Consider the following 249,188-nt stretch of genomic DNA (forward strand, 5'->3'; position numbering starts at 1 on the left):
CCGTCTGCATCTGGAAGTCCCACAGGATCTTAGCTCGGTCATTCTCCATCACCCTTGGGGGCATCTCCCATTTTGACCTTGGGACTTCCAGGTTATACACTATGCCGGCCACTTGGTTATGGCGTTCCATGTATGCCTTGCCTGCTAGCATCTTACACCCTGCTGTTATGTGCTGGATTGTCTCTGGGGCATCTTTACACAGCCTGCACCTGGGGTCTTGCCTGGTGTGATAGACCCCAGCCTCTATGGATCTTGTACTCAGAGCTTGTTCTTGTGCTGCCATGATTAGTGCCTCTGTGCTGTCTTTCAGTCCAGCTTTGTCCAGCCACTGGTAGGATTTCTGGATATCAGCCACCTCCTCTATCTGCCGGTGGTACATACCGTGCAGGGGCCTGTCCTTCCATGATGGTTCCTCGCCTTCCTCCTCTTTCTTGGGTTTCTGCTGCCTGAGGTATTCACTGAGCACGCTGTCAGTTGGGGCCATCTTCATGATGTATTCGTGGATGTTTCTTGTCTCATCCTGGACTGTGGTGCTGACACTCACCAGTCCCCGGCCCCCTTCCTTCCGCTTAGCGTACAGCCTCAGGGTGCTGGACTTGGGGTGAAACCCACCATGCATGGTAAGGAGCTTTCTTGTCTTTATGTCAGTGGCTTCTATCTCCTCCTTTGGCCAGCCTATTACCCCAGCAGGGTACCTGATCACGGGCAGGGCGTAGGTGTTGATGGCCCGGATCTTGTTTTTACCGTTCAGCTGACTTGTCAGGACTTGCCTGACCCTCTGCAGGTACTTGGTCGTTGCAGCTTTCCTAGCGGCCTCTTCATGGTTCCCATTCGCTTGCGGGATCCCCAGGTACTTGTAGCTGTCCTCTATGTCTGCAATGTTGCCTTCTGGTAGTTCAATTCCCTCAGTTCTGACTACCTTCCCTCTCTTTGTTACCATCCGACTACACTTCTCCAGTCCGAATGGCATTCCAATGTCATTGCTGTATAGCCTGGTAGTGTGTATCAGTGAATCGATGTCTCGTTCACTCTTGGCATACAGCTTGATGTCATCCATGTACAGGAGGTGGCTGACAACCGCTCCGTCCCGTAGTCGGTATCCGTAGCCAGTCTTGTTAATGATCTTACTGAGGGGGTTCAGGCCTATGCAGAACAGCAGTGGGGACAGAGCATCTCCTTGGTAGATCCCGCACTTGATGGTGACTTGTGCTATGGGCTTGGAGTTGGCCTCTAGTGTTGTACACCACATCCCCATTGAGTTCCTTCAGGTCAGTTCCTCTTGCACTCAACGATCCTTCTCCTATCGCACTTGGGGCTATGTACCCAATCTCGGGTGGGGTTGATGATATCTCCCCCCTGACCTGGCGTCCTGACTCCTCCTTGCCGTAGCATTTATGTTGTACCTCGTCAATCTCTAGCTGTGAGAGCAGTCCCTTCTTTCGAATGTTGGAACACTGAGCTACTAGTTGTTTCGCCGTCATTGTGGATGTTGGGTATCGAAGAATCCATAGGTCCCTCATCCTATTCATGTAACCCCTTCCGCCAGGGTTACTTGCGTAGTGGCATTCCAACAACGCCCTGTTTTCGTCTCTTGCCCACCGATGCCTTCTTGTTCCAGTAGCCCACTTGTCGTCAGGGTGCCCTGGTTCCTCAACACCTGACGCGGACCTTGTTGATCCGGGCGACGTCCGAGCCGGCATGCCTTCATATTTATCTGTCTTGCTCATGTCATATATATATTAGGGGTGCAACGATACACAAAATTCACGGTTCGGTTCGGTTCGATACTTTGGTGTCATGGTTTGATATTTTTTTGATACAAAAAAATGTTCATGCTTCTTTAATTTGTCATTTATTAAAATTATAAATATATATTTTAACTCAAAAGTACAGTTTTTAAATTTAATGTTGCTGAAACAACAAAGTAATAAAAAAATAAATCTATCTGATCGAGAAATCCCTCATCGTTGGAAAAGAGAGTTTATTACAGAGAAATGGCTCTTTCCAAAATAAAAGCTATACTATACGCTTCTTCTGGGGTATATTCTCAGCAGCATATTAAACATATCAAGTCCCCATAAGGAGAATCATGTGCTAACGGCTGTCTAAATGACTCGGGTAAAGTTTGTAGCATGCGTGCTTGTTGTTTTTGTCTGCTTCCACTTGTCTTTGCACTAGGATGATGTCGGAGTAAATGTGCAGTCATATTCATTGTGTTCCCACTAGTGCTGTCAGCGTTAATCTGAAATGACGTTAACACCACAACACGGCAAATCTCCGTTAACGAGCTACCGCGGATCGATCCGTGCGTGGGGCTGGACGGAGTCAACACGTTAACGAGCAAACTGCGCTAACGCAGTAGTTCCCACCCATGTAATTGAGCATTGCGTGGCACATCCGACATACTGTTTTACTTTTGTCCATGACGCGCTTACCTTCAGGGTCATACTTCACATGAAGACCAAAATAGTTCCAAACGCCAGATCTGAATGCGGGCGGGGGAGGTTCAATTTGCCATGTTGCAATGAGCTTAGCTTCTGTCTTGCTAGCTTGTGCTGCGCTCAGTGGATCTGCGCTCGACAGTGCAGCCTAGGCGGAGTAGTCGAACGCAGATCCACTGAGCTCTCAACACAGACAGCATTGTCAGAAGAAAAGTTGATAAAATAAATTAAAAATGTTGTATTGTTCGATACACATGCATACCGAACCGAAAGCACTGTATCAAACGGTTCAATATCGATACGAGTATCGTTGCACCCCTAACATATATATATATATATATATATATATTAGGGGTGAAACGATACACAAAATTCACGGTTCGGTTCAGTTCGATACTTTGGTGTCACGGTTCGATATTTTTTCAACACAAAAAAATGTTCATGCCTTTTTAATTTGTCATTTATTAAAATTATAAATATATATTTTAACTCAAAAGTACAGTTTTTAAATTTAATGTTGCTGAAACAACAAAATAATTAAAAAAATAAATCTATCTGATCGAGAAATCACTCATCGTTGGAAAAGAGAGTTTATTACAGAGAAATGGCTCTTTCCAAAATAAAAGCTATACTATACGCTTCTTCTAGGCTATATTCTCAGCAGCATATTAAACATATCAGGCCCCCATAAGGAGAATCATGTGCTGACGGCTGTCTAAATGACACGGGTAAAGTTTGTAGCATGCGTGCTTGTTGTTTTTGTCTGCTTCCACTTGTCTTTGCACTAGGATGATGTCGGCGTAAATGTGCAGTCATATTCGTTGTGTTCCCACTAGTGCTGTCAGCGTTAATCTCGTTAACATGACATTAACGCCATAACGCGGCAAATCTCCGTTAACGAGTTACCACGGATCGCCCCGTGCGTGGGGCTGGACGGTGTCAACTTGTTAACAAGCTAACTGCGCTAACGCACTAGTTCCCACCAATTGAGCATTGCGTGGCACATCCGACATACTGTTTTACTTTTGTCCATGACGCGCTTACCATTAGTGATGGGATTTCCGGCTCTTTTTAGAGAACCGGCTCTTTCGGCTCGGCTCACTAAAAAGAGCCGGCTCTTTCGGCTCCGAACCGGCTCTTCAGGTTGTTTTGTTGCTTTAATTAATTTATTATTAACAATAATATAAAATTATGCACAAAAGGAATTACTAATGTAAAAAAAAAAGTGGTTTTATTTATATATGTTTATATATAAATATATACAGTGGCCCCTAGAGACAAAACACGTAAAAACTCCAAAAAGCACGTACAAACTCCAAAACACATTTCTAGCGTTAACTGAACTTCAAAACAGAGCTACCTAGATCACTTAAATTACACAATTGAAAGCATATGTGTATTGTTTGTGTATTTATACACAAGCACTCATATATATTCAAATAATTTAAAAAAAAATTTTCATTTACCTGTTACTATCACACACCAAATCCAGTCGTTGGTACTTGCTGGCTTGTGTAGCCTCTAGGTAACAAAAGCTCAACACTGTGCCTAGCATTCTGGAGCACTTCTGTTGTGTTTTGTACGTGTTTTGGAGTTTTTACGTGTTTTGGAGTTTGTACGTGCTGCTTTGTCTCTAGGGGCCACCGTAAATATACTTTTATTTATTCACTCCACATAAAATGTAATAAATAAATCATATAATACAAAAACCAACTAGTCACAGTTCAACTTTTAACTATTTTTAAATTTTCATCTTTTTCCTTTTAAACAAATTTAAAATGAAACAACACAAAACACTGCAAACCACAACACAATTAAATATAAATTAAAATATGAAAACAAAAAGAAGATGCACATTCTCTGTCATATGGGCCTGCATGAATAAACTTTCTGAATCTTTTATCATCTGCAACTGAAAATAGTTGTGGATGATTACTATACCTTTCTAATGTGACGTTGTTGTCCCTGGCTCTCTTTCTCTGTCTCTTCCTCCCGCTCTGTTCCTGTGCTACTGCGAGTGTAACTACCGCCCCTCCCCCCTCTGCCCAGCGCAAAGAACAAGGCTCGCGTGCGGAGTGAAGCGGAAAAAAAGTGCGAGAGAGAGGTTGAGAGAAAGAAAAAAAACCCCATTGGGAGCCGGCTCGCGTCGTTCATGTCAAAGATCCAGCTCTAAGAGCCATTTCGTTCGTGACCGACACATCACTACTTACCATCAGGGTCATGCTTCACATGAAAACCAAGATAGTTCCAAATGCCAGATCTGATTGAGGGTGGGGGAGGTTCAATTGCCATGTTGCAACGAGCTTAGCTTCTGTCTTGCTAGTTTGTGCTGCGCTCAGTGGATCTGCACTCGACAGTGCAGCCTAGGCGGAGTAGTCGAACGCAGATCCACTGAGCGCTCAACACAGACAGCATCGTCAGAAGAAAAGTTGACAAAATAAATTAAACGTTTTGTATTGTTCGATACATATGCGTACCGAACCGAAAGCACTGTATCGAATGGTTCAATATCGATACGAGTATTGTTGCACCCCTAATATATATATATATATATATATATATCGCGATATTTCGTGCAATGATACTGAATCGATATTCAAAATCAGTGTTATCGATTTTTTTTTAAATGAAAAATTACATGCATTTACTGTTTTTACTTTTGTATGTTGCAATTCAAACTCCAGCCACTGGTTTGCAGTTTTTACCGCCTTTACTTTGACGTAAAAACAAGGTCTCGCGATAACTGTAAAAGCGTCTAGTTTGCCAAAACCAACGAAGTAGAACAGTGGATGTGTGGCCAATTGTGCTAGCTAACTGATGACTGAAGAGGAGAGGATACAGCCGGCCCCCACAGCTTTCAAAGCTGATGTGTGGACTTATTTTGGATTTAGGACAAAAGAAGGCGGTAAAGACTATGACAAGAGCTATGCAGTCTGTAAAATCTGCACCGCCAGAGTCAAATATTCCGGTAACACAACAAATTTAAGAACACACGTCTAGACACCATAGCAACGTAGCATCAAATGCTAATTTTAAAACGAAACGAGGTGACCCCGCTCAACGGACAATTGAAGAAGTTAACTTTTCGAAACTACCAGCAACTTCAACTCGTGCAACAAAAATAACGCAGTCAGTACTTGTTTTTATTTGCAAAGACATGCGCCCTCTGAGTGTTGTGGAGAATAAAGGATTTCGTAATATGATTAAAACGCTGGAGCCCCGTTACACCGTTCCTTCCCGACAACACATCACGGACATCGCTCTGCCAAAGTTGTACCAAGAAGTCAAAGCGACAGTGCTGGACTCCCTCAGCTTGGCAGAGACAGTTGCCGAGCTGAAGTCCAAGCGTCGCATGCTTGGACTTTGAGAGCCACTGAATCGTACGTAACTGTTACAGCACATCACATAACGGACCAGTGGAACCTTCAGTCTCATGTACTACAAACCCGAGCCATGCATGACAGTCACACAGGTGAGCACATTGCAGCGTTACTAACTGACGCTGTGGCTGAATGGGGATTGAACACAAAGGACCTTGTTGTTGTTACCGATAATGCAGCAAACACGGCTCTCACAGCTAGACTTGCAGGCATGACGCACATACAATGTTTTGCACACAGTCTGAATCTCGCCTCACAGAAAGCACTGAAAATACAATCCGTGGTGCGACTTCTCGGGAGGATCCGACGTGTAACAGCCCTTTTCAGGCGCAGCACCACCTGTGGCGTGTCCAGCGGGGTGGCCTGGGGGGCACAGGCCACCCCCCAACCAGACTGGCCACCCCAGGTGCCACCCCGAAGCCAAAACAATAAAATCCAATGAAATATCAAATGTACGATTATGTTTTCACAGTGAAGCTCAGATATCCGAGTGTAAGTGAATGCAGCATCGGCTTCTGCGCTATGAGCATCATGTTAGCAAAGGTAGGAGAGCCAAGCACGAAAGAGGCACCGCAGAAAACAGTTTTTCGGCGAAAGATTAACAGTTTAACATAGCTGGACTGGCCATCGAGCATGGCGGAGCTTCCACAGCGGCCAGCAGGTGGATGAGGGAAGGGTAGGCAGGAGGAGGAGAGACCCGAGGCAGCCGCCAGTCCGAGTGTCAGGTGAACTGAACTTCAGGTAAGAAGTTATGACCTGCAGTCTATCTGGGTCAGATATAAACCAAGTTTAGGTGCAGTTTATTTTCGTTGTGCTGACTTTTTACAGTCAGTTACAATAACTCGTACTGCGTGCTAGCTAGCATGATGGAGTTTCTATACAGCTGGGTGGGTGCTGTGATGTTACTGATGGTGAACTTTATTTTATTCATAAGTTTAGTTAGTAGAGTTTACAACGGCTCCTTAAAATATGTAATGGTCCCTCATTCAGAGAAAATATTACGTGTTACGTATTGAGCTGAGAAGAGACGCAGTTTGTCCCGGACTTTAGCTAGAATGGAAAAAAAGACACAAAGCTGGAGTTATTCTGTCGTTAAGCTGCAGCTGCCTCTTCTCCTCTCATTCTCCCCCCTCCCTCTCCTGGTGCTACTTCAATCATTAAACTGATCAATGATCAGCTGATCGGCTTTTCTCTCTTGTTTGTTTATCGCTCACTTTGCGCCAGAAAGAGGAAACCAGCAGATGTCGCGCTAAACAACAGCAGCACGTTTAAGCTTGATCAGCTGTTGTTAGAATTTATTTAATATTAATTTCTAGTATCAGCTGATGTTTGCTGGAGCCACAGCTGTAAAAGCTGCTGGTCATGATATCGGTTTGGTTATCTGGTGAGAGGGAAACATGAAGATGAAACCAGGAGATGTCCTTACTGAATCATCAGAGCTGAACAGCTGATGGAGAAACAGGTTTATCTTTTAGGTGACATGGATGAGTTGAAGGGAAGTTATGAACTGTTTCTGAGAGACAAATAACACCAGGATCCTTTTCTACGTAGCTGACAGCTGGTAACTGTGCAGGGGCGGGTCTAGCAAAGTTATGCCAGGGGACCAGGTAGGGCATTAACAAGGAAAGGGGGGCACAAAGAAATACTTTTCTTACTTATTGTCATTTAAAATATCTCGCTTTTATTAAATAATTATCTGAATCTTGCGAACAAAGTTTTTATCTGACGTAAAATTGATAGAAATCCTACATATACCAACAAGACAGTGTACATCACTGTCACAACAGCGTTTGTTTTCATTCAAAGGCTTTATGGTTTTAATACCTGGTGGGCCGGTCTCTGGTCAAAATGCCCAATTTTTTGTCCCAGTTCAGCCCTGCAGGTTAATACTGGCAGTGTCACCATGCCAGCTGACTGTATTTCATCATCAGCCAGTGTTGTTCTTTATACATCTATTTACTTGCTTTCAGGTTTCATTCAAATGTTAGTCTTTTCATTTGTTTCCCCACTTTTTTCCTGTTTCAAAATCAAACCAGTTTGTAAGAAGATTATCTTCTTTTTTTAATAGGCAGATAAAATTTTGCATTGGCTAATTTGCCAATTGTATGTTAAAAATGTTTGTATTTTAATATTCAAAAATGTTTTTGCCCAAAACATATGTGCACTATATGTCAGTAAAAATACTATGCAAATATTGCTGCACCGTAGTGGTTAAAACCTCATTCTAATAAGAGTCAAAAGCAAATTCAGTTATTAGGTTTACAGGGTTATTGAATGATGGTTAACTGTTGGTAGAATTGTTTTTTTAACATTATCTGCCAATTACATCTGCCACCCTTCTCCAAATCTGTGCCCCTACCTGGCCCCCCCAACAAAAATTTTCTAGACACGCCACTGAGCACCACAGCCAGCAATCAGTTGAAGCAGAAACAGTCCCTCCTTCAGCTACCAGCTCACAGATTGATCACGGACATAATTACAAGATGGAACAGCTCCTATGATATGATACAACGATTTTTAGAACAGCAACCAGCCATCTGTGCAGCTCTGCTTTCTGCAGAAGTTAGGAAGAGTGAAAAAGAAATTTTCACATTAAGTGAGTCTGACATCACATGTGCAGAAGAAGTTGTCAGGGCACTCAAGCCTATGAAGGACGCCACCCTGGTGATGTCAGAGGAGAGTATGCCAACCCTGTCCATCATTGCTCCTCTTCATGCCAAGCTTGTGATGGGTGCACAAGAAAGTGTTGATGATACACCGACAGTAAGGGACATTAAGACTGCCATAGCAGAAGATCTGGGAAAGAGATATGTAAATGAGAGGGAGACACTATGGATGGCATCAACTGTTGATCCTCGGTTTAAGGACCTGCCCTTCCTGTCTGAAGCAGAGACCAGTGAGACCTATTCCAGACTGTTGGACACTGTGGTGACTGTGATAAAGAAGGAAAAAATGTAAGTAAATAAATGAATTTATTTGGAAAAATTCAACTGAAGTTATAAGCAAGTGAATAAAGTTTTTTAAAAAAAACGCATATTGATGACATTTGTCATTAAATATTAGTGAAAAACAGGGTGAATCTTGGATTTGAATTTTGACTTTCTGACATTTTTCAGCAGCAAGAGAATAAGGAGACTGACAAACAGGTGGAGGAAGAGAATGCCACAGAGGAGGCTCATCACCCACATATCAAAGACAGCTTTGACTCCATCCCTCGGCCACCCCTAAAGAGACAGAGGACCTCATGTGCATTGGTGGACTTGCTCGGAGCTACGTTTGCCTCTACTAGTGACAATACTGCACCAAAATCAGAACATGATGTTGCTGCAGCTGAGATCAAAAGGTATAGAGATGAGACCCCTTTGCCTCTCACAGGAAATCCTCTCAGTTGGTGGAAGGACTATGAACAGGAATACCCTCACCTATCCAAAGTAGCAAGGAGTTTCCTATGCATTCCTGGAACAAGTGAGACATAGTAAATGCACAGAGAAGTGTCCTGAGAGCTGACCATGTCGATCAGCTTGTATTCCTGCACAAAAATCTGGAAATTGAACAATAACCACTGAGAAAACACTAAACATGTAAAATCTCTGATATGAGAATGTTTGACATTTTGGTTGAGTCTCATAAGCACTTTTATTTAGATGAGTAAATTCCTTTTTTCAGGTTGTACAAAGTGTTCCATTGATGGACACTGCAGAGCTGTACTTTATTTTAATAGCACTTTACATTGTTTGTTAATGTTTACTTGGATGGATTCTTCAAGCAATTTCATTTTTGATTTATATTTGTTTATGTTAAGGTCACGTAAAAAGTGCTTTGTTTTGATGCTCCATAGAGCAGTTTTTGGATAAGTATTTTACAATCATAGTACTTAGAAAGACTTCAGTGTTACATGTTTACTTTTTTCATGTTAAAAAAAATACTTGATATTTCAGTAAAGTAGTTTTTGTTTGTTTATTTGACATGACTTCTAATAAGGCAGATGTTAATTTCTCCATTCATTTTGAACTTAGAGAGAGTGTTTTTGTTTCAGATGTTTCATGTCAAGCATTTAACAGTTTGGACTGTTTACTGTGGGTTTTCCTAACTAAATTCAGTCCTACTAAACACAAATATCGTCTGGCTTTTAGTATCGCAATGTATCGTATCGTCTACCCTGTATTATGATACATATTGTATCGCCAGATGCTTGCCAATACACACCCCTATGTATGTATGTATATATATATATATGTTTTTCTCCAGGACAGGCCTCGGTGTGAAAGTCTTCCTGCACTGAGGGCAGCTGTGGATTCCCTTCCTGTCCTCTTCATCCCAGAAACTTTTAATACAGTTCCTGCAGTAGCTGTGTCCACAGGCTGTAGTCACCGGATCCTTCAGTAGATCCAAACAGATGGAACAAGAGAAGGTTTCTCGGTCCAGCTGAACTCCTCTCTGTGCCATTTCTCCTCTCAGTGTCAGTGACTGTGGGAGTTTCTGTTCTGTAGAAGTGAAAGTAGTCTGAGCGCTGATCTGAACAACATGTGTTTCTGCAGGAAATGGAGCCTCTGAGATCTTACACAATACCGCATGTTGATTTCATTCATCTCGAAAACTGCAGATCTGTGTACAGAGAGGAAGTGCCTTATTTCATCAAGAATATGAAGTAGTTTTCAGGCTTTGCCACATTCTAGGAGGAGGAAATGTGCAGAAACTTTGTGTTTAACCCGTTTAATATAGCAGAGCACTTTTAAGATTCAAATTTTAAGATTTCTCTTCATGTGGGAGGTTAATCTTGAGATCTCTTTGTTTCCAAAGTTACAGCAAGTGGGTTTAGATTAACTTACAAAAAATGTCACTGACACTTTGGCAGGTTCAGTTTTTAAGAGAAAAGAGAGAAAAAAAAGGAAACATCTGACATTTGTTCACGGCTTACAACGCTAATGTTGCATTCAGGAACCACAGCATGGACAGTAGAAAAGAGTTTTAAGCTGTACATCAAAATTTCTCTGAATCAAAATGTAAACATTACAGAGTAATCAGAAGTCAGACTACATTAGTGCATTTTGTTTTTGTATTATATGACAATTCTTCTCAAAAACTGTTAACTCATAAGCTGAGTGACTGTCACGATCCTGGGTCTTTTGACCCAGCGTTTTGAGTTTTAGTTTATTTTGATGTTTATGGTTTAGGTTTAAGTTCACTGCATTTTCTAAGTTCATTTATTTATTAGTTTCCCCTTGTGTTTTCAACCCCGGTGTTAAGTCTCCCTTGTCCTTTATATTTCATGTCTGCATGTCTGTTGTTGTCAAATTCATGTTGTCATGTCTGCGTTTCATTATGTTTCCTGTTTTATTTTCAAAGAGGTCCTGTGTTCGTTGTATTTAGTTTTACACTTCCCCTGTGACTAGGGATGGGTACCGGTGTCCGGTGCCATGAAGGCACCGGTTCTGACATAAACGGTAGTAACCAGACCGAAAAGCAGCGCACATTTCGGTGCTTTTTTTTTTTTCCTGAGCCAATTCTATCCAATCATTTTACGTTTCCGAGGATAGTAGGCGGGCCCAGGTATGTACGTTCTTTTAGAGCAGAGCTACAGATTAAAAATGCCCAAGGCGAAGCGGTCAAAAGTCTGGCTGTACTTCGCAGCAAAAGATGCAAACTTAGCAGCCTGCAACAAGTGCTTTAAGGTGATACTGTGATACTGTGCAAAGGAGGTAACACCTCAAATCTGATGAAACACCTGGCGACGCATTTTTTTTAAAGCCGAGAAATGCGCCGTGTTTGATAGCTTGCTGCGAGACCTCACACCGTGCACATCTACTGCGGGTGTGGTGCCTGTTATCGGACCCGGAGTTAGCAACATCCACCAAGAACCCGAAGAGTAGAGTCCTGGCCCCTAGCCCTGTCAGCGTAGCAGAAATGATGACGGATGATGATGACAGCAGCAGCCGTTCTTCTCTGGGTGAGTAGCTTCATGTTGTTCGTGTGTAATTCACGTTGAGTAGGCTAACCACATTATTACATTAATGCATGTAAGGTGAACTAGCAAACACCATCATAGTTACATGCGGCTGTCTTCTTGTTTGATGGCAGATACTCCCTTCACCCTGGCCAAAAAGGCTAAAATGACCAAAGAAAAAGTGGAAAACAGTTAAACATGAGAGGTTTTTGGGCAAAGTTTGTGTTTTTTCCATTGTTTAAGCACTGCTTCCAGCCAAGAGTGATACCATATATGCCCTATAGCTACAGAAAAGGCTAACATTGTTATCTTTTTACAAAAAAACCAGCTGAACATGAGAGGTTTTTGGACCAATTTTGTGTTCCCCATTCTTTAAGCACCGGTTTGAGCACCGGTTTGAGCACCGTTTAAGCACCGGCACCGTTTCAAAAGTACCGGTTTGGCACCGGTATCGGATAAAACTTAAACGATACCCATCCCTACCTGTGACATTGTTATGTTCATTTGTTTCAGCTGTTCCCCCATGTATTGCCACTTCTCCTGATCACCTCATGTGTGTATTTAAGTCCTCAGTCTTCCTGTGTTCAGTGTCGTGCCTCCCTCATAGCTGTGTGTTATTCTCCCTGTCTTCCTTGAGTTCATTATTATTAGAGGTTCCCAGTTTAGTTTTGTTATTTGTTTCATCTCCACGCCTGCAATAAAGCAGTTCACGTTTGCGTTCACAGGCATGTCATGGGGTTGGGTCTGCGACCCAGAATTTTCAGTTGATTTTGTATTTTTGATTTCTTATGTTACATTGATATAATGTGAGGCTCTTGCGTTATTATTAGTTAGGGTCTAGGTCAGTTTTAGTTTAGTTAATTTTATCTTCCATGCTCCCTGGATTATGTCATGTTTCCTGTCCCCTCTGTCATGTGTTTCATGTCTGCATGTTCCATGTTGTCAAGCTTGTGTTATCACGTCTGTCTCTCCTGTCTCCTGTTTCCTGTTTCATTTTGAAAGGTCTGGTGTTTCCATGTTCAGTGTGTTTATTTTTACTTTCCCTGTAGCATCATGATCATTTGTGTCAGGTGTGTCTCCCCAGCTGTTTCCACTTCCCTCATTACCCTTCTGTGTATTCAAGTCCTGTCTTCCACTTTTCATGCCAGGGGTTCTCTTCATCAAAGAAATGAAAACGTCTACCTATTAATAGGTTAATTTATTCCTATTAACAAAATGTCATTCTCTTCCTCCTCACCTCAAGCCTCATTTCCTGAACTGATGTCAGGGCTCTAGCACATGCAAACCTCCCATCCCAACAATACCATCTGGTTATAGACTAACATTATCTTAGCTAAGGCTTGAGTGTCTCACTTTCCTTCTTATAAACAGTTTGATTACATCATCACATCAATTGAAAGTTTATTCACTAATCATCAGAGCACAATGTACGATCCTCTGTAAAGAAACAGTCACTAACACTGGCAAACAGCAACTAACTGAGGGTAACAGCAGCAGCACTTGTCACGGGGTGGAAATGGACAAGTTACTGTGGGGTTTTTTTGTGCATGTTTTGCTGTGTTTTACTTTAATATTGTACAGTGTTTTATTTTTATGAGTTTTGTTGCATGTTTTATTGTATTTATCAGTGACTTGTCCGGAAAGACTCCGCCCCTCCCTGATTATGAACCATATACACCTGCGAGGTTCCCGGAGGCCAATAAGAGGGCCTACCAGACGACAAACAGAGGCCTGAGAGAGAGAGCAGCAGCGATGGCGTCAGGCGGCGGCGCCTGCAAGCCCGCAGAGAGGCTGGGAGAGCTTGGTGTGAAGCGAGCCGAGGGCAGATATAGCGCCAGTGACGTGGGGCGAGCAATCCGACTACTGCAGCAACGGGAGGATATAGTGCCAGCAAACAGGAGGCCAGGATACATGTCTGCGGAGAATTAGAGGCGGCGAGGCGGGCCGGTACCGATTGGCGGTCACAAGGAAGCGGCGGGCAGAGTTAAGAGCTCTGCCCACCCGGGGTAAGTCTTTTGACTTGTCCCCTTAATGAATGGTACCCGCCTAAAAAAGATTAGTGACTGCCGCTGCCTTTCTGTTTAGCGCACCGGGCGGAGACGAAGCTGAGGACGCCGCCGGGTTTCTCTTCGCCACCGCTACACTGGATTTTTAATTAGTGACTTTTATACCGGGGCGGACGCCACTGGACTTTTTAACGTTGTTTTATTGATTTTTATTGTGTCGCTCCCTGGCCAGGGCTGTTTTAATTCCTTTTATATTTTTAACTGTTTAAATATAATAAATTATATAAATAAATTTGTGTGCATTCCCTTGGCTGCTCCACTGCTCTGTCCGTTTTGAGGAAGGTTTCCCTCCTTTAATAACATCTGTGCAGAAAAATCACCTTCCCTCCGTTACACGCTTACCAACAGAAAACCTTAACTTGGCTGTCATCGGTCAGACGTGACCTTTACTGACTCATCAACTCGTATCAGACTCCTTTCAGAGAGCTTTACAGCTTCTTACTGACTAAATAAAAGTGGGCAGTTCTCACACAGCATTGACAACTGAGGTAAACGGTGGCGTGACAGCCTTCCACAGATGGGGGGGGGGAACTCCAGGGCAGATCCCAATTTACTCCAAATAACAGCAGAAATACACTGGGCAGCCAATTTGGGAAACAGTCTACATCTAAATTGTTTTCAATCTCTCTTGGTTGACAAAAAATTTTTGTCATATAGCAGCCACCCTGGCTAGAATTATGCAGTTGAATTGCTGGGGTACGAACAAACATCAATTGACTGAAATCTGCAGTCTATAACCATTTTGCCAATAAACACCTCTCAATTCTTAAAAGTTAAACCTTCTGGTGACCGTAACAGGCCGTTACAGCTGGAGTGCTAGTAAGATACCAGCAGGAGAATTAAAAAATGGAAAAAGAAAATGAAAAACGTAATAAATGGATCCTGGGACCAAAGGACCGACAGCATGGTGGCCTCACAAGGGACTTGCCTGCTGGCTGGGCCTTTCTATGTGCAGTTCACACAGAACCAATAGCTTGTTTTGTCATTTTATAAAGTTCTTTTTTGCTTTTTTGAATTACATTTTGTATAGCTCAGTGTACATGTGTGTCTTAACGCATCATCTCATCATAATCAGTCAAACCTAATAAAAGTTCCCACTTGATGCCTTTAGAATGAGCATATTTATTTGTACAGTTATTGTAGCATACTTAATGAAGCCATGTAAAAATTTGCCTTCATTCCATCATGCTACCTGAAGACTGCTCCATCGTTCTGTCTCTCTTTCTGGAGCCCACAGCCAATGGCCGTGTGTTTTTGTTAAAGGTATCCAGGCCCGTCATGTTTTGCATTTGGTGTTGACCCTTCACATTTTCTTCCCTTCTTCACCGCCAAGTATTAACACAATTATGATGACCTGTTTGGACCAGGTTGACACTTTGATAACATGATGGACATTGGACATGTTGAAATCTACAAGGGGTCAAAGTTTAGCTTGCAAACTAAACCTTTGTACACATGTTAAACATGCACAGTTCTCACTCATTTAGCAGTAACAATGTTCTATGTCCTCAAATGAAACATTTGGGCAGTGCAGTTTAAAGAAAGTGTTTTGTTTAATCTAAAACATTGTAAAAATGTTGTAAATCACTCATATGGCCAACAAGACAGAAAAAGGTGTTCATAATGAGTTTTCATAAATCTTTGTTTCATTTTCTCGTGGACGTCCACCCAAGTCTCCCCCTGTTGGCCATTAAAAACAAAGCAGGTCTAAGGCATCCACTTGGTAGAACTCCAAATAACGTCCATCTTTTACATGCAGCCTGTCATTAAAATGACATTTTATTACTACAGCATGCTGAGTACATTTTCTCTCTTTTAAAATTCATTTTTCAACAGAACAATATTAACAGTTCCAACACGAGCAATGACAAAGAAAAAAAAACATAATTACACAATTGGTGACTCCCTACTTATAAGAGTAACCTTAAGTCTTTTCTTGTATTTGAATACCACAGTAAGCCATCTATTAATGTGGACTTTTTGATATAGCTATGAATTATATAAATACATATAATTACGAAACTGTATTCACAAACCACAATAAGCTGCATTTATGAAGTTCCATTTATCGAAGTCAAAATCCCCAACATGTTGTTTATTGAACCCTTTTTAAATTTAAAACTGCTTCAAAGTTGGTTAAGAGTAGATCCACAATGAACACAGCCCTTAATCTTTTCCCTCCCTGGTAATAATAAAAGGCAAAATAATCATAAAGTTAAGCAAATCTACCCCGAATTACAGATCCTGATTCGTTTTCATGGTCTATGTGATAATTTTAGACGTGGGGGCTCGAAATCACATCCTGGAGGTCAGAGAGTGAGAGATGGAAGAAACAGGAAAGTGTAAAACAGTCAGAATGACGAGCCAAAAACTTTTTTAGAAAATGAAAAAAAAATGTCTTGAACATTTTTTCTTTTCTGATGCTTTTGAGACAGATAAATTCATCTGATAAGGATATACAAAAAACAAGAGGTTGTGAGCTGCTCCTTCAGACACTTGATATTAACAGAATATCCTCCACTGTTAGAAAATATGTCTGTTTTTCTAATTACTGTTTGTCTCATTTCTAATTATTAAAAGTTAATAGGATTCATAAAGTGGGGCTGACAGGTGATCTCTGTGCAGAGAAGAATAAGCTCTCAGCAATAATGATGGAGATCAAGGAAAATTAAACTAAAACACACATTTTAATCAGCTGTCCCTCAGTGACTTCAGCCTGCTTCAGCTCAATGAACTCTGCCACAACCCTGTAGTACTCACTGCAGAACAAAGTCATTTCCACCTGTTTATTAACTTTAGAACTATGAAAGATGGTTTGCATCTGCAGGTGTGAGCATAAGAGGGCAGCTTGATCCATCACAGCAGACTGAATTCTAGTCCAATAGGAATATAATACCTATTTATTTATTGACAGCAGGATGTTTTTATGCTGTTGACATATATGATATTATTTGTTATAAATACTGAAGTGAAATGGCCCAGCTGGCCAAATAGCACTGAATAGAAAACGGGACTGTGCTTAAATGTTAAACTTCTAAAACTGTTTAGTTGAAGTTCATAATTATTCTTTAAATGTTACACTGGCAGCATGACAGTAGAGAATACTCTAACAAGCTTTGGGTTGTTACAAAATCACACCCTGGTTATAATGTAAGCAGCTCCGTTTCAGTTACCTTATAGTCAGATCCTTGAATCTGACATGTAAATACCAGCTAACTGCTGAGAAGTTATGAGCAAACCTTTAAAGGAATAGCTGGAAAATTCAAAACCAGTCAGATATAGTGCTACTGGGGAAGAAAATCTCTCTAAAATCCAATCAAAGCATTTTGACTGTAATACGACTGAACATTTCTTGTTCAGTCATCTGTAAGCACTAACGTAAGCAAAGAATCAATGTGAACAGTGAGAAATCGTATCAAAAACAAGCAAACTCTTCAAAAAAGAACTCATACACGAGAAAAACAGTTGAGAACAATGCTTAAAAGCTGTCCTAAAAACCAACTACAACACCTTTTAAAAAACTGTTTCAGATACATGCCCAGGTTTTATTTTTTAATCCTACCGTCTCCCGATTTAAGCAAAGACATGCTGAACATTTGTTGGCTCTCGTTCTGCTACATAGATTTCATTGTTTCATGCCCTTAAACTGTCCTGCCCCATGCCCCTTTTACCTTGATAAAGATTAGCAAACAAAAACCTGGATGAAATGTTTATGTACAGTACAGAATATGTGCTTAAATACAGAATGCTTTGTGTGTGTGTGTGTGTGTGTGTGTGTGTGTGTGTGTGTGTGTGTGTATAAGGGAATGGTGCCATTTTTTAAATAATTATGGTCTTAAGATCAGTGTTGGGAAGGTTACTTTTAAAATGTATTCCATTACAGAATACTGAATACATGCCCCAAAATGTATTCTGTAACGTATTCCGTTACGTTACTCAATGAGAGTAACGTATTCTGAATACTTTGGATTACTTAATATATTATCATGCTGTTTACAACTACGTGAATGTACTATTGCTGTGATTTATTACTGATACTGAAGGTCTGCGGCTCAGAACAGTAGTAAAGGGACCTCTGGCTAATACGGTGGGTTCCGTGTCGGGCTGGTAGCCGAAAACTAGCTTTACTTTGTTGTCTGGGTCAACTTTGCTTGCCAGAGACAGAGAGAGGCGTTGAAAGGCTGCTCCAACGGAACTTATTTTTTCCGGAGGAAAACACGAACACAGTGTACAGTTGAGTCTTAATAGCTTACTTACAAATGGGCTCCTCAGGCACTCTTCTTGGCTGCAGTGGTTATTATTATATTTACATGCTTCCAGCTCCCGTTTTTGCTCCGTGACAGCTCGGACTTTTCCTTTCTCTCTCTCCCTCGCTCACAGACACATAACGTGTATGGCAGTCCATTCTCCCTGCAGCACGGACTACACTGCCCATCAGGCTACATGCTTTAGGGCCATGCCTGTAGCATTCTGCCTTTTAGCTTAGCACAAGAACAACAACAAAAAAGCGCTCTCTCACCCTGTAACCATGGCAACCGTAACGCTGCCGCCTGGAACAACAGAACATAGCTGTCAAACAAACCCAAACAATCCTGACACGCGACAATATGAAACAGGAAAGTACCGCCGTGTATTCCATTTATTTCAACAAAGTAACTGTATTCTGAATACCACCTTTTTAAACGGTAACTGTAACGGAATACAGTTACTCATATTTTGTATTCTAAATACGTAACGGCGGTACATGTATTCCGTTACTCCCCAACACTGCTTAAGATATTAAAACTGTTTGTATTCTATATTACAGAATAAATCAGCATCATTCATGTAGGATGTAGGATTCTTATTTAGTCATATTTAGCTCAACGTTGTCTTGCTTTCAAATGTTTATTGAAATGTCTCTACTGTTATAATGTATTTCTTCTTTTAATAGTAGATTTTGAGTTGAGATGTAGATCTACATCTCAACTCAACATGTTGATGTTGATGTAATGATAAGGTTTACCAGCAGGGGCCACTGTATTTAAGAAAGCTCATGAATGCCTCCAGGGGGAGCACATAAAAGAAGACTGGTCTGTGATGTGGCCTAAGGATGTTAATAGCTCACAAAGCATAAGTGGATGCTGTGTTATTTTTAACAAGCGCTACGAAGACAACACATGGTACCAGGAGTAAAAGTGAAAGAGTGGAAGTAATAGCAGTTCAAAGTTCTGTTTGAGATGGAAAGTTTGAAGCCACCGGAAGGACTGAAACTGGTGGGGAATGTGGACAGCAACTGGCGGTGTTTTAAGCAGCAGTTTGAGCTGTATATGGCTGCCATGGGACTGGACTCCAAACCCGATGTCAGGAAAATTGCATTGCTGCTCACGGTAGCTGGTCCTCAAGCCATTGAAGTCTTCAACACGTTTGAGTTTGAGGAAGTTGGTGACAGGAATAAGTACGACAAAGTGGTTGAAAAGTTTGATGCACACTGTTCACCACAGAAGAACACAGGATTTGAAAGGTATGTTTTCCGATCTCGGATGCAGCAACCAGAAGAGACTTTTGATTGCTTTGTGACTGATTTGAAGCTAAAGGCACAGTCATGTGATTTTGGAGAGCTGAAAGATTCTATGGTTTGTGATCAAATTGTGTATGGGATCCATGATAAACGTACTAGGGAACGGATGCTCAGAGATTCCAAACTAACTCTGGATGATGCAGAAAGACTGAGTCATGCAAGTGAGTTAGCCCTGCAGCATGCAAGGACATTTAATGAGACAAGCGTCACTGCAGTACATGATAGTGCAAAAATAGCTGTGGTTAAAAAGAAAATGAGGAAGAATATGTCACAGTATTCAGCAAAGAGGATACAGTGTACTACTGTAAGCGATGTGGTGGCAGACATGAACCGAGACAGTGTCCAGCTTATGGCAAAAGATGTTTAAAATGCAATGGAAAAAATCATTTTGCCAAACATTGTCTGTCTAAAACCAAACCCAAATATTTAGTTGAAGAGACTGACTTAAGTGAGACTTTCTTTGTGGGCATAGTGTCACTTGGGGATGTAAAAACTGAGCATAATAAAGCAGAAGACAGTGAGAGTCGCTCAGATTATGAAGAGACGTAGATTGTTTCACTCCCAATACAAGGAACTTTGGTGGCACTAAGGATTGATACAGGTGCACAGGCAAACCTAATCAGCATGACAGAGATCAATGCTATGAAACCAAAGCCCAAAATAATAAAGAAAAGAGTACCCCTAAAAGACTACAACGGGAAGAATATTGAGAGCAGTGGTCAGTGCAGACTTAAAGTGACAATAAAACATAAAGATTATGATGTATTGTTTAATGTTGTTCCAGAAGGTCGTGAATCACTGCTGGGTGGCGTGACATCCAAAAGATTAAACCTAGTAGAAAGAGTGTATCACATCAGCTGTGCAGAAGCAGCAAGTGGACAGCGAGGCGCAGTTGACTCCATTGTACAGCATTATGAGGATGTCTTCAAAGGTTTGGGATGTCTACCATGCACTTACAGTATCCAGCTGAAAGAGGATGCAGAGCCAGTGATCCATTCACCACGTAGAGTCCCAGCTCCACTGAAGGGCCGTTTAAAGAAAGAACTGGACAGGATGTCACAGTTGCAGGTCATTACAAAAGTGGAAGAACCAACTGAGTGGGTAAACTCAATGGTGTGCGTGCATAAAAGGAATAAAAACAATGATTTGAGAATATGCATGGACCCTGGCGATTTAAATCAAGCCGTAAAGCGTGAGCACTACCAGATACCAAAGCGTGAAGAGATTGCAAGTGAAATGGCAGGTGCCAAATACTTCTCAAAGCTAGATGCAGCACAGGGGTTTTGGCAAATAAAGCTAGATGAGAAAAGTTCAAAATACTGTACTTTCAATACACCTTTTGGCAGGTACAGATTCCTCAGAATGCCATTTGGCATAATCTCAGCATCTGAGATTTTTCATCGTGCCATGGACAACATGTTTCCCATTAACATTTCATTTTAATGGGAAAGACTATCTGTTGGTGATAGATTATTGCTCTAATTTTCCTGAGATTGCTCTGCTTACAACTGCTAATAATGTGATCACACATGTGAAGTCAATCTTTTCCAGGCATGCAATACCAGAAACTCATTAGTGACAATGGTCCTTGCTATAATTGCAAAGATTGGCAGAATTTTGCAAGAGAATATGGCTTTAAACATGTCACATCGAGTCCTCAACATCCACAGGCAAATGGCAAGGCTGAAAAAGGAGTGCATATCATCAAGCAGCTTCTGAAGAAGGCTACAGACACTCAATCAGATCCTTATTTAGCTCTGCTGAGCTACAGGACTGCTCCTCTTGACTGTGGTTTATCCCCTGCAGAATTGCTGATGAATCGTAAGCTACACACCACTTTGCCCTGCTATGCAGAAAGCAAGCAGAGTGAAGAAATTATAAAAAAACAAGAGCATCTGAAATGGAAACAAAAACGGCGGTACGACAAGGGAACAAGAGCACTTGGATTGCTTGCAAAGGATGATGTAGTGAGAATCCAAGATCAGAATGCATGGAGCAGGAAAGCCATTGTTCTTCAGGAAGCAGGTCCGAGATCATATGACGTAAGAACTGAAGAAGGTCATGTGCTCAGAAGGAACCGTCCCAACGTACTGAAGACTAAAGAGACATTTCAGGAGGAACAATGTGGTGAGGAAGATGAAAATGTTGGTGTGTCACATGCAGAGACAGTGGGCGTTTATCAATATGCGTACTTGTGCGTACTTGCGTTCTCGTGTACTCGTGATACGTCATCAGTCAGAGACCAAGTACTGTTCCAATTCGAAGTACGCATCACGCCGAGAACGCGAAAAAGTCCCGGATGTGTTCTCGATCCGCCCATTTTATCGAGCATGCATCGGTGTAGACTTGGGACAGCTATATATCCCAGAATGCATTTCGTCCAAAACTCAACAGCGGACTCCCGGCACATCGTCCCCCCCCCCCCTCCCCTCCCCGCCCGCTTGCGGTCTTCTCACTACTCAGGTTAAAGAAACCCCAGCAGCTGTCTATAGTATTGGGTGTCCACTAAAATAAAAATAAAAGTGGTCTAACATCTCACCTGCTTGTTTTTATTAAGGTATGTACACGTATGTACATGTACACTATTTTTATTAATAGAGGTTTCACTACTGAGGTTAAAAATGATATATAAGTCACTTAGATCACTTCTAAATGTTAATGTTTGGTTTATTTCAGTGTTTTATTTGTTCCTGAGTAAACCGGTTTGGCTGTGATTAAAGTTAAGCTTCATAACATGTTACTCACAGTTAAATTAGGAGGGGATGGCAGTAAAAACTCCGGACCTGTGACATCATCACGTACGCTGGTACAAATCACGAGTCCGTGCTCACGTACTTGAGAATTGAGAGACGGCCCACGAGTCCGTGCTCGCGTTCTCGGCAGGTACGTACTCCCGTGCGTTCTCGGCGGGTACGTACTCACCGAGAACGCGAGTACGTACTCGCGTACTTGGGCATTGATAAACGGCCAGTGTCTGATTTGAAACCACTGGATGGACATGAGTATGTGGAGAGAAGTGAAGTGGTTTCAGGACCTGTATTGAGGAGGTCAGAGCGTAAGGCCAAAAGACCAGTTAGGCTTAATCTGTAAAGCTGAAACTGGATTTGGTTTTTATCTTATATTCTGATGGTGTTAAAAAAAATGAAGAAAAATGAAAAAATATTAATGAAAAAAAATATTATGTGTATATGTTAGTTTATAAGACCTATGTTGTATATAATTCAGAGGAAAGGGGATGTGTTGATATGTAGGTGTTCGTGTAATGATAAGGTTTACCAGCAGGGGGCGCTGTATTTAAGAAAGCTCATGAATGCCTCCGGGGAGCACATAAAAGAAGACTGGTCTGTGATGTGGCCTAACGGTGCGTTCACACCGGACGCGAAAGAGGCGAGCGAAAACGCCCAAACGCCCCTAATGTCACGCGTGCACATTTGCACCTCAACGCGTGTCCAGGAAAAATCCACCGCGCCTCAAAATTGCATCTTTCCACGCGCGTGAACCGGAAATGTGGGAGGAAGGCGTGCCAGATGGTATCTGTGCAAGATGGCAGCTGTCGAGCTAGCGCTTGAAGAGAGAGTCAGCCTTCTCTATTTACTGTGGAGAGCAGAGCAGCGGCGTAAAACACGTCCTCGCCGTACCTGGGTCCATCAGCTCCTCCAGAGGCGTGAGCAGTTTGGTGAGTTTCACCATTTGCTCCAGGAGCTGCGCCTAGATGATGTCCGATTCCAGCGATACCACCGTATGTCACCCGGCCAGTTTGAGGACCTGCTTTCCCGCGTCGGTCCCAGGATCGCCCGCCGAGACACCAACTACAGGCGCTCAATCCCACCTGCAGAGCGCCTGTCCATCTGCCTGAGGTCAGTAAAAGTCTTTAATACAGTAGTCCTTTATTGATACCTGTGCTAATATATGCTAAACCATCCGTTCATACACTGCTAACATGGATGTGGTATGCTAACAGTGAATGCCGTCGGTGTTTACTGATAGCAAACTGTGGTACGGAGACGACTGTTTATAATATTTCCAGCGATACTCGAAATGTCTCATCAAGTCCCGATTTAATTTGATCTATGCTGTTATCAGTGTTAGCAATGATAGCATGGCTGTGGTGTCCATCGGTGTATGCTCATGGTGTTTGCTTTGTAGTGATAAACATCGCCTTTCTGTTATGTAGACCAGGTTCAATTCTGGGATAGTTGAATATTTCCATATAATCCCCGCAGACTGTCATAGCTCACGTCAAACATACAATATGTGATTATGCTTATAATTACAAAATGGTGTAAGGAAGATCTATGTTTTGTGATTTACATGTGACATCACAAAAGTGTTTTGGGAGTTGAATAATGTGTTTTGCAAGTGCAGTACACAGAATACTGATCTCAAACAATTATGTCCAGGTTCCTTGCCACCGGGGACTCCTTCAGGACCATCGCATACAGTTTCAGAGTCGGTGTGTCCACAGTGAGCCAGATCATCCCCCAGGTAGCGACGGCCATCTGGGACTGTCTAGTGGACGACTTCATGGCTGTGCCTTCACCTGGAGACTGGCGGTCCATCACAGAGGGATTCCAGGAGCGCTGGAACTTCCCTCTCTGCTGTGGAGCTCTGGATGGGAAGCACGTCCAGATAATGGCACCCCATATATCACATAGGAGACACACACATTGATATACACTAAATATTTATTCCATTTCTTTTTTTGTGGTGCCCAAATTTATGCACCTGCTTGATTTTGTTTAAACAATTATTGCACACTTTTTGTAATTCCAATAAACTTCTTTTCACTTCTCAAATATCACTGTGTGTCTCCTGTATGATATATTTAACTGACATTTCTTATTGTAACAACCAACAATTTATACAGGAAAATAATGGCTATTAACAAGGTTGCCCAAACTTTTGCATCCCACCGTATTAGTATATTCTGTCATTAGTATAATATGAAATAAATTCTACACGTGTCAAGTCGTGTGCCAACATTTGCTGTGTAGTAGAACTGAGACATTAGTCATTATAAAAATTTATTTGAAATAATATTAAAATTCTCAAACAGAAAAACATTAAACATAAATATATAAAATGTAAGTATTTACAGAGAGACAGGAATAAAAAGGACCCAGCTGCTCTCCAGAGCAGGAACAAGGCTGAGGAGGAAATGCTCCATTGGAGACTGGCGTGGCCTCTTCAGGGACACCAGGATGGCCAGCTCCACCGCCGATGGACCGTCTTGGGACCCATCCCTCATCTGCCTCGGAGCTGTCCTCCTCTCTGGGCCTGTAAAACAGCACAAAACACAAAGAAATGAGAAGGCTGATGCTAGATTTTCATTTCAACATTGAAAAAACAAAACACAGGATATAATCAGATTAGTTGTAGATATTTAGTAAAGGTGATCACAAGGCAATCCCACCGAGTAAAAAGCTATCAGTGCTTGCTGTACATCTGATGCTACAATTGCATACCTGTGGGTGCAGCAGCAGGAGCTCAGGGACTGGGGAGCAAGGAGAAGCAACAGGGGATGCTCTGCTGCAGAATCAGTTGGTTCTATCAAGACAATATTAAATGTTAACAGGTTTTAAACAATAGTCATAGAGAAAGTATATACAGTGGTCCCTCATTTATTGCAGCAGGGGTTGTCAGAATAACTAGCCCCTCGCCACGCACTTTATACACTTTTTTCCCCACACACATGAACATTACTCACAGTTCTCACAAGTTGATTCTCAAAGTGCAAACCTTTGTAGATTGCAAAACGTAAAAGTATTATGTCGCGTTTTGTCTTCATCTGCCTGCCACTTTCGTGCGCCTTTTTCCCTCCCGGTGCAGGTGTCTATTTCCCAACGAGGGTCATAGTTATGAGTGTGTTTGTGTTGTTTTTTCTATTGGACGTGATGGTTATCAAAACCAAACATGATACATTTGGCAAGTGCAGGAGACACGACACGGAGGAGATTTGTCAATCAGGCTGCAGAATGCAATGCTGTACTGTGCAATAAAAAATCAGCGAAAAAGCGAGGCAGTGACGGATGAGCGGGACCACTGTGTGCTGTTTATTAATAAACCATATTCCTATATGACAACATGCATAAAAGCAGAACGGTATTTGTACATCAGTGGGAAAATAGCGGGACAGTAGGCGGGCTTGCTAGCTTTAGCGCGGCTTGATCGGGTCAGTCTGAAAATTAAAAAGAAGAATGAATGAACTTACCAGGTTGCCCGATCTCCTCACTTATGTGCCTCCAAGCTCGGTCCTTTTTAATCCTGTCTCGGTAGAAGTAGCAGCTGGCATCATACAGCTCTGGGTGATTAGCCACGGCAGTGATGAGTCTTTCCTCCATACTGAATGAAGAATGAAGGGCTTTGATCTGCCTCTGTGACCTGGTTACAGCCACGTTACCGGCCTCCTGATTGGTTGTCGGGGCGCGATTTGACGCCGGAGTTCATATTTTCCAACTCCAGCGTGTGCACAAAATGCAACACACAATCTGACACGCGTGGTTTTCTTTCGCGAGTCACACGCGCCCCACGCGGTACACTGACGCGCGTTTCACGGGTTTTGGCGTTTTCCCGACGCAAATCTTCCGCATTTTCGCCGGATGCGCAATCGCGTGTCATCGTGCTCTTTCCATTGACTTTACATGTAAACCTGACGCTCTGGCCGCCTCTTTCGCGTTCGGTGTGTGCGCACCGTAAGGATGTTAATAAAATGTTTGGAGTGGTAGCTCGCAAAGCACAAGTGGATGCTGTGTTATTTTTAACAAGCGCTACGAAGACAACACAGATTTGTTTTTAATCACACAGAATACAGACATGGAGGCTGAAGATGTGATATAGAAAACAAAGATGGGGCTTGACAAAGACGACGTGCAGCCAGAAGATGTCCAGTTACATATCAGTGTCTTCATCCTGTGGTGGTCCTCACGGGTTGATGAGGTCTGCTGTTTGGACTTAGCTATCCACCAGAGCTGAAACACATGTTTGAAGATATTTTGGCATCTTCATGGACATGAATTGTCATCCGAGGCACAAACTGTCAAAAACAAGCTTTGGGACAGGCTGGACAAGACTGGTGGTTTTAGGTTTATAAGAATAGAGGTTACTAATTCAGTTTGCTTGGAATTTAAAAAAAAAAAATTATTTAGTCTTGGAAACTGTTGTGAAAAAGTCTTGAACCACCCATTTATTTATTTTTGCTAGGGAAATGGGAAATAGGTGCAGTGATTAATTAAAATATTCAAGCACACATGGAGATACAGTTTATAAGGCAGAGTTTGTACAATTCTAATATCACTGAAAGTCAATATTTGGTTTGAGCAACTTTATTTTTCAACACAGTCTGAACTTTCTGAGGTGGCTTCCTGCTAACTAAGTACCTACATGTACAGTTAAAAATTGTGTCTTTGCTAAGTTGTCTGTTCAAACAGTAGCCACTATAAAAAAAAAACAAACAACAACAACAACCCCCCCCCCCCCAAAACAACAGCTGTGTAAGACCTTCTGAATACCTGGAAAACTATTCCTCAAGATCACTTTTGAAAATTTAAAAAAGAAGTCTGGATCATTGGAAACAAAATATAAAGCAATGAAGGGTGGCTCAAGATTTTCCACACATTACTGTGCATACTTACTTGACATGTGCATTTTGATAACACAGATTTTGACCACCATAGCCAATATAAAAGATTGCTGCAGCTTCTAGGTCTGTAAAATGAAGTCTATTGGACCTCTGTAAACACTTTGCTATTGAGTTTATAGTCTCTGTCACTCATTTCAGGTCATACTGGTGATTAACAAGCTGTTAGCAAAAGTGCGTTCAGTTTTATAGTAAGAACAACAAAATAACAACACCCACAAATGCTAAACTCCAGTGTTAAAAATGGGACTTCACAAACCTAATTTTTGCCTTTTACGGTTTAATTTATGTTAAATATGTTAAAAAATAGTTGTTTGTGTGTGTGTTTGGTTTTTTTTAATGGCATGCTTAAATGTTGACTGTCAAAAACATTAATGTATTTAATTTCCCAGTACTGGATAGAATGTCTATATCTATAAGTTGCTACACTGGGATTTTTATAGTATTCATAAAGGTATAGCATTGAGGCAGGAAAAATAAAATTAGTGTGTGTTACAATACAGTACAGGTTAAAACAGATTTAATGGGAAACTGAACCAAAGAGAGATTTTAACTGGTTGGTCCAATAGTGCTTTCCAAATAGAGTGAGTGAAATCCTACATGTGGCAACTTTGACGAACTAAACATTTTCTAGTTTTTGTTGCTCAAAAATTGTTAAATGTTTATGTTCTTTAATTCTGATTCAAACCTCCAAAGAATAGAAAGCAATAATGGAATCAGCCAGGTGATTTGCTTTACCAACATGTATTGTCTATACAAATTTATGACAATGCTACACATCCTCAGCACAAAATGACCCTTAATTAATTCTGCAGTTTGTGTTGATGTACACATTGAATGAAGAAAATTTAACTTACAAAAAAAGAAATGGTTTGAAAGAAGTGTTAGACGAGGGTGGATGCTGTTAACTGCTGCTAATTACAGAAAACATGTTGCATTTCTTTGGATGTGCTAACAATGTAATTTATCTTTAATAAATAAATCTAATTGAAACAACAAGACTGATATTTACCACATCGGTAACACTTTATAATAAGTGCACACTATTAAGCATTACTTAATCATCTGTTAAGCATTAGTTAATGGCTACTTAATTATCTCTACAGCATCTACAAAGTATTTCTCATAATCAGTTAATAGTTTACAAGCACTGCTTTAAACACTTTATTCATGATGAACAAGCTAATGTACAACACTTTTTATTAATTATGTTTTCATGTTCTAAAACTCATTGATTAATCATTTATAAACACTACTCTGCATCAGTTACAAACCAGTCATTTCAGGATGTTCAGTGGTATACAAAATCATTGGTGAAAGGTAAGTAGATGGTTAACATACCCTATATAATACTATAAACTCTACATGTACTACACAAAGTAGTTTCATACTAGATGTTTTATAAACACTGAATATCAGGGTTACATCAGCCAGCTGCTATATCTTAACAGATGTCTTACAATACATTTATAACTGTCACTTAAAGGCTGCCAAAGCTGTAACTCACTATCGACCAACTTCTTTTTCGATAGATTATCTATAAATACTCATAAATACCTCAATAAACTTATTTAGGAAGTTACAAACCATTTGCTACTTGTTAGTAAAGTATCTTGAGTGAGCCCATCTAAAGTGGGGACCATATATACCTTACAACCTATTTATAGATGTGTAAATTTTTTAAAATACATTGTAACAAAAATAAATGACCACACACAGAGTAGATACAGAACGCACTGTATTTTTAAGATGCCAATCACAAAAACATCAGAACAATGCTTACAGATTGGACACACAAATGTTGATACAAAAATAAAAACAGTGTCATAAACAATAAGCCAATATTTGAGGTAATACAGAACACGGCTGGATGCAAACTATATGACCTGTAGCTCTTTACATAAAGTTTTCAAATAACATTTTCAAAAAGAAAAAAAAAAAATAGCAGTAGCAACATTAACTTTTAGAATTATTTGTATTTTTTGGAAATGTCATATATCAGTCTCCCCAATGTACCATTTTTGTGCTTTTTTGCAAGCCACTCATTCCACTCAATAACTGTAAGGTGTTCTGACAGTAGTCTATCATTTCTGTTACCCTTGAGTCGCCATATTTGCTCCTTGTAAGACCTCCAGGCTCTCTCAAGATGTTGGGTATGGGCACCTGTACGAGGGTTAACATACCACCTGCTGTGGTTAACAGTATGGTGTTCATACCCTAAATTTGGGAGTACACGATATTCATCACTTATCACTGAGGAACCAATCCGGACATGAAGGGTAATCACAGGAACAAGATGTCTTCGAGATCTTTTCTCCACAAGTCGCAAGATAGGCCTCGTTTTCCCTCGATCTTTTATGCCCAGCATTCCAAATACCCACTTTCTTCTTTTCCATCCCCCAGCCATTCTTCCTCTCCCAGACTGATGCAGAAACAAAAAAATGAACAAAAATGACTAAAAGATACTATGAAAGGTTGATAAATATATAGATGTAATATAAAATTACAGTCACAAAAACGTACCTTTCGTTTGTGACGAAAGTGACTCTCATCGATCACAACAAACTCCCTTCGGCCACTAATCTGCTGACCTGTACGACGTCTCAATCTTTGAACTGCAGCCACACATACCCTCCTTATTTTTTTTGGACATTTTACTAAGTGTTGTTGTACTGCCTGCAATGGTGTCATCTATCATGTCGATTTGACGTAATCGCAGACCCTGAGAAAATCTTGAGAGAAAAAAAACCATCCTTACAAAGAGTAATTTAAATCTATTTCGTTATTTTTTCTGTAGTGTTTAAGCTCACCTGTAGATAAATTGCATCCAGTGTTGAAGTGAGACTTTAGAACGGCTGAAAAGTGACTTGTGTCTGACGGAGGTTTGTTTGACGTGTTCCACCATGTGCTGCTCAACGACAGATCCTATTTTCAAAATAGTAACATGAAATATGCATGTTTAATTATATGCAATAAGTATTTGTTTAAACTAAACTTAATGTGCACTTGCAGACAAATTTTGTCATTCCTTGTTTTGTTTAACTTTAGCCTTCAATTTACCATTGTCTTTTTATCAAATAAGAAAAATGTGATAAAAGGGACTCTGTGTAGCTGTAATGTTAATGACAAGTCTTTAAGGTGATAATCTAACTGACTTCACTTGCTTTAATTTGCCAGACAATTACATGTTATGTTAATCGACTTTAATATACTTAAAATAGGCTACTCATTTTTCTTTTTTTATGACAGAGAAGTATGTATGCACAAGTCATTGTAAATGAGACCACACACAGGGGCCTAGTGCCCCGTTAATGCTGCTTTTATCCCCCTTGTCCAGGGTGCTCAATGCACCTCTGCATGGACAGAGGAGCGAGGAGGACACGCACTAACATGAGAGGAGGGTAAAGTCAGGTTTAGCAGGGATGGAATATGTTAAAGAGGTTCCCTGTTAGCTCTGTTTTAAGGAGAATTTTGGTGTGAAAACAAATAATACTAATGAATTTTACAGTAAGTGTGTCACTTTGTATGAGGTTGAGTCTAAAAATATAATATGAAAATTAAAATGTAGTGGTATAATTCTCAAACACGTAGCCTAAAGCAGATAACTCGTAAGCTGGAGAGGAAATGGCGTGTCACAAATTTAGAGGATCATCATTTAGCCTGGAGAAATAGTTTGCTGCTTTATAAGAAAGCCCTCCGCAAAGCCAGAACATCTTACTATTCGTCACTGATTGAAGAAAATAAGAACAACCCCAGGTTTCTCTTCAGCACTGTAGCCAGGCTGACAAAAAGTCAGAGCTCTACTGAGCCAACAATCCCTTTAACGTTAACTAGTAATGACTTCATGAACTTCTTCACAAATAAAATTTTTATCATTAGAGAAAAAATTGCCAATAATCATCCCACAGATGTAATATTATCTACAGCTACTTTTAGTACCATCGATGTTAAGTTAAACTCTTTTTCTCCAATTGATCTTTCTGAGTTAACTTCAATAATTAATTCCTCCAAACCATCAATGTGTCTTTTAGACCCCATTCCTACAAAACTGCTCAAAGAAGTCCTGCCATTAATTAATGCTTCAATCTTAAATATGATCAACCTATCTCTAGTTAAACCTTTACTCAAAAAGCCATCTCTAGACCCAGCTGTCTTAGCTAATTATAGGCCAATCTCCAACCTTCCTTTCATATCAAAAATCCTTGAAAGAGTAGTTGTCAAACAGCTAACAGATCATCTGCAGAGGAATGGCTTATTTGAAGCGTTTCAGTCAGGTTTCAGAGCTCATCACAGCACAGAAACAGCTTTAGTGAAGGTTACAAATGATCTTCTTATGGCCTCTGACAGTGGACTCATCTCTGTGCTTGTCCTGCTAGACCTCAGTGCTGCATTCGATACTGTTGACCATAATATCCTATTAGAGCGATTAGAACATGCTGTAGGTATTACAGGTACTGCGCTGCAGTGGTTTGTATCATATCTATCTAATAGACTCCAATTTGTACATGTAAATGGAGAGTCCTCTTCAGACACGAAGGTCAATTATGGTGTTCCACAGGGTTCAGTGCTAGGACCAATTCTATTTACATTATACATGCTTCCCTTAGGGAGCATCATTAGAAGACACAGCATAAATTTTCACTGCTATGCAGATGACACGCAGCTCTATCTATCCATGAAGCCAGGTAACACACACCAATTAGTTAAACTGCAGGAATGTCTTAAAGACATAAAGACCTGGATGGCCGCTAACTTTCTGCTTCTTAATTCAGATAAAACTGAGGTTATTGTACTCGGCCCTGAAAATCTTAGAAATATGGTATCTAACCAGATTCTTACTCTGGATGGCATTACCTTGGCCTCCAGTAACACTGTGAGAAACCTTGGAGTCATTTTTGACCAGGACATGTCCTTCAACGCACATATTAAACAAATATGTAAGACTGCTTTCTTCCATTTGCGCAACATCTCTAAAATTAGAAACATCCTGTCTCAGAGTGATGCTGAAAAACTAGTTCATGCATTTATTACTTCCAGGCTGGACTACTGTAATTCTTTATTATCAGAATGTCCTAAAAACTCGCTGAAAAGCCTTCAGCTAATCCAAAATGCTGCAGCAAGGGTACTGACAGGGACTAGAAAGAGAGAGCATATTTCTCCTGTTTTGGCTTCCTTTCATTGGCTTCCTGTTAAATCCAGAATTGAATTCAAAATCCTGCTCCTCACATACAAGGTCTTAAATAATCAGGCCCCATCTTATCTTAATGACCTTGTAGTACCATATCACCCTATTAGAGCACTTCGCTCTCGCTCTGCAGGCCTACTTGTTGTTCCTAGAGTATTTAAAAGTAGAATGGGAGGCAGAGCCTTCAGTTTTCAGGCCCCTCTTCTGTGGAACCAGCTTCCAGTTTGGATTCGGGAGACAGACACTATCTCTACTTTCAAGATTAGGCTTAAAACTTTCCTTTTTGCTAAAGCATATAGTTAGGGCTGGACCAGGTGACCCTGAATCCTCCCTTAGTTATGCTGCAATAGACGTAGGCTGCCGGGATTCCCATGATGCATTGAGTTTTTCCCTTCCAGTCACCTTTCTCACTCACTATGTGCTAATAGACCTCTCTGCATCGAATCATATCTGTTATTAATCTCTGTCTGTCTTCCACAGCATGTCTTTCATCCTGTTTTCCTTCTTTCACCCCAACCGGTCGCAGCAGATGGCCCCGCCCCTCCCTGAGCCTGGTTCTGCCGGAGGTTTCTTCCTGTTAAAAGGGAGTTTTTCCTTCCCACTGTCGCCAAAGTGCTTGCTCATAGGGGGTCATATGATTGTTGGGTTTTTCTCTGTATTTATTATTGTGCTATCTACTGTACAATATAAAGCGCCTTGAGGCGACTTTTGTTGTGATTTGGCGCTATATAAATAAAATTGAATTGAAAATAGATATCTTACCAAGCATATTGGTCTCCGTTGTTCAACCTTTTCTTCAGTTCCATTTTCTGCTGGCAGACTTTTCATTTTCTTTTTCTTTTAAGTAGCTTTTTCCTCTGAAGATATTTTATAAGCTTCAGTGGGCCTCTTTTCGAAATTTCCTCGTTAATTAGTTTTTTCAGTCGCGTGAGATTTCCCATTTTTTAGCCAGTTTGTTGTTAAGCCAACAGAGGAAACCGCGCTTTTGCTGCTTCCTGCTTCCTACATGACCAATAGGAGACCACGATGCTGTGACCTCTCACCTGTAGGTCATAATCAAGCTGGAGTAATGGCTTCCTCTGTGAACATGACAAGCCCAGACCGATCTACCAGCATGCAAACCCGGGCAAAAAGGGGGAATAATAACGTGGGCAAGATGGATGTTCGTGTTACCAGTTGTGAGTATATTTTTTTTTTTACCTCATTGTATTACCTTATTTCATTGTAAACACCCACCGCCTATTACCAGGTAGCTTTTCGCTAGCTGCTATTAGGCGATTAGCTTAGCTTAGCTTTTAGCTACATTTCAGATTTAGATATCAGCAAAATCACTGTTCAGTTTATTTTATTAGTTGTTTCTTGTGGCTCAAGAATTAAATGAGGATTATCGCCTTTGGTGTTACTCTGGGCTGTAACTTAAAATTGTGCTTTCTGTAATTTAGTTTGTCAGTCTTTCTCTAGCTATTTTGCTGCATGTCTATGCAATATAAATTCACAATAAATGCTCTACATTGTACAATCTAATGCACTATATTTGAAATACGTTAATATATAATTATAGTCAAATTGGCCAGTTTCTAAATGCATAACTAAATATAGTTTGTAATGTTACCATTGTAGGCTATTTATCAATCACTGTAATGCTTTTACTGTTATTTAAATTCTCCAAAGTGTACATTATTATTATTGTTGTTGTTATTGTTGTATTTGTTTTATTAATTTTATTTATAGCCAAGTCTCATTTTGTTTTTAATTTTCTCTAGGTGTGACTGTTGCCCCACCTGCACAGCTGGCAGACAGAAGAAAATCACAAGAGTTGGAGATCTGTAAGATGAGGCTAGAGTGGCAAAAGGATAAGATTGATGAGCTCACCAAAGAAAGAGACTATCTAAAGGAGCAATTAGCAGCATGTAAGTCCACTCTTAAAAACATTACATAGCTTGTCACATACTTCCTCTGCTTGAGCACTTACATAAGCATTCTGTTAGGTAATTTTGTCTGTGTTGTCTTCTTAACTGTTTTACTAGCTCTCTCAAAGGAACCCACAAGTTCTGTCCAGGATTCCAGTGAGGTATTGAGCATATCTTCACCGTCCTCTGATGGGTCTGTTGATGAGAGTTCTGACTCCTCCATGAGCACAACTTCATCAGATGAAGACAGGAAGAAGAGGAAGAAGGGCAAAGCAAAAAAGCACAAGTCAAAGAAACATGACAAAAAACAAAGAACAAGAGGTAAAGTGATTAACTTAACAGTTTGATTTTGCATGCGGTGTGTTACGTTACTACACTATTACATTACATTAATGATTATGTTCTCTCAATTGCAGTCCAGAATCCTAAGCAAGTGGTCACCCGGTATAACAAGATTTTGAGGCTGTTCAGAAGAGGAGGCACCATGTCTGCTGCCTTTAAACGTCTGGGAGTGGACCGGAACACGATTGTGGCAACTGCTCCAATTGCTGAGCTATTCATTGTTGCACCTGAGAGGTATAAAGAATTAGAAAAAAACAAGCAGGGACAGAAACTTTCATTGTTTGCTACACAGTGTGCTGCAGCAATCAGTGCAGATCCAGAAACAGAGGAAAAATTCAAAGCATATAAGTCTTCAGGGAAGTTGCTTCCTCTTAAAACAAAGAAAGATTAGATCTTTGTTGTTTTTTTTTACATGGTGAAATGTGGTGAGAGTCCACCATTGTTAACAGCTTAAAAAAAAAAAATACAAGTTATGTATTCCAGTTGATTGGTCAATTGTTTGTTAAAAAAAAATGACACACTTGATTTTTGGTTTGTATGTTTTTTTATTATTTTACTTTTATAAATTCTGTAGTTTTATTTTAATGATCACACATGTGATACACTTTATGTAAAGAGCTACAGGTCATATAGTTTGCATCCAGCCGTGTTCTGTATTACCTCAAATATTGGCTGATTGTTTATGACACTGTTTTTATTTTGGACACACAAATGTTGATCCAAATCTGTAAGCATTGTTCTGATGTTTTTGTGATTGGCATCTTAAAAATACAGTGCGTTCTGTATCTACCCTGTGTGTTGTCATTTATTTTTTGTTACAATGTATTTTAAAAAATTTTCACATCTATAAATAGGTTGTAAGGTATATATGGTCCCCACTTTAGATGGGCTCACTCAAGATACTTTACTAACAAGTAGCAAATGGTTTGTAACTTCCTAAATAAGTTTATTGAGGTATTTATGAGTATTTATAGATAATCTATCGAAAAAGAAGTTGGTCGATAGTGAGTTACAGCTTTGGCAGCCTTTAAGTGACAGTTATAAATGTATTGTAAGACATCTGTTAAGATATAGCAGCTGGCTGATGTAACCCTGATATTCAGTGTTTATAAAACATCTAGTATGAAACTACTTTGTGTAGTACATGTAGAGTTTATAGTATTATATAGGGTATGTTAACCATCTACTTACCTTTCACCAATGATTTTGTATACCACTGAACATCCTGAAATGACTGGTTTGTAACTGATGCAGAGTAGTGTTTATAAATGATTAATCAATGAGTTTTAGAACATGAAAACATAATTAATAAAAAGTGTTGTACATTAGCTTGTTCATCATGAATAAAGTGTTTAAAGCAGTGCTTGTAAACTATTAACTGATTATGAGAAATACTTTGTAGATGCTGTAGAGAGAATTAAGTAGCCATTAACTAATGCTTAACAGATGATTAACTAATGCTTAATAGTGTGCACTTATTATAAAGTGTTACCGTAAAAGCTTCTGTGTATCATTTCATACCAGAAGAGTACCACTTATTACACAAAGTACATAACAGCTGATATAACAAAGCAACATTATGTTGCTCTAAGGTATTTGATTGATGCAGAGTAAATGAACATACATTTTGTTGGATTTACTAAAGCCAGGTTTTTGGAAAGGTTAATGAATTAAAGCTGCATAACTGAATGAATATGGTGGCATGGTTAAATTACGTTCATTCAACAGCTTGTTTTTTTTGAGTGTCGTCAAATATACTTTAGTTCAGCTGCATGTGGCATGAGAATGATTTGTGTCCGTCACATTACCATTAAGGAAAGAAGGTGAGTGCTCTAGAGTGCGACCAATTTGGTCACATATGCGACCTCATTTCTCAATGGTGCGACTTTAAAAAAAAAAAAAAAAAAAAAAAGTCTCAATGTGGTCAATAACAGGCAACATTATGCCCAAATCGTGGTCTAAACCAATCAGGGATAGTCAAGGGCAGAACCTTTCAGATGCCCATGCCCAAGGTAAGATGTTCAGATATTGAGATGTTCACTTCGAAGCCTTTGAGGCATTTTTAATTTAGACTTTCTTTTAATTTCATATATCTTGAGATTTTTTAAGGTTAAATTTCAGCTCAGTGAAGCACAAGAACATTTTCAGTACCGTGTTTTTTGGACTATAAGGCCACTTAAAATCCTTTCATTTTCTCAAAAGTGTGCCTTATGTATGAATTCTGGTTGTGCTTACTGACCACAAAATGATTTAATGTGGTACATCGCGCTCAAAGATCTGTCAAAAAATGTTTTAGTATGACTTTGGTAAGCTACAAAGCCGCACCGCTTGATGGATTGTTGGAGCATTACAGGAGCCTCGCAGAGTAATACGTACTCTGTTTCAGCATTATATTACCGTATTGTGTGTGTATAACGACTCCAAAATGACACCAGTTAAAAGACATGATTACAAAGCGGATTTCAAACTCTGTCACACAGTAGAACATGGGAATAGAGCACCTGTGAGAGAATTCAACATTAATGAGTCAATGGTACGGAAATGGAGGAAGGAAGAAGAATGAGTTGAGTAAAGTTTGTTGAGTAAAGTCTGACTGTTTTGTTTTGCTTAATGCGCCTTACGGTCCAAAAAATACGGTAGCTTATCTTGTAGAAATGTGGTCCAAATAAAGAACTTTGTGTTGACAAGACTGTTAGTTAATCATTTACAAATCAATATAGTCTGTATGGACAGCATTTTTTTCTTTTAAAAAGGGAACTTGTAAAGCTGAAGTGTTAAGCGATAAGGTTGAAAAATTTGGGTGCACCCAACTTTTGTGCTGGTGCACCTAAGAAAAAAAGTTAGGCGCACCACTGCAACTTTGGCAAAATGTTAGTCTAGTTCTGTACTGTTTGTTTTTGTTTTTTGTTTTACTTTATTATTAGAAAGAACTGATTTGTCCGCACACACAAAATAAAAGTCACATGTCTGCTTAATCACTAGCCCGATTTTTTTCAGTAATTTCAATTAGAGAATCACTTGACTCAGAATATATGCACTGTACAAGTGTTTCCCAACCAATGTGCGCCGAACAATGATCAGGTGTGCCGGGGATGATTATCTGGTTCCACCTGATTAGTACTCTAAATCAGCGGTCCCCAACCTTTTTTGCACCACGGTCCTGTTTAACGTCAGACAATATTTTCACAGACCGGCCTTTAAGATGTCACGGATAAATGCAACAAAATAAAAAGATATGACCAAGACAAAAACTGAGGTATTTTGTAAATATGATAAAAAATGCGAATTCACTGTGTAATTGTGTAACTTTATTAGCAGCATCCTCCTGAAATGCGCCAACAACATTGAGGGTAACGTCGTCCTCTCTGCCCTTTAATGCTCTCTGGTCGCTATGGTAACGCTTAAATATTTCTTTCAAAATATGACACACTACAACTACAACATGGGGAAAGACCCAGGGAAACCTAATTAACGATAAAAATCTTGAAAACCATGAATTTCAAATCGGAGCTTCAACTCTCGTGGCCCGGTACCAAACGACTCACGGACCGTTCCGGGTCTGTGGCCCAAGAGTTGGGGACCGCTGCTCTAAGTGACCGGTGTAACGGGCAGAACAATTCCATTCTCTTCCACTAGAGAACTACCTACTACAACTACCTACTCTAATTAAATGGATTGAACTGCCAGTAAAACAGAAGAAGACAAAGAAGAAAGGACAGTCATGCTGTGAGTGAGACGTAATAGCAATAGATAAACATTTGAAACGAAAAAGTCGTCCGTCTGACCTGGGTCCTGGAGAAAATTCCGACCCAGATGAAGGCCCTAGGATGAGTAGTGGTCAGAAGAAAGTAAAAAGGGTATACTGTTGACAAACTGAGCCAATTCCTGGTGTGTCGGGAAAAAATATCAATATGCTTTTTGTGACATTTTTGTTTGTTGGTGTGCCGTGTGATCTTTGTAATGTGAAATCTGTGCCGTGGTTCCAAAAGGTTGGGAAACACTGTAATAGACATTAACGACTGATAATATCAAACATAAATTTAGTACATATGACAACATTGGTGTATTAATTTGAACATCAACATTTGTTCTGCCAAAATAATGAAGGTAAATATAATTACATATTTCTTCTTTATAAAGTGAAAACCAAATTTGTGTAATAAAAGGAATGTGACAATTTCTCCAATACATGGGATATTGACAAAGTGATACATTTTCCAGTATTGTATTTAGCAAACGACTTGAAAACTTATTATGAAGTCACTTTATTACTGTCTACTTAGTTGTAATGCATATATTGACACACATGCTTGCAGTAAATGCTGACAGTGTTGTAAAGAGTGCAGCTGTAGCATACTATACCGTCACATCATTTCAGAAGCACTCAAAGCATCTGCTTCAACATTATATTTGGTCCCAACAGAGTATGCTGTCTTCATGTAGACCTAACCTGATTAACAAGGTTAACACCAAAAAACCTTCTATTTAAGTTTACTAAACTCGCCAGTAACACCACACTCAAAAAGAAAAAGTCCAGCATAGAGCGGCTGAGTGAATGTGGCCCGAACTTTGTGGAGGAGAGTCATGGTTTTAGAAACGCTGTAGAAAGAAAGAATACCTGCACTGTGATCCAGGTACACTCCTACTCTGGAGGACTGAGGACCTGAGAGGGGAGTTTTCTTTTTGTTGTACAAAAACTGATAACGCTCTGTTGTACAACTTAAAGCCCAGGATTTGTCATTCCATCCAAAACCACTTTCATCTGAGCGCCCTACTCTACTGATATTTTTGTATGCAACTGCTACATAAATTGCTTTCCCGCTCCACTCCACCTCGTAGTAACAACGTCCAGTCAGACTCTCTCTACTCAGGACCTGAAACCAAAAGGTGAATCTATCTGAATGTTCAGGATGTAATGGTTGTTTTATTACTGTTGCTTTTCTGTTTCCTTCAGACAATAACAGACATCTGTGTGCTGTGTTTGGATCCAGTGTGATGTCACATGAATATTTTAAGAATTCAGCTCTGGTCTTTGGCTCTGGTAGTGACAGTAAAACATCCACTTGAGTGACTGTCAGTGAGATGTTTGTCCATTCCTCTCTCAGAATGTCCTGTAGTTTATCTCTGGTCTCTGACACAGCTGCTGTCACATCCTCAAAGTAGCTCAGAGGACGAATATTGATGCTGGATGAGTGTGTAGACTCACTGAGTGCTGACAGTGAGGGGTAGTTGTGTATAAAATGGTTGTGATCCTCTGTGTGTGAGAGCTGCTCCAGCTCGCCGTCTTTCCTCTTCAGCTCAGCGATCTCCTGCTCCAGCTTCTCCTGAAGCTCTTTGACTCGACTCACTTCAGTTTCCTGCTGGGATCTGACCTGCTGCTTCACATCAGAGCTTCTTTTCTGGATGAGACGGATCAGCTCAGTGAACATCTTCTCACTGTCCTCCACTGCTTTATCAGCAGAGCCATTGATGGCCTCCACCTCTTGTTGAAGCAGCTTCACATCTTTCTCTCGCTCCTGGATTCTCTGCTGGATGTTTAGTCGTCTCACCTTGAGCTCCTTCTGCTTCTCAGTCCTTTCTGCTGCAGCTGGGACTGTTTCATGGCCTTTATGTTCATCCATTGTGCAGAGATAACAGATACTCTGCTGATCAGTACGACAGAAAATCTTCATCACCTCATCATGACGAGAGCAGATGTTCTCCTGGAGCTTCTTGGAGGGGGCCACCAGCTTGTGTTTCTTTAATGGAGCTGCATCATAGTGAGGTTGGAAATGTTTCTCACAGTAAGAGGCTAAACAGACCAAACAGGACTTGATGGCTTTCAGTTTCCTCCCAGTGCAGACATCACAGGCCACATCTTCAGGTCCAGCATAGCAGTGATCAGCTGGAGTAGCTTGGAGTCCAGTCTTCTTCAGCTGCTCCACTAAATCTGCTAACACAATGTTTTTAACCAGGACAGGCCTCGGTATGAAAATCTTCCTGCACTGAGGGCAGCTGTGGATTTTCTTCCTGTCTTCTTCATCAAAGTGAGATTTAATACAGTTCATACAGTAGCTGTGTCCACAGGGAATAGCCACCGGATCCTTCAGTAGATCCAAACAGATTGAACAAGTGATGGTTTCTCGATCCACTTGAACTCCTTTCTGTGCCATTTCTCCTCTCAGTGACAGTAGGTGTGTGAGCGTTTATTTTGTAGATGGTAACCTAGTTTGAGTTCATACTTGAAGTGTTTCAGTGGTGAATGAAGCTTGTGAAGTTTTGTGTATCACCACGTTGGTTTCAGTCATCTTCAAACTGCAGATCTAAAGGACAGTGATCAAAGAAACATGGGTCATTCTATCACTATGTTGTGTTTTCATCTAATAGATCAGTGTTGATGGATGCCAAATGAGGTGGTGAGTGTTTTGTGCCTTGACCTTTAGTGTTGTGGAGAATTTGGCTACTTTAGTTGGAACACTTGTGAGTGTTGTTGGCCAGGTGATGGCAATAACAATGTGGGGTGGTGAGCCACCCTTGTTGTGATCATTGTATGGGCATAGCTCTCCATTTGTGGTTGGTCACTAGCATGCTTGCTTTACTGAACTTTGGAAATTAAAGCAACTTGTTGTGGTATGTAACCACTTGTGTGGTGGAGATAATGGTAAATGGTAAATGGCCTGTATTTGTATAGCGCTTCATTTAGTCCCTAAGGACCCCAAAGTGCTTTACACGTTCAGTCATCCACCCATTCACACACACATTCACACACTGGTGATGGCAAGCTACATTGTAGCCAGCCGCCCTGGGGCGCACTGACAGAGGAGAGGCCCCCGGACACTGGCGCCACCGGGCCCTCTGACCACCACCAGTAGGCAACGGGTGAAGTGTCTTGCCCAAGGACACAACGACCGAGACTGTCCGAGCCGGGGCTCAAACCGGCAACCTTCCGATTACAAGACGAACTGCCAACTCCTGAGCCACGATTGCCCCAACAGATCACTTGGTTGTGGTTATTATTTTCTGTGTTAGAATGATATTACCTGAAGTGCTTTAATACTGTGCCTTATATTAATGTGCCTTATATTAATCTGTGCCTTATTAATCTCATATTAATCAAAATGCCATATAATCATATAGTGTAGTATTAAGTGGACACAGCCCTGAATAATAAAGGCATTCAAATACATGTCCTTCAGTTGTAGACTCTTGCCCACGTTTGCCTGCAGAACAGTAGATAACAGGGAACCATCTTCTAGTGGAAACAATTTTCACTGCTATGCAGATGACACGCAGCTCTATCTATCCATGAAGCCAGGTAACACACACCAATTAGTTAAACTGCAGGAATGTCTTAAAGACATAAAGACCTGGATGGCCGCTAACTTTCTGCTTCTTAATTCAGATAAAACTGAGGTTATTGTACTCGGCCCTGAAAAATCTTAGAAATATGGTATCTAACCAGATTCTTACTCTGGATGGCATTACCTTGGCCTCCAGTAATGCTGTGAGGAACCTTGGAGTCATTTTTGACCAGGACATGTCCTTCAATGCACATATTAAACAAATATGTAAGACTGCTTTCTTCCATTTTCTTCCATTTTATTTATATAGCGCCAAATCACAACAGAAGTCGCCTCAAGGCGCTTTATATTGTACAGGAGGTCGCACAATAATACATACAGAGAAAAACCCAACAATCATAAGACCCCCTATGAGCAAGCACTTTAGCGACAGTGGGAAGGAAAAACTCCCTTTTAACAGGAAGAAACCTCCGGCAGAACCAGGCTCAGGGAGGGGCGGGGCCATCTGCTGCGACCGGTTGGGGTGAGAGAAGGAAACAGGATAAAGACATGCTGTGGAAGAGAGACAGAGATTAATAACAGATATGATTCGATGCAGAGAGGTCTATTAACACATAGTGAGTGAGAAAGGTGACTGGAAAGGAAAAACTCAATGCATCATGGGAATCCCCGGCAGCCTACGTCTATTGCAGCATAACTAAGGGAGGATTCAGGGTCACCTGGTCCAGCCCTAACTATATGCTTTAGCAAAAAGGAAAGTTTTAAGCCTAATCTTGAAAGTAGAGATAGTGTCTGTCTCCCGAATCCAAACTGGAAGCTGGTTCCACAGAAGAGGGGCCTGAAAACTGAAGGCTCTCCCTCCCACTCTACTTTTAAATACTCTAGGAACAGCAAGTAGGCCTGCAGAGCGAGAGCGAAGTGCTCTAATAGGGTGATATGGTACTACGAGGTCATTAAGATAAGATGGGGCCTGATTATTTAAGACCTTGTATGTGAGGAGCAGGATTTTGAATTCAATTCTGGATTTAACAGGAAGCCAATGAAAGGAAGCCAAAACAGGAGAAATATGCTCTCTCTTTCTAGTCCCTGTCAGTACTCTTGCTGCAGCATTTTGGATTAGCTGAAGACTTTTCAGTGAGTTTTTGGGACATCCTGATAATAAAGAATTACAGTAGTCCAGCCTGGAAGTAATGAATGCATGAACTAGTTTTTCAGCATCACTCTGAGACAGGATATTTCTAATTTAAGAGATGTTGCGCAAATGGAAGAAAGCAGTCTTACATATTTGTTTAATATGTGCGTTGAAGGATATATCCTGGTCAAAAATGCTAGTGTAAGAATCAAAAGAACTCGGTGAAGTGTTGATATTTAACAATTTGGGCGCTCGTCCGGGATTCCAATAGGAGGCTAAGGAAGATGGATTGGGCAGTCTGGGGTTCAACCAGCGAAGCGAACAGCGACCTGGGTCATCTCAAAAAGGTAAGCACCACCTTTAATCAAAAGTGTACATATTGGAGCTTATCTAAATTGTCTGTTCGCTAAGTTGATTGAATACTCAGTGTCAATTTGCTGCAGTAGACAAAGAGGCAGTGTGTGATCCATCCCAGTGTGTTAAAGGAACTAAATTGTGGGTATAATAAGTGAATAAGCCGAGTAAACGGATTGGTGGTTGCAGATAACAACTGAAATGAAGAGAGTAAGAGTAATTATCCTAGGGTGTGGTTGCTCCACTTGCTCGCAGATGTGAGGGCGAGGCCCGTGGGATGGGACTAGGGTGGCAACCTGGGAAGTTGAGGACCCCTGAACAGCTAAATTGACGTTTGGGATCCTTGTCGCAGTTGAAAGCCTGCACGAGAGTGGGCCCAAGTTTTTTTTCGCCGGCTAGAGTCCGTGCGGAGGGCGCGAGCCTGTGCAGCGCCTGTAGGCTGTGTGCGTGAATGTGAAAAGCGCGAGAGGTCGCGTCTTGATTGAAATAGAGTAGTTAAACTCGCCACGGTTGACAGCCTGTATGAGAGTGGGCCCAAGTTCTTTAGCCGGTTCGATTCTGAGTCGAGATTGGTGACCCTGCTACAGTGTCTTTGACCGTGTGTGTGTGTATGAAAAAGTTAAAATTTGTTACAGTTGACAGTCTGCCTGACAGTAGGGCTAAGTTCTTTCGCCGGTTAGATTTCAAGCTCAGTTTGTTCGCCAGCTGTAGTGCCTCTAGACTGTCTGGGTTAATTTTGGGGTTAGTAAATTAGGCTTAAAGTTGAAATTTGTGTCTAAAACTGTGTGTTTGGGTTTTTGTATAGTGTGGTGAGTGCGAGGGAGAAGGAAGTGTCTCCCAGAGTGGAGTGAAGAAGACTGACAGAAGGAGAAGGAGCAGGCAGCCCAACTCAGAGGGCTGGAGTTGAGCACGAGGACGTAACTGAGGAGGACCGCCGAGGAAGACAGAGAAAGAACAAGGGTGACATCCGGTGGATGGTGGTAAGTATTACAATTGAAAAGTGAAAATGGCAGATTTAAAAGAAATGATTAGAGAAGAGCCTAGGGCTAAGACAAAAGATGGAAGCAAATGGAAAACCATGGGAAATGCTCTGAAGAGCACCATCACTGGAAATAATATAGGCAAGGATAGGAAAATATTGGAAATATGTGATGAGCAGGGGGTGACGGATGACATGCGCTACACACTGGCCAAAGTGGTGCTAGAAAAAGCACAAGCTTCTGAAGAAAAGGAAAAGAAATTGAGATGGAAGGAGGAAAAACATTGAAGAAAAGGGGAATTAAGAAACAACTTAAGGAGGAAGAGGAGAGAAGAGCTAACCTAATGAGATGGGGAATTAGTTGCCAGAGGGTTGAGCACTGGATCAGGGAGCCGGTGGAGGAAAAAGGTAAGCAGGGTCTCCATTCTCCACCGCCCCGGCTCACTGCACCCCCTGCTGAGTATGCTCTGTTCGGGAAATTACCCTACTTTCGTGGTAATGGACGGAAGTATGGAGAAAGAGGATGGCACAGTGGTGAGGCTGGGACCCTGGGACCATCAACTGTGATTATGAGCCGACTAAGCGACCTAGGCACCCGAACAAAATCTCACCAACCACTTCTAACTCGGGCCCGAACACCACCACATTGGGAATGGCCACAGGAGGGGCCCCTAAGGGGGCCTCGCTGGAAGAGGCAAGTGAAGAGGGAGAAGAGCTGATTCAGTTTCGAGAACTACCCACTCCAGCTCAGACACAGAAGGACAGAGGGTGCAGTCCAGCACAAGAGGAAGAAGAGAACCTGGACGCATTTAAGAGTCAGATGCAGAATTCAAGAGGAAAAGGGGGTACCCCTGCTGTGACCCTGGCCCCTAAGAAACTGGTAAAGAAATTAGAGGGAGAGCTGGAGCGAGGGAGTCGGGAAAAATATCAGAAGGGGTTTACTCCATCGATGGAGCAAAAAATGAAAACAAATGATGAAGAGTGGGATGACGATTTGTGGGGCAGTTGGGTGACGGCTGCAGTGAAGGAGGATGAGAATCCTACGAAACGGCGACTGAACTTCAGCGAGACTGAAGAACCTGAAGAGTATGAAGCATTTTATAGGCGGGGACAGAGAGAGTGACGTGAGGAGGAAGAGTGAGCACTAGAGAAAGGGGGTTGTCGTATGCACCTGCGCAGCCAATCCAAAGGGGGAAAGGTCCACTGGGACACCGAGAGCGAGGACCCTGGACAGTACCCCATATTGGCTTCGAGCAGCGGAGATAGAAGGTACAAACCCTATAGTGTGGGAGATGTAACCGGTTTGGTACAGATGCTGTCTCCAATTACTGAGGGAGGGGCAGGGTGACAGAGACAATTGACTCCAGGCACCCAACTGGCTCTGGGAGACTTCAGGGCCATAGCTGGAAGATGCATTACTATAACAGCGTTAGAAGAGGTGCAGGTGATAGCAAGGGTGGTGGATCTTCCTGACACCACACCTTACTGCTGTGTGCAGGAGAGGGTGGGGAATGCTGTTAGACTGAAGTACCCAACCCAAATGCTTCAGCGATTACTAAGTTAGAGTGGAAAACAGATCAGAACTCTAGAGGCTATGTAGAGCAGGGCAAGGAGAAGTGGCTGCAGCACACTGGCCACAACTCCACTACAAGGGGTCTCCATCAAGAGTGGTTCAGGAAAGCAGTGCTGGAAGGAGTTCCAGAGCTAGTGAGAGAGAAAATTTTGGATGACCCTGATTTAGGGGGGGCGGATTCACATCGCTGGGAGAAACACTTGGTGTACCATCTTCATAAGTATAAACTGGAGAAAGACAAAAAGAAAGGTGATCTAGAGGAACTTGAGGAACAATTATTGAAGCTTAAGGTGGGAGAAGCAAGACAACAGGCGTTAGATAAAAAGAAAGAGGAGAAAACTGCTAAGGTGATGGTGACTGAAGGTCATCAAACTGACCCTAATCCCCTTGACCCACACCCAAATAATTATCCGGCGAATCCATATCCAGGATACTATGACGGACTGCAAGCCGCGCCCATGCCGAGCTGGGGTGGTAATATGGGGCCCGGTAGGGGTAGGGCAAGAGGCCGTGGTGGCTCGGTGGGTGTGAAGGGGGCACCTGCCTGCGGAAGGGGAGCACCTGGAGCGGGACGTGGGTGGCGTGGTGTTTATTGGATCTGTGGTCAGCCAGGGCACTGGGCCAGAGACTGTTATCAGCAGCAGCCTCAACAATACACTGGTCAGCTACAATGGGGCAGAGGGGGACCCCAATATCAAGCACCTAACCCACACATGACACCCGGACCACATCCACAATTCCCGACCTGGGAGGTGGGCTGGGACCGGCAGCAGTGGATGCAGTGATACACCCCACAGAGAGGCCATGGAGATGGGGAAAGGCAGACCCATTGCTACCAATGACGGTGAATGGACTGACTCTGCCGTTCCTGGTTGATACTGGAGCCACATATTCCACCATCTGTGAGGCTCCAGGAGAGACGCGATTATCTGGGGATGAAGTCAGTGTGGTCGGCTTCTCTGGGGTTCCAATGACACTGCCTGTCACGACACCTTTTAAGACTGAACTTGGTAACCAAGTAGTGACGTATCCGTATGTGATTTCAGCACAAGTCCTGGTAAATTTAATGGGCAGAGACTTGCTAATTAAACTTGGTGGCATATGTGAATTCACAGCCCTTTACTATGACCCCGCTGAGGGAGCAGAGACTCAGAGCCTTGGAAGCCCCAAATTTGATATTCACACATGAAGGAATCAATATGCCAGACCAAATGGGATCCGGAGAACCACATCTCTGCACCCAGGTGGTCTGGAAGGAAGAAAAGACTAGACCAGACCTTAAAGCAGAGTCATTGGAGGGGGCGGAGGACCTCTTCACAGATGGCTGCTGTTTTAGGCTATGCAGTAGTGAGGGGAGAAAATGGAAGACTGGTGACTGAAAGACAGGGAGTATTGTGGGCCCACCAGTCTGTTCAGCGTGCTGAGCTTAAAGCTGTCATTAAGGCCCTGAAATTAGGGAAAGAAAAAAGATTGAACATCTACACGGACTCAGCATATGTGTTCGGAGCTGCACATGTGGAACTGGGCCAGTCAAAACGGGCTGAATTTTGAACTTCAGCACAACAGCTCATCAAGCATGAAAAAGAAATGAAAGAGCTGGAAGAAGCTCTAAAAGGACATTTGGAGGTGCCAATCATCAAATGCAAAGGTCATGATGATTCAAACACATGGGTGGCGAGAGGAAACAGAGTAGCCGATGAGGCGGCGAAGAAAGCGGCCGGATACATGGGAGTGAAAAAGATAATGAGTATGGGTATGGAGTATGAGGAAAATCCTGGATAGGAGAAGGAGGACATCATTAAAGAGCAGGAGAAGGCCCCACTGGAAGAGAAATCAGTACGGAGAGAAAGGGGGCCAGAAATGTGGAGGAAATATGGAGAGGACCTAATGGGAGACCAGTCCTAATGGCAGGTCTGGCAGAGAGGAAGATTAGAGAGGCTCATGGCCTAGGGCATGTGGGTGTGACCCAGATAGAGAGGGATCTCTGTCATTGGTGGCACCCATACCTGAAGACCATGGTGCGGGAGCATGTGAGGACTTGCCTGATCTGTGGACAGTACAACTTCAAGGTAACAGTGAAGCCGGAGATAGGTAAGTTTCCCCTGCTCCAAAGACCCGGGCAGGAGATTGTAATCGATTACACAGACATGGCTATGTCCGCAAAAGGGATCAGATATCTGCTGGTGTGTCTGACAGGGTGGCCGGAAGCATGGCCGGCGAGGAGAGAAGATAGTAAGACGGTGATTAAGTGTTTGGTGAACCATTAGATTCCTTGGCATGGTTTCCCCGAAAGAATCTGAACAGATAATGGGACTCATTTTAAAAATAGACACCTGCAGGAGTTGGAATGTCTGTTGGGGCGCCAACATAGATTTGGGACTGTTTATCATCCACAATCTCAGGGTAGGATGGAAAGAATGAACCAAAATTTGAAGAGCAAATTGGCAAAAATCTATGGAGAGACAAAAATGGATTGGGTTGACACGCTCCCAATAGCCTTGATGAGCATAAGATGGTCTGTAAATCAGTCTACTGGGTTCACTCCTTATGAGTTGTTCATGGGGAGACAATTTCCTGGGCCCACTGCGGGAGTCCCAGCTTTGAGGGAGGAGGCACCTGGGTTAGAATCTGTTAGGCAATTTAAAGCACTCAAGGCTCTTGTCTCAAGTTTTACATCACAGGTGACTGCAGATCAAGGACAGGAGCAGATGGTGCCGAAGGCGAAGTGGGTGTGGCTGAAGGTCTACAAGCGGAAGTGGAACGAGCCGAGGTGGACAGGTCCGTTCAAAGTGGTGACCAGGACCTCACATGCATTCCAGCTGAGAGGGAAAGGTGAAACCTGGTATCACTGGAGTCAGTGCGCTTTGGCGGAAGAGCCTAGGAGGTCCGAAAGGCTCTGCAAAAAGGGGGACTCGGCTGAGACCCCCAAACATAAATCCTTGGCCAGGGCAGAATAATCCACTGATCTATGCAACGAACTGACGGGTAGTCTACCCCTGACGTTGAAGAAATAAGAGGAGCAGAGAATCACCCGACCCGGAAGATAAAGGTCACTTCTAAGATAAATAAAGATTGAAAACTCATTAGACAGAGGTTCTAGTCTAAGTATAAAGTAAGGGATCGGAGAAGTGATCAGAATGGGGTTGTGGGGAAATTGGCGAGTAATGGGAGTTTTAAGGGTTGTTATTGTCGTTACTCTAACTGTGATTTTTCTTGCACGTGAGTTGCCCGGAGACAGACTTCCGACCACGCCAGTGACTCCAGCATTCCAGGCCACGGTGAGACGAATCAAACGCAGCACATCAGGTAAATTCGGCACCTGTTTAAATTATTACGGTGGCATAGAGTTGGACTACGTTACAGGGTCCACGACTTCGTTCACATTCGATCTCTGTGCAGTCATAAATTGTGGGGGGCAAAGTTATAACCCAGACAGCTGATCTCTATGGCTACTGGCTATAGGGATAGTAATTTGTGGTTAGACTGGTTAATTCAAAACTCCCGAGAGCAAAATGTGTCTGATTGTGTGGCCTGTGCGGCAGCCAGACCACATTTGTTTACTGAACCAGCACCCCTGTATCCAGAGGACCGCTGGGGGTTTAAGTGTATGCTTAGATTAACTAGGGAGGCAGTTTCGGAGGGCAACTGCACCATGTTGGCCAGTCTGTTTCCCCCAATTGATAATAAAACTGTAGTGGGACCATTCATACCGAGAAAAGCAAATTATACCTGTTTTAACTTTACTTACTGTTTCTGAACCTTCCAGCCACAAGCATGACGCTGGTGAAATTCCAGCTGACTGGTGTGTAGAAGTTTTTCCAGCCATGGGGAACGCCTCACGAGATAAAGACACATATATTGGTTCATGGGCACAATCTGGTTTGTATTATTATTGCGGAGAATATTGTTTGTTTCTGAGAATCCCAAGGGGAACGTCTGGCTTGTGCGCCTTAGTACGATTGGGGGCTCCATTAATTCTAGTGGGTGAAAAGAGGGTCTGACTTAGGTTTGGGTTTTGATTATCAATTAAAATCGATTCTGGCTTGGATAACGTGATATTGATTCATTTAAATCCTGAATCGATTTTTAAATATAAATTTATTTTGCCCGAAACGCCAGAATCTCAGGTTAAACCTCATAGAATTTCTACAACCACCAAACAGCTAAAATAGTAAATGAGAGCAGGTACACGGATTCTGCACAAAGACGTAAACACAAAACGCGGACCCAACGCATCTGAGTCAGTGAGATGTCGCCTTTCTCACCCGACAGCACGTAAACGGACACGGACCCGCCGTCGGGGCTGAAAGCCTACAGCTCACCGATTTTGAAGCGCCGGTGGGTGCTTTGTGTTTACTTCCTTTTTGCGCTAGATTCTGAAGCTGCAGGTTTTATCTCTCTCCAAACAATATTGACTGAACCAGCAGCTAAAGACGATCCAAACTACGCTTCACATAAACATCGTCACAAATTTCCTCTTACTTTTGCCGCTTTGCTTCCACCACGATAAAAATCACACTGTCATGTAGAGCTCTCTTTCTCTCTCTCTCAGGAATAGTTTCCCATTTAAAAATCCTTGTTTTTTGCATTATTCGCTTACTTATTACCCTCAAGTCTACGGTGTTGGCCGCTGTTTTTTTTTTTACTTACTTCCGACAAGAAAGCCTAATTTCTGCTGTTCAATACTGAACAAATTTAAACTTTTTAAAATTACATACAAAATTGCAAAATGGTTAGCTGTGTCTCTAATCAAACCTCTGTAACTTTGCTCTGCTTCACTTCGTTTTTGATCTACTGCACAATATTTTTAAGGTCATCTGCTATAAAAAACCAGACCAGGAAAACCGCCTTCATCTTTTTCTGTGTTTTATCCTCAGTTACTTTGACACAAATCTGCTATGATGCTTACACCTTTGATAAAGTCTCACAAGTCTCAGCTTTCTTTTTATAGATATAAAAATATAGATATGTACTGATAAGTGATCAGAATTATAATATTTCTGACAAAATTTCCCAAATTCGAATCGAATCGATTCTGGACCTTGTGAAATGGAATCAAATCGATTCTAGAAATCAGTGACGATATCCAGCCCTAGTCTGACTGGGTAAACCCGGCACTGCCCAACTAACGGCGAGACGTAGACGTCATGTTTTGAGGAAGCTTTCAACAAGCTTGTTTGACCTTTCTACGGGTTCACCAACGTATATAGACTGTATTGGTGTGCCCAGAGGAGTGCCAGATGATTATAAGTTGGCTGACCCAATTGCGGCTGGGTTTGAGAATTTGCCTTTGATTGCAGGGCTTATCCCAATTACACCAAATAAGAATGTGGACTGTATTAACTATGTCCATTATAATATCCTTAGATTAGCAAATTTAACCCATGATGCTGTAGGAGGATTTGCGGAGCAATTAGGACCCACTTCTCTTATGACTATGCAGAATCGAATGGCAATAGACATGTTGTTGGCAGAAAAGGGGGGGCACTTGCGCGATGTTTGGTGATATGTGCTGTACTTTTATTCCTAATAATACAGCCCCTGATGGATCCGTGACCAGAGCGTTAGAAGGCCTGAAGACCTTGTCTAGAGTGTTGGGCAAGTTACTTTGAAAAAGTAATTAATTATAGTTACTAGTTACTTCTTCAAAAAAAGTAACTGAGTTACAAGATTCTAAAAGTAATTAATTACTTGAAAAGTAACTATTGCGTTACTTTAAAAAAAAAAAAAAAGTGTTTAACCCTCTGGGGTCCAGGGTGTAATTGGCCATTTTTAACCACTTTTGATGTTTCCTCCACATTTCACCTTCAAAAACTATTTACTTTGCCTTGTTTGGTATCATCCTTTTCAGCACAACCTCACGTGTCTGAATTTACAGTTATGTTTTCATTTTGACATCCTGTATTACCACAACTGATCTACAATCAGACAAAAAAGATAAAATCCGGGTAGAAAAAGTTATATTTTTTTCTGTAACAACCACAAACATGTTTAATGAATCATATTTCATAACTTTAAATGCAAATGTAAATTGTCAATTTTAAAATCATATGCACAAGTTTTGCAAACAAAGTTATTTGCAGCCATTTACCTTTTACCCCTTTTTAATAACTATTTCAAACTATTTACATAACAATCAGCTGTTCTGCATTCAATAAGATGCCACACAAATTGTTTGTGCCACTCCCCAAAAATAATTTCTGTCAACTATAAAGGAGAACACAGCCTGATACCTGCAGGTCTGACAGCAGCAGGTGCCATTTGCCTTTCAGCAGATTTCTTATTGACTCCTCGTCCTGTTTTCATTTAGCAGTCGCCTCATTGTTCTGACACACAACACAAAACTATCCACAACACTACACACTAACTACACAAGACAACACATTAACTACACACTGCAAACACACTACACGTCACAAATATCTCACAACTCAAAACTCGCTCTCTCTTTTTCTGCTCTCCCTCTCTCTCTTTTTCTGCTTGTGTTTTCTGCTCTCTCTCTCTCTCTCTCGCTCTCTCTCTCCCCCCGTCACTCCTAAAACTTCCCCCTCTTCCTTAACAACCAAATGTCATGTTGCCATATCATTTTTTGATTGGTCGACATGGAACATTTTTCCACCAACACGAACGGACTGTTTATGGTTTCGTTTTTTGTTTGTTTTTTCTGGTCATAAGCAGAGAGTGCTTGCTAGCACTGTCCTTAGACTGTAAACGTGATGAAACTATTGAGGAAAAAAACGCCGCGTATATCTTGTTTATCACGACTCTGGTTTTACGTGGCCTATCAACACAATTTAAAACTGGTATAAATCACCTTGTTGCTTTGTCATCTTGAAGTGGTCATGTGACTGGCTTACCACATCTACTTTAGTGTTCCTCAGTCAAACAGCAGCACTCATGCGATTGTTTTGCCCCCTGAGCTCCAGGTGTTGTGACAAAAAGTGATCGTGATTACTGTCCGCGGGAGCGCGCAGCTGCTTAAAGCTGTAGCGTCCAGATTACTTACAGCTATTTCCGTGCAACTGATAGAGGATGCGGTAAGCTGAACACAGCTTCAGCCGTCTGTTTGCTGAAAAATAGTAACACGACTGCAACGCATTTTCTTGTTAGTAACGGTAACGGCGTTGTAACGATAGAAATAGTAATTAGTTAGATTACTTGTTACTGAAAAAAGTAACGCCATTACTTGCACCGCCGTCATTCCCATCACTGCTCGTCTAACACGAGCATTCAGGAGTCAATCTGTTGGGGGAGTGGATGACCTCTGTCTTTGGGCAATGGAAGGGTTTTATTATGTCTATTTTGGTTTCTTTATCTACTTTTACAGCTATTTTGGTAACATGTGGCTGTTGTTGTGTTCCTTGTATCAGAGCATTATTGGTCAGAGTGATCAATCAGGCTGTTGGGGGATCTGATGCCGGGGCAGACAACATGATGCCACTTTTGGGAACCGGGGAGGGTCAATCCGCTGATATTATGCTTGATGATTTGCAGTAGTGTTGATCTGCCATGGGGACAGATCAAAAGAAGGAATCATATAGTGTAGTATTAAGTGGACACATGTCCTTCAGTTGTAGACTCTTGCCCACGTTTGCCTGCAGAACAGTAGATAACAGGGAACCATCTTCTAGTGGAAACTTACTGAAATGTTGTTGTTTAGACTAGAATGGGGTGCCCGGTAATAAAACTGTCAAGTGCCCGTCACCATTTTGAGATCCGTGGCAACGTGTTATGCAGGACTGCTCTACTGAGCAGTGTGTGTGTTGTCTTCCATCGGATGCCTATGAGGAATCAAAAGAACGCAGTGAAGTGTTGATATTTAACAGCTGATACTTTTGGTTTTCTGTTGTAGCAAGTCAAGTAATCATTTTGGGTTTGACTGTTGTGCTCCTTTGTGTTGGGTCATATTAGTTTTTGTGTGTTCAGTGTGGCAACTTCAAATCCTCATGCAGGGGCATCCATGCTTAAAGATGCAAACTATAGTAATGCGAACACTGTGCTTCTTCTAGCTTTTACTTTTCTTTCAGGTTTGGGGATCAAGGACTAGAGAGCTTCAGATTAGGTTTTAATGTTTTTTTAGGGGTCCTAGAAGAACTCTTTTGAGGGAGGTGGTGTAATGCCCCTCTGCAGCCCCTAATCTCCTCAGTGTGTTCAGCTGGTGCTAATTGGCCACACCTAGTCAGGTGTTGATAAAAGCATACCTGGGACAGGCTTTTCAGAAGGCTCGCTAGTCTTTGCCCTGGTGGCTCAGCCATTTTAGCCAACCTGCTATGCCATTTTAAGATAAAACCTCTTCTTACTAACACTCTGGTATTTGTCTCCTTTTTTATGTTGCTCGTCTGAAAACCCTTTAGAAAATTGGTCATTAATTTATTTAAATTGACACAACTACTTTTCCCCAAATCTGGTTGAAGGGGGCATACACTGGAGCCATGAGAAGGGATCATCAGCAAGAACCTGAAGACATGCTTTAAGACTTGAGACTAAAACAATTGGCCAGCCCTGCTGTGGACCCAGGAGATACTGTAGGAGTGTGGTGCAACGTGGATCAGGTAGCATGTAGAGGTGAATGCCCTGGTGGGTCCATTCTTGGTATCAAGTAAGTTTGAAGCCTGCAAATAGATGCGGGGGTTGCTTCCCTGCTTCTGTGTCAGGAAATAGATCCTGACTTGTTTGTGTATGGCTGTATCCCAATTCAGGGTCTGCAGCCGCATTTTAAGGCCGATTACATCACAGCAACGCGACGAAGGCTGTCCCAATTCAAAGGCTGCTCGAAATGCGGCCCTCAAATGCGTTCTTCATTTCGCTGAATTTTAAGGATGTGGCAGTGTAGACTTTGTGGCCCAACATATCCCAGAATGCATAGCGCGGCGGTGGGTGTGGATAATTTTGCCGAAAAATACGGCGGACGGCAGAAGCGGAGCGGCCGAAGAGTAAACTCTTAAAAGTAAGTACTGAATCTCATGTCACTTATTTATGTGCAAATGTTTAATAATGAAGAACGTTAAAATATTACTGTCGGCCACATGTCGGCAAAGTTATGTGCCGTTAGCGAGGTTAGTACTTTGTGCGTTAACGTGGTTTTAAAGCCTTCACTTTAAAATATACGCCGTTCAATAGCTGACATTAATCTTACAGAGAATGTGATGATTTTATGGATAATTAAAGTCAGTCATATATCCACAAACACAACAAGCTGAAAGTCAGTGATGCTGCCCGGTTTGCAGTCCTGAATATGACGGCACAAGCAGGATTCACTGCACTGTTAATGTGCAAAAGAAGCGCGTATTCCTGGAAATTCTGATAAATTCCGAGAATACGTGCTTCTTTTGCGGTGGAGGGACGCCAAAGTAATTGCTTACGGAGCTTGCTTCTTCGACATCTTTAAGAGTTCTGAACAAATCTACGTCCTCCTCCAGAAAATCTTACGTACGCAAGCGCACGTTGCAACTTCTTATCTGGTGCGTGTCTTTTATTTTAACAGCGAATGCGCACCTGCGGACCACTTATGTGTAGCCCTGGTTATATATCTGCCTCTGTTCGGTGGTGTCGAGCCAAATGGACTTTAACGTTTGTTTGAATTAGCTGAAAGAAAGATGCTTTAATCACAGGAGTCACACATGTGTCCACTGGACCATCTGGAACTCTTCTTGTTTAGCACTCGTAATAACACAAACACTAAATCCTCCTTCTCTTGTGCTGTTTTGTAGCAGTGTATACACCTGAGACTGTCACCTGTCTGTCTGTCCTGCACTCTCTCTCTGTTTCTTTCTCTCTGATTGTGGAATAAAAGTATGAACATGTATTTATAAGTTACACTTGTGTTTGAATCCTGCAGCTTATCACACATTTGATTTCCATGTGTGACAACTGCAAGTGTCCAGAGTGAGGACAGACTGAGGGACCCACTGCTGCACATCATCTGTGAGGCTTTGCACCCCTGATGATCCACCAGGACAAACTCAGCAGTGTGTGAGGAAGAGGAGGAGGAAGAGCCAGCAGCAGCTGACAGATGGAGAGAATAGACAGACTGTTTCCTGTTTGTGAAGGACTGCTAGGAAAGTTTAACATAACTAATTGTCTGTCCTGAATCAGTCGTATTAGGTAATGTTCAAATAATGTTATCATTCCAGTGTTTTCAGTGTGGGAGAAAGTACTCAGGGCCTTCAAGTTACACACTATGAAAGGCAGCAACAAGTTTAATATTCAGAAACCTAAAGTATGTATCAGCAGCAGAATGGAGCTAAAAATAAATGTTTGTTTCAGTTCTATGAAGCTTTGAGTATTTTGGATTAGTAGCACTGCTGTGTTTGTTGCATCATATTGCTGTAATTGTTTATATGCTTTATATATTCTGAGGTAAGTTGATCTATAGTGTTACATCATATTCTATAAGGATGTTATGTGTTTGTATACTTTCTGCCCAGTTTGACCCATTTAGCAGAAGTCAGCCTGTTTAAGGCTCTGATATCTATTCTGTATGACTTAAAGCAGTTATGACATGGTCTGATTTTCTCACCCAATAAAGGAATATTTAATATATCAGTCTGATCTTCATTCTATCAGAAACAGTTATCACAGCTCATACATTTTCTTTTTATACATATATGAAAGCATTGAGCCAAATTTAGTAATGCCAACATACGGAAGGAACAACACTTGTCTCTTATATATAATACATCTGTATATACACTGTCAGAGATACTTGTCTTTGAGTGAAGATTTAAGGTGATAGGAAATATAAATAACTGCAACTTCAATCTTTACTGAAGTTCACTGCTGTAATAACTAATAATGATTAATATAATATCTTTAATATTGGCCATATTATATTTACATTACCACAGTGAGATGACTTTAGTCTCATGAAATACATTAGCTAATTGTTATTTACTAACTAATCTTAAATGACTGTTCAGTACAGATATGAAGCCCAACTATCATGTTTTACAGTCTTGTGGTCTCAGCCTCAGATACTTATCAAATCACACAAAGCTCATGTAGAAACAAATGTACAAAATATGTTCTCCTTCATTTCTGTCAAACAAAGCTGTCTGAAACGTTTCCAGCTGTTAGTATCATGGTTGCTAGGCAACCTGGGCAGCGCAACGGAGGCTAGACCGTCCCATTTCACAAGCCTACAAGCCTCGCACTTCCGGCCTTAGTGGTCTGTGAGTACCCGGCCCTTGAGGACCGTTAAGGCTGCAGACCCTGAATTGGGATACAGCCTATCTGTGCAGAAAGACAGTTCAGAGTTCATCACCCTCTGGGAGTCAATGGGTGGGGTGCTGGAAAGTGTCTGTGGTGTGGCATGGACGGCGGTGCCGTGTGGACGCATCTGCATGGCATCCGCAATCACGCCCGCCTGTTAAAACACGGGGACTCAGGGGTTGGTAAACGATTGTGGTGTGACGTATGTGCGGCTGCCAGCAGAGAGCTGCAGCCGTGGAATGAATAAAGGTGGCTCTCAATAACAACCTGTGGTCCCGCCGTGCCTTATTCACGCCATAGTGTCCCATCTGAGGACTTCAGTGTTCTGCTTGGGGACCACAACACTCCCATGGGCAATGATGGTGAAACCTGGGGGCAATAGCTAGAAGAACCAGAATGCCCAGTGTGGAATTAAGTGGTGTTCTGTCCTTGGACTTCTATGCCAACTGCAGTTTGTCCAAAAAAACCCAAAACACTTTGTTCTAGCTTAAGAGCGTCATTTAGTGCAAGTCACACAAAGTCAGCCTAGAAGATTTTGTAATCACATCATGAGAACTCAGATGAAGAGAAGAATTGAACTATCAGCTGATCACCACCTGTGGCAAGTATGATTTGGTGGAAGGAGGGTGTTGGATAAAGCTGACATTCCTTATTATGCTGGCAACATCTGGCAGAGACCCAGTGGGAGATCAACCCTCATCTTTGGCAGAACTTCAACAGCATTCTAAGAGAGACTGAAGACAATGAGTTTGCCATATCCCATACTTCCATTGTTGAGGCAGCCTTATAGATCTCTGGGTAAAAGATAAACGAATCTCAGCGCAGGTGGTAAATGTCTGTTGTGGCAGTTTTCTCCTAACCAAGTAATGGAGAAGTGCTGAAGGGAGTCATCAAGTTGAATGAGTCCTATCAAACCTAGTTAGCTTGTGGGACTCCAGAGGAAGCTAAGAGAGACTTGCAGGACAAGTGGAGAGTGGCCTTGGCAGTAGCTGAAGCAAAAACCTAGGTGTGGAAGGAATTTGGCAAGGTCATGAAACAAAGTCTTTTGGTGAGCCTCAGAGTGACTTTGGCTTTGATTATGGTCAGTATACTCAGGAAGGGGAAGCAGCATTCTACCCACACAGTACATAGTGCAGCTGGTGTGCTGCTGACCTCAACTGAGGATATAGACAGACCATAGAAGGAATACAGTGAGGATCTCCTCAATCCCGCTTGTCAATGCCAGTCCAAAAATGACTGCAAAGCAACAAAAAGGCCACAACAAGACAGCAGAAGTGTGTAGGTCTGTAACAAAAGAGGGAAAACAGTCATCCAGGGTCCACCTTACTATACACCAAATTGTAGATAATCCATGAGGATCCTATTTACCACCCTTTAACAGTTATACAGATTCATCCAGGGGAAATGAATCTGGTCTGCAATACTTAACAGCCTGTGATATTTGCCACCTTGAACAAGAACAAGTGCAAGTTGCCAGAGCTCAAGAGTGGACCACAGCTGTTCCTTATAACCAACCTCTGATTAACAGCTAAGGGAGGGGTGAATGTTCATGCTGCGTTCACAGACACCATATATGAACCAACATCCACCAAATCTAACCCAGTACAAACTGGCATCTCTTCCTTAGAGGAAGCAAAGTTTAGAGATACAGGGGACAAATTACCATTACCATGACAGGGTTCTCTAAAGCTACTTGGCCAGGCCCCTGGGTTGGACAAGGTATACTCCAAGTTCTGTAAGGCGCTGGTTATTTTGGGAATGTCCTGGTAGATGTAACTGTAACATCACATGGAAGTTGGAGACTGTTTCCATCCACTGGTAAACCAGGTTGGTAATCCGTTTACTGACCAGAGGGTGTGTTCTAACTTCAGAGAGATCAATAGCTGATATCTGACTTCACTTACACTAAGATCAGCAGAATATTTTTGATCCTTGTAAGAGTCTTACCGTTTTCTTCTGCACTATTCAAAACCTCTACCAATTTCGCAAAACAAAAAAACCCAAAACAAAAGCAAGAAACCCAAATTCTTTATTTCCATCCACAAGTCTGAATTGAGCTAAATTATGAGCTAAATTTCATGACTTAACTCAAAATTTCACAATTTTTTTTTCTCAGAAGTTTGAATATGTCCAACTTTTGAGTCATCAAATCCAAAATGTGAGATAACCCATTATTTTGAATTATGGATGGCTACATTTTATTTTCTATTTTATGTGGTAGAAACAAGCTTTCATAGTTCCCGGGGTTTGTGGACTAGATTTAGTATATCCTTTTGACTGTATTTAGCTGCCCAATGCCTAATGGTGGCCTGCAGGATATGGATATGTGATAGTGTGTGCAGGATATATATGCATGTTTGTGTGTGTATTAAAAAAAAGGCAGAAACAAGCTTCCATATTTATTTTTTTTTAACCCCTGTGTCAAATATATTACTGAAATGAATCTGTCGCTCCTCTTTCCTTTGCCAGTAACAAGTCATATTATGAATTGGTTTGAAAGTATACAATTAAGGTTTATTAGATTCCCCAGGTTTATTAGAAATTTATTATTTTAAATTATTTTAAATTTATTAGAAAATTAGTCACAAAAACGGTCATATTTCAAACTTTACTCACAGTTTTAGCCGCTCTCCTCCGCCATGTATTCTGGTATACTTGGCTGCACACAAGTCACCACCGATGCACGCTCAGTAGAATGGGAGGAGCGAGAACAAATCCAGGCTGTCAATGCACATATTTATTTACACTTACTCAGCCAGTATATTTCAATAAGGAACGTAAAACAGCGCTGCAACCAGCATGTTTTAGAGCTAACAGAGGCATTAAGAAAGCCATTACCAAAACGTTACTTTTCTCATGATTTTCCTCCTCCTGCTGAAAGCAAGAGTTAATTAAGAATGACTCAGTCATACTCATTTGGATTGAAGCCAGACTTCCGTGATCGGAGAGACTTATATTTGTGTCCCCTATAAAGTCAATGCTACAATTACCTTGTGGATTTTAACGGTCTGCCCTAATCTCATAGTATGTATCGCCTCCGGCTGCAGGTCATTGATGGGATAAAGTGGATGGAGAGTCGCTCCAAGCCGGGTGTGTACGAGGCTGAAAAAAATCGTCCTACGCGCACAAAAAAACCCGACATGAAACTGCAAGGTGGCACAATTACATTAGCGGTAGATAGTATGCACTAAAAGCTACAACATCAATGGATTATCCAGCAAATAAACTACTATTAAACTAAGAGCACATCACAACTTACCGACAGCAGTGACGCAGCAGAGTGAGGGAGGAAACACGGAAGCTCAGGAAGAATAAACAGTAGGCGTGCAGCAGCGGGTTTTATTCCTCCCAAACAGTAGCGGTTTTACATACGGGCGACACGGGCGGTTGCCCGGCGCGGCATCGTGGTGGGGGGGGGGGCGGCATCACGGGCATCGGCAAAAAAAAAAAAAGCTCGTACTCATGCTGCCCCGACATCAGCCAGCGCATATTGGGAATGGCATAGGCACCAATCGGTTTTCTATCGCCCATTTGCTGGGAGTAAGGGCGCCCTCCTTTTGCGAGGTGCGCCTGCTGCTTGCAGCACAGGGAGGAGAGGGCGGGGCGGCGGGGGATTCTCTGGCTGGCTGGAGCAGCGTCTAATAACCAACTCGCAAAATAAAAACAAACCAACAAACACAAAAACACCAGACATTATGATACAGACTTATAATTTGCACCGATGTTTTTTCGAAATTCTATACACTAAAAGTGAGCGCGAGAGCCCTCGGTGCGCCTGCTCGCTGCTGAAGTCAAAGTAAACTTTATTGTCATCTCCGCTACATACAGTCCAGTATATAGAGAGACGAGACGACGAGGCTCCAGTTACAGCAGTGCAAGTAAACAAACAATATATATAAGAAGAGTAAGAAAATAAATATACATTTTAGGACTCGGGGTAAAGGGATCAATTTAACATTTAAAATTTACAGTTTGATGATTTAAAGTCTCACACACAACCCGTCGAAAGGGGAGGGACCTGCTTCTTCCAAATAGAGCACATTTCATTCATAATGTTGTAAATCCAAACCCATTGTGTATTCATGATTTGAATCCTGGGTTGTGTGAAATCTCAGAAATAAACCCTAGACAAAGTGAATCTGTGAACTAAGGTGTAGGTCTATTAGGTTATGTTGTGGTGATCCTCGGGTTGGGGGATGGGTGTTCATACTGGCGTGCAACATTAAAGGGGAGTGTTCGCCCAGGGCGCCAAACAGGCTAGGACCGCCACTGCTCCCAAACTTTATTTAACCACTTTCATACATTGTTTTTTAGATTTCAAAGAAGACTCCGTGCAGCTATTCGTTTTCCATGTATTTGATTGAAATGACAAACTGTTCTAAAATGATTAAAGAGCGTCATTTTGATCTTTGAAAAGTTAAGTGTCTGTTAATGGGCGCAGATCTCTGGAGGGGAGGCAGGGGAGTTTCCAGGCACAGAGAATGTGGAGAATAAGGCACAGTTGGGAAATCTGATTATTTAATAGGATTAAATATAGAGTAAATAGCAACATTGGGTATGACTTTTCAGGCTGTCATGCCAAAATAGGCATTTCTGATGTCTTTTTGTACTACACTTTTCCTTCTCTTTATTTTTAAATTCTTTAAGAAGCTCTTCAGTCATTTTACACTTTACAGTTTGTTGTGAATAACCCATCTTTTCTTCCTTTGAAGGGTAATTCTTAGAACGCTTAAGTTTTTTTATAAGTTGGTGACTAAGAGCAATTCTTAGAAAGCTGAAAGCTTTGTAAATGTAAACATGTGGGCATGGTGATGTCTGTGCAGAGAAGATAAAGGACAACAGTGATTAAGACCAAAGAAAACTGGAAACTAAAACACACATTTTAACAAGCGTCCCTTAATGACTTCTGTCTACTTTAGTTTAATGAACTCTGCAATGTCATTGTCATAATAAAAGAACCAAAGTCCAGCAAGAGCAGCTGAGTGAATGTTGTCTGGACTCTGTGGAGGAGAGTCATGGTTTTAGAGACGCTGTAGAAAGACAGAATACCTGCTCTGTGATCCAGGTACACTCCTAATTTAAAGGACACAGGGCCTGAAACAGGAGTTTTGATTTTCTTGTGCCAAAATGTATAACAAGTTGGCTTGAAAGCAACTTTCATGTCACAACGTAATGCCCACGATTTATCATTCCATCCAAATTCACATTCATCTGACCTCCCGACTCTGCTGATATTCTTGTATGTGACTGCTATAAGAATACCTATCCCACACCACTTCACCTCCAAGTAACAACGTCCAGTCAGACTCTCTCTACTCAGGACCTGTCAGACTCTCTCTACTCAGGACCTGTCTAAACACAGTGAATCTGTCCAGGTGTAAGACTCTTGATTGTAATATACCATAGCTTCTCGATTTCCTTTAGATAATAAAAGCTGTCTGTATGCTGTGTTTGGATCCAGTGTGATTTCATGTGAATATTTTAAGAATCCAGCTCTGGTCTTTGGCTCTGGTGGTGACAGTAAAACATCCACTTCAGTGACTGTCAGTGAGATGTTTGTCCATTCCTCTCTCAGAATGTCCTGTAGTATATCTCTGGTCTCTGACACAGCTGCTGTCACATCCTCAAAGTAGCTCAGAGGACGAATATTGATGCTGGATGAGTGTGTAGACTCACTGAGTGCTGACAGTGAGGGGTAGTTGTGTAGAAACTGGTTGTGATCCTCTGTGTGTGAGAGCTGCTCCAGCTCGCTGTCTTTCCTCTTCAGCTCAGCGATCTCCTGCTCCAGCTTCTCCTGAAGCTCTTTGACTCGACTCACTTCAGTTTCCTGCTGGGATCTGACCTGCTGCTTCACATCAGAGCTTCTTTTCTGGATGAGACGGATCAGCTCGGTGAACATCTTCTCACTGTCCTCCACTGCTTTATCAGCAGAGCCATTGATGGCCTCCACCTCCTGTTGAAGCAGCTTCACATCTTTCTCTCGCTCCTGGATTCTCTGCTGGATGTTTAGTCGTCTCACCTCGAGCTCCTTCTGCTTCTCAGTCCTTTCTGCTGCAGCTGGGACTGTTTCATGGCCTTTATGTTCATCCATTGTGCAGAGATAACAGATACTCTGCTGATCAGTACGACAGAAAATCTTCATCACCTCATCATGACGAGAGCAGATGTTCTCCTGGGGCTTCTTGGAGGGGGCCACCAGCTTGTGTTTCTTTAATGGAGCTGCATCATAGTGAGGTTGGAGGTGTTTCTCACAGTAAGAGGCTGGACAAGATAAACAGGACTTGATGGCTTTCAGCTTCCTCCCAGTGCAGACATCACAGGTCACATCTTCAGGTCCAGCATAGCAGTGATCAGCTGGAGCAGCTTGGAGTCCAGTCTTCTTCAGCTGCTCCACTAAAGCTGCTAACACGATGTTTTTCTCCAGGACAGGCCTCGGTGTGAAAGTCTTCCTGCACTGAGGGCAGCTGTGGATTCCCTTCCTGTCCTCTTCATCCCAGAAACATTTAATACAGTTCATGCAGTAGCTGTGTCCACAGGTTGTAGTCACCGGATCCTTCAGTAGATTCAAACAGATGGAACAAGAAAAGGTTTCTTGGTCCAGCTGAACTCCTTTCTGTGCCACTTTTCCTCTCAGTAACAGTGACTGTGTGAGTTTCTGTTTTATAGAAGTGAAACCAGTCTGGGCTCTGAAATTAATTTGTTTCTGCAGTGAATGGAACCCATCAGCTCTTACACGTCACCACATTGGTTTCACCCATCTTCAAAGTACAAGGGAAGGAACATGGAAAGAACGCTTTTCTTCAAATAAAGTCCATTTTAGTTAAAAAAAACAAACAAACAAAAAACCTTAGAACCATTTTTTCGTTAATTTCCTCTACTTTGTATAGTAAGAGATCCTGATAGCAGTTCCACAGGGAGTCTCTAATGTATATATTCTGAAATTTATTTCACTGTTTGGAGGAAATCACCATTTTCATCACATAACAAATTGGTATGTCGATATTTTTCATGGCATCTCACGCAAGTATACGAGGGTGTAATTTCAAGAATTTAAAAGACATTATTTTTCTATGACTTACATTGTAAACACCTGAAATATTTCAGAAGTACTTTTCAGAAATTGGTGATGTCACTGAGATTCTCCTGCAGAACCTGAAAGAAAGGTAAAGGTTACTCAAAGAAAAATAAGAAGAAAAAAAATCAAGTTTAAATATTCTGAACACACATAACACAGGTGGTGTCAGATCAATCCTTAATGATCTGACGGATTTAAACACAGTCCGTCAGTCTAAAATGTGTGTTTTAGTTTTCATATTTCATCTTGGCTAGTTTATCTGTTGGTGTTGATAAAGCAACTAGAAAGGGTTTCTGGATTCTCTCCGGATGGAGATGGCGAGCCTGTGCCCAGACTGAACTGAACTCAACTCTTGTTGAAGAACCTCATTCGTCTCTCGCGAGAATCGCCAAAGTGGTAACAACTCAAAACCACCGAACCAAAATAAAACAGGAACTGCACTAAAAAGGAATCTTGATCTGACTAACAACAAAAAAAAGCTTTCAGATGTACAATGTGTCCCCTCCCTAAAGCTGGTTCTGCTGGGTGTTTCTTCCTGTTAAAAGGGAGTTTTTCCTTCCCTCTGTCGCCAAAGTGCTCGCTCATAGGCGGGTCATATGATTGTTTGGTTTTTCTCCGTAAGTATTATAGTAGGGTCTACCTTACGATATAAAGCCCCAATTGGAGACTGTTGTTGTCATTTGGTGCTGTATAAATAAAACTGAATTGAATTGACTTGCAATGCTGTTCTTTTAAGTTTTGGTATTTGTTTTTAGCTCAGTCCCCATGTTCTTAACAGACTTTGCCCATTGTAGAGCCCTTAGCACCTTTAAATGCCTCAGAACATATATGGTGGATTGTTGCTGCCCATATCTGTCCCTGTGTGACCACAGACACAACTTCTAAAGGCTAAAACTGTTTTCCTGAACATGAGAATAAATTCACTGTATTATCTGAGAGAACTTGCTCCTATAAAACACAGTTGGGTAGAGTGACATCTTGAAGGTGCTTTGCAGAAATCTGCACTAGCTACATGATGCTATCATCATAATTTGGAGTCAAAACAATCCATTTCTGTTGGACCAGTGATAAAACAAACCCCTGCCTTTATTGATGAATAAAAATGGCACTTTAAGAATGATTTTGCAACCAGTAACTGAAATCTCAACAGAGGATTGGAAATCAGTGGCATCAGAGGTCTAAAAAGACGCATCAGATTAACATAGTATAGTTTATTAACATGAATATATTTCATCCTTACATGCTGTTCATATTCTATGCATTCACAGCATGATTCAGGTCAGTTTTGACAGGTGCTAGTAATTTTCTAAGTGCCTACAATGAATTATAAGTGAGTTATTTGCTAGGTCAAAACTGAAAAAAGTGTCCACAACAAATTTTGAACTACAGCCCGTTTAGAATGTATAAATAGCCTAGCTGGCATTACTAAACCAATGATCTGTAATGGAAAATTTCCATTTTTCTCGTTTAGAGTGTTAAATACTTATGCAAATGCTTAGCTGTGACACTGTAATAGACTGTTCAGTGGAATTTTCTAAAACTAGATGAACTTATTATGGCTCAGTAGTTGAAGAAAGCAACTCCCTCTGCAGCTGCTGATAACGCCAAGGGCACGAAACAGCATACCCATTGTTCCGTTAGGTTTCATAGTGAGCCGCGTGACGTGTGGTATGATCAGTTTATGACTTCCTCCCTCTTCTTTGGAATGCATAAAGGAGTGGAAGCTCCACTTCTGTTTTAGAGCTCTCCTGACTGTATAACTGTGATGTTTGATGTCTGTGTTTGCTCTCCTGCATGCAGTAATTTCAGTAGCTTGGCCACACCTGATTGTGTTGCAGACTTTATTAACAGAAAATTCCACCACAGATCAATTTTTAGTTAATGCTTCAGAGCAGGGAGCAGAAAAACATCTACTATTACACAACATTGTGTTTTGCTTAGACATGAAAACATAACAGTCTTAATCGTTTGAATACATTTACCTTAAAGCAAAAACTTTTAAACACTGTTCTCATGCTGTATTAAAAGATTCTCCTCATCTATAATTATCAGGTTTGATTAAATATGAATTAACGGAGCAAAAAAATATTACAAAATTATTACAAACTAGTCTTTGTATTCAAAGCAGTGGTAAGAAACCTTAAATCTGGTATTTGGATGCATTTCCCACACTCAGTGAAATGGCAACTCAGTTGTTTTTATAATCTTAGTATCTTAAAAATGTATACAGTACTTTATTCTATACACTTCAAGTATTCATTTGCATCACATACACCTAACATGCATGTCTTTGGACTGCGGGAAGAAGCCAGAGTAACATGGAAGAAACATCCTAACTCCACACAGAAAAGCCTCAGCCAGGATTTAAATCAGGAACTTTCCCACAACCCTATTACGAATCTCAGGTTTGTGCCAAAAACCATCTCTCAAGGTACGCTCTGGGCTCGGATACCATATATGATGTACCATATATGACCCCTCCTATACTGTTTTACTATTACACTGTTTGCAGAATCCTGGGGCAAACTCCAAACACCAGCAGGTGGCTGTCTCTGAGTAACCTGTGCAAATGTGGTGGGAAAAAAGACAGTTCCCATGACAGTGTCAAGGTCCCCTCTGAAGTCTGTTACCACTCTCCCATTAAAAAAATCAAAGGCTGCAGCTTCTTTCTATTTGATGTTTTTCTTTATATCCTTTTTTCTTTCTTGGTCCTTGTCTCTTAAAATCCCTGAATATTTTCTAGAAACAAAACAAATATTGACTAAAATGGCTGAAAGTAGTACAGATGAGTGCCACGTGAGATCTATATCTGCAGGGGGGAAAGGTGTCTTTTTTTTTGATAATAAGTTGTCAATCTGCTCTAAAAGCCTCAACTGAAGTATTACATTTATAAAGAAGATGTCACTGCCACCTGCTGGACAGAGAAAGATGGTGCATAAACAATTAAAAACAAACAAAACATGATTGCAGAAGTCAAGATAAACCCCACAAACTGTATTCTGTTGTGAGCTGCACACCTGTCCCCTGTCTGCACACAGCAGTATTTACTGTGGAAGTCAGTCCACTTGGTAACACTGGGTAGTTCTTGTGAAACATTATCTGAACTAACTTTCATTTGAGTCATTAGAGCTGAAAACCGCATGTTAATAAAAACCTATCATGTCTATCGATACACCTGCTTTTCCAGATGAGCCACAATGCCAGCAGATTAACTCGTGTCACAGATTAACTGGTGATGGTAAAACAGATGTGTGGTAGACTTGCTTTTAAACTGACATCATGCAGTTCATCTTCTCACCCGCAGAGGGCCACAAATCACCATCAATGAAGAGTTCTAGGAGATGATGCTCCATGGCTTAGTAAGGCATTCTCTTTTAAGGGGTTAAAATAAAAGCAAAAATCATGCAAATCTGCATTTGCTCTCATTTTAAGAGCTTCTGTCTTTTCCTATTTCAGAACCAATGAGCGTATTTGGAGAGGTTGGTAAAAAAAAAAAATCACAAGAAAGAGAAATCAAACATTTGGATTCTGTACTGCCTCTGCTATGATTTGGCAGTCAGCTAAACTCCTTCCCTACATTAAGACTCTGATGACACGATTCCATCTGTTCACAGGTTTAATGACACAGGGGAAGGTGAAACTGCACCATACAGTCCAAGGCATAATCACTTTTACATATTCACCATGTACAGATAAAATGATGAAAATATATTAACTACTTTTTATTACAAGTCAGCATATCTTCCTAAAATATGCATATGAATGACTTCCCTTTCTAGCTCACATATAAATATTAAATTATGATTTTAACAACTCTTGCTCTAATGAACTGCTTCAATCGTAGGAGATTGTTTTTATCATTATACTTAGAAAAAATAACCGTACTTCAAAGAAAATAATCCATACATGCACATAAAAAATAAAACAAGTCTTTATATAACAACAATGCTAGCAAAGGTGTAACTCCCTCCAAGTTGAAAAACGGACACAAGGCATTCTTGATTTTTACTGGCATTTACTGGACACAGGTGCCACCAACAATGCCATTAGAACTGTACAAACAACATAAAATAATCAATTTTCACAATAAGCTGTTCTCATAGAGAATAAAGTATATTATTCAATAACATATACACTGATCTTTACAAAATGTTAACATATTACACGCAACTAACATAAACTTGACAGTTCTGTCACAAACAAACATCTAATTTTTCTACCAACATATAAAATACAAATTGCAAACCTCTTTGGCCAGATTAATTTGAAGGGGTTAATGAAAACACATCTTGCAGTGCACACTCTTTCCCCACAACCGGAAAACTTTGTTGCATGCATCTCTAAATCTCCACCACCGACTGAGAAAAGAAAGCATGCTGCCCTCTACCGAGAGTGGCGTGTAACTGAAAATATTGTCAACCCCAAACAACAGACTGAACATTGGTTTCACCCTGGAAACATCCATTAAATGTGTGGTGTAAATCCAAAAATGTATGCAGTGGTCCCTCGCTATAACATGGTTCACCTTCCGCCGCCTTGCTGTTTCGCAGATTTTTTTGTGTGCAATTTTGCATGCTTTTTTTTTGTTTGTTTGTTTTTTACAGCGCATTGTGTTCTGTGTCCTGATCGGCTGTAGACCATTGTCAATCTCCTCCGTGCCGTCTCTCCTGTACAGTACAGAATCGCTACATCGATCGCTAGCAGTGTGACTCTGAATTTCTGTACTTTTCTCCCCAACAAAAACAGTGTCGACCAAACGTTTTGCACCATCAAAGGCACCTGCGGTAGCACCCAAAAGGCAGAGGAAGATAACCATCGCACAAAAACCTGGACTTCTGATTCATTGATTTATTAATGATTGATTGATGTTGAATTCTCTCGCAGGTGCTTTCATTTTATGATATTGGACTTATTTTTCTACAAAGGTTTGAACTTTGAGAGTGTTTAAACAAGAGAGAAAAGTGTGAAAATGTTCATGCCTGTGTGAGAAAAGTGTATAAAGTGTGTAGTGAGGGGTTTTACAACCTGAAAACATCTATAATAATTGTAAAAAATAAAGTTGGCTACTTTTTCACCTAACCTTTGCGGGTTATTTTTAGAACATAACACCCGCAATAAACGAAGGACCACTGTACATTACAATCTGATTTATTAAAAATAAAGTATTCTTAACGTATTTATTGTAACTTAAAAACATGAAATTACCTTAAACTGTATTACCACTGATGACGGCAGCCACAAAAAGTATAAGATGTAAGTGGATGCTGCTGGATTTAACTAGCTGAGCACAGCCCTTCTCCTCAAATTCACTGGCTAACATCCTGTCTACTAATGACATCTTTTCCTATCACAGACTACAGTGATTTTAAGGTGGCTCACGTGAGTTACAATTTCATAATTAATATCTAAGAAATCTAAAATAACATTCTACCTTAAACTGACTTCATTTTTTATATCATAGCAGATTATTTTTAATGAGTTCAGACTTGTTAAAAATGCAGAGGAGCTTGTTGTGAACTGAGCTTCAGAGAAACACAACATACTGATATTCACTGTGAAGCTTTAAGTGGAAAAAATCAGAAAAACAACAGAAAAACATGTGGATCCTGGAATAATCAAAGCTTCCATCTTTATCCATGAATCTGAAAACGTGTTTCTGAGTGAAACAGACAGACATGTACAGACTGAACTATCTGTTCAACAGTCAAAGTGTTTCTCTAAAGAGGCACGAGGACACTCTTTAGATTATTCTCTGCAAACAAACACTGAGGAACCAGGAAACCACACTCTAAATCCAGGACAAAGAGGTTCTGTGAATGTGGTGTTGAAGGTGTGGAGGTGGATCAGAGTGTCAGAGGAGACTCTGTAGAAGGACAGAGTGCCAGCAGGACAGTCCACATACACTGCTACTCTGTTAGAGACAGAGGAGGAGGAGAAGGAGGAGGATATGGATGTTTCTCTGTTATTGTGACAGACAGAGTAACCATCATCGGAGCAGCTGAGACTCCAGGATTGATCATTCCATCCAAATGAACAGTTATCACTGCCACTTTTCCTTCTGATTTTTCTATAAGTCACTGATATGTCAACATCTCCTTTCCACTCAACCTCCCAGTAACAGCGACCAGTCAGACCATTTCTACACAGCAGCTGAGGATGAACATCAAATCTGTCTGGATGATCAGGATATAAATGAACCTCCTCCACATGTGTCACCTTTCTTTTGTTGTCAGACAGTTTGAGGTTTGTGTGTACTGTATTTGTATCTATCGTGAGTTGACAGGAATCTGATAGAGAGAACAAACACAATCCAGTTGCAGTTATTATTATCATCTGTTCGTGGATTGACACTATGAGGTGAATGAGTGATGTGACAGTTTGAAGATGGTTGAATGTGTGCTGCTTTGTTTTCATGAATCACATTAAAAACACACTTACACTTCCTCAGACCTGGTCTCAACCATCGGACTCCAGCAGGCTCCACCCTGAAAGGAGGAGGGGGGTCAGATCAGCACAGTCTCGTTCAGCATGCGCACGTGGACATTACATCGTCATATACTCATACTGTTAGATACTGATAAAGGAACAGTCCAACATTTTCAGAAATATGTGGCTATCTGTGAGCCAGTATCTCTCAAATACAACCCTCAAAATGTGAAGAAAAAATGTTCATACATGTCTAATTGTTTTATACAGATCTGACATGAACAAACAGGGAGGGACCAAAGGAGACAGAAAAAGTTTTAATGTCTTCCTCCAGTATCAGACCTTTTCTCCATACCTGAGAGTTTCCAGTTTCCAGGATGGATTCTTCTGTTCAGGCAACAACAGCTTCATTCCCAAGTGTCCTGGATGATTGTAGCTCAGGTCCAACTTTCTCAGATGGGAGTGGGAAGAACTCAGGGCTGATGCCAGAGAAGCACATCCGTCCACTGTGATCAAACAGCCTGACAGACTGCAGGTACATACCAAAAAATTTTTTAAAAAGTGTTTTGTTTTTTTTTCCCAGAGAAAGTGAGCTCCATCCACTCAATTTAATTTACCTACATTTATAAAAATGTCTTAACTTTTAATAGCAGAGATAACACTACAATATAAGAGAAAGAACCACAACTGTCAGATGATCCCCTGTCAGCAGCAATTGGTCACAGTGAGGAGGAAAAACATCTTACAACTAGGAAGAGACCGCCAACAAAATCTTGCTAAAGGAGGTTTAACCATCTGCTTTAACATGTAGGTGGTGTTGGTGCGAGTGAGGACAAACAGCCCGTGAGTCCTGTGTCAGATTAGATAAGACTGACTGATAAGGTTCAGTAAATGCCTCAAAGTGATTCTGAAAAAGATTCAGGTGACTCAGGCGGGAAAAGCGGGGCTCTCCTCACATAGTCCATAACGTAGGTGGGGCGCTGCCAATGTCAACTGAGTTGGGCAGTGCAAGGAAATATCAGCTATATTCACTGAGCACAGGTAAAATAGCATGAAAAATTAAACAACAACAACAACAACAACAAAACATTAAATGGAACAAAATGCATCCAGGATCATTTAAGGGAAATATTGTTTGGGACTGTGTAAATGAAACTAAATTTAAATTTTCACAATTATAAAACTAGGGCAGAAAATCTTGTTACTTTTGTCAAGTTATACAAAGAAAATGGAAAAGAAAAAAGAAAAAAAAGAGCAGAGCACATTCTTGATCTGACCTGAGAGTTTCAAGTTTGCAGTATGGACTCTCCAGACCAATAGACAGAAGCTTCAATCCCAAATCCTTCAGGTTGTTGTTACTCAGGTCCAGCTCTCTCAAACTAGAGGACCCCATGCTAAGAACTGAGGACAGAGCTTCACAGGCTTTCTCTGAAAGGTTACAGTGACTCAGTCTGCAGATTTATACACAAGAACACAAAGAACACTGATATAAGTCACAGTCGCCTCAAGGTGCTTTATGTTTTAAGGTAGACCCTACAATAATACATACAGAGAAAAACCCAACAATCATATGACCCCCTATGAGCAAGCACTTTGGCGATAGTGGGAAGGCAAAACTTCCTTTTAACAAGAAGAAACCTCCGGCAGAACCAGGCTCAGGAAGGGGCAGCCATCTGCCGTGACTGGTTGGGGTGAGAGAAGGAAGACAAGATAAAAAATTCAGGGTCACCTAATTTAGCCCTAACTATATGATTTAGCTAAAAGGAAAGTTTGAAGCCTAATTTTAAAAGTAGAGATAGTGTCTGTCTCCCAAATCCAAAATGGAAGCTGGTTCCATAGAAGAGGGGATTCAAAACTGAAGGCTCTCCCTCCCATTCTACTTTTGAATACTACAAACCACGGGCAGGAAACATGGCAGGTGCTAGGGCTGTCCCACCAGGAGTGATTCTAAGACTAGCATGACCTGGGCACAATGCAAGAAATATGTCTGCAAGCAGCATGCACACACACTCTCTTCACATCCTGTCTACAGTAGTGCAGACAAAAAATGTGACTGTTAGACAAGAACTGTTCTGACTATGTTCTTATTATTTTCTGTTTCACAAATGGTTGCATTTCACACGAAATATATACAACCCCCCTCCAAACAAACACCAAAAACAAAACATTAATAAAAAATTAATAAAAAAAACCCTTCAACTCTATTATTGCCAGTCCCAGGCCTGTATAAGAAAAGAGGAGGGGTGAGTGAAAGTGATGTTGTGGTGCTAAAGCAAAGTGTCTAGGGTCACAAAAATCAACAAGATTCATTCTAAAGGGCATAGATGTGCACAGAATTGAAAGTTTGACCTGATGGTGGTGCTAGAGAAAAGGTTATGTCATCACCAAACACCAACAGGGTTCATCTACTTGTGGTTATTAATGTTGTCAGTAATTTTGAAAAGTTCTCAATTCAAACTTTTCAAGATACATTTATTCTAATTTAAAAATTTGATTTCATGGCTTGATGGTGGCACTAGAATTTGATTATCAAAGGACTACTAATTTATTCAATAAATAACAAAGTGCCTGACACAAAAAATTGGTCAACAATTATATGTAAAGGTAGAGGTAAATAACCCCCACAGTAAAACGTGTTAGTAATATTTGAGGAGAATAGGAGGGTTAACTGATAAGAAAACAGAATATATATTGATCTGACCGGAGAGTTGTCAGTTTAGAGTATGGAAACGTCACTCTTGAATCCTGCAGGTCATTGTTACTCAGGTCCAACTCTTTCAGACTAGAGGACTGGGAGTTGAGAATTGAGAAAAGAGCTTCACGGCTTTTCTTTGAGAGGTTACAGCCACTCAGTCTGAAAAATAAAAGATAAACTGAAAACACTGTTGTAGTGCAATGACAGTACACTGAAGCATTATTAGATTTAGCAATTTTTTAAGCAGTCTTGATCAACAATGTTAAAATTATTTTTGTAATTTTTTCTTAATTTCTTTTCTTTGACGCATCAAACAGTTTAATGCTCCCAAAGCGCTAAGGACTCGCCAAAGGTTTTTAATCTCATGTCTTTCTTTTGGATTAAGTATATGTTCAAAAAGTAAAATAAACACACACACACAAACACACACACACACACACACACACACACACACACACACACACACACACACACACACAATTTAAACAAACCAACAAAAAAACCCAAAACAAATCATCCACTCGCATTGTAACTGGCTTTTGTACATTTTGGAAATGTTGTTTATATTTTGATCAATCTTAAAGCTTCCCTTGATCTGGCCCCAATGTACAAAGCAGTACTATTGTGTGCACATGAGGCTACTTGGAGATGTAGACTGCCTACTTTCTGTTCCTCTTCATTTCACTACTATTTAGAATTTTAATTATTGAAATAACTTTGAGACAACAAATATCTTTATTCCACATAATTTCTTGTCTTGTTTAGGTTATTTTAGGGTAGAATTTGGATTAATTGTAATTCATAGTGTCTACATGCAGAAAAGGGTCCCATGTTCATGTTTTTGTTGTTGTTGTTTTTGGCGGGGGGTGCTAAATGTGTTGTCATAAAAATTTGTGCTCTCTGAATGTTAAAATATAATCTAACAATATTTTGTCAGGATAAAACTTAATTTTACATTATACATTAACAGAAATGCATACAGTCTTGAAAATTTTGGATTATTACAAAATCATAGAACTACAAAAAACAATCATTTGTGAAATCAACCATTTTTAAATATAGTGATGAGTATATATTCACTTACAGAGCTTTGTTGGAGGTTTTGACCACTGGCATCAGCCTCAGAAAAGCCTCCTCTGAAACAGAGTATTTCTTCAGGTCAAACACATCCAGATCTTTTTCTGATGACAGCAAGATGAAGACCACAGCTGACCACTGAGCAGGAGACAGTTTATCTGTGGAGAGACTTCCTGAACTCAGGAACTGTTGGATCTCCTCCACTAGCGAATGATCGTTCAGTTCATTCAGACAGTGGAACAGATTGATGCTTTTCTCTGCAGACAGATTCTCACTGAGCTTCTTCTTGATGTACTCGACTGTTTCATGATTGGTCTGTGAGATACTTCCTGTCTGTGTCAGCAGACCTCGTAGGAGAGCCTGATTGGTCTGCAATGAAAGACCCAGAAGGAAACGGAGGAACAAGTCCAGGTGTCCATTTGGACTCTGTAAGGCCTTGTTCACAGCACTCTGGTGGAGATACTTTATACTACTTTTCTTTTTAAAAAAGAAAGACTTATGGGAGGTTGGTTGTTGTTTTTCCAGCAGATTGACTCCAGAGTTGATGAAGGTCAGATGGACATGAAGAGCAGCCAGAAACTCCTGAACACTCAGATGGATGAAGCAGAACACCTTGTCCTGGTACAGTCCTCTCTTCTCTTTAAAGATCTGTGTGAAAACACCTGAGTACACTGAGGCTGCTCTGATATCGATGTCACACTCTGACAGGTCTGATTCATAGAAGATCAGGTTTCCTTTCTGCAGCTGATCAAAAGACAGTTTTCCCAGAGACTTAATCATCTTCCTGCTCTCTGGACTCCAGTGTGGATCTGTCTCAGCTCCTCCATCATACTTGACCTTCGTCACTTTGGCCTGAACCACCAGGAAGTGGATGTACATCTCAGTCAGGGTCTTGGGGAGCTGTCCTCCCTCACTGGTTTCCAGCACATCCTCCAGAACTGTAGCAGTGATCCAGCAGAAGACTGGGATGTGGCACATGATGTGGAGACTTCGTGATGTCTTGATGTGGGAGATGATCCTGCTGGCCTGCTCCTCATCTCTGAATCTCTTTTTGAAGTACTCCTCCTTCTGTGGGTCAGTGAACCCTCTGACCTCTGTCACCATGTCCACACAGTCAGGAGGGATCTGATTGGCTGCTGCAGGTCGTGTGGTTATCCAGAGGTGAGCAGAGGGAAGCAGTTTCCCCCTGATGAGGTTGGTCAGCAGCACATCCACTGAGGTGGACTTTCTAGGGTCAGTTAGGATTTCAGTTTTGTGGAAGTCCAGAGGAAGTTGACACTCATCTAGTCCATCAAAGATGAACACAACCTGGAAGTCTTCAAAGTTGAAGATTCCTGCTTCTTTGGTTTCAGTAAAGAAGTGATGAACAAGTTCCACCAGGCTGAACTTTTTCTCTTTCAGTATATTCATCTCCCTGAAAGGGAATGGAAATATGAACTGGATGTCCTCGTTGGCTTTGTCTTCAGCCCAGTCCAGGGTATATTTCTGTGTTAAGACTGTTTTCCCAACACCAGCCACTCCCTTTGTCAGCACTGTTCTGATTGGTTCGTCTCTTCCAGGTGAGGCTTTAAAAATGTCTTCTTGTCTGATTGTTGTTTCTGGTCTGTCTGGTTTCCAGGATGCTGTTTCAGTCTTTCTGACCTCATGTTCATCATTGACCTCTGCAGTCCCTCCCTCTGTGATGTGGAGCTCTGTGTAGATCTGATTCAGAAGGGTTGGGCTTCCTGCTTTAGCGATCCCCTCAAACACACACTGGAACTTCTTCTTCAACTTTGTTTTAAGTTTACATTTACAAATTGCTGCAACATGTTCTGAAAACAATAAAAAAACAAACAAACAAACAGAAAACAATGAAATGAATGCATATGACTATTTGTGCCCCCTAAAATATGTGTGTGTAATATTTTTGTTAACATTAATGAGAGATTACTAAATGTTCCATTCATCCAGCAGCTTAAATATCTAGAGAAATTGTCTTACTGCTCTGCAGACGGTCAGCCAGCTCCTCCTGCTTCAGTTTCCTTAGGAAATGCAATGTGATCTTCACAAATGCCTCTCTGCTGCTCCTCTGCTCATCATCCTCACCCTTCAAAACCTCCTCATTCACAATCTTATTCTCTATGCATTCTGGGTAATCTGGACTCAGAACCTTTTGGATCTTCTTCAGCTCGTTCTTTACAAATATGATGATATTGTCCTCCAGCAGCTGGAACAGAATACTTTATGAATGATCCAGTCAGACAGAAATCATGCAGCCAAACATCAGATCCATGTTGGACACACTGACAATCCATTGGTCGAACAAAAAGCAGCATGGAGATGACTGTGAACAGATGACTGGACTTTCTTGTTGGTAACTTTATGCATTTGTGTCATGTCTTAATTGACTGTTCAGTTGTTCTCAGTAGGATGATGCAACTCTGTTTTTTTTGCTGCCAAACATGATACCATCACTCTCAACTTCAATCTACCTAACACCCACTCACTTAAGAGCAAGGGACATATCTTCTATGATCTCTGAACCAACTCTAAGCTAGACTTTCTCTGGTTAACTGAGACTTGGCAATGCCCAATGACTTGTCTCAGTTGAATCAATCCACTCCTCCTGGGTTTGTTAACATCTTTCAACCCTGTAGTACTGGCCGGGGACCTTACAATAATCTATCATGAGAGGTGAAAAGTCATACTTGTCTCTGCTCCTGTGTCAGTTCTTTTGAATCTACTGTGTGTCAAATGTCTGTTCCTACTCCTACCATTATTTCAGCTGTCTACCGTTTCCCTAAACTCAACAATCAGTTCCTAAATGATTTTGCTGCCTGCCTCACATCTATCACAGCATTAATAACTCTCTCATCAGAGATTTTGTATCTTACCTTGAGAGTGCTCAGTCTAAAGGACACATTTGGGACCTGATTTGCTGCTCTGGTGTAACCCCGCTTACCTATGAAACTCTCTTTATTAACAATTCTCTATTATTAATTCTCTCTCCGGTAGCATTGACTCTTTCATAGACATTCAGAGTTTATTCACCATTGAAGAACTGGTTTCACTCTACAACACTGAACTCCATGAAAAAAATGATCTGTTTTCTCCTCTTTCTCCACCCCCTGAGTTTACACCTGAACTTTGACTATTACTGTCACAAACTTGAGAGGCTCTACAGAAGAACTGGACTTGCTCATGAAAGATGTATTAAAAATCATAAACGACATTATAAGGACAGCATCGCTTAAACTAGTCCAGTTACTATTGTCATATTATCTCTTCTAATGAAGGTAACACCAAGTCACTCTTTTCATTGCTTAACATCATCCAGTCACCAGACTCTTTAACATCTTACCTGTTCTCAACTGTCTTTTGTAATTCTCTTGTCTTTCTTTAATCAAAAAAAAAAAAGAATCCAAAAGACCCACTATTTTTTTCTGAGCTTCTGTCACCCACTCACTCTCTCTTCTTTCCAGCTCTGAATCTGCTCAGGAATTTCATATCATATTCATAAGTCCAAGCAATCTACATGTCAGATGGAACATCGCCCCACACTCGTCATTAAAGCTCGCCTTCCTCATCTCTGACATCATCTACTCATCTCTCTCTGCCAGAACTGTCCCCACATCCTTCAAATCCGCTGCAATAACCTCAATCCTGAAAAAAAAACACCAAAAAAACTTGTGCTGATTCTACCAACTTCAACAATTTCCATCATACAGTGGGGCAAAAAAAGTAAAAAAGTAAAAAGTTCTCCCACTTAAAAAGATGAGAGAGGCCTGTAATTTTCATCATAGGTATACCTCAACTATGAGAGACAAAATGAGAAAAAATAAATCCAGAAAATCACATTGTCTGATTTTTAAAGAATTTGTTTGCAAATTATAGTGGAAAATAAATATTTGGACACCTATAATCAAGCAAGATTTCTGGCTCTCACAGACCTGTGACTTCTTCTGTAACAGGCTCCTCTGTCCTCCGCTCATTACCTGTATTAATGGCATCTGTTTGAATTTGTTATCACAACCTCAAACAGTCACACTCCAAACTCCACTATGGCCAAGACCAAAGAGCTGTCCAAGGACACCAGAAACAAAATTATAGACCTGCGCCAGGCTGAGAAGACTGAATCTTCAGTAGATAAGCAGCTTGGTGTGAAGAAATTAACTGTGGGAGCAATCATTCAAAAATGGAAGACATGCAAGACCACTGATAATCTCCCTCGATCTGGGGCTCCACCCAAGATTTCACCCTGTGGGGTCAAAATGATTACAAGAACAGTGAGCAAAAATCCCGGAACCACACAGTGAATGACCTGCAGAGAGCTGGGACCAAAGTAACAAAGGCTACCGTCAGTAACACTACACCGACAGTGACTCAAATCCTGCAGGGCCAGACGTGTCCCCTGCTTCAGCCAGTGCATGTCCAGGCCCATCTGAAGTTCGCTAGAGAGCATTTGGATAAACCAGTAGAGGATTGGGAGAATGTCATATGGTCAGATGAAACCAAAATAGAACTTTTTAGTAAAAACTCAAGTTGTTGTGTTTGGAGGAGAAAGAATGTTGAGGTCCATCTAAAGAACACCATACCTACTGTGAAGCATTGGGTGGAAACATAATGCTTTGGGGCTGTTTTTCTGCAAAGGGACCAGGACAACTGATACGTGTAAAGGAAAAAATGAATGGGGCCATGTATCCATGTAATTTTCACTGAAACCTCCTTCCATTGGCATGGCATTGAAGATGAAACATGGCTGGGTCTTTCAGCATGACAATGATCCCAAACACACTGCCCAGGTAACGAAGGAGTGGCTTCGTAAGAATCATTTCAAGGTCCTGGAGTGGCCTGGAGTAGCCAATTCGTAGATCTCGCACCATAAAAAATCTTTTGAGGGAGTTGAAAGTCTGTGTTGCCCAGCGACAGCCCCAAAACATCACTGCTCTAGAGGCGAACTGCATGTAGGAATGGGCCAAAATTCCAGCAACAGTGTGTGAAAACCTTGTGAAGACTTACAGAAAACACTTGACCTCTGTCATTGCAAACAAAGGGTATAAAACAAAGTAAATGAGATGAACTTTTTTTTATTGACTGTATTTTAAACTTATTTTTCATTTCCAAAATCATTTTAGAAATGGTAGTGTGAAGCACCACGGCAGACCCGGAGAAATTTTCGTGCTTTGCAGCCTTCTTTATTTACACTCACGGTTGCTGTTACAACACACACAGAGCTGCAGCTCTCCCGCTGCCAGCTCAACATACCAACAACAACCCCAACCACAGGACCCAGTGCAATATTTAAGTCAGCGAGGCGTGATTGCGGATGCCATGCGGGTGCGTCCACCTTCCCTGCACGGCACCGCAGGCCACGCCCCGCCACAGGTAGTCATTCAAGTTCATTCACATTTATATCAATTACGAATAGTTTCAGTCTGGTTTTCATTCCCTTCCTAGTACAGAGACTGCACTCATAAAAGTTACCAATGATCTTCTCAGCTGATTCCATTTTACTTACTATTCTCATTCTTGAGAATGAGAATAGGAAGTGGAGCATTTGATACTATCAGGCATTGTACCCTCCTAAACAGATTATCCTCCACTGACATCACTCCCATTCCACTCTAAGGGTTGAATCTTTCCTTTCAGACTGCACTCAGGTCATTTAGCTCAAATTATTCACATCCCAGCTTTCTTCAGTCACTTCAGGTATTTTATCATTCATTTCTTCCCCTATGTACTATCTTTCATAGATACAACAACAATTTCCACTGATACGCAAATGACATCCGGCTTAACAACAAATCTTCTACCTTGCCTCCCTCCTCACTCACTGACTATATATCTAAAACAAAACCCTGGTTGTCTTCAGATTTATTCAAAATAAATGGCGAGAAAACTAAGGTTCTCCTCATTAGTATAAAATCAACACAATCCAAAACAATTTTTCCTTAGTCAGTGACTGTTCCTCTGTCTCCGCCTCCTCACAGGTTAAGAGTCTGGGTGTCATTCTCGACAATACATTATACTTTCATTCATTTTATTTGCATCAATAAAATAATAATAATAATAATAAGTATCATCATCATCATCATCATTATTATTATTATTATTATTATTATGTAGGTGTTTTGTTTAGTAGCAAAGTAATTGTTGAACATGTACAGACCATAAATATGGAATCCAGGTGTGTTTGATGCTGCTGGGCAGACTGACCACTGGGAAACTCTGAGCTGTCCTGGCCCACTCTGTGGAAAAATCATGAAGAATTAGTCCAAGTACAGGATGCCGATCCACCACATCTGGGATTGCACCATTAATGCTAAATACGGGTTTATGAGCAGCATGCGCTCACAATCAGATCAGTTCATTTTTCTCCTTTTCAGAGAAAACCTTTCACACATTCTAAAACCTGTTAAAAGACATACAGCAGTAGTATTTTGGACTAAATGCAAGCGATGGAGTGTTGAATACCTAAATAGAGAGAATTGCAGCAGTCCAGTCTAGAGGTGATGAAGGCATGAATAAGTTTTTCTAGGTTTTCAGGAGGAAGATAAGGCTTCGCTTTGGCAATTTCATGTAACTGATAAAAACTGTTTTTCACAACTGTGGACACTTGCTTCTCTAATTTAAAAGAGCTATCTAAAAACACTCAGAGTTTTCTTACAGTGTGGGAGTGATCACAAGCAAGAGGCCCAAGGGTATCCGTTAACTTATCCAAAGGGGCATGACTTCATAAAACAATAACTTCAGTCTTATTTTCGTTTAGGGTGAGAAAATTCGGTCTTTAACATCATGTAGACAGTTAAGGAAAGGTGGCAGTGGGACAGAGACAACCAGTATCAAGGGGAAGTAAATTTGGATGTCATCAATATAACAGTGAAAGGCAATGTTGTATTTCTTGAAAATAGATCCCAAAGGCAGCATGTATAAGGAGAAGGGAGTTGGGCCCAAAACAGACCCATGTGGCACACCACAACAAATAGGGGCGGAGGAAGACGAGTATTCTTCAGTAGCAACAGAAAAGGACCTCTCTGATAGTTATAATTTAAACCATGTTCATGAATTCTCGATAAAAGAATGTTATGTTCAGCTGTGTCAAAGGCAGCAGTCAAATCTAAAAGGACTAGAACAACAGAAAATCCTGAGTCGAAAGTTAAAAGAAGATAATTAAAAACTCTTAAAAGTGTCAACTCAGTACTGTGACGAGATTTAACACCAGACTGCAACTCTTCACAAATGCCATGAGTGTCTAAAAAGTTCTGAAGTTGCTCGAAAACAACTTTTTCCAAAATTTTGGACATAAAAGAGCGTTTAGAAATGGGCTTGTAATTAGAAAGAACATTTGGATTGAGATTTTTCTTTTTAATAATGGGTTGCACAAAAGCATATTTAAAAGACGCTGGTAAACAATGTGATAACAAGGAAACATTCAATAAAAGTAACATAGTAGGTCCAATAACGTGAAGAGCTTCCTTGAAAAGGCGAGAAGGAAGAATATCCTGAGGAAAATTAGAAGGTTCTAAGTGATCGATTACTTCCTTTATGGCAGGAAAAGTCACAGGCTCAAACTGCTGGAAAAACAGCCGAGCACTTACAAGGCAGATCTAGGTCTAAACCTGCCTGTGAATGTGGAGACCTTAAAGCTGAGATTTTTTCAATGAAGTGTTTCAAAATGTTTTCCCAAAGTGCAAAGGAAGCGTCCATAAAAACAGTGGCACAGGGGTTAATCACAAAACTATTAACTATTAAAACTATTAAAAAGAACTCGGGGATTGTGACTGTTGGTAGAAATTACACTGGACAGAAAAAGATGTTACAGCTTTAACAATCTTCTTTTATTTTGATAAGCAGTCATGTAAGATGCTCAAAGACACCAAGAGTTTGTCCTTCTTCCATTTTCTCTCTGCACTTCAACATTCGCATCTGAGAGCGTGGGTGGTTTCATTCAGTCAAGGTTGCCATGAAGATTTAGTGCGATTACTCCTAAGTGGAGCAACAGAGTCAAGGATACCAGAACATGTTGAATTAAAAAGGTTAGCTAGCTCTTCAACCGATAGTTCCACACTAAGGTTGTGTTGGGATTAAATAATTTGCAGTGCCTCAAAAATGCTATGCTTTTTATTAATAATAAGTGTTATAAAGTTATATAGTGTAGTATTAAGTGGACACAGCCCTGAAAAATAAAGGCATGAGACCATGTGTCCTTGGAGAGTAGAAAGCTGCAGACTCTCGCTCACGCTTGCCTGGGAAAATGTAGATAAGAGGGGACCATCTCGAGTGGAAAGGTACTGAGACGCTGTTGTTTAGACTAGAATGAGAGAGCTTCTGTAATAAAACTGTTAGGGGCACACCACCATATTGAGATCCGCGCAATGTGTCATGCAGGACGCATCTCCCTTCTAGAAGTATTGTGAAAGAGAAATGTTAAATGGTCTACTGAGCAGTGTTTTGTCTTCCATCAGATGCCTCTGAGGAATCAAAAGAACTCGGTGAAGTGTTGATATTTACAGTTGGCATCATACAGAGTTAGTAAAAGCAGAAAAAAGTGAGCAGCGGTCAATGAATTTATCATGCGTAACTGATGCACAGGTCCCTCACTGTTCAACTCCACATTACACACTGCGATATTAAACATCACTGATCTGATATCCCACAGTCCTTGATTTCTGTAATACAAACATCCAGACTGTTTGACAGCACCAGAACAAGTGTGTGGCGTTTCGTGAGTTGGATCACACACCCAAGGACAAGGAAGTCCTTTACTAGTGGTCCAGTCTCACAGCATACATGGATGTTAAACTCAACAACAATTAAAACACGGTCATATCCTAGCATAAGACTCCCTAGTAAGTCTGCAACATCGAGATTAAAATCCTTAATGCATTTCGGTGGATGATACACCACAGCTCAGAGGACTGAGGGAGCGGAGTTCAGTTCCAAAAACTGCACCTCAAAGCTGGGGTAGGAAAAAGGTGGCAGTTGCCGACAGCGAAATTTGTTTTTAAATACCAAAGCTAGCCCTCCATCTCTACCAGTGATTTGGGGAGAGCTGAGAAATGAACAATCGGGGGGAAGGAGTTCTGAGAAGGAAGAAAACTCACTGGGTCGAAGCCAAGTTTCCGTCAGGAATATAAAATCCAGTCCTGATGAGATTAAAAAAGAAAAAAAAAGTAATTTCAGATAAAAGTCTTGTTTGCCAACAACATTAAGCAGTTAAATCAGCTCTCAAAGACTTCATGTTACTAACAGCTCACCTCTCTGCAGCAGATGCCTGCTGGTCTTTAAAATTATTGGGATGCCCTTTAGACCGGTCACTCTTTAAGGACACAGAGCTGGGTGGAGGTCCAGGCTGGTTGCTGTGAATAATGATGGAGCAGTGATGTGAGTGCTGAGCTGTGACATGGAGAAGAGTCATGGACAGTTAGAGATGGTCATCTCACCTCTGAGCTTTGGTCTGGCTCTCATGTTCCCCACACAGAGTGCTTTTAGAGGGAGGGACTCCCTTCTCGCTGTCCTCACACTGATCCATGCTGCTGAATTCACATCCACATCAGCTCACACACACTTTCTACCTTCACCTGCAGAGGAAACACACATCATTCATGTGCACATTAACTGAAATACTATTAATGCTATTGTATAAGTTTAGCATGACTTGTTTTTTTCTTGTCTTTTCTCATTTTCACAAAACACAAGCGATGTAACATTTCTTTTTGTTGCTGATGTTCCTGATGTTGGTCTTGCTGTGCCTTGGTCCTCTAAACTACTGAAGTGATGCACTGTACAGTGGTAAGTAACATAAATATAACATAATAAGTTACAAATATTTTACTAAATGTTGTAAAAAATGACTCGAAAAAACATGTTTTTGAAGGTTTTGAGCTAAATGTGGAAAGATGTTGATGTTAATTTCAGCATGTTTCACTTTACAAACGGCGCCCCATAGTGTAGCTTTAATGTGGTCAGACTTTTTAATTGGTTGCTCCTAAATACACTTTTATTGTAGCTCTGTTTTACTTGCAAATGTGTGTGAAATGCTCACGTTTACATCATTTAACACATGGGCACACTACAGAGCCATGTGTTAAACAAAACATCAAAGAATCTGCATCAGGGATTGTTTTATACTCAAATTACTCAATGATTCATTCCAGCACTATACTAGATATAGAATGACTGAGAACAGAAAGGAAGCTGTTTATCAAGAACCCAAAAACACAAGAACAGCTTTAATACTTCTGAACAGATGAGTCAGCTATCTGGGTTACGATGATGTTAAATTATTTTTTTATTGCACAGAAGAGTAGAGATGATCTGCCAACACAGTCTCATTCCTAACTCATCAGAGAACCTCTGTGATCACGTTTTGGACACATCTGGAACCGACAGCAAGGAAGTGACTCTGCTCTTTTTTTCTGACCATATTCTTTACAGTTTGTTTTGCACTGCTCACATTTATCACTATGATTACAAACTATGAAAGGTAACTGTTGTGGAAACTTTAAATAAACTGCAAACACCTGGTAAGCGTCTTTTTGAAGCAGAGTTTATTATACACACTGCAGTGGAGAGAGCGCTCTGGTCACAAACCAGAATGGTTTCTAAAGATGGGCGCTGCCTTACATATGACCTGGCCAAACTCATGGACAAAGGAAATTCCACAGCACATCACGTAGCTCTATACCTCCCAGTTCAGCTCATCCTCAAACCCTTCATCCCAAAGGACATTACGACCAACCGGCACCTCCCTTACGCGGTGCCTATATGTCTGTAACCCACATACAATGACCCTACTGTGAAGGTGTGATAAACATAAGGCCCACTTGAGATAACATCGTATATATGCATATAACTATGTGACAAAGTGATACTACTATTACTAAAGTAAAATTCATATTACTACATAGAATAAAGAAATCTCCCATCACAAAACTATTTTTACGTCAGCTACACCAACAGAAAGCTGACAGACAGATAGTCCAAGAGGACTTCATGATACCATCAAAATTATGAGTTTAGCCTTTAGTTATAGACCATAATTCACGTGCAGACATCACAATTACAGCATGTAATAAATCCAGAGCTACAAACATAAAGACATGTTTTTAAAAAACCTTAAAGTTATGAAATATTATAGTGATCTATAAATACAGTCAGGTCAGTTCAGCTCCATTAGTTTCTGTGATGCCTCAATCATCAGCTGTTAGCAGAGGAATGTTTAACTGAACACTTCCTCATGCCTGAGTGTGTCACGCTATATGTGGGTCTGAGTGTGAACATTAACTTGGCTATTAAAACTTTATTCTTCTCTGTTCCTTCTGTTTTTAAATACGTGCTTCTGTTTTTCATCACTAAATAGGAGTCCTTGTTAAAGTGGTTCAGATCTCCACATCTGAACCTTTTTCTGGGTTTTTTTTAAAAATTTTGCTTAAGTGTCATAAAGATTAAATAAGTTATTTTTCAATTAAACTCAAGGATGGAATTGTGTCTGAGAGCTCTTTGGATCACTGAAATCAAATCACAATGATGAAGGTTTCTGCCAGACAAATACATCAGATTAAGAGAGCAGCTGCTAAAAGGCCATTAAAAAGCAGCAAACACATATTTTAAGTTGCAGGTGCCTCTGGAGCCCCGCAAACGTCAAGCTGTAGGATCCTCCAGAGACTTGCAGTTGTGCATAAACCTTCTATTCGGCCACCCATAACCAATGCTCACAAGCAGAAATGGCTGCAGTGGGCCCAGAACTACATGAAGACTAATTTTCAAACAGTCTTGTTCACTGATGAGTGCCGTGCAACCCTGGATGGTCCAGATGGATGCAGTAGTGGATGGCCACCATGTCCCAACATGGGACACCATGCCCTTGTTGGGACACCATGTCCCAACAAGGGCGCCATGTTGTTACTGAATTTTTACGAAATTCAGTAAAACCTGAAAGTCCACTTCTTAACAACAAACTAATTTGTCTAATGGATCTGAAGTTTCATACAGATCCATTTAAACTGTTGATCACAGTAACAAATTTTTCAGTGTAGAGTTACTGACTGATAACCAGTGTCTTCAAACACAAGAGTGATCAAAGTTTGTCCTGAAGTAAGAGAAGAACACCTGGTTCAAACATCACAGAGCAGAAACAAATAGTCAAACTGTTAAAGGAGGAGACAAAGCAAACTTACAGTTTCTTCACACAGAGACAAACAACAAGCTCCACTCCACACCTGGACATTAAACAGGGACACACAGGTGAGCTGCTTCCTGGAAAGAGGTGGGACTCCACCTGAAGCAGGACAGGTGGGAGGGGCTTAGCTCTGTGTGTGTTGTTATTGCAAATTTTAAAAATATGTTGTCTGACTGCTCAGACTAAATCTAGTCAGAGTAAAGTTCCCATGCTGACGTGTGAAGACACGAAACCTTGTTGAAGCTGCAGGTGTGAACACACTAATAACAGATCATCTCTCATACACTGTTTGCTTTACTTGGAATATAAAAGCTTCAAATGTTCAGCATGTTTCTGTTTCCAGTCTATAGATCCAGTCACACTCTCTATCTTCACCTGTGCAGTAAAGACTGAGAGCAGAGCTGAAACCAAATGTCCAATCAGTGAGCTGCATCAGCACCTGAACTTCATTCAGACTCTGTTATTATTGATGATTATTATATGATTATTATTATATGATTTGTTGCCCTCTGGAGGTCAAAACACAAACTGCATGAAGTCACTGTAACGACCACAGTGACAGGAAGTGTTTTTAAATGATGGAATATATCAATGATGTTGAGGTTTCATGTTGACATGAATCAAAGTGAAAGCAGAGAAACTGGAATGAATCAGGTGTTGTAGAAGATGGAGAAACAGGTTGGAGAGAGGATGCTGCTCCTTCTTTGAGCCTGAGATCAAACATGTCGTGTTGTTCACGTGCTGTCGGTATGACGCAAAGAAACCATGGAAACAAAGACACTCAAAAGTTCTTTGAAAACAAAGTAAGAAAATGAGTGTGAGTGAAATCAGTCCAAAGTAACAGAGTGAAGAGCAGCAGAGGAAGCACAGAGGACACAAAAAGGAAGAAAAGGAGGAAAAAAGTGCCATCTGTGTCCTTTCAAACAAACAAGCATCAACGTCCAGGACTGAAACATAAATCCACTGAGAAACTGAGCACTCCACCATCCGCTCCAAATATACTCACTCCTGCTTTGTTAAAACACTCCAAACAGTCCATCTTTTATATCCAGTCTTTGCTCTGGGCTCCTGCAGCCTCTCCTTCAAAGCTCTGAGGCTTTCTGTCTGCACTGACTCCCTACTTCTTCAAACCTGTCCTCAGGTATTCCAGCTTTACTCCCACATGCGTGACTTTCATTCTCTGAGCAGATGCTGGAGCAGATCCAGGCTGCACAGATCCTTCAGGTCAAAAAGCTCAAAGTGGCAAATGTGTCCCGAAAGCATTGGCCAGCATCGATTCGCAGGAGAGAGTAAGAAGGTGGTGTTTAAGGAGGAGACATTTGTTCCTCCACCTGTACTCATACTCCAGCTTTAAGGAGCTGCTACCGACAAACCAGAAAATAAACACTGAATATTTAATAAGTGACCTTTGTGAGGTTACCTTCAACACAGTCCGTCAGTCTTATTGCTCTTGAACAATACAATATTAGAAACAGTCTCTAGTTTACCTGCTGATATTCTCATGCACGAGACAACACCGAAAACAGCAAACAAATATACGTCACCACACCGATGCTGTTCACAGGACAGCAAGAGTAAACAATCTCTCTTGTCTTCATTATCATTCCCCTCGTACATTTTATCACTGTGATTTCAGCGTTTTCGCCTCACAACTAAAACGGTTTGTGTGCACTCAAGCGGAGTTGAGTCAACTAGCGCCACCTGTGGCCAAGTGCCATAGCCTACAGCCAGATTAATTTGTAACACACATCTGCACCTGGCTCTATCGCCACGTTTTAATTCCCGTTTCATGCACAATACATTTGTAACTTTCCAGGTTTTATGTTCTTGCATCTTGTAAATAAACCCTTAAACTAAATGAAATGCTATTGTATATTAATGTTAAGCCTACATCGGTAAGAAATGACAAATTATGTACACAAAGTTCTAGAAATCACCACTCCTGTTGTTCATGATGACTATTTTTTTTCCATAACAAACAACAAATATTACACATCAATATTTGACTAGTGTTGTAACATCACATCTTGTTAGCATAGTCTGCCTCTGTCTTTTCTCTGGAAATGAATTTAATTCTAAAATTATCTGAAATGATGGTGAACTGAGTTTGTATATTACATTTGTGTAACTGTAGCCACCTGGGACAATCATGTACTGTTTGTTTGGAACACTTGGGGCCAAAATAGATAATAGATTGACACAGCTGGAGACAGTTGGTAGTTATATACAGTCTATACAGCTTACATATTAACTTGCTTAATTAAACAAACATTTGTGGGAGTAGCTGGAAGAGTCTGTGACAAACATCTCAAACAGCAGGATATTACATCCTGTGGTGTTTTTGTATGCAAGGCAGGTATAATGGTCATGGTGTATTGTACTTGAATATGCACAGATTCTAATTAATAGAAAATGGCCAGCTTGCAGAACGAATTCTATTGAGGACAACAGTTCAGTCTTCTGTTGACCAAGAGGGTGTTGCCAGGCTAAGACTGAGCATAGCACTCTGTCTGCTCAAAAATGCAGGTTTACCCCAGAAATGTCTGGACCTTCATTTAAAATATTTATATGTGACATTTATGTATCTTTGAACATGATCTTTGTTGGTCGATTTGAATGCATCAAATGTAAGTGCAGCCACTCAGCCTCTACTCAATGTGGTGACAGATACACGTGCAGATGTGCACAAGTTAATCTGGTTGTAGGCTATGTATGCTGTCTTGTGAACAGCATTTTTTTTTTGCCATTTTTTGTGGTCGCCTTGTTCATGAGACTATAACCAAGTAAACAAGAGACAGTTTTTAATATTTGATTGTTCATAGCAATGAGACTGACAGTTAATTTGTGACAGTTAATCTGGAACATCAGTGACAGCAAGTAAGAATGTCTGCCAAAGTTATGATAACAGTTAAAACCACTAAAAGCTGCAAAGTAACACAGTAATATCAGCACTAAAGAATTCAAATCAATCACCAAAGAAAGCGGAAAAGACAGTCCCAGCAGTGTTTTTACATTACTTACCATCCACATTGGAAGAGTACACTGACGGAATAAATCACGGAAGGCTTGTTTTCCCTACATGGCTAAACAAACACAGGATGAAGTGCCACCTGAATAAAGTCAGTCATTAACTAGACAACAAACAATGAGATGTCAAAATAGCACCCATAAAGTTTAACTAACAGGTGATGTTATGTACAAAGAAGAAAAGCACAACTGCAAGCTCAGTAACAATGATGACAAAGAAAAAAAACTGTAGACTAAAACACATTTTAATCAACTTCTGTCAATGACTTCTGTCTATTTAAGTTTAATGAACTCAGCAGAGACGCCATCAGACTCACAAAGCCAAAGTCCAGCATAGAGCGGCTGAGTGAATGTGGTCTGGACTCTGTGGAGGAGAGTCATGGTTTCAGAGATGCTGTAGAAAGACAGAATACCTGCTCTGTGATCCAGGTACACTCCTACTCTGGAGGACCGAGGACCTGAGAGGACAGTTTGGACTTTGTTGTACCAAAATTCATATTTGTTTATATAACACTTCAGTGACCACGATTTTTGATTGAATCCAAAAAAACATAAGTCTGATTTTCCTACTCTTCGGATATTCTTGTATGTGACTGCTATTTCAACTCCTTTTCCTCTCCACTCCACCTCCCAGTAACAACGTCCACTCAGACTCTCTTTACTCAGGATCTGAAGCCATCCAGTGAATCTGTCTGGATGATCAGAATAAGACTGTTCTTCTTTGGTATATATTGCTTTTCTGTTCCCCTCAGATAACAGCAGATATTTGTTTGCTGTGTTTGGATCCAGTGTGATTTCATGTGAATATTTTAAGAATCCAGCTCTGGTCTTTGGCTCTGGTGGTGACAGTAAAACATCCACTTCAGTGACTGTCAGTGAGATGTTTGTCCATTCCTCTCTCAGAATGTCCTGTAGTATATCTCTGGTCTCTGACACAGCTGCTGTCACATCCTCAAAGTAGCTCAGAGGACGAATATTGATGCTGGATGAGTGTGTAGACTCACTGAGTGCTGACAGTGAGGGGTAGTTGTGTAGAAACTGGTTGTGATCCTCTGTGTGTGAGAGCTGCTCCAGCTCGCCGTCTTTCCTCTTCAGCTCAGCGATCTCCTGCTCCAGCTTCTCCTGAAGCTCTTTGACTCGACTCACTTCAGTTTCCTGCTGGGATCTGACCTGCTGCTTCACATCAGAGCTTCTTTTCTGGATGAGACGGATCAGCTCAGTGAACATCTTCTCACTGTCCTCCACTGCTTTATCAGCAGAGCTATTGATGGCCTCCACCTCCTGTTGAAGCAGCTTCACATCTTTCTCTCGTTCCTGGATTCTCTGCTGGATGTTTAGTCGTCTCACCTCGAGCTCCTTCTGCTTCTCAGTCCTTTCTGCTGCAGCTGGGACTGTTTCATGGCCTTTATGGTCATCCTTTTTGCAGACATTACAGATACTCTTCTGATCAGTATGGCAAAAAGTCTTCATCACCTCCTCATGACGAGAGCAGATGTTCTCCTGGAGCTTCTTGTAAAGGTCAACAAGTTTGTGTTTCTTTAATGGAGCTGCATCATAGTGAGGTTGGAGGTGTTTCTCACAGTAAGAGGCCAGACAAGTTAAACAGGACTTGATGGCTTTCAGCTTCCTCCCAGTGCAGACATCACAGGCCACATCTTCAGGTCCAGCATAGCAGTGATCAGCTGGAGCAGCTTGGAGTCCAGTCTTCTTCAGCTGCTCCACTAAAGCTGCTAACATGACGTTTTTCTCCAGGACAGGCCTCGGTGTGAAAGTCTTCCTGCACTGAGGGCAGCTGTGGATTCCCTTCCTGTCCTCTTCATCAAAGTGGGTTTTGATACAGTTCATGCAGTAGCTGTGTCCACAAGTTGTAGTCACCGGATCCTTGAGTAGATCCAAACAGATCGAACAAGAGAAGGTTTCTTGGTCCAGCTGAACTCCTTTTTCTGCCATTTCTCTGTGCCAGTCACAGTAACAGTGGCGGTGTCAGTTTCTGTTTTGTAGAAATGAAACTAGCCTGAGGTCTGAACTTAATGTGTGTCTGTAGTGAATGGAGCCTGTCAGCCTTTAGATATATATCTATATATGTAAGAGGAGAGAATGAGGAAATGTGTGCACAAAGAGTAGTTTCTATGTTTAGAAGAGGAAGGAGTGATCTGGTTGTGAGTGATTCCAGGAATAGGAGCCCTTTTCTGTACAGATCATACCTAACAAAGTTTTTTGGGGGTAAATTCTTCTTGGAGTCTCTGTCTTTAGAGAGGGAACCTTTTTTCATTTTTTTCTAATCAGCTGTGTTTCAAATGATTTTTGGACATTTTTCTTCTTAAAATGTTTATTTTCAAAGTCAAAAAATGTAGATTAACAGTCACGCAAATTATGAAATAATTCAAACATCGATAAACATATAAGTAATAAATATAAATCAAGACCAGAGATTTCCTTTATGAAAATAGTACATATGAAATTTTTATTATATTACTAATAATCAGTGAGGCAGTGAAACGGAGAAACAAAAACCTCACCTCATTGGACACTTTGTCATGATCCCTGGTTTTAAACTGAGTTGCAGTGTTTTTAGTTTCTGATTATTGTTCAGATATATTTCTGATTCCTGTTTTGATTTCATTGTCATTCCAGTATCTTGAATTTAAATCCTTGTTGTGTTTGAGTTCTAGTTACAGTTTGTAGTTCAATGAATTTGAATGGCTATTATAGTGATTTTCTGTTCTAGCGTTCAACTAAATTCACTTCTTACTTTGAGGTTTCTGTTTGTTTCCCCATCACTCTCTCTGTCTTGCCTTTCTGTGTTTCTTCCTGAATTAGGTCATTAATGTTTCCTATTGATTTTCATGTTTCATGTCTCTGTTTTAGTTATTTAATTATGTTTTACTTTTACTTTTGTGCCTTGCTTTGAGCTTTGCTTGCTTCCACCTTTGATATGTGTATTGTTCCTCCCTGCTGTGTTTAATGCTGAATTCATTCTCAGTGTGTTTTAGATTTGTCATTTACTGGTGTCTGCTCAGTCTTGCTTAGTGTCAGCATATATTCCTGTGAATTTCTCAGTATAAAACCTTTCATGACCTTTTACTCTCTACCATATTGTGAGTTTGGGATTTAGTTATTTTCACACTTCTTTAACAGCAGAACTAGAGTATTTAAAAGTAGAATGGGAGGGAGAGCCTTCAGTTTTCAGGCCCCTCTTCTGTGGAACCAGCTTCCAGTTTGGATTCGGGAGACAGACACTATCTCTACTTTCAAGATTAGGCTTAAAACTTTCCTTTTTGCTAAAGCATATAGTTAGGGCTGGACCAGGTGACCCTGAATCCTCCCTTAGTTATGCTGCAATAGACGTAGGCTGCCGGGGATTCCCATGATGCATTGAGTTTTTCCTTTCCAGTCACCTTTCTCACTCACTATGTGTTAATAGACCTCTCTGCATCGAATCATATCTCTTATTGATCTCTGTCTCTCTTCCACAGCATGTCTTTATCCTGTCTTCTTTCTCTCACCCCAATCAGTTGCAGCAGATGGCCCCGCCCCTCCCTGAGCCTGGTTCTGCCGGAGGTTTCTTCCTGTTAAAAGGGAGTTTTTCCTTCCCACTGTCGCCAAAGTGCTTGCTCATAGGGGGTCATATGATTGTTGGAGTTTTCCCTGATTTCTCTGTGTTATTGTAGTTTTGTTACTTTACAATATAAAAAGCACCTTGAGGAGACTGGGGTTTTTTTGTTTTTTGTCTTTTCCTATTTGGCACAATATAAATGAAACTGAATTGAATTGAATGGACAGCACAGTGAGGACTAAAGGAAGCTCAGGAGTACAAAAACAAGAAAAGGTGCTGTATCTTGTTCCAAGTATTAACATATTTGTTGCAAAATAAGAAACTACTGCCATAAACATGCTTTTTTGTTAGTTACAATCATGCTGCTTTTAATCAATATACAGTATGAAAAGCCTTTCACTTTTGCAAATATTTGATTAAAGTGTCAAGCTGTTTTTGTTAGCAGTCTGACTACAGGAAGTTTGGAGCCACATCGTTCAACAAAATCGATCAGATGATGAATTTTAATCTTTGTTACTGTTTAATCCAATGAAAATAAAACGATCACACCAAATGCATTTGTATTTTTATTGTATTATTTTGTTGTTTTGGGGGGTTGGACTTTATTTTTGTACAAGTTTTTTCTCCTGTTGAATATTGTAAAAAGAAAAGTCTGAATCTTTCCTAAACCTCTTGTTAGACAAATATGTACTAATTAGTGTTTAAATAAGAGGCTAATAACACACTAGAATTTCACTTGTCAAACTTGGCTGTTTGTCACATAACTTATTTGCTCCAAAATGCTTTTGTTTTCTTATATGTTAAACACACAGTATGTAAAGAACTTCTGAAATTGTATTCATGTATCTTCAGATTGTTGAACATGAAATCATTAAAAGTCTATAAAGTTATTTTTCAGTGAATTTTTGAACATATTCAGCGCTTGTCTCAGAATATAAGCTGTGGACAGTCCTGATTCATGATGATGACAATTACCAGTTTACATCAATTTGAAAGCGTAAACAAATAAATGTAAATGTAATTATAGATGTGTCGCTTTACAAAATCTGTTTGAAAATGAAGGCTTACTGGTTTCTCTATTGAGGCCGATATGGTGGAGGAGAAACATCAGTCACACCAACACAAATGTTCCTGAAATAATCCGAGCATACAGAAGTTTAAATTTTCATGTGGAGAGTAGTCAGAGCCTCCATGGCAAAACAAGCACGACAAGGAGCGCGATCCTAACATAGTCGATCATTAACTAGACAACAAATGATGAGATGTCAGAGTATCACTGATAAATGTGACTGACAGGCGATGTCTGTGCTGAGAAGAAACAGGACAACAATGAGCTGTCAGCAACAAAGATGGAGACCAAAGAAACTGGAAACTATTACATAAATTTTAACCAACCCGCAAAGACGTCTGTCTAGTTTAGCTCAATTAACTCTGCAGTGTCTCTATTAGATTCACCAAAAAAACTCTCAAAAAGCCGAAGTCCAGCATAGAGCGGCTGAGTGAATGTGGTCTGGACTCTGTGGAGGAGAGTCATGGTTTCAGAGACGCTGTAGAAAGACAGAATACCTGCTCTGTGATCCAGGTACACTCCTACTCTGGAGGACCGAGGACCTGAGAGGTCAGTTCGCTTCTTGTTGTACCAAAAGATATAACTGTATGTGTAACAACGTAATGACCAAGATTTGTCATTGAATCCAAAACCAAATCCATCTAAGCTCCCTGCTCTTCTAATATTCTTGTATGCGACTGCTACATCAACTCCTCTCCCTCTCCACTCCACCTCCCAGTAACAACGTCCAGTCAGACTCTCTCTACTCAGGACCTGATGACATCCAGTGAATCTGTCTGGATGATCAGAATAAGACTGTAGTTGTTTCATAAATGTTACTTTTCTGTTCCCCTCAGATAATAACAGATGTCTGTGTGCTGTGTTTGGATCCAGTGTGATTTCACATGAATATTTTAAGAATTCAGCTCTGGTCTTTGGCTCTGGTGGTGACAGTAAAACATCCACTTCAGTGACTGTCAGTGAGATGTTTGTCCATTCCTCTCTCAGAATGTCCTGTAGTTTATCTCTGGTCTCTGACACAGCTGCTGTCACATCCTCAAAGTACCTCAGAGGACGAATATTGATGCTGGATGAGTGTGTAGACTCACTGAGTGCTGGTACTGTTTCATGGCCTTTATGTTCATCCACTGTGCAGAGATAACAGATACTCTGCTGATCAGTACGACAGAAAATCTTCATCACCTCATCATGACGAGAGCAGATGTTCTCCTGGAGCTTCTTGGAGGGGGCCACCAGCTTGTGTTTCTTTAATGGAGCTGCATCATAGTGAGGTTGGAGGTGTTTCTCACAGTAAGAGGCTGGACAGACTAAACAGGACTTGATGGCTTTCAGCTTCCTCCCAGTGCAGACATCACAGGCCACATCTTCAGGTCCAGCATAGCAGTGATCAGCTGGAGCAGCTTGGAGTCCAGTCTTCTTCAGCTGCTCCACTAAAGCTGCTAACATGACGTTTTTCTCCAGGACAGGCCTCGGTGTGAAAGTCTTCCTGCACTGAGGACAGCTCCAGATTTTCTTCCTGTCCTCTCCATCCCAGAAACTTTTAATACAGTTCATGCAGTAGCTGTGTCCACAGGTTGTAGTCACCGGATCCTTCAGTAGATCCAAACAGATGGAACAAGAGAAGATTTCTTGGTCCAGCTGAACTTTTTTATGTGCCATTTTTCCTGTCAGTGTCAGTGACTGTGTGAGTTTCTTTTGTTTTGGTGAAACTAGTTTGATCTCTGGTCTAAACATGCATTTCTGCAGTGAATGATGCCCATCAGCTCAGAAACATGACCACATGTTGGTTTCACCCATCTTTAACCTGTATATCCTAACAAGAGAACACAAGCAACAGTCAGTCAACATCAAATTTTTATTGAACATTATGAATGAAGAAGGTACCACTATGTAATGACAGGGAAGACAACGCTACATTGCAAACTAAGCTAGACATACAAGTGAGAAAGATTAGAACTTTGGGACCCTAAGATCTGTTTGTTCATGCAAAAAAAAAAAAAAGTGTTTAACAAGAATTTTGTAGCACTCTGAAAACGCTACGTCCAGATGAACAGAATCGACTTTTTGGGATTTACTTACCTGGATGATTGAGCATGCATCAAGATAAGAATTTAATTTGTTGGAAACATGGAACTTATTTATTTTTATTCTAGTTAATTTTATATTATTATTATTATTAGTAGTAGTAGTAGTAGTAGTAGTAGAGTAATATTTAATGTCAATTTTAACTAAACTAACACTTAAAATATATTTTTAAATTTCTCTTGTGGTGACTTCTTGTAGATCCCATCTCCAGTACCTTCAAGGTCCACCAGATGGCTCTAGGTCACACTTTTAAAATCACAGCGCTTCTTATAAATTCACTCAGCATTAAGGAAATAAAATCTGATGCAGCATCAGGGTGATATAAAATTCAATATACAAGTAATGTGTTGTGTATGATTTTGCTTCAGTGCTTTCAATTTTAGTGCTTTGATGCTAAAATGTTTGGACAATGTCAGTTTTTAAGGATTTGCTTACTTTTTTCAACACCTTCACAAAATAGCCATTAAATTATGCTTTTAAAAATAATACAACTGCATGAGAGCACAGGGATGCACGTCACCTTGAAAACCATTCCCAACCCTTTTTTCCTTCTTCTTTAATTATTTCTGATCAAATGTTATGATTTCCTAAGTAGATTTCCTATTAAGTATGTAAGGTACACATGAACTGTCACCGTGTCTGTCCTGACTTGACCTCCCCTGTACACTAGAAATAATTTGAGTGACGCCTGGAAAGAGCTGCTGAGGTCTCTGCAGAGCTGCACTGGTTACTTTCGTAACCGTTTGTTTGAACAGATTAAACTTACACGTCAGCAAAAGAAAAAAGAAAACAATGTGAACATGCACAACAATCTCCTTAGCACACGCCAAGGAACACATCACAAACAGGTCAGTTATTTTTAAAAAATGCTTTTATAATGTTATAGGTTCAAATGAAAAAAAAAGAGCGAGGACTTCTCCTCCACAACTTACCAACAGGCTCGAAACGGAGCAAACTAACGGAAGCTGATCATTTGCATGATCAGCTTCCGGGGGATGGGGGGCGGGGGGCGTAATTAATATGGAATATACTTGTAGCGAACCAACGAATGAAGGATGACACTTTACTGATGAAGTTTTGAAGGCTTAAAGGCAGTAAACCATCAACCTCACCATAAGAACTGGGGGATGTATACATAGAAACAGCGTGTAAGTTAAAAATCCACACTCTTAACAATCATAAACCTTACAACATAAAGTAAGCTTCAACATAAAATTTAACTGTAGTCTCTGTCACACAAAACATATAAACATGTCCTTATCTACGTCATGAACATACCTTGTGCCTGTATTAAGGGGGCTGCTAATGACAAAAGAAATCTCCAAGGGCTCCGTTACACCGTCACACTTCAAACTCACGCGACTGCCACTAAAACTGCGTTTCACAGGAAATTGTCCCTGCAAAATAAAAGCTTCTAAACTCAAACAGGAAGCTGGTAATAAAAAACAGCGATAAGTGCCAAAATGAAGTGCAAGGAACTAAATAAAAGTATTTAGGGTTATTTACAATACTGTTTGCAAATGTAATCAACCCTTCTCACATTTGCAAACCTCAATTCAAGAAGTTAAAGAACTCTTTGTGTCAAAAAGCATAAGTTGACAGAGGCAGTCCATCAAATCGTCAAGCACTTAAAGTAGCATCACCCTGCCACTCCACCAACCTGTACACGAAGCAAACATGAAAAATTACTTTGTGAAGAATAATTGTAGTTTTTCCAGCTAACTTCACTATCTTCTCCCTCGTTCTTCCTGTTCTTGTACAACCTCTCTCTCTTCATCTTCCTCACTAAACTAGAATTGTATTAGCTGGTAAATGACAAAAATATACTCTCATAATAATTATTACAAGAGCAGGTTGGGATTCGTGATTGATAACAGGACAACACACGGCTAAGTTATGTCAAATCATCATCACTGAATGTGGGTTAACAGAATCTACAGCTTTATCATTTCTGGTGAATTTGACCACATGTCCACTCTTACCTGTTTCTCTTTGCTCTCTCCCTCTCTGTCCTCCTCTCTCAATCCTTGTTAAATGTCACAGTGAAAAAAACTGATCCATATCGGTGTATAACAATATTTAAACTGAACACAGGCTGCAGCTGGACACTCACAGGTAACATCATTTTGATTTGCTGTCACCTGGATCTAGAGCTGTAATAAAACACTGAAGCCCAATTCGATCAGAATAGGAAGAGAAATCTTTAACAAACTAAAATAATAAAGTTCATCAGCTTCTCAGCTGGCGACTCGCAATATACCAGCAGACTAGTGGATCAGAAGGTTCAAGTTAGCTATTAATTTCAAGGGGTTTAAGCTAATGTTATTGATGCTTTTTAGAGAACAGATAAAAATAAGCAGACACTTTATAAGTCACAGCAACGTCCTCGCATTATCAGAAGAGTTTGAACTTTTGTTGTATAGTTAAAGTGTACAGTTAAAGTGTGTTTTAAATCTGCGTCACTTATTTGTATCATGACCTCTTTATCTTCTTTCTGCCGCACCAATGAAAGTCTTATTAGTCAATTAATGACTGAATGATTTTTTTTGAGTACATCATTTCTATTAATTAATTAATGCTTGAGTTATACAAGTTAATTTTGCAAAAGCCTAACTTAAATATGATATAAATGTTGAAGGGTTCCTAAGTTGAAATTAGACATTTTCATCCATAGCGATGAGATATGGTGTAGCTAAAGCATCCGAAAACAATTCGGGCTCGTCCGGGATTTGAACCCGGGACCTCTCGCACCCAAAGCGAGAATCATACCCCTAGACCAACGAGCCACACGTGATCACCGGTAGAGCTCACACATATTCGGTAATTTTGGCACTATGCTGACTGGTTTTCATTTGTTGTAAACTGTGCTGTTTGGCAGCTAATCTTTCACATATACAGTAATAATGAAATCACCGTCCTCCACTGCTTTATGTTGGCAGGTCCTGTGTGGAGAGATTCTGACTGGACGTTGTTACTGGGAGGTGGAGTGGAGAGAGAGAGGGGTTGGAGATGCAGTCACATACAAGAATGAAGAACATCAGTGTCGATTTAGATTTGCAGGCTGTAATATAGAATATTCTAAAATATTATAACTAGAAAGTTCCTCTTTGTAAATCAGGTTAAGATTAGTGGTACAGGTTGTATCACAGAGTCTCCCAGCCTTCGCTTCCTACCTTGTACTCATACATGTTACAAGTTAGCTGTATTACACAAGGTCCTTACCCTCCATCTTTGTATATATGTATATAATACGTAAATCTCAAATCCACCAGTTATGGTGGGCCAATCTGAAGGAAACTTTACATGAACATTGTCACACATGCAGCAAATATTAAAATCCGTATGTTAAAAAACTAAACAAAAAAATGTGTTATCCCAATTCTCACTTGAGACATCCAAAACAAATTTGCAGTGAGCGTACTGTGCATGTCTGGTTATTACAGGTTCATGTTGTGGTTTCAGATAGGTTCTTTATGCTTGAATTTATTGTGCAGGCTGTAAAGGTGGCAGCATTAATCATCCTCTTTGTTTTTCTTCTTTTTTTGTAATGAAATAAAGTGAGCTCAGTCTAATTTCACCCCATCAAAGTTGCTTGGCGTCTAGTCCATCTGCTCTGGCCCTGATATCAGTCTTATATATTATAAAATCTGGATTTTAGCACAAAAAGTAAGGACATTTGTGTTTGGTCATTTATTTTTTGTAACAGTGCTTCTTGGCAATGAATCTTACACCATTGTGTACACCTCTGTGAAACCTTAAACGGAGCCACGTCTGTGAGGAAAATGCATTTGTGGGTTGAAATAAACAGGCTTTGGTATAAGAGTATTTAGTATTAGTGCATTATTAGATAACTAAATGTAATTCGAAAAAAGTTATGCCACCATTATTATAATAGTTGAGAGCTGCAGGTTTGCAGATATTTAGTTTTTCCACAGTAAACTAAACAACTGATTTTCACAACGAGACGTCAGCACACAAAGAGGAAGCTGTGAGGCGTTTGATTGGACAATGGCGGAGCGTTATGTAATTCAGGCGCCTGACGTCATTAAACCGCGCCAAACAAAGCTCCATGTGTAAAAGAGAGACAAGAGAGAAGAGAAAGGGATAAAGTTTAGTTTCTCTGAGGTTTGAGGGTTTTTAGAAGCAGAAAGTGTGTGATTTTAACGCTCTGGAGACATCTGCAGAGCCGAGGTGTTTGTTTGGAGCTGAAACGCTGAAGCTGCTGTGAAGAATAAACAAAGAAGAAAATGCCGGTTTTTAAAATTTAAAGTCCGAGGAGCAAGAGGAGAGCTCAAAACGTAAGTCCGTCTCGGTTTAAAGCTTTTAACATAGTCTTATTGATGTTTTAGTGAGTGGGAAATACATCAGTGGTTGTAAAAATGACGGAGATATCGATATTTACTATAGAGATACCCGATATTTTTTAGCTGCAGGCAGTTTGAAGTACGACATCATGTGGGTAGTTATCAAAACACACACTTGTTGCAGGCAGGATTTGAGTCTCATTATACAAGTATGAACGGTAATGTTCGGGTTTTCTTGTAGGCTCTGGGATTGGTTAGGTTTGGTAGGGTAGGTGAGCACATCTGTCTGTGTGGACGGCTTGTGTCAAATACATGGCCAGGAAAAAGTGATTACGTGTCTGTGTGTGTGCGCGCGCGCGCGTTGTTGTTGTTGTTTTAAGTGTCTTATAGTTATTTATGGTGGTACCTGGGTTTTTAAGCGTCTTTATGGCTCTTTTCTGCCTACTATAAGTTCTGCATTAAACTCAATCCAGTCCGGCCACTTAATTTGTCTTTAGAAAACTGTTGTGTTATATTTGTTCCGATTTCTGCTGCACTCTTGGCCAGGTCTTACTGGAAAAAATAGATTTAAAAAAAAAAAATTTGAATAAGACTTTTTACTTTTACCTTTTTACCTGGATAAAAGAAGGATGTATAAAAGTCAGTTAGCCTAAAACTAATTGAGGTGTTCTGTCTGCCTCTAAATGACTGATGTTTGACAGATTACAGGTCAATTAGTCATTGCATGAAGGAAAATTATCCTGAAAAAAATTGGAGGTTTTATTTACTCAAACGCTAGTCAAATTCTCAGCAATAACAGAGAAAAGAGAAAAGCCTGTATTTATGTTGAATCAGTTAAAATGGGCACTTGGTGTACACAGACATATCTGACATGTTTTCGGGGAAGGTCTTGCTTTTTTTTTTTCACTATGAAAATGCCATTCATCATAGCAAAAGACTGCTGGTGTGAAAACTGCCCCCCCGTAGTCCACATCTTTTGTCCACTGAAAACATTTGGTGCATTTTAAAACAAAAATAAAACTACAATAAAGAAGACCTCGAACTGTTGAGACATTGAACTCTTGGCTTAGAGCAAGAATGAACCGTTCTTGGTAACCACTGGCTTATATCAGGCTGAAGTTCTATGAAAAGCGAACAACCTTTCAGTCAGCCTTCAGACCATTTCACAGTACTGAGTATGCGCTTTTAAAAAAGAAAATGAAAGCTGTTTTTGGTGATTGTTGTTAGTTTTTTTGGGATTCAGTGCAACATTTGACACTTGATGGTGATGTACTCGGCTGTTTGGAGTCCTGTGTGAGAGTCTTTCGATAGTCCTTGACAAAACAATTTTTCAACTTTTCCAACTCTGAACAATCTCCAGACTAATCCAGCAGATCTTGAGAAAATCATAGTCCCTTGATAGATTTACACTGTGCTACAGTAATGAACTGTACCCTTAGTCAAAAATCTCATGATCAAATTCAGACCAGCATCAACTTTATTTTGTTTTTTTCAATTTGCCTGGAATCTGGCAGCTTATGAGCTCTGGAGGACAGTCTGCTATTGTCATTGTATGCCAGTAGTGAGAATATGTGTAGAAGGAATCTGAGAACTACTCTGTTTCATAAGGATCAATGGTCATGACAGTTTGCATATTAATGACCTCGCAGCATATTGTTCATTCAGTGGTGCTAGCTTCAGTTATTGTGCAGATGTACTGTGTATAATGTTTCCAGGGGAAACCTGGAGTCAGCAGAGACTGAAGAAGTCACCTGGATGAGTGATGAAATGCTACGTCCAGATGAACAGAACCAACTTTTTGGGATTTCCTCACCTGGATGATTGAGCGTGCATCACAGCACTCTGTTTTGGACTTTCTTTGGGATTAAATGTGCTTTAAATGTTAAATTTTATTTACTTATAGATGTTCGAATAAGTGTTTCTGCAACATGGAAAGAAATTTGTTTTTGGTATTTAGCAGAAAAGGTCTTGAATAATTCTGGGATTTTGTTGTAGTATCTGAATTTGATTGCTGGTGTTGGTGAAATTACACAAATTGATTGCAGAGTGCCATGTGCTTTGTAAGTGGCTCTGTAGGTTCACTAATTGGCTCAGAAGTTGTGAAGTTAGCCAGACTGACTTGATGCTTGATGTTGGTTTGTCTGATCGCTGGAGCTGCTGTTGTTTGTAGCAGGTGCTTCATGTAAGTGGCTGCCATTCTTTTGTCACAAGTGTTGGTGTAGTTTTAGTGGTTGGATTCGTTGCAGCAGTTGTTTAAAAGTTTTAAATATCTTCTTTAGCTACAGTAATCAATGTATTTTGGCTTTGGGTGTTGTTGTGGGGGTGATTGTTGTCATTGGTGCCATTAAATGTCAGCTGTTAAAAGCACATGTGACTGATTTCACTCATATTTCATTAGAATTTTCATACTGTACGTACTGTGCTGACCAGCATTTTAAAGGTGCTCTCTTATATAACATGGGTTAAATATGCAGTGTATGCTTCAAACCACTCCTTTAACAAAACTCCCCCTTTTACTTGAAGCATAGCAGCTCCAGTCTGTACACATATTACAAATTATTTCTCTTGGATCTGAGAGAAACTCCCACAGTCACTGACACTGAGAGGAGAAATGGCACAGAAAGGAGTTCAGCTGGATCGAGAAACCTTCTCTTGTTCCATCTGTTTGGCTCTACTGAAGGATCCGGTGACTACAGCCTGTGGACACAGCTACTGCATGAACTATATTAAAAGTTTCTGGGATGAAGAGGACAGGAAGGGAATCCACAGCTGCCCTCAGTGCAGGAGGATATGGCATAGCATACAGTTAAGGCTGGACTGTGTAACCCTGAATCCTCCCTTAGTTGTGAAGGCCTGAAGCTGGGGCTTCTATGACGCACTGTTTCTTCTTCAGTCACCTGTTTTAACACATCTTTTACACCTCTCTGCATTTAATCATTAGTTTTATTAATCTTTGACTCTCTTCCACTGCGTGTCTTTGCCCTGTCTTACTCCCCGCACCCCAACCAGTTGCTACAGATGGCCGCCCCTCCCTGAGCCTGCTGGAGTTTCTTCCTGTTAAAAGGGATTTTTTCCATCCCGCTGCTGTCAAAGTGCTTGCTCATAAGGGGTCATCTGATTGAGGATTTCTGTTTTCTCTGTATTATTGTACGATCTTTACCTTACACCATAGTGCTTTGAGTCAACTCTTGTAGTTATTTGGCACTATATAAATAGTGGTCAACTGAATCTTTATTTACTGTGTTGATGGTTTCTGTAGTTGCAGCAGTTGATTTATTTAACCTGTCTCTTGCATAATGACCTTTCAAGATTGTACTTATAGTGATTTAACTTCTATTTTGTCCATTACTTTGAAATTGATTAACATTTACAGCCTAAAAATTGTGTTCACTAGTGTTTTTGAATCCACTCTTCTATATTAAAAGATGGCTCAAAATTGAAACAAGCTGTTGTTCTTTCACAGACCCTGATAACGCCTCCCTCTTCTACCTGAAAGCCTGTAGTTCCACTCTGTCCACATATTTTCTAAAAATAGTTAGAATATACAGCTGCTAGAATAAGTATTAAACATGTCACCAATTTTTCTAATTAAATTTATTTCTAAAGGTGCTACTGACATGAAATCTCATCAGATGTCTGTAACAACCCATCTAATCCAAACATGCAAAGAAATCAAACCATGGATCTCCATAAAGTTTATGTAATGACGAACAATCACACAGGGAAAATGTTTTGAACACACCTACTGAAATGTATTTAATACTTGGCAGAAAAGCCTTTGCTTCATCTCAGCTCAGGTGTGATTTTGGCCCATTCTTCCACACAGACTTCAAAGGTTCTATGGGCCCCTTCTGTGAACTCTGACCTTTAGTTCTTTCCTTAGGTTTTCAGTTGATTCAGGTCAGGTGATTGGGCCATTCTAGCAGCTTTATTTTATTTCTCTCAGTGTGTGTTTGGGATCATTGTTTTTTGATTTTAATAAAAAATATCTTGGTACATTTTGTAATTCAGTCTTCCTTCATATGCTGCAAAACAGATCCACACCACGATATTCCCACCTCCAAACTTCACTGTTGGTGTGGTGTTTTTCAGGTGACATCCAATGTCTTATGACATGTGGAGTGCGCTATGGCATCCAGAGTTCAGTTATACAAAGTGGTCTCATCTGACAGACTTATATTCTCCTAATATTTCGCAGACTTCTCTAAATGTTGTTCAGCAAACTTTAAACATGCTTTTTCTTCAGCAGTGGAGTCTTGTGTGTTAAGTGTGCATACAGGCCATGGCGGTTTAGTGCATTGCTTATTGTTTTTGTTGAAACACACCCCCCCAAACACTTGTACCTACTGATTTGAGGTATTTCTGTACCTCTGCACACGTGCTAATTGGCTCTTACACAACTCTTCTTGTACAGAATGGTGTTATTCAGTTCAATGCTGGATTTTGCTACAATAGTTATCCTCAGTCAGAAGGAGAGGCTGGCATCCAGGGATTAAATTATAAGAGGTGGAGTTTATTTAAATTTAGATGGATGGTACAAGGAGGGATGGAATAGTGTAGGAGAATGTGGTGCGGTGATTTGGTGTGGTTTATGCGATCATAAACGGGAGTGGAAGTTTGTGCTGCTGTTTTTGCTGATGATGATGTTGATGTTTTGATCCCTGTTGTCTTTTTAGGATGCTTCTACATTCCTGTGCTGGTTAAGAAGAAAGAGTAGATGATTGATGGAGGGACGACATCGAGAAAGGAGAGAGGAGGGAGATGAGGAGACGATACGTGAGCAGGAGAGAGAAAGAGGGGAACAGAGGGATGGATCTCCAAAACCTAAATCGGGGACAAAGATGGAGGAGGAAGATGAGGGAAAGGAAACAGTACTGATGAAGGCTTCTTCCAGAGACCAAGCTCGAAGTCAGCTGATTAATGGACACACCCCAATCTCTGCCTCTTCCTCTCTCACCTCTTTTCCCTTCATCTCCTCCCCTCATCAGGGAAGGGGGGGCGAGGATGAAGAGGAGGTCAGAGTCGCCATACTAACTGTTGAGGATGAGTCCTGTCCTTCAGAGCCCTTTGGCACCACCCAGTTTGAACCAACCAAGGATGATAATGGACATGCAGAGAGTGGAGGGCAGGGGAAGGAGGATGGAGAGATGGAAGGAGAGGAGGAGGTGGCAGAAGAAGAAAATGAGGAGGTGGAGGAGGCGACAAATGCTGAGGAGGAAGGGGAGCTGGCGTCACCTGAGGCTCATCTGCAACTCAAGGTAGGACCCACAGTGAGAAATCGAGTACTGAGTACTCTCACTAAGAACCTTCCTCTCCACCTCAGGTGAAAGTGCCTGTATTTTTTTTTTTTTTTTTTTTTTTTTAGTAAACTTGATAACTTTCAGGTTTCTGTTTGGTTAAGCATTTGTATGTCATGCGCGCTAGAAAGGTGATGTGCAGGATTTTATTTTGACACACCTGCCCTACTATTAGCAAGAGGACCCAAAAACTCAGATTCCCCCTTTGACAGGCTTGTCCAAAGTCTAGCTGGGTGGCCAATCATCACCCTGGGTCAGATTTTATATGACCTGTCGTTCCTAATTCAAAATGTATTGTTTATTGCTCGCCACCATAAATATAATTAGACATCCATCCATCGATCAGCTTCTGCTTCTCCTTCGTGGGAGACGCTGGAGCCCATCCCCGCTGTCATAGGGCGAGAGGCGAGGGACACCCTGGACAGGCTGCCAGTCTGTTGCAGGGCAAACATTCGCACTTACATTCACTCCTCCATTGACACCTATGGGCAATTTAGATTAATCAATTAACTATCCCCACTAACTGCATGTCTTTGGACTGTGGGAGGAAGCCGGCGAACCCAGGGAGAACCCACACCAACTCCACACAGAAAGACCCGGGGCTGATGGTGGAAGTGAACTCAGGACCTGCAACAGTGCTAACCACCATGCCACTGTGCTTAATAAAGTGTAATTCACCCTATTGTGTGTAATTTCTGTTTTTACCTCATGGTGGCAGCATAGTAGTATAATTTTTATGCTTGAAAAAGGACCCCTGAGTGATTTTCCAGTGGTGCTCTTAGAATAAAGTTTGGTCACCTCTGCCCAATGAGAAGCAGGTGGTGAGAGTGGGAAGGAAGAACTGACTTTTAACAGGAAGAAACCTCCAACAGAACCAGGATCAGGGAGGGGCAGTGAATGGTTAGGAGTCAGGGGTAAGGGAATGCAAAGAAGAACTTCATCTTGTAATTTTTCAGTATTTGAATTAAAGGATCATTCTCATTATTTGAGACTGCAGGTTTGCCCATGAAGTGGCTCCTCTGTGGGTCAGTCTAATACTCACCACCTCAGTTTTAGATCTTCGGCGAAACAAAGAGCTGGAGAATTTAGAAACTCTGACAAATAATTGAAAAGCCTGACACATTTGTAAAAAGAGACAGCAGATTTGGACTTTAAGGATAATTCATGAACACGTTGGGATAAAGAACGACATTTTAAAAATTTCAACTATTTCAACAGTCATCCAGTATAAAGTCTCATTCAGATATTTAAAGTGTTTTTGAAGATGCCTTGATGCCCCATCATGTCCTGCTGCTGTAATTGGCTAATGGTCAGTGTTCATACAGTTTGCATATATGGATAAATATCCCAATTTGCTTACGATCTGTGTCTTGCAGCTTTCGTATAATCCAATACGGTGAAATATCCTAAAATGTGAGAGGTGCTTTAATGAGCTCTGTTTGTTCTGTTACATCATGTGTAATTACACTGTGTTCACAGTAGGTCCACAGCAGTGGAGGATGGTCTCATTCAAACAGAATAAATCAGTAGGATCTTTATTTTCTCTTGAAGTCCATTTACTGATTGGTATATTTATACTTTTAAACTATAAAAGTGTTTCTTCTACTGCTGCCAATATATTTTTATACTTATGAGTTCCTGCTTCTTCTGCAATCATCCAGCAGGTGGCTCCAGTGCACACTTTATCTCCTCAGTGTGAATGAAATACACCTGAGAGAGGTGTGTGTGTGTGCGCGCGTGTGTGCGTGTGTGTGCGCGTGTGTGCGCGTGTGTGCGCGTGTGTGCGCGTGTCTCTTCTCACATGAAGAATCCATCAGATCTTTGCTCTGAAAAATGGTTTCACTCCGTGGAATTACTGAAAGCTTTGCTTTGAAATACCCTCTGTGTATGTGTATACGTTTACACATATACACATTTTATTTACACCGTGTAAATGAGAAGTAGAAAAACAGTTTCTGAAACTTTTCAGAGCGGTGTGAAGGTGGAGCTTTCGACTTACGGGGATTGTTTGCACATACTAGATTAAGGAGAGAGGTGATGATCTGTGAGCAGCATTATGGCATCATGCTGAGATTTGAGAGTGTCAGGAGTTTCTGTGTCTTTGTGGAGTCAGAGAGAGCAGATGAACTGTGGTGCTGCATGAAGAACAGGCAGAGAAAGCGTGCTGCCAGGGGCTGGGGTGAGGTGTGCAGCAGGAGTGACAGATGAGATCAGACAGGAGTCTTCGTGGACTATGATGTTGGCAGATGACATTTTGAAGAGAGCCTAGAGGTCGAGGTAAACTCTGGAGTGAAGAGTAAGGAGAGTGAGTAGAAGCAAGACAGAATACATGTGTCAATGACAGGGAGATGGGAGCGACAGGAAAATAGCTGATGTCAACTATCCAGTAGCAGTTGGTGCAAAAGAGAGGTGAAGAGGAGAGTGCAGGCATGGTGGAGACAGGTTTCAGGGTGATTTGTGAGAGAAAGATCGCAGCAAGAGCGAAAGGGAAGGCTTACACGATGGTAGCGAGACTAGCTGTGGTGTATGATTTGGATACGGTGGCACAACAAAAAGGCGATGGAACTGCCAAGTGTAAGACCAGAGAGAAGATGGATGCATGCAGTGAATTGTGACATGCAGAGGGTTAGTGTGACAGAGGAGGATGCTGGGATAGGGTGAGATGGGTTGCTGTGGCGACCCCTAAAGAGAATGGCTGAAAGAAGCTTTGGATGCACAACCTTGGTCATGTTTTCCTGATGAGTTTCGGCTCTAAGTCAATAGTCGGAGTCAGAGTTATAAATTATGATCATGTTTGCAATAGTGTCGATATTGCAGATTGTAAAGCATCTCAGTCTGTGGCTCATATCTGTAATTTATAAAGTAGTAGAATATGAGTTTATTTTTTTAAAACATGATGACGATTGCCAAAATGTTCAAATTAAGAGTCCACAAACCAGCCTGTGACCTCACAGTAGCTTCAACCACCTTTTATATGCCATCAGCCAAAAGCTTCAGGCTGATCAAGTTGACCTGTCCCGAGTCACATGTTTTAATCTCACATGTCATGAATTTGTTTCGAATACAAGAATGAAAAAATGTGCTGTCTAGCAGCCACAGTGAGAACATCAGATATCCCATCATACCTGATAATGATGTCCTCAATCCCAAGGACTCAAACTAAATTAGTCATCACAAAGATAGGCACACACAGAGAGGAGGTGTGGGTGGGAATGTGCAGCAGTCAACATTCCTCAGATTCTTCTCACACATGCGGGATCATGGGATATGAAGTCTAGTCCCATGGGAACTGATGGCTTAAGCACACACAGACACATGCACCGTCATACTGGTGCAGAACCAGTACAGTGTATAGTTGTTAATGTGATGATGGGACACCCGAAAATCAACTGATGGTTCAGTTCTGCATTTCTCTCTATGGCCTCTAGGGGGCACATTTTGGTTTTTATTCAATTCAAAACACGTGAAAGCAGTTTTGTTTTTTTTCTCCTTTTAAGTCAAGTTTGCTGATGGGCGATGCATGACTGTCTTTGTAAAGGCCCATTTGACTTCTTAAAAGATGCTGTGGGGATACTGTGGGTTTGGTTGAATTTAAAATTGAGTCGAGGCTTTTAGGCGTGATGGTTAGTGGCCAAAGAAATGCTATATATCAGCGAGGGTCCTCACAAAGTACAAATGTTTGTGTTTGTAAGGGAGCAGACAGAAAAACTAGGGCACTCATCTGTAATCTAAGAGCATTTTTTTCTAGATTACTACACATATAGGGGATTAAACACACACACACTTGTACTGGAATTATATTAATACACTTTAATGCTCAGTGAAGAGGTTTTATCTTAGTTTTTAAACCGATTTAGTGTGACCTTGTTGACACACACTCGGCCTGTTTCTTATTCACTCAAAATGTCTGTGAAAGACACATGACAGACACACACTGACCTGGCTAGGGTCAGATGACTGGCATGAATGGAGGCACATTAGATCTGCAGTGGCATGTCTGGTATGCGAATACAAACTTTTCCTTTCCTTTGCTTGTACAGGGTCTGAAACAAGGGCGTAGATTTGGTTTTGGCATTGGTGGGGACGGATGATTCAGCCACCGAACCCTGCCCTGTTTCCTTTTTTTTTTTTTTTTTTTTTTTTTTTTTTTCCTTTTTGTCTTTGCTTCTTGATAAAAAAGGAGAAATATACTTGCCTACATGTGCTATTCTACATGCTTTTAAACCATTTAAAATCACAATTCATAGTTTTATATGTGAATTATATAATGTGAAATTACTATTAAACAAATGACTGACTAAGTATTTTAGGCTTTAGTTTACTTCAGCCATATTCCATATAAATCAGGTATCATACAAAAATAAAAATAGCTTCAAATACAGTCATGACAATAAAAGAATATGACTTTAAGGACTTAACAACATTACTTCAGTTATAGTACACCAACATCTCTGATACATTAGCACTAAGGGAACACTGAATGACCTGCTGGTTTTTGTCCATAAAACTACTCATCTAAGATGACCACAAAGTAAAAGATCTCTCAGCAAAATTATGCAACATTTTAGGCACTATTGCCCCGATCAACTCAGTGAGCTGGGATTTTTGATTCTAAACATGAACTACTGTTACAGCAACACACATGGCCTACTGGTGCCCCACACAACAACTCAATGTCCACTATGTGAAGGAGCCAAACACATGCCTTCTCCTCTCGTTAACTGAGATAAACTGCTGGCATATTTGTTTTACATCCATACTGTCCAGTCTCTCCTGGTGGACATGGCAACACATTATTCATGGTTATATACAATTTTAGACTGATGTGGGCTAAAGCCTAGCACATACTTGCCAACGTTTAGACCTCAGAATTAGCAAGACATTCAAAAGAGCTGTTGGTGGGGGGAGTGGTATACATATACATGTATACATATATATATACAAAAAAACTTGAATCTTACAGTGTTTATTTATCGGGTAAAATAAGTTAAATGTCACCGTTATTATTGTCTGGCTGGAAACAGGCCAGGGGTGTCCAAATTCAGAGGGTGTGTCCACCTGAGGACCCGGCCTTCGTGATCTAAGTGGGCCGGGTCCTCCGAAAGCCAGGTAGACCGGAAATGAGCGACTGTGAAATTGGATGGGAGATTTTCGGGAGGGGCACTGAAATTCGGGATTCTCCCGGAAAAATCGGAAGGGTTGGCATGTATGGTGTTATGAGTGAACTTGACTTTAAGTGACTTACAGGTTGCTTTGAAAAATACTTTCTTATATCCAGGTTCTTCCTTTTTGCTGCCGTCCTCCTCTCCTCCTTGCAGGTCCTCGCAGCGCAGGATTGCCGCTGCTAAAACTAAACAGAGCTCCCTGAAAGGCACAGCCAATCACATTGGCCATATTTGTCACATGAGGTAGGACTCCAGTAGAGAACGTAATTTAACTCTTTCTGCACCGCTGGGTGAATGAGACGTTGACAGATCGTTTTTTTCTTTCTATCGGTTTTGTTTTTCTTTACTCGAAGAGATCAAATTATTGGTGGGGACAATTCAATAATCGCTGGATATTGGTGGGGACATGTCCCTTCCGTCCATGCCAAATCTACGCCCTTGGTCTGAAACGTGGTGTCTCTTGTTTGAGTTTTAGGAGGAGGGATGAACCCAATCGTATTACTGTCGGAGGAGGCCGCATTTTTAATGTCAGGGCTAAAATGTAGGAAACCTCCATTTTTGTGTCATGGTGTGGCCTCTAGGTGTAGACTTCACAAAACAAGAGAGTTGTTGGTACGAGGAGAAACGTCTACTGAGTGCTTTGGATGCTTTTTATGCCATCCCTCTGTTTTGTTAGTTTACCACCTCACATGGAGGGGGTTTTGTGTTGCAACCTTGAGCCGACTGAATGATTCATCCTGAGAATGCGTCATATTCGTACTTTCCAGTGAATAGTCTGTGTTGTCCATCACAAAGTGAGAAAAGAAGCCACTTCAAAGCACAGAACTGGCAGAGAGTCAGCTTTCTTCTGTCTGTAAAAGATGGATGGGTGCATCTTTTATACAATGCAGCTCATTGGTTTCAGACTAAAAATAAATAAATGAATAAATTTGGTTGCCAAAACGTTGCTGTTGGGATTTTTTTTAGCCAGAAACGAACATATATGGTCAAGAGGGTTAAATAGCATTTTATCCACCAACAGGTTAGTTAGACAGCTGCTAATCAGTGCAGACTAAAAAAAAAATATGTATTGTAAAATAAAATATTTTTAGATCATTTCACTCCAGCAGGCACCAACATCACAAAGCTGACAGCTAGCAGCTGTTCTGGGACAGCTGTCAATCAAAGATGCCATGCCCATTATGTTAAGCTTTTAACTTTTTTGTATAATGGCTGAAGCCTATTTTTACTAGGCTGTAAACATCTTTATTTCTGCAGTAAAGGTGGACATTTTTAAATCTCTTAACTATGAGAGTTGGCTTACTTTTGGAGTGGGCCTCAAGTGGACATTAGAGGAACTGCAGTTTTTGGTATCTCCAGGTTTCATATTTCAGACCTGGAGGATGCTCCTCGTGCCTTCCCAAAATGAAAACTCGGTATATTTTAATTTCACCAACATCAGTGACATCATGTGGTCTAGTTCGTCCAATGCGGTGCATTTCTACCACAGGTACACAAACCTACAAAATGGAACATTTAACACATAATTTGTTAGTTGGCCTTTCTGTTCGCCTTCCAAGTCTTTCTTCCTTTTGCTCATACACACCTTAACACACCCTCATACCCACGCTCTGAGTGTGTGTGTGTGTGTGTGTGTGTTTGTGTGTGTGTGTGTGCATGCGGTCACATTCCAGCCAGTCAGGTTCGGCCACGCCGAGTCAGTGCGTCATACACACACATTCCTCGAGCTGCAGCATTCCTGGACTCTTCTGCTCGTCAGCAGGACAGAGGCTTGAATCTGTGACCTTCCGGTTACAGTAAAGTCTCCCTGCAGCACGTTCACACGACTACTGAAAAATGTAATTTAATTCTTTCATATCCAGCGTCTTAGAAGAGGGGGGAAAAAAGATCAAGTTTGTTTCTTTCTCAATTTTCGCTCAGCCTAACGGCACACCTTTAATAAAGAGCTGGTATCTTCTTTATTGAAGCTCTGATGTCATGACGGTTTTTGTGTCTTGTAGCTTTTTCTTTACTGTAGTACGTAGTGACGCAAGTCAGAGAGAGGAAGAAAGTTCATCCAAAGAGCTAGGTTTGAAGCCAGACGTTGTATTGGCAATGAGTGTTTTTAATGCCCCGGATTTTTCAAGTTCTCTTGTGTAAATGAGGAGCAAACGTTCTTGTCAGTCAGTCAGACTGACACTCTCTCCTGTCAGCCTGTCAAAGCTGTCAGATGTGTGAATTTAAAAAGGATTTATGCAAATATGTTTGTACATCAGGGCCATTTTCTGCCAGTAGCTTTGATGTTTTGATGTAATCTTCACTTTTAATCTTGCAAACAGAGAAAATAAAGAAACAAAATGTAATTCCTTACTGTGTGGTTATGGCTTACCACTAGAATTTAGAGCTGATAATGGAGTCATAACAGGGTAAGACTTCACCAGCAGGTTTCCCAGGAAGATTAAACTATGAATCTAATTGTAATGAACTTGAATGTACTAAAGTAACACTAACTACCTTTTCCAGTCAGTGTATATAAAAGATGGAGATAGCATGGTGCTGATCAGACAATCAAATGGAGGGATGCTGCCCCCACCCGCCCTGAACAGGGGCTATTAAAGGCCATTCAAGGCATTCATTGGCTAATTTTCCAGACCCAGAAGCCACACCTATATTGTATGTACTGAGATTTCTTATGTGACGTTATGCACACATTACTCAAGAGTTGGCCTCAACTGACTACTAGGGCCTGTTTGGCAGTGGCTGTTGGAGGTTTCTGGCTATGGCTGGATGAAATTGATTGCAAAGAAGGTGCTGCACAAAAAACTAAAAAAGTGACTGGTTGTGTGTAGTTTTTTTGCATTTGTCCGCAAACGCATACCAACATTTAGCCCAGCAGTAGTGTAAAAAAGTGTAACAGAAACTGGAGTTTTCAGTCCACCCCCACCTCCCACCCCACAGCGACAGATGGTTGCCATAAGTCAGAGGTCACTGACACATTTGTAGACCTGTGTGATTTGGCATTTAGAAACTGCCATCAACCCTCCGCAATACTCCCAACTAGTTGCGTAATACTTATTTTTCCCCACACAACCAGTGTTTGCCCAGTGGCTGCACAGTGGTCTTCAGGCCTTGTGATTAGCCTATATTCATGTGACCTTACGTAGTCACTACGATTGTCTCAAGCCAAGTGGTTGACAAGTTAGCGTCTGCAGAACGTCAGTAGTCTGTCTTTTTCATTAACTGTTAACATTAGCTCAACTTAGAAATATATGTAGACGAAAACTGACTTCAAAACCTTTTATAACAAGTGGTTGTACCCACACAGGATTAAACCTTCTTGCAAATCATCACCAAATAAAACTTAAATGGTGAAAGTAATGTGTTTTTTGTCATTTAAGTGGATAAAAGGTGTCAATCTGTAATAACATGGCTGTAACCCCACCCAGTTGACTAAATATAAAATGTGTTGTAAAAACTGTGAGGTGTTCAAACGTGGTAGCTGAAGTATAAATCGACCTTCTCCTTTTTTCCTGTTTTTTTTTTTTTTTTAAAACCACTCATGTCTTTCTCTAACTGCACCATTACCATGGCAACCCCACAGAACTGTGTTCTTATTGGTGGGCCGGTGTTCCGTTGACCCTCATTCATGTGTGTGTGTGAGAGGGAACACAACGAGGAACAGGTGCTCTGCTGTCCTGTCTCCTCTCTCTCTCTCTCGTTCTGTGTTTTATTGCATGTAAGGCGACACCTGAAGAATGCCACTCAAACCTCGAGGCTTGTGTCGTTCTCGCACTCCCCCCCCAGTCTGTTTTTCTTTCTGATTGCCTGTCTTCACCCACACATCTAGTATTTCTTCTTATACTTAGACACACTGTGCACCATACATGATGTTTCTGACTGATGTTATCGAGCTGCAGGCTTCAATCAGAGGACTAAAAGAAGAGAGACGTGGCTTTGACAGAGTCCTTCACTGAAGTCTGTGGGAGAGCTCTGCAGCAGTGAAGGTGGTGCTAGAGCAACAACCTGCAGTGGGTGGGGAAAAATGCTTTTGAGGCAAAGACTGCAAAGTTTTTAAGCCTCTTTTTAAAAAAAAATATGACAACGAACCATGCAGTGTTAACTTGATGCATTTTTGATGTGCGACAGTCGTGGTCAAGTGAATAAGGGTGCAGTCACACAGACCTACAGACTGGTACCCCACCATACAGAAAAAGTAAAAGTTGTACCTTTTGAAACATTTTTGCTGTTGTGCCAAAGCCCTACTTTGAAGTTTGAGGCAAATAAACACTGATTTTTAAATACTGCGTTCACATTGGTAGTTGCTACACTTCCTGTAATGGTTAGCACCTGCCCACTTCCTGTTCCTAACTGTTCTTTCACCTGTCATCACTACTATTGGGTGAATTTGATTGACACAGGTTCTTCCTGTGCACACTTCCCTTTATAGATGTAAAGAGGCACTCAGAGTAAACTTGATGCTCCTTCATGTCCAAAGTTTCCACCTCAGGTTCGTCTCCTCTGAGGTTTTCTTGGGTCGCCAAACTGGAAGTAGACACTGGTTTAGGAGCGCGAAAATCTAGTGCCTGCCAGTGGACTTGCTCTTTATCAAACTTTAACATTGTTTTTAGTTTATTTTTTTGTATTGCTGTGATAGTTGCCACATGCCAAGCAGGTAGAATTAAGCATTGTATTAAAGAAATATTGCAACTCTGCATATTCCTTAGATCTTAGGATTACCCTCTTTACATGCTAATGCTTGATCACACACAAGGTCAGCATATTAAAAGGGCTTTTTATTCTTCCTCTGAGTGTGTATCTTAATTCTTTCTTTCCTTTGTGCCTTTTTTCCTTCCATCCTCCCATCCTGATTGCTAGCGCTGTTGAATCTCTATTTCTCCCCTGGGAACAATTGCAGCTTAGAGAGACACACACACACACACACACACACACACACACACACACACACACACACACACACACAGGTACTCATTAAAATATACATGAGCACTAACTCCCTTACATTCCTCCAACACTGTCGGCATTCATTATAGATGAACACACACATGCGCGCGCACACACTCTCTGCACGGTGCAGTGGCATTGTTTACTTCCATTATAAACCACTTGTTGTTTGCTGCATTGCACCTCTGTAATGTGTCCCACTGGAAATGACTTCTGTCTTCAGACCCGGCAGCTTGTTAGCTCGCTAAGCTCAATTTCTCCTCACGGTAGATGTTCCTAGTAATTGACTATTTTTACTGTAGCATTTTATTGTAGAAGTAATTTTTAATTGAGGGCTGACGAAGCTGTAATAACTTATTCAACCATTATCTTCAGTGGCTGCACAAGCTTGTTTTTGACTCTTAAAATATCTCTGCAAGTTGAAAGAAAACAACAGTTGCTAATGGCTTATGGTGAAGAACACAGGGGCGCTATTAAATTTAAGCTAGTAAATGTTTATTTGATAGCATAAGAAAATATCTTTCTTTATTAAAATTGCTAGAGCTAATTTAAATTGGTTGGTTTCCTTGGTATGGACCTGTCTTTTGAGTATAGTCTATAAATTCCGAGGAGTTTCAGACGCTTAGTGTTAGCCTGCTTTATCTATTCTAAAACCAGTTCTGATGTAAATGCAATGGTTCTTTATATAGAGCTGTTCTACTCTACTGGAGCACCCGAAGCACTTCATACAACTTACCTCCTTTACCCTCTCACACCCATTCATACATTTTTTTTCTATGCCTAAGTGCTTTCTATCTAATACTGACACACATTCTTACTTTAATAAACATTTAGTTTCTTGCCCAAAGATACTTTTGGCATGCAGACTTGAGCAGCCAGGGATCAAACCACCAACCTTCCAATTAATGGATGACTTGTTGTACCTCCTGAGATAGAGCCAGCCCAGATGTGTGTTTGGGATCATTGCTGCGTTGGGACACAGATCTGTGTTTAAGTTTGAATCTAAATTGATTTCAGGTGAAGAGTTTGAAGGTAGTTCTCCCTCATATTTCCATCCACATTGTGCAATGTACATCGCAAATGTGCATTGCACTACCACCACCATGCTTGACAGTTGGTACAGGGTCCTCCAAATATACCTATTGTCACTGTGGCCAAACAACTCAAACTTTGTCTCATCTCAACTGGTTGTTCCTGAACATGAGGGTGACAGTTTGGACATATGTTTCTTCAAGACCTTGGGAAAGTGGTGACACATCCGAATAACTTGTGTGCAGTTGTTTGAACTGATGATCTTGGAATGAGCAGTTCTTTAGAAATGGCTCCATGACAGCTTCCTAGCTTGTTTAAGTCTAGAATTCTCCTTCTTAGATCTTCCTTCAAGTTTCCCATTGTTCGGAATATTGCAGTCAATGCAGTGCTGTCAAACTCATTTTTATGCTAGCAAAGAGAAACTACCAGTTGTAGTCATTCATGATCACTGTTGAGCAGTAAACAAGCCTTGGGCTGGTCAAGTTAAAACACGGAATAACATTCAGCAGCACTTATTAAAACTGAATGTATGTTTATGTTTGATCCTGTATGTATACTTTTAACGCTGTGTGGATTAGATCAAATCTGAAATGCTTTTAAAAGTCATTAAAGATTTAAGATTTAAGCTTTCCATCCTGGAAACATCACAGTTGAACAAAGCCGACTGATACTGGCAACATTAAGGTTTTTAATTATATCAATTTTGCACTTTCCTATATGTCGATATCAGCCCAGAATTTTACACCTGCTGCATCTCTATCTGTAATGATCCAGTTGTCATTAATTTCATTTACACTGTGCTGGTTCACAACAGCACTCGCCTTGTTGCAAGATGCTTTTTAATTGTAAAGGAAAGACTGCAATAGCAGAGAGAGAAACCCAACAGTCAGACAATCTCAGTGTAAGCAGCACTTGTTGATGGTGGAGAGGAGGAGCTTCATTTTCAATGGAAGAAACCTCCGGCAGCTCAGGGATTGGCTGCAATCTGCTGCATGTGTTTGCAATGAAAACTGAATCATTTCTGGAAGATGCTCTGCATCATGCTGGAAACCAGCCTCTCTGGTGTTAGGTGTTAAAATACATTTAATCTCTCTGCAGCCTGGAGGGGTGAATGATTTATGATATTTTTGCACATGCTTTATGGCCGGTGACCTTCTGACCTCTGAAGCGTTCACTGTTGGTTGTTTGTGCTGCATTATTGATGCTAAAATGAACTCTGAGCGTTAGGGTCTTCTTCTACTCTAACACACAGTCATCTACAGAGAGAAAGAGATGAAACATCATCTGCTGAAAATCAATCTTTCACACATTCCTCTGATCCTCTCTCCTCCCCCCTCTCGCTCCTTATTGATTCCTCACACACTCGTAGGGTAATCCTGCTAACAGACACACGTGCGCACACACACACACACACACACACACGTCTGTCCACATCTGCCTCTGCCCTTTTGAAGTGTGTCTGTGTGCGTCTTTGAAGTGGTTTTCTCTGTGTCGGACTGTTTCTCACTGTCTGACTATCGTTAGCTCTGAGGATCGCAAACATACAAAAAACTTGTTTGGTTTGCTGATTTTTCTTTAGAAATAGTAGAAGTGTAAAAAAAGTAAAAAAGAACAAGGCATATTCTTTTACTTTATACAATTTTTACCTTCATTTCAGCTGATATTTGTGCATTCAGTTCATTAAATATGGATAGCGGAGTCTCTGGAGGGTTGCCCTGCATTACTTTGTATTCATGCTGGAAAAGGGAAATAAAATCCCGTTTCTCACATCACCAACACCGTCTCATCAAGATTAGGTACCAACTCTCTCTTTGTGGCTCACAGTATATGTTCCAACTGTTTTTGATGGATGTACCTCACACTTATCCCTCCCTCTTATCCAATTTAGGGTTACAGAGGCTGGAGTGTATCCCTGCCATCACAGAGCAAAACATGGCCCAAGGACCAGAACCAGTCCTGGGCCACAACATCCTAAAACGAACCAAAACAACCTCTGGGGGGAAAAAAAAAAAAAAAAATCCCGATTAATAACAGTCGAACCTCACTGGTGTGAGTGACTCAGACTGACTTGGTGAGCTTAACCCTGTGAGGTCATAGTCACTGCTGATGACCCCAGCTATAGCTCCAAACCTTAGCTGCTTGGAGACCAGTGAAAATAATTTTTTGGAGTGTGTGTTAATAGTTTCTGTGGATTCTGATCAAGTTGGGTTAAGATCAGAAACTGTCACAGCAGCTAAAATCAACCTTACACAAAAAATAAATGTATTTGAATTGTATTGCAGCCTAAAGGTAAATTTAAAAAAAAAAAAAAAAAAAAAGAGCTAAAAGAAGAGAACGCAAAGAGCTCTAAATCAAAGCCTATCTGTAATAAAAATATTTCCTGTATCTAAACTTAAGGCAACAGAGTTAAAACAGATGTTGGACAAAGCGCTGGTGAAGAAGTCGGCAGTCTGGGCTTACAGGCCTCGCAGCGGGCAGTAGGACTATCAGCAATGAGCTGGTGCATAAAACACAATGAGAAATGAAAATCTGCTTTATTAGATTGCAAAATCATTGAATCAAAGGAAATAAACAGGTGCTTTTGTAAAAGATAGGAACTAATAGTGGGGAGTGAGGTTCCCCTAGTGTGTGTGAGAAGAGTGCTTTCTATCTAGACTGCCCATTGAAGTTGACAGTTTACTCTTCCAGTGTGCAGAGATGATGAAGTAACTGCAGAGTGACTCTGTAATTCTGACCTTGCTGGATTTGGAGTCTTTCTAATATTACCATGCATGCATTTTTAAGAGGATGCATCTTTTTTCTTTTTAAAAATCTGTCACTGTCAGCAGCAGTTTGTTATGAAAACCTTACATTAACATCTCTACATGAAGTTTCTTCATTTTGCAACTTAATCATCACTACAGCTGGAGGACAAATGCTTATTATAAGGAAGATTTGTGAGGTTCAAATTATGGAACTCCTGTAAAACTTAGCCAAAGTTTAAATTCTGTATGGCTTCAGTTCCCCTTTGAGCTTTAAGCATTGCTGCAGTAAAGACCTCTTATGATCGTCTTTGTGTCCACATCTATTTTACCACAGAGCAAATATCAACGTCCCAAACCAACCTGAAGAATGGCTTTATACTTTTAAATACACTAACTACATTGTCAAAAATAATAGGCGACACCTCTGAATCTTTGTATTCAGGTGTTTTCACTCCCATTCACACAGGTGTGCCTGCCTTTACAAGCATGTATGAAGGATAGGTTCCTCTAAAGAGCTTTGTCTTCAACACTACACATTCTCCAACCATCTGTACCCACCACATTAGTCACTTTGCACAGAAACCTGCCGCCACAGCTCTGTACCATTAAAACGAGCGCTGAGGGCGTGGGTGTACACTGAAGTATTCTCCTGAACAACACTCAGATAATACCACCACATCAGCTATGGTGTGGAAGGCTCGTATGGTTGTCTTTTACCAGGAGGCTTCAGTGGCAGCACAACTGTCTGACATGACACCAAAGTCCGGCGTGCACCAGCAGATATGATGTCACTTTTGCTGTATGGTGCCCTTCGCAGACGCGAAAGGCAAAGATAATTAAACTCTAGGTGGTGTTATTGCAAAGCCCAAGTGTTTATTAACTACAGGCCACATAAAGTTACAGACTGGGTGTCGAATGATGAGGCGCATAGAGCGTAAAAGTTGCCAACGCTCTGCTGGCTGCAGAGCTCCAAACTTCCTCTGGCATTAACATCAGCACAAAAACTGTATACCAGGAGCTTCATGGCATGAGTTCACATGGCTGAGCAGTACAGTAATACACCGAGGGGAACTTCAGAGCTTAAGATCGCGGAGTTTCTGACCAGGTAAGCGACACGCTCTGCCTCCTGACAAACGGCCAAACTGCCATCGCTTTAGATCAGATGCATGTCTGAGTACTTCGAATAAAACAGATTGTACAGGTTGCAGTTTCCTAGCCTAAATGTGCCACATAAGGTCAGAAATGTGACTCCTTCACAGGGTTGGGCATCAACAATTCGTCGTCAGTTTAAACTTCTGTAATGTCTCAAAGCACCTGATGGAAAACATTCAGCAGAAACAACCTGAGATTGTAGCTCCCCAACGAGACAACCTTGAACATAAAATTGGCCAAATTTAAGCCCTGGAACAAAGATTGTATCTCGTATACCACCATATACTCCAGCCCCCACAGAGCAACACAGTTATCATACACTCTCCCTGCAACAAGGACTGCTGCCACCTCTCTTATCACATGCCATCCATTGTTTTATCAGTTGAGCGTCATATCAGCCTTAACAAGGTCTCCCAACCTCTGCTGCTACATAACGAGCAGCATGACCGAGTGGAGAGTAGCTTCTGGAAATTTACATGCACTCGAAGTCCTTGAGTGTGGGAAAGGGTGTGCTTTAATGCAGAACACACTTACACACTCACACAAGTTTTAGGTTTTACAAGGTCATCAGAGGGAGAGAATCTGTGGGTCTACATACCAGAGAGGGAGGGAGGCTGAGCTTTGAAGGATGAACAGGGTGGAGGGAAAATTACACGAAGAAGAGAATGTAAGCTGGCGATCTTTTCCTGTATAGAGACACTCTGTGTTTTTTGGAAATTGATCAGTACTATCCAAAAGAGTTTTGTTTGTCTGAGTTGAAGTAATCACAGACCGACTCCATGATGATCTGGGCCCTGTGTGGGGGTCAGACCATCTGTTGCAGGACTTCTCTTCCTCTCGTCACTCATGATGGTCCTTTCAGATGTTTAAAGATTTACAACTTGGGATTTGAATGCTGTAGATGCAGTGTTTCTCACACAAAGGACTTCACCTCGGCAGACCACCCAAGTATAGTTGGCTTCATCCGTCCATTTTTGTGTGTGTTTTGTTTTGTTTGAAACTGCTTGTTGGACTAAATAGACCAGCATGACTTTGCAGACCATCTACATGCTGTAGAATAACAACTAGCAATGTGAACTACTCCAGTCGGCCTTAGTCGCTGTTTTTTGGAGGACTACAGGAAACTGGAAACTTTGATGTTCGTACCCAAAATCTTTCTCTCAGAGTAGCCAAAAACTATTACAGACTGGCACAAACATGATACCATCATCCCCACTTTAAGCCTTGTTTATGATCACAATGCCAGTGTTGTGTTTGCTAACTATTTTTTCCACTGCTTGAAGCGTGCTGGACTTGTTTCAGTCTTCTCCAGAAAGGTGTCGCCAATCAGAAAAGTGTCTGACACTTTCAAGCCCTCTGTAATCTGAGCTCCAGGCTACGAAAACCTACTCTTATTTTGAAAATTCAGTAGCTGCTAAAAATCCAGCGCACACATGGGCAAATGGGAACGAGGCCACAGACCACCCGCCATCTAGTCACCAGCATCCTAAAACTTAAACTAAACAAACTCCCAAAAATGAATTAAAGCTGCATGAAATTTAAACGTGTTAGAAAAATGTTGTATTGAAAATGCCTAAACTACTGGCTGTTCACTTATTCACAAGATGTCACCACAGTGGGTAGCTCATGTTTGGTGTGGCAGAATTTTTCCTGATGAAACCCCCAGAGGGATTTGTCTCCTCCTCGGATCAAACCGGTGATCTTTTGCTTAGAGCCACTAAATAATACCGTAGATACTGTTACAGGATTTGGAGACTCGCTGCAGTCTCGTCTGCTGTAAAGTTATCGATTCGTTGCAAAGTTGCTGGAAAATAAAATGATTGTCAGCTCTCTCTGCGATCAGGTTTTAATTGTTGTTTTGCTTTCAGAGATTTGCATCGAGCAGGAGAGCGTCTAATATTCCCAGTCTTCACTTTTCCAAAAGTGGCTTCTCTTGTAAATTCACAGCAGAGAGCAAATTTTAGTTTCTTTAGTTTCATATGTGAGATGGGAAAAACTTTCTATTCATTACAAAGGAGCTGCAGAATAAACGTGTGCATGTGGGAAACTTGAAAAACAATAAGACTTAAATCTAGATGATGGAGTTATTTTGAATTATAGATGATACGAAAAAAAATGCAAATCAGCTGATGTACGGTTCAGAAAATACTTTTAAGACCCTACCACTGACACGGGGATGCTTCTAAAAAACCCAAACATTGTATTTTCCACCTACGTCTTCATGCACTCTTTGTTTTGCTTTTAACTTCCAGAATTAATTTGTGACACATGTCGAGCATGTTTCTGTGGAGAAAACAGACCAGTGGAGGGATGAAAAAGACATAAATTAGAAGCAGACAGCGGGAGATGCTGAATTCAGATTTATGACAAAATGGAAACTACGAGGAGGAGAAAGAGAAGAATTAGTCCCAGATATAATGGAAGGAAAAGGTGGGAGGAAGGAAGTGCTGTGACACAAAGGAAATAAGGGGAGAGGCTTAAAAGCAGCAAAGAAGAGATGAAGGGAGGAGGATTGACCAATAAGTGATGTGATGACAGAGAGAAAGAGAGGTGTACAGATTAGCAGGTTCAGAGGTTAAAGATCATCTGGGGTCCTGATGATTAAGGTGATCAGGATGGCTGTAGCCAGGAGGCGGGGTCAGAGCAGGTCAGGTAAATGACAGCTGCTGTGGGAGAAGCGTGTGAAGAGTCTGTTTGGGGATAAAGTATTAAAGCACGGGTTTCAGATGTGTTTCTACTGTAAGACTTACAGTCAATAATATGATACTTAAGGCATTATGGTTTTTTTACTACTACTACTATCCATCAGTCTTCTCTGAGGTCTTTCTTTTTCCCTCCTGCCTGGAAGCTCCATCTTCAACATCCTTTGTCCAGTATATCCATCGTTACCATCCCCTACACGTGTCCAAACCAGCTCAGCCTTGGCGAATCTTGACCATTGTTGTCACATTAAATGAAAGTCTTGGACATGCATACACATACATGTGTATAAAATCAGTCCAGTCCTTCACAGTATTCAACACTAACTTCAGTGTTTGTGTCGACGTCACACAACATCTCAGCTGTTCTTTTAAAATTTCTTAGAGTTCTTCAAAATTTTGCCATAATTGAAAGTCATGCTCAAAGTTGGCCATGCAACAATAATGAGATTTCAGATTCATATTGTAGCACAGCGAGTTGGTGTAGAATTGGTTTGTTTGGAGTTTTAAGAGCTTAAATGTGTTTTTTCTGAAAACTGACTTTCAAGTTTCTATGTCCTGTATTTAACCTCCTAAAACCCGAACTCTTCCACAGCATGCATTTTTAATTTCTCTTTGATATTTGGGCTGATTGGGGCCCGATGAATGTAAAAACAAAGAATTACCAGATTGATTTTTTTTTTTTTTTTACCTGATTTTTGTTTCTAAGAAAAATGAGAGCCACATATGAGGATATTCGTTTAAAATTTTGATAGAACAGTAGCAGTATAATGTCCTCGTAAGTGGATATCAGGCCCATGTAGAGCAAAATTGAGTATTTTGGTCTAAATAACCCAAAATGTGATGTCCGCATATGTGGACGGCAGGTCCTAGGAGGTTAAGAAGTTATAAGTGCTCAAAAAAGCTGGGAATAAATGAAGCGGCCACTTCTAAGGTGCTGTAACTTGTAAAGTTTTTATAGTCTCAGGGTGGCGCTGTTTCATGGCTTGATATGATATACTGCAAATGTAGTGCGGGAAAAATGAGTGGTTTCTCGTGGGGTGAGTTAGGAGATGACATTTAACCCTTGTTCACGTGCAAAGATGGTCCATAATTACTCGCTTGGTGAACACCTCCATCCTCTGCGTCTGCATCGGTGTGAGTGGGCACTCAGAGACTGCTGAGCCGACTGAATTTGGCAGGTTATCACTTCCTGTTTGACAAAGGTCACGACCTCTGGTTGGCTTTCGGAGCAGAGAGTTCACTGACCAGTAGAAGGATGTCTTATATCGCTCGTTTTTAATGTTACTCAAAGCAATTTTCACTCACTATCCGGGAGCTTTCAGAGTCATTATTGGACAAAATTGCCGGCACAGCATTTGGTTTCAGTTGTTGCTTATAAGCAGCAGCATCAGTTACTAAATGCAGTGCATGCTCTGAGAATGCAGCTGGTTTCCCATTAAGTCCTCTTGTTTTTAGTCCAAAAATCACAAGTAAAAACAGCTCAGTGCCTCTTTTTTCAAATAAACTGTACTTTTAGAAGAAATGGTCTCTCTGGACACAATCAGGAATGCAGTGGCGACCTTTGTAGATTAAAGTAGCAGGAGACGGGCCACAAGCTGGAATACTGAGCATGCACCGATGATCTGTTTAGCATTGTTTGGAAAGTTTGTCTTTGATTAAGCTCAGAGCAAACTAACAGGCGCCAACATTATATCTGGATCCGGTCTGTAAATGTAATTAAAAAAGACCGAGCGTATCCCGTCTCACGTGTTAATCAGGCTCGTATGGGTTATACATTCAGGTGTTTTTAATATACAGCTTTTCCTCTCTCTCTCTGTGTGATACAGCCAAGACAACAGCATCACAAACTCCTCTGAGACCGAACAGAGTCCACGTAACCACCTCAGCGCTGATACAGTTTGACCGGCTGCAGGGCTGCTTTGTTGGATTTACAGGTGTTTCCATTTTTCTGGATGCCAAGTTTATACAGCAACTTCCTCCGTGCGCTGGTATGTAATCAAGATAAGACGAGAAGGGGAAAAACAGAGCGTCTCAGCCAGCAGGGTAACAAAGGAAGAGAGATCCAGAAGGGGGAAGATAAGGCAAAAAAAAAAAAAAAAACACTGCAGGTAAGCGAGGAGGAAGGTGTTGGATGTTTTGTCTCTGCAGGCAGTGAGTGAAAGGCTTGACCTCCCAAATTAACCTCCACCAACTCCCAGAGCTGCCTAATGTGTGTTTGTGTGCGGTTGCGTGTGTGTGCACGCCTGTGGGAGTGTCACTCGACCTTCAGGTCAATCAGCTGTGAGAAAGCTGCAACCTCCAACAACCCCCTGCTGCCCGTATGTGCGTGTGTGTTTGTTTATGTGAGAGCGCATCATATTTATTCCTGTTGCCTGTGTGGCCGTTCTTTCAGAGTAACGTCACAACCCATACGGAAAAGATATATATGAATCTTATAAAGTTTGTATCTGTCTTGTGTGAAACTTGTATGAAAAGGATACAAGAGTGAAAACAGATATAAGATCCCTTGAAAAATCATATAAATTAAGCTTGTATGTTTTGCATACTTACTAAAACAATAAATGAAAGTAATGAGAAAGTGGCCACTTTCATGAGTAAATCATATAAGCCTTATATGATTCACCAAATGAAGTAGGCCACATCTTATGCAAGTCTTTTATAAATTTTTTCTATTTCTTTTCCATGTGGGAATGTTTACAGCGGTCAGCTTGCAGCTTTGGTTCAGACAGTTCTCTTTTGTGCTTTGCTGTTACAGTGATGGGTGACGGGGATCCCTGTGAGCTGAAAGCTCACGCTTCACACTTTGGATCTGTATGATGTCATATGACACGTTCCTGAATAAGTTGTAGCCAGAATTTCAAAGTTCCCAGTCAGAATTTGAGTCTGGACCCCATCTCAAGTCGGATTTCCAACTCGCAAAGACAGCGACAGTAGTAAAACATTTCATCTGTGCTGTTGTGTGTTTGTGACTCACTAAATAAGCTACATGCCTAATTGGACGTTACCTCGCTAAGGTAAAAAACAAATCCTGGTTTTCTTCACTGTTTCTGGAACACGCTAACTCTGAAGTGACGCTTCCCCAGGGTTCTGAGGTGATTAGGACATGGCAGCAGAGAGGGGATGTCTCTAATATGGGCGTCTCAAAAGCCCCACCCACCTACTGTTTAAACCCTCTGTTTACGACAAACAGCTAGTTGGTCAAAAAAAGTCAAAATGGCAGCAGCCAGAAACACCAACACTGAAGCTTGAAAGTGTTCTGTGAAGTAATGAAAAACTTTAAATTGTGAGAAAAAGTCTGGGTATTTTTTTTTTTGTGTGTGTGTTACGTCCTGATATAGTGATATATAGAGATATAGATAGATATAGGTATATATAGGTATAGATAGATAGATATATTTGTTTTAGATAAGTTAAAAATCACTGATTTACCTCAGCAGCTTTGCTTTGTGATGTGGAAACAAACCGATTTGTGGTTTTGTCGAGATGTCAGTTTTATGAACGGACGGCTAAAAAAAACAGTTTCACAAGATACTTTTTTTGACAGTAGACGAAAGGGAAATAAGCCAGTAATTTTACTGGCCTGACCTATTAAACATCTAGTTTGCTAGTATGCTCATGCCACTTCATTAGGTACATGTTGCTAGTATAGCATTCCTGGATTTTTTTGGTTTTGGAAAAAAAACTCAGTCTACATGATATTACCCCCCCCAAAAGGTCATGTAGCCTTAACCACTGAGGAAATGGCCAATCAACAGCCCACAAATAATAACACTATCGCCTTCTTCAGCAGTGCACAAAGGTTCACATATTTGACGCTGTGAGACAAAATCACCATTGTCCTTCTTTTCGAAATATAGAAATGAAAACTATGTTTTCAAAAGGAGTTTTTCCAATGCTCTGTTTCCATGGTGCACAATGATGTTTATGTGTGGACAAAAGGCCAAAACTCATAGAAAAAGTTACATTTACCAAAATAGCTCCGTCTGTGTGGATGTAGCCTGTCACAGCAGCAAACAGGCCAGGCAACATTTTTTCCTTCATTCATTTTATTTTTCATTGTGGTGATCCTTTGTGAATTGTAGCCTTGGCTTTGTGTCCTTAGGTGACAGGAGTGGTGCGTGTTGTGCTCTTCTGCTGCTTTAAGGCCTATTGTGTTGTGCATTCAGAGATGCTTTTCTGCATAGCTTGGTGGTGAACGGTTATTTGAGTTACTGCTGCCTTCCTGCCAGCGTGAAGCACTCTGGCCATTCCCCTCTGACCTCTGACATCATTGAAACCATAGAGATGGTCGTGCGGGAAAATCCCAGGAGATCAGCAGCTTCTGAAATACACCCTTCTCGCTCAGTCTGATCTTCAGTTTGAACATCGGCAGGTCACCTCAACCACATGCCTAAATGCACTGAGTGCTGCTATGTGATTGGTACGTTAGACATGTGCATTAATGAGCAGGTGTACAGGTGTATGACAATCAAACTAGTTTATTAATCCCAGAGAAAATGATGTGGTCACAGTTGCTCCAAGACAGTAAGAGCAGCAACTAAACTAAGTTAAATAATACAATAATAAGTCAAATTCACAACATAGCACGAATAATAAATATCCCAGTATATTACACTAAATAACGGGTGTGTTTAACACCGTGGTGTCTCTGCAGAGGATGTGATATTTAGGGTGTGCAACTGTTCTAGTGTGTACCTAATGAAGTGGCCGGTGAGGTATTTTTAATCGTTTAATTCTGTCTTTCTTCCTCCTGGTCGGAACCTTTGATGTGTGTCTGCGGTCATTAAAAACAGCTGCTTGTTTCCCTCTAAACGCTTTGGACTCAAACTCGAGTGTTTTCGTGGTAATTAGGCTACCACGACGATAATTACCGTGCTATGGACACGCACACACACTCTCACACACACGGACACGCACAGAGGCTCCACCCTCCCTCTCACGAGGCACGGAGAGGCATGTCCCTGCGTGTTCCCGTGGAGGTCGAGCCGCATAGAGCTGGAGCGGAGAGAGGGAGTCAGTCAGTGAGTGGATCCTGAAGCAGCGGCAGCAGCTCGGCGGCTCCTCTGTCAAACTCATCGATTAGCGCCCCATGGATCTGTGACGTCACGCCCATTCTCGGATATCCCTCTTTATTTTTATTTTCACACATTTTATTTCCGGATTCATTCATTTGAACTTTGTAATATATATTTTTTCCACCCCCTCGGGGCTCCGGGAGGCTCGTACCTACCGGAGGGGGCAGCCATGGGTTTCTACGGCACCTTGAAGCTCATCTTCTACAAAGTGAGTATCGATTAGAGACGAGCGTCAGATCGATACGGGCGGTTGTGGTGCAGATGTTGAAGGTTGTCAGGCTCGTGCGCCGGCATGACGAGGCGTTTCTCTCCCTGACAGCGAAATGCCTCGGCGGCGCGTGCGTGTGCGCGTGCGAGCGCGGACCACTGCGGAACCAGAGAGGGGGGGCACCTCATCTGTGTCCTCCCTCTCCTTCCCGTGTCCCCCTCTCTGTGATTGATTATTGGTGATAGATTTTACTGCCTCAGCCGCGGTGACATAAAACCTAAAAATCTTATAAATTCTTTAAACTCTAAACTTCAGTATCTAATACTTATTTCAGTATTTATAGCTACAAACCTCAATGATTCCATTTTTCCCTCCCTGCCCTGTGAAAATGCAGGTGGAGGAGGTGTGCTCCACAGTACAGCTAACTCCTCAATGTTGGTCCCATATGGTTTATTACAGCAGGCTACATACAGACTTTCACAAAGTGACTTGTGCTTCTTGAAATGAGCGATGTTTTGCAGTACAGCAGCTGCGATCTGTGTTGTTTGCCTCAGATGTTTCTGCCTAAACCTACAAAAGTCATATTGTTCATATTTAACATAAATATAAGGCTGTATTTCACTGTACTGTCATGTAAATGGACCCTTTTTTGCCACGTGAGACTTGAGTTACATTTTGTTTAGTCAGTTTTAACTTCAATATCTTATGTTTGTTCCTCTTTCAGGCATAAAACCTTATGAAGGTGACATTTTTCCTCCCTACACTGTGAAAATGCAGATAAAAGGTGGTTTAGTCCACTGTGCAACCATGCAAACACCAACATTTTGGTCCAGTAGGGTTTAGTAAAGGTTGAAAAAGTACTTTAAATCAAATTAACCTCAAACTGCAAGATGAAAACTTTTAAAACATGACCCCCCCACCTTTGTAAAACTGGGATATTTTACAGTACAGCTGTGATAATCTCTAGCAGCTGTGCTATTTGGCTCATAAATGCTGGGTAAGCCCTGGAAAGTGACATTTCTTCCTCCCTGCACAATTAAATGGAGGGCACTTTACTCTGCACATGATAAAACTGCAATTTTACTGGTTGAGTGTGATTTGTTAAAGGTTAAAAGCATAAGATTGCAGAGAGAACTTCAGAGAATAACACCTTACAAACTTTTTTTCCCCGGAAAATAAGGAAGGTTGACAGTACAGCCGATATTATTTGCTTTGTTTGGCTTAATTTTCTCAAAATTGCCTCGTTTTTTTTCTTCCATGAACCTTCAAAAACCTTCAAAAACCAGCACACTCTGCGTTGTTTGCCTCGCAAACGCTGGTTAAAGCAGGGAAAAAAAAGTCTTTACTCTTTGTTAGTGCTGCGAACCACAGGAATGAAACCTTGACAGTGACTTTTCTTTCTCCCGATACTGTGAAAACAAACAAAGGTGGAGCCTTTCACTGCACAGGCATGTCAATGTCAGTGTTCTGCCTTTTCTGTGGTCATATACATGAGCAAAATACATAAAATAAACTCCAGTCAGGCTTAAGGTGAGGATCCAATTCTTGATTATTTGAAGATCTTAAAATTACAATAAAATGACTTCAGTATTAAAACTTGAAGGAAACCCTACATTACACCTCCTGAAAAGACAGATAATGAAAAGCACGGCTGCTGTAAGACACGTTGTTAGGCTCACATAGTCTGTATATAACACCAGAATTCACATTGAAATCAAGCTAAAGCTGAGTGTATAATGGTCAGTCACATCTTCTGTTACAGACCACAGGAATGAAGCCTTAGAAACTGACACTACTTCCTCCTTTTTCTCTGAAAACACAAATGAATGAAGGCTTTCTACTGAGCGGCCAGGTCAACATGTGGGGTTTAATACGGGTCAAAATTCATTTCAGTCAAGCTTCACTTTAGTACTTAGTCGTTAAGTGCTTGGTTAAGACTACAAGATTAAAACCTTGAAAGTGTTACTCCCTAAGGAGAGGCAATGCATTGGACATAAGCTAAAATGATGCCCAACTCAAACTAATCTATAGCAGCTACCTGTTTATCCTTTAATCTGCAAACAGCAACAGTTAGAGATCGAGCAGGTGTTCATGCTTTATCTCAATGCAACTTAAGTTACATTTTGAGTTAAATTAAGTGTCAAAAACAGGAATCAAAGAGCTGAAATGACACAAAAATAACATCTGAATGCTTAAATGTCATTAAAGCTTCAAACTGCAAAAGCAAAATATTGAAAAGGTGAAAGTTTTCACCTCAGAAGAGACGGTACAGAGAGTCATCGGCTGCATAACCTGAGCATCTTTTATGCTCCAAACCACACAAAACAAACTGTTTTTGATCCCAACACTACCATGTAAACTTCGTGTTCCAGACTGATGAGGCTTTTAATAAAGCAGATATTATCTATTAAAGTGAATTAAGAGGATATAAGACTTTCATTTAATACTAATTTGTCTTGTTGGCTTCAAACCACAGGAGCAGAAAGTTAAAAAATGCCATTTGCCTCCATCCAGGTGTGGAAAACAAAACAAAAGAAATTAATTAAGCGGATACATGACTTCTACATCAAATGCTAATTTATCGTCACGGCTTCAAACTGAAGGATTGAAATCTTAGAAATCCATTTTTTTCACAGTTCACATTTAACATGGTGTTTAAAACAATCAGTATCCATGACAATCAGTTAAACAGAGAATTGTTTTTGTCTCCTTAATGCTCATGTGATTTTTTTTTTTTTTAAGTTACAAAGATGTTTCAAAGAAGAAAAATATAAAAATTAAACTTATTTAAAAATTCAAAGGTCTTTTAAATTGACAGTTTTATCTGTAACACTGATGTATAAATAGCAGGACTGAGCTAGAAAAAGCTGCAGGAAACCCAGAAAATCTAATACAAATGAATTAAACTCTATTTAAATTGAATCCTTCACCTCGCTGCACTTTGAAAATATGAATAAAAGATGCACCTTAGAGACAGCAGCTGCTGTAAAACTGCCATTTTTGGATGCAGAAATCTACTTAAAGTCAGATAAAACTTTAATAACTAGTGTTTGTTTGCGTTCGGAGCTTCAAATGGATGTTAGCTCCTTCTCTATATTGTAAAAACACAGATTTATGGAAGGAGACTTCACTGTAAATCCCGGCAAAATTGCACCTAGGTCGATGTAAGGCCACAGCGTATCCTCCTCTTTTCAACATTATAAACTTGATTTAAGTCACCGGGTGAAGCTGCAGAGATGCTAACCCTCCACAAAGTCAAAGTAGTAAGCATGCAGTTTAGCTTGATTCGGACATTTTTGCTGCTACAGCACAGATGTGTCCCTCCTCTCTGCCACCCACCCAAAAGCCAAAGTCTTCTGGTTTTAACAGTAAACACATTCTTCAGTTTTTCAGCCCCCCCAGGTCAAGTTTTTTCCTTTTTATTTTATTTATTTCTTTTTTCCGGCTTAATCAAATCCACACAGACGCGGCATCTGCTATTAAAATACAGCGACACGGAGTCTGAAAATGGAAAGCAGATTATGAGTTTATGTTAGCGAGTGAAGAACGCCCTCTGATAATCTACAATCTGAAATATTTACAGGTGCTCCTTGCTCGTGTTTAATTTTGAACACACACAGATGCTATCCTCTGCATGTGTGTGTGTTGGAGGCTATTTTAGAGCGGCGCTGCACCGGCGACATTCCTCTGATTTTCTGCATTCCTGCGTTCATTCACAGCGATAGATGCTCAGAGAAGAGCGAGCGAGAGAGAGAGAGAGGGAGAGAAGGCTGATTCAGACCTCGCTTTGTCTAAGTTGGCGGCGTAGGTGTTTCCAGCATCTCTGCGGTTCAAAAGACGGCCTCGGGTTTATCTGCAGCTCTTTGATGACATGGACTCTGCTCCAACTGTTTGGTCGTCTTTCTGACCGCAGGGTCGACCCAGAAACCCACAAACATTCGTGGGAACTCCTCTAGCTCTTTCTGCGCTGGCATCATGAGTGCAGACACTGGTTGCAGACTAATATGAATTAGGCTGGCTCACATCGATGATTGTAAAGATAATTGGGGCATGGCGAATGATTAGACCATGTAGACCGAGGAAGGGCAACGTTTTTCCCCAAATGCCAAACTAAGTTAGATATAGTAAGTGACCGGTCACACACTGAAGAGCTAAATTAAAAAAATAAACAAGTAAAACATGACACATTTGCTGAAATATGCTATAATCCGTTAATTATTGGTAGTCACGAAAGACTGGTTTAAACAATTTAGAAGGACTTCTAAATTCTATACCAATCTGGTGTATGGTCAGCTTTTATTTTTTATTACATAATACTGTTTATATTTTAAAATGCAGGATACCAATTCAGTTCAATTCACTCTTGTTTGGATAGTGCCAAACCACAATAACAGTCTCCTGAATAGGGATGGGTACCGGTATCCGGTGCCATTATGGCACCGGTTCTGACATAAACGGTAGTAACCAGACCGAAAAGCAGCGCATATTTCGGTGCTTTTTTTTACTGAGATGTCATACACTTTGAATTCTAGCCAGTCATTTTACCTTTGCAAGGATAGTAGGCGGGCCCAGGTACGTACGTTCTTTTAGAGCAGAGCTACAGATTAAAAGTGCCCAAGGCAAAGCAGTCAAAAGTCTGGCTGTACGTCACTGCAAAAGATGCAAACTCAGCAGCCTGCAACAAGTGCTTTAAGGTGATACTGTGCAAAGGAGGTAACACCTCAAATCTGATGAAACACCTGGCGACGCATAGCATTTTGTTAAAAGCCGAGAAATGCGCCATATTTGATAGCTTGCTGCGAGACCTCACACCGTGCACATCTACTGCAGGTGTGGTGCCTGTTATCAGACCCAGAGTTAGCAACATCCCCCAAGAACCCGAAGAGTAGAGTCCTGGCCCCTAGCCCTGTCAGCGTAGCAGAAATGATGACGGATGATGATGGCAGCAGCAGCCGTTCTTCTCTGCGTGAGGAGCTTAATGTTGTTCGTGTGTAATTCACGTTGAGTAGGCTAACCACATTATTACATTAATGCATGTAAGGTGAACTAGCAAACACCGTCGTAGTTACATGCTTTTTTGGACAAAGTTTGTGTTTTTTTCCATTGTTTAAGCACTGCTTCCAGCCAAGAGTGATGCCATAAATCCCCTATAGCTGCAGAAAAGGCTAACATTGTTATCTTTTTACAAAAAAACAGCTGAACATGAGAGGTTTTTGGACCAATTTTGTGTTCTCCATTCTTTAAGCACCGGTTCGAGCACCGGTTCGAGCACCGTTTAAGCACCGGCAGAGAGAGGGGCGGTCACATAAGAAAAACTACATTGTCCTGTTCAAACTAAGGACCATGCTGGGCAGCATAGTTTTGCAGTGGTTAACACTGGAACCTCACAGCAGTAAGGTCGTGAGCAAGTGACTGTAGATGTGAGTGTGAATGTTGTCTGTCCCTGTGTTAGCTTTGTGATAGACAGTAAATAATGGGCTTTACGTCATATATGGAATTTTTTAAAATATGTCTTGTCTATATTTGTTTTAGTACAAGAACAGCTGTTAGTTTGGTATGTGTTGTGTTACCGATCTCTAGAGCTTCAGTTTGTTGTCTGACTTATTTAGTCTGAGTCTTACTTTTTACTGTGGAAGTCGTACCATCAGCCTCTTTAATCAAGTGGAAATAAAATCCCTAGCCGACCGCAGTAGTCCTCAGTGTGTCCTGATCTTTTCAAGTTGTTGGAAATGGTCTTTGTGTGGTTTGTTTTGTCTGTGCAGATTTGAAGTCATTAGCTTTGTTCTCATCCTCGTCCCATGCTTTAGGCACATATACAATATAAATGTCGTCTGCTTTTGTTTTTCTGTGCTGATGCTAAACTTCTAGCTGCGCGTGTTTATTTTAGCTGATTTCCATTGAGGAAGGATATGGCCGGATTAACCAGTTTTGTGGCCCTTGGATAAAAACTGCTATTGCAGCCAGAGCTCCTGTGGCGTTTGAAGTGGTTTGTGGAGAAGTTAAAGCTTTTTAAAATGGTTTTTCACATGGAGAGTCTTTATTCTTTATGAGATGCAACCCCACCATTACCTGATCAGACGGATCAGGTAATGATCTGACAGACTTATTTTATGGTATTTGCAAATAATCAAATCACCAGCGTGCAGCAAAGTGGGGCTTTGGGAGCCCGGTTGGTAAATCCAATTAGTTTGGCCTACAAAGCTCCATTTGTTGCTCTGTTGTTGTTCCAAAACGGGAGGGTTACAGTCTGTAATGGTTTCTCTCTTTATCTTTCTTTAGATGAAGAGGAAGTTGGACCATGGTCCAGACGGCCGGCCGTTCCCTTCGGGGAAGAAGCACTGCAAAGGCAACGGATACCTCAGGTACCACATTTGATTTGTTAACATCAGCGCAAATCTTTCCTCAATACTGTTGAACTAAACTAGGAATACTTGGAACAACATGCTAGCATGCTCTGATAACATGAAGTGAGCAAAGGTCCTATAACTGATTTACCTGCTTTGCACCAAAATGGCACCCAGTCTAGAGCTAGTTTCACATGCAAACCAACATAACGTTTAAAACTGGTCGTCAATGTAACTAAACCTCCATAAAGGTTAATCATGCGTGCAGTTTACGCCCAGTACCTGTTGCTTCAGTTGCTCCTTCAAGGTTTTAAAAGTCTTTTTTTCTTCTATTTTTCTTCTTTTTTTCTGCTTTTATTTTTGCTACAAAGCTGATTTTGTGCATTTTTTGCCCCTTCCCAAACGCCCAGACCTACTTGGTTTTTAGTTCAGCTCTAGCAAACATGACTAAAAGACAAACTCTACCTGAAGCAAACCAAACTCACAAGGTTTGTGTAGGTGAACCTGGGGAATGATTATTGGTTGCCTAGGGCTTCCTGTATCACACTGATAGCTCGGCGTCTCCGATCCATTCCGTTTTTGGCAGCGTGCAACAGTTGGCTGCCAACTCAGTTCTCCATTGCCCCACCCCCCGGGCTTCTAGTTGCTCTCATCTGCACCTGCAGACATCCTGCAGCAGAGGAGGACCAGCAAGACAGGGTTTACATTCAGAAACACCCCGTCGACTAGACCCGACACTCTGCCAGCCGTTTATCTTCCCCATGTTGGTTTTGATTGGTGATTCTGTCCATGCAGATTTTGTGACACAGAAAAGTTAAATTCATTGCTCTCCTAACATTAATGAATATAGCAGCCACAGTGGATTTGATCCAAGAATGATTTGTATTGAATTTTAATAATGAATTAATGATTTAATTAGAATGTTAAATGGTTAAATTAAATCAGCTTTACCAGTTCAGAGCATAAAGCAAAAGGACAAAGGAAAGGTGTAACAGACTCCTGAAATGCATGGATGGATGTTTTATAGGTTTAAAATGCTAAACTGTCACATTTCTGCTGCTCCTGCTTCTGTCTGCAGTCCATCCAGTCTGGTTCAGGCCACGCCCACCACATTCGGTGACTTACGACTGGCTAACGGACATTCAGCTCAGCGACGACGCGTCACCTCTGGTCCGCCACCCTCCGGCCTGCAGGACTGGCTCCACACCTTCCAGGTCAGCACACGTACAAGCACGTTCTCCCAGATAATCCAGAGATTATATTTAAATAAAATCCAACGAAGAACTTTTAATAGCAAAATTTCAGTGCACAGTTTATATGCACATCTGAACAGAGACACTGGTCCTGGTTTTTCAAGGACAGCAGCTAAATCAGTCTCTGCTTTTCCTGCTTTTTGGTAAAGTGTAGTGTATCTTCCACTCGCTGCACAAACACAGTGGCAGAGTGGTGCTGCCTCCAAGCTGTTCTTATGTAACTAAAAAAACATACAAGTACAAACACACAAAGAGATGGCAGACATTTAAATGGGGAAAAAAAACATGATCTCTTTGGAGAGACAGTTCAAAGCAGTTTAGAGATAAGGGAATAAAAACAAAAAGTAAAAGATGACACACCCTGAAACACACACAGAGAAGAGGAGAAATATAACAATATAAAATAAAAAGTAAATTACACAGGAAAACAAAGCGGTAAGCAAAAATGTTAACACTTTATACGGAGGCACTTCAGTGCCAACAGTAAATGTAAATCTTTGTCTCTTCATCCTGTGCTAATGTTTCCCCTCGCTCCCTTTTCACACAGATGTGGAGCGGCCCTGAGAGGCTGCTGGCTCTGGACGAGCTGATCGACAGGTGTGAGACCAGCCAGGTGAAGCACATGATGCAGGTCATTGAGCCTCAGTTCCAGAGAGACTTTATATCACTTCTGCCCAAAGAGGTACAGCACAAAAGCAGTCCGCTCTGCTGTCTGAGAAATGTGGCCCCGTTGATGAGCAGCACGCTTCAAATGTTGTGTTTTATCACCGTGTTTGCAGCTAGCCCTGTATGTGCTCACCTTCCTGGCTCCCAGAGACCTGCTGCAGGCCGCTCAGACCTGCAGGTACTGGAGGGTCCTGGCTGAAGACAACCTGCTGTGGAGGGAGAAATGCCGCGAGGAAGGTAATGACGATCGTCACGTTTTATTCAGTAAGAGTTAAAACTTACGATTGAGCCCTTAAGGGACTAAGAGAAACCTTTTTTTTTTTTTATATATACACTTTTATAATCTGAAGTCTTTCAGCAACCAAAGGTCATTTTGAGGAGGAAAAAAAAAACTGAAACACCTCTGTATTCACTTCACAAGTCATCGTTTTATTTAGGATGAAACCAGCTGTTTTAACTCTTTAGTGTTCAGACAACTCTGAAACTTGAGCTTAAAGGAATTATATTTGGCTACATTTAACATAAACGTATGTTAAATGTAGCCATTATGCTATGCTGTAACATTGCTTGTTACAATGTAATGCATAATGCAACGTTCTCCATAGAAAACTAACATAAAATGAAAATGCTGAAGATTATGTTGAAATATCAATATCAAGAATTGTAGATTAGTTTATATTCAACAGATTTATAATAAATTGCACTCAGTGTTTAAGGCTGTGGAAGCAAGTTTTCCTTTTTAGGTTAAAACAATATGATAATTTTTGAACTTTAATGAAGAATTATTTTCATTATTCATTTCAGTTCAGTTTTATTTATACAGCGCCAAATCACAACAGTCACCTTAAGGCACTTTATATTGTAAGGTAGAGCCTACAATAATAATACATACTGCATACATTAACTAATATTTTCCACTTTTTTGTTCTTAAAAAAAGACTTTTACAGTTTATTGATTTATGTGTTACTTTGTGTGGTCTGTGATCCAGAGATATTCACTTTACTGTGGTTTATTTAAAAATGAACACACTCCAAATTAAGAGCCTTGCATTAGATAAACTTGTATTGTCTGCTTGGTTAGCGAAGCAGTTAATGTTCCTTGGAGAGATAATCATCTCAACTATAATTAAATCTAAATAAAATGACTGGATGTTTGACCATGAGAGGACCTCAGCAGCTTTAGCAAATCAAATAAAAAAGGCACCTGAATATTTAAATGATTCAGTCAAAGGCAAAATGAAGTCGATTGCAGTTTATTTTGAGGTTGAGGGTGATAATTACATTTAAAAGCCCAGGACAGCAGCACATTGTTATATTAATTTCCTTCTGTTTTCTGTTGCGAGTGTGAGTTTTATCAGGTAGCACCTGAAGGCTGCAGGTGTTTTTCCACTGTTTTCACAGAGGAATATGGAAAACAGAATACAAATAGAGAGACGGGAACTTGCTGGATGTATGGTGCTTTCTAACCTGAGTGAAACATGCAAATACAGCCACACACAGTCCGTCACTGCGCCTTCATTCAGCGCAATGCAGTGGCTGTGTGTGTGTGTGTGTGTGTGTGTGTGTGTGTGTGTGTGTGTGTCTGGGAATTCTGCCAGTCAGCCGAGATTCACTGCCAGCGCTCAGCAGCCATACCAATGAGGCTACCTAACGTTAGCGCCACACCACAGCCATACTAATGAAGCCGGTGCTGACTGCAGCTCACCAGCTTCACAAATAAGGCTAATTATCAACTCCTTGCCATACTGCTGGGATCGGTGTCGACGTTAGCAAGAACTCAGTGAGAATATAAATGCGGCTAACCTTCATTAACCACACTCATCTTACATACTAATGAATGTTGGCTTAAAGTAGGTCTACTTTAGTAAAGTCACAGTAGATGCTATTCGGCTACACTACGGTGAACTTCAGGTATGGTGATGAAATGTCTTCTTGTGGTAAAAACATTTCTGGATAGAAAAAAACACAATGAAGCATCATCGGTCATGGACTGGCTTCCCCAAATATTGATTAGAAATCTGTTTTTGTCTTATAATCTTTATTTAAATCTGCTGATCAGATTTCCTATTTTCCTTCCAAAAAGGTGTGGCACTATGTCAGGGACTTGATTTGTTTTTAGCCCGCAGCTGTTTAAAAAACAAAACAAACAGGCTGATGGGGTATTGTCATCACTGCGCCATGCAGGTGGGCGGCACGGACACCTGAGTTAGTGAATGTGATAACTTGAGATGGAGACGCCGTAGGAGACTGAGGGGTAGCGCCTCCTTTTTGAAATGTATCCTTTCACTCGCTTCCCTCTCCAGGTATATCAGAGTGTGCGTCGTCTCGTCGCAGGCGACCAAGTGCTGCAGTCAGCGAGTGGAAATCGACCTACATTAGACAACATCGCATAGAGACCAACTGGAGGAAGGGGGACACACGGGAACCCATGGTAACGCACACGCACACACCACCTCGGTTTAACAGCGTCTGTCTGAGATGTAAATGTGAACTGATTGTCTTTAAATGTCTTTGCAGGTGTTAAAAGGTCACGATGATCATGTGATCACGTGCCTGCAGTTCAGCGGCGACCTGATTGTCAGTGGCTCAGATGACAATACGCTCAAAGTGTGGTCCGCCATCACCGGCAAGGTAGGACGCAGCAGCAGAGACGGACGTATCGATTATGGATACGATTGTTTTCTTTTGCTTCGACCACACGATCACATGGGTGTATGAGTGTGTTTGTTTGTGTCGCCTAGCAAGCAAGGTGTGCGCTTTTATTTTGGAGCATTGTGAAATTTCTAGAAGCAGTCCATTTATTATGAAATTCACATATTCACAGTACATTTAGTGTGAATATTTCTGCAGCCACTTTTACTCTGTAGGGCTGCAGGAGCTGTTTCGCTAAAAAAAAGTGAGGCTTTTATTTTTGCAAGTCAAATTCAGAACAAATATGACTTTTATTTTGTAGTACTTCACAATAAAACCTATCAGATAAATGATTTACCACCACCCTAAAAATAAACGAACCATATAGAGTTTGACAAAATTAAGATTAGGAAACATGGAAACTTCTGTAAAGATCATCTAAATACTGCATAATCCATGAGCCCAAGTTCATCAAGCAAGAACAAGAATTTAAGTCTTTATACCCTGAAACAAGCCTGCTAGAAGTAACCTGTGAAGCTCGTGTCTGAACTGAAATTGTTTCAATCCCCCTTAAACAACAAAATGACTGGATGTGCATCAGAGGTCAGTGAGGGTGGGGTCTGCCCATACAGAAATAATCACTGTTGCACACCATCATCAGATCTCATGCAACAACGTTTCCATCTTTGGAGTCAGAGTCGTAGCATTTGGACCGATAGTTGAACTGGGGCGAGAAATGAAGGGTTTTTGCTTCAGGAGTCAACTGGGTGTGTCTGCACCTCCATCAGGGGAATACAGGAAGGCGATGTTTATCTTTAATGAGTAAAAACTAACAGAAACACTATAATGTAACATCCCTGCTCTACATCAGGAGAGGAGAGTGATGTGGAGTGCTTTTGTGTCTGATATAAACATGAAACCAGTTCAGAATAAAGAGGGACACGCACCTACGAACGCCTTCAGACTGATGAGCAAAGCACATGGAAGAGCCGCAGGTAGATGCAGGTGTGGCTGGTTGAGTGAAAGATGAATGAGTGAATCTTTTGTCCTGGGCAGGTATTTGTGTAGGAGGCTGTCATCGGGAGGAAGTGAGTTACCTGCAGATCAGTTAGCGAGCGCGCGCTCATTCACATCTTTTAATACAGAGGAAGAAACACAGAGCAATTAGGACAATGAGTAACTCCCTGGATTTGATCCAGAATGGCTGCTGAGTTGCTAGACTTGCTTCTAGAAGGACTTTTGAGTCCACAACAGGTGCTCGAGTTCATAGACAGATTTCACTTCAGCCTGGAAATGTGAACATCGGGGTGCAGCGAGAGGAAACGGTCAGTCTGTGGGATTAATCGTCTGGAAGTCAAACATATATTTTACCACATTTCAATCTCCAATTTCAAAGAATTGTAGCTCAAATATGTTTGGGTTTAAATTTGAAGCTATCAAGTGTTTAATCAAGATGACCTTCAGGATTGTCAGTAAAAGACATTATCATGAAATAAGTGGACTATGCTGCGTGCGAGCTGCTCTCAGCTTCAGATTTGACCTGAATAAGATTTTAATATGTAGGCCAGCGTGACCTAATAGGACAGCGAGAAGCTCAGTGTGGCTGAACGGATGAAAGACAGGCGGACCTGTCATGTCAATCGGGGTGTGTCGCTGGGAAGCTATTTGCACACACACACACACACACACACACACACACACACGCACACACAGAGACAGACAGACACCACCCGAGGCATCTGTGTTTGAATACTCACATTTGTGTTAAAGGTGTAGAGAAAGTGTCTGTTTCTGTTGGCGTGTTTGTGTTTTTGTAAACCTTCCTGTTTAACACCCGCAGACTGTTAAACACACAATGTGCAATCAGAGTGCATTGAGAAAGGTGACAGGCTCTCCTTTACCTTATTTCAGACCATGAAAAGCTCCTTAAATAAACAGGGAACATTGCTGGAATATAAATCCCTCCTTTGTCCTCGGAGAAAAGATGCCCGGACTCATCTTAAGCCAGCTAAGCTTTTGCCATTGTTGCAGATTCTCCATCTACCCGCTGCACCAAGACGAGGATAATGTAATGTTGACATAAAGTGCAGCCCTCTCTGCAGAAGCCAAGAAGCTGTCTGATTGCAAGTGCACGTCTTCAGTGCTGCAACTGATCATCTTAATTTAACTCCGCAAAATGTTCTGCAAGACAAGGCTGTTTTACACAAAATAACAGATTTATGGGTCCCTGCAGGTCCTTTTAAAATAGTTTAAAACCTTCCAAAAGCAACCATGACCAGAATGCCAAACACATCTTTGATTGTGCTGAAGGAGATTTCAGCTCATGTAATAACAATTTGCTTCAATCTTGATTAGTTTCCTGGTTTCAGTGTTTTACTGTTTGCTCGTCTTGTTTTATAAGGAAAATCCTCTTTAAAAAAGGGGAGTAATACCAGAAGAGCAATCCTCAATATGTTTCAGTGCGCTCACTGGTTTAAAAGCTGCTAACGCTAGCAGACTGTTGTCGTTCCTGACAGGAATTACCCAGCATGCTGAGGTGCGTTTCCTCTGATCTTCCATTTTCTGACACTTATTCGAGTTTAGGTCACGCCGAGGCGTTCCCAAAGCCAGCTGAGAGCCATACTTTCCCTTGTGTCCTCCTAAGAGGTGCCCAGAAGGCATCCAGATCCCATGCTGAACCACCTCCGCTGGTTACTGTCAATGTGGAGGACGCCCCCGAATAAGCTGCTCGACTCTTTTCCCCTTAAAGATGGTATTTGACCAACTCCCTTGTACCCTTACCCGAGTTCTGTCAACTGTATGTAAATATGAAAAACTTACAGAAGTCCTGTCACCTTCTTTTTAAGCTCGTTAGACTACTATGACTTTATGACCCAAGAATCTATACGGACAAACAGGTTCTGGGTTTTTCCGAGGGCAGCCGTGTAGGCAGCGACCACGCTCACCTGTTGTTATGAAGTATGACAGAAACTACTCAGTTCAGAAAGGAGAAATAAAGCTAAATCCTTGTAAGCATCAAAGGTGGAAAGAGTTAAGCCTCAGTAAACCCGCTGCGTGGGACGCTTTGCATGCCACTGTGACATCACATCCACTTATCACTGCTGTTAGCCGCAGCAGCATTCTGCAGAACGACGGGTGTCGCCACTCAGACAAAACCTCCACATCAGGAGAATTTGAGTGTTTTCCACAGTGTCATCTTTTTCAAATGGTTGCAGCATGTCCCTCTAATCTGTGATTGTCTGAGCTCCTGATGCATCATTAAAACTGCGGTTAAATCGACACGATCGTACCTCACGTCTGTAACCCAGCTGCAGCGTCACAACATGCCAAATTTTAAAAGTCGAGCTGTGCAGGACTGGCAGAAACGGTGGCTCGCGACAGCACATATGACGTCATTTTGGTAAATGATAAATGGTCTGGTTCTTATGCAGCGCTTTCTACGCTGCCCGAGCACTCAAAGCACTCCATGCAACAGGCGTTTTTCTCTACGCCAGAGTGCTTTCTGTCTGACATTCACACATGAGCTGCTGTACACGTGGCTGCGGCTCAGGCGGTAGAGCCACAGTTTGACCTTAACTCTGTCGTGAGGCGCTGTTTGCTATGGCTCGTTTCAAGGGGCTCTACCCCGCCTCTAAGGGAGAGACCGGTCACCCTTCAGAGGAAGCTCATCTCTGCTGACCCGTATCATAACGGGAACACGATCACACACTCTGATGAAGCTCCAGAATTCCTGTCATTCATGAAATTCTGTCCTGTAAACCAGCCAGCGCCTTAGCGCCTCTTACTCCAGCAACAGTGCATGATGGGATACAATGCTTGGATAGTGACCCTTGGTTGTACATTACTTACAGTGAGGCATTGTGAGATACTTTGAGTGCACTATATAAACTGCAGTAACACAGGCAGCACTATAGAACAGTGAACTCAGTATGTGGTGCGAGATCACAGACTCAGGTCGTTCATCTGGTTTCGGTTAAACATTCGTTAGTCCGCCACACCTGCTCGCTCATCCGCCTAGACCTGCCTCTGTCTGTGTGTGTGTGTGTGTGTGTGTGTGTGTGTGTGTGTGAAGTCATTTTGTTCCCTGCAGAAAGAAAAACACACACACACCCTCACGATGTTTTAGTCTGCGGGGGTGACGAGGCGTGTGCGCCGCCGCGTACGAGCCGCTGGCAGTCGTGTAGTAACGGCGAGCGCTCGTGTCGGCGCCCGCAGTGTCTTCCTCTGTGTCTGCAACAGTTGCCAAGGCAAAGTTTTGCCACTGTTACCATGGCAACTATCGCTACAACATCCTCAAGGTGAAACTGCGTTTGTCTCTCAAGGCTGTCCCTGAAAGTGGAACAAATATTGACTCACATGCGTTCGCAAAGAATGAGAGAGACGTTTAATGTTCGCTGTGTTTATGCAAACTGCAAGCTTTGATTGTTTTGTTTTTTTAATTTGATCCGAGCAGGAAAAACCCTGAATAACGGCTTTCATTGGCCCAGATAAGAGCACTAGATTATTTCTTTATTCCTTTATCTTAAGTGAATGAGGAAGAACGTGTTGGCTTTTCTTCGACCTCGACTGTTCCAAATGCAAACTCTAATATTTGAGTTTAAAGTGCAGTAAGAATGCAACTTTATCTGTAATCACTGGTCTTCAGTCTGAATGTTTTCATGCATTTTATCATTAAAATGCAAAGTTTAAATTCAGTCATTACACTGTTTAATCATCATGTCTCCCTCTTTTGTTCTCCCTCAGTGTCTGCGGACGTTGACGGGTCACACCGGTGGGGTGTGGTGCAGTCAGATGGCGGCTACCACGGTGATCAGCGGCTCCACAGACCGGACACTGCGTGTGTGGGACGCTGAGAGCGGCGAGTGTGTGCACACGCTTTACGGACACACGTCCACCGTGCGCTGCATGCATCTCAACGGCAACCGGTAACAGACTCACTCTTGTGTGTGCTACAGACACACACACACACACACACCCACACACACACACACACACACACACACACACACACACACACAAATTAATGTAAGCTACACATGAACTCATAGAACTGGGTCAGCACAGCTTTAACAGAGATAAAATCACACACCTCGGTTCACCTTGACCTGATTGGCTGTCACTGCAGCGATGTAATGCCTCTCTCTTTCTCTCTCTTTTTCTCAGGGTGGTGTCGGGCTCTCGGGACACCACACTGCGCGTGTGGGATGTGTCGACTGGCCGCTGTGAGCACGTCCTGACTGGCCACTTGGCTGCTGTGCGCTGCGTTCAGTACGACGGGCGCCGCGTGGTGTCGGGCGGCTACGACTACATGGTGAAGGTGTGGGACCCCGAGACAGAGGTGTGCCTGCACACACTGCAGGGACACACCAACAGAGTGTACTCGCTGCAGGTAAACACACACAGAGCAGGAGTCTTTGAGCTGAGCTCTCTACATGAGGCAGTTTAGCATCTTTGAGCTCCTTGTTTTGGTTTTGACTCCACCTCTCCCACCCCGGTCTGCAGTTTGACGGCGTGTTCGTGGTGAGCGGCTCGTTGGACACTTCAATCAAAGTGTGGGACGCAGAGACAGGTAGAGACCTCACTGACTTTGTTTTCTCACTGTGAACCTGAATAGACCTGAAAACACTTTAAGAGTTATTTAATTAGTTTATTTCTGTATTCAGACACTAGGGGGCAGCAAATCTGGATGAGGGGCTGTGTTTATCATTATTACTATACATTTATTTTGCTTTAAATATTACACATAACTGAAACACGAGCAGCCTGGATTACAGACTGCCTCTTTCTCTGTGATAAATGAAGAAATAAAAACAAATATGGTGGATTTTTAATGGTTTGTGGCAAATAATGCATGCAGAAAGCTGCTGCAATCGCCTGTTTTCACTTTTATATAATTTAAACAGAATAAATACAATGATGCTCAGTGACCCTGTAATATTGTTGGACTCCACTAGAGCAGCTTTGCATGATTCATAATTCAAAATGATGCTTATCTGTCCTATACTGGGCCTCAGCGCAGCCACACAGTTCATCCTCTGTCTAAAACAAGCTGGTTTAGCTTCTCTTTCTTCAAGCAAACTTTATTCTGATTGGCTGCCCCTTCCACACAGAAGGTTTAAACAGCAGGTGGGCGGGGCTTCTGTTTCAGAGATGCCCATATCTGCTCTCAGTGACATCGTGCAGGCCCAAGAGTAGAAAAAGCTGAACCTGAGAGTTTAGAGCGGTCTGAATTCCTTTACATTCTCTGACCTAGTCATTTGACGCTTTGGTCATGTTTAATATGAGCCTCCTCTATTATGTCCACATATAACATATGTATGAATGTGGCAGAAAATAAGGATAAGCAGAAGAAACCCTGTGTTACTCTGTGTTGAAGAGAATTCATATAAATGGTATTCTTTAATTCTGATGAATTCTCATTAAATCACATTACATAAATCTTAATATTTCCAATCCAGCTTCCAAATGTGGCGCCCCCTGTTGGTGGTAACCTGCTGTCATCATATAAAAATCTGCAAATCACATTGCAAATGAAAACGAAACGCATGGGTGCCAGCCTAAGCTAAACGAGTGTGTCCTGTTCAGGTGGGTGTGTCCACACGCTGACGGGCCACCAATCGCTGACCAGCGGCATGGAGCTGCGAGACAACATCCTGGTGTCTGGGAACGCCGACTCCACGGTGCGCGTGTGGGACATCCGGACAGGACAGTGTCTCCACACGCTGCAAGGTGAGAAGCCGGTAACGTCCCTCAGAGGGAAGCTGTCAGATTAAACAATGAGAGCAGCTTGAAGGTGAGGGTCGCCGTGGAACTTGTGCGCCATATCGCCGACTCAGCAATAAAACAGCCTGACTCAAAAGTCCGCAACCCGCTGGGAGGAAGTGAGGAAACAGGGGGCATTGTAAAGGCTCTGAGATGAAGTGAATAATCATGTTAAGGTCTGAGGCAGAAAGTGAACCTGAGCTGTGGTCAGACTCGTGAGAAATAAAACAAACCACAGAGTGTTTGTTGTTACGAGTTCTGAGGATACTTTCACGCAAAGTCTGCGACGGCCTGTTTAGTCTTTTATGGTTGGTTTAATGAGTTGTGGATTTCGACAGCGTTTGCTTTTCATCTGTTAAGCTCACATGTGCCGGCAATTCGAGGCACATGGATTTAGCTAGAAAGTACAGCTAAAGGGAATGTGAGTGGTTTCAAGGATTTTTGGTGACTGGATGAAAACTTGGACTCGCTGCCAGTGGTAATAAACTTTATTCTCTGGGGACTGTAAATGTCCATGTTTTTTCTCTCTTTTTGTTTTCTTTTTGGAAATCTGTCCAGCAGTAAATATTTTAAGCAGCAAATATTTTAAGCAGCAAATATTTTAGTCCGAGGTAAAGAAGGAGGAAATTATTCAATATGAGAATTTATAACTCAATGAAATCAGGTGTTATATCAAGCTGCACATCCTGACGTGCATATAAGAAAGGATATATAAAGTGATACCGCTGAGAAGAAAGGCTGCTCATGTAAAGACAACTGATTGAGGTCAAGGGTCACGGTGTAATGATGCGTACTTTTCAGGTCCCAACAAGCACCAGTCGGCGGTGACGTGCCTGCAGTTCTGTCGTGGCCTGGTCCTGTCCAGCTCTGACGATGGGACGGTCAAACTGTGGGACCTGCGGACCGGAGCTTGGCTGCGGGACGTGGTGGCGCTGCAGAGCCGAGGATCAGGTGAGGAGTTCGCGCCACTACATCACACCCACCATCGAATATAGATTATTATTAAATCCTCAGCATCACAGTTTTTCCGAGTTCAGGATGCAGCTTTGGAGTGTTTTTGAACAAGAAATGAGTTGTTTGGTTTTGGCCTTGGGTCACACATGAGTAGAGGCCGGTCTCTGACCCCTGGCAACCTTAGGTCGCTAGGGAAAAATGTGTTTTTTCTGGCTGTTACTGAGTGAATTCATTTGCAAAGAGGTATGTGGTGCTTGCTGCTTCTTTTTTTGGGGGGGGGGCCAGAAGACTGCTGTGATTGCCATTCACTGAATTGTAGTGAAAATTTGAAAATGCACGATGCAAACTGGAAACGCAGACAATTTCTTTCACTTTGAAGACAGTCAGTCACTTTTTCCAGCCTGCACAGCTGGAAACGTGCATGACAGAACAACGTTTAATTTGAAGGCAAGCAGCCTATGTCCAATTTGCACTGCACTTTTCAGTTTCTTTCCTGATTGGTGAGTAGTTGGAGTGTTTGCGGCGCCTTCCATGCAGATTACAGGTGACCGTGGCGCTCTGCTAACAACTAAAGCAGTCACAATGTGGTGTTCAGTGTTGCATCATATACCTCTTTGGAACCAGTTTCACCCAATGTTGTCAGGAAATAGACATTTTAATGTAGAACTAACAAACTAAATACATGCAAAATTCAGTAGAAAAGACACTAAATGAACAGTAATGTTCCAGGTAGATGCAGTATTCACTCTGTTATTAAATATTAAGAATAAATATATTAGTACCTGAACTTTATTTATGTCCTCACAGTTATCACATATCTGTGGCTAAACCAATCACGTCTTTGATCCAGGTGGCGTCGTGTGGCGAATCAGAGCGTCCGACACTCGCCTGGTGTGCGCCGCCGGCAGCAGAAACGGCACTGAGGAGACCAAACTTCTCGTGCTGGACTTTGACCTGGACGAAAAGAATAAAGAGACGGACTGAGGGGGAAGTGACATCATCAAACCCGGTTAAAGCCCAGGCTTAAAAAAAAAAGGATTTGGCGGTCGGTTATTTTATTTGATTTTTTTAAAGAAAAGTTACAGAAACTCGTCACACTTTGACTTTTTTTGACCAAAGTCCTGACTGGATCCAGCTCTTCTCGTCAGTCAAACTGATAGATGTGAATGTTACAGCTCGTCCCTAATTGGCTGGCAGACACGGGTGGATGAACCCAGTGTGGATAATTCAAACAGTGTGACTGATATATCCACAAGGACATAAAACATGGATGTAAATGGACAAACAGGTGCATTTATTTCAATCAAAACGGCCCCAAGAAGACGGAGTAAGAGAAGTGTTGGATTTCTTGAATGTATCCAATAAGAGGAAGAACGAGGGCAAACAATTTTTGTTTGGTTTTTTTTTTGTTTGTTTGTTTTTTTTGCTGCTGAACCAACAAGGAGGTCAACGATGCTGTTTAACCAATGCAAATGTACCAAATCTTGGCAGCTGGAGAGACACGGGCAACTTTTAGAGGCAACGGCGATGAGCGATGTCACAGCATATAAACCAAACCTCACATTTAGTCAGTATTTTTTTTTTTTTTTTTAAACCATCACATTGTTTCACATTTGTTCTCAACAGCTGAGCCAAATTCTTCATCTCTGTTGCCTCTAAACAGCGTGTTTTGATCCTGCGGTAGAGTTACATGCTTGGTGCTTGGAATTCATGGAAACGGTGGTGAAATTCGGGAATTAAAGCTTCTTTTCCCGTCATGCAAAAGAGGGAAGACTAAACCCTCGAAACATGTTGGCCACAGGCAGAGCCTCACATCTGCAATGGTTGTAACACTGGAAACTTTGTCAAGCTTTACAGAAACATTATTTTTAAAGAGAGAAAGGGGATTACTCTGGTTTACTGCAGGCTAAATCACTCGCAGACGCACATGTCCGAATGATTTATGGCGCAGTTTTGCTCGTAGTGCAACAACTTTCTGCCAAAAGCCTAAACATTTTCAAAGGGGTGGTACCGGCTGCTGCTCAGCTCTGGCATTAGCCTGTTTCTGTTGAGACATTGAAGTATTAAAGTGGGGAAAGCACAGGAGTAAACAGTTCAAAAGGTGGCTGAGTTCCATTTAGCGCCTTCAGTTTCAGGGTTGTGGTTATTTACTCGCCGTCAGGGCTGGAGGGGGTGGGGGCTGCACACACAAGCTTTTGTAAGTATGGAGTTATTGTTGCTGTTAAACTCATTCTGTGTGTGAGAAAGGCCTTTTTTCTGCTCAGTATTATTGAGAGTGTCTTGGATGTTTTAAAAGCTTAGGCTTTGGTCACGCAGGCTTAGAGAGCGGTTGTTGACACCATGGAAACCTCTGGTTGCTAGGGAAAAATGTGTATTCCCCTGACCGGTTGGCAAGTGATTGCTGACTGCTGCTAGATACTATTTTATAATATTTATCTTTTTTTTTTTTCTTCCTTCTATGCACCGGTCATTCATTCAGGTGTGCAGAGGTTATGAACCACTTGCCTGTTGTTAAGTGAAACTGATCACAAAGGCTGAGCTGCACCACCTTGTGACTGGGTTGCTAGCAAATTGCTGTGGTCACCCATAGTTTATTTGGAAGTTGCCAACTTGTCTGCAAACACTAGCCAACTGCTCCCAACACAAAACAGAAAATTAGCTTCTTACTACGTACATTTCAAAAGGCTCAACTTTTATTTTGAAGGTGAACTATCTCTGTTTCCAGTTTGTTTTGCGCTTCTCAGTTTAACAGCTGCATAGCTGGTGGTGTTTGCAGATAAGGTGACGTCTTCCATGCAAACTACAGGCAGTTGCTAGAAACCACTCTCCAACGAGTCTGGGTATACACATTTTTCCATAGCGACCAGTGGTTGCCACGGAATCGCACACCAGTCTCTAAGGCCTGAATGACTGAATGACATGCCTTTACACATAGCTGCTAACATTAGCATTAACACAGTTTTTAAAATGAAGAAGAGAAAAGTGAAAATGACCCTTGAACTCTTCTTCTGATGCATGACCTCGGCGAACATTTTGCATCTCGATGGATAAAAATGTTTTATACCTAAATAATTATGTGCTTTTACTTCAAGGCATATTACAGACATAAAATAACGCCTGTTTTGTTTCTCATTAGAGAAGCAAAGCAGGTTTTAATCAGCCACATTTATGCTTCGAGTCTGCTCTTCACATTAAGTTTTCCAGCCATGTGCTGATGCCATTTCTATGATTTATCAGATAATCAGCATTAAGTCTCTGATCAGTGGTTTGTGTATATTTTTTCAAGCAAATTAGGACATTTTTCCACCCTGTACTTCGTATTTTTCCCTTTTCTCTCTTGTGCAGGACTAAGCTGATTGAGGAGATGTTGAGCAGCCTAATATTAGCTACAATTTGTGTTCCTCAGACTGTGTGCTTATGTAAAGTGCACAAAAACTCTTTAATGTGCATCAACTTTATTGTTATTAGTTTGTACGTTCATCACGACTTCACATTACAAATTTTCATCGCACTACATTATATGGTTCATTACTTTTTTTATTTGTGTTTTCAACCACCTGTTTTTGGGGGTTGTATTTAGGTTTTTTTGGCATTACTTTTCCCCCCCCCGGCCGCTGCCACACATGGGGTCAGTTCGCATGTTTTTCTCAGCTTGTAAAATATTTAGGAAAATAAGATAAATAATTAAAAACAATTCCTCTTTACCGATATTAATCTGATAAGCTGCTGTTGCCAGGCAACAACCTCAACCCATGAGCAGGTTGCTCTGTTGTTCATTTCCCCCGGCAACAGGTGATACGTTTCAGGCAGGGGAGTTGACCTTTTTGCAGGTGTGAGGCTCTCTGACGATGTAATCATGTAAAATAATGTAAATACAAAGAGGATGTACATATTCAGCTTTTTATAAGAACACAGCAGAGAAAATATTGTCGTGGATGGAGGATCAGATGGAGGGATGACTCTGAATCAATAAAGATGAGTTTTATAAAGTGCTGACTGCTTGTCTTTTATGTTTTAAACATTGCTTTTGAAATGTGATGGGAGTATCTGCTGCTTTTCTTACAGCTCCTCTGACTTTTATTATGAAAAACTCAAACCAAAGTGACCTGGAAGAATTTGTAAATCAGTTTCATGGTAGTTGGATTTCATTCTTGATGCACACCTGTGTTGTATTAACACTGCAGGTTATGTGTCTGCAATTTACAGATGTCCTTTAAACGTTTCACCTACAGCTAATCGTAAAGAGGAGAGCACCAATACTCATTTAAAATGTCCAAACATGAGGAGTGAGCTGAAGGTGTCTGCCACAGAAATCAAATTATTTAAAAAAAAAAAAACACTTTAAATGAGGCTGTAGTCGGAGTTTTAGTTAAGCACTTAGTTGGGATGGTTAAAATAAGATGTAAAAAGATGGGGAAACCCACTGATGTTGATGAATGTCCTCACAAAGACGGCCAAACGCTGTGTACACAGAGCTGCTTTGAGGTAAACTCTGGTTTACCAAAATAAAAGAATGGCTCAAACAGCCTTAAGCTTGGTTTTGCACATGCTCAGATCTGAAGCAGGTCAAATGAACATCTGTCAAGACAAAAACGACTGACAGATTTCACAAATTATTAATCAGATGAATCACAGAGTCAGTAACTAAAGGTGTTTAAAGGACCTCCAGCATTAGTTTATGCATTAAGTTGCATAAACTGTCCATTTTAATGTTTGTTTACATGCGTGTTTATTTGCAAATCATAAAGATCGGACAATAAGACAAAGTGACAACTCATAAGGAGTTAACTGATTTATTTATTTGAGGTTGGTTAAAGGGAATGATTTTTATCACTCAGCATTATTGTTACAAAGTGGGGGAAAAAATCATATGATGTAACATAAACCACGAAGACGAAACATTTAACATTTTTAGATTGTTTACACCAGGCAACATCTTCAGCAGCTTTAATGGGGTCGTCACCTGAAATTTACAGGTGAGCTGACAAGCACACATCGTTCTCTTCCTAATGAGACATCGTCATTTTAATGTTTGTTTACTGCAAACAGTTCTATTCAACAAGAGGAAAAGAAACCGGATAGAAAAGGGATAAGAAGAAGGAAGGAAATGTAAAAAGGGGAGGAGGAAGTGAGGAAAGAAAAGATGGGGGAGAAGGAAGGAAGCAAGATAGGAGAGGAAGGATGGAGGAAGGTAGGAAGAGAAAAGATGGGAGACAAGGAAAAAAGGAAGAAGGAAGGAAAAGATGGGAGTGGAGAAAGGAAAAAATAAAAGAAGAGAGGAAAAGGAAAAATATGAGGAAGGAAGGAGAGGACACTGACAGATGGAAGTGAACGTAAAGCCACGTTGAACTTGGAAGAATTCCTGAGCTGAGTTTAAAAATGAAGCGAGCTCTAACGTCAGCTTGAGGTTTTTCGGACCAAATCCACTGGTACGAGACTGAATCTGATCTACGTGGAGGAATGTAGAAACTACGCTTCATTAAAGCAGCGGAAACCCGGACTTTAATGAGTCAAGTTTATTTTAGCAGCGTTTGGAGTAGACTCTACTACACTCAAAATCAGCCGTTTAAAGGAAGCTTATTTATTCTCAACCAGGATGAGACGAACTCTGACTTTGACTCTCCGTCTTCCCACACATCTCCTGTCTGAGCCTCACACTGAGCTTTCTGCTTCAGTATGTGGGAGTTTGTAGGAGAGCAGATAATATTATGCAACCAGAACTGGCTGCAACACCCCGTACGAGGAAAACTGAAGCATGTAGGTGTTTGTTTTTTTTTTCCTTTTCTCTGAGCTTCATTGATAAAATTAATGAATTAATTAATGAATTAAATCTAAGCTGCGCAGCAGGTCCGTGCTGCTGCCCGTCAGTGCTCTGCACATGTGGATGGTTTTCTTCCTGCCTAATGCTCCCACATGAAAGAGCCGCATTTTATGGGCTTTCTATTTTTACGACCTGCTGGAAATGAAAGGTGCAGCGTGAAAGTGTAGAGTTTGATGTGTGTTTGTAGTAGCCTGATAACGTACCGCCAGCCGACACAACAACGGGCAGACGACTGCAAAACCCCAAGCAAAGAAAGCAAAAACAGCTGAAGAGGGAAAAAAAATGAACCAGAAAGATCAAAGATGGGAAAGAAGAAAAGACGAAGGAAATGTAGGGAAGAAAGTGGCAGAGGGGAAGAGGAAACAAGAGGCAGAAATGGAAGGAAGGAATGAAAACATTGATTAGGATACAAAAGAAAGATGAAGGAAAGAAAAACAATAAATGAAATATAGGGAAGGACAAGTGAGGAAGGAAACAAGGAAATAAAGCAAAGAGTTAAAACACATGAAGACAACCTAAGTAAATGAAGGTGGAAGCAGGAATGATGGAAACACTGAAGGCAAAGGAAAGTGGAATAAGATGAAGAAACAAAAGTAAATTAATGTAAAGGTGAAAAATACAGTAAATAAGGAAAAAGAGGTTATAAAACACAGAATAGGATGCAAAGTAAGGAAAAAGGTAAATAAAAGAAAGCAAATGAAAAGCCGCGGGGGCTTCAGCTGAGACTGAAGAAGTCATCTATCCATCTTCTGCTTATCCACTCTGGAGCCTAAACACCAGCCCAACATAGTGCTATAATTTGTATCCAGATAATTAAAGTAACTAATTAATCTCCTTCAGATTGAACTCTGTGATATTTACATGACAAATTAAAGTTGGAGATCTACTAAAAGACAGAGATAAACTCAGACTCCATCCTATGATTTAATGATTTATATTACAGGGGCCTGTTTTTCTGTCCCCAAAAGGGTGGCAACATAGAAAAGTCCCCACTAAAATAATAATGCGGCTAAATGCACACACATCTGTACCCCTATAGGAAAAACTGTGTGTCTGTGTACCATGTTTACATACCTGTGTGGGGACCAAAAATTGGAAGTTTACCATACTTGTGGGGACCAACAGCCCTTATGGGCACAGAAAATAGGTCAGACCAGTGTTTCCCAACCTTTTGGAGCCACGGCACATATTTCACATTAGAAAAATCAAACAGCACACCACCAAACAAAAATGTCTCAAAAAGCATTTTGATCATTTATCTTAGCAAAATCGGCTCAGTTTGTCCCCAGTATACCTTTTTTGCTTTCTTCTGACCACTCCTCATGAGGGCCTTCATGTGGGCTGGAATTTTCTCCAGGCCCAGGTCAGACTGACTGCTTTTTCTCTTCAAATATTTATTCATTGCTATTAGGTGCTGTCTTCTCGCAGCATGACTATTATGTAATATCTTCTTCATCGTCTTCTGTTTGACAACCAACTTAATTAGAGCAGGTGGTTGTACCGCCCTCTAGTGGAAGAGAATGTAATTGTTCTGCCCGTTACTCACCTCGGTCACTTAAAGTACCAATCAGGTGAAACCAGATAATCTTCCACGGCACACCTATGTGCCACGGCACAGTTTTTGGGAAGCACTGGGTTAGTGTTAGGATAAGTATCTAGGGAAGGATATGAAAACATGACTCTGTGTGTGTGTGTGTGTGTGTGTGTGTGCGTGTGTGCGCTGCATCTTCTACAAACCCTCACAGTTTAATGAGTTCCAGCCGGATGTTTTGATGTTGAGTTTTACTGTCTGCGAGTCAGGCTGAGAGCTTTTCCCTGACTTTATTAGGTGTTTTAATCCCTCACACACACACACACACACACACACACACACACACACACACATATACACTCTCTCTCTCTCTCTCTCTCTTAATAGGAAGCTATAGATATCAAAGCAGGCTGCTGTGTGTGTGTGTGTGTGTAACCCATATTTTATTTTTGTTGCTTGCACTGAGGGCTGATTGATTATGTATGTTCTGCCTGCAGCACTGCGGTATGTTTGTTGACCTTCTTCTTGTAAGCGACACACACAGGGAAGCACGAACTGTAGCACGTTATAGGTGAATAACACCAGCGCAGTCTCTAATGCAGCTCAGGCAGCTTTGCAACTCAACGCCATCACTGTTGTGAGGTGTTCCTGTTAGTGTTCTTGTTATTTTGTCCACCCCATCCTCATATAAAAACAGAGAGAGAGATGATGGCATTTGTGCTTTCAGTGAGATGAAACCAGCCCAATGTTTGTCTGCTCACTGTAATTACAATAATAGCTTACAGACACGAACACACTTGTGAATCTATGCTTGTGAGGACCTTCTGTTACATGATGCGTAATCCACACAGCTGTGAAGGTAACTCATACCTTAAGAAAACAGTGATTTGAGGTTAAGGTGATTCCTCTAAAGTGGAGCAAAAGTGTGAAAAAGTCAGAAAGAAGTTGTTTAATGTTTGTCTACATGGGCATGTCTGGGGATAAATGTATGCTCACCACCTCAATGAACTCAAACAACAAGGAGCAAAAGTCGTCCACTGATGTAAGAGACCAGTGAAGTCATACAGGAAACAATTACTTCAACTTATTTGTGTGTTTGTTTTCTATTTTAAAACTGTAAGTGAAGAGTGGAAGGTGGGTCTAGCTGGAAATCTGCACGTTCACTGAGCAATGTCTTGTGATTGACATGTCATTAGCTAAAAACTATAAACTACATAACACTCTTTTCTGATGCCTGAGTATAATTTACAAACTTGTGTTTAAAGTCACTTGTGTTTTGACGTTACTTTACACACATGGAAGCATTGGAAGATGAGGATGGGCTGCATCTGCAAATTGTCTGTGAATTACTTGCCTTAGCACTCCCCATACCAATTGATATCCATCCATTTTCTACTGCTTATCTGGGGCCAGTTCACAAGGGTAGCCTAAGCACAGAAACCCAGACCTTCCTCTCCAGGCTCTTCCTCCTGCTTATCTGGTGGAACACAAAGGTGGTCCCAGGTTAGCTGAGACATAATCTCTCCAGCATGTCCTAGTTCTATCTCTAGGCCTCCTCCCTGCACAACTTGTCCGGAGTCACTCACGAGGCATTCTAGTCAGATGGCCAAACCACCTCAACTGGCTCCTTTCAATGTGGAGGTGTAGCAGCTCTACCCTGAGCCTATTTGGACTGTGGCATAACCAATTAGCCAGGACCACCTTGTTAAATGTTAACTGGTCAGATTGTTCATTTGTGAAGGTGTTTTTTTTTTTTACTGTTTCCTTGTTTTTTTATTTAAACACAAATTGTTTGATATTTTGCAATAACCCTGTGTAATAGGGCAGCCCTTAGCGGCTGGAAACACAGTGAGATGGACTAAGGCAAGTGCAGTGGAACAAAGTATTTATTTGCCATACAGCTCTCCTTACAACAATTCACTTCGAGCTTCTTCACAGCACAATATATCCCCCTCTAATGACAACCAGCAGCCTTAAATATGTTCAGCTGTCACAGACTAAACCATTATTCCACTCTTAGGTAAATTCTTAAATCCCAACCTTCCACCACAGTATACAATATATCAATTAGGATAAATAAATACATAAATACATTTCACATTTTCATATTAATAAATATTTCACACTTTAATTTTACACCAAACCCAATACTATAAAAACCCAGAAACCCAAGCACAAAAAGATTCACCACACTCTCTTAACCAATGGTCTCTCCCGGAACCTTTAAATGGTGTCTGGACCCCCGGGGAAACATTTGCCCAAACACCCTGAAGAGGACACAGGCAAGCAAGGTGAGTAATCATTATCTTACAAACACTTATTTGCGCCACTTTTCTTCCTAGATTTCACACACACATTTGCATTAGTTTTCCTTACTGGTAAACCTTAATCACAATCTCAATCACCATTCTTTTCTCCTGACAGACAACCACCACATTCCTTGATGAGGAGCAGCTGTGCAGGATCTGAATCAAGGCTACCAACTGATTTTAAAATTCCCAATAAATAATCAATAAATATTTAAACTTCTTGTGTGCAAATGTTTTACTGTGCAAATCCATGCCTAAAGTGCAATGCTAAATAAAGTGCTTGATAAGGTGCTTTTAATAAAGTGAAAAGTGTGCTCTAAAGTGCTATACAGAGAATATAATACAAATAAATGTAGTAAGGGAGTCCTCTTCCTTACATTTCCTCCTCCCTCTCCTAAGCGCGAAGTGCTTTAGTCCTCTGACATCCTAGATAAACAGTCAGCAACCACATTTGACTTCCCTGGCCTATACTGGACCGTAAAGTCATAAGGCTGCAGAGACAGATACCATCCTGCAATGTGGGCATTCGCATCCCTCATGCGGTTCAACCACTGGAGGGCACGATGATCCGTCTCTAGAGTGAAGTGACGTCCCAGAAGATAATACCTCAAGGCCTCGATAGCCCATTTCATGGCCAAGCACTCTTTCTCCACCGTCGAATACCTCGTCTCCCTGTCGAGTAGTTTCCGACTCAGAAACACCACAGGCCTTCTTTCACCATCCACCTCTTGCTGAAGAACAGCACCAAGGCCAACTCCTGAAGCATCAGTTTGCAAGATGAATGGCTTGTTGAAGTCTGGGCTGTGTAGAACTGGATGTGTGCAAACTGCTTCCTTGAGGTCTCTGAATGCTTGGTCACATTCTTCTGTCCAACGCACTTTGTTGGGGGCTGAGCCTTTTGTGAGATCATTCAGTGCAGTGGATCGCTCTGCAAAAGAAGGTATGAATTTCCTGTACCAGCCTACTAGACCCAGAAAACCTCTCACCTTCCTTTTTGTTGTCGGAACTGGGAAGGACTGAATTGCTTCAATCTTTCCAACCTGCGGCTTTATCTTCCCAGAGCCAACCACGAAGCCCAAGTACTCCACTTCTCTCTTGGCTATGGAGCACTTCTTGGGGTTAATAGTCAGTCCAGCCATTCTGATGGAGTGTAGCACCTTCTGTAGGTGAGTAACATGCTCGTCCCAGGACTGGCTGTACACCACCACGTCATCCAGATATGCTGCAGAGAATGCTGACACATCTCTCAGTACATGGTCCATTAATCGTTGGAATGTCGCTGGTGCACCTTGAAGCCCAAATGGCATGACTTTAAATTGGTACATACCAAAAGGAGTTTTGAAGGCTGTCAGCTCTTTCGCTTCTGGTGCCAAAGCCACTTGCCAGTATCCTTTACACAGATCGAGTGTCGTAATGTACCTTGCTGATCCAACTCTCTCCAGCAGGTCATCCACCCTGGGCATTGGGTAGGGATCAAACTTGGATACTGCATTCAAATATCTGAAATCAATACAGAATCTCAGGGTGTCATCTTTCTTTGGTACCAAAACAATTGGGCTGCACCACTCACTACTTGACACCTCAATGATTCCCAGGTCCAACATCAGTTTTATTTCTTTCTGCAGCACTGGCACCAACCGTTCTGGAATTCTGTAGGTCTTTTGTCGAACGGGTGCATCCTCCTTCACCCGTATTTTGTGCTGAACCAGTGATGTGAAGCCTGGTGTTTCTCGAAAGAGCTGTTGGTCCACGAGTGGTTTAATATCAGCCTGCTCAGTATGAGACAAATGAGAAAGGTCAACTGAAGCACAAACTTGAATGTTAGTTGGAAAGAACTTCTCAGTCACCTCCTCATCCTTAACTGAACGCACCAGTAACTGATGGACCGGCTCTTGTCGGCTGTGGAATTCCTTCAACAAGTTCACATGAAATGTCTGATATTTTTTAACTCTTTCTGGCATATTCAGTTCATAAGTGACTTTACTCACTTGTCTGACGATCTCATATGGTCCATGCCATTTTGTCAGCAGCTTGTTATCGCTGGTGGGGAGCAATAACAGTACTTTCTGACCTGGAAGGAAGACCCTATCCCTGGCCTTCTGATCATACCATGTCTTTTGATGTTTTTGTGCAGCTTTCATGTTGTCTTGCACCAGTGATGCCATTTTCTCCAACCTCTCTCTCATGGTGATGACGTAGGCTGCGATGTTTTCGCCCTCTGCTTTGGGGTCCTCCCAGCAGTCCTTAAGCAGATCCAGGGGGCCTCTCACTTGGCGGCCGTACAAAAGTTCAAAAGGCGAGAAACCAGTGGAAACCTGCGGGACCTCCCGGTAGGCGAACAGAAGGTATGGCAGCCATTGATCCCAGTCAGCACCTGTGTCAGAGACAAACTTGCGCAGCATACTTTTGAGAGTCTGGTTGTATCTCTCCACTAGCCCGTCCGTTTGGGGGTGATAAGGGGTGGTCTTAAGTCCCTTTATCCCTAACAGCGTATAAACCTGCTGCAACAACTTGGATAGAAAGTTCGTTCCACAATCTGTCAGAATTTCTCTTGGTATGCCTACCCTAGAGAAAAGCTGCAGCAGACAATTAGCAATGTGACGGGCTTTAATTGATCTGAGTGGGAAGGCCTCAGGAAACCGTGTTGCATAATCACATATGACTAATATGTAGCGATGACCTGTGGAGCTCCTCTCTAAAGGGCCCACAATATCCATGCCTAGCCTCTCAAACGGTGTTTCAATAATTGGCAGTGGTTGCAACTGGGCTCGTGCTACTCCTTTGCCTGAGGTCAACTGACATTTTTCACAGGAACGGCAAAACTCAGAAACCTGGACATACATCCCTGGCCAAACAAAACGGCTGCTGATCCTATTCAACGTTTTGTGAAAAGCCATATGACCTGCCCATGGAATTGAATGACCCAAATCCATAACTTTGTTTCTGAACTGTTGTGGGAGTGCTACAGCTTCGCACTTCCCCTTTCTCTGGTACAGGATGCCTCCTTTAATCAAGTAAACAGTGTCTGCAAGACAGCTTACCTGACCTTGACTAGCCCCCTCTACCTCTGTTACCTTCTCAAACCAGGGTTTTAGAGTAGGGTCGCTTCTTTGGAGTGCACCTAAATCTGAGGGAACATCAAACTCAAGCTGGTTATTTGGCTTAGGAAACAATGCTGTACCTTTTTCCCCTGAGCCTTTGAACTTTTCTCTTCTTTTCTGAGCCCTAGACTTCCTAATCTTCCCTGGCTCTGTTTCGAGAGACTCCTCAAAAAAGGGTAGCTCTTGCATCATTTCCCTTGCACTTTGTGCTCTTGTGACTACATGACAGGGTTTAAATGGTTCAACTGTCATATCTAGAGGAAGTGAGCCTCCAGATTCATCACCTAGAATGTCTTTCTCAGCACTCATTTGAGGGTCATAATCTGACTGATGTATTAGATCAAAGAGAGTGGGGATGTCATTACCAAGTATCACTGAATATGGCAAACTGGGAACCACAGCTACCACTAACAAGTAGGTTTGACCTCCCACTGTCAGGTAAACCTCAGCAGTAGGGTACCTGTGTTCATCTCCATGCACACAACTTATTGTAGCCCCCACCCCACTTTGCTTTTCTCCTGAAATTATGCTAGAATGTACAAGAGTTTGGAAGCACCCAGAGTCAACCAAAGCTTCCTCTTTGCGCCCATTAATTAAAACAGGGACAGTACAAGCTTTCTTTCCTACTGGCTCTGTGGCTGGTCTTGGAACTGCACACAAAAGAGATGGTTTTGACTTAAGGGCAGGGCAAAATTGTTGTGTATGGCCAAAGTTATGACAGTGATAACATTTAATATCCTGAACTGAAGACTTAAAGGATTTCTTCACATTGTGAGGTCTATGGGAAGGGAGCTGCTTAGAACTAGAAAGATTTCTAGCCTGAACTTGACCAGAACCCTGTTCACCCCCAATGGACTTACTTGGTTGGGCGTAGTGGGTCTCCCGGCTGAAGTAGGTGCTCTTGCTTCCTTTTCTGGCTGAAGTGAAAACCTCTGCGAGGCTAGCTGCTTCCTTTGCCGTCTTCGGGTCATGCTCACGTATCCAGATTTCCAGCTCTGGGTTAACCATTCTTAAAAACTGCTCCAGAATTATCTGCTCCGATATTTCTTCAACAGTTGATTTCTCAGGTTTAATCCATCTTGAAAACGGGTCTTTCAATCTTACATAAAGTTCACGTGGCGTCTCACCTGGTTCAACTTTCATAGATCTGAAGCGGCGTCTGTAGGTGTCAGCAGTGATCTCATATTTTGCCAGAATTGCCTCTTTCACTTTATCATAGATCTCAGAGTCTGTTACATCCATAAGAATGTAGGCTGTGCGGGCTTTACCCGTCAACAGGGGAACCAGACGAATAGCCCACTCATCTCTAGGCCATCGACACACATTTGCCATTCTTTCAAATGTAGTCAGAAAATGTTCAATGTCATCTTCTGGTGACAGAGGAAAAAGTTTTGGTTCAATTAAAGACCTGGACCCACTGGCCACTGGAATGTCTTCACCATTGAATCCATGTTCTTGTTCGTCAGATGTTGTAGGGGGCGCTGGCGCCTCTGGTGGATCAGGCTTATCAATTACAGCGTTAACTTGTAGCTGGATTTGCTGAAATTGATGCTGCATGCCTTTCCACCTTTGCTCCTGACGTGACAAATCCTTCTCCCACTTTTGGTCTCTGGCTGCTTGAGACTGCATAAGAGATTTCACCAACCCTGTCAACTCCTCCAATTTGTCCTCAGGGATTGTTGCTGCCATGGCCTCTAGCTCAGATGAAGCTCCAACTCCTTCATCAGGCTGCTCCTCTTGGCCTGGCTTTCTTCCACCTCTTGTCATCATCTTCTCACTGTGGCATGAGTGACACACTTCTGACACCACTTGTAATAGGGCAGCCCTTAGCGGCTGGAAACACAGTGAGATGGACTAAGGCAAGTGCAGTGGAACAAAGTATTTATTTGCCATACAGCTCTCCTTACAACAATTCACTTCGAGCTTCTTCACAGCACAATATATCCCCCTCTAATGACAACCAGCAGCCTTAAATATGTTCAGCTGTCACAGACTAAACCATTATTCCACTCTTAGGTAAATTCTTAAATCCCAACCTTCCACCACAGTATACAATATATCAATTAGAATAAATAAATACATAAATACATTTCACATTTTCATATTAATAAATATTTCACACTTTAATTTTACACCAAACCCAATACTATAAAAACCCAGAAACCCAAGCACAAAAAGATTCACCACACTCTCTTAACCAATGGTCTCTCCCGGAACCTTTAAATGGTGTCTGGACCCCCGGGGAAACATTTGCCCAAACACCCTGAAGAGGACACAGGCAAGCAAGGTGAGTAATCATTATCTTACAAACACTTATTTGCGCCACTTTTCTTCCTAGATTACACACACACACACACACACACACACACACACACACACACACACACACACACACACACACACACACACACACACACACACACTTACACACACACACACACACACACACACACACACACACACACACACACACACACACACACACACACACACTTACACACACACACACACACACTTACACACACACTTACACACACACTTACACACACACTTACACACACTTGCATTAGTTTTCCTTACTGGTAAACCTTAATCACAATCTCAATCACCATTCTTCTCTCCTGACAGACAACCACCACATTCCTTGATGAGGAGCAGCTGTGCAGGATCTGAATCAAGGCTACCAACTGATTTTAAAATTCCCAATAAATAATCAATAAATATTTAAACTTCTTGTGTGCAAATGTTTTACTGTGCAAATCCATGCCTAAAGTGCAATGCTAAATAAAGTGCTTGATAAGGTGCTTTTAATAAAGTGAAAAGTGTGCTCTAAAGTGCTATACAGAGAATATAATACAAATAAATGTAGTAAGGGAGTCCTCTTCCTTACACCCTGGTGAAGGGGAAATGTGTTGGTCACTTAATAAAACTGGTTCCTAATACTTTAAGTTTCACTGGAGTCTTCATGTCATTAGATCTTTGTCTTCTTCATGAACCTTGAAAGTAGGTGAAGTTGTTCCAGAAAGGTTTGTTGCTATTTTAATGTAAAGAACATGGTTATTTCTCTTGCAGCAGCTGTTATAAATGCAAAACCAAAATAAAATGCAAGATTCTTTTGAGTTATTAAGTTTTTGCAGGAATATCTGTAATTATATGTTCAGACTCTGCTGACTGTTCAAAGCAATGCAGTGGGATTTATCTAGTTCTCATCTTGTTACAGCAACATCGATTACTGCCTATAAATAAATAAATAAATAAATAAATAAAAGCAACCAGCATATGTCTGCTAACCTAACCCTGCTCTCTATATATGCTTCAATTAAGTCAGCAGCCTCTGCTGTTATGACAGTTATTGTTACATGAGACATTTCTGTCCAGTGTTCATTAAAGCTGGATTTGAAAAATTATTTATGTAGAAAAAGCAGTAAATAAAAAAGGGTTAAACACACAGTTTCACTCTCAAACTGCTCCTCTTCCTGGAGTGAAGCACAGCCTGATAACCCTCCATCTTCATCCTGCTCTTAAACACAGCACCTCCTCTCTGTCCACGTGTTTCCTCGTTCCCTCCCCTTCAGATCTGCACTTTGAACATGGGTGTAACCAACATGTGGTGACGTGTAAGAGCTGACAGGCTCCATTCACTGCAGAAACACATGTTGTTTAGATCAAAGCTCAGACTACTTTCAGTTATAAGGAAGTGAAACTCACACAGTCACTGACACTGAGAGGAGAAATGGCACAGAAAGGAGTTCAGCTGGACCGAGAAACTTTCTCTTGTTCCATCTGTTTGGATCTACTGAAGGATCCGGTGACTACAGCCTGTGGACACAGCTACTGCAGGAACTGTATTAAAAGTTTCTGGGATGAAGAGGACAGGAAGGGAATCCACAGCTGCCCTCAGTGCAGGAAGACTTTCACACCGAGGCCTGTCCTGGAGAAAAACATCATGTTAGCAGCTTTAGTGGAGCAGCTGAAGAAGACTGGACTCCAAGCTGCTCCAGCTGATCACTGCTATGCTGGACCTGAAGATGTGGCCTGTGATGTCTGCACTGGGAGGAAGCTGAAAGCCATCAAGTCCTGTCTGGTGTGTCTGATCTCTTACTGTGAGAAACACATTCAGCTTCATTTTGAGTCTCCTGCCTTTGAAAAACACAAGAACATCTGCTCTCGTCATGATGAGGTGATGAAGATTTTCTGTCGTACTGATCAGCAGAGTATCTGTTATCTCTGCACAGTGGATGAACATAAAGGCCATGAAACAGTCCCAGCTGCAGCAGAAAGGACTGAGAAGCAGAAGGAGCTCGAGGTGAGACGACTAAACATCCAGCAGAGAATCCAGGAGCGAGAGAAAGATGTGAAGCTGCTTCAACAGGAGGTGGAGGCCATCAATGGCTCTGCTGATAAAGCAGTGGAGGACAGTGAGAAGATGTTCACTGAGCTGATCCGTCTCATCCAGAAAAGAAGCTCTGATGTGAAGCAGCAGGTCAGATCCCAGCAGGAAACTGAAGTGAGTCGAGTCAAAGAGCTTCAGGAGAAGCTAGAGCAGGAGATCGCTGAGCTGAAGAGGAAAGACGGCGAGCTGGAGCAGCTCTCACACACAGAGGATCACAACCAGTTTCTACACAACTACCCCTCACTGTCAGCACTCAGTGAGTCTACACACTCATCCAGCATCAATATTCGTCCTCTGAGGTACTTTGAGGATGTGACAGCAGCTGTGTCAGAGACCAGAGATAAACTACAGGACATCCTGAGAGAGGAATGGACAAACATCTCACTGACAGTCACTGAAGTGGATGTTTTACTGTCACCACCAGAGCGAAAGACCAGAGCTGGATTCTTAAAATATTCACATCAAATCACACTGGATCCAAACACAGCACACACATATCTGCTGTTATCTGAGGGGAACAGAAAAGCAATATATACCAAAGAAGAACAGTCTTATTCTGATCATCCAGACAGATTCATTTATTATTCTCAGGTCCTGAGCAGAGAGAGTCTGACTGGACGTTGTTACTGTGAGGTGGAGTGGAGAGGAATAGAAATCTATGTAGCAGTGGCATACAAGAATATCAGCAGAGCAGGGAGGGGCGATGAATGTTTCTTTGGATTCAATGACAAATCTTGGTCTTTACGTTGTGACACAAGCAGTTATAAATTTTCGCACAACAAAGTCCAAACTGTCCTCTCAGGTCCTCAGTCCTCCAGAGTAGGAGTGTACCTGGATCACAGAGCAGGTATTCTGTCTTTCTACAGCGTCTCTGAAACCATGACTCTCCTCCACAGAGTCCAGACCACATTCACTCAGCCGCTCTATGCTGGAGTTTATCTCTATGGAGTTGGAGCCACTGCAGAGCTGGTGTAGTTTCTAAATGAGGCTTTACATTTTAGGAGCTGAGAAATTCAGTGGTCCATTGATGTGTGAAAATAATATTGCACTGATTCAAACTGTACTTACATTTATATACCTTACATCAATATAAATCTGAATTTGTTCTTATGGCTGATAATCATGTGAGTTTAAATGATACTACTCTTCATATTCAGCATGTTTGAAATCTTTCATTAGACTGGTTAAGCTGGGCATACACTATGTGATTTATTAATTTTTATTTATTTTAAAAAAAAATTTCAGTCGTGTTATTCTGCTCCTGCTCAAACTGTGATGCAGGGTCTCACACTATACGGCCCGATGCTCTGATGCGACCTGAGTGCTCACACTGTGCGTCCATAATATGAAGCTTATAACACAAAATCTGTCTCAGTACAGTCCATGACCACGGTCCATCACCAGTGTTCGGTCCTCCAGCAGAATGCAGGATCCATCAGACAAGCGACTCGGGGTGTGTGTGTGTGTGTGTGTGTGGGGGGGGGGGGGGGGGGGGGGGTTATGAAAAGATTGTAGTGACTTTAAATGTGCCTCATGGAGTTAGTCAGGATGCAGCTGTGCCTCGAGCTGATGACAGCACCATAGAAACAGATGTCTTAGTGGAGGAGGTTTGGACACACGTCTGCTTTAATGTTTTTTGCTATTAAAAGATGACAGAATGTTTTATTTATACTAATAGTTGTTAATAAATAGGTTTTGCTGAATCAAATTATGTTCTGATATTGTTTTTGTATCATCGTTACATAACATCGATATCCACATTGTACACATGCAGCTATAGTGATGACAGACAGAAACAGGGTGTATGTTGTTAACAAAATGACAAACCACAGCATCATTACCAAGAAGATTAGTCCCATTAACCAGTTGTGTATAAGGTTCACCTTTTTGTATCTGGCACAAAAAAAGCACAATTTTGTCTGCAGGTTGTTGAGAAGTCACTCTGAACCTGTCTTCCAGAAAACAACATGGATGTGCAGTTTTTGACTAGAATGTGTTTTTATCTCAGATGTAAATTTGTCCAGTAAACTGTTGAAACTGTGAAACAAACAAACAAACAAACAAACAAAAATGTGATGATAATCACTGATTTGGCTGATATGGGTGAATATTGTGCAGACAATGATAATGTGAGACACTTACTGACATGTACAGATGGATTGTAGTATGCATGCAGGTGTCTTCAAACCAAGGCAGGAGCATCTGTTGCATCTGCTTTTGAGGATGAGTGAGGGACGTGTATCTGTTAAACTTCAAACAGATGAAGGTGAGGAGTTTAATAATAAACATTTCCATCAGCTGATGGTTTGATTTAATATCACACATTTCTCTGCATAAAGCCAGATTAAACCAAGTGTTGTGGAACGTTTTAACAGAAGCTTTAAGGGTCGTATGTGAAAATACTTCACATCTGTTAACTTATGAAGACATGTAAACGTGGTCCAGGACCTTGTACTGTCAAGGCCAAGCAGTTGGAGCCAAAAGTTGTTGTATTGCACAGATCAGAAAGGCTGAGGTGAGACATGGAGGGAATTCCACAGAGCAGGACTCACTGTAACAGAGGGAGAAGGTGAGTTATTTCTAGATGAGGTTAAAGGTGAGTATGACGTGAGGTGAGTGAAAGGAGATTCTGCTTCCTTGTATTACAGGCTGAAGCAAAGCTACAGAGATGGGAGTTTCTCTGGGTGTATGGTGGAGTGAGGAGAAGAACAACATGTCTGATCTTTTCTTTTTTAGAGCAGAGGTGTGTTGTGGCAGGCAGGAGGGCAGTCAGGTGACTTTTCAGATTTACTCTGGGAAGCGGAGAGAAGAGCAGCAGCAGCAAGCAGGTAAGTTTCCAGCAGGCAGTGAACAGATGAAGAGGATCAGCATCAAAATGCCCCTCAGAAGTGAACAAAGATCATCTTTGGAGGACATTTCTACCAGCTATTTTTGTGTGAAGCTAACTGAACGGATTGTGCTACAGTTATGTAATAATAAAATAATATTAGTAGATGTCGCGGCTGTGGTGGCAGTTGTGTGGAGTTGAAGGGAAAAGGACCCAATAGCAGGCACTGACGATGCAATGAGTGAGCTTTATTTACATGAGGTGATAATACAGACAGAGCAGAGATGGGGATGGATGGAAACTAAAAACAAACCTAAACTGGGAAAACTTAACCAACAAATCTGAATCCATAACACACAGGGTGGAACACAGGTTGACATGTGGAGGTAACACAGACAGACCAGTAACAGGCAGAAGAAAACACAGGGCTTATGTACACACAGGAGCAATCAGGGAATGGGAGACAGGAGGGAAACACAGCTGGGAGAAATCAGAGCTGATGCGACAAGGGGAAGCAAAACCAAATATACTACACACAGGACAGGGACTATCAAAGTAAAACAGGAAATACAACAGGTATGCACAGACATTAGCTTAACACAAGACATCATACTTGGCAACAGGAGGAAACACAGAGATGTGGGACCAGGATATGCACAGAGACACAGAACAGAAGGAGCTCAAAATACAAAACAGAAGCCAAACCTAAGAACAAGAAAATCCTAACGAGAATTAACCTGAAACATAAGATAATAATCAAAACCAAAACCAGTGAGTCCACAGCCTCAGGACCATGACAGTAGATAGGAATACAAACTTTATTTTTGTCGTCACAGCCGTGTGGAGGGGTGAGAGAAAGGACCCAAGTGCAGGCACTGACGAAATACTTATTGCAAGTGAGCTTTATTTACAGTGGTGAGATACAAACAGAAGCAGGGGAGGGACAAAACTAAGAAATACCTGAACTAAGAAAACTAAATATGACACAAAGGAACAAAATCCTGGAACCAGAAACGCAGAATATGAAACATAAAAACCTGAGACGGGGACCATGGAGCTTGAAAACAGGTGAGCATGAGCAGAGAAAAAGATTTTTTTTTTAATGGCTCTATTTTCTTTTGCCTAAACTGTAGAAGGGGACTTTGCCTCTAAAGAGGGAAATGTGTAGAGTCAGGGTTAAAGTGGATTCAGCAGGTGGAGGAACCCTTAAATTGGTTGTAATGGCTGCAAATGTCTAGAAAACAGTCGCAACTCACAACAATTTATACTGAGAGTTCACATAGGTTTTCTTAGTGTACAGGCTGTGGTCAGTAGATTGAAACAGCTGAAATAACAAATTATTTCATCATCTGTTTAACTTCCTTCTGCACCATTTCTCTTCTTAGTAACAATAACGTTTGGATTTGTCTTTATAAAAGTAAAACTAGTCTGAGCTGAATGGGAGGGAACGAGGAGACATGGACAAAGAGGAGGTGCTGTCTTTCAGGAAAAAGGGGAGGAGTTACAAGTGTCTGACGTATTCCAGGAAGAGGAATGATTTGAAGCAGACACTGTGTTTAACCTTTTTAATATATCGACAACACACAATATAAAAATATAAGTGATGAGTCTGTCCTAAAGACTCAAATGTAAAATGACTTTATTTGCAGATCTGGCAGGTTAAGAAACAGCACATCAATGACCTCTGAGCAACAACAATGTAGACCAAAGAAAGTGGAAACTAGAAAAACCTGTTTTATCCAAGTGTCCTTCAATCATTTCTGTCTATTTCAGTTTAATGAACTCTGCAGAGGCATTGTCATTATAAAAGAACCGAAGTCCAGCATAGAGCGGCTGAGTGAATGTGGTCTGGACTCTGTGGAGGAGAGTCATGGTTTCAGAGACGCTGTAGAAAGACAGAATACCTGCTCTGTGATCCAGGTACACTCCTACTCTGGAGGACCGAGGACCTGAGAGGGCAGTTTGGACTTTGTTGTGCCAAAACTGAAAACCATTTGAATCATAACGTAAAGACCAAGATTTGTCGTTGAATCCAAGTTTACATTCATCTAAGCTCCCTGCTCTGCTGATATTCTTGTATGCAACTGCAACACCAACTCCTTCCCCTCTCCACTCCATCTCCCAGTAACAACGTCCAGTCAGACTCTCTGTGCTCAAGACCTGAAGCCATCCAGTGAATCTGTTCGGATGATCAGAGTAAGATTGTTGTTGTTTCACTATTGTTACTTTTCTGTTCCCATCAGATAATAACAGATATCTGTTTGCTGTGTTTGGATCCAGTGTGATTTCACATGAATATTTTAAGAATCCAGCTCTGGTCTTTGGCTCTGGTGGTGACAGTAAAACATCCTCTTCAGTGACTGTCAGTGAGATGTTTGTCACTTTCTCTTGTATATCTGAAATCATGCAGATGTTCTCCTGGAGCTTCTTGGAGGGGGCCACCAGCTTGTGTTTCTTTAATGGAGCGACATCATAGTGAGGTTGGAGGTGTTTCTCACAGTAAGAGGCTGGACAAGATAAACAGGACTTGATGGCTTTCAGCTTCCTCCCAGTGCAGACATCACAGGCCACATCTTCAGGTCCAGCATAGCAGTGATCAGCTGGAGCAGCTTGGAGTCCAGTCTTCTTCAGCTGCTCCACTAAAGCTGCTAACATGGTGTTTTTCTCCAGGACAAGTCTCGGTGTGAAAGTCTTCCTGCACTGAGGGCAGCTGTGGATTCCCTTCCTGTCCTCTTCATCAAAGTGGGTTTCGATACAGTTCATGCAGTAGCTGTGTCCACAGGGAATAGTCACCGGATCCTTCAGTAGATCCAAACAGATCGAACAAGAAATGTTTTCTTCATCCATTTAAATTTCCATCTCTTTTCCTAGTAACAATGACTTGCTGGTTTGTCTTTTGTAGAAGTGAAACTATTCTGAGCTGTGATCTAATCAACAGGTGTTTACGTGGGAAATGGAGGCTGTCTGCTCCTACACGTCAACAGATGGTTATGCCCATCTTCAAAGCATAGACTGAATTGGAGGGAATGAGGAAACACAGACAGAAAGGAGGTGCTGTCAGGTAGAAGGGGAGGAGTTATCAATATCTGATGTATTCCAGGATGAGGAGTAAGTTTGAAGTAAATACCTTTTTTATACACAGTACATTAAAAATGATGGTGAGCTCAGTTTTTAGGTGGTAAATTCAGTCATTACGCAGTCACTGGAAAACCCGTAAAATCGTTACTAAATGGAATCAGAACGGGCTCTCTGATATGAGCATCTTTAAGGAAGACACTTAAATGAGGTAAACAAACCCATCACTGCAACATTTACAGTAACATCTTTAAATAAATAAATAAAAATAAATGACTTCTAAATGAACTACAGAAATATCTACAACCACTGTAACAAACACTTATCAGAAAAACTGCAACTGCAACCTGCAACTAAGTTTGTTACTGAAATTGCAAAAACTACAAAAAAAACCCTCATGTTTACAACAATGCCTACAGCTACACAAGGCAACTCCCACAACTAATCAGACACTATAGCTAAACTAACCTGTGACATTAATGCAACACCTACAATGAAGAAAGGGACCACTGACAGTACACCTGCAACTAACAATGCCAATGTCAACAATAGCAACAATACCACAAAAACAAGGATCACTTTGGCAACTTTTGCAACTTTTTTTGAGTCGCAGCATTCTTAACAACATGTGACTAAAGATTCCAAGTTGGATAAGAAATGTAAAACAAGCACAAAAAAACCTGTAAGTAAGCATAGCTACTGCAACCCAACAAACACACTGAAGCAATGGCAACGTCTGCAACTAATTCAATGACTGAAACTAGAAGCAACATCATCAGCAAAGTATAGTAACAGTCACAACTACACAACCTGCAAACTACAGCAGCATCTTCTACAAAACACGGCAACTTCTGCAATTAAACCAGCACCTGAAACTACATTTAGCAACTGCAGCAAAATCAATTTCACCATCAGGCCGGGGTCTTTCTGTTTGGAGCTCTGTTCTCCTCGTGTTTGTGTGGGTTCTCCCCGGGTACTACGGCTTCCTCCCACTGTCCAAAGACATGCAATTAGTGGGGATAGGTTAATTGAAAACCCTAAATTGCCCATAGGTGTGAATGCAGGAGTGAATGTGAGAGTAAATGGTTTTCTGTGTATGTGGGTTATCCCTGTTATCCCTGACATGTCCAGGATGTACCCTGCCTCTCCACTAAGACAGCTGGAACAGGCTCCAGCGCCCCCGCGACCTTGAAAAAGCTAAACGGAAATGAATGAAAGGATATTATTATGATTATCAGTGTTACTAGCAGTGATAGCTGTGCATGGTGTAACAGTAACAGATGGATAAACATAACTGTATTTATAAATGGCATAGTAAGAATGAAGCGCCTGCCAATACCTCACTAATAATTACTAGTGTGACAATATTATAAAGTGCTACCCAAGTATTGAACTGTTATTTGTTGTTCATAATCCATTTGCCTCGTTGATGTGAGCGTACACTACCAGTCAAAAGTTTGGACACACCTTCTCATTTAATGTTTTTTCTTATTTTCATGATCAAAACTATGAATGAACACATATTGAATTATGCAGTAAACAAAAAAAATGTGAAATTACTCAAAACATATTTTATATTCCTGAAAATAGCCACTCTTTGCTTTGATTACTGCTTTGCACACTCTTGGCATTCTCTCGACGAGCTTCGATGTGTAATCACCTGAAATGGTTTTCCAACAGTCTTGAAGGAGTTCCCAGAGATGCTGAGCACTTGTTGCCCCTTTGCTTTCACTCTGCGGTCCATCTCATCCCAAACCATCTGGATTGGGTTTAGGTCAGGTGACTGTGGAGGCCAAAACCATGTGCTGCCCTTGGTTGTTTTTGAGGAACACCGTCTTCATGTTTCCCAGTACATACTTGAATATTTCAGGCATAACTTGTCCTGCCATGACATGTTGCCCAGATCCTTATGCCATATTTAAATGGCATTCTTGGCATATACTGTGTAAAAGGGCAGCATCCCCTAAACGTGACTAGATGCTCATCAACTGTGACGTTTGGATTGGGTTAAAAATGAGGGGCAGGCACGCCATCCACTGGCTGCCAGCTTGTCTTGTTGATGACGGCCTGGTCTTGAATCACAGTTGTTAAAGTGAATCACGCATGGCAACATGTGAAATTCCTTGAGTGACATGTTGGCCCAAAAGATTGTCCAGCCAGACTCTGCATGAACTTCTGGTAGATTCATTTCTAGATCTGTACAAATCACATGACTCATGTATGGTTTCATGTCTGTCTGGGTTACCTCCTTCCAAATGTCTTTGTAAATCTATTTCACATCCAAGTTATTCGTGTTTACCACTATGACTTTGATAGACTCAGTCAGGAATAGTTCAATGCAGGATGTGATGTGATTAATCCAGGATATGACATATTTTTTAAGTCCTGGGACAGAAGTGTGCAAGATTGGGCACGGCGGCAGCTTCCACTGCTGTCGGGGGAGGCTGAGATGGCGGCCCTGAGTCTGCCGCCAACCTCATGGGGCAGATCCGCAGACGTCTGCAGAGCTGTGCTGGACTAAATGGGTCTCACTCTGGACGATCATCAGTGGCACTTCAGGGCCTGAACTGTTGAACTATTATGTCAGTCTGATCAAGTTAACAATATTTTTCAGAGATAAAACTTTTAACTCAGTCAAATTTTACTGGAACACAATACAACAATTAACTGAGGAAGTTTTATATGAGGTGTCATTTTATTCCATACAAAGTAGTTTGAGTGCATATTACTTCTTCTTTTCACAGGGTTGCACATATTTCAATGGTTATTTTTCTTAAACAAAAGAAAAAGGAACCAACCAGAGAATAACACAAAAACTGACCACTTCTCTAAATTAAAACATGACAGTGCACATAAATGAAAAACAGTTTCCCATAAAGAATAACTCTTGTGTAGAAGATATAACAAACTAGAAATTGGATGTTTTACATTAAATACCTTAATTAGAACAACATACAACATTTACAAAGATATATGAGGCTGTATTGTTTCTGCAGAGTGAAACACTTTTCCTTGATTAAAACAAAGCCAATCATTAACTAGACAACAAATAATGCAATGTCAAAGTCGCACCAATAAAGTGTTACTGACAGGTTAAGCAACAGCACATCAATGACGTCTGAGCAACAATGAAAGAGACAAAAGAAAGTGGAAACCGAAACACTAGTTTTAACCAAGTGTCTTTCAGTCATTTCTGTCTATTTCAGTTTAATGAACTCTGCAGTGTCATTGTCATAATAAAAGAACCGAAGTCCAGCATAGAGCGGCTGAGTGAATGTGGTCTGGACTCTGTGGAGGAGAGTCATGGTTTCAGAGACGCTGTAGAAAGACAGAATACCTGCTCTGTGATCCAGGTACACTCCTACTCTGGAGGACCGAGGACCTGAGAGGTCAGTGTGGACTTCATTGTGCCAAAACTGAAAACCATTTGAATCGTAACGTAAAGACCAAGATTTGTTGTTGAATCCAAATTTGCATTCATCAGAGCTCCCTGCTCTGCTGATATTCTTGTATGCGACTGCAACACCAACTCCTCCCCCTCCCCCTCTCCACTCCACCTCCCAGTAACAACGTCCAGTCAGACTCTCTCTACTCAGGACCTGAAGCCATCCAGTGAATCTGTCTGGATGATCAGAATAAGACTGTTGTTGTTTCATAGATGTTACTTTTCTTTTCCCCTCAGATAATAACAGATGTGTGTTTGCTGTGTTTGGATCCAGTGTGATTTCATGTGAATATTTTAAGAATCCAGCTCTGGTCTTTGGCTCTGGTGGTGACAGTAAAACATCCACTTCAGTGACTGTCAGTGAGATGTTTGTCCATTCCTCTCTCAGAATGTCCTGTAGTTTATCTCTGGTCTCTGACACAGCTGCTGTCACATCCTCAAAGTACCTCAGAGGACGAATATTGATGCTGGATGAGTGTGTAGACTCACTGAGTGCTGACAGTGAGGGGTAGTTGTGTAGAAACTGGTTGTGATCCTCTGTGTGTGAGAGCTGCTCCAGCTCGCCGTCTTTCCTCTTCAGCTCAGCGATCTCCTGCTCTAGCTTCTCCTGAAGCTCTTTGACTCGACTCACTTCAGTTTCCTGCTGGGATCTGACCTGCTGCTTCACATCAGAGCTTCTTTTCTGGATGAGACGGATCAGCTCAGTGAACATCTTCTTACTGTCCTCCACTGCTTTATCAGCAGAGCCATTGATGGCCTCCACCTCTTGTTGAAGCAGCTTCACATCTTTCTCTCGCTCCTGGATTCTCTGCTGGATGTTTAGTCGTCTCACCTCGAGCTCCTTCTGCTTCTCAGTCCTTTCTGCTGCAGCTGGGACTGTTTCATGGCCTTTATGTTCATCCATTGTGCAGAGATAACAGATACTCTGCTGATCAGTACGACAGAAAATCTTCATCACCTCATCATGACGAGAGCAGATGTTCTCCTGGAGCTTCTTGGAGGGGGCCACCAGCTTGTGTTTTTCAAAGGCAGGAGACTCAAAATGAAGCTGTATGTGTTTCTCACAGTAAGAGATCAGACACACCAGACAAGACTTGATGGCTTTCAGCTTCCTCCCAGTGCAGACATCACAGGCCACATCTTCAGGTCCAGCATAGCAGTGATCAGCTGGAGCAGCTTGGAGTCCAGTCTTCTTCAGCTGCTCCACTAAAGCTGCTAACATGATGTTTTTCTCCAGGACAGGCCTCGGTGTGAAAGTCTTCCTGCACTGAGGGCAGCTGTGGATTCCCTTCTTGTCCTCTTCATCAAAGTGGGTTTGAATACAGTTCATGCAGTAGCTGTGTCCACAGGTTGTAGTCACTGGATCCTTCAGTAGATCCAAACAGATCGAACAAGAGAAAGTTTCTCGGTCCAGCTGAACTCCTCTCTGTGCCATTTCTCCTCTCAGTAATAATGACAGTGTAGGTTCCTCTTTGTAGAAGTGAAACTAATCTAAACCCAACATATGTGTTGTAGGCTGATAGCTGTTGGTGAGGGAACGAGGTGACGTCACAAAGAGGAGCTGCTGTGTTTCAGTGAAATGAGGTAAGAGTTATGAGTCTTAAATTTAAAAATTTTGATCGGCTCAGTTTTTAGGTGGCAATTTCTCATTAATCATGCCTTTAAAGAGGCAACTTAAATGAATTCAGCAGTTCTCTCGCTGCAGCGTTTACGGCAACCCATACAAATAAATGACTTATGAATTAAACTAGAGCAACATCTGCAACCAGTGTAACTAACAACACTAATGTGAACAACGTCTAAAATTGTCACTGAAATTGCCAAAACTGCTAAATTGTGTCTACAGCATTGCCTACAACTACTCAAGGCCACTCCCACAGTCTTCCAAAAATCTGCAGGGTAACTAACCTGTGAAACTAACAAAACACCTGCAGTGATGCAAGCCAGCATTGACACTATACCTGCAACTAACAAAATCAATGGCAACTACAGAAACCATTGGCAGCAAAACCAACAACAGAAAGTGATCCCTTTTGCAGTTGAATAACCACTGTAACTGCAGCAACCTTAAAAACAACAAGATTCCATACTGTGCAACACATGTAAAACATTGCAAGCACACCAATCCTGTAATGACAACTTCTGCATTGTAATTCTCTAGCTGGCCCATATTCTCATTTAGATTTGAAAGCATTTCACATACGTATAGATAGATTGCATAAGCATGAATTAAGACAAATGTTTGTCGAAGGCCTCAGAGCAGATTAGCAGTGGCGGCTCCCAGCCCAGGCAGATTCGCATGTAGTAATGAGAGGAGAGTGAACTGAACTGCAGCCTCCTGTGGCTTCTGCACCGTGGCTGCTGGGTGACCCCGAGTCTGGGGCTCTTCTCAGCCCTTTCCAGGAGGGTGGCACAGTGGCACCTGCTAATTAATGTGACTTCTGTATGAAACTACAGCAATGCCTGGAAATCAGTCATGTGTTTGCATCACTGTAGAGTCTTTATAGTATAAAGCACCTTGAGGCAACAGTTGTTGTGATTTGGCGCTATATAGATAAAACAGAGTTTAACTGAGTAGCTTGTGTAACATTTTCATATATCTTTGAGCATTGGCTAAAACCTCGGAAAACAGTGAATATAGGAGTTGCAGTTTGTATTAAACAGAATACATTTAAAAATGTTGGTCACCTCAGGTCTTAGTTTGTAATTTCTGATCAATCATCATGCAATCATTGAAAATCTGTCAAACCTAGAATGAGGAAAAGAGGAAGACCACATACAAGATTCTTGTATGTCGTTAAGGACGTGACAGAGGAGGATGCTAGGGACTGGATGAGATGGTGGCAGAGGATCTGCTGTGGTGCTTCCCAAAAGGGAGCAGCCAAAAGAAAAAGATGTGCTGATGTCATGAGTTGGTCAGTATGCTTAAAATGTCAGTTTTCTAACTGACTGTCAGCTTTCCTCACTAGGAGGAAAACGTTTAGGAGTAATGGTCATGTGCACTCTGCACCTCCAGACCTAAACACTATGAGAAGCTTTTAAAGATTACATGTGTCCAACTCCAGTGTTGTCAGAGTTCTTAAACAGACTCAGGCGCAGACGAGGGATCCTTGCAGAAAAGACAACACCAAGTGATTATATATATACAATGTGCTAGAGGGGCTCCAGGGTCCGTGGGGGGAAAAGGAAGGGATCAAACATGCTCCACTCCGCTCCAAATCACACTCCACTCTCCTCAGCTGGCTCTCACGCTTCCACACACTCGCTTGCAGGATTTCAGGTGGGCAGGGATGGGTCAAGGAAAGACCTACACAAAGAAGCGTCAGTTAGTAACAGACTCAAAGACAACAACTCAAGGATTCTAGTTTTCAGATTACAGGGTGACTGATGCAGATTGCTCAACGATCCAACGATGAGTAGCAAAGCACTACTGTCTTAAGAAGGGCTCAGGATTAGTGGAGATCAGCAGCAGATGTGGGGATTGAACGCAGGTGTGTGGGCCAAAGGCGAGAGCCCGTAATGAGCACTGCCCTGGCAGAGGAGAGAGAGAGAGAGAGAGAGAGAGAGAGAGAGAGAGAGAGAGAGAGGGAGAGAGAGAGAGCAGAAAACAAAACAAAACAAAACAAAACAAAACATGTTGCCTATCAAAGGGTCAGCTGGCGAGGCACGGGGACCATGACAAATGTGCAGTTGTCCTGTCACTCACAAGTTAATAGATTAACTCAGAATTAAATAGAAATACTCAGTGCATGAAGATCACGAGTGCTGGAAACATTAGCAAAACAATTGGTAAAGCTGGAAACTTGCAGTGTGCGAGCTGTTGGGTTTTTTTCATGTACATTGTTGACTATGTTTCAGCTCAGTAGCTGCCTCATTTGTTTGTTTGTTTTACGTAGATGTGCATGTATTTATTTTATTGTTGTTCTGCTTTGACGTTGCTAGTTTGAGATGCTGTCATCTCTGAGATGACTGTTTTTGTACCTGATCCCCAGGAACAATAAACACAACTAAACTGATATTAAAAACACTGATTTGTTCTAATCCAGCTGTAGTAGCTTTATGATGATTTCTGCAGGTTGAAAAACAGCTGGAATCATCATCTGAACATTTAACTTTTCTAAGAGCAGCACAAAGACACAGAAACAGGCTCTCTCTTAGTGTCGTTTTACAAATACTGTAATGTTACAGCTGCAGTAAAAACAAGGTGAAAATAATCAGGGTAAATTTAATGGTTACTGCAACAAAATGTAAGGTCTTAAATACCTCACCATCTGCAATCCCTCTCTAATCAGTCATGTTGTTAGGCTGTAAAGCTGTAAAACCATGCAAGTCCACAAAAACACCACTGCAAGCATCACAGGGAAACATTAGTGCAGGCACACAGTGACTGTTTCGCTTTCAGCTTTTGCAGCCAAGCAGAAAATATGCAAATGAGGAACAAAATCCAACAGATTTAACAGAAGTAATGACCTTCTCTTTCTTTCCTGCTAAAACACATCACTAATAGCAGAAACATTAGACATGCTTGTTTAACTAAAGGAGAATCGCAGAAAGAATCAGGACACCAGCACTTAAACAGCTACAACATAATAGAGGGAGCTGCAAAAGAAAAACAGGGAGAATAAAAACACCATAAACAACATCCTGACTCATCTGCATGAATCACAGCAGGTTCATCTGGAGTGTGTTTGTTTTAATTGTTGCTCTGAGTTCACACTTGAACACCTGTGCACACAGAAGCATCTCTGTCGTTTTGTACCTGTCGTCACATTAAGATGGGCAGTGGGAGACTTTGGAGTGGCTTGCCCACAAAAACTCAAATACAGTTGACATAACAGACAGCATCGATCTCTCTCCGAAAACCACACAACAATAGTTTTTATGAAAATCAGGGTATTGGAACGCCCCCTCATGCGTAAAGTAGGTACAATACAATCAATGTTGACAACTTTTAACACATTAAAAGAACATCATCTTCCCGAGGCCAGATCCTTCCCAGTAATCTTCTAACTCTGCTTATCCCCTGGAACAAACAGTCTCTCCTGCAAGCATAATCAAACAGCTACAAGGCTTTGCAAACTATTATTTAAATGTTTGAACTCTCCCCTCTACATGAGTTTAACTGCTGCTTGTGTGTGTGCGTGTGTGCCTCGACCTCAGCATTCACTCTGTCTATAAGGACAGAGGCCAACTCTACATGTGTGCAATAACCTAACTGAAACCATACATGTAATAAATGTTCTAATCAAATGCCACTACTCAAAGCTTAATAAAAGAGTATAAATGAATAAAGGATAATGATGAATAACATGATATATGTGTTTTGTAAGCATGTTCTTTCTATAGCTCAAGATCCTTAACACAATAGATTGTTCAGTCCTCGCGCCGAACAAAGTTTCCGACCCTCCACTAGTTGACCGAGCCCCCCTCATTGGCAAGCACAAAAATACAATGCATGTGTATACAAAAGAATTATCACTGCACCTGTAATAGAAAATGTTAATATGGAATCATGACAATACCTGTAATACAAGTTGTAACATAAGGCCGACAGCCTAAAGAAATTCTCTAATGAAGTAACACTTAATAATGATGATGATACATAAATGAACTAATGAGTAATTATAGCCAATACACACTACTTAAAGGTTAACAAAAGATATATCTAAATAAAGGATCATAAAATAACATGATGTAAGTGTCTTGTAAGCATGTGCGGCCTTCTACGCTCTGCGTCACTTCCCTCAATAGATCAGCCAGACATCCCGCTGACTGTAGCTTTTAACCCTTACTGACGTGAGCACAACTCCATAATAAGCACCAAGCGGCAATATGTATAAAGATGATCATGGTTACACCTGCAATGAAAGATTATATGATTATACCAACACCTGTAAATAGAAGATTAACATGAGGTTATAACAATCACTGTAATACAAACGTTAATGTAATGTCAATAGCTTCAATAAATGCTTTAATGCAATGCTTATTATATGATTCTGATGTAATGATAAAATAACAGTAAAATATCCCTTCTCAGTGTGTATGTTCAGTCCATGAGTTTAACGTGGGTCAGATGTCAGGAGGCAGAGTTCAGGAGTCTGACAGCTGTGGGAAAGAAGCTGTTCCGGTACCTGGTGGTCTTAGTCCGGAGGCTCCTGTAGCGCCTCCCAGAGGGCAGGAGGGTGAAGAATCCATGTGATGGGTGACTGGGGTCTTTGATGATTTTCCCAGCCCTTTTCAGACACCGCTTCCTGTAGATGTCCTTTATGGCAGGAAGTGGTGCTCCGGCGATGCGCAGCAATGCCTTCCGGTCCGAGGCGGAGCAGTTCCCGTACCAGACTGTTATACAGTTGGTCAGGATGCTCTCGATGGTGCAGCGGTAGAAGTTCACCAGGGTGTCTGAGGACAGGTGGTTCTTCCTCAGAGTCACCAGAAGAGGCGCTGGTGAGCCTTCTTGACCAGCTTGGAGCAGTTGGTCGTCCAGATGAGATCCTCGGAGATGTGAACTCCCAGGAACTTGAAGCTGCTCACACGCTCCACAGCCGTCCCCTTAATGTGGATGGGTGGATGTGGGTCAGCATTCCTCCTGTAGTCCATGATGAGCTCCTTGGTCTTCTCGGTGTTAAGCAGCAGGTTGTTTGTGTCGCACCACTCAGCCAGACGATCCACCTGTAGGCGGTCTCATTGTTGTCACTGATGAGGCCAATCACCGTGGTGTCATCTGCAAACTTAATGATGGTGTTGGAACCATCAGCAGGTCTGCAGTCGTGGGTGAAGAGGGAGTAGAGGAAAGGGCTCATCACACAGCCTTGTGGTACACCGGTGTTCATTGTGATTGTAGATGAGCAGCGGTTATCCAGCCGGACATGTTGGGGGCGGTTGGTCAGGAAGTCCAGTAACCATTTGCAGATGAGGGAACTGATGCCCAGGTCTGTCAGTTTCCTGATGAGTTGTGAGGGGTGGCTTGTATTGAACGCTGAACTGAAGTCTATAAACAGCATTCTGGCGTAGGTGTTGTTGTTGTCCAGGTGTGAGAGGACAGAGTGCAGTGCGATGGAGACTGCATCCTCTGTGCTCCTGTTCTGGCGGTATGCGAATTGGTAACAGTACATATTCAGTCATAACCACACGAGCACTGCCTCTAAATAAAACTCAGTATCAGTACCCCAACTCTGACAGTGTATCTACTCATTTCCTGTGGTTTTCACAAATAGCTGGATTCTGGATTTCCCCCAAAAAACACACCAACAGAAAGTCTGAGTTATAACCCCATGATGTGAAGATGATAGTAATGAGTTACACACACCATCAGACATTCTTTACTTAAGTAGAAGTACAGATACCTGTGTTAAAGAAAAGACTCCAGTAAATGCACAGAAGCAACTTCTTTACTCAAGTAAAAGTGAAAAAGTACAGTTTACAGGTTACAAGGTAACCAAAGCTTGTGCTATATTAATATAATAATATAATCATAAAATATTATTAATGCACAAGAATACAAATATTATTCTAATCTAAATTCTAATTCTAATGAATGGGCTTATTTTGAAACTGCTATGTGGGAAACATGCAGTGAAAGAGGGTGACTTTGCCTCTAAACAGGAAAATGAGCAGTCAGGGGTTAAAGTGGATTCAGCAGGTGGGGGAACTCTAAAATTAGTAATGGCGCTCAGTGTGGGGAAAAAATGATGACCCACAGTAATTTCTGATATGAGCTTCAGAAAGTTTTCTTAGTGTAAAGGCTGCAATCAGCTGACCTGCTGCTCTTTGTGGATTTACACAACTGAACATAACAACATGTATGCAGTTTCACCAGCTATCATATCTGATGTCCATCCCCTACACTCACACTATGCAGCTTCACACTAGACAGTATACAGCTGGAATAAAGTTTCAATTCAGTTAAATAATCTAAGCATCATTATCTTAAATGCAAATTAATTTCTGCCACACTTGATGTAACCATAAGCAGTCCAACAGTGTTTTATAGTGAATTCACCACATGAAAGCAAACTAACCTGTTTTCCCGGACACAACAACACACTAGCTACTCTGAAGTACCGCAACCATAACTCCAGCCCACTTTAATCCCTGAATATAAACACTAGATGAACTTAAAGGAATGAGTCTGTTTTGGAAATGTAAAGAGGAGAAAGTACAGATATTTGTTTAAAAATGTAGGGAGTAAAATTAAATACTCAAGTGAAGTACACATACATGAAAAATCTACTTAAGTATTTGTACTTTATTAACGTCCCACCTTTGCAAAACATACCAGCATCAGTAAAACTTTATTAACATCCATCCTTAAATATATAGTTGGTACATGGAAAAAAAATTTAAATGATGAAATGATTTTATGTGCAGATTTCCATTGTTTTACTCTCATTAATACATTAAACTGGTCACAACAATTAATTTATTAGTCATTTTTCTCTCTCCCTTTGTTTTTTAAAAGACAAAATCAGTGTGTTTTCATCAGACCGCTCTCACATCTACAGGATAAAGGTTTTTCCCCTTCCAGAATGTTTCATTTGACTGTTTTTCTACACAAACATGACCAACTTATTACTTTTTTTTATTTCTACAGGTCTACATGTATTTCAACACTAATTTTCTCTTTGCATTAGCAAAGAGAAACAGAGAAAACCACAAATAAATCCACAAGTTGTGAACAAGCTTTCATAAAGAAGAAAGAGAAAATCACTCCAGACAATATAAACCACATATTGTGGGATTTCTATCAAACAACTAACTAACTAGTGATGTCAGCAGGGTCTCCATGATTGATAAAAAGATGTCTGAGGTGGTAGTCTGTAGCACGGGGGCACCACAAGGAACAGTACTCGCCCCTTTCCTCTTCACCCTGTACACGTCAGACTTCAGTTATAACACGGACACTTGCCGTCTCCAGAAGTTCTCAGACGACACCGCCATTGTGGGTCGGGTGTCGGAGGGAAACCAACTGGAATACAGGGGGGTCATCAATGAATTCGTCAGCTGGTGCAAACAGAACCATCTTCGCATCAATGCCAGCAAGACGAAGGAGCTGGTGATTGACTTCAGCAAGAAGCCACACCCCATTACACCGGTGAACAAAATGGGTCTAAGGCTTCTCCACCTGCTACGGCGGCTGAGATCCTTTGGGGTGAACAGGACACTCTTAAGGATGTTTTACGACACTGTGGTGGCGTCTGCTATCTTTTATGCTGTGGTCTGCTGGAGTGGTGGAATGGCAGAGAGGGACAGGGGGAAACTCAACAAACTGGTCAAGAGGGCCAGCTCTGTCCTGGACTGTCCGCTGAAGTCCATCGAGCAGGTTGGGGAGGAGAGGATGTTGTCTAAGCTAACATCCGTAATGGATAACACCTCCCACCCCCTGCATGAGACTGTACGAGCACTGAGCAGCTCATTCAGCAGTAGACTTTTACATCCATAATGTAGGAAGGAGCGCTACCGCAGGTCATTCTTACCAGCAGCTGTCAGACTCTATAATGCAGCTTAACATTCTTTTGTTTATCTTACTCACCAGCTTGTTTGTTTGTTTGTTTACTGTATATTCGATACATAGCTCTGTACATTTTATACATCTCCGTACAATTTTTTTCAATGTTTCTATACATATTCTGTACATTGTTACATGTATATACCTGTATATACAAACTTCGGTTGTTTATGTTTATAGGACCACCTTGAGTCTTCCTTTTATATTTTATTTTCCCTTGCTGTAAGAGCTCTGTAACACCAACATTTCTCATCCGTGGGATAATAAAGGTTTATTCTATTCTATAAAGTCATTAATAGAGCAGCTGAGTGCATGTGGTCTGGACTCTGGAAAGTCATGGTTCAGCTGTAGAAAGACAGAATACCTGCCAAGTATTTCATGGATGTAACCATTTTGAGATATTATGTGAGAAAAGCATACTGATTGTTAATTTAATAATCATTAATCAATTCAATTCAATTTTCTAATTAGCAACTGAACACAACAGCAGTTGCCTCATGGTGCTTTATATAGGCCCAGGAATCTGAAGACCATTTAAAGGTTCCTGGATGAACACTGCTTGTTTTTTAGGAATTTAACTGAATTTTTAGGATTTTACTGTACTGATTAATTATGTTTGTGTGTTTGTGTAGATTTTTATTAAAACTTTTCAAACCTGTGGTGACTGTAGCAGACGAATGAAAGTGAAATGCTGCCTGTAAATACAATCAGATGACACTGTGTTTAAAGAAGAAATTTGAGAAAGTTCAACAAATCAACCAAGTGAAGAATTCCACTTTAATTACAACAAGTCAAAGTGGACACAATTCATGGAAACTATCCCCAGAGACCAAACCAAGCATTATATCAGGCAGTAAAATGTTTATTTTTGCTGTAATATTTAATACAACATTTTCACACGAGAATCGCTTCAAGATTTAAGTAAATCAAAGAGAAAAGTGCAGGAAGTGGATCAAACCACTGTCAGCCATATGATGAAGTGTGATTTAATTAAGACAAACACTTACTGACTTTAGTAGATTCAGTTACTACGGCAACAGTCCCTCCTCCTCCCCCTCTTCGCCCTTTGCCTGATAATGTTGAATTCAAAACAGCTTCTCTGGCTCCCTCTGCTGGTTAAACTGTTGAACTGTTGAATTTCAGTAGAATTAGTAATCGTGTTTTTATTAAAATAAAATCATTTAAAGTAATTAAATAATTAGAATATTGATCATCTGAACCTTTGTTTTAAGAAGTTGTCTTTTTATTTTTGTTGAATACACCTGACTTAAAGCAACACTTACTGTTGCCTTCATCATAAATTCCAGGGCATTCCTAATATTTTGGCCAGTCTATCACCATACGTGAAGAGGAAATCATGTTAGTAATTCATTTCAACAAGAACCTGGAACAGGGGCATGTTTATCACCTCTTTATTTAACAGTTGCTGTAGTTTTGAAAGCATGATTGGAGTGCTCCATATCATTTATTTCATTTAAGGCATGAGTTTCTGTTGGCCAGCAGGGTGTTGGTGGAAACTGTGCTACTGTAGGCCAAAGATGAAGCAAGATGAGAGGGGGAAGGTTTGTTAGGAGACAGAGAGACATGTTAAAGGAGCCTCCAGGCAGGCGGAAAGGAAGATGAGTCAACATGCTTAAGTTATCAGTTTTAAAACAACGATCAGTGATTGTTCTTTTTAAAAGCATGTGACAATAATTAAATGCTGCACTTTAAAAATTAGCAGTGGGTCATGGTGAAAGCAGCCACTCATTTAACCTGAATCCTTGATTTGCTTTGTGACTATGAGGTCTGGCTACTAGTTGTAGTTTCTTTTTATTGTTTTCGCTCAGCTTTTCAGCTCCATCTTTTCACCACTTCTTCCACACTAAACTTTTCCTACAAGCTGGGGACAGGCTGGTGAAGTTAAGAGATTTGATCGGGCAATCCAGTGTCAGTAATGAAAATGAATGAATGGGCTGCTGTCAGTGGTTGTACAGCTGGTGCAAGCCTTTCAGGCCTCCTCTGATAATTTCAGTGGCGGATACTGAATCAAATGAGACATCAAAGTTCATTCTCCTTTAATAACCACAGCTGTGATCCAATGTTTCTTTCACTGGTTTAAAGGATTTCTCAAACCAGTTAAGGAAGGTTTACACACACAACAGATTACAATTACACAAGTGCTGCTGATTGGCTGAGGAAGAATAAAGTAGTCATGGTAAACCAATCACATGACCAATTTAAGATGACATTGCAACAAGATGCTACCAAAGACAACCCTGAGTGTCCATTTCTGCGTTAAAAGTGTGGACTTCAAACTACCAGTTTTTAAATTGTGTTGATAGGCCACATAAAACCAGAGTTATGATTACAAATATCCGCAATGTTTTTTTTCCTGAATACCAACGTTGTGTTTACTGTGGGAAGAAATGGTAAAATATGTATTTTCTAAGGGAAGCACTTGTAAGCATTCTCTGCTTGCTACGAAGAAAGATTAGAAAAAACCCGTGTTTCCTATAAGTGGAATAAAATTCTACTTTTTATATTGAGTTTTATGTTTTTTGTCTGATCAATTGTTTCAGATCAATTGTTTTAATATAGTATTTCAAAATGAAAAAATAACTGTAAATTTTAACATGTAAAGTTGTGCTGAAAAGAATGATACCAAACAAGACAAGACAAACAGTTTTTAAAGGTGAAATGTAGAGGTAAAATCCAAAGCAGACAAAAAATACCAATTATACCTAGTATTTAGTCACTTTTATAATAGTTTTATGAACCCATAAATTGGAAAAAGAAAAAAATACTGGGCCAAGAATGGACCCTGAGTCATTCCACATAAGAGCAGGGTTTTTATGAGGAAATATATACCCCAGCCTTACAGTTAGGCTGTAAAGTTGCACAGTTAACTTTAGGATGTAAAGTTAACTGTGCAGTTTCAGTTCAGTGCTGTGCTTTATAACTTGAAATAATAACTTGAAATAATTTGTGATATTTTTTGTAATACAACAGTTTCAACAGGACTTAAGTAAAAGTTTAAAGATCTGTCTACAGTTGGATAAAACTTTTGGAACAATATTTAATATTAGCAGGAACACAGTGTGAAGCCTTCTATAAATAACATAGTGTCAGAAATATCCTTCAAGTTGCAAGAAAGAACATGGTCCTGGATTGATTGTGCGTCGATCCATTGGTAATTCCTCAGGGCTCCACTAGGGGGATTCGCGCCTCTCGTCCTTCACTCTGTACAAGCCAGCGCTTTGTGTCAGTATCATCATTCATCTCTCCTCCCCGTTTCCCCTGTTTAAGGTAACTGCATGCACAGATAATGGCGTGTTATTGTTAACTGTTAGCCCTTCATCATTGTTTATTGTAAGGAAAGAGATGAATTGTGGACAGTTTTTGCTGAGAAGTTTCAGCTGAACTCCGTTGCTGTTTAAGCTAGCTTTGTTGGTGTCCCGCCTTATTGAATGACAGTTTTTCTGCCACTATCTGTATTTAAGTTAACTACTGAAAGACATGTACCGCGTTTGAAGTATTATTTCATTACTGTGGAAAGTCGGTGAATGTGTCAGGTAACATGTGATTTAAAAAAGATGTATTTACCTTATGTTACAGTTCAAGTTGTGCACCGTCCAAATACTCTCATCAGTTAAAACAGGGCAACTTAGTTTGGAAACTGTGGTCCTGAGACAGAGAGAATATGGTTTGGGTTGTATTGTTTTTGTAACACTCAATACAGACGAGTGAAAACGAGAAAACATGAAACGTGATCGTTCATTCACCTCTCATCATTATTTCCATGGTTTAAGGGCACAAAAATACCAGCAATCTTTACAAAATGTTTTGCAAATTCGCCAAATTATAAGCCTGAAGACAAGACGTTATTGAAGAACAGTGATGTAAGAGCGGTCAGACTCAGGACAGGTAACTGGTAAATTTTTACTATAACTCTGTATGATGGAAGGACTGAAATAATGTTTCAGTATCTAACATTTGATCTGTGAGTTTATTCTCCCAAAACAATACTTTTATTGTTTTGACATTTACAAACCAAGGTTATTTTTTATTATAAATATGACCTTCTGAATTTACTGTTAAATAACTTTTTGGTGCCACTTTGACTTCTTTCTGATATATTTAATATTTAATTAGTACAAGAACAACATTTAAATGACATATAAACGTAATGTTAGGAAATTATAGAAAACAGATAACAAAAGGTCAAAGGAGCATCTATTCAGTGTGACTGACAGGTGATCTCTGTGCAAAGTAAAAACAGCACAACCGTGAGCTCTCAGCAACTCCCATCTCAACAATGATGGAGACAAAAGAAAGTGGAAAATAAAACACACATTTTAACTAACTGTCCATCAGTGGCTTTTGTCTATTTCAGTGTAATGAACTCTGCAGTATCTTCATGATCCAAAAAATCAAGTCCAGCATAGAGCGGCTGAGTGAATGTGGTCTGGACTCTGTGGAGGAGAGTCATGGTTTCAGAGACGCTGTAGAAAGACAGAATACCTGCTCTGTGATCCAGGTACACTCCTACTCTGGAGGACCGAGGACCTGAGAGGGGAGTTTTGACATTGTTGTGCCAAAATATATAACTGTTTGTGTCACAACAAAATGACCAAGATTTATCATTTAATCCAAATATACATTCACTGAGGCCGCCATCTCTGCCGATATTCTTGTATGCGACTGCTACACCAACTCCTTCCCCTCTCCACTCCACCTCCCAGTAACAGTGTCCAGTCAGGTTCTCTCTACTCAGGACTTGACAGTAATAAGTGAATCTGTCTGGATGACGACAATAAGACAGTGGATAACTCATAAATTTTGCTTTTCTGTTCCCCTCAGATAATAACAGATGTGTGTTTGCTGTGTTTGGATCCAGTGTGATTTCACGTGAATATTTTAAGAATCCAGCTCTGGTCTTTGGCTCTGGTGGTGACAGTAAAACATCCACTTCAGTGACTGTCAGTGAGATGTTTGTCCATTCCTCTCTCAGAATGTCCTGTAGTTTATCTCTGGTCTCTGACACAGCTGCTGTCACATCCTCAAAGTACCTCAGAGGACGAATATTGATGCTGGATGAGTGTGTAGACTCACTGAGTGCTGACAGTGAGGGGTAGTTGTGTAGAAACTGGTTGTGATCCTCTGTGTGTGAGAGCTGCTCCAGCTCGCCGTCTTTCCTCTTCAGCTCAGCGATCTCCTGCTCCAGCTTCTCCTGAAGCTCTTTGACTCGACTCACTTCAGTTTCCTGCTGGGATCTGACCTGCTGCTTCACATCAGAGCTTCTTTTCTGGATGAGACGGATCAGCTCAGTGAACATCTTCTCACTGTCCTCCACTGCTTTATCAGCAGAGCCATTGATGGCCTCCACCTCCTGTTGAAGCAGCTTCACATCTTTCTCTCGCTCCTGGATTCTCTGCTGGATGTTTAGTCGTCTCACCTTGAGCTCCTTCTGCTTCTCAGTCCTTTCTGCTGCAGCTGGGACTGTTTCATGGCCTTTATGTTCATCCACTGTGCAGAGATAACAGATACTCTGCTGATCAATACGACAGAAAATCTTCATCACCTCATTATGACGAAAGCAGATGTTCTCCTGGAGCTTCTTGGAGGGGGCCACCAGCTTGTGTTTCTTTAATGGAGCTGCATCATAGTGAGGTCGAAGATGTTTCTCACAGTAAGAGGCCAGACAGACTAAACAGGACTTGATGGCTTTCAGCTTCAACCCAATGCAGACATCACAGGCCACATCTTCAGGTCCAGCATAGCAGAGATCAGCTGGAGCAGCTTGGAGTCCAGTCTTCTTCAGCTCCTCCACCAACTCTGCTAAAATGACGCTTTTCTCCAGGACAGGCCGCGGTGTGAACGTCTTCCTGCACTGAGGGCAGCTGTGGATTCCTTTACTGTCCTCTTTATTAAAGTGGCCTTCAATACAGTTCATGCAGTAGCTGTGTCCACAGGTTGTAGTCACCGGATCCTTCAGTAGATCTAAACAGATCGAACAAGAGAATGTCTCTAAATTCAGCTGAACTTCTTTCTGCTCCATTTTTCCTCTTAGCACTTTTGAATGTCTCAAACAAAGAATTGCTGTCAGACTCTGTTTCATATAGACTGCAGATAAAAAGGCGCAGTTTGGACTTTGGCAGCAATTATAACATTTAATTTATCAGGTTACTATCAGTTTAAACTTTGTTGTGTCCTCTGTCCTAGTTTCTGTAAAAGTCAGCACTGTCTGCAACTAAGCTAACAACTGAATCTAACGGCAGCTCAAATTACAGCAACATCCACAAATAGATTTTCAAAGTAAAACCGATGAAACTTTAGCAATACCTGTGATGAAGCGTGAAAACTTCTGACCTAACACCTGGTACCAACACCAACCAACTCCAACTAAAGTATTCAGTAAAAATTCAGGAATACCAGGGTCGGAGGTCTGCACAGCCATGCTTTCTTTGAGTTAGCTGGCTCAACAAAACCAAAATCATCAGTCTGACCCCAGACGGCGGTTATCAACTTTCTTTTCTAACTCAGGCTTGTTATGTTTGCAACACACTCGGGGAAGTAAACTTGAAAGTATCTGTTGGAAAAAAAACTCCTCAATTAAAACTTAAACAGAAACAAGCAACTAAAAAATAAAAACTAGGGAACTAAACTTGGACAGAGAACTAGGAAAATACTCGGAGCATGGAGGAAACACACAGCACGGAGAGGATACGATGTGACAACAGGCAGGTAAAGACTGAGGACTACAATACACAGGCAGGATAACGAGAGGATGGGGAACAGGAGGAAACACAGCCGAGACTAATCAGACATAATGAGACGAGGGGAAGCAAAACTAGAAAAATAATCAAGGAACATAATTACAATAACTGAAACACCAATACCAACCCAACCCGGGCTGGTGGTGGGGAGTCCAAGAAGGAGGGCTCGAACAAAAACAGTCCAAAACAGAAGAGCTCAGGGGGATGACTCAGGGGTTGACGGCACATAAAGGCTCCAGGCATTCCCTTAAGGGGACTGCCCCTATAGTTATCTAGTAGTCACACAAGCATACTGCAACATTGACACCTCTAGGTACCCCAATTGCGTCAATTTATGTTGGGGAGGTCAAAGTCGGGTCAAATGAGTTCAGTGCCTGACGGGCTAACACATGCCTCCTACAGCGTCACTGTTATCAAGGACTATAAAATATCACATAACAGTGAGCATTTACTGGTTTGTGACTGCAATAGAACTGCTTTGTTCACATAGCGGAGGTAAACTGTGGACATTGTGACAAGACTGAGCAGGTGGATGGCAGTGCCTTTCCTCTGCTCATTATTCCTTCAGTTTTACAGGACTGTGATCTGTATTCACGACCAGTGTAACAAGGCCTTTTCTACCTGTTCCTGTCAGAGACAATTTAGAGGAATGGGTGATAGAGATCTACAAATAAACAGTAAAAACAAAATCTTTTTGCTTTCAATAATATAAGAGAATAATGCTGCAGAGGTTTGTTCATTTGGTCATCACAGTACATAAAATGGTAGAATAAGCCTAAACATATGAATGTATCTATATTACCACTAATTGCACTTTCAGCAAATTTTGAACAGCAGTCATTTAAACATTAAAGATTACTCATAGAGCTGGGCGATATAAGATTTTTTTCATATCACGATATGTTTTTTTTCATTTCAGGCGATAACGATATATATCGTCGCCTCTGTCAGTGCGCCCCAGGGTGGCTGTGGCTACAATGTAGCTTGCCATCACCAGTGCGTGAATGTGTGTATGAATGGGTGGATGACTGGATATGTAAAGCGCTTTGGGGTCCTTAGGGACTATTAAAGCGCTATATAAATACAGGCCATTTACAGGCCATATCACGATATAAGCCAAATAACTATATTTGTAAGATTTAAATGTGCCGTTGCTCACAAGTAAAATGTGAAATAATCAGCAGCTTGTTTTAATTAAAATATTTATTTCCCATAATAAGTTCAACAGGGTAGATGTACTTAAGGAACATGAGACTTTTTCAGATAAATAAAGGCAAATATTGCAAACTACACAAAAGTCAGCCGCTAAAGCATTTAAGTTTCAAAATAGAACAAACAAAACAGACTACTAAATTGTCAATTCCACTTAGAAACAAAATATTAATTCTAAAAATAAATCTTAGGTCGTTTTACAGAAGAACAGACAAAATTGACTAACTTTTGTCAATATCAAATAAACTGAGAACTAAAAGGAAATTCTCAATCTCTCCTTGTTGTATAGCTTAGCTTTTCAAACAGTTTTAACAGTTACTTTAGTCTGACAAAAGCCGAATGACGAATTAGCGCTTTCAGTCAGAGATTGAGCATGCACCGGTTTATTGTATTTCCAGACTTGCTTTTGGCACAATTTACAGTGCGCGCTACTCTGTTTTTTGTCAGACTTAAAATAGCCGAAATACCTTCACACTACGGAACTTCTCTGGCCCGTCCGTTCGACAAGCTCTCCGGCATTGGAACCATCATCTGTTTTTTCTTCGGTAACCTTCGGTCACGCTCTCGGTTGATTTTTCTCTAGTCGGCACACTCATTTCCTTCATTACCCGGGCTGCACGGCTGCAAAAACAAATACACATGTCCGCCTTGGCGCTTGTGCTGTACGTAACAAGTCACGTGACGTGACTCTGCGGCTGTGATTGGTTCGGCTCTGCGCTACTTAATTTGGATTGGCTGTTCTTTTTTCTTTTTTTTTTAAGAGGACAAGAGAGATGAGGCCTATCGCAATAGTTTAATTTTCCTATCGAGAAAAGGTTATTTCGCAATACATATCGTTATCGTTTTGTCGCCCAGCTCTAGTTACTCACTGTGTTCAGCTTTGACTCTGACCTGAGTCGTTACGGTCAGGTGTGTGGAGAATGGAGAGAGAGAGACGACCCAAACGAAGGACTTGCAGGCTGGCTGAGAATTTGCACCATTTTATTGACTGAAACTGAGAGAATGGAACACAAATGACTAAATGAACAGAAAACACACACAAGGAGTTGATGGCGAAGTGACCAGAAACGGAGGCAAACTGAGGGCTTAAAAAGACAGGATAATGAAAGGATAGAAAACAGGATCCATAACAAAAAACTAACAGGTCAGGAGGCCGGCACCTGTGCATCAGCAGAAAAGAAACAGTTCTGCAGGCTGGCCGCGGGGCCAGCATCAGAGCTAATCTTCAGGCTGGCCGCAGGGGCCACCATCGACCGACAGAGGTGATGGGACACCTCAGGTGGCTTGCTTGGCAAGCCTACCCCAGTGTTGATTGGCAGGTAGCCGGCGACAACAGGGACGAAGGCCTTGGGTGGCTTGGCAGGTGGCCAACCACAGTGTGGTTTGGCAGATGGCCAGTGGCGCTGCTTGGTGTGGACCTCTGGCTTGGACGAAGCAGGACCAGACAGTGCAGAAACCTCTGACTGGGGCTGTGCAGTGCTCACAGCAGGCTCAAGTGGCTTTGGCTGGGGCTGTGCAGAGCCCCCAGCAGGCTCTGGACTGCAGCTGGAGCTCATGTTGAGGGCTGGCCATTCTCTCCCTCGGATCAGGTGCAGGGTGCAAGGAGAGGTTGGGTCCTGGCTGTACTCACCCAAGGAGCAGGCACAGTGTGCAGTAGCTAGCTGGACACCACAGGAAACTTCCGGCAAACCACAGGACATTGTCGAGGTGAAGCTGCTTAGCCACGTCGATGCAGGAGAGCTGACTGGTGAAGAGGCAGATGGACTAGCGAGGAGTGGAGAGGTGGAAAATTGGCAAGTGATGCCCACTCTCCTGGACAAGCTCAGGTGCAGGCGAGACAGCAGGTGCAGGAGCAGGGTGTCAACAGGGACCCCCCAGAGCCATATGAGTCACATTGGAAAAAGAGCTCATAGTTGGGGTAGAGCCACAGCTTCCACCTCTGCTTGCCCTCCAGAAGGGAAAGCACTGCCTGCTGCCACATGTACAAGTCGGAGTCCACTGAGTCCATTCCGTGTTTGTGGTCACGGGTCTTTTCGTACTGTCGTGACCAGATGTGTGTACAGGGTGGGCCATTTATATGGATACACCGTAATAACATGGGATGGATTGGTGATATTAAGGTCCTGTTTGTGGCACATTAGTATATGTGAGGGGGCAAACTCCTCAAGATGGGTGGTGACCAACGTAACTTTAATCTTTCATGAGTTATTTACAAGTTTCTCTTTGTTCACAGCCATTGACATGTCGAAGAGGTTAACACGTGAGGAGCGGATCGAAATTGTGTTGATATCTGGTGAACACAGTAACCGGGTCATTGCAGCAGATTTCAATGCAAGACACCCTACGAGACCACCCATCTCCCATGCTACAGTTAGCAAACTGCTTGCTAAGTTTTGTGAAACTGGTTCAGTGTTGGATTTGCCAAAATGTGGACGCAAGAAAACTGTCACTAATTAAGAAACATCAGTGGCTGTCCTAGCTTCATTCAGCAAGAGCCCACAGCGTAGCACTCGCCGCATGTCACTGGAGAGTGGCATTAGTCGAACATCCCTTCGTCGGATATTAGCTACTCACAAGTGGCACCCTTACAAACTCCAGCTACTGCAGCATCTCAATGAGGATGACCCAGATCGGCGCACAGAATTTGCAGAATGGGCAAAACAAAAATTGGAACAGGACCCTCAGTTCACGCAGAAGATTTTGTTCAGTGATGAGGCAAACTTTTATGTGAATGGTGAAGTTAACAAACAAAACCACCGCTATTGGTCTGACACTAACCCACATTGGATGGATCCCTCCAAGACTGTTGGAACAACAAAAGTGATGGTTTGGTGTGGTATATGGGGTACAATGATAGTGGGTCCATTCTTCATCAATGGAAACCTCAAGTCCACTGGATATTTGAAATTGCTACATGATGATGTGTTTCCCTCTTTATGCACTGAAGCTGGCACGTTCCCTGAGTTTTTCCAGCAAGATGGCGCACCACCACATTATGGGTGCCAGGTCCGAGCATTCCTAGATGAACAGTTTCCTGGAAAGTGGATTGGTCGTCGTGGGCCAGTTGAATGGCCCCCAAGGTCTCCCAATCTGACCCCCTTAGACTTTTATCTTTGGGGTCATCTGAAGGCAATTGTCTATGGTGTGAAGATATGAGATGTGCAGTACCTGAAACTACGGATACTGGATGCCTGTGCTGGCATTTCTCCTGCGGTGTTGCTATCAGTGTGTGAAGAGTGGGAGAAGAGGGTTGCATTGACAATCCAACACAATGGGCAGCACATTGAACACATTTTATAAGTGGTTTCACTTTTATTTACATGAAAACTCCAGAGGGTTCCTTTAATGACATGAACTGTGAATGATAGCTGTGAGTTAATTAACACAGTTGTTAATCACAGGTAACTATGAAAGAATAAAGTTACGTTGAAACCAAGCACACCATTGTTTTTCTTGTGACATTACCAATAAGTTTGATGTATCACATGGCCTTCTTCCTATTGAAAAAACAAAAGTTGTACCAAGATGGCCGACTTCTAAATGGCCACCATGGTCACCACCCATCTTGAGGAGTTTGCCCCCTCACATATACTTTTTTTTTTTTTTTTTTTTTTTTAATTTTATTTTATTTTCAATTGTTACAGACGGGACAGACATGACTGAGGGATAGGAAAGGGAGAAAGAAAGATGAAGGAAAAGAAAAACAGAAGGGAAGAGGGGCAGTGAGAAAGGGCACTTAAAAAGAGGAAAAAAAATCTCCTGGATCACCTGTTGAGAGAAAAAGAAAAGAAAACAAGCAAAAAAAAACAGAGCAACATACTAAACACAACACCATCACGTTAATCTAGCTAAGTGTAAACAGCAGTAAATATTAAATATTGAATGTTGTTGTGTAGCAAGCAGGACTGACAGCGCACATTGTGCTTGGAAGTAGCAGCCAATAAAGGTGTAGTTTATGTCTATGAACAGTGAACACCCGTGTGCACACCTGTGTGGATCAGCGCGCTTGTATTCAAAGGTTTCCCCATGTAACGATCTGCTAGAGGATGTAGAGAGCCATAGCCCTGTCCCCCAGGGCATGAAGCAGGCATGGAGGAGATCCAGGTTCCAGACATCCAGAGGCCTCAGAGTGCGAAAGCCCAAGGAGGACCACCGGAGGGGCATCCGTGCCACCCTCCTGGGAAGAGCTGAGGAGAGCTCCAGATGATGGGTCACCCAGTAGCCACGGAGCAGAAGCCAGAGGGGGCTGGACTGGCGTGCCCACCGGCTCTGCCGGCAGCTAGCTGTGCCAGAGTGAACCAAGCCGCAGGCCCAGAGACCGGAGACCCGAGGGCCCCCTTTGCCCCGGAAGAGGCCTAACCGAGCAACAGGCACCAGGCCCCGCCAAGTAGTCACCGGGTGTGAGCTGGTACATACCTGAGCGCCCAGCCCCGGACATCAAGAACCACCAACGCACCGACCTCTGAGGGCATCAGTTACCGGCAGGGAGTGTGGTGAGGGGAGATAGGCCTTTGGAGGGCCTGGGAGTTCCCAGAGAGGTGGAGTGTAAGACCCGACCTGACATATAAACACAGACAAACAGGCACACACAGACACAAACATGCATTCCCACCCTCATGCACACATATACAAATACTCAGCACTCACCCAACGTAGGGATAGACATACATGGACACTGTACACACAATCACACTCCCCAAACAAACTCTATACCCCAGGTCCAGGTACCCTCGCCCCTGGAGGGGGAAACGGCATCTAGACCCAGGAGATGTTACCCTTTCCCCCGGGGTGGAGGCAAGCAGACCGCCCCAGGCTCCGCAGCAGCAGGGAGGCCCCACATCCCAGATCCCAATCGGACGGCCAACACCTCCTCCCAGCCCCCCGCACCGATGGCCAGCAGAGAACAGGGGTGTGTGAAGACCCCAAACCTCCCTCCTCTCGCTCATGTGTAGTGTTGCTGCATGTTGTTCTAAGGTGCATTTAAAACACGGGAGAGCATGGTGCTGCTGCCAGAGAGCAGCAGGTGTTAGCACGGCCCCTCACGAGAATCCTTAATGTCTACATGGATTTAAAATTGAGAGGTGGGCACCGGCGCCAGAGGTGGGGTTGAATACACAGACCGTCCACTGGATGCCATTAACATGCCCACCCTCAAGGCCCTATATTTATGTGTTATGAGAGAGTGAGTAATGTGGATGTCTAAGTTGTGGAATAAAATTGAGGCACAGGTGGCCAGAAGGGGGGGGGGGTGCCTCCCCTGCACCCTGGTGACACACCCGCACCCCAAGGCCCTACTTGTGTGGGTGGGTGGGTTGGAGCAGGAAGAGGGAGGCAGACGGGGATGGGGAGGAAAAGAAGGGAGGAGCAAGATGCCCCTCCCTGGGGCCAGCTCCCCCGCTGACCCCAGTAGGCACCCCCGTCTTTCGGCACCCACCAAGGCAAGGGAGCCCAGGCCCATCCAGATCGGGGCCCACGGCAGCAGGACCGCCCAGCCCCACAGGACCCGGGGCAGTCCACCCGACCCCACCGCAGAGGAAACTGTACCCACCCTAACATTCAATCATCTCCCAGACTGCAAAAGACAGTAGACACCCAGGTTAAGTTTATTCTCCACCTCTCTTTTGACTCTCCCTCACCTGCAGAGTGGACTTCTGCAAAGATGGAACAAACTCCCTGTCAGTTGAAGAGCCCCCTAGTTAGGCCGATGCGCCAGAGGCCCCCTGCGCCAGGGCTGAGCCCCCGTGCACCCACCCGCCCACAACCTCGGCGACACACCAACAAGGACCTTAGCCCCAAGGCCCAGCCAGAGCCCTAGCATGGAGGCGAAGCACCCCCGAACCCCAAGCCCCATCCCCCACACCTGCCCCGGATCCACTCAGGGGCAGCCAGGCTACCAGGCCAGTAACCTACATCCGCCAGCACAGACCCTCCCCCAGCCCTGCTGCACGTAGCCACAAGGAGAACACCCTCTAAGAGCAACCAGAGCCACTAACCAGGTTATGACCGCAACCCCTGGGTTAAGCCCTCCAGGGATAACATCCCTAGGGATCCTCCAGACGCCCTAAGCCTGTCCCTACCTCCACATCAACCACAATGGCGAAGGCGGGACCAAACCACGACCCCCCACGCCCGCTAGGTGATGGAGCCGATCAAAGGAGCCCAGAGGGATTGATCTAACGTGGTGGCAGAGGCTGTCTCGAGACTAGGGCTGTGCGATATGACCAAAATCTCATATCCCGATATTAAGACATCTATCATCCAATAACGATATAAATCACAAAAATGTAACATTTTCTGTAAATTCTGTGAATGTCGGGCAGCTCGACTTGCGTGAAGTGTTTCCAGCTGGGCGTCGCATACCTGGAGTCGAGTGTTTTAACTGATGCATGAAACGATACATTTTTAGACATAGGTTGTAACGGCCGACGTTTTCTTTGTGAGTATTTATTACACAGCGTGCTGCGGGGAACAGCCTGTTCTAACGTTTGAGTCTAAGGTTTATTTTTTTAGCACCCAACGGCTCTTTTTTGCTTTTTGTCCGTAAATACTCTGCATCTTTCACGTGATTCAGTTTATTTTGAAAAGTCTCAACAGGATCTTGAGCTTTATTGTGAAAGGTTTATGTGGAAAATAAACAAGTGGACACGAGGTGGTTTTACCGTCGTTGTTGCTAACGACAACGCATAAAAACAAGCGCTTGTCCGTCTGTAGTGTGGTTATATTAAATATAAGAGAAAGAGAGAACTTTAGGAAATTAATATAGCCACTACAGTGACCATCAAAATAATGAAAAAATATTGCCGTAAACAGTTTATTTTGCGACACCACGAAACAAACGATAGCGTAAAATGAAACGATAGACGTTTTTATATTGTCATCCGATATATATCGTTATATCGAACAGCCCTACTCGAGACTAATGTGATCTATTAGATGGTTTCTAAATTGGCTAGAATTAAGATTATTTTTATTTTTCCAGTTCATGAGGACCGTTTTCTTGGCAATGCATAGGGCAGTAAAAACCATGTGGACTGTATTAGTTTCTGTAGTAACATCATCCAATTTGCCCAACAAGCACACTAAAGGGGAGGTTGGAATTTTACATTTCAGACACTTTGATAAGTCTTCACATACCCCGTGCCAAAACTTCTGCACTGGTGGACAGAACCAAAGAGCGTGGATGTAATTGTCTGGTGTATTGCCTTGACAGTGTGAGCAGTTGTTAGAAGATGTAAAGCCCATCTGGAACATCCGATGACCTGTATAGTCCACTCTATGTAGTATTTTGTATTGTATTAATTGCAGACTGGGATTTCTAATCAATTTAAAGGTTTTTAAGCATATCTGAGACCAGAAGTTTTGGTCTAAGCCGACTGACAAATCTGCTTCCCACTTTGCAATAGGAAGGGATATTGATTAATCTATTTTAGAAAGTGTTCTGTATATTTTAGACAATAATTTGGGGGATTTAAGAGTAAGAAAATGTACCGCGCTTGGTGGTGTTTGCAATTCAACTTGACTGAGGTAAAATTTCTTTTTTACTATGGATTTAATTTGTTGATATTCTAAAAATCTTTTCTTGTTGATCCCATATTGTATAACTAGTCTGTCAAATGGAATAAAGTCTGTTCCTTCTAATATATGTTCTAAGTATTTAATTCCTTTACAACTCCATTCTGGAAAATTAATCATATTATTGTTTTGTAATATGTCAGGGTTATTCCAGATAGGTGTACATTTGCATGGGATTAATGAAGACTCCGTTATTTTTAGAAACTCCCACCATGCTGTCAGAGAAGAGCTGATGTTGATGCTTTTGAAGCATTCATGTCTTTTGATGTTAGAGCTGATAAATGGTAGGTCTGAAATCTCTAGATTATTGCATAGTGCCTGTTCAACATCTAGCCAGGGCTCATCTAAGAAGGTACGTTTTAACCATCCTGAGATGTACTGAAGCCTGTTGGCTAAGAAATATTGTTGAAAATTAGGCAGATCTAATCCTCCTTTATCCTTGGTTCTTTGAAGCGTTTTTAAGCTGATACACAGGGGTTTATCTTTCCAAAGGAATTTAGAAATATATGAATCCAGAGATCTGAACCAATCTTGTGATGGTTTGTTCGGGATCATTAAAAATAAGTAATTTATTTTTGGTAAGATCATCATTTTTATAGTGGCGACCCTTCCCATGAGTGATATGGGTAGAGATTTCCATCTAGTCAGATCACCTTCTACTTTCTTTAGAAGTCGGATGTGGTTTAATTTAGTTAAGTCTGAAAGCTTAGGAGAGACATTAATACCTAAATATTTAAAATTTCCAGATTGTAGTGGGGCAGAAGAAGAATTATGGAAGGAGCAGTTAATTGGAAGAACTGTAGATTTTGACCAGTTAATTGAATAATCTGAAACTCTTGAAAACCAGTTTATTAGAGTAATTACCTCAGAAAGGTTGGTTTGTGAGTTTTGGAGAAAAAGCAACACATCATCCGCATAGAGACTGATTTAATGTTCTACATTCTTACATTTTATGCCCTTAATTGTTGTATTCTATCTAAATGCTGCTGCTAGTGGTTCGATAAAAATTGCAACAAGTGAAGGGGAGAGTGGGCATCCCTGTCTGGTCCCCCTAAGGAGACAGAAGCTGGAGGATGTTTGGTCATTTGTTCTGACACAAGCTGTTGGGGAATTATATAATTTTCTTAGCCAGTTTATGAAAGAGTTTCCAAAACCAAATTTGTGTAAAGTTGCAAATAAAAATTTCCAGTTAACTCTGTCAAAAGCTTTTTCTGCATCTAGAGATAATATTGTGGTTTCAATATTTTTACTGTATGAGTAGTCTATTAAATTAAGTAATCTACGTGCGTTTGTTGATGAGTGCCTACCTTTTATGAAACCTGTTTGGTCAGGATGAATTAAAAGGGGGGTTATTTTCTCTAATCTTTTTGAGAGGGCTTTGCAGATTATTTTGAGGTCTACATTTATAAGGGATATTGGACGATAGCTTGAGGGAAATACAGGGTCTTTGCCTGGTTTTAGCAGGAGACTAATGTTGGCAGAATTCATATTTGGTGGTAGTCTGCAATTTTCCTTGATTTCCTGCAACATTCTGTGGAATACTGGTGCCAAAATTATCCAGAATTCTTTGTAGAATTCTGCAGGGTAGCCGTCAGGACCTGGAGCCTTATTATTGGGCATATTTATCAGGGCTTCCTGGAGTTCACCTGGTGTCAGTGGCGAATCCAGTGCCATTGCTTGGCTGTCTAGTAATTTTGGAAGAGTTACGTTGTCAAGAAACTGATCAATTTCATTTTTAGACGGGTTTATTTGTGGTGAATATAGAGTTTCATAGAAATCCCCAAAAATGTTGTTTATTCTTCCAGGGTCATATATTATGCTCCCAGATAAATCTTTAACAGCACATATAGTTGTTTTTTATTTATTTATTTTTAACTGGTTAGCTAGAAATCGACCTGATTTGTTACTGTGTTCAAAATTCTGCAAGCGAAATCTTTGTACTAGGAATTGTGTTTTTTTATTAATAATTTCATTTAATTCTGTTTTGCATATTTTGTTCATTATTTCTTGATCTTGGTCGCACGCGTAGGCTTCCTCTAAGGATTTGATGGTTTTTTTCTAGTTCCTGAATATTTTTGTTTTCTTCTTTCTTTTTGTGTGATGAGAAAGAAATTATTTTACCTCTCATCACAGCTTTCCCTGCATCCCATAGAACAGAAGCTGATGTTCCGGGAGTGTCATTAAAGTCTAAATATGAAGTCCACTCTTTTTTGAAATATTTAATAAAGTCTTCATCTTTGAGCAGCGACGTATTGAATCTCCAGTTTTTACTTGGTGTAGCGTTCTTATGTATTAGTGTTAAAGATACAGGAGCATGATCGCTGACAGCTATAGAGTGAATCTCAGTGTCTGAAATATCACTCAGCAGTGAGCTGCTGACTATCTCCTGTAGCTTAAACCTATCCGGTTGTTCAGTCTGACGTCACTAGCCGTGTCTGGGCCTAAACTCTGCTGCAGGTCCATATATCAAATGATCACTGTGGCATTACTGAGAGTTGAAAAACTGTCTAAAGTCTTTCATCTTTAATAAAATGATCAGTGTTCTGCTCTACCAGGTGTAACAATTGAGTTTAACATCCAGGCGTCCATGAAAATGGAATTTATGACATTTAACGGCGTTAGAAGTTAGCAGGAAGTTAGCTCGCTAGCTTCTATCTAAATACAATATAGCATGTCCTGACTGCGGGGTTTTGGAAAAAAATTCAAACGTACAGCTCTGCTATAACTTCCAACATAAATGAAGACAGAAAACTAAACAGCAGTGACGTTTGTAGGGTTACTGAAGTTTGGCTAGCTGGTATATAATGATGTGCTACGTGACTGCTAGCGACACAGCTATGTTAGCATAACATAAACAAGCTAACTTTTTTTCCACTCGATAAAAGTTAACGTGAGTGTTCTCGGTGGTCAGGAACAAATGTAATCGCATGGCAGGATGCTGTAAAAGGACTAAACTTTAGCCAGGAGAACAAGTGAGATAATCCATCCACAGTATGAGGTTAGTCATTCATATACTGCTGCATGGGCTGTGCTGTAGTTACATCGTAAGGTTTTAAAAACTGAGCTTAAATAAATGATTAGTAGTAATAAAAGCCGAGGGAGGTCAACAGTGATCACTGACTGTTTTAGGAGCTTTTTGAGATTAAATAGAAGAAAATACAAAACATTAAACATGTTAACAACACAAAAGCCATATTAAACGCAGACTACTTTAGGCCCGGAAGTAGGATTCGTCACGTCATCACTGAACAACCGGATTCGCTGGAACGTTCAAGACAATTCAACTACACAGCAAAAGCATTGAACACCAGGTAGGCAAAGTTCTTTGTGTTACTCATATATGAGGGAGAGAACCACGACAAGCGCCGTTCCTTCGCTTGACCCCAGTCGCTCTCGTCCGCTCCCCCATAACACTGCTCTTTTATTGAGGTTACATGAATATACATAGATTCATTAACATATGACGTCTACATACAAAGAGTACCTTGCCTGTGTGTTGTGTGTGTTGTGTGTGTGTGTGTGTGTGTGTGTGTGTGTGTGTGTGTGTGTGTAAATGACTTCCCTAAATCTGCTGGTCTGGAAGTCCAGCAGTTCATCTAAACAAAAGGCACTTAGACTAAAACAGACATAGATACGTTTATCCTACCACAAAACAATAAGAGAAGGTACGACCTCTCCCATGCTCCCAGGATGTGGGTGTGAATGCCAGAGCACTCTGGAATGCACACAAAGTCTTTGCAGACTATTAAGGATCAAACCTCTACCAACATGACATTGATTATACAACTCTAAGCATATATGAGTAGATATTTCTAAGCATAAATGACAATCAACAATACAAATCTAACAGAATCAACCAGAAACACACGGACTAAATACACGCAAGGGTGATTAGGGAAAGTGAAAACACATGAGGACACAGCTGATATACATGATATAATGACAGGATGGAGGAAGTAAAACTAGATACAATGAACTAGGAACAAAAGTCTCTTTCAAAATAAAACAGGAAACATGGAGACACAAAGACAACAGAAGCTTGACAGACCTAAATTACAGACAAAAGGTGCCAAATAATCCAAAACCTCTGGGTCAGAGACCCAGCCCGTGACACATGCTGAGGTTAACTGGAATAAATCCAAAGCAATTACCTCTGATCATGGAAAGCATTGGCTGCTCGATGCACCGCAGAGATTACAAGGAAATAAGTGCTAAGTTATCAAAACACCGTTGTTTTTCTTGAACTAAATCAGTTTTCAATTAAAAAGCTTTTCTTGTTATTTTACCTAACAAATGCATATGATTTATCTTTAAACTGTCTCTTAACCATGACCTCTAAGTCACATAAATGAGGCTTCCATGTTTAGATGACAGCAAATACCTGGTTCATATCTACTCTCATCTGTCTCATTTCATTGTCCTATTAATCATAGGAATGCAAATGTAGTCCAATCAATCCTCTCAAAGGAATTAAAACAAGAAGAATCAAACGTAAAATGATTTTATTTACATATTCCTCATAGTAAACAACTTTGACACAGTCAGAACATTGATTGAATTTTCTTTCTGTAAAACAGAGAAAAACTGTTCCTTTAATTTGAACAAAATTTCAGATAAATGTAAATATAATTTAAACATTTCTCAGTTAAAACCAATTAATTTATTAACTAGACAACAAACAATATGATGTCAATTTAGCACCCACAAAGTGTGACTGACAAGTGACGTCTGTGCAGAGAAGAAACAGCACAACAATGAGCTCTGAGAAACAATGTTGGAGAACAAAGAAACTGAAAAGTAATCCAAACCAACTGTAACAACGTCCAGTCAGACTCTCTACTCAGGACCTGACACATTACAGTGAATCTGTCCAGATGATCAGAATAAGACTGTTGTTGTTTCATTAAAGTTGCTTTTCTGTTTCCCTCTGATAATAACAGATATTTGTTTGCTGTGTTTGGATCCAGTGTGATTTCATATGAATATTTTAAGAATCCAGCTCTGGTCTTTGGCTCTGGTGGTGACAGTAAAACATCCACTTCAGTGACTGTCAGTGAGATGTTTGTCCATTCCTCTCTCAGAATGTCCTGTAGTTTATCTCTGGTCTCTGACACAGCTGCTGTCACATCCTCAAAGTACCTCAGAGGACGAATATTGATGCTGGATGAGTGTGTAGACTCACTGAGTGCTGACAGTGAGGGGTAGTTGTGTAGAAACTGGTTGTGATCCTCTGTGTGTGAGAGCTGCTCCAGCTCGCCGTCTTTCCTCCTCAGCTCAGCGATCTCCTGCTCCAGCTTCTCCTGAAGCTCTTTGACTCGACTCATTTCAGTTTCCTGCTGGGACCTGACACGTGATGGTTTTACCGTCATTGTTGCTAACGACAACGCATAAAAACAGGCACTTGTCCGTCCGTAGTGTGGTTATATTCAAAAGAGAAAGAGAAAACTTTAAGAAATTAATATAGCCACTACAGTGACCATCAAAACGATGAAAAAGTTTATTTTCATCGTTTACAGTTTATTTTGTGACAATAGCGTAAAATGAAACGATAGACGTTTTTTTATATCGTCATCCGATATATATCGTTATATCGAACAGTCCTAATCAGGGTGAAGTTAATTTTCACTGAAACTGTCATGGTCTGGGTGAGTGGCTGGAAATTTCTACTAAGTTCCTGAACTTCCCTGGTATCTGCCATTGGGCAGGGCTGTCACACCCTCTTCTCTTAAGGGCTCTAGAGTGCGACCAAATTTTTTAATGGTGCGACTAAAAAAAATCCTAGGTGGCACCGGTGCTTTTCGATAAAACAAAATAAAATAAAATTCTCCGCAACTCTGAAAGTCTCCATGTGGTCAACAACTGACACACATTATGCCTATATCATGGTCTAAACCAATCAGAGATAGCCAGGGGCGAGACCTCTCTGATTGGCCGTTGTCCAGATATTCCTGTAGATCTATGCATGTGTACATTTGAAAGTGTAGGCAGATAGAGGGAGATGAGTATCTTGAATAAAGTGATATCTTTTAAATATAAATGTATTTTGCCAGAAACGCCAGAATCTCAGGTTAAAGCTCACAAAACTATTTCAACAACCACCAAATGTATCAAAGGAGTTTGCAAAGAAAAGCGTCTGGACTTCTTTAAGTTGCTTGAAGACGTTTCACCTCTCATCCGAGAAGCTTCTTCAGTTCTAAGGTCAAATGGCCGAGAGTCCCAGATTTAAACTCAGTGGGAGTATCCCCCCAAGGAGGGACAAAGGACCCCCTGGTGATCCTCTAATCACATGCGCCCAGGTGTGAAAGCGGGTGTGGGACCTAATCAGCCAGGGTTTTGGGTGAGCCCATTGTGAAACCTGGCCCCACCTTGTCATGTGAATTCCTGAGGTCAGATGGCCCAGGATGTGAGTGGGCGTTAAGGCGTCTGGGGAGGGAACTCAAAACTGGATTATAGATGGCAGACAGTTGGTGTCGTAAACCACCGCCTCTGTTCAAAGATGGTCGCTCACAGTGGACATAGATGGCCTCTTTCACTCCTCTTTCAAACCATCTGTCCTCTCTGTCCAAAATGTGAACATTGGCATCCTCGAAAGAGTGTCCTTTATCCTTAAAATGCAGATGGACTGTTGTTGTGCCATGCGCATGCGCTTGTGAAGTGGCTGCCACTTCACAAGCGCATGGCACAACATAGAAGAGCCACCTCCACGGGACAAGACTCAGCAGTCCATCTGCTCAGTCCATTTTATCCAACACGATAAAATCACACTTCATGCACAGCTCTCTCTCTCTCTCTCTCTCTGTACTTCAAGAACAGTTTCCCGTCTCAAATCTCTGTTTTCTGCATTATTCATTCGCTTATTACCCACCAGTCTACCGCTGTCGGCCGCTGTCTTTTTTTTGGGGGGGGGGGGTTTGTGTAACTTAAATGACCTCGGTCAAGAAAGCCTAATTTCTGCTGTTCAATAATTAAGAAATTTAAACTTTTTAAAATTACGCAATATTGCAGAATATTTTTAAGGTTATCTGCTATAAAAAGCCAGGCCAGGAAAATCTCCTTCATGTTTTTCTGTGTTTTATTCTTAGTTACTTTGACACAAAGGCATCTGTGATGCTCACACCTCTGATAAAGTCTCACAGTAAGTCTCAGTACTGATAAATCATCAAATTATAATATTTCTGACTGTCTGAGGCAAAATTGAATCGAATCAAATTGGGACCTTGTGAATCAGAATCGAATGGATTATAGAAATCAGTGATGATACCCAGCCCTAGTGAGGCCCGACAGAAGTGGATGTAGCTGCGGGTAATGAGAAAAGATAAAAAGAACGTTGGATAACTTTTTTGTTAAGTTAAGGCCTGATCCATCTGAAATTCATAGCCAGTGCTCTGACACGGTGCCATCAGTCTCTGAATGCTGAAAAAGCACAGTGTATCGAGAAAACACATTATATGCTGCAATAAATGCACTGCCCAAGTGTCCCCTCTCTACTGCCTTTCAGCGGCAGGCAGCAGCAACCAGCTTGTCAGAGGAGGCCGATGTGATGATTAAGTTTAACACTGTCTACAATATTGCCAAAGAGTGCCAAAGCACTTTAAGCACAACCAGTTTTTCAGTAACTTATCTTTCTTGTAGAAATGTGCTCCAAATAAAGAACTTTGTGTTGACAAGATTGTTAGTTAATCATTTGCAAATCAATATTGTCTGTATGGACAGCAATTTTCCCCCCCCCAAAAAGTGCACATATAAAACTGCAGTTTTAAGCGATGCGGTTGAAAAATTTGGGTGCGCTTAACTTTTGTGCTGGTGCGCCTAGGCGCAGCAGTGCAACCGTGGCAAAAAGTTAGTCTAGAGCCCTGCACCTGGAGCTGATTGAGGCAATTAGGCTGGGAGATTTAAGCTCCACACTGACGTCCCTTCTCTGCCAGGTATGGACTACTATACGTTGGTAACCAGGTCTTATGGGTCATGTTTCTTACCTTAGGTGCTTTACTTTAAGTGCTCACCTTGTTGTTTTGTGCTTCAGTTGCTCCCTGATGCGCCACGGTTCTGAACAACAAATCCTTTTGGATTTTGGATTTACCTCTGTTTTCTGGGATTCACTCCTTGCCTCACCTGCCTGCCCTCCTGCTGTCCTTCGGCCTTGGAACCAAAGGAACTCAGGTCAGCCAAATCCACATCATCAAAGTCACCCGCACCTACGCAGCCTCTTCTTCATTTAATCCATTTCCCTCCATTAAATGTGACCTTATGTACCAGTCCCACTCCAGTAATCTTCTCAGTCCTGCCTCTTTGTTTTGCCTCAGCCACGTTGCCACGCCACATTTACCAAGCCCCTGTGTTGTTTGTCATTGCTGATCAATAAAACGTTGTTAGGACTTTCCCTCAGCCTCTGCTCTTGGTTTTCTGTGCTTGGGTTCAGTTTCAGTTACCAGCCTTCGGCCACCTGTGACAGAAACAAACAAATGAAAATTTTATGCATTCAGCGCCATAAACCACATCAAAGGGAAAAGTTGATGCATGCACACACAAGCTGTGTCCAAAACGTCGGCTGCATCCTCCGGAGGCCGCATTTGAAGGCCGATTACGTCACAGCCAGGCGACGAAGGCTGTCCCAATTCGTCGACTCCTTCAAATGCAGCTGACAAATGCGTCCTTCATTTCCCCGAATTTGAAGGATGGGTTGGGTGTGCACCTGCACCGGTCCGTCGTGGTGAAGAGGGAGCTGAGTGTAAAAGCGAAGCTCTCAATTTACCGGTCGATCTACGTCCCGACCCTCACCTATGGCCACGAGCTGTGGGTAGTGACCGAAAGAACGAGATCGCGGATACAAGCAACAGAAATGAGCTTCCTCCGAAGGGTGGCTGGCCTCTCCCTTAGAGATAGGGTGAGAAGTTCGGCCATCCGGGAGGGGCTCAGAGTAGAGCCGCTGCTCCTCCACATCGAAAGGAGCCAGTTGAGGTGGTTCGGGCATCTGACAAGGATGCCCCCTGGCCGCCTCCTGGGTGAGGTGTTCCGGGCATGTCCCACCGGGAGGAGGCCCCGGGGCAGACCAGGACGCGCTGGAGAGATTATATCTCTCGGCTGGCCTGGGAACGCCTTGGTGTTCCCCGGATGAGCTGGAGGAGGTGGCTGGGGAGAGGGAGGTCTGGGCTTCTCTGCTTAGGCTGCTGCCCCCGCGACCCGATTTCGGATAAAGCGGATGAGGATGGATGGATGGATGGATGGATGGATGGATGGGTTGGGTGTGTCCTTCGTGGCCCACCATATCCCAGAATTCATAGCGCGGTCCAGCCAAATTTCAGCTGCCAACAATGGCGGCCGCTACTAAGTTTTAAAATTAGTCTTATTAATCTTTCTGGGTCACAAAATAAAATTTTAACATATTTTCAGGCGAGAAAGTAGCTGTGTAAATTTCAAATATCTGCTTGGTTTATCAAAACATCGCATATTTGCAAAAGTGTGCCGACGTTTTCGGAGACGTCTGTTACCCACCCGCTCGATAGCAAACCGGGGGATTCAATGGTCGCTCAAGCCGGCGAGAGCAGCGGACTCCCGGCTTCATCGTTTTCAGACCCCCGCTCTTTCGCTACTCAGGTTAAACATGATATATAAGTCACTCGGATAACTTAAAAATGTAATTGTTTGGGGACTTCCGGTTGAGCTTTGATGGAGTAGGACGCGAGTCTGGGAGCTCCCGCCGATTTCGACTAAATTGTTATTCATTCGCGCTTTTTGGCCATATTTTCAGTCCTATTTTGATTTGTGGATTGTTTTGTTGAGACGTTTTACTCGGGCCGGTGTAAAATGGCAGCAAAAAATGTTAAAACCCGCAGTACTATTCAAACACAACTGAGGCCTAGTTTGCAAACCGCGACCACACCCTCGAGTGAGCCGTCGTCTCCTGCAAAGCCCCCCTCATGCCAAGCTAATCCTGATATCGAGGCTCTCAAGGTCGAGTTGCTTGCTTCGTTGAGGAAAGATATCGCCGACATCTTTAAAAAGGAACTTCAGGACACTCTGGGTGATGCTTTGTCCACCATTAAGTTCGACCTGCAGGCGGTGAAGACGCAGCTGGCGATCGATAAAGCTGCCAATGACTCTACCATGTCCGAGCTAAAAGGTACGGTCAAGGAGATGGAGCACGCACTTACTGTCTGCTCTGATGATGTAGCTGAGATGAAAAACACTATCAAGAGCCTCACAACTCATGTAGCCAAGCTGGAAAATAAGTGTGAAGACTTGGAGTCCAGGTCGCGGCGCAACAATGTTAGGATAGTGGGAGTACCGGAGGGCCCTGACACGTGCACCACTGCTGCCGTAGCCTCCTTGCTAAAAGAAGCATTCGATCTGGGGAAGGAGCCGCTTTTGGATCGCTCACACAGGACCCTCCAGCCCGCACCTAAGCCTGGCGACTGTCCACGAGCCATTGTATGCAGGTTTCATTACCACACTGACTGTGTTGACATTTTACGACGTGCTAGAGAACGCCGACAGATTAAAGTTGGAGACCGGACCATCTCAGTCTTCCCCGACTACACCGCCAGGGTGGCACGGGCTCGTGCTGCATTCAACACGGTCAGGCAGCAACTCCGTGGCATTGAAGGTGTTCGGTATGGCCTGCTTCATCCAGCGCGACTCCGCATCACATATAAGGGTGTCGAGAAGGACTTTGTCTCAGCAGAGGAGGCCAGTGATTATGTCAAAACTTTGATCTCTGGGTGAGCCTCAATAGCCCCTCAGTTTGATGCTGTAATGCTACTAAGTGTTCACGCTCTCGTTAGGTTTAACGCCACCTGTGCATTGTTTTCTTAGGCCGTTGTGCTAGTTATTGTACTGTTGGTGTGCTGGTTCCTTTTATTTTCATTGTTAATTAATGAAACTGATTCATATAATATACTCTTGAACTTCGGACCAGTCCAGCACAATCTTATCCAAGCTTGCTGCATTGATTTGCATAGGACTAGGTTGTTTTTGTTTCTGTTTTTTTTTTTTTTTTTTTTTTTTTTGGGGGGGGGGTGTTGTTGTTTTAATTGTTTTATTTATTTATGTTTTGGTTTTGTTTTTTACTTTTATGTACTTTCGGTGTTTTGTTGGACAGTTCTCCATCTGAGGAAATCATATTTTGTACTGTGAGATTTTTTTTTTTGTTTGGTTGGTTTCTTTTGGTTTTTTTTGTTTTGTTTTTCTTCTTTTTCTTTTTTCCCTTTTTAAAAGAAAAAAAAACATGTTTATTGTTAAGCGCACACTGTTATACTGTAGAGAAGTTGGCGAGAGGTTGTTTTTTCCTTTCTCGCTTTTATTTTTATTTAGACTCCAATTAGTCCAGTCACTTTGGTGAACCATTTTTGCTACTTTGGGGTACACTGCTGTCTCCTTTGTTCTGTTCTGTGGAGACTTGGGGTGTATTTGTGTTCAGGGTTGGGGGGGGGGGCTGTCCATTTCGGCTCTTCATGGCCACTGGCATCTTGGTTTGGTCTTCTTCTTCTTCCTTTTTATGAATGGTTAATGGCAATATAGACCCCAGCATTGCTGGGTCAGGCATGCCTCTTAGATTCATTAGTTGGAATATCAGAGGTATGGGTAACCCTGTCAAGAGATCTAAGGTTTTTACTCACTTGAAACGTCTAAATTCTGACATAGCATTTTTACAGGAGACTCATCTTCGCATTAAGGATCATTATAGGTTACATTGCCCTTGGGTAGGTCAGGTCTTTCACTCAAATTTTAATTCGAAAGCTAGAGGAGTGGCCATTCTCATTAATAAGAAAGTTCAATTCTCTTCGACCAATGTTATTGCTGATAGGAATGGTAGATACATCATTGTTGCTGGTACCCTAATGCAGAAAAAGGTTTTGTTGGTAAATGTATATGCCCCGAATTTTGATGATGCTGATTTCGCTAATAGATTGCTGAGTAACATCCCCTTTCTGAATACACATTTGCTTATCCTCGGTGGTGATCTGAATTGTGTTTTTGATCCAATTTTGGATCGATCTAGTCCTCGTAATTTGACTCCATCATCTATGTCTAAAACATTCTCAGATTTTATGAAACAGAATGATCTTGTTGATCCATGGAGACTTCGCAACCCTTCAGTCAAAAAATTTTCGTTTTTCTCCCAGGTCCACCAGTCTTATTCCAGGATTGATTATTTTTTCATCGACAGAACTCTTAATTCATCTGTTAATTCTTCCGACTATTCTGGTATTGTAATATCTGATCACTCTCCTCTGCTATTGGATGTTCAACTTTCTACCTATAAACGTAGTCCTCCACTTTGGAGATTTAATTCTCTCCTTCTGGCGGATAAAGAATGTTGTGAATTTATTTCAAGCTCTATTGAGGAGTTCTTGTCCTTCAATCGGGATGATTCTGTTTCATATTCTCTGCTATGGGAGACTCTTAAATGTTACCTGAGAGGTCAAATTATTTCTTACTCTGTCCGTGCTAATAAAAAGATTAATGCCAGGCTTAAAGACCTTACAGCCAATTAGTAACCTTGATCAAAGTTATGCACTGAACCCTTCTCCAGAATTACTGAAGCAGCGCCTTGATTTGCAAGCAGAATTTGATCTTATGTCAACCAAAGAGGCTGAGCACTTATTACTACGTAGTCGTGGTTCATATTATGAATACGGTGACAAGGCTAGTCGCTTGTTGGCACATCAGTTACGACGTCGGGCCTCCTCGCGTGTGATACCCAGTATTAAAGACTCTTATGACAATATCACTACGGATCCCTTGGAAATTAATTCTACCTTTAAAACATTTTACTCTTTGTTGTACAAGTCCGAATTTCCCACGGATAAAGCTAAAATGAATGAATTTCTTCAGAATCTTTCAAACCCTATTATTGGTATTAATAATGCCGGGCAATTGGACTCCCCATTATCTGTTGAAGAAGTATTAAAAGCTATTACAGCTATGCAGTCTAATAAAGCCCCAGGCCCGGATGGGTTTCCAATTGAATTTTATAAAACATTTATTGGTAAATTGGCACCATTGCTTTTGTCTGTGTTTAACGAGTCCTTGGAATCGGGTTCATTACCACCTACTTTCACACAAGCCACCATAGCGCTCCTTCTCAAAAATGACAGGGACCCAACCTCCTGTGGTTCCTACAGGCCATTATCTCTGCTTAATGCCGATGCAAAGGTATTGGCTAAAGTAATTGCGTCTCGCCTTGAGGATGTGCTTCCTCGAATTATATCTGAAGAGCAGAATGGCTTTATAAAGGGACGGCAATTGTTTTTTAATACCCGTACACTCTTTAATGTTATTAACTCAAAGCATCTATCTGAACTTCCTGAACTTGTGATTTCTTTAGATGCTGAGAAGGCTTTCGATAGGGTGGAGTGGGAATACTTGTTTGCAGTTTTAGAGAAATTTGGTTTTGGTGATAAATTCATTTCCTGGATTCGGCTTCTTTATTCATCCCCTAAAGCCAGTGTTCATACTAATGATGTTTACTCTGATTATTTTGCGCTGGGTCGTGGTTGTCGTCAAGGTTGCCCTCTGTCACCTTTACTTTTTGCCATTGCCATCGAGCCTCTGTCCATTGCATTGAGTTCCTCTTCTGTATTCAGGAGAATCATCCGTAATGGAATTACACATAAAGTATCATTGTATGCGGATGACTTGTTATTATATATGACTGACCCTGCACGCTCCATCCCTGCTGTTTTAAGTATTCTGGAGAACTTCAGTTCGTTTTCAGGTTATAAATTAAATTTAGGGAAAAGTGAGTGTTTTCCTGTTAATACGGCAGCACGTCAACTTCAACAGTCCGATCTACCCTTTCGTCTCAGTCCAACTGGGTTTAAGTACTTAGGGATTAACGTGACTCGCTCTCTATCTGGCCTTAAATCAGCAAATTTATCTCCTCTTATATCAAGGGTCACATCTGATATTCAAAGATGGGGTAATCTCCCCCTTTCTTTAATCGGTAAGATTAATGTTGTTAAAATGAACATCTTACCAAAATTTTTATTTTTATTTCAGTCAATTCCCTTATTTTTGCCGAAACATTTTTTTGTTTCACTGGACAAGATTATCGGTTCTTTCATTTGGGGAGGGAAGCCACCTAGGGTTTCTAAAACTTTGCTGCAGCGATGCAGATTTAGTGGAGGACTTGCATTACCTGATTTTCTAGCCTACTACTGGGCCGCTCACATCCATAAACTTTGCTACTGGCTAAAATCTTCTGGTTCCTCGTGGTGTAAATTGGAGCTATCATCATGTAAGGGCTCTTCTTTACCAGCTTTGCTCTATTCCTCTTTACCCGTAAGACCCTCTCTGTATACTGATAATCAGGTGGTTCTTAACACACTCAAAATCTGGTTTCAGTTTAGACGTCACTTTAATTTTGTAATGCCATCCTCCTCAGGTCCTCTAAGCGACAACCATTTGTTTCCCCCTTCACTTTTGGACTCGACATTCTCAGTGTGGTGTGACAAGGGTATAAAACAGTTTAAACATTTATATGTGGATGGTGTTTTCGATAGTTTTCCCAATTTGTCTTCTCGTTATAATCTCCCTATTACCCATTTGTTTCGCTATTTTCAAATTCGAAATTTTGTTGCCAAGTGTTTCCCAAATTTCCCCTCTTTACCTCCAGAACAGCAGTGGGAAACTACGTTATCATTTATTCCTCATCACAGAGGAACCATTTCGAAACTCTATGATGCTATTCTGTCTTTTAGTAACCATTCTAATGTTAAGCTTAAGTGTACATGGGAAGGAGAACTAAGAATTCAAATACATGAGGAGTCTTGGGAACAGGCTATAGCAAGGGTACGATCTTCCACCTCCTGTGCTCGTCTTGGACTTATTCAATTTAAGGTCATACACAGGGTGCATTTCTCTAAGTCTAGACTTTCTGAATTGTATCCAGAAGTGGAAAATAAATGTGATAAATGCCATGGTTCTCCTTGTCACCTTAGCCACATGTTTTTTCTGTGTCCTGAGCTACAAGTTTTCTGGACAGGGTATTTCGCTATTATGTCAACTGTTCTTGGGGTAACTCTTCATCCTTGTCCTCTGATTGCTGTATTCGGGATTCCTGATCGCTCACTTATACTTGATTCCACACAAAAGGATATTATAGCCTTCACATCCCTATTAGCGAGACGTCTAATATTGTTGCATTGGAAGTCTGCTAAGTATCCTACTGTTTCCCGGTGGCTTAAAGATGTCATGTTTTTTTTAAAACTTGAAAAAATTAAATATACGTTGAGAGGTTGCACAGCCAAATTTTTTCACAAGTGGCAACCCTTTATCTCTTATTTTACTAGTCTAGAGGTATTGCCTGTTTAAATGTACTTCTGTTACTGTTATATTCCTGTAATATGTTTGATGGTTGTGTTGATCTGTGGGACGGGGGGGTCTTTGTTTTAGAATGCTTTTTTGTTTAGTTGTTTTTTGTTGTTGTTTTTTCATATAAGTATATTTACTTAGGAAAATGAAGAAAGGTTAATTGTATTTTGGTGACTGCAAGTACTGTTGTTTTCTTTTTTCAATAAAAATATTTTCAAAAAAAATGTAATTGTTTGCCTTATTTCGGTGTTTTATTTGTTCGTGAGTAAATCGGGTTGGCTGAGATCAAAGTTATTAGATTATTAGATTAAATAAAACTTTATTAATCCATCGGGTGGGTTCCTCCGGGATTTTCACACAGCTGAATAAACGTCAAAAAGAAAACTGATTAAACAGAAGTGTGAGACGGTCGAGAATTTACGCCAGTGTCCTGTTATATTTTAGATAGCAAGGAGCAGACGGCCGAGTTTATTAAACTCCACCGACACAGCGGTGACGCAAATCTGAAGGCTAGACCGTCCCATTTCACAGCCTCGCACTTCCGGCCTTCTCGGTCTTCGAAGGACCCGGCCCACGTAGACCACGAAGGCCGGGTCCTCCGAAGGATGCAGCCGACGTTTTGGGACACAGCTACAGTGACAGCTTCTCTCTCATAGAGAAATCATGCAAATGACATTAAAGCTCGAATGAATTTAAGAAAATTACCAACATTTTAAATTACTTTCTAATATCAAGAAATTTAGAGGCAGTACATTTACAGGAATCGTTGTCTTAGGTTAAAGGTACCTGTACCCAACTGAGCCTGTCAAACTCAACAGATGAAAGCAGGTTGGAGAAGTCGTGTAGGAGATCAGTCGAGGTTTCAGGAGGCTGGTAGATATTAACACACCAACCTGGATTTTCACAAATTTATTTTAGACAATAATAAGTCAAAATGGGAGTAATACAGTTTAAATTACATTTGAAAACAACTGCTATTCCCCCACCACAGCCTGAGGACCTCTGGGCATTCAAGAATTAATAATCAGCAGCCCTATGGTTTCAGCTAAGTCTCCGTAACACAGAAGATTTCTAATTTCTTATAATTACAGGGATTGGAAAACTGTGGTATCAGGAGAATATGTGATTTGGAATTAGGTATAGCACGACCGTGACAGTGGTCCTACATGTCAGTAGGTGAAAGGCTGTTTAATAATAATGGTAGGAAAATGGCTACACCTGTACTGGAGGTCAAAGGAGTTTGCAAAGAAAAGCGTCTGGACTTCTTTAAGTTGCTTGAAGACGTTTCACCTCTCATCCGAGAAGCTTCTTCAGTTCTAAGGTCAAATGGCCGAGAGTCCCAGATTTAAACCCAGTGGGAGTATCCCCCCAAGGAGGGAACAAAGGACCCCCTGGTGATCCTCTAATCACATGCGCCAAGGCGTAAAAGCGGGTGTGGGACCTAATCAGCCAGGGTTTCGGGTGAGCTCATTGTGAAACCTGGCCCCACCTTGTCATGTGAATTCCTGAGGTCAGATGGCCCAGGATGTGAGTGGGCGTTAAGGCGTCTGGGAAGGGATCTCAAAACTGGATTATAGATGGCAGACAGTTGGTGTCGTAAACCACCGCCTCTGTTCAAAGATGGTCGCTCACAGTGGACATAGATGGCCTCTTTCACTCCTCTTTCAAACCATCTGTCCTCTCTGTCCAATATGTGAACATTGGCATCCTCGAAAGAGTGACCTTTATCCTTAAGATGCAGATGGACTGCTGAGTCTTGTCCTGTGGAGGTGGCTCTTCTATGTTGTGCCATACGCTTGTGAAGTGGCTGTTTGGTCTCTCCAATTCCCAGACGCCTTAATGCCCACTCACATCCTGGGCCATCTGACCTCAGGAATTCACATGACAAGGTGGGGCCAGGTTTCACAATGAGCTCACCCGAAACCCTGGCTGATTAGGTCCCACACCCGCTTTCACGCCTTGGCGCATGTGATTAGAGGATCACCAGGGGGTCCTTTGTTCCCTCCTTGGGGGGATACTCCCACTGGGTTTAAATCTGGGACTCTCGGCCATTTGACCTTAGAACTGAAGAAGCTTCTCGGATGAGAGGTGAAACGTCTTCAAGCAACTTAAAGAAGTCCAGACGCTTTTCTTTGCAAAGTCCTTTGACTACGATGACCTGGATGACTGAGAACCTTCACAGACACCTGTACTGGAGAGACAATAGGTGGGAATTTCAACATGTGACACTGTGGTAGTCTCACCTGAATCAGTAAAATCATAAGTAAACACAATCAGAAAGGACTCCCAGATAAGAGTTTATTTAAAAAGGAGCTTCAGAAGAGTTTAATTACTATGTTAGTGCAGGCAGCTAATGAGAACACAGGAGGTAGGAGCAGCTGACTAGTTGCTGGTTTGAGTCCCTCAGGTTGAGGAACTTAGTGTTCACCCTCTATAATCCCTATATACCTTATTTCCATGTTGTTAGGCTGGTCATTTAAAACAGTAGAAAAGGCCACAAAAACATTGTAAATAACAGCTCAACACCATAAGGCACGCACAATGGAAAAGTTAATAAAGGCACCCAGTGACGGGTTCTGTATCAACATCCTGCAACCAAGCAGACGATATGCAAATCAGGGGAAATCTTCAACTGAAGTAACGAAATTAAAACACATCGATAATGACCGACACATAAAAATGATTCTTTAACCAAAGCAGAGAGAGAGAAACAGAGAATCGGGAATCTAAAAAGCCTGAAGCAACAACGACAAATAAACAGCAATATGAAAGAAACCACAATCAATATACTGAGTCATCTGCATGAGTCAGAACAGGGGTGTGTGTGTGTGTGTGTTTGTTTCTCTGAGTTTATAGTTGAACATACGCACAGCAGTTAGTTTGTACATTTGATTGCATGAAAAGTGTGTTCATTGGGAGACTTCAGAGACAGGCTCTAAGCTGATGGCTCGGTTAGATGTTAGAAAATATACTCGTGTTTTCTGAGCTGAATTTTCATCCACTGGCTGAAAAAAAGAAATTATTATTTTTCTGCACTTTTGATTAGATTGTAAAGATTATGAGAAGTAGCTTAGCAACAGGTTTCTGTGACTGAAAGTCATGTGTAGCAGACAAAATCTTCCACAAACAAATTTTTATTTCATCGTAAATCAAAACAAAATCAAGAGGACCTTTTTAATACAAGCCTCATATTACATTAAAGTTGTTCCATAACACACTGTCCAGGTCTCTAATTTCCCCCAAATTACAGTAAAGCGTACATATTCATGGTACTCATTCACAGCCACACCTGACTTAATTAAATCCTTATATCTCATCATTAAAACACACTTTAGAAAAAAGTCTGTTATACCACACATGATAAAAACAAAAATACAAGAGTAATGAGTTACATAACCACACCAACATCGATAAAATACACAAAAATCCCCAGACATTTTCTCAAAGAAAATGAGCATGTATCCGTTCAGAATATGTAACAAACTCCACAAAGCAGGATTTACATTTAATAACTCTTCAGACTGACTCTCTATAAAATCCTTTACAAAGAAAGAACAAACACTGAAATTTTTTCCATCACTATACATGTAACTCTGTGTGAAATCATTTGTCTTACTCGGTGTGTAACATGATCTGAGTTTCATGTGTTTTAGTTTTCACAAAACAATGCTAAAACAACAACAACAACAACAACAACAACAACAACAACAACAACAACAACAACAACAACAACAACAAAAAGCCCCCAAAGGCCAAGGTTCATTTAATAACATTATGATCTTCTGCAGAGTACAAATACTCTCTGGTTAGGCAGAATTTACTTTCTGGTGTCACTTTGACGTCATTCTACAGTGTCTGACAATTTCATTTAGTACAATAAGAACATTTTGTAAAGATTGTCATTGTAATTATAGATTTATGTGATCAAGCTCAACAACAAAAAATGAGCTATGAAACACAGCAAGTGTGACTGACAGATGATCTGCAGAGAGGAAACAACAATGAGCTCTCAGTGACAATGAGTGGTACCGTGTACCTCGCTTCCACTGGACACTGTGGACGCTGTTGATATTGTTAAAAAGAAACTTAAAAATTGCCTGTGCTGGTTTGGTTTTATATAGTTTCGTCTGTTTATGCTATTTTAAATTGGTCTATACCTATTTCTGTATTATAAAGCACTTTGTAAATTTTGTTCTTGACATGAGATAAATCAATCTTACCAAGAAGCTGGAAAATAAGACACGCATTTTAACCAACTGTCCAATACTGACTTCTGACTATTTCAGTTTAATGAACGCTGCAGTGTCTCCATGATCTAAAAGCCGAAGTCCAGCATAGAGCGGCTGAGTGAATGTGGTCTGGACTCTGTGGAGGAGAGTCATGGTTTCAGAGACGCTGTAGAAAGACAGAATACCTGCTCTGTGATCCAGGTACACTCCTACTCTGGAGGACCGAGGACCTGAGATGTCAATGTGGATATTGTTGTGCCAAAGAACATAGCTGTTTGTCTCACAACATAATGACCAAGATTTGTCATTTCCACCAAATGCACACTCATCTGAGCTCCCTGCTCTGCTGATATTCTTGTATGCGACTGCTACATCAACTCCTCTCCCTCTCCACTCCACCTCCCAGTAACAACGTCCAGTCAGACTCTCTCTATTCAGGACCCTCTCCCATTCAGAAAATCTGTCTGGATGATCAGAATAAGATTGTTTTTGTTTCATAAATGTTGCTTTTTTGTTCCTCTCCGATAATAACAGATGTCTGTTTGCTGTGTTTGGATCCAGTGTGATTTGACGTGAATATTTTAAGAATCCAGCTCTGGTCTTTGGCTCTGGTGGTGACAGTAAAACATCCACTTCAGTGACTGTCAGTGAGATGTTTGTCCATTCCTCTCTCAGAATGTCCTGTAGTTTATCTCTGGTCTCTGACACGGCTGCTGTCACATCCTCAAAGTACCTAAGAGGACGAATATTGATGCTGGATGAGTGTGTAGACTCACTGAGTGCTGACAGTGAGGGGTAGTTGTGTAGAAACTGGTTGTGATCCTCTGTGTGTGAGAGCTGCTCCAGCTCGCCGTCTTTCCTCTTCAGCTCAGCGATCTCCTGCTCCAGCTTCTCCTGAAGCTCTTTGACTCGACTCACTTCAGTTTCCTGCTGGGATCTGACCTGCTGCTTCACATCAGAGCTTCTTTTCTGGATGAGACGGATCAGCTCAGTGAACATCTTCTCACTGTCCTCCACTGCTTTATCAGCAGAGCCATTGATGGCCTCCACCTCCTGTTGAAGCAGCTTCACATCTTTCTCTCGCTCCTGGATTCTCTGCTGGATGTGTAGTCGTCTCACCTCGAGCTCCTTCTGCTTCTCAGTCCTTTCTGCTGCAGCTGGGACTGTTTCATGGCCTTTATGTTCATCCATTGTGCAGAGATAACAGATACTCTGCTGATCAGTACGACAGAAAATCTTCATCACCTCATCATGACGAGAGCAGATGTTCTCCTGGAGCTTCTTGGAGGGGGCCACCAGCTTGTGTTTCTTTAATGGAGCTGCATCATAGTGAGGTTGGAGGTGTTTCTCACAGTAAGAGGCCGGACAGACTAAACAGGACTTGATGGCTTTCAGCTTCCTCCCAGTGCAGACATCACAGACAACATCTTCAGGTCCTGCATAGCAGTGATCAGCTGGAGCAGCTTGGAGTCCAGTCTTCTTCAGCTGCTCCACTAAAGCTGCTAACATGGTGCTTTTTTCAAGCGCAGGCCTCGGTCTGAAGGTTTTGTGGCATTGAGGGCAGCTGTGGATTTTCTGCTTCTCATCCTCTTCATCAAAGTGTGTTTTAATACAGTTCATGCAGTAGCTGTGTCCACAGGGAATAGTCACCGGATCCTTCAGTAAATCCAAGCAGATTGAACATGAGAAGGCGTCCAAGTCCAGCTTAATCTTTTTTTGTTCCATTTCACCTCTCAGTAACTATGGCTGTCTGACTTTTTCTTACAGAGAAATGAAACTAGTCTGAACGGGAACAAAGCTTTGACACGTCACCACATGTTGGTTACACCCATCTTAAAACTGCAGATGTGTAAGGGGGTGGGGGGTGGGGGGTCAATGAAGCGTGTGGACAGAGGGGAGGTCCTGTGTTTCAAGACAGGAAGCTAATGGAGTTGTTTAATATTTTCTTATATATATTTACAATATAGAATGAAAATCTGAATATAGTGAATGAACCTCAATTATAAGAATAAGAATAAGAACAATTTTATTTATCCCGAGGGAAATTCTTTTGTCCTGTACATGCTCAAAGCAACAGGGGAGACAGAGGAACAGATGAATAAGATATAAGATATACAATATATACAATAAGAACAGTGTACAGCAATATACATATATATATATGGATTGAAAGTCGAAATATACTGAATGAAATGCTCATTATGGCGCCATTATGTGTTTTAAATGTGTGATATTGATTAAATGTAATTTTTAATTCAATTTTGTTTATACAGCGCCAAATCACATCAATAGTCGCCTCAAGGTACTTTATATTGTAAGGGCCTACAATAATACAGAGAAAAATCCAACAAACATGTTACCCCCTTTGAGCAAGCACTTTGGCGAAGGTGGGAAAAACTCACTTTTAAAAGGAAGAAACCTCCAGCTAAACCAGAGGGGCGGCCATCTGCCTCGACCGGTTGGGGGTGAGTTGAGGAAGACAGGACAAAATGCATGCTGTAGAAGAAAGCCAGAGATTAATAATAACAAATAGCTAAATGCAGAGAGTTGTATAAACACAATGAGTGAAAAATGTGACTAAAGGAAAAACACTCTACCTACTGAGCTATCCCTATGTTATGATCTGAATCCTCAGGGTCACCTCATCCAGCCCTAACTATATGCTTTAGCAAAACAGAAAGTTTTAAGCCTAATCTTGAAAGTAGAGATAGTGTCTGTCTCCTGAATCCAAACTGGAAGCTGGTTCCACAGAAGAGGGGCCTGAAAACTGAAGGCTCTGCCTCCCATTCTACTTTTAAATACTCTAGGAACAACAAGTAAGCCTGCAGTGTGAGAGCAAAGTGCTCTAATGGGGTGATATGGTACTAAAAGGTCATTAAGATAACATGGGGCCTGATTATTTAAGACCTTATATGTGAGGGGCAGGATTTTAAATAATTCAATTCAGGATTCAATGAAGGGAAGCAAACACTGCAAGTATAAAAATCTGTAAATAAACATAGCAACACCAGTGACTTTCGCAAGCCACTGTACCAACCAGTGAAACCATAGAAATACCAACAGCTAAATATGGTAACTATGGCAACCAAAGAAACTGCAGCATCTGTTAATAGACGTGACAACTTATTCATGTCAACTTCTTCAGCTAAGCAAACAAGGAAAACTACTGCAACATTTGCAGTAAGACATGGCAAATTCTGATACTGAGCTAATGACCGAGACAAGAGCATCAGCTGCTAGTAAATTTGGCAACATCTTCAGCTAAATCAGTGTCCACCACACATCACCAAAGCATGGCAACCACCGCAACTAAACAAACTTCCAGCTACAGTATCTACTACTGTAAACATAAAAGTCCTGAATATAACAGTTGTCTGGTGGAAAAGTTCGTACAAGCATGCAGTGACAGTCTCTCCTCCAACTCCTCCGCCAGACGGGAAATGTACAAATGAGGGATTATCCCCAACAAGATATTTTTGTTTGCTTGTTTTTGCTAAACACATCAGTAATGACCAACAAATAAAATGTGTGTGTAGCATTTGTGTTAAATGCTTATGAATTTTACCAAACTCCTTTTTACAAAAAAAAATAAATAAATAAAAAAAAAAATTTAAATTTGCATTTCAATCTCCTGCCTATGTGTTTTGAGCCCGTGTGTGTTTGTGTGCTTGTGCGCTGCGTGGTGACGTAGGCACGTGCATACAGCACATGTGGTGTGGCAACATATATGCTATTAAATGTTAAGTCATTCGCTGTTCCACGAAATTGCTAATCTTAACCCATAGAACTGCTAAAAGCAGCTTTGTGAGCTCACTGTTTCGGGTTTGTTTTTGTTTAGTTTTAAATAAGAAAAATAATTTAAAAAAATCTACAGATTCAGATTCGTACTTACCTGTGGTACGATCGAGTACGGTGACGTCACTGCCGCTCATCTAATATGATAAAAAAATAAACTTTCTCAAAAATAAACAAGTGAGTCGCTGTGAATTCTTTAACAGCACTGAAAATGTTTTTGCCTAATAAAAAAGCTGTTCTTTTTTATTTGTTTAATTTTATTTTATTTAATACATAAAAGCGTGATTAGCCAAAGCAGACGGTAAAATGACTGCATGTATTCAGAGGAGTTGGAGAAGATATGTTACAGCTGTAGCAGAATGATCGACAGGTTAAAAATGTAAATGGACTTCCAAATATGAAAAGGATTGTAGAACAGTTTATAAAACCGGTGCAATAAATTCACCCAATCGCTAGCTGTGCCATTACCCAGCATACATCACTCACTCCATCAATGCAATAACCGATACAAAAATAACAGCCTGTAATTAGTTTTAGCTGCAGTAATTTTCTCTCAGATAGTTGCCTGCATTATATAATTTATTGTGTTCAGTATAGGTCGTTACAATGTGATTTGGAAAATGTCTAAATATACCGACAACAGGCACTTCCGCGGCAATCTCTTGTCGTCAATATACAACGTTTAAGGAGCAGTATAGTATTCAATCGGAGGACCCTTCACGTCAATTCCCGACGCGAGGGGGTACCCTGCGCGTCCATAAGTGAAGCAGAGGGAGCCTGACCATGCGTCACACGTTTGACGAGTTGGGAGTGAGAACGTGTTGGTTCCCAGCATGTCCTACCGAGAGGAGGCCCTGGGGCAGACCCAGGACACACTGGAGAGTGGCCTGGGAACACCTTGGTGTCCCCCTGGACAAGTTGGAGGAGGTGGTTAGGGAGAAGGAGGTCTGGGTTTCTCTGTTTAGGCCTGGATAAGCGGAAGAGGAAGGAAGGAAGGAAGGAAGGAAGGACAGACGGATACCACAACATCTGCAGAAAAGAATGGCTGCTTCTGCAACTCAACCAGTGACTAAAACTATAAGAACATCAGCAGAAAACAATGAAGAATTCTGTAACTTAACGGATCAATGAAACAATAGCTGCTATAAGTATTGTCTACTTTTGCAACTAAACAAACCTCAGACTACAACATCTCCTGTAATGAATGACTGAAACTACAGTATCATCTGCAGGAAAGCATGTTGACTTCAGGAATTAAATCAGTGGCTGAAAATATAACTGATGCTAGTAAATTTGTAAAGGAAGTAAAGCTAGTAAAGGAAAGCATGGATAATTCTGTAACAAATGAAGGAAGGAGACTGCAGCGATATCTGCTATTAGTCATAGCAATGTCTGCAACTCTGCTACTCCAAGTATAACAACATCTGCTATATGACACAAGAACTACTGCAACTAAATTTAGAACTAAAACTACAGCCACACCAGCAGCAAAGAGTGACTGTAACTAAACAAGCCTAAAACCACAGCAACTTCTGCAGCTAAGTTAATCATTTCAAATATAGTAACATCTGCTACTACTGTTGACACTGGAACTACAACCAAACAAATCTATCTATGATAAGATAAAGCAACTACTGTAACCATAAAAGTCCTGGATATAACGGTCATCTGGCGAAAAAAAAAAATCATACAAGCACGCAGTGACAGTCTCTCCTTCAACTTCTGCAGCCAGAGGAAATTTGTAAATGAGGGACAATCTCCAACAACATATTTTTGTTTGTTTTTGCTAAACACGTCACTCATGACCAACGAATCAAACCTGTTTGCTTAACCAAAGCAGAGAAAGAGAATCAGGATACGTCCAAAAGCAGCTAAACAGGAAGGACACAGAAAGATACTGAATCATCTGCATGAGTCAGATCAGGTTTTAGAGTGTGTGTGTGTGTGTGTGTGTGTGTGTGTGTGTGTGTGTTTCACTTGTTGTGCTGAGTTCATGGTTGAACACCTTTGTACTCTCTGACAAACACATCAGTTTTCTCATCTGCGTAATCACTGGGAGACTTTGGAGGCGGGCTGTAGGCTGCTCACCCGATCACATGTCAGAAACACTACATTGTGGCTTCTGCTGGTTTTTCCAACATGTTCTCATCCCAAAATGTAACATACTACGCTATGAGACAAATCGTTGGTATGTTACGCTTTCGGCCACTCAACACGTCTCTATATTATGCGTTCAGAAACAGGAGAGAACATGAGAATCATTTGGACTGAATCTACACATGTACATTTATTTTACTTTTTTTTTTTTTTTTTAAATAATGAATCGCTTTGGAAAACACTATCTAACATGATTAAGGTTGTGGTTAAGGTTAGGGATAAGAACACAGAAAACAGACCAGCAGAAAGTCTGAGTTATAGCCACACCTGATATATAAAAAAAAAATACCAGTAATGAGTTACATACGCCACAGCAGCAGATGATTCAAATCAAGATTTTCATTTCAATATTTCTTCAAATAACCAATTAACTCCTCTGTGTTAAAACACAAAAATTAACAACAAAAAAAGAGAGAAAATCAGCATGTATCAGTTCAAACATGTACCAAACTTCACACAGGAGGGTTTACATTAAGCAAGTCTTCAAAATTGAGTTTCTATAAAATCCACATCTTCTCTAGTAGAATACGTGTGACTTTGTGTTCTGGAAGGACTGAAATTAAAAGTCTTATTCAGAGTGTAACATTTGATCTGTGAGCTTAAACAATACTATTCATAATAAAACAATTATATTTATAATACTAGTGTCTTCTTGATATAAAAACTGTGGTTCATTAATGTTTGTTCATTTTTATTAGATTTTATGATCTTCTCCATACAAGCTAATTAGAAATTGTTTTCGGTCTAGCAGAATTTACTTTAGAAAAACCTTCTGGTGCCACTCTGACCTCTTTTCAAAATCTCCATCACTGTTGACAACAATGATGGAGACCAAAGAAACAGGAACTAACTGTCCCTTAGTGACTTCTGTCTATTTCAGTTTAATATCTCTGCAGTGTCTCCATGATCAATAAAAAGACCAAGTCCAGCATAGAGCGGCTGAGTGAATGTGGTCTGGACTCTGTGGAGGAGAGTCATGGTTTCAGAGACGCTGTAGAAAGACAGAATACCTGCTCTGTGATCCAGGTACACTCCTACTCTGGAGGACCGAGGACCTGAGAGGTCAGTGTGGACTTTCTTGTACAAAAATTTGCAACTTTTTCTGTCACAGCTCAATAACCAAGACTTGTCATTAAATCCAAATCCACATTCATCTGACTCTCCTGCTCTGCTAATATTCTTGTATGCGACTGCTGCATCAACTCCACCCCCTCGCCACTCCACCTCCCAGTAACAACGTCCAGTCAGACTCTCTCTACTCAGGACTTGATAATAATCAGTGAATCTGTCTGGATGATTAGAGTAAGTCTGTTTTTGTCTCATTAATGTCACTTTTCTGTTCCCTTCAGATAATAACAATTCTCTGTGTGCTGTGTTTGGATCCAGTGTGATTTCATATGAATATTTTAAGAATCCAGCTCTGGTCTTTGGCTCTTGTGGTGACAGTAAAACATCCTCTTCAGTGACTGTCAGTGAGATGTTTGTCCATTCCTCCCTCAGAATGTCCTGTAGTTTATCTCTGGTCTCTGACACAGCTGCTGTCACATCCTCAAAGTAGCTCAGAGGATGAATATTGATGCTGGATGAGTGTGTAGACTCACTGAGTGCTGACAGTGAGGGGTAGTTGTGTAGAAACTGGTTGTGATCCTCTGTGTGTGAGAGCTGCTCCAGCTCGCCGTCTTTCCTCTTCAGCTCAGCGATCTCCTGCTCCAGCTTCTCCTGAAGCTCTTTGACTCGACTCACTTCAGTTTCCTGCTGGGATCTGACCTGCTGCTTCACATCAGAGCTTCTTTTCTGGATGAGACGGATCAGCTCAGTGAACATCTTCTCACTGTCCTCCACTGCTTTATCAGCAGAGCCATTGATGGCCTCCACCTCCTGTTGAAGCAGCTTCACATCTTTCTCTCGCTCCTGGATTCTCTGCTGGATGTTTAGTCGTCTCACCTCGAGCTCCTTCTGCTTCTCAGTCCTTTCTGCTGCAGCTGGGACTGTTTCATGGCCTTTATGAAGAGAGCAGATGTTCTCCTGGAGCTTCTTGGAGGGGGCCACCAGCTTGTGTTTCTTTAATGGAGCTGCATCATAGTGAGGTTGGAGGTGTTTCTCACAGTAAGAGGCTGGACAAGATAAACAGGACTTGATGGCTTTCAGCTTCCTCCCAGTGCAGACATCACAGGTCACATCTTCAGGTCCAGCATAGCAGTGATCAGGTGGAGCAGCTTGGAGTCCAGTCTTCTTCAGTAACTCCATCAACTCTGCTAACATGGTGTTTTTCTCCAGGACAGGCCTCGGTGTGAAAGTCTTCCTGCACTGAGGGCAGCTGTGGATTCCCTTCTTGTCGTCTTCATCAAAGTGGGTTTCGATACAGTTCATGCAGTAGCTGTGTCCACAGGGAATAGTCACAGTATCCTTCAGTAGATCCAAACAGATCCAACAAGAGAACATTTCTCGATCCAGCTGATCTCTTTTCTGCGCCATTTCTCCTTCTCAGTAAGAGTGACTGTGAGTTTCTGTTACATAGTGGTGAAACTATTCCAGAAAATATGTGGACAGACTGGAGCTGCTGTGCTTCAGGTAGAAAAGGGAGGAGTTAACAGACTTTAACTTTTACCAGGAAGAACAGTTTGAAGTAGACACTGTTTAGTAACTTTAAACAACATAGGTCTGTTCATAGTTTGCATTTTTATCCGTTACCTCCTAATCAGTTAAAAATCTGTAAATACATAATCAGCAAATGCAAACAACACTTGCAAATAAATATATATTCAGCACCCAATGAGACCACAGCAACATGTACAACAACTGCAACTCCTGCAAATGAGTCAGCCTCTGAAACTGCAGGAATTATAAAACTGTATCTACAGTAATGGCTAAAACTAAACATGGCAAGTATCTCAAGATTTGCACCTACACTAACAGGTGAAAGTACCACTGCAATGATGGCACTATACCTGCAACTAACAACACCAACATTGTCAAGTCAGTGAAACTGAAATGACTGAAACTTGAGTAACTGATACAAATAAATTATACCAGCAGCTGAAACTGGTGCAACTAAATGAACTACCCAAGCTACATGACCGTCTGGTGCTAGTTATGGAAACTTCCACAACTTAATCAAACACTGAAACTGCAGAACATCTGAAACTACAGATGGAAAGTTAGGCAACTAAACTGCAGCAAGATCTAGTCAAAGTAAAGCTAGAGCAACTACTGTGACTACAAACTGCAGCAACATGTGGATCAGGCAACCACTTATGTGACAATAAAAAACTCTGATTTTAAGTTTAAGCCTTGCTGCAGAGTTTTAAACAGCCTGCAAATGTTCCAAGGAGTTTTTGTTTAGACATATAAACAGTGAATTACAATAGTCCAAACATGATGAAACGAATGCATGTATAACAACCTCCAGTTCAGTGTGTGACACAATAGGACTTAATTTAGCAGTGATAAGTGATAAAAGAAAGACCGAACCAGAGATTTGAACATCCAAAGTGAGAGCAAAGTCAAAAGTTACCCCAAGGTTCCTGATAGGCGATTTCACAAATGTCAAAAGGGGACCTAGAGCTTTCATCATCATAAGTGCATGTCTGTCAGGAACACAAACAAGGACTTCAGTTTTTCCTTCATTAAGTTGGAGAAAGTTGTCAGTCATCCAACTTTTAATGGAGTCTAAGCCCTTATTCAGAATCTTCAGCTTAGAAACATCTTGGGGCTAAAAAGAAATGTATAACTGAATTTCATCTGCATAGCAGTGATAGCAAATGTCCTCAAAGGGGCTCAAAATATGCTGAAAAGGAAGTAGCTATATTAGAAACAATAAGGGCCCCAATACAGAACCTTGTGGCACACCACAGGTAAGGGAAGTGAAGGATGACCTGCACTTAGGAACCGCCACAGAAAAGCATCGTGGAGAACCACTCCAAGACAGATTCAGATACACAGACCCAATATTTCAGCCTTTCAAGCTAAATGTGGCGGTCAACCGTATCAAAGGCCGACGTGAGGTCCAACATCAGCAGAACAGAACATTTTCCTGCATCATCAACGTATTACCGTTTTCAAACCTCATTTTCTTCAAGTAAAGCAACAACATCTGCAACTAAATCAAGAAGCATAAGACTGAGCAGAGCTACAGCATAAAGTTTGTTTTCTACAGTAACACACATTCTGGATTTTTGAAACATTTATTTTTACCTTTTTATTAACAATCCACAACAGGAAACAATGTGTAGGCACAAAAGTTGTTGTTTTTTTTTATTATACTGCGAGAGACAAAAAGGTTAAATTTAGGAACCAAATTCATATCAAAGCATTCACTCTGTGTGGAAACTCATTGCTAAAGCATGTAAACCAACACTGACTGGCTCAATGACTCTGACTGAACATCTTTAAATATTCAACATTGGCAGCTTCACTGGTGTTCCTCTCATTGATAACGATCTGGAGCAGCTCCAGATATAAGTCTGTCGGGGTTCCTGGGTCACGTCCACATCACCTGATGGTCCGGTACATCATAAAGTCGACCGTGGTGCATCGTGGGAACTTGCCGATCGAGCTCTCCTCCACAGGCGTGTAAACTTTGATCTGCCTCATGTGCGTGTCTCTCCCGTTCTGGTGGTTGGCCAGCACGGCGATCTGGATCATGAACGTGCTGATGGGCTCGTTTGTGCGCTGAAAAACACACACACGCGCACACACACACGCACACGCACACACAGAGTGACCGAGCATCAAGCCACTTCTTTAAAGATACTTATAATCTGCCAATTTTAACTACAACTTTCACCACCGGGAGGCAGCGTTTTACCAGCAGGTGTTGTTCTGTTTAAGTTCAAGGTTTCTGTTTTAGGTGCTCCCATTGAGAAGAATGTGCTGCTTAAATAAACATTACAACAGCGGTCCCCAACCTTTTTTGTGCCACGGACCGGCCTTTAAGGTGTCGCGGATAAATACAACAACAACAAAAAAAGGCAGTACCAGTCCCCCCCCCCCCCAAAGAAGAAGATTTATTCATAACACATGGGAAAAGACCCAGGGAAACCGATGAAAACCGATAAAAACGTTGAAAACCATAAATTTCACACCTGAGTCTCAACTCTCGTGGCCCAGTACCAGTCCGTGGCCCAGTACCAGTCCGTGGCCCAGGGGTTGGCGACTGCTACATTCATTAGACTGACTCACTGCTCCATCTTGTGGTACAAACTGGTATTACATAACAACAACACAGATGCTTTTCTTTTACATTCTGTTAATGTTGTAGTGACATTTTAAACATTTTTAACCATATTTAAACACATGAATTTACAAAAACGTATCTCTAGCTCCCCTGAGATTAAAAAACAAAAAAACCCCAAAACACTCAAGTATATGTTCACTGTCCAATCATAAGAGCTGTAGTTTACTGCACTTGGTGGCATGTAAAGACCCCCACAAGTCTTAGGTGGAGAAGCGCTGCCTTATTTTTCTCCATTACATCTATTATCCAGGAACAGTCCTTCACAAATTTATCAGACCACCGCCCAGTGTAAGGTTTATGCCACCCTAAATGAACAGTATTTTTAATTATCAAATTTACTTTTTATGTTTCTGTAATGGTGAAGTCACCAGTGTGTACAAGCAGAAGCACCCAGTGCTCATAAAATGATCATTTTTAATGCTAACAAATATTTTTTGGTGTTATCCATGAATTTTTTAATTTACTGTTTTACTAAAACCGAAGAATAAAAGTGGAAAGCACAATATTATTTTTGAATCAAGATTCCAAATTACATTTATTTGCTTGCATTTATGAACATAACATTCGACCACTATTACAAAGTTTTTATGTCTGAGTGCTGGCTCAAGTTTTGTTTGTTTGTTTGTTTGTTTACACATTTTTACAGAACTTCTTTGTTCTCTTGAGAATTAGATAACTCTTATTGTCATTGCACATTCACACTTAGTACAAAAGTACAATGAAATTGGAAAACTGTCCCCTGTCAGCACTAAACACAACAAAACACAACACAATAAACTTTAAAGTGGATAAAAAGTGCAAAGAAGGTATGAATAATAAATTAACGAATGAATGTTCATTGCACAATGAACTAATAATTTTGTTATCCGCTGTACATCATCATAACCACAAACCCTTCTGAAAGCCTACTTCTACAACCTGCACCTCCCTTGAATGCCAACTACACATCGGCTCAGCACAGACAATGAAGGCAGTGATTAAATGGTTCAGTACTGTTGTTTCCTTCTATAGAAACACTGAACAGTCACCTGCGGAGGGAAATCTGTACACTTCCTAATCAGTAGGTGTAGTAGTTAACTGCACAGCGACTTTAGTTCCCTGACTTTGGCCATTATGGGAAAAAGTGCAAAATAAGGGCACAAATGTCTCTCTCCGTCTTTCAGTCACTGTGGCTGGGTGTCAGTATTTTCATCTACACGTTTAAACAGACGGTAAGCCTGCAAATGTTCCACAGTGAGTAAATGACTGGATTCTGTCCCCTGATCGAAGGCTTTACATTCAGTTACACCCTGTCGACCAGAGACAATCAGAAATGCAAACAGAGACCACAGAGCAGGATGTTACAGAGTCCTGTTTTGGTAAAATGCAGCATTTAAAGGTTGGAAAAAAATTAATTCTTACCGGATTCATGAGAGAGATGTGAATCCATCCACTGGGCTCCACCATCTCTAGCTGCTGCAGAGGGGAAGACGAGGAAGAGGAGGGTCTGAGCGGTTTTGAAACCTCCGGATGAAATGTATTAACCAGATTATTTTTTATTAATTATTCATTTTTTGAGATATATACACAAAGCTTTACCCTGATTTCTTGAAGATTGTGAAAGTTATTGCCAACTCGCACCGAGATCTTACTTGGGGTGTAGCTCTCGTCTGACTTATAATCAGCATAAATGCACAACATCTTCACTGTCGTCCTCCTCCTTTACTCCACAGGTCACATATTAAAGAAAGTGAATTAATGACAAAGCAAAAGAGTAAGGTTCTGTCAGCAGCAGCACACACACAAATAAAATGAACAACACCTTCCAGTTAAAGATAATGTACATTTTCCAGGTTTACTTTAATTTCTCTTGTAGAGAAGCTGGAAAATGCTACCTAAACTGTATGTTGACCAGGTGAGGCTGCGACCCATCCGACTGCCAGTAGGTCTCCAGGTTGTCATCCCTCAGCTGATCCACTCCAAAACCTGGACACATAGAGGCCAAACACATCAGACTAGAATTGATCCCAACGACCTCTGAAATTGATCCAAACTAGGCAATTGTGCAGTAAGGCAAACTGCTTACTACGCTGTGGAAATGTGGATATGCATATGAACACCTCCAAAGAGAAAAATAACACAATTTCTGAGATTGTGTCCACTTCCTAAAGATGTTTACAGTCATCTGTACACACAGCAGACTGTGGGGGCTGAGGGAGTAGTTACCAGGTTTACAGGAAGAGAGGGACCACACCGCCTGGGAGCCGATCTCCCGAACCGTCCCGGTCCGCTCCAGCTGCTTCGGGTCAGCTCCAGGTGGTGTCTTGCTCGGTGTCGCCATACTTTAAAACAAAAAACACAAGTTCAGCCCACTCTGATGGAAAATCTGACGCGTTTTTCTCAAAAGGTTAATGGAGACCAGTAACCTAAGACCAAAGTCTATTCATGTTTTCGACATTTTAAGGTTTATTCACACTTAGTAAATACAACTTAATCAACGAAGCCAATATAACTGTATTTTACTAATAAGCTGACCATTAGGTAAAGTTCGGCTTATAAATATCACTACTGGTACCATCTGTTTTAACTAGATTTTAACCAGACGCAAACCTTTATGCATATTTTAAACATTTCGAGCTCTATTTCCATTTAATAGAAAATACAGAAAATGTAAGTCCTGTTTAGGAGTAAGGGGACCTTTTGGTAAACTTCGTCGTATAAATGACAAAGCTAGCGCATCCATTTCAGCTAAAAAGTGACTTATTTGGGGGTTATTTATGACACTAGCTAGTCGCCAGCAGCTGACATTTCTCAACTCTAAACGCTCTCAAAATCACTAAAACTCGATCTACGCCACAGTTATTGAAGCCGACTCACAGACGCGTTAGTACAGGTCTCCGGAGTGTCGTGTCAGTGGATCAGACATGCGGCTGCACATCCAAAATAGTTTAAATCCGTTTCTATTTACGCACTTCGAATCTCCCACTTTTTTGCGCCTCAGCGTCGCTTCTTATACACGTCAGCGCTGAGCAAACAGTCGCATGCTATCTGCGACTCCCGCCATCTTTCCTGCCGGCTTCCAGCCCGTGAGAGGAACACGTTGCTGGAAAAAAACAGAAGTTTCACCCCGGAGTTTTTGTCTCTAAACGTGTCTTCTCTTCTAATCCCTTCTTAACCGGGTAGCTGGAGCCGGATAAGGGTGAGTTTGTGTACTAATCGCCCTGGATTTTATTGCTTTCGACGTTTTTATTGCCACACAAACGAGCAGATGTCGGGTTGCTGGGCCTCCGCTGCTAATATCGTGAAGCTAGCCGTTAGCATTCTCCAGTGAACATCCTAAACTTCGCTTCCACCGGACTAGCGCCTCTTTAAAACTGGTCCGTTATCCAGTGTAATTGTATGGTTAAGGCTTGTTGGGATTCTGGTGGTGTGGGTTCCCCCGGTTGCTCGTATTGCTGAGACACGGGCCCTGAAAATATTACGTTTTCTTTTTAACGACAGGATCATGCGCCAAACTCCATTCGTAAATCTCCCAAGTTATGATGTTTCACATCACTCACCGTAGCAGACAGTCATGAGATTATAATTCCAAGACATTTTTAAAGTGTTTATGAGTAGTTTATTAATTCGGCATATGTATACACCACAGATCAGCACGTTATTGGAGGAGAAATCCCTAGCTTGATGCTCGTCGCCACCGCCCGTCATGCTACATTAAAGCTAGAATACAGCTAGTTAAAATAATTAATATTGTGAGTTAAATTAATGCAGAACTAAAAAGAAAGTTGGGCACAGATTGTTTAAATGAGTTGAAGTGGGTATTTTCCAGACATATGCGTACAGACGTGAAGCAACAATGAAAGGGCAGAATTTTAAATGGACCCTGGTGTGGCTCGCTCTTTCTTTTCAAAAGACTGCAAAGCTCAAATGGGCCGGACTCCTGGGGGCCTAGATACGCACACACCAGACCAGGATCAGAATTAAAGACAGCAGGTATTAAATGTAGCCAGAGGCTGGTTTAGGCAGGAGATCTGCAGCACTCTATTGTTGGATAAAACGAGCGTTTGTTCAGAATTGAATGTGTTGTTTCAGCAGAGTTAACATTGTGCATGTGGACGCAGGTTTGACCCCGACTGCTGCACTCACATTTAGAGACTTTTTGGATGGTTTTGGGGAGCTGCATGCTAATCATGACTCAGTTAATAAATTGTTCCTGTTTCTCTTTGTACGTTTAATCATATTTTCTCAAAACCAGCTCCTCAGATATCAATTTGTTTCTCCAGCTCCACAGGTGCTAAGGTCCATCATTCCCTCCCTCAATCATGGCGGATAAGAACACCAGGATCGCCATCGTCAACCATGACAAATGCAAACCTAAGAAATGCCGTCAGGAGTGCAAAAAGAGCTGCCCGGTCGTCCGTATGGGTGAGTGTGGAGATGATCGCACCGACGGCACAAAAAGAGAAATGTGTCTAAACGTAAACCGTGTGTGTCTGCAGGTAAACTGTGTATTGAGGTGACTCCACAGAGTAAGATAGTGTGGATCTCGGAGTCTCTGTGCATAGGCTGTGGCATCTGCATCAAGGTAATCTTAGCGCCTGAATATCTAGCAGGAAATGATCCTTTCAGACTGCTTTTAGCCACAACGTTTAACCTATTAAGAATGTGTTTTTGAAGTTTGTTTCGTGACTTTTTCTCCTTGCAGAAATGTCCGTTTGGAGCACTGTCGATCGTCAACCTTCCCAGCAACCTGGAGAAGGAAACCACACACAGATACTGCGCCAACTCCTTCAAACTGCACCGGTACGGCGATAAACCTCTCCAGTCTGTTTACCTTCTCCTCACAGCTGAGCAGCGTTTCCGCTGACATGTTACAAAAACCTCGGGAAACAGGTCGAAATTAAATTCCAGCTTAGCTGTTATTCTTGGATCGTTCCTTTAGTTCTGTTCACCTCCGCCGTGTGCTATGATTTTAATTTTAGTTATTACTGGTTAATAGATTTGTGCCTCCAGCTTTCAGTTTTCGTTTGGAGGGTCCACAGATTCTTAGCCTGAAGGCTGCACATCAGGTCAGGTGTGGTTTTGCAGCAGTGTCCAACACAGACTTCTGTTGGAACATCTTGAGGGATCTGAGGAGAAAAAAGTTTTTTTGTTCACACAAATCAAAAAAATCTCCCTGTGACTTTACTACTCCATGGAGATGAAATCAAAAGTGAAGATCGCTCTTTTGATTTCCTGGAGGAGATTTAGGATCCGTGAAAGGGGATCGAGCTCCACGGTGATGATCTCAACAGTAAACAGACGTTTACGTCCACTCGGGTCTACAACCCTGTGAGTGTTCTCCTCACTTGATGCCCTCTGGGTGGAAACTGGACTCCTCAACTGAGAACCTGCTACTGCTCATAGCCGGAGAGCCAGCTCTCAGCAGCAGTGATGATCCTCTACATGAAGTTTGTGTCAGACTGAAACAAGTTGATGCTCATTCTCTGTACAACAAGAGGACCTTTAAAAAGTGAGAGGTTGACCTTGGAGGGGAGAGCGTGGCTGTAGCCACACAAATAATAAAAATAATGTTTCAGTTGTTAATGATTTTTATACTTTAAATAAAAGCACTAATCAGCTGCCTCTCCACTGAGGTCCTAACCCAGGGCTGTGATGGTGCTGTTCGAGTCGGTACGACCACCGTACTCTGAATATACTCTGTTGCAGACACGAACAGCTGGAGAGCCGCTGTCCATGTAGTCATTCCTGAGAATTTGCTGCGCTGTTATGTAAATTCTCCGCTGACGAGTCTGCGTGGTCACTGAAACAGAGCGGCATTCGAACGTCCGCGTAGACCCTTGTCTTAACCGTCTGATGATGACATTTACGTCATTTTACGTAAGCGGACCCTAACGGGCTCATGGAGCTGGACAGAGTAATTCCTGATTCAAGAGAGGCAGCTGAATGATATCGAGAATCGTCACTTCATGACAGGAAGCACAGCTCTAGTTCAATACCAGCAGTTGAACTTTCAAAAAGCATGGAAAGCGATCTATCAGTCTTTAAGTCTCTACATACACAAACATACCCAGGTAGCCCATCTATGTAAAGAAACACCGCTAAGACTTTGGGTTTAAGTAAGAGCTTATTATTATTGCTCAGCAATGAAGTCGTTTTAGAGCCAAAAATCTGGAGCTGGATTTCTTCATAGCAGCAAAGAAAAAACCTCACAAACCAAAGCAGCAACATCTGAAAGGAAAGCTGACACTAAATGATGAAATTATTTGATTATTAGCTTATGTTGAAGTCTGTTATGGTGGGTCAAGATGTTTATAGTGTGTGTGTGTGTGTGTGTGTGTGTGTGTGTGTGTGTGTGTGTGGGGTGCAGGCTGCCTATCCCCCGGCCCGGTGAGGTTTTGGGGCTGGTGGGGACCAACGGTATCGGCAAGTCCACAGCTCTGAAAATCCTGGCCGGAAAACAGAAACCAAACCTGGGGAAGTTCGATGTGAGTGTTCGCACATGACACACACGCACACACACTCACAGGCCGGCAGTCATGTTGCTGCTGGCCTGAGGAGATAATGTTTGGGTGGAGTTGCCATTTTTGGTTTGCTGGCCATTGGTTTAGCAACAGGAAAAGATTAAGGTGTGCCTCCACCGACTGGTCGGGTAACTTTATCAGGAAATGCTCTCCTAACTCCTAATGATGGTTGAAATCTTTAGCCAGTGCCAAAAGGAAATTCTTGATTAGGTTCTAAAGGCCCATTTAAAAACAAAACCCCTCCCTTGTAATTCAGTTTGACTCATTTACTCATGTTGTTCAGCTCATTCATTGTAAACCCACGACTTACTGATACTTACTGCAGTTTTTCTTGAATTTTTGTAATTTTGTTATTAATTTTCTGTAAGTATCCTTACAAGTCCCATATTTCCTGTTAGTAAAGTAGAACAATTTGCACATCTGTTTCATAAGACAGACGTGTAGCAAGGAACAGACTTCAGTGACATTTACACAGTAAACCTTTTTGCTTGAAAAGCTGCGAACAAATTAACTTGTGCAGGTTAGACATGTGCTGGACAACACACCAAGTTATGGTTACATGGACTCTATCAGCCCAGCTTTGCATGATTCACATTCAAAGTAATGCTTCGTTTTCTTATACTAGGCCTCAGTGCAGACACTCAGTTCATCATCCTGGATCTGATACAGACCCCGGAGTTTTTCACCCTCAGGGATGATTTCCACACATTGGCCTCATTATCGGAAGCTTTGTGCTTTAATGATCCGTACTTTGAAATCCCAGAATCCTCCAGACTGGCAGGAGATCCTGACCTACTTCAGAGGGTCCGAGCTGCAGAACTACTTCACCAAAATCCTGGAGGACGACCTGCGGGCCATCGTGAAGCCGCAGTACGTCGACCAGATCCCAAAGACCGTCAAGGTTCCCGACTTTTCCTTGAATACATTGTTCCTGTTGGCATGGGCGTTTGCTCTGAGGGCCGGTTGTAATTGTTCGTCTCCACCTGCAGGGGTCAGTAGGGGCTATCCTGAGCAGGAAAGATGACACAGACACACAGGACCTCGTCTGCGAACAGCTTGGTACACACACACACACACACACACACACACACACACACACACACACACACACACAGACACACTCCCTTAATTACAAGCTGAAGAACCTTCATGTGGAAGCGTTTACACCCCGACTGTAAACAGTTTAGTGCCATTATGAACAAACACAGTTGTGTGTTAGTATTTTTAGGTTGATACACACTGTTTACTCTTGTGAGGACCATGTGACACATCACAGGACCTTTCATTGGAACAGACTTATTTCATGGGTCATATTTAAAGGAAGTGTGTCTCCGTGTGGAGCTGATAAACCAGCTTGTGTGCAGTAACTATTCCTATTCTTAAAATAATCCCACAAAAGCAGCGCTTAATCCCAGGGATCTTCCCCCTGTTTTGGATTGTTTTCTTTTCTAATGCTACGTATAAACAACATTTCTAATTGCGTCTCCGTGTTTGTCTGCAGATCTGAGTCACCTGCGGGAGAGGAACGTGGAGGATCTGTCTGGAGGAGAGCTGCAGAGGTTCGCCTGTGCTGTTGTCTGCATCCAGAGGGCTGACATGTGAGGAAACTGCCCGAAAGTTTATTTATTTAATATTTAACAAACGTTGTATTGTTTTGTCTGTGAGCTGAGATCCGAGCTTGCAAACTGACCGCCGTCCTCTTGTTTCTGCTCCTCTGCTGCAGTTTCATGTTTGACGAGCCGTCCAGTTACCTGGATGTTAAACAGAGGCTGAAGGCTGCCATCACCATCCGCTCGCTCATCACCCCCGACAGGTTTGTCACTTCAGAGCTTCAGTTTGGTCCCTGGAGGTGCACCGCCGCTCTTAAACGTAATGTTGCGTTGCAGGTACATCATCGTGGTGGAGCACGATCTGAGCGTGCTGGACTACCTGTCGGACTTCATCTGCTGTCTGTACGGAGTCCCGAGCGCCTATGGAGTCGTTACCATGCCCTTCAGTGTCAGAGAGGGTAAAAACATTATTGCACCACATCTCTGTAAAAGTGTGAAGAAATGAGTGGTGGTATTTGTCCTTAATATCACCGTCGCTAAATGGACCCAAAGCATGTCCTGATCTTCCTGCATCCTTCCTCCAGGTATCAACATCTTCCTGGACGGTTACGTCCCCACGGAGAATCTCAGGTTTCGCGAGACGTCGCTGGTATTCAAGGTGGCCGAGACGGCCAATGAGGAGGAGGTCAAGAGACTCAGGCACTACCAGGTCAGTTTATGTGCCTAATCTCTGAATCACTGCTCATTTGCTCCAGCTCGTTGTTTTCTTTTTGTTTTTCCTCCCCTACCACTTTCTTTTCCTGTCATGTTTTTCTTTTCAAAATAAAAGCTTTGTCACACAGGGGCTATAACTGCTTCATCTGCCGATTCCTTTTCTTTTCTGAGCTTTTTCAGTCTTGTGGGTTTAGAAATGTCGTCATTAACCCTTTAAAGCCGGTTGGAGCAGGCACGCTCTGATTTGCGTAACTATTTTTAAATCCCGGTAGCACTGCAACCACGTAAGCTAGCGCAATAATTTTTTTTGCATATGAAACCGGAGGAGTTGTACTTACATTATGCCATCAGCTTGTCCTAGGTCACAGTTTCCTTCCACATATGGCTTTGCAAAAACTGCATAAAAAGCACTTGCAGCAACAAAACGAAATTTCCCCTTGTGGGACTAATAAAGGTATATCAAATCAAAAAACATAATATTCCAGAAACACGCTTTGCCGATCCGATCAGCTGTTTGTAAGACTTCCTACGTCCATCAGCGCGAACTTTCACATGTCCGCCGTGACCTGCCCGAAACCGGAAGTGACGCCATTTTGCGGAAATGTAGTTTTTTACCATCAGGGCCTTATGAGCCTATACTGGTGTTTTTAAAAGTTATCTTTGACTTTATGACTTTCTGTGTCGTTTCTGGGATGCTTAGGACTCAAATTGCACTGCTGGAAATAGTTTATTTTGATGCAGATGCTGGTTTTTTGCAAATTTGCATTATAATACTTATTTTCGTTTTTCCTGCAGTATATAAAAATCGGTGTATTTCAAAAATAAAACTATGAAGACACTTAAAATAAATTTCCTGTGATGGGAAACTAGTTTGTGCAACTTCTTTGTATTTACAGTTTTGAAGGATAAGCCTCTTAAATTTCTCTAACTAGAAATATATGTTAAAAAAACAAAAACGATTTTTAATTTTTTTTGTAGTTTATTGCACTCTTTTGCAATTTATGTAATTACTATGCACTTAATGCATACATATTATTACAATTTGGGCTATAATGGTTGTATTGATGTATATCAACTTGAAATGCTCCCAAAAATGGCACTACAGCATGTAAAAATATAATATAAGCTCTGGCGGACTTGGTTCTATGGTAGGTCTTAAAGGGTTAAAGCCCACCACAGGACCAAGTCCGTTCATTATTGAGATACACTAATTTTTATAAACTGCAAGAAAAATGAAAATAAATATTATTGTGCACAATTTGCAAAAAAGCAGCATAGGAAAATGAGCTGAGTCGCTTCTTTGTTGAATGTTTGATTGTTTGCTGTTGTTCAGTATCCGGACATGTCGAAGACGATGGGCGAGTTCACGCTGGACATCAAAGGAGGAGAGTTTACAGACTCTGAGATCATGGTGATGCTGGGAGAGAACGGTGAGCCGCGCTGAGGGTTTTAGTCTAAATCGGTCAACGTTTAAAAAGGTTTTTAAAATTGAACCTTTCAGATGTTTCATTTAGAAGCAGCTTCGGAGGCCGTCACATATTTTATCATTTCCAAGCCAATTTAAAAAAATCTAAATTAACGGGTCTGAACCTGTAATGTTTCTTAGTCACTTATTTAATTTTGGAGAAGAAAAGTTGAAAAATATAAAAAATCTCGTAGCTTAGACGAAGCTCATTTAAAATGGCACTAAAGAAGGAGATTAATGAAAATATTAATTTATTATATATGAATATAATAAAAATATGGATCATTTTGTTTCCTCTGACTGTTTCTCTCTAACGTCAGAACAACTGCATTTCTCACAGAAATGAAAAAGTTGACATGTGCACGTCTGAAAGTGTGTGTGTGTGTATGTGTGTTTCCAGGCACAGGGAAGACAACCTTCATCAGGATGTTGGCCGGTGGGCTCAGACCTGACGGAGGAGGTGAGTGTCTCTCTCTCAGATGAAGCCGGATTAAACCGGACACACGCACTGACCCGGAGCTCTGTCTTTCAGGCGAGGTTCCCATTCTGAACGTCAGCTACAAGCCTCAGACCATCAGCCCCAAGTTCAAGGTCAGCTCTCTTTTTCTAACCGCGGCCCCATTACAGGATCATCCGTCTGTTTCACTGCTTTTCAGCCTGCTGATTGATTTTAGTCAGCAAACTGTGAATTTACAGAAATCCAGGGTTCAAAGTCCAAAGACGTTTAAATAAAGTTGAAGCATACTTTTACCATTGCTCATATCATGAAAAACAAACTAAAATTTGAAACATCAGATTAAACGTTTCAAGTCTGTCTGCAGCGACCAAGGTCAGGTTTTCTGATGGAGTCGAGTGTGTTTTACGTTTTCAGGGCAGCGTCCGAGCTCTGCTGCACGAGAAGATCAGAGACGCCTACACGCACCCGCAGTTTATCACCGACGTCATGAAGCCGATGCAGATCGAGAGCATCATCGACCAGGATGTAAGAGAGACACACGCATTCTCGTTTGGATATCTTAGTGAGGACATCTAATTAACATAATGCCGCTTACCCTAACCATCAGCCTAACTGTAACCCTGACACTAAAACCACATTTTGAGTCTCAAAAATGCCCTCAAACTCGTGAGGACAGGCTCTTAGTCCTAATAAGTGACTACAAGTAGAGTAACATTGCAATTTTTGATCCCCGCAAAGATGTCTAAACGGGTACACACAAACACACTAACCTGATCTTTATCCTGGATAAGGCGCTGATCCATCTTTTTCTATTTTATTTTGTTACTTGTGTGTCATCAGCCTCGATTTAAATGTAATTAAAATAAAATGTAAGGAGACTTTTTGAGCGACTGGTGGGTAGAAAGCGTTTTCTAATGAGATACGACGAGGACGGGATGATGAAGCTGCCTCTGCTCCGCCCACAGGTACAGAACCTGTCCGGAGGTGAGCTGCAGAGAGTCGCCCTCACGCTCTGTTTGGGAAAACCGGCCGACGTGTACCTCATTGATGAGCCCTCCGCCTACCTGGACTCCGAGCAGCGATTGATGGCCGCCAGAGTCATCAAGAGGTATGAGCTCCTCTCCTTGCTCCTCTTTCAGCTCCGCCCCCCTCCTCCTGTTTATCCTCAAACACAAGTGTTAAAGAATCCGCAGCGAGCAGCTTAAAACTCAGGATTTCTTTTCAATTTTTTACTTTGATACAAAGTCAGACGAGAGCGCATCTCAATAATCAGATTTCAGGTAATCTCCTCGTTTCAGCGTCATTCTTGGACCCTGTGAGTAGCTTTGCATGATTTACAGCTCGACAGTATTTTTGTGTTCTTTGTTATTTGATTGGTTAATCTTTGCAGCGGTGGAAGATGGTAAGAAGTGTCTGTCATGTCTCAAAATATGTAATTAAGGAGGAAAACGTCCACATTTGATGACCTGAAGCGGTCTAATTAGAAGGCCTCGTTGTTGATTGCAGTCGCGTGTCTCTGCCAGTGTGTGGTGCTGTTGTGACACGTCTTTTATTCGCAGGTACATCCTCCACGCCAAGAAGACAGCATTCGTGGTGGAGCACGACTTCATCATGGCGACCTACCTGGCCGACAGAGTCATCGTGTTTGACGGGATTCCCTCCAAGAAGACTTCGGCCAACACGTAAGATGAGTCGCAGAGTCTGAGCTGCTTCGTCAGCTCGTCGACCGCCGCCACGGTAATGGGATGTTTGTTTGTTTTTTTCAGGCCTCAGAGTCTGCTGGCTGGGATGAACCGCTTCCTGTCACTGCTGGAGATCACATTCAGGAGAGATCCAAACAACTTCAGGCCGAGGATCAACAAACTCAACTCCATCAAGGTAACGCCGCGACCCGACCTCCATGTTTGTTTGAACCTTTATTTAAACACACTGACCGTCACACATGGACAGATTCTTGACATGAAAACACTGTGCTGAGCTAATAACATAAAAAAGTAACTTTAATGACACATTAACACTTTATTTTTCACCACACCTCAAACGTATGTGTAGTAGAATCATCGAACGAGGTTTAATTGAAACAAAAGCTTATTTTTAAAGGTTTTTCCAACAACAGCAGAGAGGATTAGAGACGTTGTAGTTGGGTCTGATGTTCACTTCTGTCTGTGAGCTTCTTCAGGCATGGTTTTTGAGTCTGTGTGAATGATCAGAGTATAAACGAGTGTCTGTGATGACACAGACGGGTGGCACATAAGATTTCTCGGTCAAAAATTTTATGTAACAGATAAAATGTGATGAAATTATGAACAGGTCGCCATTACCACGGTCACAGCGAGACTTGTGGGACACAAACAAATAAAACCTGTAACGGCCTCATTAGGGCCTGTTTATACTCGCCACACAACAAAAGTGACATCTTGTCCACCTGGATGTCGTTTCAGCCAGTCGTGCACTTCCTGATTTTTGTAACCTGTCGCAGGTGCCGCTGCAGCCGGTTTGCCGATGCGGGTTTACGACCACGACTGTTTTTATCTGCATTTTAGTGACGTCAGTGCAGACGCTCACAGATCATACTGAAGGACAGCAGTGTGAGGCTTCTCCTCCTCCTCCTCCTCAGCAGTGATGAGGAGGTTTTGTGTGAGTGGTGACACATGACAAGTCCTCGCCCGTCAACGCCATTACAAATGATACAAAGCTATGGTGACATCACCGTGACCTGCGCCCTGCTTGACAGGTGTCAGGGATGCACAGAGCTCCACACAGGAGAGTCCAGCTGTGATTGGTGCTGTGCTTCAGCCGGGCTGAATGCAAGTCTGAGAGTCTTACATGACAAAGATACAGTGGATAGATCCACAAACTCGATTTATTTTGATTTACGACATTCCTGACTGAACCCAAAGGACATTTCTTTAAAGCTGAATCTAACAAATAAAACCATTTGCTGAAAAAATAAAACCTAGAATAAACGTGTAAACCAGTACATTAAAGAGGACAAGCAACAAAACCATCTTGTTTTAGAGCTCCATGTTTTTATTTCTTGGAGACTGTTAGCTTTGCAGGTCAAAATAATCCTCTTTTATCTTGGTCACATATGCCCATGCTGCAGTGTGATTTGCTGTGTTTTAGTCCATTGTTGCCAGGTAACATGATGACATCATATGTCATGCATAGCAAGTTTTACATCAACAAGTTTTGTTGAAATTAAACCGATGCGATGCTGTTATTAAGTGTTGCAGGTGCATAAATACTCCAAATGGGTCATTTTAGCCCACTGGAAGGTGGTTGCTAGGCAACAAGATGACATAATATGTGATAAAGATGAAGCTGCGTACACGCTGGAAGCGACAGGGCGACCAGAGACCATAAAGTCAGTGACTTTCGACGAAATAACAGCTGGTGACACGAGGGGGGTGGGAACCAAAATAGACTTGACTCAACTTACAGGCGAACCAATAAGAGTGAAGACCGACATACGACCTGGTAGTAAAAGTGTTGTAGGGTTACCTAGGCAACTAGACCCTGGAATGTTCCCAGATGATCGGTTGTCGGCTTCAAGGTGACGTGCGATGTGCTGCCAGCGTGAACGCAGCTGAAGAACCTCGTGTACCCGCCTCTTGGTCGCGAGTTTGCAGATATTGAGCACTTTTAGCTCCGCCCCTTCAAGCAAACTTTGACCTGACGGCTCTAATCCTGAGGTCCCTCGACCCGCTCAGAGGCATTTAGTATTTTCTCTGAATCTGTTCAAACCCGAGGAAGCATCACAGCGCTCCTCCAGTTTCACTGAAGACGACTCTTCTACCGTTACATGTGGTCATTTTAGTAGCACACGAGCTTATGAGCTTAAAGTATCTGAGCTGCAGTCATCCACTCAGCTTGGGGCTTATTAGAGATAATAATTAGAAAATGTAGCCCTCCCAGTATTACATATGCTGCTGCACTACATGAAAAACTTTATGTAGAGAGGTAGACAGAAAAATAGAAACAGCTTTAACTGTGATGTCAGTGAGGAATCAAAGAGTCTGACCTCTGCCTCATCTCTCTGCAGGACACGGAACAGAAGAAGAGCGGGAACTATTTCTTCCTGGACGACTAAGACAGCGTCCCACCTGACCAACGGCGACTTCCCGGACGCTTCTCTGCGCCCGCGCACGCTCGAGCGTTATAACCTCGACATTTCATGGCCGACCTGCCAAACAGCAGACACATATTAAAACTTTAAATAAAAAAAAAAAAACATTTAAGAAAAACAAAGAAACATCAGCCTGTATGTACCGGGCTGCGTTCAATAGCCAGCAATGTTGTGAAGTGTTTAAAAATAAAGTGCGTTGTGTGTGTGCGTGCGTCAGCCTGAACGCGCTTGGCTGAATTCAGAGGCAGCGAGAACATTTTAACACCCGTACATTTGCAATCAGAATAAACTGATGCTTCCTGAACCAGGAATGCTCCGTGTGTGTCTTTGTTGGTAAGCACCTCACAGACTCGAGGCTAACGCAACTCAATTCAGTTTTATTCACAAAAAAGATAAAGACCCTACAATAATACAGAGGAAACCCCAACAATCATATGACCACAAACGCTTTGTGACACTGGGAAGGAAAAACTCCCTTTTAACAGGAAGAGCTCCAGCAGAACCAGGCTTGGGGAGGGACAGCCATCTGCTGCAACCGTCTGGGGGTAAGGGGAGGAACAGAGAGAGAGTGACAACCATTCAGACTCTGCTTGACACCTACAAGCGATTTAGATTCACCAGTTAACCAAACCAGTCACTGCAAGTCTTTAGACTGGGAGGAAACTGAAGTACCCAGACACATGCCCCAGGATTTGAACCTTCTTGGTGTGAGGCAGCAGTGTAACCACTGTGCAGACACCTAGGAGCTGAAATATGGTTTAAAAGCATTTTCGGGAACTCTACACCCTTCAGAGCAGAGGTGATCAATCAATTCTACAAAGGGGCCACATGAGAAACTGGGATTGTTGTGGAGGGCCTCACCAATGAGCTGGACTGTTTTTTTTCCCGATAGTTGCAATTTACAGACGTTCCCTAAACACATCATGTTTTAGTCATGGAGAAAGGGCAGCTATAAATAAACACCGAGTGTATGCCTGTTACCAGTTATCATTTCCTGAGCCCACTAGTTATGTCATGTTGCTGCACATGGTGTGCAGAGACATGTTTGTTTCATGTAAACTGGATGACGTTATGATACATATCATCCTGCTTCCACTGGGTGGCGTTGTAACTGTGACCTATTATTGGCATGTGGATGTCTCCAGAGCAGAGATTGAACAATGTGTGGGGGTATTTCAGCTTTGATTGTGACGGCATGCAGTCAGTGGCCTCAGGGTGGATTCAAAGCAGGCCTCTGTTAGCCTTGTGGCCGACAGAGAAAAGGAAATGGTAATGTTTGTGGTGACTTCCTACTTGACTTATCACTGTCACAAGAATTTCAGAAAACTTGGCATTGAGTTTGGGTCACTGAGATTTTTAGTATGAAACTCCTACGTTCCCTTGTTCTCCAGTTATTGTTTTCACAAACTTGGGTGTTCACATCTCCCGCCTGCCCAACAGCGACATTGAGCTAAGCTTTTCAAAACAAGGTGGTTAATCAGAGATTTCATTGAATTACATCATTAAAAACTGCACATTGTACTTATGTTCTTTGTCTAATAATAAAGTTTGATGACCTGAATCAGTTCTTCACAGCACTGCAGGCGATGATCAAAACCCATGAAACCTCTGTGATCACCCCCCCTTCCCCAATATTTTTATAAAGAGGTTTGTTGTGCATTGCAATAGTTACTATGATATGCTAATAATATGCTAAAAGATTCTGAAACTTTATTCACCCAAAAACCAACCAACAGCTCCAGAGGCAGCATCTGAGCCAAAGGTTTATTTATTCAACCACATAGAAAATCAAATCCAAACAGCACGTTTTTGTTCTGTACAGCAGTGTTTCTCCGAGCACAGAGAAGTAAACGCAGCAAACATAAGGCACTGGATCTGAGGTTAGACGACCAGAAACCAGCAGACAGACCTGAAAGAAAAATGTCCATGCACAACTCACAGTGACCAACAGCCTGATGGGCGCTAACAGCAGCAGCAGTTCTTACACTCCTTTCCAGCTCGCTCCCCTTGGCTTTTTGCTTCTCCCCCCCGCACTGATCCACTGAGCTCCCAGCATTTATAACGACATAAAAAACAAACAAGACAAATTTATCTTTGACTCATCAGAGGAAGACTTCTGCAAATAATTTTAGAGAGAGGAGCAGACGGAGCGCTTTGTGTCTGTGCTTACCTTAGCATAGAGACATGGGCACAAACAGCTAGCCGAGCACGCCCATTTAAAGCTTGTTAGTGTGTGCAAAAAGTGAATCTGGGGTTTGATGGGCTCACCTGTGCTAAGCTAGCTAGCTGTGTGTAAAAACTGCAGTGGGAAAAAATTTGGTTTAACTTATATGATGTCATTTATATACAAAAATGCTAACTTTCTCCCAACAGTCATGACTTTTCCCACTGCTTTGTGCTCAACTAACTAGCTTGATGTAAAAATGGGAGTGGAAAGAATTTTTTTAAAAAACATATGGTTTTAAGAGAGTTACTAAAAGATTGGATAGGAAATAGGAAAATGCTACTTTATACCTCAAGGTTTTTTTGCTAAGCTGTGCTAAATAACTATATGTACAAGTGAAAGAGTATGGTTTTATGCAAGTTTTTTTAAATGTATCATATAGAAAATTATACTTTACAGTCATGACTGATTTCCCACTGCTTAGTGCTAAGCTAACTAGCTTGATATAAAATATAAGTTTAGCTATTTAACGCTAGTTAACATTAAACTGTGATAATAGAAATAGAGGGGAGAGTATGGTTTGAGTTACTAAAATGTATTAATATAGCAATGGTAATTTATGCCTTACTGATCCTTTTTCACCATTTTATTTATGAAATGATTATTGTTCTATGCCAGTGTCATTACATTGTTTTTTTAATGTAGCAAAATGCTACTCAGTCTTCGCTGATTTTCCGTTGCTTTATGCTAAGCTAAGCTAAACTGCCACAGACATGAAAGCGTTTCCTCTCAGGCAAGAAAGCTAATAAACATATTTCCCAAAATCTCAAACACACAACCAGTAAAGAAACCCATACATTCATCATGTCAACACAGTGGGTAACTTTTTTTAAATCATTCACAATCCTCGTAAACAAACTTAGAGCTCGACATTCATTGAATCCATTCGTCTGAGTGATAAGAAATAGTGCTAACATGCTATGCTAATGCACTTAAAAGAAAAGAGGAGGATAGTGTTTATGTTTTGATACAAAGCAATAAGCTTGTTGATTTAGAGGCAGCAAAACACAAATGGAGTTATAGATTTTCCAACTCGGGTCCAGACTGCATTTCCATGGCTGCCAGTCTACACCAATCAGATCTCCAGAAAAAAGCAAAAGAAAGAAAGAAAAAAAAAAAAATCACCACCTGTGTCCTCTTCTCTCATTGGCTCAGAGCTAATACCTTTTCTCGCGAGCCCATCCCATGTGGGCAGGGTTAGACTGAATATAGTTAAACCCCACCCCCATATCTCTCTCCTGTCTACTCCTGTACACCTCCCTGGTTGGATCGTAGCCACCCCTTCCTCTGCCTCCTCTCCCTCCCCTTCCTCTGTAGGGCCTCCTCTGCCCTCTGTAGTTTGGCACCATCACTTTAAACGCCTCCACCTCCTCCCAGTCATCCTCCGTGCTGCAGCCCACAGAATGATTGTCCGCCATGGTGACAGGCTTCATGTAGCCGCTCCTCTGGCTCTGTTCATACACGTTGGTGGCGTGGACTGGTTTCCGGGGACGGTATTGTGACGGAGAGCCGGGGCTGCTGCTGCTGCCTTTCATGGCTCCCATGGAGACGTCCTTAATGTGCGGGTCAGAAAGCAGAGCAACCTGAGAGTGAGACAGAAGGAGGTCCTGTTACAAGAGGATATGATGCAGCACGCCTTTCAAAATAAAACACCTAGTAATAAAAAGCTACCAGGACGCTCTGGAACGTCAGACTTTCTAAATAAAAGCCACAAGGTAGAGAAATTTAACTGGTTTCTTTAAACGCTCAGATTTACATACTAAGAGCCAGTTAGTTAGCAGGATGTTAAAGGATGGGTTTTAGTGTTTTTGTATTTTCAAAATAAAAGCATACAATTTCTTAAGATCTCATTGAGATGATTTGACGTTGTAACAATTTTTAAAACAAATCACTTTGTTATGAAAAGCTACCAAGGAGTTCAGACATGTGACACTTTTCACATTATGGAAACTGTCAGATTTCCATAATGAAAGCCAACACCTGCTTACAGGAATTTGAAGGATGCCTTTCAGTGATCTTTTACAGATAAAAGCCACTTCTAACTACTTATTAGATATTAGTTTAAAAATCAAAACCCGAAGTTAATTTGATTAGGTTATCAAGTGGCTCTGAAATATACGTACTATGGGAATGTCGTTAAGTGGCGGATCCACCAGGAGCACCGCTCGTGTCAAACTCTCTCCCGGATCTCTCTTGAAGCCTATCAGGAAAACAAAATGAATTAAAAAAATTTTTTCCACCTGACAGTTAAAAGAAAGCTATAACAGCTTGAAATGCAAGGACTTCATCCCCCAGAATTCCTGCTTACCATAATTGGATGGGACCATCACTGATCGGTTACTGTTGGTAGTGGGAACGTTAGGCACAGCGGCGCTCTCCAGAGGACTGGAGATGTGGATGTTCCCGTGGCCAGGCATCGTGTCCCCATTGGTCGGCTGAAGCTGGTGCTGCTGCATCGCCCCCTGGCTC

The 249,188-nt window shown here is 41.6% G+C and overlaps 16 protein-coding genes, 1 long non-coding RNA gene and 1 other non-coding gene across 25 annotated transcripts; 6 read left to right on the top strand and 12 right to left on the bottom strand.

Moving 5' to 3' along the window:
- The first annotated feature begins 8,336 nt into the window (after positions 1-8,336).
- Positions 8,337-9,179, top strand: LOC109203528 (zinc finger BED domain-containing protein 1-like). The gene is made up of 2 exons (XM_019362920.2): positions 8,337-8,775; positions 8,938-9,179. Exons 1-2 carry the CDS (start codon positions 8,468-8,470, stop codon positions 9,047-9,049), a joined length of 420 nt encoding a protein of 139 aa, XP_019218465.1. The 5' UTR covers positions 8,337-8,467; the 3' UTR covers positions 9,050-9,179.
- A 13,616-nt stretch (positions 9,180-22,795) lies between these two features.
- Positions 22,796-24,063, top strand: LOC112846458 (protein ANTAGONIST OF LIKE HETEROCHROMATIN PROTEIN 1-like). Its single transcript, XM_025905982.1, has 2 exons — positions 22,796-23,248; positions 23,792-24,063. Exons 1-2 carry the CDS (start codon positions 22,935-22,937, stop codon positions 24,060-24,062), a joined length of 585 nt encoding a protein of 194 aa, XP_025761767.1. The 5' UTR covers positions 22,796-22,934; the 3' UTR covers position 24,063.
- Positions 24,064-27,350: 3,287 nt separating this feature from the next.
- LOC112846459 (uncharacterized) lies at positions 27,351-30,648 on the bottom strand. The gene is made up of 3 exons (XR_003219427.1): positions 29,838-30,648; positions 29,551-29,759; positions 27,351-29,449 (listed from the first exon to the last, which is right to left on the bottom strand). It is a non-coding gene; the product is annotated as an uncharacterized LOC112846459 (long non-coding RNA).
- Positions 30,649-33,202: 2,554 nt separating this feature from the next.
- LOC109203655 (coiled-coil domain-containing protein 106) lies at positions 33,203-35,773 on the top strand. The gene is made up of 4 exons (XM_019363334.2): positions 33,203-33,390; positions 33,976-34,122; positions 34,240-34,443; positions 34,539-35,773. The coding sequence occupies exons 1-4, from the start codon at positions 33,219-33,221 to the stop codon at positions 34,853-34,855; spliced, it is 840 nt and encodes a 279-aa protein (XP_019218879.2). The 5' UTR covers positions 33,203-33,218; the 3' UTR covers positions 34,856-35,773.
- Positions 35,774-37,704: 1,931 nt separating this feature from the next.
- Positions 37,705-60,417, bottom strand: LOC100703381 (tripartite motif-containing protein 16). 5 transcript variants are annotated; one of them, XM_019363329.2, is made up of 5 exons: positions 60,253-60,417; positions 59,984-60,110; positions 59,610-59,714; positions 53,425-53,563; positions 37,705-40,766 (listed from the first exon to the last, which is right to left on the bottom strand). In XM_019363329.2, the coding sequence occupies exon 5, from the start codon at positions 40,614-40,616 to the stop codon at positions 38,946-38,948; it is 1,671 nt and encodes a 556-aa protein (XP_019218874.1). In that variant the 5' UTR covers positions 40,617-40,766; positions 53,425-53,563; positions 59,610-59,714; positions 59,984-60,110; positions 60,253-60,417; the 3' UTR covers positions 37,705-38,945. The 5 variants fall into 5 exon arrangements, with proteins under 5 accessions (XP_019218874.1, XP_025761766.1, XP_019218873.1 ...); XM_025905981.1 differs by lacking the exon at positions 59,610-59,714; XM_019363328.2 differs by lacking the exon at positions 53,425-53,563.
- Positions 60,418-67,669: 7,252 nt separating this feature from the next.
- LOC100703657 (protein NLRC3-like) lies at positions 67,670-86,087 on the bottom strand. Its single transcript, XM_025905608.1, has 11 exons — positions 83,689-86,087; positions 83,503-83,604; positions 83,350-83,391; positions 80,415-80,493; positions 76,247-76,472; positions 74,801-76,065; positions 74,274-74,761; positions 71,772-71,945; positions 70,850-71,023; positions 70,507-70,553; positions 67,670-70,355 (listed from the first exon to the last, which is right to left on the bottom strand). The coding sequence occupies exons 1-11, from the start codon at positions 83,775-83,777 to the stop codon at positions 69,814-69,816; spliced, it is 3,228 nt and encodes a 1,075-aa protein (XP_025761393.1). The 5' UTR covers positions 83,778-86,087; the 3' UTR covers positions 67,670-69,813.
- A 3,123-nt stretch (positions 86,088-89,210) lies between these two features.
- On the bottom strand, positions 89,211-92,718 carry LOC102081543 (tripartite motif-containing protein 16-like). Its single transcript, XM_019363433.2, has one exon. It carries the CDS (start codon positions 91,401-91,403, stop codon positions 89,727-89,729), a length of 1,677 nt encoding a protein of 558 aa, XP_019218978.1. The 5' UTR covers positions 91,404-92,718; the 3' UTR covers positions 89,211-89,726.
- An 844-nt stretch (positions 92,719-93,562) lies between these two features.
- On the bottom strand, positions 93,563-96,695 carry LOC102078005 (tripartite motif-containing protein 16). Its single transcript, XM_025904973.1, has 3 exons — positions 96,684-96,695; positions 95,872-95,891; positions 93,563-95,054 (listed from the first exon to the last, which is right to left on the bottom strand). The coding sequence occupies exons 1-3, from the start codon at positions 96,693-96,695 to the stop codon at positions 94,421-94,423; spliced, it is 666 nt and encodes a 221-aa protein (XP_025760758.1). The 3' UTR covers positions 93,563-94,420.
- A 2,182-nt stretch (positions 96,696-98,877) lies between these two features.
- trnap-ugg (transfer RNA proline (anticodon UGG)) lies at positions 98,878-98,949 on the bottom strand. The gene has a single exon. It is a non-coding gene; the product is annotated as a tRNA-Pro (tRNA).
- A 1,253-nt stretch (positions 98,950-100,202) lies between these two features.
- Positions 100,203-151,385, top strand: LOC100704195 (F-box/WD repeat-containing protein 7). Of its 3 annotated transcripts, none has more exons than XM_019363308.1 (14): positions 100,203-100,461; positions 105,144-105,725; positions 135,063-135,145; positions 136,206-136,341; positions 136,928-137,062; positions 137,160-137,283; positions 139,350-139,477; positions 139,564-139,677; positions 144,421-144,602; positions 144,841-145,066; positions 145,180-145,246; positions 146,263-146,406; positions 147,241-147,390; positions 148,244-151,385. In XM_019363308.1, the coding sequence occupies exons 2-14, from the start codon at positions 105,192-105,194 to the stop codon at positions 148,375-148,377; spliced, it is 2,157 nt and encodes a 718-aa protein (XP_019218853.1). In that variant the 5' UTR covers positions 100,203-100,461; positions 105,144-105,191; the 3' UTR covers positions 148,378-151,385. The 3 variants fall into 3 exon arrangements, with proteins under 3 accessions (XP_019218853.1, XP_025761328.1, XP_003456516.1); XM_025905543.1 differs by lacking the exon at positions 100,203-100,461 and adding an exon at positions 125,327-125,608 and having other exon boundaries at positions 105,596-105,725; XM_003456468.5 differs by lacking the exons at positions 100,203-100,461; positions 105,144-105,725 and adding an exon at positions 128,381-128,783.
- A 12,462-nt stretch (positions 151,386-163,847) lies between these two features.
- On the top strand, positions 163,848-165,830 carry LOC109203515 (tripartite motif-containing protein 16-like). The gene has a single exon (XM_019362903.2). It carries the CDS (start codon positions 163,889-163,891, stop codon positions 165,521-165,523), a length of 1,635 nt encoding a protein of 544 aa, XP_019218448.1. The 5' UTR covers positions 163,848-163,888; the 3' UTR covers positions 165,524-165,830.
- Positions 165,831-168,997: 3,167 nt separating this feature from the next.
- LOC102081649 (E3 ubiquitin-protein ligase TRIM21-like) lies at positions 168,998-170,250 on the bottom strand. The gene has a single exon (XM_019363312.2). It carries the CDS (start codon positions 170,220-170,222, stop codon positions 169,140-169,142), a length of 1,083 nt encoding a protein of 360 aa, XP_019218857.1. The 5' UTR covers positions 170,223-170,250; the 3' UTR covers positions 168,998-169,139.
- A 3,034-nt stretch (positions 170,251-173,284) lies between these two features.
- Positions 173,285-175,346, bottom strand: LOC109203652 (tripartite motif-containing protein 16-like). Its single transcript, XM_019363309.2, has one exon. It carries the CDS (start codon positions 175,328-175,330, stop codon positions 173,648-173,650), a length of 1,683 nt encoding a protein of 560 aa, XP_019218854.1. The 5' UTR covers positions 175,331-175,346; the 3' UTR covers positions 173,285-173,647.
- Positions 175,347-185,364: 10,018 nt separating this feature from the next.
- On the bottom strand, positions 185,365-190,526 carry LOC100704730 (E3 ubiquitin/ISG15 ligase TRIM25-like). The gene is made up of 3 exons (XM_025904976.1): positions 189,728-190,526; positions 188,951-189,385; positions 185,365-185,426 (listed from the first exon to the last, which is right to left on the bottom strand). Exons 1-3 carry the CDS (start codon positions 189,840-189,842, stop codon positions 185,365-185,367), a joined length of 612 nt encoding a protein of 203 aa, XP_025760761.1. The 5' UTR covers positions 189,843-190,526.
- A 26,852-nt stretch (positions 190,527-217,378) lies between these two features.
- LOC100705001 (tripartite motif-containing protein 16-like) lies at positions 217,379-220,277 on the bottom strand. Its single transcript, XM_019363310.2, has one exon. The coding sequence runs from the start codon at positions 220,212-220,214 to the stop codon at positions 218,538-218,540; it is 1,677 nt and encodes a 558-aa protein (XP_019218855.1). The 5' UTR covers positions 220,215-220,277; the 3' UTR covers positions 217,379-218,537.
- A 680-nt stretch (positions 220,278-220,957) lies between these two features.
- LOC112845564 (tripartite motif-containing protein 16-like) lies at positions 220,958-227,411 on the bottom strand. Its single transcript, XM_025904980.1, has 3 exons — positions 227,390-227,411; positions 222,382-226,414; positions 220,958-220,985 (listed from the first exon to the last, which is right to left on the bottom strand). Exons 1-2 carry the CDS (start codon positions 227,409-227,411, stop codon positions 225,318-225,320), a joined length of 1,119 nt encoding a protein of 372 aa, XP_025760765.1. The 3' UTR covers positions 220,958-220,985; positions 222,382-225,317.
- A 1,198-nt stretch (positions 227,412-228,609) lies between these two features.
- anapc10 (anaphase promoting complex subunit 10) lies at positions 228,610-232,691 on the bottom strand. 2 transcript variants are annotated; one of them, XM_005461212.4, is made up of 7 exons: positions 232,534-232,691; positions 231,883-231,998; positions 231,552-231,642; positions 231,256-231,376; positions 231,079-231,132; positions 229,526-229,643; positions 228,977-229,112 (listed from the first exon to the last, which is right to left on the bottom strand). In XM_005461212.4, exons 2-6 carry the CDS (start codon positions 231,995-231,997, stop codon positions 229,533-229,535), a joined length of 492 nt encoding a protein of 163 aa, XP_005461269.1. In that variant the 5' UTR covers position 231,998; positions 232,534-232,691; the 3' UTR covers positions 228,977-229,112; positions 229,526-229,532. The 2 variants fall into 2 exon arrangements, with proteins under 2 accessions (XP_003456494.1, XP_005461269.1); XM_003456446.4 differs by lacking the exon at positions 229,526-229,643 and having other exon boundaries at positions 228,610-229,112; positions 232,534-232,687.
- A 9-nt stretch (positions 232,692-232,700) lies between these two features.
- On the top strand, positions 232,701-244,806 carry abce1 (ATP-binding cassette, sub-family E (OABP), member 1). Its single transcript, XM_003456445.4, has 19 exons — positions 232,701-232,855; positions 233,940-234,081; positions 234,156-234,241; positions 234,362-234,459; positions 236,027-236,144; positions 236,944-237,081; positions 237,170-237,239; positions 237,682-237,778; positions 237,904-237,993; positions 238,067-238,188; positions 238,315-238,439; positions 239,778-239,874; positions 240,310-240,369; positions 240,442-240,500; positions 240,781-240,891; positions 241,332-241,474; positions 241,926-242,048; positions 242,133-242,244; positions 244,412-244,806. Exons 2-19 carry the CDS (start codon positions 233,979-233,981, stop codon positions 244,457-244,459), a joined length of 1,800 nt encoding a protein of 599 aa, XP_003456493.1. The 5' UTR covers positions 232,701-232,855; positions 233,940-233,978; the 3' UTR covers positions 244,460-244,806.
- Positions 244,807-249,188: the final 4,382 nt, after the last annotated feature.

This window comes from Oreochromis niloticus, linkage group LG3, assembly GCF_001858045.2.
Source record: "Oreochromis niloticus isolate F11D_XX linkage group LG3, O_niloticus_UMD_NMBU, whole genome shotgun sequence".
NCBI lineage: Eukaryota > Metazoa > Chordata > Actinopteri > Cichliformes > Cichlidae > Oreochromis > Oreochromis niloticus.

Excerpts from the sequence above, each read along its gene's own strand:
- LOC109203515 (XM_019362903.2), top strand. The coding sequence starts at position 163,889 with ATGGCACAGAAAGGAGTTCAGCTGGACCGAGAAACTTTCTCTTGTTCC.
- LOC109203655 (XM_019363334.2), top strand. The coding sequence starts at position 33,219 with ATGACCAATAGGAGACCACGATGCTGTGACCTCTCACCTGTAGGTCAT. Across the intron at positions 33,391-33,975 it reads GGATGTTCGTGTTACCAGTT|GTGTGACTGTTGCCCCACCT; the intron begins GTGAGTATATTT and ends AATTTTCTCTAG. Across the intron at positions 34,444-34,538 it reads CAAAAAACAAAGAACAAGAG|TCCAGAATCCTAAGCAAGTG; the intron begins GTAAAGTGATTA and ends TCTCAATTGCAG.
- abce1 (XM_003456445.4), top strand. The coding sequence starts at position 233,979 with ATGGCGGATAAGAACACCAGGATCGCCATCGTCAACCATGACAAATGC. Across the intron at positions 236,145-236,943 it reads CAAACCTGGGGAAGTTCGAT|AATCCTCCAGACTGGCAGGA; the intron begins GTGAGTGTTCGC and ends TTGAAATCCCAG. Across the intron at positions 237,994-238,066 it reads TCGCTCATCACCCCCGACAG|GTACATCATCGTGGTGGAGC; the intron begins GTTTGTCACTTC and ends GTTGCGTTGCAG.
- LOC112846458 (XM_025905982.1), top strand. The coding sequence starts at position 22,935 with ATGGCAGCTGTCGAGCTAGCGCTTGAAGAGAGAGTCAGCCTTCTCTAT. Across the intron at positions 23,249-23,791 it reads CGCCTGTCCATCTGCCTGAG|GTTCCTTGCCACCGGGGACT; the intron begins GTCAGTAAAAGT and ends AATTATGTCCAG.
- LOC109203528 (XM_019362920.2), top strand. The coding sequence starts at position 8,468 with ATGAAGGACGCCACCCTGGTGATGTCAGAGGAGAGTATGCCAACCCTG. Across the intron at positions 8,776-8,937 it reads GTGATAAAGAAGGAAAAAAT|CAGCAAGAGAATAAGGAGAC; the intron begins GTAAGTAAATAA and ends GACATTTTTCAG.
- LOC100703381 (XM_019363332.2), bottom strand. The coding sequence starts at position 40,616 with ATGGCACAGAAAGGAGTTCAAGTGGATCGAGAAACCATCACTTGTTCA.
- LOC102078005 (XM_025904973.1), bottom strand. Across the intron at positions 95,055-95,871 it reads GATATACAGGTTAAAGATGG|ATGGACAAACATCTCACTGA; the intron begins GTGAAACCAACA and ends TCTGAGAGAGGA.
- LOC100703657 (XM_025905608.1), bottom strand. The coding sequence starts at position 83,777 with ATGGATCAGTGTGAGGACAGCGAGAAGGGAGTCCCTCCCTCTAAAAGC. Across the intron at positions 83,605-83,688 it reads AGCCAGACCAAAGCTCAGAG|CAACCAGCCTGGACCTCCAC; the intron begins GTGAGATGACCA and ends CATTATTCACAG. Across the intron at positions 76,066-76,246 it reads GGCTGACCGTCTGCAGAGCA|CAATTTGTAAATGTAAACTT; the intron begins GTAAGACAATTT and ends AACATGTTGCAG.
- anapc10 (XM_003456446.4), bottom strand. The coding sequence starts at position 231,997 with ATGGCGACACCGAGCAAGACACCACCTGGAGCTGACCCGAAGCAGCTG. Across the intron at positions 231,377-231,551 it reads CTGGTCAACATACAGTTTAG|GAGGAGGACGACAGTGAAGA; the intron begins GTAGCATTTTCC and ends TGTGGAGTAAAG. Across the intron at positions 231,133-231,255 it reads ACAATCTTCAAGAAATCAGG|CAGCTAGAGATGGTGGAGCC; the intron begins GTAAAGCTTTGT and ends TCCCCTCTGCAG.
- LOC100705001 (XM_019363310.2), bottom strand. The coding sequence starts at position 220,214 with ATGGAACAAAAAAAGATTAAGCTGGACTTGGACGCCTTCTCATGTTCA.
- LOC100704730 (XM_025904976.1), bottom strand. The coding sequence starts at position 189,842 with ATGGCTGTGCAGACCTCCGACCCTGGTATTCCTGAATTTTTACTGAAT. Across the intron at positions 189,386-189,727 it reads GTTTTCACGCTTCATCACAG|ATCTACTGAAGGATCCGGTG; the intron begins GTATTGCTAAAG and ends CGATCTGTTTAG. Across the intron at positions 185,427-188,950 it reads TGAGGTGATGAAGATTTTCT|TATCCGCCACTGAAATTATC; the intron begins GTCGTATTGATC and ends CATTTGATTCAG.
- LOC102081543 (XM_019363433.2), bottom strand. The coding sequence starts at position 91,403 with ATGGCAGAAAAAGGAGTTCAGCTGGACCAAGAAACCTTCTCTTGTTCG.
- LOC109203652 (XM_019363309.2), bottom strand. The coding sequence starts at position 175,330 with ATGGCACAGAGAGGAGTTCAGCTGGACCGAGAAACTTTCTCTTGTTCG.
- LOC112845564 (XM_025904980.1), bottom strand. The coding sequence starts at position 227,411 with ATGTTGGTGTTGTTAGTTGCAG. Across the intron at positions 226,415-227,389 it reads GTTGGTGTTGTTAGTTGCAG|AAAGGACTGAGAAGCAGAAG; the intron begins GTATAGTGCCAT and ends CAGCTGCAGCAG.
- LOC102081649 (XM_019363312.2), bottom strand. The coding sequence starts at position 170,222 with ATGGATGAAGAAAACATTTCTTGTTCGATCTGTTTGGATCTACTGAAG.
- LOC100704195 (XM_019363308.1), top strand. The coding sequence starts at position 105,192 with ATGGAGGGACGACATCGAGAAAGGAGAGAGGAGGGAGATGAGGAGACG. Across the intron at positions 137,284-139,349 it reads GGAGAAATGCCGCGAGGAAG|GTATATCAGAGTGTGCGTCG; the intron begins GTAATGACGATC and ends TTCCCTCTCCAG. Across the intron at positions 145,247-146,262 it reads AGTGTGGGACGCAGAGACAG|GTGGGTGTGTCCACACGCTG; the intron begins GTAGAGACCTCA and ends TGTCCTGTTCAG.